This window comes from Colius striatus, unplaced genomic scaffold (genome assembly GCF_028858725.1).
Source record: "Colius striatus isolate bColStr4 unplaced genomic scaffold, bColStr4.1.hap1 scaffold_34, whole genome shotgun sequence".
Classification (NCBI taxonomy): Eukaryota; Metazoa; Chordata; class Aves; order Coliiformes; family Coliidae; genus Colius; species Colius striatus.
The window spans coordinates 703274-990483 of NW_026908518.1; the positions used below are offsets into that span (position 1 = coordinate 703274).

Genomic DNA, 287210 nt, shown 5'->3' on the forward strand with positions numbered 1-287210 from the left:
CTGCTCTCAATGAAGAAGAAGATTTCTGCTATCACTCACATTGAGTAGGACTGATTTCTTCCCACCCAGCTGAGAATCGGACCCTGGGTTGATCGCCGCATGAAGTAGGCTTCGTGCCTGTGTAATGAGTGATGGTAAAAATTGTTATTGTTGAGCAAATCGAGTGGGATTCAGTTGTGTTGTGCATGTTGTTATAAGCAATGACTCTGTTTGTGTAAGTTTTATTATGTCTTGTAATAGTAGTTAAGTGGTTAAGCCAACACCTGGGCAGCGCTGGGAAGGTGCAACAAAATAGCGAAACTTCAAAGGCAGGAACACCCAGCAACATTTTTCACCAATCTGGAGCTGGTAGATGAGCCAGGACTACGCGTGGACACTGTCGACTGACCAACCAGAGACCGATTCGACGCAGTGTCCCAGCCCATGAAGGGGGGGAAAACATATATAAGGACATGCAAAGGATGAATGTGTGTGCCGTGGCGGAACTGTTGCACTTCCCCCGGTCACCCAGCGCTGTTTGCCCTTTTATCGCTTGCTACAATTGGTTTAATAAAGTTCTGTTTGGTTAAGAAAGCTTTAGAGGCTGATTCCTCTATAACAATTTGGTGCCGTGACTCGGATTCTCGAGCTTCGGCGGAGGACCCTCGCACATCGGGACGGCGCGCCTCGTCTTTTTTTTGACGATCCCGGGGTGAGTTGGGGACTCCTCGAGGCCCTTGAATTCCGAACCCTAAATTTCGATAATTGGGCAAAGAATTGAACCCCGTAAACTTTGTGCACGAAGAACCGGACGAAGACCCCAGGGAGGGTAAGGATTCCGTTCAGAACTGGACGAAGACCCCAGGGAGGGTAAGGATTCCGTTCAGAACTGGACGAAGACCCCAGGGAGGGTAAGGATTCCGTTCGGTTGGGGTGGGTTTCCTGGAGTGTGCTTGAGTGAGACGCCCCCCTTGGGGAAGCGAAGCGAGTGTGGACCCTGCCGTGAGGCAGGGCGGGACTCTCTTGTAGTGCGGTTCTCATTGCCCGCGAGGGCGTGAGCCACGAACGAGGGGTGCGTGTGTGTGTGTGTAAGAAGGCACTCCGGAAGATGGGACAGAAGAAGAGCAAGCCTTCTGATCTCATGGGGAAGGGACCCAAGGAGAGGTTACCAGATATTCCCCAAGATTCCCCATTGGGCCTTATGCTCAGGCAATGGGAAGGTGCGCCTTGCACAAGAAACAAAAGTAGGGAAAAGATGGTTTATTATTGCATATGTGTCTGGGGAAACCAGCAAATTAGACCAGATCACTTGTGTTGGCCAATTTTTGGGACATATGACAATTGGATTTGTCAGGCGCTAAACCTTTACGTAAATGATAAGGAGCCCTTTAATTCTGAGGAGAGCGAGTACGCGCGTTGTTGGCCATCTTCTGCTACTCGTGCTGGGATTTTCACTTTAGGTGAAAATAAATCTGGCCGTAAGAAGAGGGTCCCTGAGGAACCTCCACCCCCTCCCCTTCCCTATGATCCCCCGCCGGTAGAAAATCCAAGACCCGCCTCTCCCCCTGTGCCTTCGGCCCCTGAGGAGGATCCTGATTCTTCGGGGACAGTTGGGGGGACCCGAAGACTCACGAGGAGTCGGGCTAGACAGCAAATAACATCAGAAACGGGGCTACAAACATCATCGAAAACAGGGCTATAGCCACTAAGAGAAACAGCAATGGGAGGCCCACAACCCGCGTTGGGATTTGTGTCAGTGCCTTTAAACTCGGGGGATGTAAGAGAGTTTAAGAAGGAAATGGGGAGTTTGTTAGAGGATCCCTTAGGAGTTTCGGAAAGGATAGACCAGTTTCTAGGACCTAACCTATATACCTGGGAAGAACTGCAAGCCATTTTAGGGATACTATTTACCGTGGAAGAGCGGGAGATGATCCGAAGGGCTGGGATGAGAGTCTGGGACCAGCAACACCAACAAGGGCCGGCTGCTGACATTAAGTGGCCCCAGCAGCGCCCTAATTGGGATAATCAAAACCCGGAACACAGAGGCCATATGGGAGATCTCCGCACTATAGTCGTACAGGGGATTAAGGAATCAGTCCCTCAAGGGCAGAACATAAATAAAGCCTTTAATGAACAACAAAAGAAAGATGAGACTCCCACAGAATGGTTAGAAAGATTAAGAAAGAGCTTGCAGCTTTATTCTGGGATAGACCCTATGACACCGGTCGGGCAAGCCCTTCTAAAAACTCAGTTTGTGGCAAAGTCATGGCTGGATATTAGAAAGAAGTTAGAAAAGTCGGAAGATTGGCAATGGATTGAAAATTACAGCAACAAGGTTAAGTTCTTATATCAGAAACTAGTGGGGGAAGGTCTGATGAAATGGAATACAGAGGATGACGAGCAATTAGAGAATTTAAAAACTGATTTAGTAAATGCCCCAGTATTGAGTCTGGTGGATACCCGGAGGCCTTTCTATCTATTTGTTAACACGGAGGGTGGAACGGCCTTCGGGGTCCTAACGCAGGAATGGGCAGGTAAAAAGAAACCCGTGGGGTATTATTCCAAGTTATTAGATCCAGTTAGTCGTGGTTGGCCTACTTGTTTACAGGCCATAGTTGCTACTGCCCTCTTAGTCGAAGAAACTGGAAAAATAACGATGGGAGGAGAATTAAAGGTATACACCCCTCATAATATACGAGGAGTATTACAGCAGAAAGCTGATAAATGGATTACGGATGCCAGGTTACTGAAATATGAGGGGATCTTATTGCACTCTCCCAAGTTAGAGCTTGAAACAACTAATTTGCAAAATCCAGCTCAATTTTTGTATGGAGAACCGAGCGAATCTCTTTCCCATGATTGTATCAGGGTAATAGAATATCAAACCAAGATGAGGGAGGATTTAGAGGAAGAGGAGTTGTTATGCGGAGAGAAATTGTTTGTAGATGGATCATCTCGGATAGTGAACGGGAAAAGGAAGTCAGGATACGCTATAATAGACGGGAGCAGTTGGACAATTAAAGAATCAGGCCCCCTTAATATAAGTTGGTTGGCACAAGCCTGCGAACTATTCGCAGTATTGAGGGCATTACAGTTGTTAAAAGATAAGAGAGGAACAATATTTACGGATTCTAAATATGCATTTGGGGTAGTTCACACGTTCGGAAAAATTTGGGAAGAAAGGGGCCTAATGAATTCTCAAGGTAAGGGATTAATACATGAGACCTTAATAAAGCAAACTTTGGAGGCATTAAGAGGGCCCAAACAAATTGCGGTAGTTTATGTAAAGGGCCATCAAAAGGGAACCTCCACACGAATAAGAGGGAACAATTTAGCAGACGAGGAAGCTAAGAAAGCTGCGTTACTGGTGATAAAAGCAATTGAACAAGATCCTGTACAAACTAAGTATACTATGAAATTCACAAATCAGGAAAAAGGAAAATTGGAGCAAATGGGAGTAGTTGAACGAGAAGGGAGGTGGTGGTTACCTGATGAGAGAGAAATGCTCCCAAAAGGAGTAGCTTGGCGAGTTTTGAGAGAGTTTCATAGGCAAACCCATTGGGGAGTGCAGGCTCTAGTAGATCAATTTGCCAATAAATATATGACCCTGGGGGTGTATGATCTAGCAAAAAGAATTGTTGGAGAATGTTTAACATGTCAAAGGATAAATAAACAGCACCTTAGGGAAAGAGTCCCTGGGGGAAGGCAACTAGCCAAGAAGCCATTCAAAAGGATTCAGGTAGACTTTATGGAGTTACCGAAGGTAGGCAGATACAAGTATCTCCTAGTTTTTGTAGATCATCTAACTCACTTTGTAGAGGCCTTCCTGGTAGCTCGGGCCACTGCAAGGACGGTAGTAAAAATATTATTAGAACATATCATACCTAGATATGGAGTCATGTCAGCTATCGATTCGGACAGAGGGCCTCATTTTACTTCCAAAATAATTCGAGAAACGTTAGAAGCTCTGGGAACCAAATGGGAGTATCATACTCCTTGGCACCCCCAAAGCTCAGGGAAAGTTGAAAGGATGAACGGGGAAATTAAAAAGCACCTAACCAAATTAATGATAGAGACCAAAATGAGTTGGGTGAAGTGTCTCCCCTTAGCCCTCTTGAACATAACGACACAACCGAGGGCTGATACAGGACTTTCCTCCTTTGAAATGTTATATGGAGTGCCCTATGATTTGGAAAAACCAATAGAACATCCTAAAGTGGAAGAAAAGATGTTGCAAGAATACCTTATAGAGCTCATGAAAAGGAGGCAAGAACTGTTAAAGCGAGGTCTGGTGGTTCAGAGACCACCTTTAGATATAGCAATACATAGTATTAAACCAGGAGATCAGGTACTCATAAAGACATGGAAGGAATCATCATTAACCCCTCGCTGGGAGGGACCTTTCCTTGTTTTACTTACCACAGATACCGCAGTCCGCACCGCGGAAAGAGGTTGGACACGCGCTAGTCGGATAAAGGGTCCTGTCCTGCACACAGACTGGGAGGTCGCCGGGAAACCGGACGATTTGAAGCTGACCCTCAAGAGGAAACAGAGACGCGACGCATAGCCCTGGATACTAGGCTTCTTATGGACAATTGTAAAGAGTCGTATAAGTCGCACATCGCATGTCATGTATGTAAGCAATGCAATCTGTGGGTATGTCGCGTGTGTAACGGGTGCGGGATACAGCAGTGAAAAAGCTTGAAACTTTAGATAACGAATATTGTAGAGGAGGTTGGTAAAAAAACGGTTCCACAATTAGAGGAGGAATTTATGGCTAGGGATGTAGAGTGTAGCAAACTATTTGGGTGCCCTCTGGACTGTGAGTTCGGGCATTTGGGAGATAACCAAGAGAAAGTGAAAGAAGTATTTTGGTAAGAAAAGATACAGGGAACATTCCAAACTTTGTGGGGATTCGGGACAGTGGCTAAGCCTTTGTATTCGAAAATAGCCCTATTGGGTTGAGTATTGGAAAGTGGATTGTGGCAGAACAAGGAGAGAATTTAGGAGGCAGTCCCCTGAAGACTACAACTGCTGCCGAGAAGATAACTCACCCGGCTATTCTAAAGCAACGGAATAGGCCCAGGGTAAGGCAGAGGGGTATCCTTGTGGGGATCAGCAAGTGCCTCCGAAAACTTCTAAAATGAAGTAGCTCCGTTAAATAGAACAATCCTCAACAAAATGAGACTTCGCTGGCAGACTTTCAGCCAACCAGGGGCTGGGTCGCTCTCCCTAATCCTCCTTACCTTACACCAACCTTTGGACCCTGTATCCTAAATCGATTTATTGAACTAATTAAAAGTCGTATAGAGCAGGCACACCTTATGCTGCTACAGAAACGTGGTAATAACGAAGAAGCCGGAATGGCCTTATTAGCCCGAGACGCGGTAACTCGATTTGATCAACAAATAAATGAGTAAAAAGGAAAGGGGGGAATTGTAATGGGTGATGGTAAAAATTGTTATTGTTGAGCAAATCGAGTGGGATTCAGTTGTGTTGTGCATGTTGTTATAAGCAATGACTCTGTTTGTGTAAGTTTTATTATGTCTTGTAATAGTAGTTAAGTGGTTGAGCCAACACCTGGGCAGCGCTGGGAAGGTGCAACAAAATAGCGAAACTTCAAAGGCAGGAACACCCAGCAACATTTTTCACCAATCTGGAGCTGGTAGATGAGCAAGGACTACGCGTGGACACTGTCGACTGACCAACCAGAGACCGATTCGACGCAGTGTCCCAGCCCATGAAGGGGGGGAAAACATATATAAGGACATGCAAAGGATGAATGTGTGTGCCGTGGCGGAACTGTTGCACTTCCCCCGGTCACCCAGCGCTGTTTGCCCTTTTATCGCTTGCTACAATTGGTTTAATAAAGTTCTGTTTGGTTAAGAAAGCTTTAGAGGCTGATTCCTCTATAACACCTGGGTTTTTCAGGCCTTTGTGCCTGGGTTTTTCAGGCTTTTGTGCCTGGGTTTCAGGCTTCGTGCCTGGGTTTCCGGCCTTCGTGCCTGGGTTTCAGGCCTTCGTGCCTGGGTTTCAGGCTTCAAGCCTGGGTTTTTCAGGCCAAGAGCCGAAAAATTCGCGACAGGGTCTGCCTTCCTGCTTTCTTGTAGCTCCCATACTCAGTGGCATAACTTAACAGACACATGTATTTTGTCAAAGGGAGCTGAGGATAAAAAGTGTGGTATTGAAGATAGCTCCCACAGGAAAGCAGCTGCAAATGTGACACCGTGCTGGCTGATAGACTGCATGGGGACCTACTTACTACTGTAGCTGAGGTCTGCCTTCCTGCTTTCTTGTAGCTCCCATACTCAGTGGCATAACTTAACAGACACATGTATTTTTTCAATGGGAGTTGAGGATAAAAAGTGTGGTATTGAAGATAGCTCCCACAGGAAAGCAGCTGCAAATGTGACACCGTGCTGGCTGATAGACTGCATGGGGACCTACTTACTACTGTAGCTGGGGTCTTGTCGAGGAGTGGTTAAGGGAGAATGGACATGGATCCCAGGGTATAATGTTAGGCCCGATGGGGCAAGGCAATCTGAGTTCCAGTTATATGAATTTAATGCACAATGAAGACCAGAGTCAGAGCCATGGTTAAAGCAGTTGCTGTCACGCAGACAGCAGGCCGCTTTCTCTTCCTTCAAGGTCGGGCTGTTTTCAGCTAACGAGGTAACAGCCCAAGGTGGAAAACAACTACGGGGGAAAAACAAGATGGGAAAATGTGAGGGAGCTTGCTTATCGCAGAAACCGCAAGTAGGATGAGCATAAGAATGTAATCTATTAGCTGCTGTTGCTGAGCTAGCTTTGAAGCTGCTGTGTATATAAGTTAGAGCCTGCTCTCAATAAAGAAGAAGATTTCTGCTATCACTCACATTGAGTAGGACTGATTTCTTCCCACCCAGCTGAGAATCGGACCCTGGGTTTGCTGCCCGTTCCCGAAGGAAAACACAAAACAACCGAGGTCGTTTTATGCGGTGCTTTATTAAGGGCCCTAGGGACTTGAGGACTAGTGTCCAAAGTCAGAGCCCCCCCTTCCAGGAAATTTTACAGGGTTTATATACTTTTCAGAAGATGATTACTTCATTGTACCTACGTGCTGTTTGCTAGTTTTCATAAGGTTTATTATTACATTGTACTCTTTCATGTAATTTCTTTTAACTACAAATCTTTCCTTTTTGTCTAGACACATGGTCATAAATTAACAAATATTCATCCAGCATAACAGTCCTAGGAACAGCAGATTATGTTCTACATGCTTCAACTGTCTAAAACACAGTAGATAACAACTGATAATCAGTAACAATTTAATAATTGATCAGTAACAATTTCCTAAGACATTCTTTGCTTGATTACACAGAATGTTCAACATGCTTCACTAATCCCTTTGATTCTCTAAACACAAATGTACATGGTCATATTTCCCACTAGGCCTTTATTTAGATCTTATTTTATGCTGCCAACAATTCCCCCCTTTTGAGCATTCTTCAACCTTGCAAGGATGCTCAACATCATCTGTCTCTATTGTCCGTATCTCAAGTAGTGGTTTCTTGATATGTTGGAGGAGGAGACCCATCTCTAATTCCACTTCTGGTCATCGCATTCATTAATCTGCGAGTGTTGAGCTTCTCTCTAGTAATGGTTCCTAAAACACACTTGTGAACCATATAAATTATTATCAACAGTATAACAAACATAATTGCATATTGAATGATTGAGGAAATCCATTCAGAGACCTGGAGCCCCAATGAATCAAATATTGCTCCTATCCAATTATGTTGAGCTTCTTTTTCAATTTCTTTGGTTTCGGTTTCAACCTTTTCAAATTGTGAAATATCTTTTTCTACTTCGATTGTCATGTTTGGAATATGGATACAGCAGTGATCAATTCTTTTGCTCAGGTAACCACAGACCCCGTGTTCCCGCAACAGCAACATGTCCAAGGCCATTCTATTCTGCAGAGCCATTCTGCCAGTTGCTTGTAACTGCAAATTCATATCCTTAAATCCTTTCTTGGTGGCTGCCGCTAATCTTTCAGTCTGGCCTAATAATCTGTATAACATCTCCCTATTACGGTAGGATGCAATTGGTGCAAACAGGGATTCTAAAACCCATCCAAATTTTACTCCATCATTAGGTTCATGCCATTCATCTTTTCCGATTTCGTTTCCTATTTCCCTTTTTTCCTGAATTACTTCTGTTTTATTCAACCGAGGTTGTCTCCAAAAAGGACATAAGGTGGGGACTCCTAAGGTTATCTGGGTTACTGGACCATCAGTTGGTAGATGGGTAGTCCATTGTCCATGACCCATAACCCAAACTAAGTTTCCTGGACTTCTGATTGTGGTGGATCTGCAACTAATGATTCTTTTCCCATTCTCATTTCCTTTCAACTTTTCTGTTATCGTATGGTTATATCCTCGACATTCACAGCCTCATTTTAACAGAATTTTTACTGGCATTAAGCCTATTTGATTTTCCAGAGTGTTGCAAGTAAAAACCTCTGTACAATTCCATACCTCCTTTTGATTCCTTGACGACCTCACAGAAGTATGTGTAGCCATCACACTAGTATGTGTCTGATTCCTTTCCCCTGTCCATTGCACACACCAGTTCACTGGGCCCAGATAACTATGTGTTTCTAACAGACTAGGTCCCCATACTGTGTCCCATTCATCTTCCAAGTTTTGTTGTTGTGTAACATTCTGGCAAATCTCTTCATTTCTAATCTTTTCAACTTTTATTTTTGTGCTACTACACCAATATCCAATTATTGGAAGAGTAGTATCTAATGTACAGCGACCTTTGATATTGCCACCTCTCCCATAAGGACCTGTTCTAACCCAACTGTAATACCCCGGCAATGATCTACACTCGTTTTCCGTTAAATCCCCCATTATTAAACACCCTTTTATCCACTCTTCATGCTTTGTTGATACTTGTCTGCAATTCCAAGTAAAATTAACAGAGGTTTTTGGCATGATTGTTATCGGAATAATTCCCCAGGGTATAGGTTCAGCTGCGGCTTGAGGTAATGGCAAGCATGCTATAATCTTAGATACATTCTGAACTATTCCAAAATCTCTGATCAGTCCAACCACGAGATTTTCCTGTCCCTCGTTCCGCTGAAAGTCCCTTGTCTCATTTCCTAAATCCCGTATTTTCCTTCGACTATGTTTTCCCCTAATTAATGATACCATTGCCCTCCCCCACATATCCACGGAGGCCAATCTAGGTACTACCTCTACTTTATCCGACGTTAGTGACCAAGACACAACTCTTAGATCTATTCGCTTGTAACCAAAACTTTCTCGGATTAACACTACACACACATATATACCCGCTTCTTCTAAAGTTAAATTAGTCAGTTGCAAGATAACACTTCCTTTTTGGGTATCCTTATTCCAAACAGTAACAATACTTGCAGTCAATCTGGTTTGTCCTTGTTTCCAAATCGCAATTATTTCCTCGGCTCCAGCTCCCTGGTCATCGGTAATGTCACAGGTTAAATTGACATCCATTCCTTCCATTACAATAACCTCGGGTTCTGTAACAGTGACATGTACAAATCCGTTAACCGATACCATTTTCAATAATATTAGCAATACAGCAATTAAGAGTGTGGTTTTGCTCGGAATATCATTCGGGTAGGGGATACCACTTGGGTTTCCCATTTGGTTGGAACTTTCTTGACTCGAGTGTAGTGAATCCAGGCGTCGGTTCCTGCTACTTTTACAGCTGTGAAAGTTGTCAGGATCACTTGATAGGGGCCGTCCCATGTCTCTCTCAGTGGGTCTGTGAACCAGTTCTTCACATAGACCTGGTCTCCCGGTTGAATATCATGCACTGGATTTTCCAGTGGGAGTGGCCGATTCCATTGAAGGGCACCCCGTAAGGCGTTGAGAACTCTGTTAAGTGACATAACATAGTTAAAAATCACCTGATCTCCTAATACATGTGGGTCTCCTTTTAGCACAGTGGCATGATAAGGCTTGCCGTACAGTGTCTCGTACGGACTTACTCCTATTCTTTCCCTAGGTTTTATCCTGATCCTGAGTAATGCTAATGGCAAAGCTTGGGGCCACTGAAGTTTGGCCTCCTGACATATCTTTTTGATCTGATTTTTCAATGTTTGGTTCATCCTTTCTACTTGACCACTAGACTGGGGTCTCCATGGAGTGTGTAAATTCCAGGTAATGTCTAGTACCCTAGCCACCTCCTGAACTATCCCTGCCACAAAATGCGGGCCTCTATCTGATGATAATCCTAGTGGTACTCCAAATCTAGGTATTATTTCTTTCAACAAAGTTTTCACCACTTCCCTCGCTTGGTTTGTTCTACAAGGGAAGGCTTCCGGCCACCCTGAGAAGGTACACACGTACACTAGCAAATATCTGAATCCTTGGGCCCTTGGTAATTCTGAAAAGTCTACTTGCCAATAGTCCCCTGGTTCTGGCCCTATTTGCAACTTTCCCAACTGCACTTGTTTTCTGACAATAGGATTATTTTTAAGACATAGTGGACACATTGCATTCACCCTCTTTGCCAGTGTTAACATCTGGTTAGAAATTATTTCTTTCTTCAAAAATTTTACCAAAGCCTCTGCTCCCCAATGGCATTTATTATGTTCAGTTTCCAATATGGATTTCATAACATGTTTGGGTACTATTACTTGTCCATTCACAGTTACATACCATCCGACTGTGTTCTTTTGTGCCTTGAGATATATTGCTAGTTTCTCATCATCAGCGGAATAGCTTGGTCCTTGAGTCATATAGCAAGAAACAGGGCTTACCTTAGTTGGTATTAAAGCCATCTGAGTCCAAACCTGCCGAGCAGCTTCTTTAGCGGTAATGTCTGCTAGTTTGTTCCCTTGGTATATTCTTCCTTCTTCTCTATGATGTCCTCTGACATGCATTACTGCTACCTTTTCTGGTTTAAGTATCGCATCTAACAAGGCAAGGACTTCCGACCTATGTTTTATTATAGTCCCTTGAGAACTTAACAGTCCTCGTTCCTTCCACAAGGCACCGTGAACATGTACTATTCCAAAAGCATATTTCGAGTCAGTCCATACATTTACCTTTTTCCCAGTACTCAGAATCAATGCTCTGGTAAGTCCAATTATCTCTGCTTTTTGAGCAGATGTCCCAGGAGTTAAAGCCTTTGCTTCAATCACTTGTGCAGCTGTGACCACTGCATATCCCGCATACCTGGTTCCATTTTCTACAAAGCTGGATCCATCCGTAAATAAATCCCAATCTGAATCTTCTAAAGGTGTGTCCTTTAGGTCTGCTCGGCTCGCATACACTTGTTCGATTGTTTCTACACAGTCGTGAACCAGGTCCCCCTCTTCTTGTTTACTGTGAAGAAATTCTGCTGGGTTGACATGGTTAGTTATTTTAAGTTCCACATCATCTTGTTCTCTCAATATAGCTTGATATTGCAACATTCTGCTGGATGATAACCAGTGACCCCCCTTTTGTTCCAGGACAGCCAAGACCATATGGGGTACAAAGACCTCCATTTTCCTTCCCAAAGTCAGTTTTCGGGCTTCCTGTATGAGGATCACTGTGGCCGTAACTGCCCGCAAGCATGACGGCCAACCAGCACTAACATTGTCCAGTTGTTTTGAAAAATATCCCACTGGGCGTTTCCATGACCCTATTTTCTGAGTCAACACTCCCAGAGCCAGATTCTGCCTTTCATTTACATAAAGCTGAAAGTCTTTATTTAAGTCCGGCAACCCTAAGGCGGGTGCTTCCTTCAGAGCTTGTTTCAGCTCCTGGAAGGCTCTTTTCCTTTGTGTACTCCATTCCAATTGGGGTTCCTTTAAAGCCTCATACAAGGGTTTAGCTAACAATCCGAAATTTAGAATCCATAGCCTGCACCAGCCAACCATTCCTAAAAATGACCTTAGTTCCTGATGATTCCTTGGAAGGGATATGGCACATATTGCCTCAATTCTGTTTGTGCTCAGTCGTCTCTGACCTTGCATTATTTCACATCCCAAATAAAGAACACTCTCTTTGAGGAGCTGGGCCTTTTCCTTAGATACTCGATATCCCGCTTGTCCCAGCATATTCAGTAAAGCAATTGTAAGCTTCAGGCAAACTTCCTTTTCCTCAGTTGCCAACAGAATATCATCCACATACTGCAAAATCACATAAGAGAATGGAGATTCTCTTGCCTGTTCGGTCTTCCATTCCTCCAACTCTTTGGCTAATTGATTTCCGAAAATAGTGGGGCTGTTTTTGAAACCCTGCGGAAGCCGTGTCCATGTCAGTTGTTTCTTCCTTCCCGAATTTGGATCTTCCCATTCAAATGCGAAATACTTCCTACTTGATAATGCCAGCGGGATGCAGAAAAAGGCATCTTTTAAATCAATTACTGTAAACCATTTAAACCTTTCTGACACAGATGTTAACAGAGTATACGGGTTAGCAACCACTGGGTGAATGTCCTTTACTATTTCATTTATGGCCCTTAAATCTTGTACTAACCTATATTTACCATTAGGCTTTCTTACAGGAAAAATAGGAGTGTTGTATTCAGATTCACATTCCTGTAATATTCCTTGAATCAAAAACTGGGCTATCAGTGGAGCCACTCCTTTCCTAGCCTCCAACTTAATTGGATATTGTCTAACCCTAACCGGTCGGGCTCCTTCTTTTAGTTCTACAACGACAGGCTGGGCAGCTTTCGACTTTCCCGGGGTCCCTATTTCCCATACCCAGGGTACAACTGCCTGAATTATTTCTTCTGGAATGGGAGTAGGTTCTATTTCTTTTATTACAAATATTCTCCCAATTTCTTCATTTGGAATTTCTAATTTTACTCTCCCATTTTCAAATATTATTTTCACATTTAACAAAGACAGTAAATCTCTTCCAAATAGAGGCTTGGGACAATTAGGCATATACAAAAATTGATGATCAAGTTCTTTTCCCCCAAATTTTAAATTTAAAGGCTGCAAAAATGGTCTTTCTTCTAACTGACCCATGGCCCCTACCACTTGTACTGTGGTGTCGCTTATTGGTCCCAATCTCTCGTTAAGAACTGAATAAGTAGCTCCTGTATCCATTGTAAATTCTTGTTCCTTCCCATTGATTTCTAATCTTACTTTTAGGTCCTGTTCTAGTCAGCTCTGATTCTGATAATTTCCCAAAACCATAGCTTGAGCGACTTCTACTGGTGACATGGGATACTCAGCGCTAACCCCCATTCCATTTTTCACCGGACATTCATTCTTCCAATGTCCTATCTGTCGGCAAAAAGCACACTGATTAGAACCTAGCTTTCCTTGGTTAGGGTTTCCCATTCGAAATCCTCCTCTCCCCTGGCCGTAACCACCTCTTCCTTGAGCATAGCCTCCCCTACCACGACCTTGGCCCCTTTGTCCTCCTGATTGCTGAATTACAGCCAGTATACCTGCTTGTTGCCGCTTAGCTGATTCTTTTTCCCTATTATTATAAACCTTCCACGCAACTTCTAACATTTTATCCAAGTTCCTGGTGTCCTCATCTTCATCCTCTTCTTCCTCCTCATTATCATCGTCCTCACTATCCTGTTCCATCTGAGGTGGAACATAGGGTGGAGCAGAGGGACCCTGTCCACTATGAGCAACTAATAACCATAAATCTTCCTCTGGACCAGAGGAGGCAGCTAAACACTTAACACACATAGATCTCTTCTTACATTCACTACACCCTAATTCCTTTGTTTCCAAAACTAAAATACCACATTCCTTCTACCAATCCAGTTTTCGCCCTAAATAATAAAACAAATCCAAATACGGGATCTCATCCCATTTCTCATTGTCCCGTAAATACTGCACCAAAGGCGATATAATACCCGGATCGACAGTACCGTTTAGGGGCCACGCAGGTCCCCCTTCTGACTCATATAAAGGCCACCAATGATTACAATAGTTTATCGTTTTACCCTTATTCAAATCCTGATGAAATCCAGCACTCCTCCATCTTCCCAGCAAACATCCTAACGGGGTGTTTCCTGGGATTTTACTATTAGACTGAACTAACGGCTTAAAAGTTTTAAGCGGCATCATTTCAAGTATATAAAATAACAGCAGACAAAATAACAGCAAACACAAACACTGTAACGATACAAACAAAAACCACAAAACCAATACCCAGTACCAAACCAAGTTGCCACTTCTCGACGCCGCGAGGGGCAAGTGCCGGACCTGCGCAGCTTTCGCCGCGTCTTACAGCCGGCGCCTGGGCATCCACCAAGACGTCTTAGCCCAACTCAGCGAGGATCGCCGCCTCGTCTTATGAGCAGGCACCAGTACCAGAAAATAAAGCACCTACGGGCTTACCTTATAGCAGTCGTCCGCCAGGTGCGGGGGTCGGGCACGAACCGATGACTCCCCGAGAAACTCTCGGTGCCGGCGTGGAGTAAATCAGCACGCGAACCGCCCCAGCCACCTTCGGAGTCCTGCCGCGGTCGCCAGAAAACTGCTGCCCGTTCCCGAAGGAAAACACAAAACAACTGAGGTCGTTTCATGCGGTGCTTTATTGAGGGCCCTAGGGACCTGAGGACTAGTGTCCAAAGTCAGAGCCCCCACTAACAGAAAATTTCACAGAGTTTATATACTTTCCACAAATGATTACTTCATCAGGTCCCCGTGATGTTTACCAGTTTTCTTAGACTTTAGGATTATGTCGTGCTCTTTCATGTAGTTACTTGAGACTATGCTTATCTGAATCCACAACCAGAAATTTCCATAGATAACAAACAGGTAAAGAGATAACAATTTCTTTGAGAAAAACAAGATTCAGCGTTCAGCATTCTTCACTAATCACTTTGCTTTGTTTGAGCAAGAATGCACAAGCTCAGCATGCCCCACTAGTTCCCTAGACTGCTAGGTTACATCAACATCCCACACTGCTCACTAGGCCTCGATACAGACCTTAGCCTAACTACTTCTAACTTTCCATATACAGTAATGCTAACATTTTGAGGCCTTAAGTGGCCATTTGGGGCTCTTAATGGCCACCAGAAGCTCTCAGGAGCCATTTTGAGGCCTTAAGTGCCATTTGGGGCCCTTCAGTGGCCATTTGGGGCCCTTTAGGAGCCATTTTTAGGCCTTAAGTGGCCATTTTGAGGCCTTAAGTGGCCATTTGGGGCCCTCAGGAGCCATTAAAGCCACGACAGTGACGTTTTAGGCCTCTAAAGCCTCTTTTTAGGCCTCTAAAGTGACTCTAGGCCAGTAAAATGACTTTTTAGGCCAAAAAGTGACTTTTTGGGCCTCTAAATTGACTTTTTGGCTACTAAAGTGACTTTTTAGGCCTCTAAAGTCCATTTTTGAGCCTCTAAAGCACCCTTTTGACCTCTAAAGTGACTTTTTAGGCCTCTAAAGCCCCTTTTTGGGCAATAAAATGACTTTTTGAGCCATTAAAGTGACTCTTTAGACCTCTAAACCCTCTTTTTAGCTACTAAAGTGTCTTTTTAGGCCTCTAAAGTGACTTTTGGGACACTACAGTGACTTTTTGGCTACAAAAGTGACTTTTTAGGCCTCTAGAGCCCCTTTTTGGCCACTAAAGTGACTTTTTGGGCCTCTAAAATGACTTTTTGGCTACTAAAGTGACTTTTTAGGCCTCTAAAGTCCATTTTTGGCCACTCAAATGAATTTTTGACCTCTAAAGTGACTTTTTAGGCCTCTAAAGCCCCTTTTTGACCTCTAAAATGACTTTTTAGACCTCTAAAGTGACTTTTTGGGCCTCTAAAGGGACTTTTTGGCCACTAAAGTGACTTTTTGGGCCTCTAAAGCCCCTTTTTAGGCCTCTAAATGTCTTTTTAGGCCATTAAAGTCCCTTTTGGCTACGAAAGTGACTTTTTAGACCTCTAAACCCCCTTTTTGAGCTGCTAAAGCCCCTTTTTGACCTCTAAAGCCCCTTTTTGGGCCCCTAAAGTGACTTTTTAGGCCTCTAAAGCTCCTTTTTGGCCACTGAAGTGACTTTTTGGGCCACTAAAGCCCCTTTTTGAGCTACTAAAGTCCCTTTTTAGGTACAAAAGTGACTTTTTCGGCCTCTAAAGTCCCTTTTTAGGCCTCTAAAGTGACTTTTTGAGCCACTAAAGTGCCTTTTTAGGCCATTAAAGTTGATTTTTGAGGACTAAAGTGACTTTGGGCCTCTAGAGCCCCTTTTTGGGCCCCTAAAGCCCCTTTTTATCCCCATCTGTGTGTCCCCTTGCCAGGTGACCCCGAGCTGGACGCCGAGGGTGCGTGCTGACGGCCGAGTTCCCTGCCCTGTGCATCGTCTGCGTCTACGTGCCCAGCTCCGGGCGAGGCCTGGGCCGCCTGAGCTTCCGGCAGGCCTGGGACAAGCGCTTCCGCTCCTTCGTGTTCCAGCTGGACCGGTCCAAACCGGTCGCCATCTGCGGCGACCTCAACGTCGCCCACCAGCCCTTGGACCTGAGGAACCCGTCGGGGAACAAGAGGAGCCCCGGGTTCACGCGGGAGGAGAGGGAGCTGCTGGGGGCGGGCTTCCTCGACAGCTTCCGGGTGTTTAACCCCTCGCTGCCCAACGCCTTCACCTTCTGGACCTACCTGAGCGGGGCCAGGGCCAGGAACGTGGGCTGGAGGTTGGATTACTGCCTGTGGTCCCAGAGGGGCAGGAAGGATCTGTGCGACAGCAGGATCGAGCAGCGGGCCCAGGGCAGCGACCACTGTCCCGTGGGGATCTACCTGGCGCTGGAGGGGGCAGGCTGAGGGGCAAAAATGGGGCGGGAATGGGGCAAAAATGGGTTAAAATGGAGGGAAATGGGGCAGAAATGGGGGGAAATGGGGTGGAAATGGGGCAGAAATGGGGCAAAATGGGGTGGAAATGGGGCAGAAATGGGAGGAAATGGGGCGGAAATGGGGCAGAAATGGGGCAAAATGGGGGGAAATGGGTAAAAAATGGCTGAAAGTGGGATAAAATTGGAGGATAATGCAATAAATGGGTCAAAAATGGGTCAAAATGGGTCAAAAATGGGGGAAAATGGAATAAATGGGGTAAAAAATGGGTCAAAAATGGGGGGAAATGGGTCAAAATGGGTCAAAAATGGGTCAAAATGCATAAAAAATGGGATAAAACTGGGAGATACTGGGATAAATGGGGGGAAATGGGTCGAAAATGGGTCAAATGGCTCAAAATGGGTCAAAAATGGGGGGAAATGGAATAAATGGGGTCAAAAATGGGTCAAAAATGGGGGGAATGGGTAAAAAATGGGTCAAAAATGGCTGAAAGTGGGATAAAATTGGAGGATAATGCAATAAATGGGTCAAAAATGGGTCAAAATGGGTAAAAAATGGCTGAAAGTGGGATAAAATTGGAGGATAATGGAATAAATGGGTCAAAATGGGTCAAAAATGTCTGAAAGTGGGATAAAACTGGGGGACAATGAGATAAATGGGGTCAAAAGTGGTGAAAGGTGTGTGAGAGGTGAGTGCGGACAGTGTGTCCCGCCGTAAGCGAGGTCAGGGCCAGGAACGTGGGCTGGAGGCTGGGGAAATGGGTCGAAAATGGGGGGAAATGGGGCAAAAATGCGTCAAAATGGGGGGAAATGGGGCAAAAATGCGTCAAAAATGGGGGGAAATGGCGGAAAATGGGGGGAAATGGGTCAAAATTTGGGGGAAAATGGGGGGAAATGGGGCAAAAATGCGTCAAAAATGGGGGGAAATGGGTCGAAAATGGGTCAAAATGGCTGAAAACGGGAAATGGGTCAAAAATGGAGGGAAATGGGTCAAAAATGGGTCAAAATGGGGGGAAATGGGTCAAAAATGGGGTAAATGGGGCAAAAATGGGTCAAAAATGGCTGAAAATGGGGGGAAATGGGTCTAAATGGGTCAAAAATGGCTGAAAATGAGATAAAATTGGAGGATAATGCAATAAATGGGGTTAAAATGGGTCAAAAATGGGGTAAAAATGGGTGAAAAATGGGGGAATGGGTCAAAATGGGTAAAAAAATGGCTGAAAGTGGGATAAAATTGGAGGATAATGCAATAAATGGGTAAAAAATGGGTCAAAATGGGTAAAAAATGGCTGAAAGTCGGATAAAATTGGGGGTTAGTGGAATAAATGGGGTAAAAAATGGGTCAAAATGGGTCAAAACTGTCTGAAAATGGGATAAAATTGGGGGATAATGCAATAAATGGGTAAAAAATGGGTCAAAACTGGCTGAAAGTGGGATAAAAAACCAAAACCCCTTCCCAGTCCCTCCCAGTTCCCTTCAATTTGTCCCAGTCCCCTCCCAATTGATCCCAGTTCATCCCAGTCCCCTCCCAGTTCCCTCCCAGTTCATCCCAGTTGCTCCCAGATCCCTCCAGTTCCCTCCCAGTTCATCCCAGTTGCTCCCAGTTCCCTCCAGTTCCCCTCAGTTCCCTCCCAGTTCATCCCAGTTCCCTCACAGTGCCCTCTCAGCTCATTCCAGTTGCTCCCAATTCCCTCCCAGTTCCCCCCCAGTTCATCCCAGTTCCTTCCCAGTTGCTCCCAGCCCCCTCAGTCCCCCCCAGTTCATCCCAGTTGCTCCCAGTTCCCTCCCAGTTGCTCCCAGTTCCCTCTCAGTGCCCTCCCAGCTCATCCCAGTTGCTCCCAGCTCCCTCCCAGTTGCTCCCAGTTCCCTCTCAGTGCCCTCCCAGCTCATCCCAGTTGCTCCCAGTTCCCTCCCAGTTGCTCCCAGTCCCTCCCAGTTGCTCCCAGTCCCTCCCAGTGCCCTCTCAGCTCATCCCAGTTGCTCCCAGTTCCCTCTCAGTGCCCTCCCAGTTCGTCCCAGTTCCCTCCCAGTCCCTCCCAGCTCATCCCCGTCCCTCCCCAGTTCCCTCCCCAGTTCATCCCAGTTCCCTCCCATTCCCCCCCATCCAGTCGCCGCTCCGCCTCTCAGCCAATCATCTCTCTTTAGTCCCGTTGCCCGGCAGACTCCACTCCCGTAGCAACCAATCAGTGCTCGGCGCCCTCCTCTCTCCGTCCAATCAGCGCCCGTGGCCGCGGTCAGGAGCAGGAGCCGCTCCCAGTTCCCTCCCAGTTGCCTCCCAGTGCCAAAGGTCAGAGTCTGGGTAGGCCGCACATCCATTCTGAGGGGAAAAGTGGGGGTTTGGGGCAATTTGGGGGGATAAAATGTGCTTTTGTGGCAATTCTGAGGGGAAAAGTGGGGTTTTGGAGGAGTTTTGAGGTGAAAAGTGAGGTTTTGTGGCAATTCTGAGGGGAAAAGTGGGGTTTTGGAGGAGTTTTGAGGTGAAAAGTGAGGTTTTGGGGCAATTCTGAGGGGAAAAGTGGGGTTTTGGAGGAGTTTTGAGGGGAAAGGTAGGGGGTTGGGGTGTTTCTGAGGGGAAAAGTCGAGTTTTGAGGGGAAATGTGAGGTTTTGGGGCAATTTGGGGGGATAAAATGAGGTTTTGGGGTATTTCTGAGGGATAAAATGAGGGTTTGTGGCAATTCTGAGAGGAAAAGTGGGATTTTGGTGGAGTTTTGAGGTGAAAAGTGAGGATTTGGGGTATTTCTGAGGGGAAAAGTGTGATTTGAGTGACATTTTGAGGGGAAAAGTGAGGTTTTGGGGCAATTTTGGGGGATAAAATGAGGGTTTGGGGCAATTCTGATGGGAAAAGTGGGGTTTTGGTGGAGTTTTGAGGTGAAAAGTGAGGTTTTGGAGCAATTCTGAGGGGAAAAGTGGAATTTTGGAGGAGTTTTGAGGGGAAAGGTGGGGGTTTGGGGTATTTCTGAGGGGAAAAGTGGAGTTTTGAGGGGAAATGTGAGGTTTTGGGGTAATTTGGGGGAATAAAATGAGGTTTTGGGGTATTTCTGAGGGATAAAATGAGGGTTTGTGGCAATTCTGAGGGGAAAAGTGGGGTTTTGGTGGAGTTTTGAGGGGAAAAGTGGGGTTTTGGGGTATTTCTGAGGGGAAAAGTGTGATTTGGGTAAAGTTTTGAGTGGAAAAGTGAGGTTTTGGGCTATTTCTGAGGGATAAAATGAGGTTTTGGGGCAATCTGAGGGGATGAAATGAGGGTTTGGGGCAATTCTGAGAGGAAATGTGGGGTTTTGAGGGGAAAAGTGAGGTTTTGAGGCAATTTTGGGGGATAAAATGAGGATTTGGGGCAATTCTGAGGGGAAAAGTAGGGTTTGGGTGGAGTTTTGAGGTGAAAAGTGGGGTTTTGAGGCATTTCCGAGAGGAAAAAGTGAGGTTTTGGTGCAACTTGGTGTGTAAGAGTTCCAGTTTGGTGGGGTTTGGATGCAAGAGTCTCCCCAGTCCATCCCAGTTGACACACTGGAGCGGCGGCTTTTATTGAGTGTCGGAAGGATCCGCGGGGAAAGGGGCCAAACCTCGTTGGCGGAGGGATCCCATTGGGGCACATTTAGATCCAGCTCTGGGGGAGAAGGATCCTCCAAAGCCCCTCCCAGTAGCTCCCGGTAACCCCCAAACCCCCTCCCAGTAACTACCAGTAACCCCCAAACCCCCTCCCAGTAACTCCCAGTAGCCCCCAAAGCCCCTCTCAGTAGCTCCTAGTTACCCCAAACCCCCTCCCAGTAACTCCCAGTGACCCCAAACCCCTCCCAGTAAATCCCAGTAACCTCAAACCTCTTCCCAGTAGCTCCCAGTAAGCTCCAGACCCCTTCCCACTAATTCCCAGTACCTCCCAGTAACTCTCAGTTACCCCCAAACCCCCTCCCAGTAGCTCCCAGTAACCCCCAAACACCCTCCAGTGACTCCCAGTAACCCCCAAACCCCTCCAAGTCCCTCCCAGTGACTTCCAGTAACTCCCAGTAACCCCCAAACACCCTCCAGTGACTCCCAGTAACCCCCAACGCCCTCTCAGTCTCTCCCAGTAACCCCCAAATACCCTCCAGTGACTCCCAGTAACCCCCAAACCCCCTCCCAGTCGCTCCCACTCCCTCCCAGTAATCCCAAATCCCCTCCCAGTAACCCCAAACCCCCTCCCAGTAACCCTCAAACACCCTCCGAGTCCCTCCCAGTAACCCCCAAACACCCTCGCAGTCGCTCCCAGTCCCTCCCAGTAACCCCCAAACCCCCTATCAGTGACTTCCAGTAACCCCAAACCCCCTCCCAGTCGCTCCCAGTCCCTCCCACTAACCCCCAACCCCCCTCCCAGTAACTCCCCGTGCCCCTCCCGTCTAGATCCGGCCGTCGGACGCACCCGAGAGGTGACGGAAACACCCGAGGGGGGACGGAAACACCCGAGAGGTGACGGAAGGAGCCGAGGGGGGGACGGAAGGAGCCGAAGCGCCGCCGGGTTCGGTTCGGGCGGTCCCTCCGTTACCGGGGCAGGGGCGGATCAAGGGCTCCCGGGTGTTCCCCCGACGCTGCCGCGGGACAGGGTTCGGCTCCGGCCCCGTTCGCCTTCGGCCGAGCCGGAACTGGCGACCGAAGCGGTTCGGGACCGGGACAAGCGAGTCATGGTGGACGCGGCCACTGCCGGGAGGGGAGAGGCCGCGCTTTAACCCCGCCCACCGCCCCCGCCTCGGCCAATCGGCGCGCGTCTGTCCACGCCTCAGCCAATCAGATGGCGTGCGTCACAGAGGGGCGCGGCTTGGGCGTGGCCACTCCCCCTTCTGTCAGGCCACGCCCACGCCGTAAGCCACCCCCCACACACATTCCCCCCCCCTTTACCTGGGTGAGTTGGGGTTGGCCGTCCCTGTCTGCCATCTGAGGGGGCAAAGGGGGCACTGGGAGTTACTGGGAGGGACTGGGAAGGGGGGGGGTTGGGGGTGACTGGGAGTTACTGGGAGGGGGTTTGGGGGTTACTGGAAAGGACTGGGAGGAGCTGGGAGGGGGTTTGGGGTTACTGGGAAGGACTGGGAGGAGCTGGGAGGGGGTTTGGGATATACTGGGACGGGCTGGGAGGGACTGGGAGAGGGTTCGGGCTCACTGGGAGGGACTGGGAGGAGGTGGGAGAGGTTTTGGGGGCACTGGGAGGAGCTGGGAGGGGAGCTGGGGGTGACTGGGAGCTACTGGGAGTTACTGAGAGTCACTGGGAGACACTGGAGGGGGTTGGGGGTAACTGGGAGTCACTGGGACTCACTGAGAGATACTGGGAGGGGGTTTGGGGGTCACTGGGAGTTACTGGGAGTCACTTGGAATGGATTTTGGGTAACTGGGAGTTACTGGGAGGGGGTTTGGGGGTTACTGGGAGTCACTGGGACAGGTTTGGGGGTCAATGGGAGGCACTGGGAGTGCCTGGGGTCAGAGGTCAAAGGTCACCTTGAGGAAGGAAGTTTGGGTAGGGTCGAGCTTGACAATACACTCCACCTGGGGGGGGAGGGGCAAAGGGGAGAGGGCGGGGCTTAACGGGGTAATGGAGGGGTCACAGCGTGTGGCCACGCCCCCCACCCCCCAACGCCACCCAAAACTCACCACGGAGTCCTCGTCGGAGGAGTTCTCACCGACCACCAAAAGCATGGGGCAGCTAGAGGGGTCAGGGGGTCACCACGGGGTCACGGGGTAAACGGGAGGTCACGGGGTCACGGCGGGGTCACAGGGAAATCACAGGGTCAGGGGGATGTCGTGGGGTCACGTAAGGCCACGGGGCCAGGAGGGGTGAAAGGGGCAAAAGGAGGTCATGAGGGCTCACAGAGGGGTCATGGAGGGGTCACCGGGAGGTCACGGGGTCATCGCAGGGTCACGGGATCAAGGGGAGGTCGTGGGGTCATGTAGGGTCATGGGGCAATGGGGGGTTATGAGGGCGTCACACAATAAGGAGGGGTCACAGAGGGATCATGTGCGGTCATTGAAGGGTCATGGGGTCACGGTGGGGTCACGGAGGGGGTCACAGGGTCAGGGAGAGGTCATGGGGTCCTGTAGGGTCATAGGGCAAAGAGGGGTCACAGGGGCAAGGGGGGGTCATAGGGGATGTGTGGGGTCACAGGAGGCGTGGGGGGGTCATGGGGGTCACAGAAAGGTCATGGGGTCATGGAGGGGTCATGGGGTCACAGAGGGAAAAGGAGGGTCATGGAGGGGTCATCGGGGTCACTAAGGGATCCTGGATGAGTCATGGGGGTCACAGAGAGTAAGAGGGGTCATGAAGGGTCATGGGTCATGGAGGGGTCAAGGGGGGTCCTGGGGTCACCGGGGGTCACAAGGGGGTCACAGGAGGAGTCAGAGGTCAGGGGTGACTCACTGCAGGCTGCTGGCGCCGCTGCGCTGCAGCCTCAGATCCCCGCGGCTGGGAAGGGGTTAAACACACCTGGCCTCTCCAAAGCTCCCATACGCTGTGGTATAAGTTAAGAGGGGGCATGTGTTATTTGAAAGGGAGCTGAGCAGTCCAAGTGAGTGGGTATGAAGATAGCTCCCACAGGAAAGCTGCTGCCAATGTGACACCGTGCTGGCTGATAGACTGCATGGGGACCTACTTACTACTGTAGCTGGGGTCTGCCTTCCTGCTTTCTTGTAGCTCCCATACTCAGTGGCGTAACTTAACATACACATGTATTTTTTCAATGGGAGCTGAGGAGAAAAACTGTGGTATTGAAGATAGCTCCCACAGGAAAGCAGCTGCAAATGTGACACCGTGCTGGCTGATAGACTGCATGCGGACCTACTTACTACTGTGACCCCATGACCTCTCCCTGACCCTGTGACCCCTCTGTGACCCCACCGTGACCCCATGACCCATGACCCTACAGGACCCCACGACCTCCCCTTGATCCCGTGACCCTGCCATGACCCCGTAACCTCCCGTGACCCCTCCATGACCCCTCTGTGAGCCCTCATGACCTCCTTTTGCCCCTTTCACCCCTCCTGGCCCCGTGGCCTTATGTGACCCCACGACCTCCCCCTGACCCTGTGATTTCCCTGTGACCCCGCCGTGACCCCGTGACCTCCCGTTTACCCCATGACCCCGTGGTGACCCCCTGACCCCTCTAGCTGCCCCATGCTTTTGGTGGTCGGTGAGAACTCCCCCCACGAGGACGCCATGGTGAGTTTTGGGTGGGGTTGGGGGGGTGGGGTCGTGGCCACGTGCTGTGACCCCTCCATTACCCCGTTAAGCCCCGCCCTCTCCCCTTTGCCCCTCCCCCCCCAGGTGGAGTGTATTGTCAAGCTCGACCCGACCCAAACTTCCTTCCTCAAGATGACCTTTGACCTCTGACCCCAGGCACTCCCAGTGCCTCCAAAACCCGTCCCAGTGACTCCCAGTAACCCCCAAACCCCCTCCAGTAACTCCCAGTTACCCAAAATCCATTCCCAATGACTCCCAGTAACTCCCAGGGACCCCCAAACCCCCTCCCAGTATCTCTCAGTGAGTCCCAGTGACTCCCAGTTACCCCCAACCCCCTCCAGTGTCTCCCAGTAACTCCCAGTAGCTCCCAGTCACCCCCAGCTCCCCTCCCAGCTCCTCCCAGTGACCCACAAAACCTCTCCCACCTCTTCCCAGTCCCTCCCAGTGAGCCCGAACCCTCTCCCAGTCCCTCCCAGCCCGTCCCAGTATATCCCAAACCCCCTCCCAACTCCTCCCAGTCCTTCCCAGTAACCCCAAACCCCCTCCCAGCTCCTCCCAGTCCTTCCCAGTAACCCCCAAACCCCCTTCCAGCTCCTCCCAGTCACCTCCAACCCCCCCTTCCCAGTCCCTCCCAGTAACTCCCAGTGCCCCCTTTGCCCCCCCCAGATGGCAGACGGGGGCGGCCAACCCCAACTCACCCAGGTAAAGGGGGGGGAATGTGTGGGGGGGGTGGCTTACGGCGTGGGCGTGGCCTGACAGAAGGGGGAGTGGCCACGCCCAAGCCGCGCCCCTCTGTGACGTCACGTGGCCACGCCCCCTCCCCTCTTGCAGCCAGCCAAGCTGACCGAGACCTTTAAGTACTTTGTGCAGGGGATGGGCTACAGTGACTGGCTAATGAGCTAATTAGCGGCCTTAATTAGCGCGATTAACGAAGGGCTCGTTAAGGAGGGGGTTGGGGGCACTTCATTCACCAGAATCACCGCGGAGCTAATTAACGGTGGGGGGGAGTGTTCGGAGCCTAACGACCTTCCCCCGCGCCTTAATTAACTCTTTAATTAGCGATTAATTAAGTCGCACCCCCCCCCCCTTCCTGGGTTGAATGGAACGGTGCAGCGGCTGGGCGGGGCCAAGCTCCGCGGCGCCTCGCCATCTGATTGGCTGAGGCGCGGACAGACGCGCGCCGATTGGCCGAGGCGGGGCGGTGGGCGGGGTTAAAGCGCGGCCTCTCCCCTCCCGGCAGTGGCCGCGTCCACCATGACTCGCTTGTCCCGGTCCCGAACCGCTTCGGTCGCCAGTTCCGGCTCGGCCGAAGGCGAACGGGGCCGGAGCCGAACCCTGTCCCGCGGCAGCGTCGGGGGAACACCCGGGAGCCCTTGATCCGCCCCTGCCCCGGTAACGGAGGGACCGCCCGAACCGCACCCGGCGGCGCTTCGGCTCCTTCCGTCCCCCCCTCGGCTCCTTCCGTCACCCCCTCGGGTGTTTCCGTCACCTCTCGGGCCCTTCCGCCGCCGCTTAGGCGATCGGATCCTTCCGCCCAACGTCCGACGGCCGGATCTAGACGGGAGGGGCACTGGGAGTTACTGGGAGGGGGGTTGGGGGTAACTGAATGTCACTGATAGGGGGTTTGGGAGCGACTGGGAGGGTGTTTGGGGGTTACTGGGAGCGACTGGGAGGGGGTTTGAGGTTACTGGGAGCGACTGGGAGGGGGTTTGGGGTTACTGGAAGCGACTGGGAGGGGGTTTGGAGTTACTGGGAGGGACTGGGAGGGGGTTTGGGGGTTACTGGGAGTCACTGGAGGGTGTTGGGGGGTTACTGGGAGTTACTGGAAGTCACTGGGAGGGACTTGGAGGGGTTTGGGGGTTACTGGGAGTCACTGGAGGGTGTTTGGGGGTTACTGGGAGCTACTGGGAGGGGGTTTGGGGGTGACTGGGAGGTACTGGGAATTAGTGGGAAGTGGTCTGGACCTTACTGGGAGCTACTGGGAAGAGGTTTGAGGTTACTGGGATTTACTGGGAGGGGTTTGGGGTCACTGGGAGTTACTGGGAGGGGGTTTGGGGTAACTGGGGGCTACTGAGAGGGGCTTTGGGGTAACTGGGAGCTACTGGGAGTTACTGGGAGGGGGTTTGGGGGTTACTGGTAGTTACTGGGAGGGGCTTTGGAGGATCCTTCTCCCCCAGAGCTGAATCTAGATGTGCCCCAATGGGATCCCTCCGCCAACGAGGTTTGGCCCCTTTCCCCGCGGATCCTTCCGCCACTCAATAAAAGCCGCCGCTCCAGTGTGTCAACTGGGTTGAACTGGGATGGACTGGGGAGACTCTTGCATCCAAACCCCACCAAACTGGAACTCTTACACACCAAGTTGCACCAAAACCTCACTTTTTCCTCTCGGAAATGCCTCAAAACCCCACTTTTCACCTCAAAACTCCACCCAAACCCTACTTTTCCCCTCAGAATTGCCCCAAATCCTCATTTTATCCCCCAAAATTGCCCCAAAACCTCACTTTTCCCCTCAAAACCCCACATTTCCTCTCAGAATTGCCCCAAAACCTCATTTTATCCCTCAGAAATAGCCCAAAACCTCACTTTTCCACTCAAAACTTTACCCAAATCACACTTTTCCCCTCAGAAATACCCCAAAACCCCACTTTTCCCCTCAAAACTCCACCAAAACCCCACTTTTCCCCTCAGAATTGCCCCAAACCCTCATTTTATGCCTCAGAAATACCCCAAAACCTCACTTTTGCCCTCAAAATGTCACTCAAATCACACTTTTCCCCTCAGAAATACCCCAAAACCCCACTTTTCCCCTCAGAAATACCCCAAATCCTCACTTTTCACCTCAAAACTCCACCAAAACCCCACTTTTCCCCTCAGAATTGCCACAAACCCTCATTGTATCCCTCAGAAATACCCCAAAACCTCATTTTATCCCCCCAAATTGCCCCAAAACCTCACATTTCCCCTCAAAACCCCACTTTTCCCCTCAGAAACACCCCAAACCCCCACTTTTCCCCTCAAAACTCCTCCAAAACCCCACTTTTCCCCTCAGAATTGCCTCAAAACCTCACTTTTCACCTCAAAACTCCTCCAAAACCCCACTTTTCCCCTCAGAATTGCCACAAAAGCTCATTTTATCCCCCCAAATTGCCCCAAACCCCCACTTTTCCCCTCAGAATGGATGTGCGGCCTACCCAGACTCTGACCTTTGGCACTGGGAGGCAACTGGGAGGCAACTGGGAGCGGCTCCTGCTCCAGAGCGCGGCCACGGGCGCTGACTGGACGGAGAGAGGAGGGCGCCGAGCGCTGATTGGTTGCTACGGGGGTGGAGTCTGCCCGGCAACGGGACTAAAGAGAGATGATTGGCTGAGAGGCGGAGCGGCGTCTGGGGGGCGGGGGGGGGGAATGGGAGGGAACTGGGATGAACTGGGGAGGGAACTGGGGAGGGACGGGGATGAGCTGGGAGGGAACTGGGACGAACTGGGAGGGCACTGAGAGGTAACTGGGAGCAACTGGGATGAGCTGAGAGGGCACTGGGAGGGACTGGGAGCAACTGGGAGGGACTGGGAGCAACTGGGAGGGAACTGGGAGCAACTGGGATGAGCTGGGAGGGCACTGAGAGGGAACTGGGATAAACTGGGATGAGCTGGGAGGGCACTGAGAGGGAACTGGGAGCAACTGGGAGGGAACTGGGAGCAACTGGGATGAGCTGGGGGGACTGAGAGGGCTGGGAGCAACTGGGAGGGGACTGGGATGAACTGGGAGGGAACTGAGGGGAACTGGAGGGAACTGGGAGCAACTGGGATGAACTGGGAGGGAACTGAGGGGAACTGGAGGGAACTGGGAGCAACTGGGATGAATTGGGAGGGGACTGGGATGAACTGGGATCAATTGGGAGGGGACTGGGACAAATTGAAGGGAACTGGGAGGGACTGGGAAGGGGTTTTGGTTTTTTATCCCACTTTCAGCCAGTTTTGACCCATTTTTGACCCATTTATTCCATTATCCCCCAATTTTATCCCATTTTCAGCCAGTTTTGACCCATTTTGACCCATTTTTCCCCCATTTATTCCACTAACCCCCAATTTTATCCCACTTTCAGCCTTTTTTTACCCATTTTGACTCATTTCTCCCCATTTTTCACCCATTTTTACCCCATTTTTGACCCATTTTAACCCCATTTATTGCATTATCCTCCAATTTTATCTCATTTTCAGCCATTTTTGACCCATTTCGACCCATTTCCCCCCATTTTCAGCCATTTTTGACCCATTTTTGCTTCATTTCCCCCATTTTTGACCCATTTCCCCCCATTTTGACCCATTTTTTACCCATTTCCCTCCATTTTTTACCCATTTCTCATTTTCAGCCATTTTGACCCATTTTTGCCCCATTTCCCCCCATTTTTCCTTAAATTTTGACCCATTTCCCCCTATTTTCAGCCATTTCCCCCCATTTTTGATGCATTTTTGCCCCATTTTCCCCCATTTTGACCCATTTTTGTCCCATTTTTGCCCCATTTCCCCCCATTTTTGCCCCATTTCCCCAGCCTCCAGCCCACGTTCCTGGCCCTGACCTCGCTTACGGCGGGACATGCTGTCCGCACTCACCTCTCACACACCTTTCACCCCTTTTGACCCCATTTATCTCATTGTCCCCCAGTTTTATCCCACTTTCAGCCATTTTTGACCCATTTTGACCCCATTTATTCCATTATCCCCCAATTTTATCCCACTTTCAGCCATTTTTTACCCATTTTGACCCATTTTTGACCCATTTATTGCATTATCCTCCAATTTTATCCCACTTTCAGCCATTTTTGACCCGTTTTTGACCCATTTCGACCCATTTCCCCCCATTTTTGACCCATTTTTTACCCCATTTATTCCATTTTCCCCCATTTTTTACCCATTTTGACCCATTTTTGACCCATTTATTCCATTATCCTCCAATTTTATCCCACTTTCAGCTATTTTTGACCCATTTCCCCCCATTTTCAGCCATTTTTGAGCCATTTCCCCCCATTTTGCCCCATTTCTGCCCCATTTCCACCCCATTTTGACCCATTTCTGCCCCATTTCCATCCCATGTCCCCCCATTTCTGCCCCATTTCCCCCCATTTCCCTCCATTTTGACCCATTTTTGCCCCATTCCCGCCCCATTTTTGCCCCTCAGCCTGCCCCCTCCAGCGCCAGGTAGATCCCCACGGGACAGTGGTGCTGCCCTGGGCCCGCTGCTCGATCCTGCTGTCGCACAGATCCTTCCTGCCCCTCTGGGACCACAGGCAGTAATCCAGCCTCCAGCCCACGTTCCTGACCCTGGCCCCGCTCAGGTAGGTCCAGAAGGTGAAGGCGTTGGGCAGCGAGGGGTTAAACACCCAGAAGCTGTCGAGGAAGCCGGCCCCCAGCAGCTCCCTCTCCTCCCGCGTGAACCCGGGGCTCCTCTTGTTCCCCGACGGGTTCCTCAGGTCCAAGGGCTGGTGGGCGACGTTGAGGTCGCCGCAGATGGCAACCGGTTTGGACCAGTCCAGCTGGAACACGAAGGAGCGGAAGCGCTCGTCCCAGGCCTGCCGGAAGCTCAGGCGGCCCAGGCCTCGCCCGGAGTTGGGCACGTAGACACAGACGACGCGCAGGGCAGGGAACTCGGCCGTCAGCACGCACCCTCGGCGTCCAGCTCGGGGTCACCTGGCAAGGGGACACACAGATGGGGATAAAAAGGGGCTTTAGGGGCCCAAAAAGGGGCTCTAGAGGCCCAAAGTCACTTTAGTCCTCAAAAATCAACTTTAATGGCCTAAAAAGGCACTTTAGTGCCTCAAAAAGTCACTTTAGAGGCCTAAAAAGGGACTTTAGAGGCCGAAAAAGTCACTTTAGAGGTCAAGAAGTGGATTTATTGGCTCAAAAAGGGGCTTGAGTGGCCCAAAAAGGGGCTTTAGTGGCCCAAAAAGTCACTTTAGTGGCCAAAAAGGGGCTTTAGAGGCCTAAAAAGTCACTTTAGAGGATCAAAAAGTCACTTTAGAGGTCAAAAATGGGGTCCAGTGGCCTAAAAATACACTTTAGTGGCTCAAAAAGTCACTTTAGTAGCCAAAAAGGTCCTTTAGTGGCCAAAAAAGTCACTTTAGGGGCCCAAAAAGGGGCTTTAGAGGTCAAAAAGGGGCTTTAGCAGCTCAAAAAGAGGGTTTAGAGGTCTAAAAAGTCACTTTCGTAGCCAAAAGGGAATTTAATGGCCTAAAAAGACATTTAGAGGCCTAAAAAGGGGCTTGAGAGGCCCAAAAAGTCACTTTAGAGGTCAAAAAGGGGCTTGAGAGGCCCAAAAAGTCACTTTAGTGGCCAAAAAGTCTCTTTAGAGGCCCAAAAAGTCACTTTAGAGGCCTAAAAAGTCACTTTAGAGGTCAAAAATTCACTTGAGTGGCACAAAAATGGACTTTAGAGGCCTAAAAAGTCATTTTAGTAGCCAAAAAGTCACTTTAGTGGCCCAAAAAGTCACTTTAGTGGCCAAAAAGGGGCTCTAGAGGCCTAAAAAGTCCCTTTTGTAGCCAAAAAGTCACTGTATTGTCCCAAAAGTCACTTTAGTAGCCAAAAAGGGGCTCTAGAGGCCTAAAAAGTCCCTTTTGTAGCCAAAAAGTCACTGTAGTGTCCCAAAAGTCACTTTAGAGGCCTAAAAAGACACTTTAGTAGCTAAAAAGAGGGTTTAGAGGTCTAAAGAGTCACTTTAATGGCTCAAAAAGTCATTTTATTGCCCAAAAAGGGGCTTTAGAGGCCTAAAAAGACACTTTAGTAGCTAAAAAGAGGGTTTAGAGGTCTAAAGAGTCACTTTAATGGCTCAAAAAGTCATTTTATTGCCCAAAAAGGGGCTTTAGAGGCCTAAAAAGTCACTTTAGAGGTCAAAAAGGGGCTTTAGAGGCTCAAAAATGGACTTTAGAGGCCTAAAAAGTCACTTTACTGGCCAAAAAGTCAATTTAGAGGCCCAAAAAGTCACTTTTTAGCCCAAAAAGTCATTTTACTGGCCTAAAGAGTCACTTTAGAGGCCTAAAAAGAGGCTTTAGAGGCCTAAAACGTCACTGCCGTGGCTTTAATGGCTCCTGAGGGCCCCAAATGGCCACTTAAGGCCTAAAAATGGCTCCTAAAGGGCCCCAAATGGCTCCTGAGGGCCCCAAATGGCCACTTAAGGCCTCAAAATGGCCACTTAAGGCCTAAAAATGGCTCCTAAAGGGCCCCAAATGGCCACTGAAGGGCCCCAAATGGCACTTAAGGCCTCAGAATGGCTCCTGAGAGCTTCTGGTGGCCATTAAGAGCCCCAAATGGCCACTTAAGGCCTCAAAATGGCTCCTGAGAGCCCCAAATGGCCACTTAAGGCCTCAAAATGGCCACTTAAGGCCCCAAATGGCCACTTAAGGCCTCAAAATGGCTCCTGAGACCCCCAAATGGCCACCGAAGGCCTCAAAATGTCTCCCGCGAGCCTGTGGCAGCCACCCAGGGCCTGGAAATGACCAGCAGCGCCCCAGCTTTGGCTACTCACCCATGCCATAGGTGACAGCCAGGGGTTTGGTCCTGCTGAGCAGCCCCACGCCGCTGTAGCTGGGCCGGTCACTGGGGCTGTGCTGGTGAGGGAAGGCCCCGAGGCTCCGCAACTCCTCTGGCACCGACTCAGCCCCACATTTGGTCTCCTGGAGGCAAAGGACGTCAGGGGCATCGGCCTGGACCCACTGGGGGGGGGGGGGAAAGGGAGGTTTTGGGGCGGTTTGAGGCGGTTTCGGGGCCGTTTTGAGCCCGTTTCAGGCGTCATGTTGAGTCTCTTGGCGGGCGCCATTTCATGGGGGGGTTTTGAGGCATTTTTGGGTCGTTCTGAGGCACTTTTGGGTCATTTTCTGAGTCATTTCTTTGGATCTGTGTTTAAGAGGGGTTTTTGGGTCATTTTGGGTCTTTTTGAGTGATTTTGAGTCACTTTATGTGGTTTTTTAGGGCCTTTTTCATCCATTTCTGGCTTCATTTTGTGTCTCTTTGTGGGGAGTTTCTGAGGCATTTTTGGGTCGTTCAGAGGCACTTTTGGGTCATTTTTTGAGTAATTTCTTTGGACCTGTGTTTAAGAGTTTTTTTGGGTCATTTTGGGTCATTTTGAGTGATTTTGAGTCACTTTATGTGGTTTTTAAAGCCCTTTTTGCATCCATTTCTGGCACCATTTTGTGTTGGGTTTTTGAGGCATTTTTGGGTCATTCTGAGGCACTTTTGGGTCATTTTTTGAGTAATTTCTTTGAATCTGTGTTTAAGAGATGTTTTTGGGTCATTTTGGGTCATTTTGAGTGATTTTGAGTCACTTTTAAGTGGTTTTTAAAGCCGTTTTTGCATCCATTTCTGGCACCATTTTGTGTCTCTTTGTGAGTCATTGTGAGGCATTTTTGGGTCATTCTGAGGCACTTTTGGGTCATTTTTTGAGTAATTTCTTTGAATCTGTGTTTAAGAGGTTTTTCTGGGTCATTTTGGGTCATTTTGAGTGATTTTGAGTCGCCCATTTTAGCCTCATTTTGCCCAATTTTACCTCATTTCAGGCCGATTTTGGGCCCATTTTGAGCCTTTTTCACCCCATTTTTGGGTCAAAATCCCTCATTTTTGGCCCATTTTCATTCCCTTCCTTTGAACCAACTTCTCAACCACTTCAAGACCCATTTTCAGCTCCATTTTGGGCTCATTTTGACCCATTTTGGCCTCATTTTGGCTCCATTTTGCCCAATTTTACCACATTTCCACGTCACCTTGAAGTTGAACCTTCGCCCGTCTTCCGTCGTGTCCCGGGGCGGGGCGGGGCGGGACGTACAGGTCACTGGGAGAAACTGGGAGGCCACTGGAACTTACTGGGAGGGACTGGGAAGGGGGTTGGGGTGGTTTGGGGTGGGGTTGGGGTGGTTTGGGGTGGTTTTGGGGTGGTTTAAGGGGGATTTGGAGTGTTTTTGGGGCACTTGACAGTACTGGTTTGTACTGGGAGGGCACTGGGAGTTACTGGGAGGGACTGGGAAGGGGGATTGGGGTGGGTTTGGGGTGGTTTGGGGGGGGTTTGGGGTGGTTTAAGGGGGATTTGGGGTGGTTTTGGGGCACTTGATGGTATGGTTTGTACTGGGAGGGCACTGGGAGTTACTGGGAGGGACTGGGAAGAGGGTTGGGGTGGTTTGGGGGAGGTTGGGGTCACTGGGAGTTACTGGGAGCTACTGGGAGGGGGATTGGAATCACTGAGAGTCACTGGGAGTCACTGGGAGGGGGTTTGTGGGTCACTGGGAGTTACTGGGAGCAACTGGGAGGGACTGGGAGTGGGTTTGTGGGTCACTGGGAGCTACTGGGAGGGACTGGGAGGGGGTTTGGCGTCGCTGGAAGCCACTGGAAGCTACTGGGAGGGACTGGGAGAGGGTTTGGGGGTCACTGGGAGTCACTGGGAGCAACTGGGAGTCACTGGGAGGAGGTTTGGGGTCACTGGGAGTCACTGGGAGCTACTGGGAGTCACTGAGAGGGGGTTTGGGGTCACTGGGAGTTACTGGGAGCTACTGGGAGAGGGGTTTTGGGTCACTGGGTGTTACTTGGAGCTACTGGGAGTCACTGGGAGTTACTGGGAGGGGGTTTTGGGTTGACTGGGAGCTCCTTGGAGCTACTGGGAAGGGCTTTGGGGTACTGGAAGCTACAGAGAGGGGGTTCTGGGTTACTGGGAGTGACTTGGAGCTACTGGAAGGGACTGGGAGGTGGTTTGGGGGTAACTGGGAGTTACTGGGAGCCCCACCAGGCCCGTACTGGTCTGTACTGGTTTATACTGGCGCCTCTCACCCTCTATAGGTCTATAACTTAACCGACAACATGTATTTTTTCAATGGGAGATGAGGTGAAAAAGAGTGTGGGATTGAAGAGAGCTCCCACAGGAAAGCAGCTGCAAATGTGACACCGTGCTGGCTGATAGACTGCATGGGGACCTACTTACTACTGTAGCTGGGGTCTGCCTTCCTGCTTTCTTGTAGCTCCCATACTCAGTGGCATAACTTAACAGACACATTTATTTTTTCAATGGGAAAAGAGGAGAAAAAGAGTGTGGGATTGAAGAGAGCTCCCACAGGAAAGTAGCTGCAAATGTGACACAGTGCTGGCTGATACACTGCATGGGGACCTCTTTATCACTGTAGTTGAGGTCTGCATTCCTGCTTTTTTTAGCTCCCATACTCAATGGTATAAGTTCAGGGAGTGCCGCGAATTTTTCGGCTCTTGGCCTGAAAAACCCAGGCTCGAAGCCTGAAAAATGAACCAGACTTGAAGTCTGAAACCCAGGCTCGAAACCTGAAACCCAGGCACAAAAGCCTGAAAAACCCAGGCACAAAGGCCTGAAAAACCCAGGCACGAAGGCCTGAAACCCAGGCACAAAAGCCTGAAAAACCCAGGCACGAAGCCTACTTCATGCGGCGATCAACCCAGGGTCCGATTCTCAGCTGGGTGGGAAGAAATCAGTCCTACTCAATATGAGTGATAGCAGAAATCTTCTTCTTCATTGAGAGCAGGCTCTAACTTATATACACAGCAGCTTCAAAGCTAGCTCAGCAACAGCAGCTAATAGATTACATTCTTATGCTCATCCTACTTGCGGTTTCTGCGATAAGCAAGCTCCCTCACATTTTCCCATCTTGTTTTTCTCCGAAGTTGTTTTCCACCTTGAGCTGTTACCTCGTTAGCTGAAAACAGCCCAACCTTGAAGGAAGAGAAAGCGGCCTGCTGTCTACATGACAGAAACTGCTTTAACCATGGCTCTGACTCTGGTCTTGATTGTGCATTAAATTCATATAACTAGAGCTCAGGCTGCCTTGCCCCAACAGACCTAACATTATACCCTGAGATCCATGTCCATTCTCCCTCATTTTTTCTCCACAGGAAAGAGCTGCAAAGGTTGCACAGTCCTGACTGATAGGCTACACGGGGACCTACGTACCACTGTAGGTGGGGTAGGCGTACTTACTTTACTTCCCAGACGCCGTGATATAACTTCTACCACCATACTGTATTTCAAACGGGAGCTGAGCAGGCAGAGAGCGCGGGATTGGAGAGAGCTCCCACAAGAAAGCAGCTGCAAAGGTTGCATGGTGCTGACTAATAGGTTTCATGGGGAACAACGTACCACTGTAGGTGTGGTCTGCGTTGCTACTTTTTTGTTGCTCCACGACGCAGAGGTGTAAATTCTACTGGCAACTTTTATTTATACACTGGGAGCTGAGCAGGTCAAGTGACCACGATTGGAGATAGCTCCCACAGGAAGGCAGCTGAAAAGGTGGCACAGTGTTGGTTGTTAGGGTACATGGGGATCTATGTACTACTGTCGGTGGGGTCTGCATACCTGTTTCTTGTAGCTCCCAGAGGCAGAGGCGTAACATCTACTGGCAGCCTGTATTTTCAAAGGGAGAAAACGAGGCCAGAGCGTGGGATTGGAGATAACTCCCACAGGAAAGCAGCTTCAAAGGTGGCACAGTGCAAGCTGATAGACTACAATGGGACCTACATACCACTGTAGGTGGAGTCTTCCTTCCTGCTTTCTTGTAGCTCCAAGACTCAGTATTCTAACTTCTACCGACAGCATGTATTTTTTCAATGGGAGCTGAGCAGTCCTAGTGTTCAGCATTGGAGATAACTCCCACAGGGAAGCAGCTGCAAATGTGACACCGTGCTGGCTGATAGACTGCATGGGGACCTACTTACTACTGTAGCTGGGGTCTGCCTTCCTGCTTTCTTGTAGTGCATAGACGCAGTGGCGTAATTTCTACTGGCAGCATGTATTTTTTCAAAGGGAGCTGAGCAGTCCAAGTGAGTGGGATTGGAGATAGCTCCCATAGGAAAGCAGTTGCAAAGGTGGCACAGTGCTGACTGATAGAGTACAGGGGTGTTGAGGGATCTGCAGCTTATCTACACAGGAATGCAGATTAGCAGGCACTTCTTTATTATGCAGATATTAGTCCCTTTGTTTTAGTTACAACTAAGGTAACAGCCAAGGTAACCTAACAAATACATTTACCAGGGTCTTGTAGTTAAGGTAACAGCTAAGGTAACTGTTGGGACCTGGGCTATAATGAATGTTATGGAGTCAGTCAGAAATAGAGAACGTTTGTAGTTTGTCTTTGTATTGCCTTCTACAGCAAAAAAGGCCAGAAAGGAATGTCTATGTGATAGCAAGCTTGAGCAAGGGGAAAACCGAAACAGCAGATTGTAACAGAAACAAGGTCAAAGCAAGAAGATAGGACAGGACATTAAACCAAGCGTTGTTAGAGGACTGAATATAGCATTCAATTTAGCATTGTATGATTGACTGTACTTGACTAATAAATTGTAACATATGTAACTAACAATAATATAAAGGTAACTAAACGTAAGGTAAGCATAACCATAGTGTGAGAGAAAACTAACTGAAGGCCGAACAGATGGGGTGATATTTTAGACACAATAAGGCTGATGTTTTATGCACAATAAGGATGGTGTTTAAACACAATGAGGTTGGTGTTTAAGTTGTTACCAAAATGAAACTTTGAGGCCTTATGCATAGTGCGTGATGCTTAGTATTAACTATTTGCCATATATTGTAGCACGTACAAAGCATTTGGAAAAGGTATAGAAGTGATGATGATGTGACAATAAATTGGAGCTGATGCACATCAGATTGGCGTCTGGTCACTCCCGTTTCGCGCAACAAAGAAGAACCCCTGCACAAAGAAAAAGAAACCCTGCAGAACAGGCTGCCCAGAGGGCTTGTGGAGTCTCCTTCCTTGGAGGATTTCAGCACAAGCCTGGACACGTTCTTGTGCGACCTGATCTAGGTGAACTGAATTCTGGGGGAGGGGGTTGCTCTAGATGATCTCTAATGGTCCCTTCCAACCCCTACCACTCTAGGATTCTATGATGCCACACAGTCTAGATGCAGTACCCAGATGTGCTGTGATGTCACAGAGCACTGTTGCAGCATCCAGAGGTGATGTGATGTTATAGAGAACTGTTGCCATGCCCACATCTGCTGTGATGTCACAGAGTCTCATTTCAGTGCCCAGATACTATGTGAAGTCTCAGAGCAGTGTGTGTCCAGTGCCCAGACGTCCTGTGATGTCACAGAGCACTATTGGAGTGCCCAGATGTGCTGTAAGGTCACACAGCCTTGCTGCAAAGCCCAGATGTGCTGTTGTGTTACACAGTCCTGTTGCACTGTGCACATGTTCTGTGATGTCACAGAGTACTACTGCCTTTCCCAGATGTGCTGTGATGTCACAGAGCACCGTGCCAGTGCCTAGTGATGCTGTTATGTATCACAGCAGTGATTGAGTGCTCAGATGTCTTGTAATGTCACAGAGCACTGTAGCAGTGTGCAGTTGAGATAAGATGTTATAGAGCACTGTTGCAGTGCCCAGATGTGCTGTGATGTCAGAGAGTCCTGTTGCAGTGCCCAGATATGATGTGAAGCCTTAGAGCACTGCTACAGTGCCCAGACGTCCTGTGATGTCACACGGGACTGTTGCTGTGCCCAAAGGTGATGTGACGTCACAGAATACTGCCGCAGTGTCCGGATGTGATGTGATGTCACAGAGCCCCATTCCAGTGCCTAGATAAGCAATGATGTCACAGAGCAGTGTAGTGGTGCCCAGATGTGCTGTGATGCAATACACACAGCACAACCTCTGCAATGCCCACATCTCCTGCAGTGTCACACAGCCATGTTGCAGTACCTAGTTGTGCTGTGATGTCACAGAGCACTGTTGCAGTGACAACGTCTGCTGTGATGCCACAGAAACCCGTTTCAGTGTCCAGATATGATGTGAAGTCTTAGAGCACTGCTACAGTGCCCAAAAGTGCTGTCATGTCACACAGTGCCGCTGCAAAGCCCAGATGGGCTGTTGTATTACACACTCCTGTTGCAGTGCGCACCTGTGCTGTGATGTCACAGAGCACTGTTGCAGTGTTCAGTTGTGCTGTGATGTCAAACGTCCGCGGAAGAGGAAGACGGAGCACTGGAACAGGCTGCCCACAGGGCTTGTGGAGTCTCCTTCCTTGGAGGATTTCAGCATAAGCCTGGACACGTTCCTGTGCGACCTGATCTAGGTGAACTTGATTCTGGAGGAGGGGGTTGCTCTAGATGATCTCTGATGGTCCGTTCCAACCCCTACCACTCTAGGATTCTATGATGTCACACAGCCTGGATGCAGTACCCAGATGTGTTGTGATGTCATGGAGCACTGTTGCAGCGTCCAGAGGTGCTGTGATGTCACAGAGCACTGTAGCAGTGCCCAGATGAGCTGTGATATCACACAGCCTCTCTGCAATTCCCACATGTGCTACAATGATAGAGCCCCGTTGCAGTACCAACATGTGGTGCAATATCACACAGCCATGTTGCAGCTCCCAGATGTGATGTCACAGAGAACTCTTGAAGTGCCCAGATGTGCTGTAAGGTCACAGAGCACTGTAACAATGTCCATTTGTGCTGTGATGTCACAGAACACTCTTACAGTGCCGTGGAGTGCTGTGATGTCACAGAGCACTGTTACAGGGCCCACACATCCTGTGATGTCACAGAGCACTGTTGCAGTGTTCAGATGTGTTGTGATGTCAAACGTCCGCGGAAGAGGAAGGTGAAGCACTGGAACAGGCTCTCCAGAGGACTTTAATCTGAATGAACAAATTGGGTAATGTCACTCACAGCAGAAAAACAAAAGGTTGAAAACCATTGCTCCCCATGCACTGCAGCAAAAATGTGTCTTAAACATTTGACCCTTAAGGGGGAAGATCTGTTCCAATATATACACCCCCTCTCACTTACCCGCTCCCCAACATGAACCTGAACAGGGACCCAGCAACCTGACAAGGATATATCCCGGAGGGCTGGTTCTAGGGAGGGCTCCCAGCCCTGTCCAGATAGTAGTAATGTGGAAAAATGAGGACTCTGACACAGAATCTTCCTCATTGGTGTCCATGAGAACTCAATGCTGTACTCATTTAATAACCACCTTAAAGATCCCCTTAAATTCTAAAATCAAACAACATATAATTGCCCCATTAAGGCAAGGGGTTGGGCAGGGTGAACCAGTACACATGAAAGTGCCTTTCTCACCTTCTGATTTAATTCTCTGAGAAAAAATCAACTGGTCAATACTATAAGGAGCATCCAGATAAAGTGAGAAAGATAAAAAAAAAAACAAAAAAGAGGAAAAAAACCCCACCAAAAAAAGGGAAAAAAAAACCCAACAGAGAACAGAACCCAATATAAACATGGGATTAATGCATTCAGTTTTAAATACATGTAGAGGCACAATAGGAACTGAAACTGCAAATATTGCGGCAGCCACAGGGAAAGAGGAAAATGGTCCATTTTTGCAACCCTTAAATTTACAATTTGGCAATAAAGTGATAACATATGAATTTTTGTATGTTCCAGAATGTCCCATACCCCTGATGGGGAGGGACTTGTTGTCTAAATTAAATGCACAAATTGTCTTTGAAAATGGAGACTTGTTACTAAAAATATTTGCATCAAAGACAAGACAAATATTGATGATAAAAGAAAAACTAAAGGTGCTAGAATTACCTCCAGAAGTGGAGAATGCAGCGATCCCAATGGTGTGGGAAACTGAGATTCCAGGAAAATCACAATTGACACAACCAGTAAAAACTGAAATGAAAAAAAAGTAAAATCGGTCAGGGTGAGACAATACCCAATAAAACCTGAGGCAAAACAAGGATTAAAAGTACCAATTGACAAATTTCTGAAATATCAAATTCTAGAAGAATGTCAGTCAGAGGATAACACACCTATTTTACCAGTACGGAAATTGAATGGAGAGTATAGGTTAGTTCAGGACTTAAGGCCCATAAATCAGATTGTGAAAGATACACATCCAGTTGTAGCAAATCTATATACCTTACTCACAGCTCTGAGAGAAAATGATCAGTGGTTTATAGTGCTTGATTTAAAAGATACTTTCTTTTGTATCCCTTTGGAAAAGGAAAGTCATAAACTATTTGCTTTTGAGTGGGAAAGCCCCCAAACAGGATGCAAGGTGCAGTCAACATGGACACGGCTACCCCAAGGATTCAAGAACAGCCCGACTATCTTTGGAAGACAACTGGCAAAAGAACTGGAACTCTGGACTAATGAAATGACAGTGAAACCGAGACCAGAGCATCTGCTTCTCCAATATGTGGATGACACCCTAATTGCCACAAGGGAAAGGTCAGCCTGCATACAAGTAACATTGAACTTTTAAACTTTTGGGGATTAAACAGGTACAAGGTATCAAAAGAAAAAGCTCAAATAGCAGCCAAACAGTGATCTATTTGGGCCTTGAAATTTCAAAAGGAGAACGGAGGCTGGGCACAAATGGAAAGGAAGCGATTTGTGCTATTCTGGAGCCACACACTGTGCAGGAGTTATGGGCATTTTTGGGAATGACAGGATGGTGCAGGCTCTGGATCATGAATTATGGTCTTATAGTCAAACCATTATATGAAGCCCAAAAATCTATCCCTTTTACATGGGGCAAAGAACAGCAGGAAGCTTTCCGGAAGCTTAAAATAGCTCTGATGACAGCGCCAGCCTTAGACTTGCCAGATTGAGCCAAAGACTTTCAGTTATTTGTTCATGAAAACCAGCATTTGTCTCTAGGAGTTCTGACACAGAAACTAGGAAGCTGGAAGAGACTGGTGGGATATTTTTCCAAACAACTGGACTTGGCGAGCAAGGGATGACCTTCTTGCCTGCAAGCAGTAGCTGCCACTGTCACACTGATCCAAGAAGCAAGAAAGATGACCTTGGGAAGGACTGTTACAGTCTATGTCCCACATATGGTAACCACAGTCTCGGAGCAAAAGGGGGGACATTGGTTATCCCCGAGCCAAATGATGAAATACCAGGTAATTCTCACTGAGCAGGATGATGTGGTGTTGAAAACAACTCACCTTCTAAATCCTGCAGTGTTTCTGAGCACTTCACAGGAAGAGCAACAACTGGAACATGACTGCATTGCAACCATTGAACATACATATTCCAGCAGAGAGGACCTGAAGGATGATCCTCTTGAAAACCCGGAATGGGAACTGTTCACAGGTGGCAGCAGCTTCGTCATGAATGGAACTCACCACGCAGGATATGTGGTAACAACCGAAAACATGATAATAGAAGCAAATGCATTGTCAAGCACAACTTCTGCACAGAAGGCAGAACTGATTGCATTGAGAAGTGCTTTGGAATTCAGTAAAGGAAAACGAGTTAGTATTTGGACTGATTCAAAATATGCTTTTGGAGTAGTCAGGTCCATGGCACCCTGTGGAAAGAAAGAGGACGACTGTCTTCCCAGGGAACAAACAATAAGCATCAAAAGGAAATCTTGCAACTGCTAGTGGCAGTGCAGGAACCAGTTCAAGCAACAATCATGCACTGTAAAGTACATCAGACAGGGAACTCAAGGAGAGTAAAATAGCACAACACACAGTCTCACAAATGGCAATCATCCCCACCAGAACAGTAGCGCTTCCTAGGGAGCCACCAAAACATTCCGGGGAGGATGAGAAATTGTCTGAGTTACTAAATGCAGAGAAAAATTCAGAAGGATGGTGGACGACAAGTACAGGTCAGGTAGTGTTGCCTCCCTTAGTCATGAGAGAGGTTTTGCAAACAAAGCACAGGGAGTGTCATTGGGGTGCAGAAGCTATGACTCAGCTTCTGAAAAGTGTGATATCAATACAAATGTTGGAAATGGCCAAATGAGTAATTGTGAAATGTGAAATTTGTTTAAAGAACAATCCAATAGTAAAAAAAAGGGCACAGATGGGCAAAATAAAAACTGGAGTGGAACCAGGAGATTATTGGCAAATTGATTTTACAGAATTACCTAAATGCAATGGATATAAATATGTGTTGGTTGGGGTTGACACCTTTTCAGGATGGCCAGAAGTCTTTCCCTGACGCACCAATCAGGCTACGGAAACAGTTAAATGGCTCCTGCAAGAAATTATTCCAAGGTTTGGAGTTCCATTTGGAATATCTTCAGACAGAGGACCACATTTTGTGGCCAATGTGGTACAAGAGGTAAGCAAAGTCCTAGGAATTTCCTGGGATTTACATGCCCCTTGGAGACAGCAATTGAGTGGAAAAGTGGAAAGAATGAATCAGACCCTAAAAAGAGAGATTAGAAAAATCTGTCAGGACGCTAAATTGAAATGGCTTCAGGCACTTCCACTTGCATTGCTACAAAAATAAGAGCGAAAGCTCGAAGTGGAATGTCAGTAAGTATGTATGGAAAAGCCTATGAGGTTCCTGAACCAAATCCAAACATGCATGTGATGGGAAAACAAGATGTGTATAAGTATTTACTTCCTCTTGGAAAAACCCTGAACAGGCTCCGAAGTGCAGTATATGAACTTGATTGAGGGGGAGGGGGTTGCTCTAGATGATCTCTAATGGTCCCTTCCAACCCCTACCATTCTAGGATTCTATGATGTCACACAGCCTGGATGCAGTACCCAGATGTGCTGTGATGTCACAGAGCACTGTTGCAGCATCCAGAGGTGATGTGATGTTATAGAGAACTGTTGCCATGCCCACGTCTGCTGTGATGTTACAGAGTCTCGTTTCAGTGCCCAGATACTATGTGAAATCTCAGAGCACTGTGTGTCCAGTGTCCAGATGTCCTGTGATGTCACAGAGCACTATTGCAGTGCCCAGATGTGCTGTCATATCAGACAGCCCTGCTGCAAAGCCCAGATGTGCTGTTGCGTTACACAGTCCTATTGCAGTGCCCACGTCTTATGATGTCACAGAGTACTGTTGCCTTTCCCAGATGTGCTGTGATGTCACAGAGCACTGTTGCAGCGTCCAGAGTTGATGTGATGTTATAGAGAACTGTTGCAGTGCTCACGTCTGCTGTGATGTCACAGAGCATTGTAGCAGTACCCAGATGAGTTGTGATGTCACGCAGCCTCTCTGCAATTCCCAAATGTGCTGCAATGTCACTGACTCCTGTTGCAGTACCCACATGTGCTGTGATGTCACAGAGCCCTGTTGCAGTGCCCAGATGTGCTGTATGTAAGAGAGTCCCACTGCAGTTCCCAGATGTGCTGTGATGTCACACAGCCAGGTTTACAGACCTGTTGCACTTCCCAGATGTGATGTCACAGAGAACTGTTGCAGCACTCAGAAGTGCTGTGGTGTCACAGAGTCTCTCTGCAATGCCCAAGTGATCTTGGATGTCACACGTCAGTGCCCAGGTGTCCTGTCATTTCAGAGGAAACTGTTGAAGTGCCCACATGTGCTGTGATGTCACACAGCCCTGTTGCAGTGCCCACATGTGCTGTGATGTCACACAGACCTGTTGCAGTGTCCAGACATCCTGTGATGTCACACAGCACTGTTTCAGTGCCCAAATATGCTGTTATATATCAGAGCAGTGATTGAGTTCCCAGATGTCTTGTTATGTCACAGAGCACTGTTGCAGTGCCCAGTGGTGATGTGACATCACAGAACCCATACGTGATGTCACAGAGAACTGTTGCAGCACTCAGAAGTGCAGTGGTGTCACAGTCTCTCTGCAATGCCCAAATGATCTTGGATGTCACACATGTCAGTGCCCAGATGTCCTATGATTTCACAGGAAACTGGTGCAGTGCCCACATGTGCAGTGATGTCATATAGCCCTGTTGCAGTGCCCAGATGTGCTGTTATATATCAAAGCAGTGATTGAGTACCCACATCTGCTGTGATGTCACAGAGCACTGTGACAGTGTCCAGTGGTGATGTGACATCACAGAACCCCACGGCAGTGTCTAGATGTGATGTGATGTCAAACACTCTTGTTGCAGTGTCCAGATGTTCTGTGATGTCACACAGCCCCGTTCCAGTGCCTAGATATGCTATGATGTCACAGAGCAGTGTAGCACTGCCCAGATGTGCTGCAATGTCACACAGCCCTGTTGCAGTTCCCAGATGTGCTGTGATATCACAGAGCACTGTAGCAATGTCCTCTTGTGATATGTTTCAGAGCACTGTTGCAGTGCCCACGTCTGCTGTGATGCCAGAGTGTCTTTTCAGTGCCCAGATACTATGTGAAGTCTCAGAGCACTATTGAAGTGCCCAGATGTGCTGTCATGTCACACATGTGCTGTGATGTCACAGAGCATTGTTGTAGAGCCCAGTGTTGCTGATATATGTAAGAGCAGTGATTGAGTACTCAGATGTAATGTCACAGTGCACTGTAACAGTGCACATCTGTGCAGTGATGTCACAGAGCACTCTTGTAGTACCCAGATGTGCTGTCAGGTCACAGAGCACTGTAACAATGTCCATTTGTGCTGTGATGTCACAGAACACTCTTGCAGTGCCCTGGAGTGCTGTGATGTCACAGAGCACTGTTACAGGGCCCACACATCCTGTGATGTCACAGAGCACTGTTGCAGTGTTCAAATGTGCTGTGATGTCAAACGTCCGTGGAACAGAAAGAACAGGAGCAGTCTGCCCAAAGGGCTTGTGGAGTCTCCTTTCTTGGAGGATTCAGCATAAGCCTGGACACGTTCCTGTGCGACCTGACCTAAGTGAACTTGATTGTGGGGGAGGGGGTTGGTCTAGATGATCTCTAATGGTCCCTTCCAACCCCTACCGTTCTAGGATTCTATGATGTCACACAGCCTGGATGCAGTTCCCACATGTGCTGTGATGTCACAGAGCACTGTTGCAGTGTCCAGATGTGATGTGATGTTATAGAGAACTGTTGCCGTGCCCATGTCTGCTGTGATGTCACACAGCACTGTAGCAGTGCCCAGATAAGCTGTGATGTCACACAGTCTCTCTGCAATTGCCACAACTGTGGCAATGTCACTGAACCCCGTTGCAGTGTCCACGTGTGCTGTGATGTCCCCATGTCTATCAGCCAGCACTGTGTCACATTTGCAGCTGCTTTTGTGTGGGAGCTATCTTCAATCCCACTCACTTGGACTGCTCAGCTCCCTTTGAAAAAATAGACGTTGTCGGTTAAGTTATACCACTGCGTATGGGAGCTACAAGAAAGCTGGTACGGAGACCGCAACTACAGTGGTAAGTATGTCCCTATGTAGTCTATCAACCAGCACTGTGCCACATTTGCATCTGCTTTCCTGTGGGAGCTATCTCCAATCCCACTCACTTGGACTGCTCAGCTCCCAGGGAAAAAATATATGCTGTCAGTTAAGTTATAGCACTGTGTATGGGAGCAACAAGAAAGCAGAAAGGCAGACCTCAGTTACAGTGGTAAGTAGATCTCGGTGTACCCTATCAGCCAGCACTGTGTCACAGTTACAGTTGCTTTCTTGTGGGAGCTATCTTCAATCCCACTCACTTGGACTGCTCAGCGCCCATTGAAAAAATACATGTTGTCGGTGGAAGTTATACCACTGCGTATGGGAGCTACAAGAAAGCAGGAAGGCAGACCCCAGCTACAGTAGTAAGTAGGTCCCGTTGCAGTCTATCAGCCAGCACGGTGTCACATTTGCAGCTGCTTTCCTGTGGGAGCTATCTTCAATACCACACTTTTTCTCCTCAGCTCCCATTGAAAAAATACATGTTGTCGGTTAAGTTATACCACTGAGTATGGGAGCTACAAGAAAGCAGGAAGGCAGACTCCACCTATAGTGGTAAGTAGGTCCCATTGCAGTCTATCATCTTGCACTGTGTCACATTTGCAGCTGCTTTCCTGTGGGACTTATCTCCAATCCCATGCACTTGGGCTGCTCAGTTCCCATTGAAAACACACAGGCTGCCAGTAGAAGTTACACCACTGCGTGTGGGCACTACAAGCAAGTAGGTACACAGACCCCAACTACAGTGGTAAGTAGTTCCCCATGTAGTCTATCAGCCAGCACTGTGTCACATTTTGAGCTGCTTTCCTGTGGCAGTTTTCTCCAATCCCATGCACTTGGCCTGCTCAGCTCCCATTGGAAAAATACAGGCTGCCGGTACAAGTTACGCGATTGCGTCTGGACACTACAAGAAAGCAGGTACACAGACCCCCAACTACAGTGGTAAGTAGGTGTGGTAGTTTGAGCCTGGCTGGATGCCAGGTGCCCACCACACCACTCTGTCCCCCACCTCCTCAGCAAGCCAGGGAAGGGGAGAAAATAAGATGGGAGTCTCGTGGGTTGAGATAAAAGCAGTTTAATAAAGAAGCAGCAAAGCCGCGCGCGGGAAGCAAAGCAGAAGCAGATAAAGCTGTTCCTCTCCACTTCCCATCAGCAGCGACGTCCGGCCACCTCCCGAGAAGCAGGGCTGCGGTACGCGTAGCGGTTGCTTTGGGAAGGCCAGAAATGAATCTCGCCTCCCCTTCCTGCTCCTCTCCCCCAGTTTATATTACTGAGCTGACATCATATGGTATGGAATATCTCCTTGGTCAGCCTGGGTCAGCTGTCCTGGCCATGGCCCGTGCCAAGATCATGCCCACGCACAGCTATTGGTGAAGGTGGGGGAAGGAGTGCTGGAGGGACAGCCCTGATGCTGTGTGAGCGGTAGTCATAATATTGATATCAACAGTAAGCACAGCACTGCAGGAGCTGCTGTGGAAAATCACTACCATCCCAGACCCACTACAGACAGTCACAGGAATGCAGACATATTACAAACACTTGTTTCTGTGTTCAAACGAAACACACAGTCAGTAATATCAATCATGAAAACATCTCCTTAATTGTAGCATTCTTTTTTCATAAAGTGTATGCTCAAAAAACCTTGTAAACTCTTACAAGGGCTCCAAGTTTGCTGCATGTCCAATATGTTCATGTGGCTGCACAGCTTCTGAAGTTGTGTTCTATGTTCTGCATTGTCAGTTCCCAGACCTGTAGGCAAAACCTCAGATTGAACGTCGTATTCCTTGACTGACACCTTAAAGTCTGGAAGCCTGGTAACCCGGACCTTGGATGACAAAACACACCAAGTTGAAACCATAACTCATCAGTAGTCTCTCTCTAACTCTAAGCTGCTCTAAGTAAAACTTTAAACATGTACCCATTTATTGATACCTGAAAGTAATTGGTTTTCTCCCAATGTCCCAACAGGCACGTTCCCATGTTTAATTCTTCTCCAGATATTGCCATCTTTTTCATCATAATAGTGTCGTAAGGAACTCGTAGTTAACTCCATGGAACACAACCAAGAGAGCAACCAAGTAAACAATCCGAGCCCTGATTACACAAGTTACAGCTGAAATACACACCACACAGAATAACTTCCTAGACCAAAATAGAAGAAGAAAACTGCTGGGGGGACACAGTTAGAAAAACTCTAAACAAGAACAAAAGCATGGCAATCAGAAAAAGGCTGAGATGTGCCATATAGAAAAGGAAGCTGCTAAAGAGAATTACTTCCAGGAATTCCCCGTTTCCACTTTATTTTTCATCTGAAATGGACTGAATGCTCAGATGGAAAACAGCATCACACATTCCAAAACACTAACTAACTGTACTCTTGGACAGGACCAAGCAGCCACAAGAGGCACGTCATGATCCTGAGATGGAGGGGTGGCCTTTCTGATGAACTTGTCCAGACAATTAAAAAATAACCAACTCTTTAAGCGAAACTCATCTCTAAGTCAATCTCCTACCAATAAAGTTTGGGGAGAATAGGAGAATGTTCAGAGGAAACACTCACTGCATGGAGGGCTGTTACCTTCTAGTCAGTCTTACCCAGAAGAATATTTGCCAGTGCCTTTATTACAGGCCAGGGAACTGACAGAACAATACAAACATGGCACTGACTGTAATATTTTCATTTCAGGAAAACCTGAAGAGTTGACTCTGAGAAAACCAATAATTAAAACAATTTCATCCCATGGCTGAGATTATTGCCATGAGAAGTTATCTCAGTTTACCACAGAATGGCTGTGGCTGGAATGGCCCTCTGGAGATAATTTCATCCAAACTCCCTGCTCAAGCAGGGACACCTAGAATCATGTGCCCAGGACCACATGCTGGTTGCTTCTGCTTATTTCCAAGGACAGAGACTCTACAGTCTCTGAGAAACCTGTTCCAGGGGTCAGACGCCACCACAGTAAATTATCCAACAGTATTACCTGAATACCGTGTGGAATCAAATTGAACTTGGAACGGACAGAAGCAAAGAAAAGAACAGGTGCTCTTGGTAAAGGAGTTTAGATACAAATATTTTGTAATGCTGCAATTCTATACCTCCCATTGGGTCAATCCCAGTTGTGTTTCCCAAGGTCAGTACTACTTTCGCTTTGTGTAGTTCTCCTTTAACTGTTTGATGAATAGAATTAGTTACCTAAGGAAAAAAAGTCACTGCACTTGAGGTGAATTCCAACATAACTTTACAATAACTGTAATGAAACAAATCTTCCAAGCTTAAACATGACACGAGTATTAAACAAATAAAACCAGATTTTGTTACTCATTAAGGAAGGAGCTTCCTGAATGGGACAGTACTCAAACACAGTTTCATTTACAGAGGCTACCCTTCCCCCGTTGAATCCCCACAGATGCAAAAGCAGCAATAACGTTTTCTGGAAGAAGATACTGAATTCAGAAGAATTGAAGAAAAAAAATCGCATAAATCTCACTTGATTTTGCAGGAAAACAAACCAAGAAAGCTGACTTCTCAGAATCTGGCCAATAGTAGATATTTCTTGTCAATACTAATGAGGAGTTAAATTTGAAAACTAAGTTTGCAGTTCATTACTGCTTTCTTACAGAAAATAACACACAAAGAGAAATAAAAGAACATACCATTGAAAATCTGATAAATATTACCTTTGGGTTCCACTCCAGTTCATTACCAATGGGTGTCACTCTACAAAGTCCCCAGCCTGAGGTGGCAGACACTGAAACTTGGCAGGTGAGGGAAGCAGCTGGTAACTTTGGACTTGACATGTTCTGCCTTCATCTATATAGTTAATTTTGACACTACAGAACATATTTTCCTTCTCTTTTGGGGAAATATCTAGCACCTGAGCCCTTCAGAGTTGGAGAGGAAACAAAGAATTATTATAGTTGTAAAGTTTCTTCACCTCCTTGTGTCTAAAAAAGATTAAACTTTCACAGCACAATGTTCAGTGGTGTGTATGTGGAGCCATTCTGGCTTCCCTTCAGCACAGGCAGCATGGGAGAGCTTTTTAAAGAACAATTTGTACAGCAGAGATTTTTTTGCTAGTTTTCATGGTGGGTTAACTTTAACTTAGCAGTAAAAGTTCTAAATTACTTTGTATTAAAAAGTGCACATGAATAATTTAAACCAAAAAAAATCCACATTTTTACCTGTGAACAACTGTTTTCTGACACAAACCATGAAATGCCAGCTTCTCCACATTTTTAACAGCAATCTTATTACCAGGTTCCTTAAAATACCCATTAATTCCTTCAGCAAGAATTGTATATTGGTCCTTCTGCTGATCTACTATTTGACCAAAGTAGTTTGTTGCATTTACAACGTGGAGAGGCAGAATCTGAAAGCATAAAATACGTTATAAAGACAACTGATGGTTTCTTAAGTTAATGAGACGTTTTCATATTGAAGATGACCTACCTCTTTCCAGCCTAAAGAGATGACAAATACTGCTGTACACATGCATTTCAGAAGATGATGACCTCTTATTACTCCAAAGATTATGAATAATCCTGAATGAATGAATCCTTATGAATGGTAACTGTCCATAGCCCAGTCCAGACTGGACACAAGTTTATAGAGCAAGATCTACTAGGTCTTGGTGGTATTCCACTTAAACGAACACTAGTGAACTACAGTATTACCTGTCAAGCTACTAACCACTAAGGCATTTCACATCATCCAAGCTTAATTTTAAGTGGTCTCCAACCTTACAATGAGATTTAGAAGAACTGACTGGGGAAGCGTGACGCCTTCCCTCTTTTTGCACGGAAAATGCTTGACATAAGCTATCAAGAACACCAATTCACAAAATGCTGGGTGCATTTCATCCAAAGGCTCATGCTAGGCACAAGTACTGAGGTACAGCTGAGTGTATGAGGCCAGACAGAAAAGAAGACCAGAAAGGTAATTTCCACTTACTAAAACCCTAAAACTCTCACAGTGCAACTAGAGATTCTTAAAGGAAAGCAACATGATACCGAGTTCTAAACAAAAGAGACAGTGAACACTTATCCAATTGACAACTGATTTGTAAGACATATATCCAGGCTCTGCAGTCAGCAGAAGCAGAACTAGATGAGGAAAGAGGCCACAACTGCTGTCTTGAGTGCACAAAAGGGAAGTACAAGTTTATAACAGGAGTATTATGAAATCTGTCCAGGTTTCAAGCACTCAAACTGTATCTATAGGTTATCAACGAGTTTCAACTACCAGCTGCCAACAAAAGCTTCTTTATTAGGCAGAAATGGAGTGACACCAAGGAATCCACCCAGTTTTTATTGTCTATTCTCACAACCTATGATTTTTGGGAATGGGGAACACCCATTGATTGCATGACTTGAGCACACCTGAATTCTAGCAAAAGACAGGACAGGAAGAAAGTGTAAGCAGCTCATCCAAAAAGGAAAGCACCCAGCAGTTCTCAGATCCAAGCACTAACCTTGAAAGGAAGCACCAGTGTCTACACATCTACCCTCAGCAATCATTATCCAAGGTGGAGATGAGACAGACTCTACAGTACTGCTGTACAGGAAGACTCTCTAGTAAAGTCGGGACTGAAAAGCCAAGTGAAGGGAGTTTTGACATACAAATTGTTACTGAGATGTGAAGAGCCACTATAGCAAAGTCAAACCAGTAACCAGGAAGGTTTCATGACTATTTAACTACTAAAAATGGCAGTGTGAATGTAACAGGATTCTATCAAAACTGTTTTCAAAACCACAATGACACCTTAGTAGGAAGCAACTGCTCCATCTAGAAGAGAGAATTTATATCCCATGTCTATGGACAGTGCAAATAGAGAAAATATTTGGTTCAATTGACAAGGCCAGAATATACTCATTTTTCAGGAAGTCTGCATCAACGTGACAGAGAAGGAGAAATCCTCCCTTTAACACTTGTTAAACAGGCATGATCTTCCACTGCAATGTTTCTTCACTCCAGAGGATTGTGTTTGCTCTACTACAAAAATAATGACATTTACAGGACCTTTAATCTTTGCCTATTTTGGTTTATGTTCTAAATAGATAGAGGAAAGGAATAAACAGAACAAATGTCCTCTTCCCATAGAACATGAGCCTCCAATGCAGGAGAAAACCTAAGGTAAACTCAGAACCACCTACAAAACAATTTTAGGTCAAGCTAAAGATTAAGGGAAAATCTGACACACACCTAAGCAACAGAGAAACTAAAAAAGCTAAAAATCTCCCAAATACCCAAGAGATGTGGGATATGTACTACATTAACATGAAGGTAATATGCTAAGGAGGTATTTAAGATGTGTTCCTGGTACACCAAACCAAGGGAAAAAGCAATAACTGTAACTTACCATCAGATATCCAGGTGTCTGTGTCACTGTATCTGGGATATGCTGGGGCACGTCTCTTTGTAAATTAACTTGACGACGATCCAGACACACTGTTCTGTTTCTACATATTTAAAAACTGGTTTTAGAACAAAGCCCTTTTACTTGTAAACTATTTTTGATGTGGCTTACAACATCTTTTAACACTAACATTTCATCAGCCCTCAGTATTCAATTTCTGTTTCAAGTAGCACCAATGACTGGAGATTAGACAGAAGTGGCCAAAAAGCTCTTGTTGGACAAGTTTATACAACAAAACCAAAAATCACCAGGAAACTAGTTCCAGAATAAAACAAAGACTAACACTGAATTTTGTGTTACTTGCAACAAGGGTCATCCACACTAGAAGGAATATCTGAGGGCTTCATCCAAGGCCCTGTTAGAATCCAGTTAGACACAGCTCAGAGAAGTCATCTACTTACCTAATCTGGAGGGACAGAAGACAACAGAGGAGAGAGCAAAGCATAAGCCTTGGGCAATTATGGGCTAGAATACTAATAAAAAGAGCCTGAAGTTCCCTCAAGAACACTTGGGCAGGAATGATAATGAATTATGATATCCTGTCAGGCTACATGAGATTGGTCTCCAGAAAATGTTGGTATTTTGATTTTCGTAGCAGTATCTAAGAAGAGTGAAACTGATGCAAAAGTAACCACAAGAAAAAGAGTCATGAGCAAAAAATGGTTTCATAAAAGTATCCAACAGCAAAATTGAGCAAGAAAACAGAAGCAGCATCATTGAGGCATATACCACCTTCCTACACCAGTATGGGTGGTAAGAAAGCTTGGCAATTCCTTACCTGCAAGCCCCAAATGTTTTAAGATGGGTACACAGTGGCCTTGACAATTTCTGGTATTCTTCATCTTTTAGCACCTTGGCAGTCAAACCAGGCAGTTCTGGGGGAACTTCAGCTTCTGCCTGCTGCAAATAGCGGAGGATCCCAAGTGCATCACACTCGTTTTCTGTTAACAGAACGACTGACTTTGCCTTTGTGATCTCTTGGTCTACAGAAGAATCCTAAAACAAATACACACGTATTTTTAACAGCTTCTGTGTATCCACTACTTTGTGATCAAATGCAGTATTAACCTGGTAACGGTTTGTCAAACCTTTATCGCATTACAGAAGTTGTCAGGCATGCTGTGTACACGATGAGCAAAGATTCTTGGAGAGGAAAACTGAAATGTGTCACACAAGTGGCATCTGTAGCTTCCAAAGACTGCATGCATTCATCTGTTAAAGCTAAGCACACGGTTTATACACACTTGTAAGTGTACTACTCGAAGCATGTGAAGTGTGACATCACTTTAACAGTGGCTGTTTCCATCTCTCCATCCACTGATTTAAGCATTAAGAAAAAAGGTCCTTCCCAAACCACTTTGTCATGGTTTGCCATGACAGCCTTTTCTGGTGAGGGGGAAGGGGCTGTAAAGATGGCTCCTGGAAGAAGCTGCTCGCAGCTCTCCCCAGCTCTGAGCCAGACCCACTGCTGGGGCTGAGCCAATGAGATACCTCCACCATCACTTTGTAACAAGAAGCCTGAAGAGAAGGTTTCTTCCTCCATTCTTCTTTCTTCTGCCCTTTCTTCTTCTGGCTGGCGGTGGTGCAAGGAGTAGGAACAGTGAGAGAAACAACCACGTGGACTCCAAGGTCGGTGATGAAAGAGAGGAGGAGGTGTGTTGGAACAGAGACTCCCCTGCATTCTATGGAGAGAACTGGGGAAGCTGAGGTTTGTTTGCATTTCTTTAAAGACCCTGCAGCAGCGGTAGAGACTCATTTTGCTAAAGCTGGCCCCAGTCCAGGGGCAGCGATTCACTTCATTAATGGCCCCGAGCCAGGGGCAGTGATTTCCTTCTTTATCACTATGGCCAGAGCAGGCCGTGTCCCGAAGGAGGGACCCAATATCCACAGCTGTAACTGTGGGGAGGAACCATATTGGGATTTATCAAAATGAGACAGAACATAGTTAAAAATGTCATCATGAATGCATTCTGTGTCAGACATTCCTGTCAGCCTTTCTTCTAGCTGGCAGAAGGGCAGGGTTTGGGCTATTTTTAGCAGAAGTAGTTAAATTACAAATTCACAAACCTCCTTTATTCTTAGAAGTCAAGATATTTTAGTTTGTTATATCTTAATAATTAAAAAACCCCACCTACCTGTGTAAAATGATGCTCACCCGATGAACCATTTCTGCCTCATCTCCTGAATTAGTGAATGTCAGCACCTTCTGAAGATTACTGTGGGTAAAAGCCAGTATTTTGAGTAACACAGCGGTTCGTTCACTGTCCATACAAGGCTGTACAACCTAAAGGTGGATACAAACCAGAGGGCTGGTAATTCATGTAATCTAGACATGCTTTACTGTGTATTTCTTCTTTTAAGAAGCATGAAGCATTGTTATATGCCAAAGAACATCGGTAAATCGTAAATCTTCTGTTAAACTTATAATGTACAATATACAACTCTCACACAGGGTGTGAATTTCTGACAGCTTCCAGAAGCAAAATTAAAACCCATCACAATCAAAATCTCACATCGGTATTTTCTTATACGTGTGATTTTTGATGATTTGTCAGTGTTGAAGTTTCTCATTGAAGTACCACTGAAGAAGTTTCACACTCCATAAGCACAGTGCACTACCTCAGATAGTCTTAAACAAAAGCCCCAAAACATGGACATTTGCAGTGCTGCCAAATCACTAGACTTTTCACAAAAAGTGATGTTTTTCCAGTTTCATGTCATGCTCAGAATGTCTCGTCTTAGAGACTTCCCAACATTTTCAATCCCCAAATGATTATGTTTTGAGTCATTGAAGAATTCAGATCATACTTGTAACATTTGATACAATTGTTCAGCTCTATACCACACTGACTGGAAGTTCCATGAGAAGACACCTCAGGATATACAGTAGCTTTCTCAAAATATTAGGTCAAATTAATTTCTGCACTGTGTGGCACAGAGCAGTCAAACAAGCATTTTACTAGCTCTGTCTTTGGAAAACTCACTTGTAGTTCTGCCACTCAATCAACAACCACAAAAACATTCTGAACATTCTGGTCACAAACAACTAAGACAGCCTACATTGCATTCAAGTGTCATTAAGACGACAGAAGTATTCTTACTTCCTCAGATTTTCACACTTTTAGCTGCTTCTTTGTTCTGCCCAAGTATTAACAACATTGGATGAAGCTGTCTGGAGCATCTCTGGTATGTTTTCAGTAGCTCAAAAACAAGTTGTGCCTCCTTCCACCCAGGACACAAGATAAGTGCTAGTGGCTAGGTGTGGATGTACAAAACAGTTACAGTAGAGCATGAGACAACTGTTTAGAATCTTAGTCATTGTACTATTTCAGAATTTAGGGCAAAACTAAAATGCGCAAAACAGGCCTTTCAATGCTTCAAACAGAAGCTTTTAACACCATATCACCTCTTCAATGCAGATGGTACAGGCCCGAGGAACCGTGCACCAAGCTGGAGACAAATGGATGTGCAGCAACACACGGTGAAAGGTCCAAAAGTTTCATAGAAGCAGAAACATCTTGTCTTACTTGGAGCTATGTGAGCCATTTTCAGTGGTCCCTTACAGCCTCAGTGAGTCTATGTTTCGGTGATCTAATGCATTAGAAAAATGAATGACAATGTTTTAAAAATCAAACCAGACATTTCCATTTCACTATGTAACAGCCCCTTAAAAATCAAGCTTCATCGAGTATCAAAGTGATATGACATTAACCACTTGTTAGATATTACTTGATAAATAAGTTACAGACTCCCACACTCATGCAGTCCATCTCTGTCAATGTCTAAGCAGATGGCCTAAATAACCTGGGCAGCATCATGAAGATACTCTAAGATGACATCAGATGCACCCATTCTCAACATGCACTACCTTTTGGATCATTCATTGACATTTGCACCTTAGAACACAAAACCTGCAGTACTCTAATATATACATCCTCCACTCCTGTTTCTCAAGGTTTGTAGCAACAGCTCAACTGCAAAAGTGTAAGAATTGGTGGAATATACAAGAAAGGATTATTTCCCTGACATGAGACGGCAACTACATCACATCCTTGAGCTATTGGTGGCCAACAGTAAGATTCAGTGGAGTCAGGGCCTAAAACTTTTTTCCAAGTAAGTTCCTACAGAAAGAGAAATAAAGAGTTCTACCTGAAAATCGTGTGCTTGAAACACCAACAAGGCAACACAAAGCACTGAGCAATTTAAAAGCCTTTGACCCACTGCATAATACATTTCCTTAACACACAATATGATAAGAGTTCTTCTGGGATGAGGACTTAAATTCTTACATCTAATTCAAATGCCATCATTTGTAGCAGTGGTTGATAGATCAGATGAAACTGTACAATTCTACAGTCTCTCTGAAGCATAATTTACTCAACCGTATGAACAACCTCCTACACATTCCTCAATCAAAATTAGCTACTGTCATATTTAGTATCTGAAAGTTAAGGTATGATACTAGTCTTAAAAATACTAAATGTAATGTATTACATTAGCATTACCCTTTCCAGATCTTCAAGAAGTGGTGCTGTTTCCAGAATTGATGGTGGCTTCATTTTCTTGCCAAGAAAGACAAAGTTTCTTTCTTCAAGATTTTGAAAACTCTGAAACCATATGAAATAGATGACAAAGGCAATACTTAGTAGATGGGTTTGAGCTTACATCCAACTTAAAAACTATTTTTTTGAGAAGAATTAGCCAAAGAAATGTAAACACAAATGAAGTACAACTCACACACACGTCACACAGAACAATGCTGAGACTCCTACTGTCCCCTGACTTGGCCATTGCCTCTGTTTCTTGCTTTTTTTCTTTTTGTCTCTTCCCCTGCATTTTTTTTGCCCTTCATATTTTCACAGAGGCACCATCAACTTTGCTGGCTTGCTGACCTTTGGTCTGGTCTTGTTGCTGATGTGGCTGGATTCAGTCCCTGATGTCCCTCCACAGAGTCCCTCCACAAAGACCACTCTTGTAGCCTCAACACTACCCACACCTTCCACATATATGACACACGTTTGCAGAGGTTAAATGGAAGTTATATCCTGGAATTACCTGTTGCTCATTTTCAGTTCTATGTGTCTTCAAAGGATCAGAATTTAAGCACTGCTGAAGCCTGAGAAATATACAAATATTAAATTCAATGGAAATGCAAAAGGAAAGTGTAATCGATAAATATCACCAATATTTCTAAAATGGCATGAAACAGTTCACCTACAAAATATCTCTGATGTATTACCTGTGCCAACAAAAACCCTCAAATATGAAAGAAGAAATCAAAAAGTACCATTTTGGATGTAAAAGTTACTATTAGGTTTTAGGTATCTGAAAATAACCCAAAGGTTTTTTTAACCAAGACAACTGGTGGGTTCCTCAACTTCAGAAGAAAATCAGATGGGACTGCAGGAAAAAGGTTTCTTAAAGTTGCAAAACCATGAAACAATGTATCTTTGCAACAGTTAAAACTTGAATTAAAAACACTCCTCAGGTTGTTTACATATGCAGCAAGTGATTTGCAGCATAATAAAAGCCTTGCACAAGTCAACTCAGTCAGATTTCATTCAGCTTGAAAACTTTATCAATCACACTAAGAATAAAATAAGGCAATTGAATACACTGAGTGTGCAGAAACCATCTTGTCTTACCCTCTGCCCTTTTAGCTGTCTAAGAAGAGTAACTGGAAACATACTACAGCTCCTAATTATCTGGCTACACAATTGTTTCAAATATGTAACATACTGTACCATACCTGTCTGTGTGAACTGCTGGATTTTCCTTGAAAGGCAATCCTGGGATTGTTTTGACAATCTATCAAGAAAAGACAAACCCTTTTCTGGCAGTAAAATACTGTTTAAGAGCAACATTTTAGAAAAAAAAGATTACTGAGCTCAAGGTGGTTTTGTTACCTAACCGAATTTTCTTCATTAAGAATCAAGCATGCAACAAGAACATCAACCACACAGGAGAATCAGTTCATGTTCACAGCTCAAGCTATAGCTTCTGGCAGCTCTTTCTTTGAAGAATCTGCCCCTGTATTCCCCCAACAACTACCAAAAGCTGGCCACACAAAACCACTACACATCTTCACAGCACTAGAGCAAGTGAGTACAAAAGGAGACACAACCTGTTCAAAGTCCATCGTTGCAATCTAAAAAACCAAAACCACCAGAACCACAAACTTGAAGGACAACGTTCTCTTTTAACTAGATCAAGAGTTAGTCCCAGATTTGTTACAGAAAAGGACATGATAGCTGACTACAGTATTCCTAATCTGCCTTACAGATGCTTAACTTAATTCATTCTGACATTTGAATAGAAAATCTAACACTTACAGATGTGGCAGTTTCACTGTCATCTGTGTTGGAGCTTTGTCATGTCTTTTCATGAACAGAACCAGATACAGCAAGATCTAGAAAGACAATTTTAAAAGATGCAGAAACACGTTTGTGATTATCTGAATCTATGAAAGGCCAGTGTTTTTACAGTTGGTTGCAACTGACTTCTTTCTCTGCTTGTCTCATTTTCTAATGGCAAAGAGAACAACCAAAAGACAGTTGTATTTACATAAAGATATGCAAATGAACCGAGTGAACAAGGACAGAGGATATTTATAGTGATTCCAGTCTGTTTTAAACAAGACAACTCACAGAAAACATTCAAGTTACCTCTGTGTAGAGAAATCCCTCTAAACTCAAATCAAACAGTAAGGTATCACTGATCAATGCTACAAGTTATTTCAACAGCATCTAATGCTTTTCAGCATATCAACAAATGACCCTGCAACTCACCCTTTGTCTTATCAAGTACAAAATGGTTCAGAATATTCCTGCATCTGCTGATTTGATTGCTCTTTGTACAGTCTGATACATAGGCAGTGTTTGTTAGGATACCATTTGTTCCACTTGTTGGATTCCAACTGATACAGTAGTTCAATATATCCAGGTAAAGACAAACGATGCACTGCATGAATGATTGCTGCCAACACACACGGTTCCCACTTGTTTCAGGATCTGTTGATACCTTCTGCTGGAGCAGCACTGTCCTCAAATCAAGTGCAGGATTAACAACTTTCATTGGAAGAGAGTCAAGATTTCATGATGTTTGGGTCTCCTGATAATCTGCTGAACTCACTGCATTCTCTTCAGCTTGCTCAAAATGAGCAAAGCTGCTTAAGACGAGATCATCATTAATGCATACCTAAAAAAGCCAAGTCTTTGACTGACCAGAATCAACAAGCAAGTCACCATCACATACTGCTTTAGAATTTACTTGAAGCTGGAGACAACAGGAAGACATATGCAGTATGTACAAATGCTTTCTGAAGAGTACTCATTCCAGGGCAGGAAAGTTGGTCATATCTTCCTCTATGTTCTCCAAACAGGTGTTACTTACCAGTTTCATGCTTTTGCCTAAAATTCTGTGCTCAGTTTTCTATGAGCTTTAAACATTTTTAGAAAAACTATCTTAGTTTTATGTCCCTTTGATTCAGAGTGCATCCAAACCTGGCAGGAAAAAACAATATTCAACTTAAAAGTTCTCACTGGCTCAGAGAGAAGTGACACTTGCCAACTGTGATTCTGAACAGAGAAGGTATTCAAATTAAGATGTAATCCAAGTTATTGTCTACAGTGAAGACCACAGCTCTAATGTTAAAAGTCTTGGTAAAATACTCCAAACGGTAGAAGTTTTCAAACTAATTTATTTTTACTAGGCAGCTGCTTAAGTCTGACAGTAGCTGCAGCAGAGATTTAGCAGGAGTTACGCACTTTGGTAAGTGCAACGAGCTTTCTTCCTTTCTCCCAACTGTTTGGGAACTCAGCCTTATGCACATATGAACTTGTATTTATTTTTATAACACCATGCAACTGCCTTCTTGAAATATCTTTAAGTGTATCACAAAGAAGGACAAGAGTACAGTAAATTCACATAGTTGTTCATCTGAAGTACCTGGGGGACTTCATTTGCTTGTCAATACCTTCCAAAGCGGTTCACAAGTTTCCACCTCACAGAATTCATTCCAAAGTTCACAAACAACAGATTTAGAAAATAAATCTTCTAATAAGTTAATGATTGCCCTTCTACTGTATATGGCAAATTACAAAATTCACTTGCAAATAACACTTTTCGGTCTTAAATTTGTCACAAAGTTATAACTTCTATAGCAGAGGGCACAAAGAGGTTTGTAGAGATAAAAATATCTTACCTTTTCAGCTTTTATTGTCACATAAAGGAAAACATCAGATGTGGTATCTTCTACAGCACATACTTTGGCTGTCGTCTGGGTAGTTGCTAAACAGAGTTATAAATACAGGAACAAGGAAAAAGATTAAACCCATACAAAATTATCAGTATTTGTCACTTCCACCTTTTGACACAGACAGAAACAGAAATCACAATTAGATGGGTACACCATCTCTTTAGAGAAGCTACTACAACTGTCGTAACTTTTAAATGAAATATGAAAGTAACAGGGCAATAAGAAGGGTTACAAAAATATTCTCCTTAGTCTTTGAAGGAAAATTGAGAGCCAAAACAGATTAATGACTTCCACACACAAACTAGTCCTAGTTCTACACTAAAAATCTTTGTCAGAGTCTAAAAGATGAGCTAATCTGTAGTACAAATGCACACTTCCCAAGCTTGACATTTACTTTTCTTGAAAGAAGTTTTATTTGTACGTGTGTATAGCTTAGTTAGGCTCTTCATCCAAGCAAACACAGCTGATGAAGTCCACGAGTCAACTGTGAAGCACTGCTTCTGCAGACACTAAGGATGTGCCAGCAATGAAAAAAAATTATCACTGCTTACGGTACAGTCTGGGAAAGGAAATTCAGTGTTATTACTGCTTCTATAGGAACCTTTCCCTTCACTCTGCATGGTGACACACAGCTGGGTGTGGGGAAAAAATAAGTAAATCACGAGAAGCATTGCTTACTGGTTACCTTGGGGAGTTGATCAGCCTAAAGACCCTTTCTCATTTTCATAAACTCATCCTCTCCTCCCCAAATACGAGTATAGAAAACTCCACATAAAAGGTAAGTAAATGGGCAGGTAGTTTTTCAGGTAGAAGAATATAACTCAAGATTAGGATACCTCAGTGAAGAGTTGCTTTTCTAGTAAGACCAAAAGCTATCACAGAAAGACTGGATGACCCACTGAAACTTCAAGTATGGGAAAAGACAAGAAGAGATTAAAGAGAAAGCAGTTCTGGACAATAAAGTGACTGCTTAGAGCTCAATCTATTTTTTAACTTGTGTAACAAAGATACTCCTCTTCTGAGCTGCTGCTTACATCCTCGTCAAACAACAACTGACAGGGTAAATCCGTAAGCCAGATTGTGACATCTCCATACAAAACTACAACAATACATTTGTGATGCTGAATCAAAGATTCAGGACAAATAGACAGAAAGGCTTCATTGTCCAAAACAACTGTCACATGAGTCCTACGTTATTTAGCCTATCCAAGAGCCAGATACCCTCTAGTCAACTGTCAAAACTGATGCAGCATGGAAGCCCACAGTACTCAACATGCAGCTCCACAAGTGTTTTTGCCTTAGTCCACACAGAAACCACTCATGTAGCTTCTTTCTGTATTTTTAACATACAACATTCTTAAATAAATACAAAATACAAGTACTACAATTCTCCAACGGTTTCTTTTCCCCAAAACAGAAATACCAATGGTCATTTTGGCAGCACGTTTTATTTACCTTTGAGAAGGTTTAGAAAATACTGAGTAGCAGCATTATCCCATCTTTTAGCTGCTCTAGGAAAATAAACACAACCAACCATCCTACCTCAACAAAAACTAACAACTTTGGAAAAAGCTTTGGATACATGTCAAGAGATTACTTCAAGTCATGACAAATCTTAAGAAGTGCACCAATGAGACATAAGAAAGGATTAAAACAGGTCAATAATAAAACTGGAATCACTAGGGAAGAAACATTCATTAATCACTAATCGGTTCTGTTTAAGAACTGCTCTTCTGAAACAGGTTTTGTAACCTCATTTCCTACCTTCTTCTTGAAACACAATCTCTTCTAAAAATAACTGATGTAACAAGACTTCATGCTTAGGAAACTTACTAATACAGTTATTAAACTCTACTTACACTGTTCCTGCAGTACTTCCACAGAAGCTGACATGCAGTGTCACTGGCTGTGTGCGATACAGTCTACATTTCTTTGCTCTATATGGGATCCACATGAATGCTTCCAGTGCCACCTGAATGCTTAAAAACAAAGCAGAAATAATCTCCTGTTACAAAGTAGATTTTATTCTTCAAAAGTCATTGGTCTCATATACATTCTTCCATTGTCTGGTGTCTGACAATACAGTTCTTCCAGAAGTTTAGCTCCCACTGTGATACATCCTGGAATCATCATTTTTCTCTCCAAGAGAGGTGCTACCAGGAGCAATTAATCTATAGATTCGCTCCAGGTATGAACATACTTCCTATTTAGAATTGTAGAATCATAGAGTGGCAGGGTTGGAAGGGACCTTTAGACATCATCTAGTCCAACCCCCCTGCAGAAGCAGTTTCACCTAGATCAGACTAGACTTGACTTAGACTTCTTATGGCATCCTAGTCTTCTTAGACTAGACTTTACCTAGACTTCACCTAGACTTTACTTAAAGTCTTTCTGATCTTTTGCCATAAAATCTCAAGTATTTTCATGGCATTTAGCCCTCATACTACTACTACATATAGCACCTGGCACCATTTATTCCCCTCTACAATAATTACTGCTGTGAGAAACCAGGTATCATTAATACCAGCAAGAAGGAATCCTGATAAATACACTAATGTGCATTTGTACTCACTTTCCTAGAAATAACTTATTCTTTGTAAAGCTATCACCAGAGTGTTAATTTACCTTTTACACTTGATTTCACCTGAGACATTTAACAACCAGCAAAACACCTTGTACAGCAAGATTTTAAGATCCATATAACTATCATTTTTGTTTAAATTTTTCTTTTGCAATTAAAAAACCCCACTGGTTTACTTCTGGATGATCATATTTTAAACTTGAGGCATTGTCAACCTGGTTTCCAATACATCCAATTTAAAAACATTGTTTAACTTGAGATTTATTTTAAAATAAGCTTCATTTGCAGAATATTGAAAAAAATGGTAAAGCTTCTTGTACTCACAGCTGCATACTTTATTAGAGAAACTAACTTTAAATGTAGCTAAAAACTCAGAACAGTTATTCTGCAAACAGTATTTCTCAAGATTTCAGGAACTGCCGGTCTCACAGTGGTTTTATTTACAACTAGGAACCTGTAAAAACTCTTTTTCTTTGCAGTATGTCAAGACAGACTGACAGCTCTTAGCAAACAAGCCAGTAAACTGCAGTGGGGAAAAGATCCACAGAACAAGACTGGTTTGCATGCACACTTGCAATGGCCTGTTACATGGCTAGAAGTTTCTCGTGGACTCGAGCCACACCTCAATTAAACCAAAGCCTTGCTACTACCAATCTTAAGAAGCCTTCAGCAGTATTTGTATGCATCAACTAATGAAAAACTGTCAAAATAATCCAAACACACACTTATCTGACTTAACAAAAATATATTTGGCATAATCCACAAGGAAACATTGTGTTTGATAATGATCTGTACAGCGTATGATTGACTTAATAACTGCTCTACACCAGCACTTGAGCTCTCCACTGAAAACCACACAAACCTGAAAGAGAAAGAACAAGACCGTACGTTCTTCTAAATGGAGTGAATTACACTCAGGTTTGTTTAGAAGCGAGACTACAGTACTGATTATACGGCCTCAACCTGCTTTTAAAACACAGGCATTACAACTTATGCAGTTCTGAAGGTTACAGATAGGAAGACACAACTCACACTGATACCATGAGCTGGTTTTATACATGACAATTTTGTTTTGTAAAAGCATCCTGGATCCTTCAGCCCCAAACCAATGCAAAGACTCTTGCTATCTACACAACAGAACGGTGCTTTTACCTGTCCTCCTTCTACCGTGACTGGTTTTACCTCATCCACATCTTTGTAAGGTGTGTGGTAGAGCTGATTCATTTCACCAGTCAGGTTTTTATATTCTATTTCATCGACTGTGTAAGGCTCACATCCTTTCATAGAAGCAACCCGGACTTTCAACCTAGGGCAAGGAGTAGATAACAAAACCAGGTAATATTAGACTTAAAAACATCCCTTTATTTGAGCAGAAGCTATCTGAGCAGCAAATCTAAAACCGAAACTTAATCTTTTAGTGAGGCCCGTTAAAAAGTACTGGGGCTGGACACTGAGCATACAGAATGTCAACAAGCAAAACAGCTTTCAACTTCAACTCATTAGGTCATTAAATGACTTCTCAGCTTTCGAGTTTCTTCAGCACTGTAATTAATGGCACATACAATCTAAAAGGTATTGCTATTATCTAAACAGTTTGTTAAACCAAACACTGTGTCAAGTTCAGAGACATAAGGCTTCCCTATTGTTTTCAAGAACTATGTATGAAAACACAGAACACACAACAAACCCCATCAATGGGCTTTTCTTCATGCTCAAGAGTCTACAGGACAGTTGCTTTCTTTATAATAGAGTCATAGCTTTCTGCTTAGCCTTTGTAACCAGTTCTATCCCAGTCTCTCCTCTGATCTGGGTCTCCTGCTCTTAGGGGTTAATCCCAGTTCAACACCACACAGCTGCTTCCTAACTCTCCTGCAGTGGGATGATTAACAGACCTGGAAGGATTAAAGTGAGAAAACTCCTAGGTTGATGGGTGAAATAGGTAAACAAGGGGCAAAACAAAAGCTAGGTGTAGAAGCAAAGCAAAATGAGGAATACATCGTTTCCCATTGGTGGCCAGATGTTTATGCATCTCCTGGAAGGCTTCAGGGTGTATTAACACTGACTTGGGAACGTCTCTACTTATTGAATTTGGCTTCCCCTTTTCTCCTCCTTCCCCACAGGTTTTATTGCTGAGAACAACATCCTATGGTATGGAACGTCCCTTGGGCAGTTGGGGTTAGCTATCCTAGCTATATTCTGGGAAAGGGACTTTTCCCTGATGCCTTGTGGAACTGAGTAGAATCTAGCACTATACTGCACTGTATTTAAGATTACGTTGCACAGCTTCCAGTTTCGATTTTAGCTGCATCCCTACTGACCACTGTTGAGATTAAACAAGTATAAACACCTCTAACACATAAAAAGAAATGACAGAACATCCATGTGAGAAACAAAACAAGCTTCCTCGTGAAAGACTCGGGTCAGACTCTGCAGGGAAGCACTTGTATGAAGCGTTCTTGCAAGAGCGGTGTCCGAGCCAGCAGCACACCTGACAGGTACAACATTCGGCTCCTTATTCCCTATCCAGGGGTCCTCCCTTGTTTCCCCACTGATCAGGTACTCCAAGGTTTACAACTTCTCCAGGCACCTACAATCCCCTCAGGGGATGGCTGGTTTTTGTACATTATGACCCATTCCCCACAGGCCTGAGATTTAAAACTCTAGTTAACGCTACAAACAAGCAGGTAACTGTCCTATGGCCAGTGCACTGATTTACACCACACAGACACAGACAGCAATCGAAACTCCTTGTCTTAAGTTCTAATTCTGCAAAAGCAACATCAATATCTTACACCTGGGGCATCATGGCAAGGGGACGTCTCCTCCCCCCCCAAAAAACACCACCCCCCAAGCCACGAGGCAAAAAGCAAAGGGCACAAACCTCCCCAAATGACCCAAGACGCCCCCAAATGAACCCCAACCCCTCCAAATGAGCCTAAAATCCCCCCAAATGAGCCCAAAACCCGCCTAAATGAACCTGAAACCTCCTCAAATGACCCAAAACCCCCCGAAATGGCCCCAAAAGCCCCCACGAGCCCAAAACCTCCCCAAATGATCCCAAAACTCCCCTAAATGGCCCCATACCCCCCCCAAATAACCCAAAACTCCCCCAAATGAGCCCAAGACCCCCCTAAATGAGTCTGAAACCTCCTCAAATAACCCAAAACCCCCCAAAATGGCCCCAAAAGCCCCCCACATGAGCCCAAAACCTCCCCAAATGACCCCAACTCCCTCCAAATGAGCCCCAAAACCCCCCAAATGATCCCAAAACCCCTCAAAATGGCCCCAGCTCCCTCCAAATGACTCAAAACTCCCCCAAATGAGCCCAAGACCCCCCCAAATGAGCCCAAAATCCCCCCAAATGAGGCCCAAACCCCCCTAAATGAACCTGAAACCTTATCAAATGACCCAAAACCCCCCAAAATGGTCCCAAAAGCCCCCCACATGAGCCCAAAACCTCCCCACATGACCCCAACTCCCACCAAATGAGACCCAAAACTCCCCAAATGATCCCAAAACCCCTCAAAATGGCCCCAACCCCCTCCAAATGACCCAAAACACCCCCAAATGAGCCCAAGACCCCCCCCAAATGAGGCCCAAACCTCCCTAAATGAGCTTGAAACCTCCTCAAATGGCCCAAAACCCCCCAAAATGGTCCCAAAAGCCACCCACATGAGCCCAAAACCTCCCCAAATGACCCCAACTACCACCAAATGAGACCCAAAACTCCCCAAATGATCCCAAAACCCCTCAAAATGGCCCCAACTCCCTCCAAAAGACTCAAATTCCCCCAAATGAGCCTAAGACCCCTCCAAATGAGCCCAAGACCCCCCCAAATGAGATCAAGACCCCCCCAAATGAGATCAAGACCCCCCCAAATGAGATCAAGACCCCCCCAAATCCCCCCAAATGAGGCCCAAACCCCCCTAAATGAACCTTAAACGTCCTATGATGACCCAAAACACCCCAAAATTGTCCCAAAACCCGCCCACATGAGAACAAAACCTCCCCAAATGACCCCAGCTCCCTCCAAATGAGCCCCAAAAGCCCCCAAATGATCCCAAAACCCCTCAAAATGGCCCCAACTCCCTCCAAATGACCCAAAACTCCCCCAAATGAGCCCAAGACCCCCCCAAATGAGCCCCATAACCCCCAAATGAGCCCAAATGAGGCCCAAACCCCCCTAAATGAACCTGAAACCTCCTCAAATGACCCAAAACACCCCAAAACGGTCCCAAAAGCCCCCCACGAGTCCAAAACCTCCCCAAATGACCCCAACTCCCTCCAAATGAGCCCCAAAACCCCCCAAATGATCCCAAAACCCCTCAAAATGGCCCCAACCCCCTCCAAATGACGCAAAACTACTGCAAATGAGCCCAAAATGCCCCAAATGACCCCAGAGCCCCCACATGGACCCAAACTCCCCCAAATCAACCTAAATGAGCCCAAAACCCCCCATAATAACCCCAAACCGCCTCAAACGACTCCAAATCCCCACAAACGACCCACACTCCCCCCTAACCTCCCCCAAATAATCCCCAACCCCCCAAACGACCCCAAATCCCCCCAGGCCCCCCAAGTGACCCCATATCCCCCCAAACCACCCCAAGCCCTCCAAAATGACCCCAAAACCCCTCCAAATTATCCCAAAGCCCCCTAAATAACCTCAATCCCCCCCAAAGGACTCCAACCCCCCCAAGTGACCCCATATCCCCCCAAACCACCCCAAGCCCTCCCAAATGACCCCAAAACCCCTCCAAATGATCCCAAAGCCCCCTAAATAACCTCAATCCCCCCCAAAGGACTCCAACCCCCCAAGTGACCCCATATCCCCTCAATCGACCCTAAAACCCCCCAAACCCCCACAGACCCCCTCAAACGCCCCCAGACCACCCCAAACAACCCCAGATCACCCCCCAAACGCCCCCAAGACCGCCCCAACTCACCTCCCCCCTCTCTCCATGAGTTTCTGCTTCCCTGTGGCACCTCAGACCCCGCCCCGGATGATGGGGGGCTGTCCCTGATACCCCCCCAAAGACGTAGGGAGGGTGGAGGAGGGGAAAAGAGCGTGGGGGATGGTCAAGCCGAAGCCCACCCACTTTTTGGGGGGGTAGGTGGGGTTTAGGGGGGCTCCATCCCCCTGATGGTGCAATAACTCCCCCTCCCGCCCCCAAAATGTCCCTCGGGGTAAGCTGGGAGGGGAATTGGGGCGGGGAGGGTCTCCCCATGATCTCAGACCTCCCTCAAATGACCTCAAAATCCCCCAAAATGAGCCCAAAACCCACCCAAATGGACGCCGCCATGTTGTACGGACGCCGTTACGGTGAAGGGGGCGGGTGCTGTGAGGGCGCCGCCATGTTGTACGGATGCCGTTACGGTGAAGGGGGCGGGTGCTGTGAGGGCGCCGCCATGTTGGGTGAGGACAGAGGCGGCCGCCATTTTGTGCCGAGCGCGCGTTTTCCCGCTTCCGCCCGGCTGAGGGGAGGGAGGAGGCGGAGAAAAAGCGGCTTTTGACGCCAAAAGCGGGGGCGAGGAACAGCGGGGAGGGGCACGGGGAGGAGGAGGGACGCGAGAGGGAGACGGAGAAACGTGTTGGGAGCCGCGGCGCTGGCAGGATCGCGGAGAGAATGCTTTAAATTGCTCCATTTTACCCCAAAAAGCGGCGGGTTGTTGACCTTAGAGGGACCGTTTTGCCCTCAGAGATTAAATTTCCCCTCACACCTTCGTTTTATACCTCAAATGATTCCCATTTTCGCCCTCAAAGCGGCGGTTTTGCCCTAAACCCGTGGTTTTTGCCTCAGAAAGGCGCTTTTCCCGCCTCAAAGGGATTTTTCCGCTCTCAGATTAACTTAATTTGCCTCAAAGCAGCTATTTTCCAAAAAAAAAGCTGTTTTTCCCCATAGAACAGCGATTTTCCTGCCTTAAAGGGATTTTTTTCCCCCCTCAGATGAACTCAGTTTTCCTCAAAGCAGCGATTTTCACCCAAAAAAGCGGTTTTTCCCCTCAAAGAGGCACTTTTCCCACCTCAAAAGGATTCCTCCCCCCTCAGATGAACTTAATTTGTCTCAAGACTGTGATTTTTACCCTAAAAGATAGGTTTTTTTCCCCTCAAAATGTGACTTTTCCCCCACATAAAGTGGCTTTTTCCTTCACACAAAGCCTGGGATCAACTTCATTTGCCTCAAAACAGGGATTTTCACCACAAAAAGCAGTTTTTCCCCTCAGGCAATTTTCCCTCCTTAAAGGGACTTTTCTCCCCTCATATTAACTCAGTTTGCCTCAAAGCAGTGATTTCCCCGGTAAAAAACTGATTTTAACCTTAAAAGGCACTTTTCCCCCTCAGATGAGCTAATTTTGCCTCAAAGCAGTAATTCCCCCCCACCAAAAAGCAGTTTTTACCCTCAAAAAGGCAATTTTCCCGCCTCAAAAGGATTTCTCTCCCCTCGGATGAACTTAATTTGCCTCAAAGCAGTGATTTTTACCCTAAACCAGAGTTTTTTTCCCCTCAAAATGTGACTTTCCCCCACACAAACTGGATTTTTTTTTTCTCACACAAAGCCTGGGATCAACTTCATTTGCCTCAAATCAGCTATTTTCACCCCAAAAAGCAGATTTTTTTGTCAGAAAGGTGCTTTTCCGGCTTCAAAGGGATTTTTCCCTCCTCAGGTGAGTCTAATCTGCCTCAAAGCAGCAATTTTCACCCCAAAAATCATTTTTCCCCCCTCAGAAAGGAACTTTTCCTCCTCAGATGAGCCTAATTTGCCTCAAAGCAGCGATTTTCACCCCAGAAAAGCAGTTTATCCCTTCAGAATTGTGCTTTTCCCGTCTCAAAGGGACTTTTCACCCTTGAGATGAACTTAATTTACCTCAAAGCAATGTTTTTTACCCTTAAACAGAGCTTTTTCCCCTCAAAATGTGACTTTCCCTTACATAAAGTGTCTTTTTCCTTCCTATAAAGCCTGGGATCAACTTCATTTGCCACAAAGCAGCAATTTTCACCCCAAAAAAGCAATTTTTCCCCTCAAAAAGGTGCTTTTCCTGCCTCAAAGGGATTTCTCCCCCCGTCAGATGAACTTAATTTACCTCAAAGCAGTGATTTTTCCCCCAAAAAGCACTTCTCCCCCTCAAAACATGACTGCCCCCCTCACAAAGTGGCTTTTTCCCCTCACACAAAGCCTCGGATCAACTCAGTTTTCCTCAAAGCAGCGATTTTCACCCAAAAAGCGGTTTTCCCTCTCAGAAAGGCGCTTTTCCTGCCTCAGAGGGATTTTTCCCCTCTCAGATCAACTTAGTTTACCTCAAAGAAGTGATTCTTACCCCAAAACAGTTTTTTCCCCTCAAAAAATGTGAGGCAGCCGGAGCCTGGCAACCAGCTGGGCCTGTGGGGTTTGGCCTCACAGGGGGCTGCGGCCTGAGGGAGCCTCTGGGTCAGGCACAAGCAGCTCTGTCCATGTCCTGTCTGTTCTCTGCCTGGGAGCTGTGTGTTGTCTCGGTGCCCCACAGAGAGCACAGACACACTGAGGCACAGACAGTGCTGCTGGGTGGGGGAAATGAGCCGTCAGTGCCCTTGGCTGGCCGTGGGGGGCTGAGAGCTTGAGCAAGGGCGAGACACGGAGTGGTGTGAGGGGGATCCCTCTGCTCTCAGCAGGGGCTGGGGCTGTGCAGGCTCACAGGGGACGGGCAGAAAGGGGCAGGAACAGGGCACTGGGCACCAGGCAGGGGCACAGCCCGGCTGCCCTGGCTCTGCTCTCACCCACAGCCCATCCTCTGGCCTCGCAGCCCTCGCTCTGTGCTCCCTCAGGGCAGCAGAAATGCTGAGGGCTTCTGACATCCAAGAACACTCCCTGTTGTGGTGACGGGAAGGAGCTGGACAAAGCCCAGAACCCCAGAAGTGCCCCATGCCCAGAGGCAGCAGATGTCCAACAGCATCTCCATCACCCGCTTCCTCCTCCTGCCCTTTGCAGACAGGCGGCAGCTGCAGCTCTGCACTTTGGGCTCTTGCTGAGCATCTCCCTGGGCATCTCCTTGTGCATCACCCTGGCTGCCCTTCTGGCCAACGGCCTCATCATCAGCACTGTGGCCCGTGACCACCACCTCCACAGCTCCATCTACTTTACCAACAGCAAGGCCAGTTAGGCTGGTGCATTCAGTAGCCTTAATTCCCGCTGAACAGCATTCTCAACAGTGTGTTTTAAAGAGGCCATCGATACATCATAGTGGGGGGCAGACTTCTCCTCTGCCATATCTGCAACTGACGCAACGGCAACCACAACTTCACACGGGACACTTTGGGGTGGAAAAGCTTCTCTAACGTTCCCTTGGCTTCCAGGGGTGTTTTTGGACAATGTCTGACCTACAGGGAGGTGAGAAAAAAGCACATCAGAACACCAGCAGGAAACGTCAGCAAGTTCCTCATGAACAGGAGAAAGCCCCTAATCCTGGACGCTGACAGAGCTGCGGCAGTGGGCATGTCACACAAGTACCTCATCTCCCGTCAAGCTCCACAGCTGAATCAGGGGCAGCCCCGTGGTGATGTGAAACACAGGGAAACATCAGCATGAGGCCGTTCTGGTCTGAGTCATGGAGAATGTAAGGCTGAACATTCCCTACAGTTCAGCTACTCCATCTTGGGGCGGGCTGGAGCGAATGTCGCTACTGCCAGCAGGCAGCTGGGACACCGCGCAGGCCACTTTGCTCTAGTCGCCGCAGCCCGTGCCCTGGCTGGGATTAGTGATGCCCTTGAGCGCTGCATCAAACCAAAGGAAGCTGACAGACTGTCCCAGGTGAGCCCTGGGTCTGCTGGACAAGCGGACACCGTGGGCTCTCTCAGCCCAGGCAGGGGCCCTTCCTCCCTGCCCACATCAGGAACAGGAGGGAGCGCTCATCCCTTCCCAGCCACAGTCCTGAGCGGTGCTGGGGCTCCAGCAGGAAGATCTCAGGACCCAGATGTCTCCACGGGATCCAGGCAATCAGCCCTGCCTCTGGGCTCGGGGCTGCCCCGGGGCTCAGGGCCTGAGGGCTCCTGTGGCCACAGCAGGCGGGTGGGACCCTCAGCATGGGGCTGCTGGGCCTCAGGCGCAGGCTGTGTGCAGGGGCAGGAGGGGCTGGGTGCTGCCCGTGGCGCTTTGGGCCCTGAGCGCAGGGGCAGCTCCCGGCTGCGCACGCAGCTGCCGCCGCTGCGCCGTCCCTCTCCCGCCCCAGCACCCGCCCGCACCGATGGAGCCCGAGGCCATGCACGGGCTGCAGCATGAGGGACACTGTGTGTGGCTGTGGGCACAGTCCCTGCTGTGACCAGCACTCCCAAGTGTGCTGAGCTTGGAGAGAAGCTCCACACTCAGCCCAGAGCTGGGGGAGGCCATTGGAAGTGTGCAGGGGGTGTAGGTTGGTGCTTTAACTGGGGCACCAAGCCCATTTCTAACGCCAGCAGAGCCAGCTGCAGCTGCCCCAGGGTGTGAAATCCTGGTCCAACATCCATCCCGAGTTCTGCTTTGATGGTGATGGGGTGTAGCAAGAAACATTTTTGCCCCAGTGCAAAGACTGGTGGTGATCTGCAAAGTAGCCACTGTGATGGGGGCCCAGTCAGCTGGTGTCTGGGAATTCAGGTTCTGGTTAGTCCCACCGGTGAGTGGTGGATGGTGGCACGTAGTGAGAAATCACGCTGAAGTGCAGTTTCTCACCAAAGAAAAAAGGGGTAACTCTTCTCTTGCTCCTTTTCCAATCTACTGAGTTATGTTGTGCTGCTGGCAGCAGTGAAGCTGACACTAATAAAACACACCAGAAAGACACTGGAATCCTTGCTTATTATGTCTCCAGTTGTTGAAAACCAGAAGGAAATGTCACGGTGTAAACTGAACAGCTCCCCTCAGTGACTCACTAGATGGCTCAGGAGATGAAAATCAGTCCTTGCTAAAAGCCGTTGTCCATTCTTACCCACAGTGGAAGGATTCCAGCAGGCTCTGGGGATAAACTGTCTCCATGCAGAAGGTGATTCCTATTCCTAGTTCTGTGCATAAGGAAGTGGGATCAAGTCTTTTGAAGCTTCATGCTCTGTAGACCCCTCACTCAGCACCCGGGAGCCGACCCGACCAATCACTCCGGACCGGCAGCCGAAAAGTGGGACCCCATCAGAGAGCTCCTTCGGCTGCTCCCCAGCTGGGTACTGGGCATGACGTCAGGATGGGATCGAATTCCTGCTGGCCAGCCTGGGTCAGCTGCCCAGGCTGTCGCCCTTCCTGGCTCCCCACGGGAATTCACTCTCTCCCAGCCCAAACCAGGGCACTTTCACACGTGGAAAAACAGGCTGTTATAAATAAAGTCGTGTTTTTGAGTCAATCAATCAATTTTATTAAAGTCAACAAATTAAAGCAAGCTGTAATTAGGCAAAACAGCGCTGGGTGACCGGGGGAAGCTCAGCTCCGCCAGCGGCACACCGCTCAACTTTCCGTATGTGCTTATATATGTTATCCACTCGTTCATGCGCTGGGACACCCTGACGAGTTGGCTCCTGGTTGGCCAGTCGACAGTGTCCACGCGCTGTCCACACGCATCTGCCAGCTCCAGGTTGGTGGAAGATGTTACTGGGTGTCGCTGGGCGTTCCTGCCTCTGGAGTTCTGTTATCTGTTGCACCATCCGGGCGCTGGCTTAACTACTATTACAAGGTTTTACCAAACATAATCAAACTTGCACAAACGCAGTTACTGCTTACAACAATATGCATAATAGAATTGAATCCTACTCCATTTGTTCAACAAGAACAATTTTGACCATCACTTATTACAGGGCTTTTTGCTTTTTCTTTTGCATTTAATTTTGATGAACACTGTCAGTAACTCTCCATTTCAAAGGTTCTGCACTTCTGCAGCACGGGTGCAGAGGCCAATGAACTGTCAAACACAACAGGAAACACATAAAATCTTACAAAGTCCAACAACACTGTGTCCAAAGACACTGCTACAGCTACAGCATCTACTGACTACTGCCTAAGCACTACTGCTGAGAACCTCCAGTGAAGGAGAGGGGCAGGACCCAGCCGTGCTCAGAGTCCTGCTGCTTAAGCCACTTTTCCCTGCAGAGACTGCAGGAGCTGCTGGATCCAATTAACGAAATCCAGCAGCTTCTGGAGTGGGAATGAGCAGGACTCAGTCACTGCTGCTGTTGCCAGGGCTGAGCCTTGTGATGGCCTCTTTGGCCGGGCGAGTGTCGCAGCACTTCCTCCTGAGCGAATCCGTGACTGCACCCAGTTGAAGAAGTGCTGGGTGGAGGTGTAGACGCCAGGCTGCTTTGGTCTGGCACAGCCTTTCCCCCAGCTGGTCAGGCCCACGAGCCAGAAGAAGTTGTCGTGTGGAGCTCTGCAGACAAGCGGGCCCCCGCTGTCACCCTGCAGCACAGGACAGAGGATGTGGGGGGTGCTGGGAAGCCCCAGAAGGGTAAGGGGGGTGTTGGGGAGCCCCAGCAGGGTCAGGGGGGTGTTGGGGAGCCCCAGCAGTGTGAGAGGGGTGTTGGGAAGCCCCAGCAGCATCAGGGGGGTGTTGGGGAGCCCCAGCAGTGTGAGGGGGGTGTTGGGGAGCCCCAGCAGCATCAGGGGGGTGTTGGGAAGCCCCAGCATAGTGAGGGTGGTGTTGGGGAGCCCCAGCAGTGTGAGGGGGGTGTTGGGAAGCCCCAGCATAGTGAGGGTGGTGTTGGGGAGTCCCAGCATAGTGAGGAGGGTCTTGGGAAACCCCAGCAGTCTGAGGGGGTGTTGGGGAGTCCCGGCATGGTGAGGGGGGTGTTGGGGAGCCCCAGCAGGGTCAGGGGGGTGTTGGGGAGCCCCAGCAGTGTGAGGGGGGTGTTGGGGAGCCCCAGAAGTGTGAGGGGGTGTTGGGGAGCCTCAGCAAGGTCAGGAGGGTGTTGGGGAGCCCCAGCAGGGTCAGGGGGGTGTTGGGGAGCCCCAGCAGTGTGAGGGGGGTGTTGGGGAGCCCCAGAAGTGTGAGGGGGGTGTTGGGGAGCCCCAGTAGGGTCAGGGGGGTGTTGGGGAGCCCCAGCAGCCCCACGTGGGCCAGGGCTGCGGGTGCTGCCGGGGCTGGCCCGTGGCTGCTCCTACCTGGCAGGTGTCAATGCCGCCCCGCGGGTAGCCAGCACACAGGTTGTAGCTGTGCACGGCCCCTCCGTACCACTCGCTGCTGTTGCAGAGCTTGACATTGATGAGGTGGACCTTGGCCTCCTGCAGCACGTCGGATATTTCTGCAGCTGTGAGCATGGCAAAGAATTAGCCCCCAGCAGCTTTGGGCCACTTCCCCTCCCCTGTCTGGGCAGAGCCCTTCCCTGAGCCTTGGCTTTGCACCTTGCCAAAGAGGCACTTGACCCTTGTCTGATTTTAGGCCATGGCTCAGAATCATAGAATCCCAGATGGTGGGGTTGGAAGGGACCTCTAAACATCATCTAGTCTGACCCCTCTGCTCAAGCAGATTCCTCTAGATCAGGTCACACAGGAACGTGTCCAGGAGGGTTTGGAAGACCTCCAAGGACGGAGCCTCCACGCCCTCCCTGGGCAGCCTGGGCCAGGGCTCAAAAAACCATCCCAGGTCCTGCAGCCTTTCCTCATGGAAAGTCCCCTCAGCATCGTGGCAGCCTGAGGTAGCTCAGGCCCCTGCCTGCAGCCTGAGCCCGGCCCTCGGGCAGCCCGAGCCGTCTCCCCAGGCTCGCCCCAGGCACACAGGCGCTTTCCCGGGGGCACTCACAGCCTTCCGTGGTGTAGCCCCAGCCAGCGACGCGGCAGTCTGTGAGCTGCGACACCACCACGTCGGAGAAGTGAGTCACACAGGCCAGCTGCACGTAGTCGCTGCACTGCACGGGCTCGTCCAGCTCCAGCAGGGCGATGTCGTTCTCAGAGGTGTCGCTGCGGTAGCTCTCGTGGATCAGCAGCCGCTTGCTCTTGCGCACTTGGGCCTCGGGGCCCAGCGCAGACAGCCGGGTGGCCCCGATCACCATGCGCCACGTCGGGACGTTCCTGGGGGGCAGATGGGGAGCAGAGGGCTCAGAGGGAGCCCAGCAGTTCCCTGCCTCCAGCTCGCCGAGGGAGAGGCCAGGTGCCCCGCGAGCCCCGGGCTGCAGGAACGGCACCAGCCCAGCCTGTGCCGAGCACGGGACGGGAACTCTGCCAGTGCTGGGGGCGCGGCCCTGCCCTGCTCCTGCTCACCTGTACTTGTCAAAGCAGTGTCCTGCGGTGAGGACCCACCGGGGATGGATGAGGGAGCCTCCGCAGATGTGCCCGCTGCCCACTGCCCAGGGATGCTGGATGCTGACGATCCAGGGCCAGGCTCCCGGGGAGGCATCGCTGCCGCCCACGACGCGCAACGGCCCGTGGTGCTCAGCCAAGGGCCGGGTCCCGCAGCTTCTCCTGTCACCAGAAAGTCACGAGTGTCCTGCTGGAGGGCTGGCTGCTGCTGGGGCTGCAGGGCAGCCGTCTGCCCTCCCCACCGGGCAGCGCACGGACAGCGGGGCCGGGGAACCCTGCGCCCCGGCTTCTGCCTTCGCCCCGCAGATGAGTGGTGCCAGCAGCCCGGCTCCCAGCTCCTGGGCTTTGGGAAGCTGTGGCTTTGCCATGGGGAACCAATGAAGCCCATCATATCGAATCATACAGTCACAGAATGGTGGGGGGTTGGAAGGGACCTGTAGACATCATCCAGTCCAACCCCCCTGCAGAGGCAGCTCCCACCTAGATCAGGTCACACAGGAGGGTCTTGAAGCCCTCCAAGGAAGGAGCCTCCACACCCTCCCTGGGCAGCGTGGGCCAGGGCTCCCTCACCTCACAGAAAAAACTGCTGCCCCAACCTCCTGACACCCACCCTTTCGATGTTTGTAACTATTTATAAGATGCCTCCTCAGTCTCCTCTTTTCTGCCCAAGCTCCCTCCCAGAGCCACTTACCCACAGCTTTGCACTGAGGCACTCACAGGCCAGCAGCACAGGCCCAGCAGGATGAGGACAATCAGAACTTTCATCACTCTGGCAGCACGTGGCAGCTCCAAGAGCCAAGGGCACGTCGCAGCTCCAAGAGCCAAGGGCACGTCACCCCCAGCGCTGTGTCTGATGCCCGTAGTGCTGATAGTGCCTGGAAAGCCTCGGCCTCGGCGCTGATGTCACAGAGCTGCTGGTTCCAGGGGGATTCTGTGTGGGGCACCACGAGGGATCCAAGCTGGGGGGATGCAGATGCAGGGATGGACACCTGAGGTCACACCACACTCCACAGGACTCCAGCTGACTGCCTTTCCCAAGGCCCTTTGCAAAGACTGCACGGCAGGTCACCCTCTCTGAAGAGGACCTGCTGCTTGCCCGTGGCTGGCACGAGCCCCGCGGCTCTCCAGCCCTCCCTTGCCCACCCTGCGTGCAGCAGTGGCCGACTGTCGGCCACTACCTGAAGAGCTTTGTCCCTCTGTCCCTCTCCCTACAGCAGCAGTCAGGGGGAGCTTCCCATCACTGCAGGCTGAGCCCAATGCCTCACACTACCCTGACCCCCTCTGCTCACCTACCCGAGGGACTGGCAAAGAAATGAGAATCAGCTGAGAGCAACTCTCCCCATAGCCCTGGCCAGCCTGGAGAGCTGCAAGAGCTCAGCCAGAGATCGGGAGCAGCCTCTGCCTTCATCCCCTCTGGACCTGCTCTTCTCTGTCCCGAAAGTTCCATCATCATTACCTTTGAAAGAGGACAGGAATGGAAGAGAAGCCAGCACCAAACAAGGAGAAAATCAGGAGCGTGAGGAGCGAGTGAAGGAGCCGCCTTCCCTCGAGGGCAGCTCAGCCCAACTGACCTTCTCTGTCCCGCTGTGAGGCTTTATAGCCCCTGGCCAGCTGAGGTCACAAACGCTGGGTGGGTTCTGGAACACTCCCCTTGTGACATCAGCACGGCCCAAAGTGCTCCCCCTCCACAGGTGACCACACACAGCGCTCCCCCTCCTTTGCCACGGCCTCGGGAATCAGCAGTGGCAGGAATTGAGAGGTGAACCCCGGGCTCATGGGAGAGCATCGTTCACACCTGAAGGAAACGTGTCACACTGGAGAGGGTTCCAGGGAGGAGTGCAGCTGGTGTGTGAGGGATCCACGGTTCGCTGGGCAACCTGCATGGAGCCTGGCATGGAGCAGAGACTGTGGGCAGCTTCTATGGCTTAGTGCAGAAGAAGGGAACTGCACATGGAACTGATAAGCTGTAGGCTTGTCACCCTGGGCCCAGTCTGACCAAATGCTGTCCTTTGGGTGAGCTTTGCTCATTCCAATACCAAAACACAGCTCCATCCCAAAGGCCACCGAGAAGCGACCACCCCTCACTGAGCGTGTGCTCTGCATTTGCCTTAACCTGTGCCTTCAAAAGCGGAGCAGGAGACTTTGACAGCAAGGACAGTCAAGGTCTGTGTGACCAGAGCCACTCAAGCTCCACCTTGAAGGGAAAAATACTACAAAAAGGCTTAGGAAAGGGGGCTGTGAAGTGAAGACACCCTTGCGAGTAAGTCAGGGAAGACTCCATCACTGACTGCCTCTGACTGCTGAGATCTGCCCGTAGTTGAAGCTCTCTCCCCGCTGGGGAAGCCTTTGGCTCAGCTCTGGTTGTACTGAACGCTCACTGGCAAAGCTCAGACATATCTAGAGTGGCTTTTCCGACCTCACCCCGCGTTATTCCTGCTCTCAACATCTGCGGGTGCTTTGGCAGACAGGGCTCCCCGGCAGCCCACCAGCAGCTGCAGATGCTGCTGCTTCCATCAGCTGCACCGTTGGTTAAGCTGGGTGTACAAGTGTCTCAGTGGGCAGCAGCAGGCTGCGAGTGTGGCCGTGTGAGCCCCTGCAGCCGGCTGAGCCGCGTGTGCCGGGCACTGCTGGTACAGCCGTAACCGTGACAGCTCAGAGCACCTGGACGTGACCAGAGCAACAGCGTCACGTTGGGCATCGCCCAGAACCTAAACCCAGCCACCCCCAGCCCCTCTGACATCTGAGGACAAGCTGGAACACGAGGCTTCTGCCACATTCCTTTACCCTTTAGCGCAGCACATGCTCAAGGGACCCGGAGTTATCAAGGATGCTCCTGGCTGTTTTGCTCTGTGTGCTCAGCAGATGGCACATCCCTGCGTGGGCAGCACAGGCCTGTGATGGACTCGGAGGCAGCCGCCAGACACGCTCACCATTCCTGCCCTGCCCTGGGAGAGATCACAGTGGGAAATGGCAGCAATCCCTGATGTACAGGTGACAGCAGCAGGTCGCAGGTCTTTGCCTTCTCTCTCTCCTACTGTTAGGACCAAGCTCCACGGTGCTGAGTCCCCCCTCTCCTGCCTCTGCCCAGAGACTGAGTTGGAGATGCCCCAGATGGTGCAAGAGTGAGTTTGCTCCATGGTTCCGTCTCTGTTCCCATGTACTGCCTGTGTCAGCTCACACAGCGATCGGGAAACGAGTGAGCCCTTGCTCCTCAGAGAAGCAAGGAGGGATGTCAGGAGCTTCATGAATGCCAGTCCTGTTTGACTGCTCTGATCTCCTTCTGTGAGCTCCAGCACGCTGCCCTGCCCAGGCCCTGCAGCACAGCCCCAACGAGCCCTCAGGGAGGCGACTGCTGCTGGGAAAAGGCAGCTGGTCGTAACTCTGGCTGTACAGCCCTGCTGACACTGTCCCTGCAGCTGTCCCCACTCTCACACTGCCTCACAACCACTGTCCTCTCCGTTGACTTTCCTCCCCAAGCACAGAGAGGCTGCAGACACCCAGCTCAGGCAGTGCCGTGTGCGTCACAGGCATTTACAGTGGGGTGGGAGCAGACATCATCCTCACCCCAATCAGTCCAAGCAAGGCTGCCTTCCTAATCAATGCAATGATTGAAAAGCTGTATCCTGAGGAACGGAGACCCCGACAGACAAAACCTAAACTTGACTTGGAGATGAGGTGAGCTGAAGCTGTCAAACGTCAGCTAAAAGCTACAGTGCGTTGGAGGCCCCATTTCTGGCAACGCTGAGCCAGGCAGCTGGTGTGCTGGGTCAAGCTCAGCCCCAGCATCTGCCCCAGCACCCCTTCTGCTGAGCTCCAGCTGCAGCCTCTCGCCCTGCAGCAGACTGAAACTCTCTGGGACATGGGCTGTCCATCCCTTCTCTGTTTCTGCACCGCCGACCCCAGGAGCCCTGTCACCCTTGTCAAGCTGTGACAGAGGTGCAGACACACAGTGCAGAGGAACAACAGACAGCACAGGGTAACTCCACCTGGGTGTCCCTTCCAGCCCTACCATTCTATGATTCTGTGATCTGCAGCATCACTGCCCTCTTGGCAGGATCAAATTGGCCAGTCCACACTGCTTACAGAACAAACCCATTCTTGCTACTCTCAATTAGCTCTGAGAGCAGCACTCCCAAAGGCAGTAGCAAACATTCCCTTTTGCTGAAGGCTGCAAGAACAAGGTTGCTGCTGACTTTGAGCTGCATGTCATGAAGGTGTTGAGCTAGATCTTTGCCAGGCCAGGAGTGTTTCTGCACTGGGGCTCTCCCAGGAGAAACACCCTCTTTGTAGAGAAATGGAGAGAAGAGGCAATCACAAAAGGACAGGTGGAGATTGCCAACACACCAACTGTAACCCAAAAGTACTTCAGACAGCTGCTCAGTCACAGTTTTGCCTGGCAAATGATTTGGAATAGTTCTCCACACAGTGCTCTGTATTACACCTTGGTAGTTTAGACTTGGCTCTGCAGATGAATTACCAGCCTGGCTAAGAGCTCCAGCTGCACTGTGCCTCACCACTACGACCTTGTCAGGCCTGGATGTTGGCTCACACACATAGGAACTGGACTGACCCCAAAACCACAACCTGGGCCCTGCAGCACCGATGAGCCAAGTTAGTTCAGGTGGAAGCACATTTCTGAGCCGTGCTCCTTTCTCCAAGACTACATGTCCCAGTCAGAGATAAACTCAAACAGGCTGTGCAAGCATCCCAAGAAGTCCATCCTATGAATACATCAGGCACTTCTGACTTGGCTGAATCTTACCTCCTTGTTTTAATTGTGGTAACTCCCCTCTCCTTTCCTGAGCCATAAAGAAGAGCCAGAATGGCTGCTACAGTGAGTAAAAGTTATTAATTAGCTGTAGAAGTTGGCTTCTTCATTGTGTCACCAAACAGACTGGTGGGTACAAGTAAAGCAAAGTCCAGGTTGCTCTCAAAATCGTGGAAAGAAAGCTGAGTGACGCTGACTCAATGGCACCTTGTAGCAAATGCTTTCCATTCATGGCTGTTCATGGGAGCAGAAAAAAACCCACCTGAGATTTCCTGCAGAAGCTCAATGGAACACAAACAAAACACTCCCAACAGAGCTGACTGAAATTCCCCAAGGTTAGGAGGAGAAGCAGCACTGCAAATGTCATGTCGAAAAGACACGAACAGTGATCATGAGGAAAAGATGCAACAAGGAACAACAGGAAAGTTGTAAAGATCACTTATGAAAATAAACTCCTGATGCCTCTTATGGTCGTGTTTACCATGTGTCCCCCATCTCCCTTCCCCAAATGCACAGCTGGATTCCACACACCACACAGGAGAGTCACTGGGCTGCTGGGATCAGTCACAGACGTGACTGAGGGAAACGAAGGCATCCGAAGGAAGGGATTTGAGCAAGGGAACCCAACACAGACAAAACCATCCCCTGTGTTGCTTTCACCAGCAAATAGAAATCATCTTCTCTTTCTTTAGCGTGGTGGGAACAGCAGCTCAGCAGCTGCACCTCAGGGCACCACAGCCAGGGTCCCTACCTGGGTGTGTGAACTTGCCCGTCTGCAGCTCAGCAGCGGGTTTGTAGGCACAAATGTGACATGGACCAGCCAGCTTGAATAAAGATGGTAGGGACAAGTTAATGCAGCTGGCAAGCTACTTCCAATTATCAGAAACAGCTGCTGCAAGGTAATCAATGGGGCCCTGGGTGATCACAGGGGTGCAAGAAGCATCTGAGGAAGTAGCTGGCAAAGGAAGAGTTTGAGTCAACACTGTTGGTGGCATTACATTGCCTGTGTGTCTCTGCATGTGCATTACCTGGCTTCTCTACATCTTTGGATGAATATTGCTTGCACCGTTACAACAGGCCTGGAGCATCTTTCTGAGCAAGTAGAGGCTCAACTCAACCACCTCCCCACCTGCATCTGCCAGCAGCTCTCTGCATGATCCACGTCCTTCTGGGCTGTGTGCAACAGCTGAAGCCTCAAAAGCTGCACTGCCCAAACCGCTCCAGCAGTTCAACCCCACGCTGCAGCCTCGGGACCCAGAAGCCAAAGACCTGCCCCGAAGGGCTTGGGGAGGCCACTGGGGAGGCAGGAGGGCTGACAGCAGCTGCCAGAGCTCCCAAAGCACAGCCAAGCCCCAGCTGTGTGTCCCCCAGCTCCCCTCACCCAGCCCCAGGCCCCCAGCACGGCTCCAGCGGCTGCCCCCTGCTCACCATCGCAGGTTCGTGGCAGAGAGCGCTGAGGGCTCTGAGCACCAGGCACCGCATCACACTGCTCTCGCTCCCCAGGGACCAGGCAGGGGAGTGACAGCCCTGCAGCCAATCAGAGGCGGAACAGAGACACACAAGGGCAGCATCTGCCCAGCTCCTGCTTGTGCCCTCCAAGGGGAGGCCTTGGAACCTGAAAACAAGGGCGTTTACCCAACAAGGTGTTTTAGAAAGCTAAAACAAGGCTTTGGATGCTAAAAACTGAGGTTGAGACCCGAGAATGAGGGATTGAAAGCTGAAAATGAACAGGGTAAAGCTAAAAAGAAGAACTTGGGCCACAAAGTGAGACTTTGGAATCAAAAACTGGAGGACTGTGCTCCAAGCAATAAGGTTACAAATGGCAAAAAGGAGGCTTTGGAAGCTAAAAATGAGCATCTGGGCCACAAAACGAGCCTTTTGAGGTTAAAATTGAGTGTTTGGAAGCAAAGACATGAGGGTTTGAGCACAAAAATGAGACTGAAAAGAAAGGTGATGGTTTGGACCTAGAAGAGGATGATTTGAAATCTAAACCCAAGGTCTGGAATGTGACAATCAGGCTTTGGGAATTACAGTTTGGGTCACCAAGTGAGGTTTGAAAGATTTACATGGGGGCTTAGTTCTGAAAATAAGGCATTGGAAGCTAAAAAGGAGGGTTTGGGCCCCCAGAGGAAGGTTTGGAAGCAAAAACTCTCACTTCAGATGGTGAAAATGAGGATTTGTTCCCAAAAGTACCACTTTGGAAGCTAAAAATGAGGGTTTGGATGCAAACCAGGAGATCTTGGGCCCCAGACCGAGGACTGAGGCAGCCAAGTTCTACCTTCCCAGCCCTTTAGGTGTGGGAGCTGCCCTCAGTCGTGTGCAGTTCGTTTGCTCAGCCCAGATGAACAAATGCAGGGTGCAGGCCAGAGAGATGGGGTGGGCACTGAGGCACACAAGGAAGAACCCAGCCACAGCTTTCCTACCTCTGTCAGACAACCATGGAATTGTTGTGGTTGGAAAAGGCCTCTCAGATGATGGAGTCCAAGCCCTCACCTCACACTGCCAGGCCCATCGCTGAACCACATCCCTCAGCGCTTCATCTGCACGACTTGTGAATATCTCCAGGGATGGGGACTGCACCAGCTCCCTGGGCAGCCTGTCCCAGTGCTTCAGAACCCTCTGAGTGACAAAATTCTTTCTCATGTCCAACCTGAACCTGCCCTGGTGCAGCTCAAACCCGTTTCCTCGTGATCTGTTATTGGGTACTGGAGAGAAGCACTCGACCCCCACCTCACTACAACCCCCTTCAGGCAGCTGTAGAGAGTGATCCTGTCTCCTCTCAGCCTCCTCTGGGTTCAACATCCCCAGCTCCCTGAGCCTCTCCTCATCAGACCTGTTCTCATGACCCTTCCCCAGCTTCGCTGTAACTCTGACACCCAGCTGAAGCCACGGTGCAGTTGCTGGCAGCAACAGGTTCCCCAGGTGCTGGTGGGCTGCTGGGGATGGACACAGCGTCTGCCAAAGCTGGTGCAGATGTTGAGGCTGCGAATAGTGCAGCAGGAGATCAGAGAAGCGACTGTGCAGGGGGATTTCTGAGCTTCCCCAGCCAGCCCTTGGCACAACCAGCTCTGAGCCAGAGGCATCCCTGTGCAGAGAGGTGCAGAGAGTCAGAGGCAGCCTGAGCTGGAACCTTCCCTGACTGATTCACGATGGTGTCTTCCCCAACAGCCGCTTTCTTAAGCCATTTTATAGTCTCTTTCCCTTTGAGGTGGGGCTGGAGTGACTCTGGTCACACAGACCTTCATCTGGATTGCTGTGTAATGCTCTCACTTTGCTTTTAAAGGTGTGGGGTGAGGAGAATGCAGAGCACACGCTCAGTGAGGGCTGGTGACACCTTGGAGCTGTGTGGGCTTTGGGATGGAGCTGTGTTTCGGTGCTATAACCAGAGTCTAATGAGCAAAGTTCACCCAAAACCCAGCGTTTTTTCAGACAATGACAGACTGTTGGCCCAGGTGTCAAATGGATTGCAGATGTTACAGAAACCTCAGAGCACAGAAGCGTCATTCAGCCAGAAATCTGCAAGAACACATTTGTAAGTGTTTGGTGTCTGAAATATTGGCGTTAGGAACTTGTTCCCTTGTGGCAGCACAAGCTTCAGGACATTGCTGATCTTATAGAGCCACAAGAAGCCGTCACTGCAGCACATCTCACTCCTGTTGTCATCTGGCAAGAGCAGAACTTATCTTGGACCAATCACAGTGAGAGAAGTGAATCAGCAACTGCTCAAGCCTGTCCTGATGTCTGGACAAACACCAGGAAGCCAAAGGTGAAGAATACACTGTGAGGAAGACTCAGACCTTCATCCTCAATGGCCCCTGAGGCCCAGCGAACCCTTCAAACTGAGCAGGGAGAGGAGATCTCCTCCTCTGGAGGTCTTCAAAAGCCACCTGGACATGTTCATAGAATCATAGAATCACAGAATGGTGGGGGCTGGAAGGGACCTTTAGAGATCAACCAGTGCAACCCCACTGCTTTGACAGCCAGTGTGTGTCTGTGGGAAATGTTCCACAACCAGTGTGTGAGTGTGTGTGCAAAGGTTTGATCCGTTTTAGCCCTGCTCAGTGTCAGACTTTTCCTGTCAGTGTGAACAATGCTGTGCCTCCAGCAGAAGTTCTAAATTATGGCCAGTAGTGATTCCAGAGGCCATCCCAGGGGAGGGACAGTGTTGTGGCTGTCACCAAGGGAGAGGGAGACCTTTGGGCAGTGCTGATGTCACACAGGGGCTGTTCCAGACCCCACCCGGCGTTGTGACCTCACCTGGCCAGGGGCTGTGGAGCCTCCCAGCGGGACAGCCAGAGCCAGTTGGGCTGAGCTGCCCTCGGGAGGACTCAGCTCCATCTGTAGCTACTTGCATTTGTGCTTTCTTCAACGACTGCTTGTTTGCTGCCCACTTCTCCTCAACTTCCATTCACTTCCAAAGGTAAGGATGAACCAAATCTGCTCCTCCAGTTCGATCTCTAGGCTGAGCTCTTGCCCCTGCCTAGGCTGGCCGTAGCTATGGGAAGTGTTGCTCTGTTCTAGTTTAGATTGTGGCCCAAAAAGGAGGCTACAGAGGAAGGTTTGTGCCCAAACAGGAGGGTTTGGAAGCTCGAGATGGTAGAGCAGAGCTTTGAGTTTCAGGAGCAGCTGGAAAACTGCTCCCGGAAATACCTCAGGGCATTTGTGCCACTTTTGCCTTCCTGTTTCTTTTCCTGTGTCTATTTGAACATGCTGTCTGTGTCTCCTGCTAGATCCTGCTGAGGCTGTGTGCAATGTCTCTGCGCTTCTGCAGCGTGATCCCATACGTCGTGCCCGGAGCGCTGGCACTGCTGGGCTGCTGGTGGCTCTATTCCTCCCGAAAAGCGCAGGCCAGAGACCGTGAGGAACCGGCCACAGCTGCTGAGGAAGCGCTGGAGGAAGGCGGCACAGAGAAGGAATCGTGGCCCCAGATAGAAGCCTGTGTCCCTCAGGGACTCTCTTCCTCATTGGAAGAGGAATGCCCAGAGACTGAGCTTCCAGAAGTGTCAACACCACCAGTTGTGCCGAGCACCCAGGAGGATGACAAAGACAGAGAAGAGCCAGCAGGATGTGCAGGGGAAAGCAGCGTCCCTGCTGCTGTTTCTGTCCCCGTGCAGAGCACAGAGTGTCCCGGCAGCGCTGCAGCCAGCCCCGCACAGGGCTCAGGCTCAGGCGCTGACGCAGAGCAGCGGCCGGCAGCAGCGCCGGCAGCGCCAGGAGCCGGGCAGAAGCCGAGCTATGCCCAGATAGCTGCTGCGCTGCCGCCATCCCCGCAGGCAGAGCCCCGGGCTGAGGCAGCGCTGCCGGGTGCCGCGCGGGATGTGCCCGCTGGGCTCTGCCCGGCTGCAGCCGCCCCAGCTGATGCCCCTCCGCAGGCGGCCGGCGCTGCTGCCCCTGAGCGGGGGCTGGCGGAGGCGGCGGCAGCGGCTGAGCGCACGGCTGCCAGCAGGGATGCTGCGGGGCTGCTGGCGGCGGGCAGCCATGCGCGTGGCGCGGCAGGTAAGGGCTGTGCCGGGCTGCTGGGCACCTGGCTGGGCTGGGGCACCGACACAAACGGCTGCTGCTCCACTTGGGGCAGCGTTTGCTCAGCACTTCTTGGACTGTCTTGCCTCTGTTACTGGGGAAAGGGTCACTGGGTTTGAGGGGCTGCTGCTGAACTCGGGCCTCCTCCTGTTGCATTCCCAGAGGTGGACTGGTTTCTCCCCAGGCATCAAGGGTGTGTGATGGGACTTGACCCTTCGTGACATCCTGGGGAACCTGATGGAGGAGCATCCCCATGGAATGCGTAGCAAGTGCTCAGTGTCACCTCTCTAGGAAAAGATCTCATTGCCTGGCCTGCTGTGTGGCGGCTGCACTGTGTGGGCTGTCTGAATGCTGACCTGTGTGCCTGTCTTGCAGGTGTAAATGGCTCTGACAAGCACTCGGAGGACACAGACGGTCCCGAGTGGCAGACAGTGACCCGAAAGAAGCATGGCCAAAGAGGAAAATCCAAGGTGGTTGTCTGGGCAATAGAGGTGCCAAAGGTAAGCAGCCACTGTCCTGCTCGTGCCTCCTGCCCTGCCCTACAGAGACACTTTCAGCTGCCATGGGGACCCAACAGGAATGAAGAAGAGGTGCAGAGATGGAAAGAAGAGGCATGTTAGGGCTACACCCAGGGCTGGTGGTTGGAGTCCTTCTCCAGCACCTTCCACCCTGATCTGTCAGGGTGATGCTCTGAAAGCCCTCAGAAGGCTTTGAGAGTTCACAGCTCCTAAGAGCAGTGGATGAATTGTGGTGCTTTCCACTGTGCAGGAGGGTCAGGCTCCCGCTGCCTGTCCAAACCCACCCTGCAAATGAGCTGCAGGAACCAGGAAGATGGGCAAAAGAAGCCCCAGGGCTCAGTGGTGTTTGATCTACATTTCTCTCCTTGACTCTTGCTTTCTTGTCTTTCATCAAGGATACAGTCTCACGCTTGATTGGCAAGCAAGGACAGTTTATTAACAGCTTGAGGAGAGAGTCTGGGGCCACAATTTCTCTGTCAGCGCTCCCTGATGTTGATGACTACGAAGTCTGTCACATCAAAGGTAAGAGGAATGCGTCTTTGTTCAGAGTCTAGAGCGTAGCTTGGGGGCTTTAATTAGACTAGAAATGGATTCAGTGGCTTGGCAAGACCACGGCGTTTACCCATGTGTTCTGCTCAGGGCTGTTCCAGCAGAGGGATGTGGCAAGTGGCCCGGGCCTGGGCACGTGCAGCCTCTGTTGTAGGGCTGGGAATGCATTTGAGCAGCTTTGGCTGCTGGAGCTGAAGCAGCCCCTTTTGCAGGATCCCTTTGTGCTTGAAGCGGCAGATAGGGGATGCTTCTCAGCATCTTGTCTGGGAAAGATGTTGGAGCAATTGGGGCTGAAAAGTGCCTGTCAGTGAGTTGGGTCTATGCTGGAGGCCAAAGCCATTCCAAGTGGGGCCTGGGGCTCTGAGCTGCTCACGTTGGTTGGATATCAGGGTCTGTGTCCAATCTGTTCCAACTGAACTTGTCAGTGCAGCTCAGGAGGCTTCTGGCAGCTGGGTTGCTTCCCATGGCAGGGCTGGAGGTGTCCTCAGCCTACCTGTGCTGCTGACCTTGGGTGGGATTCTTGTCTTCCAGGCCTCTCCCATGAAGTTGAAGGAGCGCTGAGCCTGATTGGCAGGAGGTTCAAACACCTGTGTCTTGACAACATCTACCATCTGCATCCCCCTGCACCGGTGACACGTCCTTCTGTCCCTAGGACTGCAAAGTCCCAGACGCCTCAAGTGCATGCAGCAGAGAAAAAGAAGAGGAAATAGTAGGAAATTGTAGTAAATAGTAGTAATTGTAGTAAAAACACTACAAAATAAAGTCTAATGTTGCCAAAGAAAAACACGGGAAACAAAGGAAACTTGACAGAAAGTGAAGTACAGAAACTTGAGGGAAAGCCAGAGCCCCAGGCAGCTGCTGCCACCTGGACACAGGCTCTGCTGCCCAGGGGGGCCCCTAGTGCAGGGCTTTGCAGATGGCCAGAGAGTGGCCGTGGCACATGATGGGGAGAAGATAACGCTGTCCTGAAATGAAAAGGAGAGTCCTCAATGTGTGGGCAGCACATCCCAAGTAGGAGATGTCCCAATTGTCCCAGTAGGAATTGGCCATAGCTTTGGGGACAGTGGTGAAAGTGTCCCCAGAAGGGCAGCCAGTCCAAATGCCAGCCCATCTGAGTGGGAACCACAAGTCGTCAGGTTCTCTGTTGGGGGCAACTGGTGAGAGCAGTGGGGGGAGTGTTTGTGTTTTGGGCAAAACAGACTCCAAGTGCTTGACTAAGAGAGGAAAGTAGGAAAGTTTATTCTACAAGAAATAGGAAGGTGGGAGCTCTCGTCATTCGTGTGCAGTCAGTCTGCTCAGCCCAGACTCAAATAAAGGCTGCCCTGGGACCCCTCTACAGCAGTAGGATGGACACCTTGTGACTGGGTTTGTGGTGCCAGCTTTGACGTGAACAAACCATTCTTCAAAGCTGGCCATGGTCAGGGAATCACGGAATCACAGAATGGTGGGGTTGGAAGGGAGCTTTAGAGATCATCTAGTCCAACCCCCCTGCTAAAGCAGGTCCATCTCCATCAGGTCACACAGGAACGTGTCCATGTAGGTTCTGAGAGCTCCAAGGAAGGAGCCTCCACACCCTCCCTGGGGAGCCTGTGCCAGGGCTCCCTCACCCTTCCTCTAAAGCAGCTTTTCCTTCACTGAAACTACTTCTGTTCCAGCCATTGTCCATGACCCCTGGTGCTCTCACTGGGCACTACCATCCCACCCCATCCCCTTGCCATGCAACTGTCAAAGTGCCAAAGTGCCGAGCTGCTGGCTTCAATCTTCTTCCTACGGCGTGTCCCCCCTGGCCAAGCCCCAGTGCCAGGGACACCCAGCCCAGGGCTGCGTCATGGGCTCGTCTTTATTGCAGGAGCCGTGGTGGCGCCGCTGCGGCGGCATCCTACAGGGACCAAAGGGAAACCCCCTGAAACAGGAACAGAAAGGATTGTGCAGGGCACCCGTGTTTTCTTTCTAATCTGCTCAGGAGAGACTGAAAAAGCCCAGATGCAGCCAAGAGAGATTCAGGGGACAGGGTGGACACTGAGGGACACCCGAAAGCCCCCAGCCCCAGGTTTCTCACACTTTTCAGCGGTTCCATGGCAGCCTGTCTGCCAACAAACGTCTGCCTTCATCCTACTCTTGCTGTAGGAGCTCTCCTCATTCGTGTGCATTCAGTCTGCTCAGCCCAGACTGAAAAACGGCTGCCCTGGGACCCCTCTACAGGAGTGGGATACCTGAGGCTGAGGCCTTTCTGCTGTCCCTCGGGATCTATCCTATCTCTTTCTCAGCTGCAGCCTGGCTTTTTCAGGCTGGGTTAAGCAGACTCCCTGCATACAATTGAGGAGAGCTCCCACAGCAGTAGGGCTGGGAAGGTCGAAGTTTGCTGGCTGACAGGCAACCCTGGGGCCTCTCTTAAGGAGATGAAAACCTGAGGCTGGGACCTTTCTTGTGTCTCTCCCTACCAAGCACATCTTTCTCAGCTGCAACTTTCTTGGCTTTTGGGCTCATGTGATGGTTTTGCCCTGACTGGCTGCCTGGTGCCTACCAAGTTGTTCTACCACTCCCTGTGCAATGATGACTGGAAAGAATTGAGGAAGAATGTAGCAATGACACTTCTCTGGCAGAGATGGCATTGTATCAGAGGGACACGCAGCAGTGCCAGGCTCGTTTCTTTGAGGCTGAGCGGCCGGTTGAGGGTATCTGGGGGTTCCTGGAGCACGGGGAGCAGAGCAGTAGGGAGGAGTCCTGCCAGGAGCCAGCAGGTCTCACAAGAGGATGCTCCTGGTGAGTGTTGGAGCCGCTGCAACCACAGGGGTTTAAACATTCCCCAGGGAGCTCAGTGACCAGGATGGACAAACAGAGCCTGGGCATCAGCCAGGGCCTGGCACAGCAGCTTGTGCGGCAGGTGGCACAGGCAGGGCGAGCAGGGAGGACGGGCAGGCAACGATTTCAGTCCAGCATCTGACACCATCTCCCACAGCATCCTGGCCGCAAAACTGAGACAGTGTGGGCTGGATGATCAGGTGGTGAGGTGGGTTGTGAACTGGTTGAAGGGAAGAAGGCAGAGAGTGGTGATCAACAGGTCAGGATCTAGTTGGAGGCCTGTGACTCCCGCAGGGGTCGGTGCTGGCACCAGTACTGTTCAGTCTCTTCATTAATGACCTTGCTGAGGGAACAGAGGCACTGTCAGCAAGTTTGCTGATGATACTAAACTAAGGGCAGTAGCTGCCAGCCCAGAGGCTGTGCTGCCATTCAACCAGACCTGGACAGGCTGGAGGGTCAGGCAGAGAGAAATCTAATGAAGTTCAACAAGGGCAAGTGCAGAGTCTCGCATCTGGGCAAGAACAACCCCATGTACCAGTACAGGTTGGGGAATGAACTCGGAGAGAAGTGTAGGGGAAAGGGTGCTGAGGGTGCCAGTGGGCATCAGGATGAGCATGAACCAGCAATGGGCCCTCGTGGCCAAGAATTCCAATGGCGTGTTGGGGTGGATTAGAAGGGCTGTGGGCAGTAGTTGGAGAGAGGTTCTGCTCCCCCTCTCCTCTGCCCTTGTGAGACCACATCTGGAATATTGTATCTGGTCTGGGCCCCTCAGTTCCAGAAGGACAGGGAGCTGCTGGAGAGAGTTCAGCACAGGGCCACAAAGATGATGAAGGGAGTAGAGCATCTCCCTTGTGACGAAAGGCTGAGGGAGCTGGGTGTCTTCAGCTTGGAGAAGAGGAGACTGAGAGGTGACCACAGGAATGTTTACAAATCCATCAAGGGTGGGTGTCAGGAGGATGGAGCCAGGCTGTGCTCAGTGATGACCAACGATAGGACAAGGGGCAATGGCTACAAACCGGAAGAGAAGAGGTTCCAAAGAAACACAAGGAAAAACTTCTTCCCTGTTGAGGTGAGGGAGCACTGGAAGGGGCTGCCCAGATGGGCTGTGGAGGCTCCTTCTCTGGAGACATTCCAAACCCACCTGAACAAGTTCCTGTGTAACCTACTCTAGTTAGCCCTGCTCTGGCAGGGCAGTTGGACTGGATGAGCTTTCGAGGTCCCTTCCAACCCTTAAGATTCTGTGTAACTACAAATAAGTGTGAGGCAGTGGTGGCAAGGGACTTGGATGAGCAAGCTCCAGAAAGGGAAACCCCAGCAAACAATTCACCACCAGCTGCTCCACCAGCAACAGGTAATGGGCACCGTAGCAAGAAGCGACGGGTGCTCATGATGGGTGACTCATTACTAAGAGGCATTGGGTGGTGGTTTAGCCCAGTGCCCACCAAGTCCAAAGTGGACAGGAGAGAGAGAGAGAGATAACAAATGGCTTGTGAGTTCAGATAAGGATGGAGAGATCACTCAGCAATGAGCATCACAGGCAGAACAGAAACAACTTGGGGAGAAAAAGGTGTGATTTATTAAAGGAACAATAAGAGCAGGGAGGTGAGAAATGAAACCATCTTAAAAAAACCTCCTCCCACCCCTCCTCTTCCCAGGACTCTCCTTCCTTCCCCACCCAGCAGCGCAGGGGATGGGGAGTGGGAGTTGGGGTCACTTCATTACAGATGCACTTTGATGCTGCTGCTTCTCAGGGGGAGGCCTCCTGACACTTCCCACTGCTGCACTGTGGGCTCCCTCCCACGGGAGACAGCTCCTCCCCAACTGCTCCAGCGTGGCTCCTTCCTGTGGGCTGCAGCTCCTCATCAACTGCTCCAGCCTGGGGCCTGCCACAGGGGCAGCTCCTCACACCCTGCCCCAGCGAGGGTCACGCAGCAGGAGAGCAGTCCTTCAGGGACAGACTGCTCCAGCCTGGATCCATCACAGGGTCACAAGTCCTGACAGCAAACAGACTGTGTCGTGGTGTCTTTTCCCTGCGGTCCCTGTAGGATGCCCTGTGGTCAGCACCATCGTTGCGCTGGAGCCCACGCGCAGCCCGGCAGGTGCAGCCCTGGTGACGTCAGTGCTGAGAGAAGGTGCCCGAGAGCGTGGATGGGCCAGAGAAGGTGGCGCTGTCACAAAGGGCCCGGCCCCAGCAGCCCTATAAAAGCGGGCCGGGGGCAGGGAGCCGGCAGCGCGGGCAGCGGCTGAGCAGCACGCTCGGGCAGCGGCAGCATGGCCCGGGCCCGGAGCCGCAGAGCGCGCAGCAGGAGCCGCAGCAGGAGCCGCAGCAGGAGCCGCCGCTCCCGGGGCCCACGCCGAGCCAAGAGAGCCCGCAGGGCCGGGCAGCCCAGGCGCCCGCGGCCCGTGAGGAGCCGCCGTCGCCGCGGGACGCGCAGCCGCCGCCGTAGCGGAGCCCGGCCGGCTCTGATCCGCCGCGCGGCCGCTGGGCCTGAGCCTCCCGGCTGCCGCCAGCACCGCTGCTGTGCCGCCGCAGCAGCGCCGCCACGGCTCCTGCAATAAAGACGAGCCCATGACGCAGCCCTGGGCTGGGTGTCCTTGGCGCTGGGGCTGGGCCAGGGGGGGACACGGCCTAGGGAAGAAGACTGAAGCCGGCAGCTCGGCACTTTGGCACCTTGACAGTGTCATGGCAAGGGGATGGGGCGGGATGGGAGTGCCCAGGGAGAGCACCAGGGCTGATGGACAAGAGCTGCAACACAAGTAGTCTCACCGAAGGAAAAGCCTCTTTAGAGGAAGGCTGAGGGAGCCCTGGACAGGCTGCCCCAGGAGCCTGTGGAGGCTCCTGCTCTGCAGGTTCTCAGGTCCGGCCTGGACACCTTCCCGTGTGACCTGATCTAGTTGGGAGCTTTAGCAGAAGGCTTGCCTAGATCATCTCTAGAGGTCCCTTCCAGCTCCTACCACTCTGTGATTCTGTCATAGCTCCCACATCACAGGAGCTGGCAAGGGAGCACTTTGCTGGCTGACAGGCTCCCCTGGGACCTCTCTAGAGGAGTAGGAGAGCTGTGGCTGGGGACTTTCTTCTGATCTGGGGCTGTTTAGTCTGGAGGAGACTGAGGGGGGATCTCATTGACAGTTACAAACGTCTACATGGTGGGTGTCAGGAGGCTGGGGTTTCCCTTTTTTTCCTGTTGTAGGCAGTGACAGGACAAGAGGTCATGGAAAGAAGCTGGAACAACAAAAGTTCCATTGCAATGTAAGGAAAACAATGTTTCCCTGTGAGGTGAGGGAGCCCTGGCCCAGGCTGCCATGGGAGGGTGTGGAGACTCCTTCCTTGGAGCTCTCTCAACCTATATGGACACGTTCCTGTGGGACATGACAGAGATGGACCTGCTTTAGCAGGGGGGTTGGACTAGATGATCTCTAAAGCTCCCTTCCAACCCCACCATTCTGTGATTCCGTGATTCCCTGACCATGGCCAGCTTTGAAGAATGGCTTGTTCACGTCAAAGCTGGCACCACAAACCCAGTCACAAGGTGTCCATCCTACTGCTGTAGAGGGGTCCCAGGGCAGCCTTTATTTGAGTCTGGGCTGAGCAGACTGACTGCACACAAATGACGAGAGCTCCCACCTTCATATTTGGTGATCATTTTACTGCCATTTTGCTGGGGCCTCTGCCATCCTAACGAGGGTGGGGGTAGATTGGGGAACCGAGCGAGAGACTGTCGTTCTGCTGTTGGGCTGGTTGGGCCAATCCACGACAAACACACCCCAGTGTTACACACACCCCCACTGCTCTCACCATTTGCCCCAGCAGAGAACACTAGACCTGACGACTTGTAGTTCCCACTCAGATGGGCTGGCATTTGGACCTTCATCTGTACCTAGAGCAGAGAGCAGGTATTAGGTATTAGGAAAGCAGAACAGGCTGTGGAGATCAGCTGCAAGGCAAGGCCACAGAAGTGGACTGATTAGCCCCATGTTTACATATGACCTGCTCCTTTCAACACCTTTTCTCTCTGTTTTCCCAACTCTGTCCTCCAGAAACCACCTGATCTCACCCTTTGCCTTGGTTTGGTCCTTTCCTACACATCCCATGGCAAGATCCGCGAGGCAGCAGCACCCATCCTGAGTTGCCATGGCCGTGCTGGGAAGCTCTCCCCTTGCCCTCCTCGGTGAATCTTTCACACAGACGTGTTGGAACTGTTTTTCATTCCTCTTTTCAATGATTTCTCAGGAAACACAGCAATTCCCCTCCTACACCTGGCAATTCTGTCTTTTTAAGAAAGCACTGAAAGCCATTCAGAGCTCCAGACCAGCCCCGGGACATTTCCCAGTGCACATATTCAAGCAGGGGCTGTCTGAAAGGGAAGGATCCTGTTCTAACAGTCTTCACCTCTGGGTTGTCTGGCTGGGCAATGGGACATAGAAACTCATCTCATTTGAAGAGCAGACAAATCCCTCATTTGTGCCACTGAGAGGAGGATAAAGCAGGGAGTGTCAGGACTCAGCACACTTTGGCTTGCAGACAGAGTCAGGGTCACTTCCTCAGCCTCATTACGATTGGTCTGATATTCTGATTGTTGTGATCCTGTTCCCTTTGCTTCTCTGGAGCAGGAGTTGTGTCCTGTTTCTCCAGGACAGCTCCATCTCAAGGGTGAGACAGAGAAGAGTCTGCAGAAGTGCCCTTTGCAACAGGACTGTCCTGCTTGACTTACAGCCCAGATGCTTTTTGAGGAGTTACTTGTGTGTGAAGTCATCTTCAAGGCAGCATGAGGGAAAACACAGGGCAGAGAGGAAAAAGACTAATGGGCACTGCAGCTCTCCTGACTGCACTAAGGCACGGAGAGAGGAACCTTTCCAAGTCCTGTGCCAAGATATCACTGAAAATTGGAGGAATAGTGAGGATAGTGAGTTCTATCCGAAAAAAGAGCACCCCTGACACAGAAAAGCTGACTCCTCAGCAGCACAGGAGCAGAGCTCCTGCCCCTCACAGCCAACACACACAACAGCAGAGAAATGCATTTCATTGGGAGAGTGATTACCTGAAGAATGGAGTGGCTTTGCTCAGAGGAGTCTGTCTTCTATTTTCCCTGCACTTTGCTGGTTTTAAAAGTCTCTCCTTCAAAGGAACAGCAAATGCCCAACAGCAGCTCCATCAGCCAGTTCCTGCTCCTGCCCTTTGCATACACGGGGGAGCTGCAGCTGCTGCCCTTTGGGCTGTGCCTGGGCATCTCCCTGGCTGCCCTCCTGGCCAACGGCCTCGTCATCAGCGCCGTAGCCTGTGACCACCCCCTCCCCACTCCCATGGACTTCCTCCTCAGCCTCTCCCTCTCGGACCTGGGTGTCACCTTCACCTCTGTCCCCAAAGCTATGGCCAATTCCCACTGGGACAATTGGGACATCTCCTACTTGGGATGTGCTGCCCACACATTGAGGACTCTCCTTTTCATTTCAGGACAGTGTTATCTTCTCCCCATCATGTGCTACGGCCGCTCCCTGGCCATCTGCCAAGCCCTGCACTAGGGGCCCCCCTGGGCAGCAGAGCCTGTGTCCAGGTGGCAGCAGCTGCCTGGGGCTCTGGCTTTCCCTCAAGTTTCTGTACTTTACTTTATGTCAAGTTTCCTTTGTTTCCCGTGTTTTTCTTTGGCAACATTAGACTTTATTTTGTAGTGTTTTTACTACAATTACTACTATTTACTACAATTTACTACTATTTCCTCTTCTTTTTATCTCCTGCAAGCGCTTGAGGCGTCTGGGACTTTGCAGTTCTAGGGACAGAAGGACGTGTCACCGGTGCAGGGGGATGCAGATGGTAGATGTTGTCGAGATACAGGTGTTTGAACCTCCTGCCAATCAGGCTCAGCGCTCCTTCAACTTCATGGGAGAGGCCTGGAAGACAAGAATCCCACCCAAGGTCAGCAGCACAGGTAGGCTGAGGACACCTCCAGCCCTGCCATGGGAAGCAACCCAGCTGCCAGAAGCCTCCTGAGCTGCACTGACAAGTTCACACAGACCCTGATATCCAACCAACGTGAGCAGCTCAGAGCCCCAGGCCCCACTTGGAATGCCTTTGGCCTCCAGCAGGGACCCAACTCACTGACAGACACGTTTCTGTGTTCTGTGTTCAATTACTCCAACATCTTTCCCAGACAAGATGCTGAGAAGCATCCCCTATCTGCTGCTTCAAGCACAAAGGGATCCTGCAAAAGGGGCTTGTTCAGCTCCAGCAGCCAAAGCTGCTCAAATGCATTCCCAGCCCTACAACAGAGGCTGCACGTGCCCAGGTCCAGGCCACTTGCCACATCCCTCTGCTGGAACAGCCCTGAGCAGAACACTTGGGTAAAAGCCGTGGCCTTGCCAAGCCACTGAATCCATTTCTAGTCTAATTAAAGCCCCCAAGCTACTTTCTAGACTCTGAACAAAGAGGCAATCCTCTTACCTTTGATGTGACAGACTTCGTAGTCATCGACATCAGGGAGCGCTGAGAGAGAAATTGTGGCCCCAGACTCTCTCCTCAAGCTGTTAATAAACTGTCCTTGCTTGCCAATCAAGTATCTGACTGTATCCTTGATGAAAGACAAGAAAGCAAGAGTCAAGGAGAGAAATGTAGATCAAACACCACTGAGCCCTGGGGCTTCTTTTGCCCATCTTCCTGGTTCCTGCAGCTCATTTGCAGGGTGGGTTTGGACAGGCAGCTGGAGTGTGACCCTCCTGCACAGTGGAAAGCACCACAATTCATCCCCTCCTCTTAGGAGCTGTGAACCCTCAAAGCCTTCTGAGGGCTTTCACAGCATCACCCTGACAGATCAGGGTGGAAGGTGCTGGAGAAGGACTCCAACCACCAGCCCTGGGTGCAGCCCTAACATGCCTCTTCTTTCCATCTCTGCACCTCTTCTTCATTCCTGTTGGGTCCCCACGGCAGCTGAAAGTGTCTCTGTAGGGCAGGGCAGGAGGCACGAGCAGGACAGTGGCTGCTTACCTTTGGCACCTCTATTGCCCAGACAACCACCTTGGATTTTCCTCTTTGGCCGCGCTTCTTTCGGGTCACTGTCTGCCACTCGGGACCGTCTGTGTCCTCCGAGTGCTTGTCAGAGCCATTTACACCTGCAAGACAGGCACACAGGTCAGCATTCAGACAGCCCACACAGTGCAGCTGCCACACAGCAGGCCAGGCAATGAGATCCTTTCCTAGAGAGGTGACACTGAGCACTTGCTACGCATTCCATGGGGATGCTCCTCCATCAGGTTCCCCAGGATGTCACGAAGGGTCAAGTCCCATCACACACCCTTGATGCCTGGGGAGAAACCAGCCCACCTCTGGGAATGCAACAGGAGGAGGCCCGAGCTCAGCAGCAGCCCCTCAAACCCAGTGACCCTTTCCCCAGCAGCAGAGGCAAGACAGCCCAAGAAGTGCTGAGCAAACGCTGCCCCAAGTGGAGCAGCAGCCGTTTGTGTCGGTGCCCCAGCCCAGCCAGGTGCCCAGCAGCCCGGCACAGCCCTTACCTGCCGCGCCACGCGCATGGCTGCCCACCGCCAGCAGCCCCGCAGCATCCCTGCTGGCAGCCGTGCGCTCAGCCGCTGCCGCCGCCTCCGCCAGCCCCCGCTCAGGGGCAGCAGCGCCGGCCGCCTGCGAAGGGGCATCAGCTGGGGCGGCTGCAGCCGGGCAGAGCCCAGCGGGCACATCCCGCGCGGCACCCGGCAGCGCTTCCTCAGCCCGGGGCTCTGCCTGCGGGGATGGCGGCAGCGCAGCAGCTATCTGGGCATAGCTCGGCTTCTGCCCGGCTCCTGGCGCTGCCGGCGCTGCTGACGGCCGCTGCTCTGCGTTGGCGCCTGAGCCTGAGCCCTGTGCGGGGCTGGCTGCAGCGCTGCCGGGACACTCTGTGCTCTGCACGGGGACAGAAACAGCAGCAGGGACGCTGCTTTCCCCTGCACATCCTGTTGGCTCGTCTCTGTCTTTGTCATCCTCCTGGGTGCTCGGCACAACTGGTGGTGTTGACACTTCTGGAAGCTCGGTCTCTGGGCATTCCTCTTCCAATGAGGAAGAGAGTCCCTGAGGGACACAGGCTTCTATCTGGGGCCACGATTCCTTCTCTGTGCCTCCTTCCTCCAGCGCTTCCTCAGCAGCTGTGGCCGGGTCCTCACGGTCTCTGGCCTGCACTTTTCGGGAGGAATAGAGCCACCAGCAGCCCAGCAGTGCCAGCGCTCCGGGCACGACGTAAGGGATCACGCTGCAGAAGCGCAGAGACATTGCACACAGCCTCAGCAGGATCTAGCAGGAGACACAGACAGCACGTTCAAATAGACACAGGGAACGAAACAGGAAGGCAAAAGTGGCACAAATGCCTTGACGTATTTCCAGGAGCAGTTTTCCAGCTGCTCCTAAAACTCAAAGCTCTGCTCTACCATCTCGAGCTTCCAAACCCTCCTGTTTGGGCACAAACCTTCCTCTGTAGCCTCCTTTTTGGGCCACAATCTAAACTAGAACAGAGCAACACTTCCCATAGCTACGGCCAGCCTAGGCAGGGGCAAGAGCTCAGCCTAGAGATCGAACTGGAGGTGCAGATTTGGTTCATCCTTACCTTTGGAAGTGAATGGAAGTTGAGGAGAAGTGGGCAGTAAACAAGCAGTCGTTGAAAAATGCACAAAGGCAAGTAGCTACAGATGGAGCTGAGTCCTCCCGAGGGCAGCTCAGCCCAACTGGCTCTGGCTGTCCCGCTGGGAGGCTCCACAGCCCCTGGCCAGGTGAGGTCACAACGCCGGGTGGGGTCTGGAACAGCCCCTGTGTGACATCAGCACTGCCCAAAGGTCTCCCTCTCCCTTGGTGACGGCCACAGCGCTGCCCCTCCCCTGGGATGGCCTCTGGAATCACTACTGGCCGTAATTTAGAACTTCTGCTAGAGGCACAGCATTGTTCACACTGTCAGGAAAAGTCTGACACTGAGCAGGGCTAAAAAGGATAAAACCTTTGCACACACACTCACACACTGGTTGTGGAACATTTCCCACAGACACACACTGGCTGTCAAAGCAGTGGGGTTGCACTGGATGATCTCTAAAGGTCCCTTCCAGCCCCCACCATTCTGTGATTCTATGATTCTATGAACATGTCCAGGTGGCTTTTGAAGACCTCCAGAGGAGGAGATCTCCTCTCCCTGCTCAGTTTGAAGGGTTCATTAATAAATCAAACCTTTTCTCCCCAAGCTGAGTCTGTTTTGCCCCAGACACTAATTGCTGAGGGATCCCCCTGTCCTTACCTTGCCACACAAACCTCTTGTTTTATTTCTCTCTCCCCTGTCCAGCTGAGGAGGGGGAGGGATAGAGCGACTTGGTGGGCACCTGGCACCCAGCCAGGGCTGAACCACCACACCAAAACCACAAGCTGCAGCCAAGCTGTAGTCCCAGGCAAGGGAACAGGAATTGCTTGAGCTATTGCTAGGAGCAGGTTTCCGGCTGCTCCTTCCATTCACAGCTCTGCTCTACCAGCTCTGTGCTCTAAACCAGAGCTGGGCCCAAAGCATTGCTTTTAGCTTCCAAAGCCTCATCTTGTGGTCAACAGAAGAATCACCAGACAGCAACACTACCCATAGCCTTGGCCAGGCTCTGGAGGTGGAAGAGCTCAGCATGGAAATGGACTGGGAGGTGCAGAGCAGCCTCTCCTGTCAGCCCTGTCTACATCCTCTTCCCTGTCCTGAGAGTTTGGGTCATTCTTACCTTTGGAAGAAAACGGGAGTTGAGAACTGGGCAGCAACGGGGAAATGTTTGGAGGAAAGCACGAAGGCAAGGAGCAAGGGAAGGAGCCGAGTTGTCCCGAGGGCAGCTCAGCCCAACTGGCTCTGGCTGTCCCGCTGGGAGGCTTTATAGACTCTGGCCAGGTGAGGTCACAAACGCCGGGTGGGGTCTGGAACAGCCCCTGACATCAGCAGTGCCCAACGTTCTCTGTCTCCCTTGGTGACGGCCACAGCGCTGCCCCTGCCCTGGGATGGCCTCTGGAATCATTCCTGGCAATACTTTAGAACTTCAGCTTCTACTAAAGGCACAGCACTGCTCACACTGTCAGGGAAAGTCTGACACTGAGCAGGGCTGCAGGGAGGAGGCAGCTGGGGAGCAAGAAATCCTCTCTGATGTTTGTGATGCCAGGAAAGTGCCAATCAGGACTCAATAGCCAATGTGACTGTCAAGCAGGGATTCTTTCTGGCAGCGCTGGGCACACAGGGGATGGCTCCACCAAGTGTGTGCCCTGCTTAGAGCAAAACTTTCCACGTGTCCCAGACTAGATCTGCATGTTCATTGCACTTCTTCATGAGTTCCTCCCATTGTCCTGCCTCAGTCTGCCCAGGCCACAGCTCCCTCACGCCTCCTTCACTGGGCCTCAGGGGCCATTGAGGATGAAGGTCTGAGTCTTCCTCACAGTGTATTCTTCACCTTTGGCTTCCTGGTGTTTGTCCAGACATCAGGACAGGCTTGAGCAGTTGCTGATTCACTTCTCTCACTGTGATTGGTCCAAGATAAGTTCTGCTCTTGCCAGATGACAACAGGAGTGAGATGTGCTGCAGTGACGGCTTCTTGTGGCTCTATAAGATCAGCAATGTCCTGAAGCTTGTGCTGCCACAAGGGAACAAGTTCCTAACGCCAATATTTCAGATACCAAACACTTACAAATGTGTTCCTGCAGATTTCTGGCTGAATGACGCTTCTGTGCTCTGAGGCTTCTGTAACATCTGCAATTCATTTGACACCTGGGCCAACAGCCTGCCATTGTCTGAAAAAACGCTGGGTTTTGGGTGATCTTTGCTCATTAGACTCTCATTATAACACCTAAACACAGCTCCTTCCCAAAGCCCACACAGCTCCAAGGTGCCACTCAGCATGTGCTCTGCACTCTCCTTACCCCACACTTTTAAAAGCAAAGTGAGAGCATTACACAGCAATCCAGATGAAGGTCTGTGTGACCAGAGTCACTCCAGCCCCACCTCGAAGGGAAAGAGATTGTAAAAATGGCTTAAGAAAGGGGGCTATTGGGGAAGACACCATCATGAATCAGTCAGGGAAGGTTCCATCTCAGGCTGCCTCTGATTCCTGAGAGCAGCTGATGGCTGCACCTCTCTCCCCTCAGAGGGACGCCTCTGGCTCAGAGCTGGTTGTGCCAAGGGCTGGCTGGGGAAGCTCAGAAATCCCTCTGCACAGTCACTTCTCTGATCTCCTGATGCACTATTCGCAGCCTCAACATCTGCACGAGCTTGGACTCCATCATCTGAGAGGCCTTTTCCAACCATAACAATCCCATGGTTCTATGACAGAGGTAGGAAAGCTGCGGCTGGGTTCTTCCTTGTGTGCCTCAGTGCCCACCCCATCTCTCTGGCCTGCACCCTGCATTTGTTCATCTGGGCTGAGCAGACGAAGTACACACGACTGAGGGCAGCTCCCACACCTAAAGGGCTGGGAAGGTAGAACTTGGCTGGCTCGGTCCTCAGTCTGGGGCCCAAGACCACCTGGTTGGCATCCAAAACCTCATTTTTAGCTTCCAAAGTTGTACTTTTGGGAACAAATCCTCATTTTCACCATCCAAAGCAAAAGGCTTTGCTTCCAAACCCTCCTCTGGGGGACCAAACCCTTCTTTTTTAGCTTCCAATGCCTTATTTTGAGGCCTAGGCCACCACGTAAATCTTTCAAACCTCACTTGGTGACCCAAACCCTAATTTTTGCTCCCAAAGCCCTACTGTCACATTCCAAACCTTGGGTTTAGATTTCAAATCATCCTCTTCTAGGTCCAAACCATCACCTTTCTTTTCAAAGTCTCATTTTTGTGCACAAACCCTCATTTCTTAGCTTCCAAACACTCAATTTTAACCTCAAAAGGCTCGTTTTGTGGCTCAGAAGCTCATTTTGAGCTTCCAAAGCCTCCTTTTTGCCATTTGTAACCTTATTGCTTGGAGCACAGTCCTCCAGTTTTTGATTCCAAAGTCTCACTTTGTGGCCCAAGTTCTTCTGTTTAGCTTTAACCTGTTCCTTTTCAGCTTTCAATCCCTCATTCTCGGGTCTCAACCTCAGTTATCAGCATCCAAAGCCTCGTTTTAGCTTTCTAACACACCTTGTTGGGTAAACCCCCTCCTTTTGAGCTGCCAAGGCCTCCCCTTGGAGGGCACAAGCAGGAGCTGGGCAGATGCTGCCCTTGTGTGTCTCTGTGCCTGTGCGGCAGCTCCGTGCCGCGTCCCCTCACACCCCAGGCTGCACATGGGCAGTGCCTGGGGGTACCCAGGGAGGGCCTTGGGTGGCCGCCCCTGTGTCAGCGTGTGCCCGGCACCCCGTGTCCCGTCCCTGCCCACCACACAGCACACACCGGCCCCAGCCTCTCGCCCCCCGCCCTGCAGGGAGCCCTCAGCGCTGAGAAGGGCCCCTGAGCTCAGCCTTCTCCTCTGCAGGGCCGCAGCCTCTGCTGCCCACAGCCATGTGCCGGCCCCTCAGCACTCGGCCCCTCGGGGCCTGTGTCCAGCAGCTCCCGTCTCTCTGGCCCTGCCTCTGCCTCTGCCTGTGGCTCAGGGGCTTTGCAGCACAGGGCGGGAGGGGCCAGAGCCCGCCCTGAGGCGCCGCTGCCTCTGATTGGCTGCGAGGCTGTCACCGCCCTGCCTGGTCCCGCCCTCCCTGAGGCGCCGCCGCCTCTGATTGGCCGCCGCTCACACGTCAATCAGGGCTGTGCCCGCCTGCTGCGCTGCCATTGGCTGCCCCGGGGCTGGGCGCTGAGGGAGCCTCTGGCTCAGGCCACAGCAGCTCTGGCTGGGATCTCTGTGCTGTGTCAGCGCCCCACAGAGAGCACAGACACACTGAGGCACAGACAGTGCTGCTGGGCGGGGAAAGGAGCCGTCAGTGCCCTTGGCTGGCCCAGGAATGAACAGGGACGGCTGGCAGCCCAGGGCTACAGCTCCCACATGGCCCAGGAGCCAACAGCCAGTGCCCCAGGCCTATAGCTGCCACACGCCCCGGGGCCTCCTTCCTGGTGCCTGACCCTGCAGGGACACCAGCCCCTGGCCAGGCCACCCTGACCCTGCAGCCCCATGGCCGCCTCCCCAGGGCTGCACAGGCCCAGCCCCAGGAGGAGCCAAAGGAGGAGGAGCAGGAAAATACAAGGGAGGAGCAGGGCAGAGGGACAGAGCAGGAAAGGGATGGAGCTTAAGGAGACAGGGAGTGCAGGAGGAAAAAGAGCAACAAGCAGCAGCAGAGAGGGACAGAGAGAGGATTGGAAGGGCAGAAAGGAGGATGGGGGGATACACAGACACAGGCAGGGAGACGGAGTGGGACAGGGGGGCAGAGAGACAGAAAAGGCAGCAGAACAGTGGAGTGACAGAGAAATGGGACAGGGATTAGGACAGAGAGACAAGGGAAAGGAGAGAGAAAGGGAGAGTCAGGGGCAGAAGGCAGGGACAGAGAAGAGAAGGAAGGGAAAGCATCCAGAGAGAGCGAGGAACAGAGGGATGTGGATCAGCAGAAGGAGGCACAGGAGGGTGGAACAGCGATGGCCTGAGAGAGTCAGAGGACGAGCTAAAAGGGGATGGGAAGAAGGATGGAGGCCCGGAGAGAAGAGAGAAGCTCCAGCCAGCTGAGCAAGAGAGATGAGCAGGAAAGTGGGGACAGGCCGTGGGAGAGAGGGAAAATAAGGCCAGGAATAACAACATGGTGATAGAAAAAGGCAAAGGACACGGATCAGGAGAGGAGAAAAAATAGCAACAGGATGTAGGACACACAGGGAGGGGTTAGAAAATACAGACAAGGAGTCCTACAGAGAAAGAGAAAGAGAAAGAAAAAACAGTGGTGGGGTAAAGACAGAGAGGGAGGAGGTGAAAGATGAGGGCAGGGAGCCAGACTGAGTGATGGGGAGAGACCAAAGCTAGCAATTATGGACAACTGCCCTCATTCCCTGAGCACTGGCCAGGAACTGCATTAGCAGGAGCCTCCAGAAGTGTGGTGCCTGCAGCAGGCCTGTCCTGGGCCCAGCCCTGCACCCTGAGAGTGCTGCCGACCAGCACCTTGTCCAGTGGCCAGCCCTGGGGAAGGGAAATCACCCAGCTGTTTCTCTGGGATTTTTTGTGATGGTTTTGCTTTCAAAAAGCAACTGTCTATGTTCTAAATACCAGTTGCAAGGAAAAGGGAAGCAGGCTTCCCAAGTGGGACACCTTTAATGCCTGAACCAGGTACCAGACTTCAGAGATTTCATAGAATCATGGAATAGAATCAGAGAATGGTGGGGTTGGAAGGGACCTTTAGAGATCATCCAGCCCAACCCCACGGCAGAAGCAGCTCCCACCTAGATCAGGTCACACAGGAACGTGTCCAGGTGGGCCTTGAAGCCCTCCAAGGAAGGAGCCTCCACAGCCTCCCTGGGCAGCCTGGGCCAGGGCTCCCTCACCTCATAGTAAAAGACTTTTTTCTTGTGTTTCAATGGAACTTTTTGTGTTCCAGTTTTGTCCCATCACCCCTTGTCTTGTTGCTAGCTACAACAGAGAAAAGGGATGTCCCAACCTCCTGACACCCACCCTTTAGATATTTGTCAATGTTAATAAGGTCTCCCCTCAGTCTCCTCTTCTCCAGACTAAACAGCCCCAGGTCCATCAGCCTTTCCTCATATAAAACATGCTCCAGTCCCCTGATCATCTCTGTGGCCCTGCACTGGCGTCTCTCTGGCAGTTCTCTGTCCCTCCAGCTGGGGAGCCCAGAACTGGACACAGGACTCCAGATGAGGCCTCACCAGGGCAGAGCAGAGGGGGAGAAGAACCTCCCTTGATCTGCTGCCCACACTCTTCCTCATGCCCCAAGAATGCCATTGGCTTCTTGCTCACGAGGGCACGTTGCTGGCTCATGGTCAGTTTATTTTCAGCCAGCACTCCCAGGTACTTCTCCTGGAGCTGCTCTCCAGCAGGTCACCCCCAGCCTGTCCTGGTGCAGGGGGTTGTTCCTTCCCAGATGCAGGACTCTGCCCTTGTCCTTGTTGAACCTCAGCAGGTTCCTCTCTGCCCAACTCTCCAGCCGGTCGAAATCCCGCTGAATGGCAGCACAGCCTCTGGGGAATCAGCCAGTGCTCCCAGTTTGGTGCCAGCAGGGAACTTGCTGAAGGTCTGTCTGTCCCCTCATCCAGGTGATTGATGAAGATGTTGGTCCCAGGGCAGCCTTTTTTCAGTCTAGACTGAGCAGACTGAATGCACACGAATGAGGAGAGCTCCTACACCAAGAGTAGGATGAAGGCAGAAGTTTGCTGGCAGACAGGCTGCCATGGAACCTCTGAAAAGTGTGAGAAACCTGGGGCTGGGGGCTTTCGGGTGTCCCTCAGTGTCCACCATGTCCCCTGAATCTCTCTTGGCTGCATCTGGGCTTTTTCAGTCTCTCCTGAGCAGCTTAGAAAAAAAACACGGGTGCCCTGCACAATCCTTTCTGTTCCTGTTTCAGGGGGTTTCCCTTTGGTCCCTGTAGGATGCCGCCACAGCGGCGCCGCCACAGCTCCTGCAATAAAGACGAGCCCATGACGCAGCCCTGGGCTGGGTGTCCCTGGCACTGGCGCTTGGCCAGGGGGGACACGCCGTAGGAAGAAGATTGAAGCCAGCAGCTCGGCACTTTGGCACTTTGACAGTTGGATGGCAAGGGGATGGGGCGGGATGGTAGTGCCCAGTGAGAGCACCAGGGGTCATGGACAATGGCTGGAACAGAAGTTTCAGTGAAGGAAAAGCTGCTTTAGAGGAAGGGTGAGGGAGCCCTAGCACAGGCTGCCCAGGGAGGGTGTGGAGGCTCCTTCCTTGGAGCTCTCAGAACCTACATGGACATGTTCCTGTGTGACCTGATGGAGATGGACCTGCTTTAGCAGGGGGGTTGGACTAGATGATCGCTAAAGCTCCCTTCCAACCCCACCATTCTGTGATTCTGTGATTCCCTGACCATGGCCAGCTTTGAAGAATGGTTTGTTCACGTCAAAGCTGGCACCACAAACCCAGTCACAAGGTGTCCATCCTACTGCTGTACAAAGGTCCCAGGGCAGCCTTTATTTGAGTCTGGGCTGAGCAGACTGACTGCACACGAATGACGAGAGCTCCCACCTTCCTATTTCTTGTAGAATAAACTTTCCTACTTTCCTCTCTCAGTCAAGCACTTGGAGTCTGTTTTGCCCAAAACACAAACACTCCCCCCACTGCTCTCACCATTTGCCCCCAACAGAGAACCTGACGACTTGTGGTTCCCACTCAGATGGGCTGGCATTTGGGCTGGCTGCCCTTCTGGGGACACTTTCACCACTGTCCCCAAAGCCATGGCCAATTCCTACTGGGACGATTGGGACATGTACTACTTGGGATGTGCTGCCCACACATTGAGGAGTCTCCTTTTTATTTCAGGACAGTGTTATCTTCTCCCCATCATGTGCTACAGCCACTCTCTGGCCATCTGCAAAGCCCTGCACTAGGGGCCCCCCTGGGCAGCAGAGCCTGTGTCCAGGTGGCAGCAGCTGCCTGGGGCTCTGGCTTTCCCTCAAGTCTTTGTACTTCACTTTCTGTCAAGTTTCCTTTGTTTCCCGTGTTTTTCTTTGGCAATATTAGACTTTATTTTGTAGTGTATTTACTACAATTACTACTATTTACTACAATTTACTACTATTTCCTCTTCTTTTTCTCTGCTGCAAGCGCTTGAGGCATCTGGGACTTTGCAGTCCTAGGGACAGAAGGACGTGTCACCGGTGCAGGGGGATGCAGATGGTAGATGTTGTCAAGACACAGGTGTTTGAACCTCCTGCCAATCAGGCTCAGCGCTCCTTCAACTTCATGGGAGAGGCCTGGAAGACAAGAATCCCACCCAAGGTCAGCAGCACAGGTAGGCTGAGGACACCTCCAGCCCTGCCATGGGAAGCAACCCAGCTGCCAGAAGCCTCCTGAGCTGCACTGACAAGTTCACACAGACCCTGATATCCAACCAACGTGAGCAGCTCAGAGCCCCAGGCCCCACTTGGAATGGCTTTGGCCTCCAGCAGGGACCCAACTCACTGACAGACACTTTTCAGCCCCAATTGCTCCAACCTCGTTCCCAGACAAGATACTGAGAAGCATCCCCTATCTGCTGCTTCAAGCCCAAAGGGATCCTGCAAAAGGGGCTGGTTCAGCTCCAGCAGCCAAAGCTGCTCAAATGCATTCCCAGCCCTACAACAGAGGCTGCACGTGCCCAGGCCCAGGCCACTTGCCACATCCCTCTGCTGGAACAGCCCTGAGCAGAACACATGGGTAAACGCCATGGACTTGCCAAGCCACTGAATCCATTTCTAGTCTAATTAAAGCCCCCAAGCTACGCTCTAGACTCTGAACAAAGAGGCATTCCTCTTACCTTTGATGTGACAGACTTCATAGTCTTCGACATCAGGGACAGCTGAGAGAGAAATTGTGGCCCCAGACTCGCTCCTCAAGCTGTTAATAAACTGTCCTTGCTTGCCAATCAAGCGTGAGACTGTATCCTTGATGAAAGACAAGAAAGCAAGAGTCAAGGAGAGAAATGTAGATCAAACACCACTGAGCCCTGGGGCTTCTTTTGCCCATCTTCCTGGTTCCTGCAGCTCATTTGGAGGGTGAGTTTGGACAGGCAGCGGGAGCGTGACCCTCCTGTACAGGGGAAAGCACCACAATTCATCCCCTGCTCTTAGGAGCTGTGAACCCTCAAAGCCTTCTGAGGGCTTTCAGAGCATCACCCTGACAGATCAGGGTGGAAGGTGCTGGAGAAGGACTCCAACCACCAGCCCTGGGTGTAGCCCTAACATGCCTCTTCTTTCCATCTCTGCACCTCTTCTTCATTCCTGTTGGGTCCCCACGGCAGCTGAAAGTGTCTCTGTAGGGCAGGGCAGGAGGCACGAGCAGGACTGTGGCTGCTTACCTTTGGCACCTCTATTGCCCAGACAACCACCTTGGATTTTCCTCTTTGGCCACGCTTTGGGGTCACTCTCTGCCACTCGGGACCGTCTGTGTCCTCCGAGTGCTTGTCAGAGCCATTTACACCTGCAAGACAGGCACACAGGTCAGCATTCAGACAGCCCACACAGTGCAGCTGCCACACAGCAGGCCAGGCAATGAGATCCTTTCCTAGAGAGGTGACACTGAGCACTTGCTACGCATTCCATGGGGATGCTCCTCCATCAGGTTCCCCAGGATGTCACGAAGGGTCAAGTCCCATCACACACCCTTGATGCCTGGGGAGAAACCAGCCCACCTCTGGGAATGCAACAGGAGGAGGCCCGAGTTCAGCAGCAGACCCTCAAACCCAGTGACCCTTTCCCCAGCAGCAGAGGCAAGACAGTCCAAGAAGTGCTGAGCAAACGCTGCCCCAAGTGGAGCAGCAGCCGTTTGTGTCGGTGCCCCAGCCCAGCCAGGTGCCCAGCAGCCCGGCACAGCCCTTACCTGCCGCGCCACGCGCATGGCTGCCCGCCGCCAGCAGCCCCGCAGCATCCCTGCTGGCAGCCGTGCGCTCAGCCGCTGCCGCCGCCTCCGCCAGCCCCCGCTCAGGGGCAGCAGCGCCGGCCGCCTGCGGAGGGGCATCAGCTGGGGCGGCTGCAGCCGGGCAGAGCCCAGCGGGCACATCCCGCGCGGCACCCGGCAGCGCTGCCTCAGCCCGGGGCTCTGCCTGCGGGGATGGCGGCAGCGCAGCAGCTATCTGGGCATAGCTCGGCTTCTGCCCGGCTCCTGGCGCTGCCGGCGCTGCTGCCGGCCGCTGCTCTGCGTCGGCGCCTGAGCCTGAGCCCTGTGCGGGGCTGGCTGCAGCGCTGCCGGGACACTCTGTGCTCTGCACGGGGACAGAAACAGCAGCAGGGACGCTGCTTTCCCCTGCACATCCTGCTGGCTCTTCTCTGTCTTTGTCATCCTCCTGGGTGCTCGGCACAACTGGTGGTGTTGACACTTCTGGAAGCTCAGTCTCTGGGCATTCCTCTTCCAATGAGGAAGAGAGTCCCTGAGGGACACAGGCTTCTATCTGGGGCCACGATTCCTTCTCTGTGCCGCCTTCCTCCAGCGCTTCCTCAGCAGCTGTGGCCGGTTCCTCACGGTCTCTGGCCTGCGCTTTTCGGGAGGAATAGAGCCACCAGCAGCCCAGCAGTGCCAGCGCTCCGGGCACGACGTATGGGATCACACTGCAGAAGCGCAGAGACATTGCACACAGCCTCAGCAGGATCTAGCAGGAGACACAGACAGCACGTTCAAATAGACACAGGGAACGAAACAGGAAGGCAAAAGTGGCACAAATGCCTTGAGGTATTTCCAGGAGCAGTTTTCCAGCTGCTCCTAAAACTCACAGCTCTGCTCTACCATCTCGAGCTTCCAAACCCTCCTGTTTGGGCACAAACCTTCCTCTGTAGCCTCCTTTTTGGGCCACAATCTAAACTAGAACAGAGCAACACTTCCCATAGCTACGGCCAGCCTAGGCAGGGGCAAGAGCTCAGCCTAGAGATCGAACTGGAGGTGCAGATTTGGTTCATCCTTACCTTTGGAAGTGAATGGAAGTTGAGGAGAAGTGGGCAGTAAACAAGCAGTCGTTGAAAAATGCACAAAGGCAAGTAGCTACAGATGGAGCTGAGTCCTCCCGAGGGCAGCTCAGCCCAACTGGCTCTGGCTGTCCCGCTGGGAGGCTCCACAGCCCCTGGCCAGGTGAGGTCACAACGCCGGGTGGGGTCTGGAACAGCCCCTGTGTGACATCAGCACTGCCCAAAGGTCTCCCTCTCCCTTGGTGACGGCCACAGCGCTGCCCCTCCCCTGGGATGGCCTCTGGAATCACTACTGGCCATAATTTAGAACTTCTGCTGGAGGCACAGCATTGTTCACACTGTCAGGAAAAGTCTGACACTGAGCAGGGCTAAAAAGGATAAAACCTTTGCACACACACTCACACACTGGTTGTGGAACATTTCCCACAGACACACACTGGCTGTCAAAGCAGTGGGGTTGCACTGGATGATCTCTAAAGGTCCCTTCCAGCCCCCACCATTCTGTGATTCTATGATTCTATGAACATGTCCAGGTGGCTTTTGAAGACCTCCAGAGGAGGAGATCTCCTCTCCCTGCTCAGTTTGAAGGGTTCATTAATAAATCAAACCTTTTCTCCCCAAGCTGAGTCTGTTTTGCCCCAGACACTAATTGCTGAGGGATCCCCCTGTCCTTACCTTGCCTCACAAACCTCTTGTTTTATTTCTCTCTCCCCTGTCCAGCTGAGGAGGGGGAGGGATAGAGTGACTTGGTGGGCACCTGGCACCCAGCCAGGGCTGAACCACCACACCAAAACCACAAGCTGCAGCCAAGCTGTAGTCCCAGGCAAGGGAAGAGGAATTGCTTGAGCTATTGCTAGGAGCAGGTTTCCGGCTGCTCCTTCCATTCACAGCTCTGCTCTACCAGCTCTGTGCTCTAAACCCTCATGTTTGGGCCCAAAGCATTGCTTTTAGCTAAAGCTTTAGCTTTAGCCTTATCTTGTGGTCAACAGAAGAATCACCAGACAGCAACACTACCCATAGCCTTGGCCAGGCTCTGGAGGTGGAAGAGCTCAGCATGGAAATGGACTGGGAGGTGTGAGCAGCCTCTCCTGTCATCACTGTGTACATCCTCTTCCCTGTCCTGAGAGTTTGGGTCATTCTTACCTTTGGAAGAAAACGGGAGTTGAGAACTGGGCAGCAACGGGGAAATGTTTGGAGGAAAGCACGAAGGCAAGGAGCAAGGGAAGGAGCCGAGTTGTCCCGAGTGTCAGAGACCAGCTCTTTCCAGGACGATGAAGGACAGGCGGACCACTGCTCTTAGGGCAAGTGATAGTTTATTACTTCTTCATAGGCTCTTTTATAGTCATTACATATCGCAAAGATCATCGGTTCACATCAACAAACAATATGAATATGTGCAGTTTCTATATGCTACAAAACAATCAAGTATTATTTTACAAAATTTATGATGTTGTTTACCACATACCTTTAATGCATGTTCCGTGACTACAAGACATCTGGTACTGTTACTATCGCTTACTCTAAACACAGAATGTGCTTGGTAAAACCAGGGCTTTGTTCTCATGAAACCAACCCTTTCAGACAGGTTCCTACGCTTCAAGGAGCCAACCCTTTCAGGCAGGTTCCTACGCTTCAAGGAGCCAACCCTTTCAGGCAGGTTCCCAGAAACGATTAACCCTTACCAAGCAAATCCTTTCGAGGGCCATTCTACCCTTTCAGGCAGAGTGGTCTCATCATTTCACCCTTTTTCTTTTTATTCAGTATGTATTGTAGCAGGAACATGTTGTGTAGTCATTAGTTGTAATTTTTTAATTTTTATACTTGATTGTTTTAACATATCATATATTGTACGGAACATGCAAGGCAACGCTACAATCAATACCACTATACATAAAGCTGCTCCTATAAGGCCATAGATTCCTTTATAAAATGAAGATAGTGATGGAAAAGAAGCCTTTAATATGCTAACAAAATCGTGAGCACGTTGGGCAAGAGGTAATTGGAATTTTTCTACATTTTGTAAGGAGAGAATTTCTCCATGCAATTGTTTTAGGTTAATTGAAGAGTTAGCATTATTCCATATTCCTGACAAATGTTTTTGTATCTTAGGCCAATCATAACAAGATTGGTTCCATTGAACTGGTGTCACACAGATGGCTTTATATGCCGCATGACATGACAGTGATTCTTTGATGGCTAAAGCTTGAATTTCTTGACCCATAAGATTAACTGTGTCATATAACGCATTTAATTTTCTTTCAATCTTATCATCCCATAATGCTTGTTCTTTCAAAGTATCAATCATAGTTTCAGAAATGTTGTTTATATATTGCGCAGTTTGAATGCTAGTAGTTAAAGATATGGCAGCCATGGTAGTAACTGATATGGCAGTTATTATCGCGAGAACTCCTGCTATTATCATACCTACAATTCGTTTTTGACGCATAAGTGCTTGAGTCACAATAGTTAGTACTTCAGAGCCTTCATCAGCATACCAATCATGTGTTAAATTGACGCGTAAAAACACATATGGTGGTTGTTTTAACATAACAAAATTCAAAATAGAAGAGTTAACACAATTAGATAAAACACAATTTGTACAATTTACAGAGTGATCTGTTGTATTTATAATTAGTGTAAATCCACTCAAAAATACATAAGGTTCTGGTACACATGCTTGAAACCAAATCTCAGTATTATTAGTAATTCGATGGATTGTAATACCAGATAAGGATGGTTGCCAAGTTATATTGGCTGCTCGAAAAACAGCTCGATCCATCGCTCCTACTGCTTTCCAAATTTGAGTAAATAGAGTAATGTTATTCATTGTCCATATTCCTTGATACAATCCAGCAAGTCGTTGCGAAGGACGCCAGTCACATAGATTGGTCATATTATTACAAGTAAGATTAAGCGCGTGACATAATTTCCAATCAGGGAGTGATGTGCTTATTCTTTTTCGATTACAAAGAGGAATGTTAGCAGGAAAATGTGCTGGATATATTACACTAAAATTTGGATATAACATTTGAGCAGACCAATGTGTTCCATTATAGTTTTGGAAATCATTCCGGGCTAATTGGGTAACCATAATACATCCATCGGTATCGTTTTTACTGAAACATATTGGTTTAGTAGTGGAATCAAACAAACCAGAATAATTGTATGGTACAGAGAATCTAACAAGATGAGACAAATCTTCTGGTCCTAAAAAACTAGTGTCATTTGTATAAACCGGAATGTCAACCGGTTCGTTCCATGTTACAGGATGAAGTAAAGGAGGAAATGTAACAAATGCCCAATATTGTGTCGCAGAAACTCCCTTGTTTAACATCCATATTATGCTAAGCCAGTAGGCAAAGATTTGCAATGATGACCAGTAATCAAGATTTTGTTGTTGTTGTCGAAGTTGTCGTGGTGTCAGCATTAGGCGTTGAAACCTCTTTCGGAACTTGCCTTTCTTTGTTTTTGGCATGTCGAACACAGCGTTCCGGAATCCACCGAGGTACAGGCTCATCTGTTGGGAAAATACAAACATACCCTCTTCCCCATAATAAAACTGGGTCAGGGCCTCTCATAGATCCATCGATAGGATCTTTCCACAACACTGCAGGTTTCTGCTGAGCTGAGGATTGCCAATGACGATCAGCAGCTGAAAGGCCAGCTGCATCGAGAGTAAAAAAGTTTAAAACAAAAAGAGCATGATTTAACAAAGATAAAGGAGTGTCCTTAATCCCCCATGTCCCCGTTTTTAATTTCTTTAGTTGTGTTTTCAGAGTAAGATTAAAGTGTTCAATCATGCCTTGACCCTGTGGATTATAAGGAATCCCTGTTTTATGTATGATAGAAAAATGAGCACAAAATTTTGCAAATTTAGCACTAGTATATGCTGGGCCATTGTCTGTCTTGATAGTCTTTGGTATACCTAATATTGAAAAGCAGTGTAATAAGTGTGAGATCACTTGTGCGGCTGATTCTCCCGATAAAGGAGTAGCTACTGCAAAATGAGAAAAAGTATCAAGGGTTACATGGATATAAGAGAGGCGGCCAAAAGAAGGATAATGAGTAACATCCATCTGCCAGAGATCATTAGGTAAAAGACCTCGAGGATTAACTCCATAATGAGGAATTGGTAAAAAAGAAACACACGAAGAACATGTTCGAACAATTTCTCTGGCTTGTTCTCGAGAGATATGGCACATACGTTGTAGAGTAGCTGCAGGTAAGTGATGCAGAGAGTGCAAACGCTGGGCTTCTGCAACAGTAGCAACAGTAAAACGAGTTAACAAATCAGCCTGATTGTTGCCGTGACTCAAAGGTCCAGGTAATTTAGAGTGACTACGAATGTGTCCTACAAAAAGAGGTGCATCTCTTATTATTAAGAGAGATTGAATCAAACCAAAATATCGTTGTATAAAAGAAACTTTAGAAGCTATGACAGGAACTGTTTCTAAAAATTGTAATGAAGTGACAATGTAACGACTGTCAGAATAGATATTCAAAGGTTCAGAAAATTTCAACAGTGCTTGATAAATAGCATACAACTCAGTCATTTGTGCAGAAACATTCTCTAATTTCCAAACATAATGATCTGTAGGGGTATACAAAACTGCTTGTCCATTAGATGATCCATCTGTAAAAACAGTCAATGCTCCTGTTATAGGAGCTCCTTTAACAACCCTAGGAAAAGCTAAAGAATGATAGGTAGCAAAACTAAGAATTTTATCAGAAGGAAACTTTTGTGTTATTTCTCCAGGAAAAGCAGCTAAAGCTATAGCAAAATTGTCTACAGTGGCCATCAGCCAAGTAATTTGAGCAGGTGTGTATGGAATTCCAATTACTGCTGGTTCTCTCCCAAGATGAGTAATACATAACTTTCGTCCTTGTTTAATTCGTTCTGCTATCTTTTGAGGGTATGAAACAAGAACTCCTTTTTCAGAGTGAGATCCATGTACCCAACATAGAACACCGTCTTGATACAAGACTCCTGTAGGAGTCATTACTGTAGGCAAGATATATAAAGAGAAAGACTTTGTTATGTCTGCATATTGTAATTGAGCGTTTTCTATGGCTTTTTCAACCAATCGAAGAGCTTGTTTTCCCTCTTCTGTTAACTTGCGAGGAGAAGTAGGATCGGGGTTTCCCTCAAGTATTTTAAAAAGAGGATGCAAATCGGCTGTCGTTAACTTAAGAAAAGATCTGAGCCAATTAATGTCTCCCAAAAGTTTATGAAAATCATTCAGAGTTGTCAAAGAATTTGTTCGTATGGCAATTTTTTGTGGCATAAAAGATTTAGGATATAGTTGAAACCCCAAATATTGAAAAGGATATGATTTTTGTACTTTTTCTTGTGCTATTTTCAAACCATGTTTAGTTAACATCTGTTCAATATGAGCATAAGCATGTTGCAACTTATCGATAGATGAGGCTGCTAAAAGAATATCATCCATATAATGGATACAAAGAACATCAGGAAATTGTTGTCTAGTCGCTTTTATACTTTCATGAACAAATTTTTGACAAAGAGTAGGACTATTAGCCATTCCTTGGGGCAATACTTTCCATTGATAGCGTTCCATAGGTTCACTAAAATTTATGGATGGTACGCTAAAAGCAAATCGACATTTGTCATCTGGATGTAAGGGGATAGTGTAAAAACAATCTTTTAAGTCAATAATTATTTTTTCAAAATTTTGAGGAATGGCAATAGGACTGGGTATACCAGGTTGTAACGCTCCCATGGTACACATTGTTTTATTAACTTCTCTCAAATCCTGGAGAAGTCACCATTTCCCCGACTTCTTTTTATAACAAAAATAGGTGAGTTCCATGGTGATGTAGAAGGTTCTATGTGACCTAATTGCAATTGTTCAGCTACTAATTGACGAGCAGCTTACAACTTTTCTTTAGTTAAAGGCCATTGATCAACCCAAACAGGTTGATCTGATTTCCAACAGATTTTATCTGCATACATAGTTACTGATAAATTTATCAAACTAACTGCTAGGCGTATAGAGGTATGCACCCATTTGTGTCAAAATGTCTCGGCCCCAGAGGTTAAGAGGTAAGCTTTCTAGTACATATGGTTGAATGGTACCAGAGTGTCCCTCATTATCCATCCAATTTAAAATCTTACAGCTTTGAAGAGGCAAATTTGCAACCCCAATTCCTTTTAGATCAGCTGAAGCATGCTGTAAAGGCCATTCTTTTGGCCATTGTTTTAAAGTCATTACTGATACATCTGCTCCGGTGTCCAAGAGTCCCGTAAAAACTCTATCGTTAATAGTTAACTGAAGTTCAGGTCTCTGATGATTGATGGGCTGTAAAAGATAAACGTCAGTAGATCCAAAACCACCTGTTCCCTGAATGCGGGAATCAGCTTTTCCTATAGACGAAACATAAGGAATTAAAAGCAACTGTGCAATCTTTGTTCCTGCAGGTAGATTAAAGACAGAAGTTTCAGATTGTAACATAACTTTTAACTCTCCTTCATAATCACAATCAATTAGGCCTGGTATAACTCACAATCCTTTCATGCTCAGACTGCTTCGTCCCAAGACCAAACCGCATGTTCCTGCAGGTAACGGGCCATATATCCCTGTTGGGATAGCTTGTGCCCCCATTTCAGGTGTTAATACGAAGTGGGAGGAGGAACACAGGTCCAGTCCGGCACTGTGACTGGTGGCTCGGTGGAGTTGTGAAATTGATTGTTTAGCTGGTGCTCTGAGGTTTGCACCTGCACAGGATACATCCCCTGTTTGTTTGGATGGGCCCGGGGCAAGCCCATTGAGAAGTTTCCCGGCTGTATCAAAGAATTTCCGTTCTTATCATATTTAGATCAGCATTCATTAACCCAGTGATTACCCTTTTTGCATTTCAGACATAAACCTGGATTTTTTCCATTATTATTTGGAATCTTTTTATTAGGACATTGACGTACTTGATGTCCCATTTGACCGCAATGAAAACAACTACCAGGGGGGCCTGCAACTCATCTGTTTTTCTTAAATTGCATTGCTGCCAAAACTTGTTCAACAGGTTTGCCTTGTTGTGCTGCAGCAGTCACAATGCCTTGAATATACCCAGAACTAACATCAGAACATAATTTGATATAGTCATTTAAGGTTGCTTTATTTTTCCAGGGTCTTAAAATAGATTGACAAATATTATTAGCATTTTCAAAGGCTAATTCTTTAACTAAAATCATAGCTGAATCAGTATCTTGTATGAGCCTAGATGAAGTTTGTAACAAACGAGATACAAAATCATGATAAGATTCGTCTGGTCCCTGTCGGACTTTAGTTAATTCTTCCCTAGAAGTTCCATGTCTAGGTAATCCCTTCCAGGCTTTTAAGCCAATTTCTCTAATGGCATCGTATGCTGCGGCAGGATAAGCTAGTTGTTGTGCTAAATCAACATGCGGTCCTGTACCAGCCAACATTTCATGAGTAATTCCTTGCTGGCGAAAATGTGGTTTTTGAGAATAATCATAACAAGAATCTACAAAATCCGTGAGCCATAGCAAATATTCTCCTCCTGTTAGGGTAGCTTTAGCTAAACCTTTCCAGTCCCAAGGAGGAAGGACCTCAGCTGCAATTGTTTCTAAAATAGCAGTAGTATACGGTGCGGTTGCACCATATTGAGCAGCAGCTGTTTTTAATTCTTTAAGATTGGAAAAAGGAATAGCAATATGAGTAGCAATTCTAAGGTTAGCTTGATTAGGATGGGGAGTATATGTTATAGGATATGCATGCAACATCTTAGAAAATCCGCCAACGTCTTCTCCTTGTTGTCTAGCCTGCATCAAAGTTACTTGTAAAGGAGAATGGGGTGACAATTGATGATAAATATCAGGCGGAGGAGGGCGCTTACCAGCTTCTATTGCTGGCAAAACTATAGGTTCTCTTTTTTGGTGTTTTTTAGGCACAAAAGGTGCTTGAACAAAAATCTCATCACTATCGTGGTGATATTGAGCAGCCTCTTTTTCTAATTCAGCTTCCTCATCGGAAGATAATTCTTCAGATAATTCTATAGTTTTCAAGGTACTTTTGCTTTGTTTTAATGGTCGGCATTTTTTACCTCCCATATTTGAGTACATAAGAAAGGGATTTTTAAAATTAGATTCCTGAATATCTTTTTGTTCATTATTGATTATTGCTGGATATTCAGGTGGAGCAGAGGGTTGTGAACCGGGATTAGTAAGAGCAGAAGGTTTTAAACCTGAATCCGCTGAACGAGATCGAGGACGTGTTTGTCGTTGCCATTTATCATATTCAGTATCACCTTGTAAACATTCTTTAATTAAAGTCCATAAAGGAAAAGCATCTATAGGGATCTTATCAGGGCCGTTAGCAGCATAATAGCCTTTAATGTTTTCACCGACCTTATTCCATGTTTCTAAATTAATAGTGCCTTTATTCGGAAACCAAGGACACACAGTGTCTATAAATTCTAAAAATCCACCCACTTGCTTGGTGGTTACAGATATATTTCGACTTTTTAACAATGTCTTAACCATAGCTACAAACAGCTGTCTTTCCGTACTATGTACATGTCCCATATTTTAAATTGTAAATGCTGAATATGAGGGAGCCCTACCGTTGAGTCACGAGGTTCAGTCTGGACCCCCTTGCTTTCTAAGACACCTTATAGAAAGGGCTTAGGTGCGGCTGGATCCAGACTTAGTCTCAGACTTGGTCAACGGAAAATCTAAGACACAAAAGGGATTTTTGTTTTTATTTTACTGAGATAAATTTCTACTTTCTTATATTTTACACCTTCCTAGTAGTTCTGCCCCCCTTTATTTCCCCTTCTCCTTACCGCGGTTCTGTTGATTCGGAGGCAGCTCACCCTGGTCAAAGGCAACCGAGTTTCCCGGGTTTCGGCACCATTTGTCAGAGACCAGCTCTTTCCAGGACGATGAAGGACAGGCGGACCACTGCTCTTAGGGCAAGTGATAGTTTATTACTTCTTCATAGGCTCTTTTATAGTCAGTACATATCGCAAAGATCATCGGTTCACATCAACAAACAATATGAATATGTGCAGTTTCTATATGCTACAAAACAATCAAGTATTATTTTACAAAATTTATGATGTTGTTTACCACATACCTTTAATGCATGTTCCGTGACTACAAGACATCTGGTACTGTTACTATCGCTTACTCTAAACACAGAATGTGCTTGGTAAAACCAGGGCTTTGTTCTCATGAAATCAACCCTTTCAGGCAGGTTCCTACCCTTCAAGGAGCCAACCCTTTCAGGCAGGTTCCCAGAAACGATTAACCCTTACCAGGCAAAATCTCCTCGAGGGCCATTCTACCCTTTCAGGCAGAGTGGTCTCATCACATATTCAGTGGTATACCTTAACAGACACATGTATTTTTTCAATAGGAGCTGAACAGAAAAAGTGTGGTATTGAAGATAGCTCCCACAGGAAAGCAGCTGCAAATGTGACACCATGCTGGCTGATAGACTGCATGGGGACCTACTTACTACTGTAGCTGGGGTCTGCCTTCCTGCTTTCTTGTAGCTCCCATACTCAGCGGTATACCTTAACAGACAAAATGTACTTTATTCAATGGAAGCTGAGGAGAAAAAGTGTGGTATTGAAGATAGCTCCCACAGGAAAGCAGCTGCAAACGTGACACCGTGCTGGCTGATAGACTGCATGGGGACCTACTGACTACTGTAGCTGGGGTCTGCCTTCCTGCTTTCTTGTAGCTCCCATACTCAGTGGTATACCTTAACAGACACATGTATTTTTTCAATGAGTGCTCAGGAGAAAAAGTGTGGTATTGAAGATAGCTCCCACAGGAAAGCAGCTGCAAATGTGACACCGTGCTGGCTGATCGACTGCATGCGAACCTACTGACTACTGTAGCTGGGGTCTTGTCGAGGAGTGGTTAAGGGAGAATGGACACAGATCCCAGGGTATAATGTTAGGCCCGATGGGGCAAGGCAATGTGAGTTCCAGTTATATGAATTTAATGCACAATCAAGACCAGAGTCAGAGCCATGGTTAAAGCAGTTGCTGTCACGCAGACAGCAGGCCGCTTTCTCTTCCTTCAAGGTCGGGCTGTTTTCAGCTAACGAGGTAACAGCCCAAGGTGGAAAACAACTACGGGGGAAAAACAAGATGGGAAAATGTGAGGGAGCTTGCTTATCGCAGAAACCGCAAGTAGGATGAGCATAAGAATGTAATCTATTAGCTGCTGTTGCTGAGCTAGCTTTGAAGCTGCTGTGTATATAAGTTAGAGCCTGCTCTCAATGAAGAAGAAGATTTCTGCTATCACTCACATTGAGTAGGACTGATTTCTTCCCACCCAGCTGAGAATCGGACCCTGGGTTGATCGCCGCTGTTATAAATGAGCACAATGGGCTATTTAAGCCAATTAAAACCAATTTATTAATACAGAAAAGAAAAAGCAAAGCACAGCGCTGGGCGACAGGGGGAGTCACCGCTCCACCAACTGCCGCGCCAAGAGTCGTTCCGTTCCTCCTTTTATATTCTCCTGCACGTCACGCCTCCAGCGTCCTTCCGCGCATGTCCACCCAGTTGCTAGGGGTCGTTTTCTGCCTCCGGCTGATCGTTGATGAAGGCCCCAGTAGTCTTCCTTGGTGTCCTCTGCTTAAGTCTGAAACTCGGAACAACTTGTAGTTGATTAGTTCAGTAATGTTTATCTTTTGCGGTTTCTCAGTTTCATAAGCTATCACAAGGTTGCCAACTGTCAGTTACTCATTTACATTATGTTCTTCCCCATTTCTAGTGAAGAAAAAGGTCATGTTCCCATTACAATCCCCCCTTTTTCTATTTCACTCTTTTTGTTCACTGAACCTGGCGAGCTCCTTTCTGCTGAGCTCCAGGTAGTCCTCTGCGTTTTCACTGTTTAGGGGTTCATATTTCGCCTTAACAAGCATCAGGTGTGCAGCCTCCAGTCTTCCCTTTACTATGTTTATCAGTTTGTTAAATATACAGGGCCCAACGGTTAATATTAAGATAAATACTATTAGAGGTCCTGCTATAGTCGACAATAGCGTTGTGAGCCAAGGAGAATGGTTGAATCAGGATTCATACCAGTTTTGTTGCGCTTCCCTGGATTTGATGCTGGGCACATATAGAACCCTACCTTATTCACACAGGGCTGTATCTGAATAATGTCACACAGCCGACACTTAAAAGAGGGGGCCCCCGAAGTTGTAGTTTTTGCAATGACCCGTTGATCTTCCCATCTGATAAGTGACCATTTAAAGGGTTCATGGCTTGGTACATTGTCTCCTAGCGCTTTCCTGATCAATGACCATATCATCAACATCCACATTAAAGTTGAGTAAAATCCGCTGCCAGTGTGGGTATGGTTAATTAGTCTGCCCAATTTTCCCATCCTTCTAACCCGAATCCTCTCGCCCCTGTAGTCATTGCCTGTAAGCTCCATGGGGTTCCGTCCTTTCACCAAGTATCCCTCTGCCTCGCTCGTCAACTAGTTTGCTGCTAGTTACGAGGGTTGTTATCTTCTTGGCAGCAAGGATCCTTTTGGGGATGGAACTTACATTCCTCTCGCTCTTTGAGAGAGCTCACAGGGAGTTGCACCTGCAGCTGTTGGTTCGCTCACGGCTTAACCCTCGCGGGGGCCGAGAGGCTGGTTAGAATAGTATTGCCAAATTCAAATAAGAGGCCCCAATCTCGGCTTTAAGGTCTCGGATTGAGGTTATGCCCAAACTATCCCTCCCAGTACAGTCGGCAGAGGGGGCCTCCCTTTCTGGCAGTGGATTTATCACAACTTCTTACAAGTTTAACTTGTACCAATTTTATGACAAAAGTTCAGCAAGCTAATTAATTAACAAAAATGCAAAAGTTAGCTGTTAAAAATTCAAGCTCTGTGAATAGGGACGCAAAGTCAATGCTAGCTTTCGCTGGATTCTTTCCTGGTTTGCTGGTGACAGTCTTTCCCACTACTTAAGGGGCAGGGATTTATAATCGTACCGTCTTTCCTTCCTCCAAGTCTATGAGCTTTGTCCGGACGTCCCTGGTGTAACCTTAGTTAATACCAGCTTTAGGTCGTCTGTTGGTGTCTTTACTTTCCACTGAGGAACCGGACACTCTGGGAAGTTGGAAGGGTCTACTGGCCCCTTTATTCGGCTTGCATGAGTCCACCCTTTCTCGGCTGTTCTTATGGCGGTGTCTGTGGTGAGCAATGTTAAATAGGGCCCTTCCCACTTTGGTACTAGCGGGTTTTCCTTCCAACTTCTGACTAACACTCAATCTCCGGGCTGCACCTGATGTAATACAAGATCCAAAGGAGGTCTTTGGGTCCACATTCCTTTTTCCCATAAACTTCTCCTATACTTTGCCAAAATAATTAAATAACGATTCAAAATTTTGTCATTAATATTGGGGTTTGTTTGTACCTTCTCTAAATTGTAAGGCATTCCATATAACATCTCAAAGGGAGATAACCCCGTATCTGCTCGTGGTTGTGTTCTAATGTTCAATAGGGCCAGTGGTATACATTTTACCCATGATAATTTAGTTTCTAACATCAGTTTAGTTAATTGTTTTTTTATTTCTCCGTTCATCCTTTCTACCCGCCCTGAGCTCTGAGGATGATATGGGGTATGTCTTTCCCACTTTATTCCCAACGCATTAGCTAAATCTTTAGTTATTTTCGAAGTGAAATGCGGCCCTTGATCCGAATCTATGGTCTCGGGTACCCCATATCTCGGTACTATTTCTTCAAGCAAGATTTTTACTACAGTTTGGGCAGTCTCTCTGGTAGTTGGGAATGCTTCCACATAGTGTGTGAGATGATCCACCATCACCAAAAGATATCTTGTTCGCCCCACTTTAGGTAGCTCTGTAAAGTCAATTTGTAGGCTCGAAAATGGTCTCTTAGCTAAGGGTCGACCTCCAGGAGGTAATTTCCTCAAGTTATTCCGGTTAACTCGTAAACAGGTAGGACAACTTTTGGTGATGTGTTTGGCAATGTCGTGCAACCCAATAGTCATATATTTGGTTGCAAAATGATCTGCTAACCCTTGAGCTCCCCAGTGTGTACTTTGGTGTAATTTATACATAATTCTTTGGGCTACTGCTTTGGGCAATATTTCCCGCCCATCCTGGGTTATCCATTTTCCATTGTCCTCAGACAATTCCAATTTCTTTAACTTATTCTCTTCTTCGGAAGTGAAGACTAATTCCGTATCCTCCGTTAATCTATCCTGCCTTTTCGGGGTTTCCCTTAAAAGCATTTCTCTAGTTGCTGCTCGCTTAGCTTCCCGATCTGCCGCATTATTCCCCCTAGTTTTGAGGTCCGTTCCTGTTTGATGGCCTTTTAGGTGTACTACTGCTATTCTCTTGGGTCCCCTCAGGGCTTGCAATACTTCAATTATCAATTGCTGGTGAACTAACCCCTTCCCTTGTGAGTTAATTAATCCTCGTTCTTCCCATAATTTTCCAAAGGTGTGTACTACCCCAAACCCATATTTAGAATCAGTATATATCGTTCCCTCCTTCCCCTTCAAAAGTTTTAAAGCTCTAAGGATGGCATACAATTCGCAGGCTTGTGCTGACCAGGACTTATCTAAGGCCCCTGATTCCACTACTTGTAAGTTTGTGCCTCCGATGATAGCATAGCCTGATTGACGTTTCCCTTCTACCACCCGGGAGGATCCATCTACAAATAACCTTTCTCCTTCGTCTAACTCTTCTTCTTCTAGGTCAGGCCTAATCTTAGTTTGTTCTTCAATAGTTATCAAACAATCATGTATCAAAGGTGTCTCTTCTACATTCCCAAACAAAAAGGTAGCCGGATTCTGAATAGCAGTTGCTTCTAAGGTGAAATTCGGTGCTTCTAATAAAATTCCCTCATATTTCATAAGTCTAGTGTCTGATATCCATTTATCTGCTTTTTGCTGCATCACGCTCCTGATATTATGGGGAGAGTAAACCTTAAGATTGCTGTTAAAGGTAATTTTCCTAGCCTCTTCGACTAATAAAGCACATCCAGCTAACATTTGTAAACACGTAGGCCATCCTCTGCTTACAGGGTCCAGAAGTTTCGATAAATATGCTACAGGTTTCCTCCTATCTGCCCATTCTTGGGTTAGTACTCCAAAAGCAATCCCTCCCTCTATATTAACAAATAAATAAAAGGGTCTTTTTAAATCAGGGAGGCTTAAAACTGGGGCATGTATCAGACTCTCCGTTAGTTCCCTCAGTTTTTCTGTGTCCTCCTGAGTCCATTTCATCCACCCATCCTGAGTCAGTTTTTGGTATAAAAACCTGGCCTTACTACTGTAATTCTCAATCCAGTGTCTACAATATCCTGTCAAGCCCAAAATTTGTCTGATTTGTCTCTTGTTTTTAGGTATTGGCAATGATAGGATAGCCTGCACTCTTTCTGGGTCTATTCTTTTTTTCACCTTGTTTTAAATAGTGCCCTAAGTACTTTACTTCTTCTTCCACAAACTGTAGTTTGGCTCTTGAAATTTTTAATCCTTTAAGTCCCAAAAAATTTAGAAGTCTTATACTTTCCCTTCGTACTGCTTCTTCATCTTTTCCTGCTATCAATAAATCATCTACGTATTGTATCAAGGTTAGCCCAGGTTTAGCTTGGTAATCCTCCAATATTTGTTCCAAAGCTTGCCCAAATAAATTAGGGGACTCTGTAAAGCCTTGGGGTAACACCGTCCATCTAAGTTGTTGTTTTCTCCCTGTCTCTGGGTCCTCCCATTCAAAGGCAAAATAATCTCTACTTGCTTCATCTAAAGGACAAGCCCAAAAGGCATCCTTTAAGTCGATTACACTATACCAGTGGTTGTCCGGGCTCAGTTTACTCAATAAAGTATAGGGATTAGCTACTACTGGAAACCTAGCTATTGTTCTCTTATTTATTTCTCTTAAATCATGTACTAGACGATAAGACCCGTTTGGTTTCTTTACAGGTACAATTGGAGTATTATAAGGGGACATACAGGGTTCCAGTAATCCCTGTTTAATTAGCCGGTCGATTTCCAGTTTCAATCCTTTTCTCCCTTCCAAAGACATCGGGTATTGTTTTATTCTTACTGGAATCTCCGAATTTCTAATGGTTACCCTGAAGGGAGTAATTTCTAATCTGCCGGCATTATCAGGATTATACCATACTTCAGGGTTGATCTTCTCCTCATCCTCCAATCTCAAGGGGCACAACTTAATCTGGATTTCTTGTTCCACCACCTTGATTTGAATACCTAATTCTACAATCATATCCCTTCCTAATAAGTTGTAATCTGATTCGGGTACTAATAAAAAGTCCCCAATGCCCATTTTGGAGTCTGATTCTACCACTACCTCTTTTATTATTTTAACTTCAAACGGTTCCCCTTTTGCTCCCACTACCGTGACAGTTTCTCTAGATAGTTTACACCCTTTAGGTAATGACTGGAGTGTAGATCTTTCTGCTCCAGTATCAACCAGGAAGGTAATGTCCTGGCCCTGGGGACCCACCTTCAATTTTATCAAGGGCTCCCTTCGATGTTTCTGGGTCCCCAAGAGGTAGAGCCCCTGACCCCCCTAATCCTCCTTAAACTCCTTCTCATCCCTGATCCGCATCCGACATTCCTTCTTAAAGTGTCCTTTTTTTCCGCAATAAAAACACACCTTCAAGTCCTGTTTATCTCGCCCACTCCGTCTTGGTTCCCTTTTGCCTTGCTCGGGTTTCCTATCCATTTCTTGACTTTCATGCATTGCAGCCACCATTATTCGGGCTTGCTTCTTATCTCTCTCTTCCTCCCTTCTCACATATACCCTTTGAGCCTCTCTCAACAATTCATCTAACTCCCTATCTTGCCAATCTTCTAATTTTTGTATTTTCTTTCTAATGTCTTCCCAGGATTTGGAAACAAAGTGTACTTTCAGTACTGCCTGTCCCATTTGTCCATCCGGATCCATTCCTGAATACAACTGAAAGTTCTTTCTTAGTCTCTCCAACCATTCGGTGGGGGTCTCATCCTTTCTTTGTCTTTCGTTAAAAGCTTTATTAATATTCTGTCCTCGTGGAACAGATTCCCTAATCCCTTGCACAATTATTGTTCTGAGATCTTGCATATGCACTCTATGGGCCGGGTTCTGATGGTCCCAATTAGGGTTTTGTAACGGCCATTTTGTATCTGCTGCCGGCCCTTGCGCGTGCTGCGTATCCCAGATGCGCATTCCTTCCCTTCTGATCATATTTTTCTCCTCTGCTGTAAATAAGATGTTCAATATAGATTGTAGTTCTTCCCAAGTGTACATGCTGGGTCCCAAAAATTGATCTACCCGCTCGGCTACTCCAAGTGGATCTTCCAAAAGGGATCCCATTTCTTTCTTAAAATCCCTAACATCCCCCGAACTTAGAGGCACCGATATAAACCCTATGCCGGGCTGGGGTCCCCCCATAGGCATCTCTCTTAAGGGATATAAACCCTTCCTGGTCCGGCTTCGGGTTACCGGTCCTGTATATTCGGGTTCATCCGAATCCGAGTCTGTCTCTGTTGGTGCGCTCGGAGGGGCAGCTGCTGCCTGTGCTTGGGGTGGGGGTACGTAGGGTGGAGGTGGTACTAAAGGGTCTTCTAGTTTACTTCCCTTTTTCTTACTCTTATTCCCCTTTGTTACTTCGGAGAGTTTGAAAAGAAACACCTCCGGTCTCTCCACCCACACCTTAGCATAATCGCTCTCCTCTTGACTACAGGGGGGTTTTTTGCTATTCACCCAAATACTTAAGGCCTGTCTTACCCAATTTTCTGAAGAACCAAATATTGGCCAAAACACACTCTTAGAGATTTCCTTCCCTCCCCACACTTCAACGCAATAGTGAATCATTTTGGCCTTATCCTTGTCCTGCGTGCCTGGAAAATGTCGCCAGTTTTCTAATACAAACCCTAAAGGGCTTTCCCTAGGTACTGGAGGGAGTTTTACCTCGGCAGGGGGCTTACTCTTCCCCTGTCCCATTCTTCCGGAGTGCTTTCTTTCCGCGCTCCGGGATCCCACAGGGGCTTGCCCTTCCCCTGTCTTATTCTTCCGGAGTGCCTTCTTTCACACAATCAACTTTCGCTTCCCCTGGTTCGTGGCCCAAGCCCTCGCGGGTCTGTGGGAACCGCACTACTGAGGGTCCGCACTCACTTGGAGAGTCTGGCTGCCAGCTCTCCTCTCATGCACATCACACAGTCGCACTCCGGGATCCCAACCCCCGCCCGGACGGATCCCGTAATACTCACGTGCCCTGGACCGTCGTCCTGCGTCTTCGTCCGGACTTTGTGCACAAAACTTTTAAGGGCGTTCCCCGGGCCCTTAATTCTTCCGGAGTGCCTTAATCGCACTCCGGGATCCCCTTTGCTTTCTCTTTTCTTTCTTTTAGAGGGTTCGTCGATCGGGGTCGAGGGTGGATTTCCAGCACAGGGGCCACCAAATTGGTGGGGCGCCCCCCCTAATGACTGAAAATCCTTCCCTACGGCCTCCGATCTGAGTCACGGCACCAAGTTGTTATAAATGAACACAATGGGCCATTTAAGCCAATTAAAACCAATTTATTAATACAGAAAAGAAAAAGCAAAGCACAGCGCTGGGCGACAGGGGGAGTCACCGCTCCACCAACTGCCGCGCCAAGAGTCGTTCCGTTCCTCCTTTTATATTCTCCTGCACGTCACCCCTCCAGCGTCCTTCCGCGCATGTCCACCCAGTTGCTAGGGGTTGTTTTCTGCATCCGGCTGATCGTTGATAAAGGCCCCAGTAGTCTTCCTTGGTGTCCTCTGCTTAAGTCTGAAACTCGGAACAACTTGTAGTTGATTAGTTCAGTAATGTTTATCTTTTGCGGTTTCTCAGTTTCATAAGCTATCACAAGGTTGCCAACTGTCAGTTACTCATTTACATTATGTTCTTCCCCATTTCTAGTGAACAAAAAGGTCATGTTCCCATTACAGCCGCATGAAGTAGGCTTCGTGCCTGGGTTTTTCAGGCTTTTGTGCCTGGGTTTTTCAGGTCTTTGTGCCTGGGTTTTTCAGGCTTCGTGCCTGGGTTTCAGGCCTTCGTGCCTGGGTTTCAGGCTTCGTGCAAGGGTTTTTCAGGCCTTTGTGCCTGGGTTTTTCAGGCTTTTGTGCCTGGGTTTCAGGCTTTTGTGCCTGGGTTTCAGGCTTCGTGCCTGGGTTTTCAGGCTTCGTGCCTGGGTTTCAGGCTTCGTGCCTGGGTTTCAGGCTTCGTGCCTGGGTTTTTCAGGCTTTTGTGCCTGGGTTTCAGGCCTTCGTGCCTGGGTTTTTCAGGCCTTTGTGCCTGGGTTTTTCAGGCTTTTGTGCCTGGGTTTCAGGCCTTCGTGCCTGGGTTTTTCAGGCCTTTGTGCCTGGGTTTTTAAGGCTTTTGTGCCTGGGTTTCAGGCCTTCGTGCCTGGGTTTCAGGCTTCGTGCCTGGGTTTTCAGGCTTCGTGCCTCGGTTTCAGGCCTTCGTGCCTGGGTTTCAGGGCTTCGTGACTGGGTTTCAGGCCTTCGTGCCTGGGTTTCAGGTTTCGTGCCTGGGTTTCAGGCTTCGTGCCTGGGTTTCAGGCTTTGTGCCTGGGTTTCAGCCTTCGTGCCTGGGATTCAGGCTTCAAGCCTGGGGTTTTCAGGCCAAGAGCCGAAAACTTCGCGGCAGGGTCTGCCTTCCTGCTTTCTTGTAGCTCCCATACTCAGTGGCATAGCTTAACAGACACATGTATTTTTTCAATGGGAGCTGAGGAGAAAAAGTGTGGTATTGAAGATAGCTCGCACACGAAAGCAGCTGCAAATGTGACACCGTGCTGGCTGATAGACTGCATGTGGACCTACTTACTAGTGTAGCTGGGGTCTGCCTTCCTGCTTTCTTGTAGCTCCCATATTCAGTGGTATACCTTAACAGACACATGTATTTTTTCAATGGGAGCTGAGGAGAAAAAGTGTGGTATTGAAGATAGCTCGCACACGAAAGCAGCTGCAAATGTGACACCGTGCTGGCTGATAGACTGCATGTGGACCTACTTACTAGTGTAGCTGGGGTCTGCCTTCCTGCTTTCTTGTAGCTCCCATATTCAGTGGTATACCTTAACAGACACATGTATTTTTTCAATGGGAGCTGAGGAGAAAAAGTGTGGTATTGAAGATAGCTCGCACACGAAAGCAGCTGCAAATGTGACACCGTGCTGGCTGATAGACTGCATGTGGACCTACTTACTAGTGTAGCTGGGGTCTGCCTTCCTGCTTTCTTGTAGCTCCCATATTCAGTGGTATACCTTAACAGACACATGTATTTTTTCAATGGGAGCTGAGGAGAAAAAGTGTGGTATTGAAGATAGCTCCCACAGGAAAGCAGCTGCAAATGTGACACCGTGCTGGCTGATAGACTGCATGGGGACCTACTTACTACTGTAGCTGGGGTCTGCCTTCCAGCTTTCTTGTAGCTCCCATACTCAGCGGTATAACTTAACAGACAAAATGTATTTTTTTCAATGGGAGCTGAACAGAAAAAGTGTGGTATTGAAGATAGCTCCCACAGGAAAGCAGCTGCAAATGTGGCACCATGCTGGCTGATAGACTGCATGGGGACCTACTGACTACTGTAGCTGGGGTCTTGTCGAGGAGTGGTTAAGGGAGAATGGACATGGATCCCAGCGTATAATGTTAGGCCCGATGGGGCAAGGCAATCTGAGTTCCAGTTATATGAATTTAATGCACAATCAAGACCAGAGTCAGAGCCATGGTTAAAGCAGTTTCTGTCATGTAGACAGCAGGCCGCTTTCTCTTCCTTCAAGGTCGGGCTGTTTTCAGCTAACGAGGTAACAGCCCAAGGTGGAAAACAACTACGGGGGAAAAACAAGATGGGAAAATGTGAGGGAGCTTGCTTATCGCAGAAACCGCAAGTAGGATGAGCATAAGAATGTAGTCTATTAGCTGCTGTTGCTGAGCTAGCTTTGAGGCTGCTGTGTATATAAGTTAGAGCCTGCTCTCAATGAAGAAGAAGATTTCTGCTATCACTCACATTGAGTAGGACTGATTTCTTCCCACCCAGCTGAGAATCGGACCCTGGGTTGATCGCCGCATGAAGTAGGCTTCGTGCCTGGGTTTTTCAGGCTTTTGTGCCTGAGTTTCAGGCCTTCGTGCCTGGGTTTTTCAGGTTTTCGTGCCTGGGTTTTTCAGGCTTTTGTGCCTGGGTTTCAGGCCTTTGTGCCTGGGTTTCAGGCTTCGTACCTGGGTTTTTCAGGCCTTTGTGCCTGGGTTTTTCAGGCCTTTGTGCCTGGGTTTCAGGCCTTCATGCCTGGGATTCAGGCTTCGTGCCTGGGTTTTCAGGCTTCGTGCCTGGGTTTTTCAGGCCTTTGTACCTGGGTTTTTCAGGCTTTTCTGCCTGGGTTTCAGGCCTCCTTGCCTGGGTTTCAGGCTTCAAGCCTGGGTTTTTCAGGCCAAGAGCCGAAAATTTCGCGGCAGGGTCTGCCTTCCTGCTTTCTTGTAGCTCCCATACTCAGTGGCATAGCTTAACATACACATGTATTTTTTCCATGGGAGCTGAGGATAACAACTGTGGTATTGAAGATGGCTCCCACAGGAAAGCAGATGCAAATGTGACACCGTGCTGGCTGATAGACTGCATGGGGACCTACTGACTACTGTAGCTGGGGTCTGCCTTCCTGCTTTCTTGTAGCTCCCATACTCAGCAGTATAATTTAACAGACAAAATGTATTTTATTCAATGGAAGCTGAGGAGAAAAAGTGTGGTATTGAAGATAGCTCCCACAGGAAAGCAGCTGCAAATGTGACACCGTGCTGGATGATAGACTGCATGGAGACCTACTTACTACTGTAGCTGGGGTCTGCCTTCCTGCTTTCTTGTAGCTCCCATACTCAGTGGCTTAACATACACATGTATTTTTTCAAAGGGAGCTGAGGATAAAAACTGTGCTATTGAAAATAGCTCCCACAGGAAAGCAGCTGCAAATGTGACACCGTGCTGGCTGCTAGACTGCATGGGGACCTACTTACTACTGTAGCTGGGGTCTGCCTTCCAGCTTTCTTGTAGCTCCCATACTCAGTAGTATACCTTAACAGACAAAATGTATTTTATTCAATGGGAGCTGAACAGAAAATTTGTGGTATTGAAGATAGCTCCCACAGGAAAGGAGCTGCAAATGTGACACCGTGCTGACTGATAGACTGCATGGGGACCTACTTACTACTGTAGCTGGGGTCTGCCTTCCTGCTTTCTTGTAACTCCCATACTCAGTTGCATAACTTAACATACACATGTATTTTTTCAATGGGAGCTGAGGAAAAAAAGTGTGGTATTGAAGATAGCTCCCACAGGAAAGCAGCTGCAAATGTGACACCGTGCTGGCTGATAGACTGCATGGAGACCTACTTACTACTGTAGCTGGGGTCTGCCTTCCTGCTTTCTTGTAGCTCCCATACTCAGCGGTATAACTTAACAGACAAAATGTATTTTTTTCAGTGGGAGCTGAACAGAAAAAGTGTGGTATTGAAGATAGCTCCCACAGGAAAGCAGCTGCAAATGTGACACCGTGCTGGCTGATAGACTGCATGGGGACCTACTTACTACTGTAGCTGGGGTCTTGTCGAGGAGTGGTTAAGGGAGAATGGACATGGATCCCAGCGTATAATGTTAGGCCCGATGGGGCAAGGCAATCTGAGTTCCAGTCATATGAATGTAATGCACAATCAAGACCAGAGTCAGAGCCATGGTTAAAGCAGTTGCTGTCACGCAGACAGCAGGCCGCTTTCTCTTCCTTCAAGGTTGGGCTGTTTTCAGCTAACGAGGTAACAGCCCAAGGTGGAAAACAACTACGGGGGAAAAACAAGATGGGAAAATGTGAGGGAGCTTGCTTATCGCAGAAACTGCAAGTAGGATGAGCATAAGAATGTAATCTATTAGCTGCTGTTGCTGAGCTAGCTTTGAAGCTGCTGTGTAAATAAGTTAGAGCCTGCTCTCAATGAAGAAGATTTCTGCTATCACTCACATTGAGTAGGACTGATTTCTTCCCACCCAGCTGAGAATCGGACCCTGGGTTGATCGCCGCATGAAGTAGGCTTCGTGCCTGGGTTTTTCAGGCTTTTGTGCCTGGGTTTCAGGCCTTCGTGCCTGGGTTTCAGGCCTTTGTGCCTGGGTTTTTCAGGCTTTTGTGCCTGGGTTTCAGGCCTTCGTGCCTGGGTTTCAGGCTTCGTGCCTGGTTTTTCAGGCTTCGTGCCTGGGTTTCAGGCCTTCGTGCCTGGGTTTCAGACTTCGTGCCTGGGTTTCAGGCTTCGTGCCTGGGTTTCAGGCCTTTTTGCCTGGGTCTCAGGCTTCGTGCCTGGGTTTCAGGGCTTCGTGCCCTGGTTTCAGGCTTCGTGCCTGGGTTTCAGGCCTTCATGCCTGGGTTTCAGGCTTCATGCCTGGGTTTCAGGCTTTGTGCCTGGGTTTTAGCCATCCGTGCCTGGGTTTCAGGCTTCAAGCCTGGGTTTTTCAGGCCAAGAGCCGAAAACTTCACGGCAGGGTCTGCCTTCCTGCTTTCTTGTAGCTCCCATACTCAGTGGCATAACTTAACATACACATGTATTTTTTCCATGGGAGCTGAGGATAAAAAGTGTGGTATTGAAGATAGCTCCCACAGGAAAGCAGCTGCAAATGTGACACCGTGCTGGCTGATAGACTGCATGGGGACCTACTTATTACTGTAGCTGGGGTCTGCCTTCCTGCTTTCTTGTATCTCCCATATTCAGTGGCATAACTTAACAGACACATGTATTTTTTCAATGGGAGCTGAACAGAAAAAGTGTGGTATTGAAGATAGCTCCCACAGGAAAGCAGCTGCAAATGTGACACCGTGCTGGCTGATAGACTGCATGGGGACCTACTTAGTACTGTAGCTGGGGTCTGCCTTCCTGCATTCTTGTAGCTCCCATATTCGGTGGTATACCTTAACAGACACATGTATTTTTTCAATGGGAGCAGAACAGAAAAAGTGTGGTATTGAAGATAGCTCCCACAGGAAAGCAGCTGCAAATGTGACACCGTGCTGGCTGATAGACTGCATGGGGACATACTTACTACTGTAGCTGGGGTGTGCCTTCCTGCTTTCTTGTAGGTCCCATACTCAGTGGCATAACTTAACAGACACATGTATTTTTTCAAAGGGACCTGAGGATAAAAACTGTGTTATTGAAGATAGCTCGCACACGAAAGCAGCTGCAAATGTGACACCGTGCTGGGTGATAGACTGCATGGGGACCTACTTACTACTGTAGCTGGGGTCTGCCTTCCTGCTTTCTTGTAGCTCCCATACTCAGTGGTATACCTTAACAGACACATGTATTTTTTCAATGGGAGCTGAGGATAGAAACTATGGTATTAAAGATAGCTCCCACAGGAAAGCAGCTGCAAATGTGACACCATGCTGGCTGATAGAATACATGGGGACCTACTTACTACTGTAGCTGGGGTCTGCCTTCCTGCTTTCTTGTAGCTCTCATACTCAGTGGCATAACTTAACAGACACATGTATTTTTTCAATGGGAGCAGAACAGAAAAAGTGTGGTATTGAAGATAGCTCCCACAGGAAAGCAGCTGTAAATGTGACACCGTGCTGGCTGATATACTGTATGGGGACCTACTTACTACTGTAGCTGGGGTCTGCCTTCCTGCTTTCTTGTAGCTCCCATACTCAATGGCATAACTTAACAGACAAAATGTATTTTTTTCAATGGGAGCTGAGGAGAAAAAGTGTGGTATTGAAGATAGCTCCCACAGGAAAGCAGCTGCAAATGGTGACACTGTGCTGACTGATAGACTGCATGGGGACCTACTTACTACTGTAGCTGGGGTCTGCCTTCCAGCTTTCTTGTAGCTCCCATACTCAGCGGTATAACTTAACAGACAAAATGTATTTTTTTCAATGGGAGCTGAACAGAAAAAGTGTGGTATTGAAGATAGCTCCCACAGGAAAGCAGCTGCAAATGTGGCACCATGCTGGCTGATAGACTGCATGGGGACCTACTGACTACTGTAGCTGGGGTCTTGTCGAGGAGTGGTTAAGGGAGAATGGACATGGATCCCAGCGTATAATGTTAGGCCCGATGGGGCAAGGCAATCTGAGTTCCAGTCATATGAATGTAATGCACAATCAAGACCAGAGTCAGAGCCATGGTTAAAGCAGTTGCTGTCATGTAGACAGCAGGCCGCTTTCTCTTCCTTCAAGGTCGGGCTGTTTTCAGCTAACGAGGTAACAGCCCAAGGTGGAAAACAACTACGGGGGAAAAACAAGATGGGAAAATGTGAGGGAGCTTGCTTATCACAGAAACCGCAAGTAGGATGAGCATAAGAATGTAATCTATTAGCTGCTTTTTCTGAGCTAGCTTTGAAGCTGCTGTGTATATAAGTTAGAGCCTGCTCTCAATGAAGAAGATTTCTGCTATCACTCACATTGAGTAGGACTGATTTCTTCCCACCCAGCTGAGAATCGGACCCTGGGTGGATCGCGGCATGAAGTAGGCTTCGTGCCTGGGTTTTTCAAGCTTTTGTGCCTGGGTTTCAGGCCTTCGTGCCTGGGTTTTTCAGGTCTTTGTGCCTGGGTTTTTCAGGCTTTTGTGCCTGGGTTTTAGGCCTTCGTGCCTGGGTTTCAGGCTTCGTGCCTGGGTTTTTCAGGCCTTTGTACCTGGGTTTTTCAGGCTTTTGTGCCTGGGTTTCAGGCCTCCTTGCCTGGGTTTCAGGCTTCAAGCCTGGGTTTTTCAGGCCAAGAGCCGAAAACTTCGCGGCAGGGTCTGCCTTCCTGCTTTCTTGTAGCTCCCATACTCAGTGGCATAGCTTAACATACACATGTATTTTTTCCATGGGAGCTGAGGATAACAACTGTGGTATTGAAGATGGCTCCCACAGGAAAGCAGATGCAAATGTGACACCGTGCTGGCTGATAGACTGCATGTGGACCTACTTACTACTGTAGCTGGGGTCTGCCTTCCTGCTTTCTTGTAGCTCCCATACTCAGTGGTATACCTTAACAGACACATGTATTTTTTCAATGGGAGCTGAACAGAAAAACTGTGGTATTGAAGACAGATCCCACAGGAAAGCAGCTGCAAATGTGACACCGTGCTGGCTGATAGACTGCATGGGGACCTAATGACTACTGTAGCTGGGGTCTGCCTTCCTGCTTTCTTGGAGCTCCCATACTCAGCGGTATAGCTTAACAGACACATGTATTTTTTCAAAGGGAGCTGAGGAGAAAAAGTGTGGTATTGAAGATACCTCCCATAGGAAAGCAGCTGCAAATGCGACACCGTGCTGGCTGATAGACTGCATGGGGACCTACTTACTACTGTAGCTGGGGTCTGCCTTCCTGCTTTCTTGTAGCTCCCATACTCAGTATCATAACTTAACAGACAAAATGTATTGTATTCAATGGGAGCTGAACAGAAAAAGTGTGGTATTGAAGATACCTCCCACAGGAAAGGAGCTGCAAATGTTACACCGTGCTGGCTGATAGACTGCATGGGGACCTACTGACTACTGTAGCTGGGGTCTGCCTTCCTGCTTTCTTGTAGCTCCCATACTCAGTGGCATAACTTAACAGACACATGTATTTTTTCAATGGGAGCAGAACAGAAAAAGTGTGGTATTGAAGATAGCATCCACAGGAAAGCAGCTGCAAATGTGACACCGTGCTGGCTGATAGACTGCATGGAGACCTACTGACTACTGTAGCTGGGGTCTGCCTTCCTGCTTTCTTGTAGCTCCTATAGTCAGTGGCATAACTTAAGAGACAAAATGTATTTTATTCAATGGGAGCTGAGGAGAAAAAGTGTGGTATTGAAAATAGCTCCCACAGGAAAGCAGCTGCAAATGTGACACAGTGCTGGCTGATAGACTGCATGGGGACCTACTGACTACTGTAGCTGGGGTCTGCCTTCCTGCTTTCTTGTAGCTCCCATACTCAGTGGCATAACTTAACAAACACATGTATTTTTCCAATGGGAGCTGAGGAGAAAAAGTGTGGTATTGAAAATAGCTCCCACAGGAAAGCAGCTGCAAATGTGACACCGTGCTGGCTGATAGACTGCATGGGGACCTACTTATTACTGTAGCTGGGGTCTGCCTTCCTGCTTTCTTGTAGCTCCCATACTCAGTGGCATAACTTAAGAGACAAAATGTATTTTTTGCAATGGGAGCTGAACAGAAAAAGTGTGGTATTGAAAATAGCTTTTACAGGAAAGCAGCTGCAAATGTGACACTGTGCTGCCTGATAGACTGCATGGGGACCTACTTATTACTGTAGCTGGGGTCTGCCTTCCTGCTTTCTTGTAGCTCCCATACTCAGTGGCATAACTTAACAGACATATGTATTTTTTCCATGGGAGCTGAGGATAAAAACTGTGGTATTGAAGATAGCTCCCACAGGAAAGCAGCTGCAAATGTGACACCGTGCTGGCTGATAGACTGCATGGGGACCTACTGACTACTGTAGCTGGGATCTGCCTTCCTGCTTTCTTGTAGCTCCCATACTCAGCGGTATACCTTAACAGACAAAATGTATTTTATTCAATGGGAGCTGAGGAGAAAAAGTGTGGTATTGAAGATAGCTCCCACAGGAAAGCAGCTGCAAATGTGACACCGTGCTGGCTGATAGACTGCATGGGGACCTACTTACTACTGTAGCTGGGTTCTGCCTTCCTGCTTTCTTGTAGCTCCCATAGTCAGTGGCATAACTTAAGAGACAAAATGTATTTTTTCAATGGGAGCTGAGGAGAAAAAGTGTGGTATTGAAAATAGCTCCCACAGGAAAGCAGCTGCAAATGTGACACCGTGCTGGCTGATAGACTGCATGGGGACCTACTTACTACTGTAGCTGGGGTCTGCCTTCCTGCTTTCTTGTAGCTCCCATACTCAGTGGCATAACTTAACAGACACATGTATTTTTTCCATGGGAGCTGAGGAGAAAAAGTGTGGTATTGAAGATAGCTCCCACAGGAAAGCAGCTGCAAATGTCACACCGTGCTGGCTGATAGAATGCATGGGGACCTACTTACTACTGTAGCTGGGGTCTGCCTTACTGCTTTCTTGTAGCTCCCGTACTCAGCAGTATAATTTAACAGACAAAATGTATTTTATTCAATGGGAGCTGAACAGAAAAAGTGTGGTATTGAAGATAGCTCCCACAGGAAAGCAGCTGCAAATGTGACACCGTGCTGGCTTATAGACTGCCTGGGGACCTATTGACTACTGTAGCTGGGGTCTGCCTTCCTGCTTTCTTGTAGCTCCCATACTCAGTGGCATAACTTAAGAGACAAAATGTATTTTTTGCAATGGGAGCTGAACAGAAAAAGTGTGGTATTGAAGACAGATCCCACAGGAAAGCAGCTGCAAATGTGACACTCTGCTGCCTGATAGACTGCATGGGGACCTACTTATTACTGTAGCTGGGGTCTGCCTTCCTGCTTTCTTGTAGCTCCCATACTCAGTGGCATAACTTAACAGACACATGTATTTTTTCAATGGGAGCTGAACAGAAAAACTGTGGTATTGAAGACAGATCCCACAGGAAAGCAGCTGCAAATGTGACACCGTGCTGGCTGATAGACTGCATGGGGACCTACTGACTACTGTAGCTGGGGCCTGCCTTCCTGCTTTCTTGTAGCTCCCATACTCAGTGGCATAACTTAAGAGACAAAATGTATTTTTTCAATGGGAGCTGAGGAGAAAAAGTGTGGTATTGAAAATAGCTCCCACAGGAAAGCAGCTGCAAATGTGACACCGTGCTGGCTGATAGACTGCATGGGGACCTACTGACTACTGTAGCTGGGGTCTGCCTTCCTGTTTTCTTGTAGCTCCCATACTCAGTGGCATAACTTAACAGACACATGTATTTTTTCCATGGGAGCTGAGGATAAAAACTGTGGTATTGAAGATAGCTCCCACAGGAAAGCAGCTGCAAATGTGACACCGTGCTGGCTGATAGACTGCATGGGGACCTACTGACTACTGTAGCTGGGGTCTGCCTTCCTGCTTTCTTGTAGCTCCCATACTCAGTGGCGTAATTTAACAGACACATGTATTTTTTCACTGCGAGCTGAGGAGAAAAAGTGTGGTATTGAAAATAGCTCCCACAGGAAAGCAGCTGCAAATGTGACACCGTGCTGGCTGATAGACTGCATGGGGACCTACTGACTACTGTAGCTGGGGTCTGCCTTCCTGCTTTCTTGTAGCTCCCATACTCAGTGGCATAACTTATGAGACACATGTATTTTTTCAATGGGAGCTGAACAGAAAAAGTGTGGTATTGAAGATAGCTCCCACAGGAAAGCAGCTGCAAATGTGACACCGTGCTGGCTGATAGACTGCATGGGGACCTACTTACTACTGTAGCTGGGGTCTGCCTTCCTGCTTTCTTGTAGCTCCCATACTCAGTGGCATAACTTAACAGACACATCTATTTTTTCAATGGGAGCTGAACAGAAAAACTGTGGTATTTAAGATAGCTCCCACAGGAAAGCAGCTGCAAATGTGACACCGTGCTGGCTGATAGACTGCATGGGGACGTACTTACTACTGTAGCTGGGGTCTGTCTTCCTGCTTTCTTGTATCACCCATATTCAGTGGTATAGCTTAACAGACACATTTATTTTTTCAATGGGAGCTGAGGAGAAAAAGTGTGGTATTGAAGATAGCTCCCACAGGAAAGCAGCTGCAAATGTTACAGGGTGCTGGCTGATAGACTGCATGGGGACCTACTTACTACTGTAGCTGGGTTCTGCCTTCCTGCTTTCTTGTAGCTCCCATAGTCAGTGGCATAACTTAAGAGACAAAATGTATTTTTTCAATGGGAGCTGAGGAGAAAAAGTGTGGTATTGAAAATAGCTCCCACAGGAAAGCAGCTGCAAATGTGACACCGTGCTGGCTGATAGACTGCATGGGGACCTACTGATTACTGTAGCTGGGGTCTGCCTTCCTGTTTTCTTGTAGCTCCCATACTCAGTGGCATAACTTAACAGACACATGTATTTTTTCAATGGGAGCTGAGGAGAAAAAGTGTGGTATTGAAGATAGCTCCCACAGGAAAGCAGCTGCAAATGTGACACCGTGCTGGCTGATAGACTGCATGGAGACCTACTTACTACTGTAGCTGGGGTCTGCCTTCCTGCTTTCTTGTAGCTCCCATACTCAGTGGCATAACTTAACAGACACATGTATTTTTTCAATGGGAGCTGAGGAGAAAAAGTGTGGTATTGAAGATAGCTCCCACAGGAAAGCAGCTGCAAATGTGACACCGTGCTGGCTGATAGACTGCATGGGGACCTACTTACTACTATAGCTGGGGTCTGCCTTCCTCCTTTCTTGTAGCTCCCATACTCAGTGGCATAACTTAACAGACACATGTATTTTTTCCATGGGAGCTGAGGAGAAAAAGTGTGGTATTGAAGATAGCTCCCACAGGAAAGCAGCTGCAAATGTGACACCGTGCTGGCTGATAGAATGCATGGGGACCTACTTACTACTGTAGCTGGGGTCTGCCTTCCTGCTTTCTTGTAGCTCCCATACTCAGCAGTATAATTTAACAGACAAAATGTATTTTATTCAATGGGAGCTGAACAGAAAAAGTGTGGTATTGAAGATAGCTCCCACAGGAAAGCAGCTGCAAATGTGACACCGTGCTGGCTTATAGACTGCCTGGGGACCTATTGACTACTGTAGCTGGGGTCTGCCTTCCTGCTTTCTTGTAGCTCCCATACTCAGTGGCATAACTTAACAGACACATGTATTTTTTCCATGGGAGCTGAGGAGAAAAAGTGTGGTATTGAAAATAGCTCCCACAGGAAAGCAGCTGCAAATGTGACAGGGTGCTGGCTGATAGACTGCATGGGGACCTACTGACTACTGTAGCTGGGGTCTGCCTTCCTGCTTTCTTGTAGCTCCCATACTCAGTGGCATAACTTAAGAGACAAAATGTATTTTTTGCAATGGGAGCTGAACAGAAAAAGTGTGGTATTGAAAATAGCTCCTACAGGAAAGCAGCTGCAAATGTGACACTGTGCTGCCTGATAGACTGCATGGGGACCTACTTATTACTGTAGCTGGGGTCTGCCTTCCTGCTTTCTTGTAGCTCCCATACTCAGTGGCATAACTTAACAGACACATGTATTTTTTCAATGGGAGCTGAACAGAAAAACTGTGGTATTGAAGACAGATCCCACAGGAAAGCAGCTGCAAATGTGACACCGTGCTGGCTGATAGACTGCATGGGGACCTACTGACTACTGTAGCTGGGGTCTGCCTTCCTGCTTTCTTGTAGCTCCCATACTCAGTGGCATAACTTAAGAGACAAAATGTATTTTTTCAATGGGAGCTGAGGAGAAAAAGTGTGGTATTGAAAATAGCTCCCACAGGAAAGCAGCTGCAAATGTGACACCGTGCTGGCTGATAGACTGCATGGGGACCTACTTACTACTGTAGCTGGGGTCTGTCTTCCTGCTTTCTTGTATCTCCCATATTCAGTGGTATAGCTTAACAGACACATTTATTTTTTCAATGGGAGCTGAGGAGAAAAAGTGTGGTATTGAAGATAGCTCCCACAGGAAAGCAGCTGCAAATGTGACACCGCGCTGGCTGATAGACTGCATGGGGACCTACTTACTACTGTAGCTGGGGTCTGCCTTCCTGCTTTCTTGTAGCTCCCATACTCAGTGGTATACCTTAATAGACACATGTATTTTTTCAATGGGAGCTGAACAGAAAAAGTGTGGTATTGAAGATAGCTCCCACAGGAAAGCAGCTGCAAATGTTACAGGGTGCTGGCTGATAGACTGCATGGGGACCTACTTACTACTGTAGCTGGGTTCTGCCTTCCTGCTTTCTTGTAGCTCCCATAGTCAGTGGCATAACTTAAGAGACAAAATGTATTTTTTCAATGGGAGCTGAGGAGAAAAAGTGTGGTATTGAAAATAGCTCCCACAGGAAAGCAGCTGCAAATGTGACACCGTGCTGGCTGATAGACTGCATGGGGACCTACTGATTACTGTAGCTGGGGTCTGCCTTCCTGTTTTCTTGTAGCTCCCATACTCAGTGGCATAACTTAACAGACACATCTATTTTTTTTCAATGTGAGCTGAACAGAAAAAGTGTGGTATTGAAGATACCTCCCACAGGAAAGCAGCTGCAAATGTGACACCGTGCTGGCTGATAGACTGCATGGGGACCTACTTACTACTGTAGCTGGGATCTGCCTTCCTGCTTTCTTGTAGCTCCCATACTCAGTGGCATAACTTAACAGACACATGTATTTTTTCAATGGGAGCTGAACAGAAAAAGTGTGGTATTGAAGATAGCTCCCACAGGAAAGCAGCTGCAAATGTGATACCGTGCTGGCTGATAGACTGCATGGGGACCTACTTACTACTGTAGCTGGGGTCTGCCTTCCTGCTTTCTTGTAGCTCCCATACTCAGTGGCATAACTTAACAGACACATGTATTTTTTCCATGGGAGCTGAGGAGAAAAAGTGTGGTATTGAAGATAGCTCCCACAGGAAAGCAGCTGCAAATGTGACACCGTGCTGGCTGATAGAATGCATGGGGACCTACTTACTACTGTAGCTGGGGTCTGCCTTCCTGCTTTCTTGTAGCTCCCATACTCAGTGGCATAACTTAACAGACACATGTATTTTTTCCATGGGAGCTGAGGAGAAAAAGTGTGGTATTGAAAATAGCTCCCACAGGAAAGCAGCTGCAAATGTGACAGGGTGCTGGCTGATAGACTGCATGGGGACCTACTGACTACTGTAGCTGGGGTCTGCCTTCCTGCTTTCTTGTAGCTCCCATACTCAGTGGCATAACTTAAGAGACAAAATGTATTTTTTGCAATGGGAGCTGAACAGAAAAAGTGTGGTATTGAAAATAGCTCCTACAGGAAAGCAGCTGCAAATGTGACACTGTGCTGCCTGATAGACTGCATGGGGACCTACTTATTACTGTAGCTGGGGTCTGCCTTCCTGCTTTCTTGTAGCTCCCATACTCAGTGGCATAACTTAACAGACACATGTATTTTTTCAATGGGAGCTGAACAGAAAAACTGTGGTATTGAAGACAGATCCCACAGGAAAGCAGCTGCAAATGTGACACCGTGCTGGCTGATAGACTGCATGGGGACCTACTGACTACTGTAGCTGGGGTCTGCCTTCCTGCTTTCTTGTAGCTCCCATACTCAGTGGCATAACTTAAGAGACAAAATGTATTTTTTCAATGGGAGCTGAGGAGAAAAAGTGTGGTATTGAAAATAGCTCCCACAGGAAAGCAGCTGCAAATGTGACACCGTGCTGGCTGATAGACTGCATGGGGACCTACTGATTACTGTAGCTGGGGTCTGCCTTCCTGTTTTCTTGTAGCTCCCATACTCAGTGGTATAGCTTAACAGACACATTTATTTTTTCCATGGGAGCTGAGGAGAAAAAGTGTGGTATTGAAGATAGCTCCCACAGGAAAGCAGCTGCAAATGTGACACCGTGCTGGCTGATAGACTGCATGGGGATCTACTTACTACTGTAGCTGGGGTCTGCCTTCCTGCTTTCTTGTAGCTCCCATACTCAGTGGTATACCTTAATAGACACATGTATTTTTTCAATGGGAGCTGAACAGAAAAAGTGTGGTATTGAAGATAGCTCCCACAGGAAAGCAGCTGCAAATGTGACACCGTGCTGGCTGATAGACTGCATGGGGACCTACTTACTACTGTAGCTGGGGTCTGCCTTCCTGCTTTCTTGTAGCTCCCATTCTCAGCGGTATAATTAAACAGACAAAATGTATTTTATTCAATGGGAGCTGAACAGAAAAAGTGTGGTATTGAAGATAGCTCCCACAGGAAAGCAGCTGCAAATGTGACACCGTGCTGGCTTATAGACTGCCTGGGGACCTACTGACTACTGTAGCTGGGGTCTGCCTTCCTGCTTTCTTGTAGCTCCCATACTCAGTGGCATAACTTAACAGACAAAATGTATTTTTTCCATGGGAGCTGAGGAGAAAAAGTGTGGTATTGAAAATAGCTCCCACAGGAAAGCAGCTGCAAATGTGACACCGTGCTGGCTGATAGACTGCATGGGGACCTACTTACTACTGTAGCTGGGGTCTGCCTTCCTGCTTTCTTGTAGCTCCCATACTCAGTGGCATAACTTAACAGACACATGTATTTTTTCCATGGGAGCTGAGGAGAAAAAGTGTGGTATTGAAAATAGCTCCCACAGGAAAGCAGCTGCAAATGTGACACCGTGCTGGCTGATAGACTGCATGGGGACCTACTTACTACTGTAGCTGGGGTCTGCCTTCCTGCTTTCTTGTAGCTCCCATACTCAGTGGCATAACTTAACAGACACATGTATTTTTTCATTGGGAGCTGAGGAGAAAAAGTGTGGTATTGAAGATAGCTCCCACAGGAAAGCAGCTGCAAATGTGACAGGGTGCTGGCTGATAGACTGCATGGGGACCTACTGACTACTGTAGCTGGGGTCTGCCTTCCTGCTTTCTTGTAGCTCCCATAGTCATTGGCATAACTTAAGAGACAAAATGTATTTTTTCAATGGGAGCTGAGGAGAAAAAGTGTGGTATTGAAAATAGCTCCCACAGGAAAGCAGCTGCAAATGTGACACCGTGCTGGCTGATAGACTGCATGGGGACCTACTGATTACTGTAGCTGGGGTCTGCCTTCCTGCTTTCTTGTAGCTTCCATACTCAGTGGCATAACTTAACAGACACATCTATTTTTTCAATGTGAGCTGAACAGAAAAAGTGTGGTATTGAAGATAGCTCCCACAGGAAAGCAGCTGCAAATGTGACACCGTGCTGGCTGATAGACTGCATGAGGACCTACTTACTACTGTAGCTGGGGTCTGCCTTCCTGCTTTCTTGTAGCTCCCATACTCAGTGGCATAACTTAAGAGACAAAATGTATTTTTTCAATGGGAGCTGAACAGAAAAAGTGTGGTATTGAAGATAGCTCCCACAGGAAAGCAGCTGCAAATGTGACACCGTGCTGGCTGATAGACTGCATGGGGACCTACTTACTACTGTAGCTGGGGTCTGCCTTCCTGCTTTCTTGTAGCTCCCATACTCAGTGGTATACCTTAATAGACACATGTATTTTTTCAATGGGAGCTGAGGAGAAAAAGTGTGGTACTGAAGATAGCTCCCACAGGAAAGCAGCTGCAAATGTGACACCGTGCTGGCTGATAGACTGCATGGGGACCTACTTACTACTGTAGCTGGGGTCTGCCTTCCTTCTTTCTTGTAGCTCCCATATTCAGTGGTATAGCTTAACAGACACATTTATTTTTTCAATGGGAGCTGAGGAGAAAAAGTGTGGTACTGAAGATAGCTCCCACAGGAAAGCAGCTGCAAATGTGACACAGTGCTGGCTGATAGACTGCATGGGGACCTACTTACTACTGTAGCTGGGGTCTGCCTTCCTTCTTTCTTGTAGCTCCCATATTCAGTGGTATAGCTTAACAGACACATTTATTTTTTCAATGGGAGCTGAGGAGAAAAAGTGTGGTATTGAAGATAGCTCCCACAGGAAAGCAGCTGCAAATGTGACACCGTGCTGGATGATAGACTGCATGGGGACCTACTTACTACTGTAGCTGGGGTCTGCCTTCCTGCTTTCTTGTAGCTCCCATACTCACTGGTATACCTTAACAGACACATGTATTTTTTCAATGGGAGCTGAACAGAAAAAGTGTGGTATTGAAGATAGCTCCCACAGGAAAGCAGCTGCAAATGTGACACCGTGCTGGCTGATAGACTGCATGGGGACCTACTTACTACTGTAGCTGGGGTCTGCCTTCCTGCTTTCTTGTAGCTCCCATACTCAGTGGCATAACTTAACAGACACATGTATTTTTTCAATGGGAGCTGAGGATAAAAACTGTGGTACTGAAGATAGCTCCCACAGGAAAGCAGCTGCAAATGTGACACCGTGCTGGCTGATAGACTGCATGGGGACCTACTTACTACTGTAGCTGGGGTCTGCCTTCCTGCTTTCTTGTAGCTCCCATACTCAGTGGCATAACTTAACAGACACATGTATTTTTTCAATGGGAGCTGAGGATAAAAACTGTGGTACTGAAGATAGCTCCCACAGGAAAGCAGCTGCAAATGTGACACTGTGCTGGCTGATAGACTGCATGGGGACCTACTTACTACTGTAGCTGGGGTCTGCCTTCCTGCTTTCTTGTATGTTGTTGTTTAGCAAGCAATAATCACTCAAAGACGCAGAGGGTCTAAGTAATGCAGGTGCAGAGACGTACAGGGGCAACGTAGTACAACCACCAGAGCTGACTCGAAGCCACCCTTCCTTTGCTAGCTACCTCCTTATATGCTGCTTCTGCCCATGAGATCACCCAGGGCCCAATTGATTAACTTGCAGCACCTGTTTCTCAAGTAGCATGCCAGCTGCATTAACTTATCCCTACCATCTTTATTCAAGCTGGCTGGTCCAAGCTACGTCTGTGCCTACACTTCCCCCCTTTTTCTTTTTTGAACCAGCCAGCCTTTAGCAACACATTTCAAAATTAAAGGTACATGAAGAAAACATAAATATTTTTACGCATGGCCATGAGTTTACAACAAAAGGTCAATAACAGCTACATCGCTGAACAATACAATACAGAAATCCATAAAGTCAAAATAAACAATCTGATATGTGTTGGTAGGAGGGACACACACTGGCAGGTAGGGATGAGGTCTTGGTAGCTCCACTGATATTTCTTTTTCCTGATGTAGTTCTGGACTTTTCTTCAGATCCTTTAGCATGCTGATCTGTGAGCATTATCAATAAGATGGAAATATCTCTTCATCTGTTGGTCATCTTAAGTTCTTTAATTCTTTTATAGCTGAAGGAATTTACAGCAGCCTAAGTGGTGCCACAGTTGCGAGGGTTTACATTTTAATAGAGTGATGGATTGAGGGTGGATCACTTGGGTCTTTCCTCAAGATTGTTTTTTCCATTGGTCTTACAGTTAAGTCCTTTCTGTTGATGTGGCTTGATCCATTTTGCCGGAATCCATCAGGGACCTTGATCTGTAATGACACAAGCATAGCCTCTTCCCCACGTTAACAGATCTGCAGGTCCTTGCCACTCTCCAGTAGTGGGATTCTTATACCAAACTTTAGGTTTGTCAGTAAAATCCAAATCCCGACTCATTTGGGCAAAGTGCGTTAATGCCGGTGGTTCATTCCGGTTTGCCACAGTTCTGAGATGATTCATTGTATAAAGGGCTTTCATTAGTCTGTCTTGAGGACTCACCCCCTCTTCCCCCGTTTTTTGTTTTTCTAGAAGGCCTTTTAAGGTTTGATGTGTCCATTCAATAATGGCTTGACCGGTGGAATTTCCTGGGATTCCAGTAGTATGTTTAACACCCCATAAGTTTAGAAACTTACGTGTTTTACTGGCTATGTATCCCGAGCCATTATCGGTTTTTATCTCTCTTGGAACACCAAGGACAGCAAAGCAACTCCTCCAATGTCTTATGACGTCTCGAGAACTGTCACTGGTTAAGGCTGTGGCCCAAACCATGGCTGAATAAGTATCAATAGTAACATGTATACGTTTAAATCGTCCAAAAGGAGCATAGACAGTGATATCTGATTGCCATATACCTAATGGTGCCAGACCCCTGGGATTGACTCCTACTCCTAGGCCGATTTGATTCTGGCATGCAGGGCACGTGGAAACAATACCCTGAGCGTCTGATATGCTCAGGTCAAACTGCTTCGCCAGCATTTTCGCACTTTGATGAAAAAAATCGTGCGATCTTCGGGCTTGAGAAAATTTGTCAATTATTGGCCCCGTAGGTATCAATAAAGGAGCTGCCACTATCCTGTCAACAATTTCATTGCCAACTGATAGGCCATCTTTTAAGCCCGAATGGCTTCGAATATGTCCAATATAATAAGCAGTTTGCCGTTCATTTATCTGATGCCAGAGTCACAGAAATAAGTTATACAGATTCTGATTAGAGATTTCTTTCAACAGCGCTCTCTCTAATCGAGTGACAGCATCGACCACATAGAGGGAATCGGAGATGATGTTTAATGGGACGTCTGACCATTTCTCAAAAGTTTTAACTACAGCCATCAGTTCCAGCAGTTGAACTGAACTGCCTGGGGAGTGGACAGTTAGATTTCGCCATTTTCCATTTTCCCACCAAACCACTCCTGCTTTGGCTTGGATCTTACTGGCGTCAGTAAAAACAGTCAGGCCTTTAACGGGTACTGCTGATCTCAACAGCCGGTCTTCCATTTGAAATTTAACAGAAAACAATTTATGGGCCAGATAATGATTATTTATAGTTCCTGGATATGACAATAAGGCCCACTGTAATTCATCAGATTGTTGCAGTGCCCAGTTCAAGAACTCATCTGTGAGAGGAACGAAAATGATGTCTGCCTCAATCCCTGCTATTTCCAGCAGGCGTTTCCTGGCCTTAACTATTATTTTTGCAATTGCCTCAAGCCTCATGGTAATTGTTTTTTGTAAATTATATGGCAAAAATATCCACTCCAAGATCCTCAATGGGTCTTTCGCTACTGAATCCCATTGCATCAAGATTGCCATTACATGCTGGTTTTGACTTATCACAGCAATGTTAATTGACAAGTCAGGATCATATCGGTGACTGTAGTTATTGACTATCTTGCTTCCTATTTTTTCTATTGCTTGGATTTGCTGCCGAGACAGTCTTCGCGCACTATCAGCCTCTACTGAGCCCTTTAACAAAGGCATTAGTGGCGCAAGATCCTCATTTGTGATACCACATATGGTCCGTACCCATTGGATATCACCTATTAGCTTTTGAACGTCTGTTAAGCTAGCAATATCTGGTTTAATTGCCACCTTCTGAGGATAAATGCGCGCATCAGTGATAATATTACCTAAATATTTCCAAGAGGCGTGCATTTGTACCTTCTCTGGCGCGATCACCAACCCGGAGTTGCTTAACTGCCGGTTCACTTCTTGTAGAATGCGATGCTGGTCCAGGTCTTTTCCTGCAATCAAGATATCATCCATATAATGGTAAAATAAGACACGAGGGTGTTTTTTGCGCAGAGGTGCCAGCGCCCAGGCAACATAAGTTTGACAAATAGTTGGTGAGTTCTTCATTCCCTGAGGTAAAACAGTCCATTGATATTGTTTTGCTGGCTCTTGTTTGTTAATCGATGGTACTGTAAAGGCAAACTTCTCACTGTCATCCTCATGTAGGGGAATTGTGAAAAAACAGTCCTTTAAGTCAATCACCAACAGGGGCCACTCTTTTGGAAGCATTGCAGGAGAGGGTAATCCTGGCTGTAAAGCACCCATGTCCTGCATCACTGCATTAACAGCTCTTAAATCATGTAACAGCCTCCACTTCCCTGATTTTTTAGGGATAGTAAAAATTGGTGTATTCCATGGACTGGTGGATGGCTTAATATGACCCTTCTCTAGTTGTTCATTTACTAATTCATGAATGTGGGCGAGCTTTTCTTTGCTTAGCGGCCATTGATCAATCCAAACTGGTTTATCTGTTAGCCAAGTTAACTTCAGGATTGGTCGCCCATCAATGGCCGCCATTAAAAATTTTCATTTGACAAACGAAAGCCCATTTGGCTTAAGGCGTCTCTACCCAAAAGCCAAACTGAAGTATTCATTACATAGGGCCTAATTTGCACACATCTATTCTCTTCGCCCTGTATACATACCGAAATCAGGTCTGTGCTAATTTTTGTCATCTGTATTCCTCCTACTCCAACAACAGGGGTGTCTAAATTCTCTAAAGGCCAGCTTTTTGGCCAATAGGATAATGGAACAATAGTAACATCTGCTCCCATATCCAGTAATGTGTTGTACCCAACCATGTGTTCACCATTTGGATGTTGGAATACAACCGTCTGAGTGGGCTTTCCCTGTGAAAGCGGCACCGCCAGTCTTACCTCAGGTACTCCAGTGGATCCAAAACCACCGTCTCGACGCTTACGACTTCCTGCGAAAGGAACTTTAGCCCTGAAAGGAACTAATTGCGCTATTTTAGTTCCTTTAGGTATATGAACTGGTGGCTGCCAAACTTTAACCATTATTCCAATATTTCCTTCATAGTCTGCATCAATTACACCGGGGAGCACAAAAATACCCTGTCGAGAGGCCGATGACTGTCCTAAAAGCAAAGTGCTTAATCCATAGCCAAGGGGTCCATTAACGTTAGAGGAGATAATTGTTACCTCTGTGTTGTGGATGGTTACATCTACTGCTGTTTCCACATCCACTCCTGCACTTCCTGCAGTGGCTGATCTGAGGCCATCCAGGCAGCTCTTGGTGTTGAAGGGCGTTTTTGTGTCATCGCGCTCACCCTTTTTGCGCTCGTCAACCCGTTTCCCTTATGCATTGTCTGTCTGGCCACTCGAGAGCGGCACTCAGTGGCTCTATGGCCAAACTTGCCACATCTGTAACAATTACCATGAAATCTGCCGTTGGACCCAGATGGCCTGGCGGAGCTGTTTGTCCATACCAATGGTCTGGACCGACATTGATTTTTCACGTGTCCTATTTTTCCACAGTTAAAGCACTTTGGCCTCCGATCTCCTTTGTGGGCTTGAACTAAAGGTTTCAATGCTGTTGCCATTGCCTCAGCTAAATGTGCTGACGGTCCTACCCTAGAGCAGGCTTCTATCATGTCGACCAAAGTTGCTGTCCGCGGGAGAGCCTGCAGGATCTTTTTGCAATCATGATTAGCGTTAGCAACTGCTAAGTGTAGCCCTATTTCCGCCTTTACTTCAGCCGACATGTTTGGTATACGATCCAGAGCTGCTCTTAGACGGTCTAAGAAGGTCATGAAAGGCTCATTAGGTTTTTGAATAATAGTTGTATATGAGGGAACTGGCACCCCCATATCAGGAACAATCTTAAATGCTTGGCGAGCCAGTGTCTGTGTTTGCTGCAAGATAGCTTCATGCAGTCGGGCTTGTACCTGAGGATCAGCAAATGGTCCTTTACCCAGCATCATGTCTGCTGTGACGACTCGCCGCGGATCTCCCTGTTGTAAGTCCATGTTTTCCACCACTGTCAGATCAACTCTTTTTTCCCATTCGGACTCCCATAGTAATACCTGAGTGGGCTTCAGGAAAGTTTCTGCAAGCTTCCGGCAGTCAAATGGAGTCATTAACCCACTGGCGAAAATATGATCCAGTAACGTTTGAACGTATGGGTTGGACAAGCCATATTGCATTACCGCTTTCTGGCCTTCTCTTACCAATTTCCAATCTAAAGGTGCCCATTGTCGTTTTCTTTGTGCTGTTATTACTGGAAAGGCTTGTGGAATAAATTCGCCTTCGATTACCGCATCACGTATGGGGCCTCTCCATTTCTTAGCCGGATCATAGTCATCTGGCCGAGGATCTCTGAGTACCTGTGGGGATGAAACTTTAATCTTTGTTTTGGTTAATTCATTAATTCGTTCCAACAGTTGATTAGCTGTTGCTTTTGGTTTTTCTATCAGTTCCTCCAACTGGGCCAAAGTGTGTTTCATATCTTCTCCGTGTTGTATTAACTCTTCCTTTAATAATTGTCTTTGTTGATCTTCACTAGATGTTGGGGGTGATGATGGCAGAGGAATACACTCAAGGATTGATGAGCTCAGGGGCAACGGCATATCCACAGTATCATTTGTAAAACGTACCTTTCGTTCTCTGTTAGGTACTCCTTCAGGTATAGCAGAAGGATGGGATGGGGCAGGATGGTGAAGGGTGGGTGGGAGGGGAGGAGAAGCAATGGGCGTATTCGGCTCCTGGAACGGTGCTCTAGGGGGTTCTGGGGGAGGTGGGCTCACATCCATGCTCTCCTCTTCCAGAGGTGGAGCCGAGGGTATTACAACATTATCCCCTCTGAAGAGTCTCTTAGTATTTTCTTCTAGAGGTGGAGCCGATGGTACTATAAAGTCACCACCTCCAAAGAATCTTTTAGCATCTACAGGGAACGCAGATGGTGCAGCAGCTTCTGCTTTCATGGCAGCAGCGGCAGCTTCCAGCTCAGCTTCCAGCTGGTGTATAATGGATGATACCAATTTACACAAGCCAATAGCATTATTCAACATGTCTCCTAGGTTTTCCCAGTGTCCTTTTTCATATACTTCTTGGGGGGAAGCAAAGAGACCTACTTCCTGTCCCCATCTTACAAGTCTTAGCAAAGGCTGTCTTTCATAATTGAATCCTTTTTACGCAAGAATATGCTGGAGGGTGTCAATAGGATTTTCCTCTTTGCTTAGCATTTTTCCCATTATATCAGTTTGCTCAGACCACTTGCCTTTTCAAGCAGAAATCCAAGTGCTTTTCTGCCGAGGGTTCTTGATCCAACCAATTCAGCAAATCACGTCGGGGTCACCAAATGTTGTTGTTGTGAAGGCAATAATCACTCAAAGACGCAGAGGGTCTAAGTAATGCAGGTGCAGAGACGTACAGGGGCAACGTAGTACAACCACCAGAGCTGACTCAAAGCCACCCTTCCTTTGCTAGCTACCTCCTTATATGCTGCTTCTGCCCATGAGATCACCCAGGGCCCAATTGATTAACTTGCAGCACCTGTTTCTGAAGTAGCATGCCAGCTGCATTAACTTATCCCTACCATCTTTATTCAAGCTGGCTGGTCCAAGCTACGTCTGTGCCTACACTTGTAGCTCCCATACTCAGTGGCATAACTTAACAGACACATGTATTTTTTCAATGGGAGCTGAGGAGAAAAAGTGTGGTATTGAAGATAGCTCCCACAGGAAAGCAGCTGCAAATGTGACACCGTGCTGGCTGATAGACTGCATGGGGACCTACTTACTACTGTAGCTGGGGTCTGCCTTCCTGCTTTCTTGTAGCTCCCATATTCAGTGGTATACCTTAACAGACACATTTATTTTTTCAATGGGAGCTGAACAGAAAAAGTGTGGTATTGAAGATAGCTCCCACAGGAAAGCAGCTGCAAATGTGACACCGTGCTGGCTGATAGACTGCATGGGGACCTACTTACTACTGGAGCTGGGGTCTGCCTTCCTGCTTTCTTGTAGCTCCCATACTCAGTGGCATAACTTAACAGACACATGTATTTTTTCAATGGGAGCTGAGGAGAAAAAGTGTGGTATTGAAGATAGCTCCCACAGGAAAGCAGCTGCAAATGTGACACTGTGCTGGCTGATAGACTGCATGGGGACCTACTTACTACTGTAGCTGGGGTCTTGTCGAGGAGTGGTTAAGGGAGAATGGACATGGATCCCAGGGTATAATGTTAGGCCCGATGGGGCAAGGCAATCTGAGTTCCAGTTATATGAATTTAATGCACAATGAAGACCAGAGTCAGAGCCATGGTTAAAGCAGTTGCTGTCACGCAGACAGCAGGCCGCTTTCTCTTCCTTCAAGGTCGGGCTGTTTTCAGCTAACGAGGTAACAGCCCAAGGTGGAAAACAACTACGGGGGAAAAACAAGATGGGAAAATGTGAGGGAGCTTGCTTATCGCAGAAACCGCAAGTAGGATGAGCATAAGAATGTAATCTATTAGCTGCTGTTGCTGAGCTAGCTTTGAAGCTGCTGTGTATATAAGTTAGAGCCTGCTCTCAATAAAGAAGAAGATTTCTGCTATCACTCACATTGAGTAGGACTGATTTCTTCCCACCCAGCTGAGAATCGGACCCTGGGTTTGCTGCCCGTTCCCGAAGGAAAACACAAAACAACCGAGGTCGTTTTATGCGGTGCTTTATTAAGGGCCCTAGGGACTTGAGGACTAGTGTCCAAAGTCAGAGCCCCCCCTTCCAGGAAATTTTACAGGGTTTATATACTTTTCAGAAGATGATTACTTCATTGTACCTACGTGCTGTTTGCTAGTTTTCATAAGGTTTATTATTACATTGTACTCTTTCATGTAATTTCTTTTAACTACAAATCTTTCCTTTTTGTCTAGACACATGGTCACAAATTAACAAATATTCATCCAGCATAACAGTCCTAGGAACAGCAGATTATGTTCTACATGCTTCAACTGTCTAAAACACAGTAGATAACAACTGATAATCAGTAACAATTTCCTAAGACATTCTTTGCTTGATTACACAGAATGTTCAACATGCTTCACTAATCCCTTTGATTCTCTAAACACAAATGTACATGGTCATATTTCCAACTAGGCCTTTATTTAGACCTTAACTTGTTACAATTCCCCCCTTTTGAGCATTCTTCAACCTTGCAAGGATGCTCAACATCATCTGTCTCTATTGTCCGTATCTCAAGTAGTGGTTTCTTGATATGTTGGAGGAGGAGACCCATCTCTAATTCCACTTCTGGTCATCGCATTCATTAATCTGCGAGTGTTGAGCTTCTCTCTAGTAATGGTTCCTAAAACACACTTGTGAACCATATAAATTATCATCAACAGTATAACAAACATAATTGCATATTGAATGATTGAGGAAATCCATTCAGAGACCTGGAGCCCCAATGAATCAAATATTGCTCCTATCCAATTATGTTGAGCTTCTTTTTCAATTTCTTTGGTTTCGGTTTCAACCTTTTCAAATTGTGAAATATCTTTTTCTACTTCGATTGTCATGTTTGGAATATGGATACAGCAGTGATCAATTCTTTTGCTCAGGTAACCACAGACCCCGTGTTCCCGCAACAGCAACATGTCCAAGGCCATTCTATTCTGCAGAGCCATTCTGCCAGTTGCTTGTAACTGCAAATTCATATCCTTAAATCCTTTCTTGGTGGCTGCCGCTAATCTTTCAGTCTGGCCTAATAATCTGTATAACATCTCCCTATTACGGTAGGATGCAATTGGTGCAAACAGGGATTCTAAAACCCATCCAAATTTTACTCCATCATTAGGTTCATGCCATTCATCTTTTCTGATTTCGTTTCCTATTTCCCTTTTTTCCCGAATTACTTCTGTTTTATTCAACCGAGGTTGTCTCCAAAAAGGACATAAGGTGGGGACTCCTAAGGTTATCTGGGTTACTGGACCATCAATTGGTAGATGGGTAGTCCATTGTCCATGACCCATAACCCAAACTAAGTTTCCTGGACTTCTGATTGTGGTGGATCTGCAACTAATGATTCTTTTCCCATTCTCATTTCCTTTCAACTTTTCTGTTATCGTATGGTTATATCCTCGACATTCACAGCCTCATTTTAACAGAATTTTTACTGGCATTAAGCCTATTTGATTTTCCGGAGTGTCGCAAGTAAAAACCTCTGTACAATTCCATACCTCCTTTTGATTCCTTGACGACCTCACAGAAGTATGTGTAGCCATCACACTAGTATGTGTCTGATTCCTTTCCCCTGTCCATTGCACACACCAGTTCACTGGGCCCAGATAACTATGTGTTTCTAACAGACTAGGTCCCCATACTGTGTCCCATTCATCTTCCAAGTTTTGTTGTTGTGTAACATTCTGGCAAATCTCTTCATTTCTAATCTTTTCAACTTTTATTTTTGTGCTACTACACCAATATCCAATTATTGGAAGAGTAGTATCTAATGTACAGCGACCTTTGATATTGCCACCTCTCCCATAAGGACCTGTTCTAACCCAACTGTAATACCCCGGCAATGATCTACACTCTTTTTCCGTTAAATCCCCCATTATTAAACACCCTTTTATCCACTCTTCATGCTTTGTTGATACTTGTCTGCAATTCCAAGTAAAATTAACAGAGGTTTTTGGCATGATTGTTATCGGAATAATTCCCCAGGGTATAGGTTCAGCTGCGGCTTGAGGTAATGGCAAGCATGCTATAATCTTAGATACATTCTGAACTATTCCAAAATCTCTGATCAGTCCAACCACGAGATTTTCCTGTCCCTCGTTCCGCTGAAAGTCCCTTGTCTCATTTCCTAAATCCCGTATTTTCCTTCGACTATGTTTTCCCCTAATTAATGATACCATTGCCCTCCCCCACATATCCACGGAGGCCAATCTAGGTACTACCTCTACTTTATCCGACGTTAGTGACCAAGACACAACTCTTAGATCTATTCGCTTGTAACCAAAACTTTCTCGGATTTACACTACACACACATATATACCCGCTTCTTCTAAAGTTAAATTAGTCAGTTGCAAGATAACACTTCCTTTTTGGGTATCCTTATTCCAAACAGTAACAATACTTGCAGTCAATCTGGTTTGTCCTTGTTTCCAAATCGCAATTATTTCCTCGGCTCCAGCTCCCTGGTCATCGGTAATGTCACAGGTTAAATTGACATCCGTTCCTTCCATTACAATAACCTCGGGTTCTGTAACAGTGACATGTACAAATCCGTTAACCGATACCATTTTCAATAATATTAGCAATACAGCAATTAAGAGTGCGGTTTTGCTCGGAATATCATTCGGGTAGGGGATACCACTTGGGTTTCCCATTTGGTTGGGACTTTCTTGACTCGAGTGTAGTGAATCCAGGCGTCGGTTCCTGCTACTTTTACAGCTGTGAAAGTTGTCAGGATCACTTGATAGGGGCCGTCCCATGTCTCTCTCAGTGGGTCTGTGAACCAGTTCTTCACATAGACCTGGTCTCCCGGTTGAATATCATGCACTGGATTTTCCAGTGGGAGTGGCCGATTCCATTGAAGGGCACCCCGTAAGGCGTTGAGAACTCTGTTAAGTGACATAACATAGTTAAAAATCACCTGATCTCCTAATACATGTGGGTCTCCTTTTAGCACAGTGGCATGATAAGGCTTGCCGTACAGTGTCTCGTACGGACTTACTCCTATTCTTTCCCTAGGTTTTATCCTGATCCTGAGTAATGCTAATGGCAAAGCTTGGGGCCACTGAAGTTTGGCCTCCTGACATATCTTTTTGATCTGATTTTTCAATGTTTGGTTCATCCTTTCTACTTGACCACTAGACTGGGGTCTCCATGGAGTGTGTAAATTCCAGGTAATGTCTAGTACCCTAGCCACCTCCTGAACTATCCCTGCCACAAAATGCGGGCCTCTATCTGATGATAATCCTAGTGGTACTCCAAATCTAGGTATTATTTCTTTCAACAAAGTTTTCACCACTTCCCTCGCTTGGTTTGTTCTACAAGGGAAGGCTTCCGGCCACCCTGAGAAGGTACACACGTACACTAGCAAATATCTGAATCCTTGGGCCCTTGGTAATTCTGAAAAGTCTACTTGCCAATAGTCCCCTGGTTCTGGCCCTATTTGCAACTTTCCCAACTGCACTTGTTTTCTGACAATAGGATTATTTTTAAGACATAGTGGACACATTGCATTCACCCTCTTTGCCAGTGTTAACATCTGGTTAGAAATTATTTCTTTCTTCAAAAATTTTACCAAAGCCTCTGCTCCCCAATGGCATTTATTATGTTCAGTTTCCAATATGGATTTCATAACATGTTTGGGTACTATTACTTGTCCATTCACAGTTACATACCATCCGACTGTGTTCTTTTGTGCCTTGAGATATATTGCTAGTTTCTCATCATCAGCGGAATAGCTTGGTCCTTGAGTCATATAGCAAGAAACAGGGCTTACCTTAGTTGGTATTAAAGCCATCTGAGTCCAAACCTGCCGAGCAGCTTCTTTAGCGGTAATGTCTGCTAGTTTGTTCCCTTGGTATATTCTTCCTTCTTCTCTATGATGTCCTCTGACATGCATTACTGCTACCTTTTCTGGTTTAAGTATCGCATCTAACAAGGCAAGGACTTCCGACCTATGTTTTATTATAGTCCCTTGAGAACTTAACAGTCCTCGTTCCTTCCACAAGGCACCGTGAACATGTACTATTCCAAAAGCATATTTCGAGTCAGTCCATACATTTACCTTTTTCCCAGTACTCAGAATCAATGCTCTGGTAAGTCCAATTATCTCTGCTTTTTGAGCAGATGTCCCAGGAGTTAAAGCCTTTGCTTCAATCACTTGTGCAGCTGTGACCACTGCATATCCCGCATACCTGGTTCCATTTTCTACAAAGCTGGATCCATCCGTAAATAAATCCCAATCTGAATCTTCTAAAGGTGTGTCCTTTAGGTCTGCTCGGCTCGCATACACTTGTTCGATTGTTTCTACACAGTCGTGAACCAGGTCCCCCTCTTCTTGTTTACTGTGAAGAAATTCTGCTGGGTTGACATGGTTAGTTATTTTAAGTTCCACATCATCTTGTTCTCTCAATATAGCTTGATATTGCAACATTCTGCTGGATGATAACCAGTGACCCCCCTTTTGTTCCAGGACAGCCAAGACCATATGGGGTACAAAGACCTCCATTTTCCTTCCCAAAGTCAGTTTTCGGGCTTCCTGTATGAGGATCACTGTGGCCGTAACTGCCCGCAAGCATGACGGCCAACCAGCACTAACATTGTCCAGTTGTTTTGAAAAATATCCCACTGGGCGTTTCCATGACCCTATTTTCTGAGTCAACACTCCCAGAGCCAGATTCTGCCTTTCATTTACATAAAGCTGAAAGTCTTTATTTAAGTCCGGCAACCCTAAGGCGGGTGCTTCCTTCAGAGCTTGTTTCAGCTCCTGGAAGGCTCTTTTCCTTTGTGTACTCCATTCCAATTGGGGTTCCTTTAAAGCCTCATACAAGGGTTTAGCTAACAATCCGAAATTTAGAATCCATAGCCTGCACCAGCCAACCATTCCTAAAAATGACCTTAGTTCCTGATGATTCCTTGGAAGGGATATGGCACATATTGCCTCAATTCTGTTTGTGCTCAGTCGTCTCTGACCTTGCATTATTTCACATCCCAAATAAAGAACACTCTCTTTGAGGAGCTGGGCCTTTTCCTTAGATACTCGATATCCCGCTTGTCCCAGCATATTCAGTAAAGCAATTGTAAGCTTCAGGCAAACTTCCTTTTCCTCAGTTGCCAACAGAATATCATCCACATACTGCAAAATCACATAAGAGAATGGAGATTCTCTTGCCTGTTCGGTCTTCCATTCCTCCAACTCTTTGGCTAATTGATTTCCGAAAATAGTGGGGCTGTTTTTGAAACCCTGCGGAAGCCGTGTCCATGTCAGTTGTTTCTTCCTTCCCGAATTTGGATCTTCCCATTCAAATGCGAAATACTTCCTACTTGATAATGCCAGCGGGATGCAGAAAAAGGCATCTTTTAAATCAATTACTGTAAACCATTTAAACCTTTCTGACACAGATGTTAACAGAGTATACGGGTTAGCAACCACTGGGTGAATGTCCTTTACTATTTCATTTATGGCCCTTAAATCTTGTACTAACCTATATTTACCATTAGGCTTTCTTACAGGAAAAATAGGAGTGTTGTATTCAGATTCACATTCCTGTAATATTCCTTGAATCAAAAACTGGGCTATCAGTGGAGCCACTCCTTTCCTAGCCTCCAACTTAATTGGATATTGTCTAACCCTAACCGGTCGGGCTCCTTCTTTTAGTTCTACAACGACAGGCTGGGCAGCTTTCGACTTTCCCGGGGTCCCTATTTCCCATACCCAGGGTACAACTGCCTGAATTATTTCTTCTGGAATGGGAGTAGGTTCTATTTCTTTTATTACAAATATTCTCCCAATTTCTTCATTTGGAATTTCTAATTTTACTCTCCCATTTTCAAATATTATTTTCACATTTAACAAAGACAGTAAATCTCTTCCAAATAGAGGTTTGGGACAATTAGGCATATACAAAAATTGATGATCAAGTTCTTTTCCCCCAAATTTTAAATTTAAAGGCTGCAAAAATGGTCTTTCTTCTAACTGACCCATGGCCCCTACCACTTGTACTGTGGTGTCGCTTATTGGTCCCAATCTCTTGTTAAGAACTGAATAAGTAGCTCCTGTATCCATTGTAAATTCTTGTTCCTTCCCATTGATTTCTAATCTTACTTTTAGGTCCTGTTCTAGTCAGCTCTGATTCTGATAATTTCCCAAAACCATAGCTTGAGCGACTTCTACTGGTGACATGGGATACTCAGCGCTAACCCCCATTCCATTTTTCACCGGACATTCATTCTTCCAATGTCCTATCTGTCGGCAAAAAGCACACTGATTAGAACCTAGCTTTCCTTGGTTAGGGTTTCCCATTCGAAATCCTCCTCTCCCCTGGCCGTAACCACCTCTTCCTTGAGCATAGCCTCCCCTACCACGACCTTGGCCCCTTTGTCCTCCTGATTGCTGAATTACAGCCAGTATACCTGCTTGTTGCCGCTTAGCTGATTCTTTTTCCCTATTATTATAAACCTTCCACGCAACTTCTAACATTTTATCCAAGTTCCTGGTGTCCTCATCTTCATCCTCTTCTTCCTCCTCATTATCATCGTCCTCACTATCCTGTTCCATCTGAGGTGGAACATAGGGTGGAGCAGAGGGACCCTGTCCACTATGAGCAACTAATAACCATAAATCTTCCTCTGGACCAGAGGAGGCAGCTAAACACTTAACACACATAGATCTCTTCTTACATTCACTACACCCTAATTCCTTTGTTTCCAAAACTAAAATACCACATTCCTTCTACCAATCCAGTTTTCGCCCTAAATAATAAAACAAATCCAAATACGGGATCTCATCCCATTTCTCATTGTCCCGTAAATACTGCACCAAAGGCGATATAATACCCGGATCGACAGTACCGTTTAGGGGCCACGCAGGTCCCCCTTCTGACTCATATAAAGGCCACCAATGATTACAATAGTTTATCGTTTTACCCTTATTCAAATCCTGATGAAATCCAGCACTCCTCCATCTTCCCAGCAAACATCCTAACGGGGTGTTTCCTGGGATTTTACTATTAGACTGAACTAACGGCTTAAAAGTTTTAAGCGGCATCATTTCAAGTATATAAAATAACAGCAGACAAAATAACAGCAAACACAAACACTGTAACGATACAAACAAAAACCACAAAACCAATACCCAGTACCAAACCAAGTTGCCACTTCTCGACGCCGCGAGGGGCAAGTGCCGGACCTGCGCAGCTTTCGCCGCGTCTTACAGCCGGCGCCTGGGCATCCACCAAGACGTCTTAGCCCAACTCAGCGAGGATCGCCGCCTCGTCTTATGAGCAGGCACCAGTACCAGAAAATAAAGCACCTACGGGCTTACCTTATAGCAGTCGTCCGCCAGGTGCGGGGGTCGGGCACGAACCGATGACTCCCCGAGAAACTCTCGGTGCCGGCGTGGAGTAAATCAGCACGCGAACCGCCCCAGCCACCTTCGGAGTCCTGCCGCGGTCGCCAGAAAACTGTTGCCCGTTCCCGAAGGAAAACACAAAACAACTGAGGTCGTTTCATGCGGTGCTTTATTGAGGGCCCTAGGGACCTGAGGACTAGTGTCCAAAGTCAGAGCCCCCACTAACAGAAAATTTCACAGAGTTTATATACTTTCCACAAATGATTACTTCATCAGGTCCCCGTGATGTTTACCAGTTTTCTTAGACTTTAGGATTATGTCGTGCTCTTTCATGTAGTTACTTGAGACTATGCTTATCTGAATCTACAACCAGAAATTTCCATAGATAACAAACAGGTAAAGAGATAACAATTTCTTTGAGAAAAACAAGATTCAGCGTTCAGCATTCTTCACTAATCACTTTGCTTTGTTTGAGCAAGAATGCACAAGCTCAGCATGCCCCACTAGTTCCCTAGACTGCTAGGTTACATCAACATCCCACACTGCTCACTAGGCCTCGATACAGACCTTAGCCTAACTACTTCTAACTTTCCATATACAGTAATGCTAACATTTTGAGGCCTTAAGTGGCCATTTGGGGCTCTTAATGGCCACCAGAAGCTCTCAGGAGCCATTTTGAGGCCTTAAGTGCCATTTGGGGCCCTTCAGTGGCCATTTGGGGCCCTTTAGGAGCCATTTTTAGGCCTTAAGTGGCCATTTTGAGGCCTTAAGTGGCCATTTGGGGCCCTCAGGAGCCATTAAAGCCACGACAGTGACGTTTTAGGCCTCTAAAGCCTCTTTTTAGGCCTCTAAAGTGACTCTAGGCCAGTAAAATGACTTTTTAGGCCAAAAAGTGACTTTTTGGGCCTCTAAATTGACTTTTTGGCTACTAAAGTGACTTTTTAGGCCTCTAAAGTCCATTTTGGAGCCTCTAAAGCACCCTTTTGACCTCTAAAGTGACTTTTTAGGCCTCTAAAGCCCCTTTTTGGGCAATAAAATGACTTTTTGAGCCATTAAAGTGACTCTTTAGACCTCTAAACCCTCTTTTTAGCTACTAAAGTGTCTTTTTAGGCCTCTAAAGTGACTTTTGGGACACTACAGTGACTTTTTGGCTACAAAAGTGACTTTTTAGGCCTCTAGAGCCCCTTTTTGGCCACTAAAGTGACTTTTTGGGCCTCTAAAATGACTTTTTGGCTACTAAAGTGACTTTTTAGGCCTCTAAAGTCCATTTTTGTGCCACTCAAATGAATTTTTGACCTCTAAAGTGACTTTTTAGGCCTCTAAAGCCCCTTTTTGACCTCTAAAATGACTTTTTAGACCTCTAAAGTGACTTTTTGGGCCTCTAAAGCCCCTTTTTAGGCCTCTAAATGTCTTTTTAGGCCATTAAAGTCCCTTTTGGCTACGAAAGTGACTTTTTAGACCTCTAAACCCCCTTTTTGAGCTGCTAAAGCCCCTTTTTGACCTCTAAAGCCCCTTTTTGGGCCCCTAAAGTGACTTTTTAGGCCTCTAAAATGACTTTTTGGCTACTAAAGTGACTTTTTAGGCCTCTAAAGTCCATTTTTGTGCCACTCAAATGAATTTTTGACCTCTAAAGTGACTTTTTAGGCCTCTAAAGCCCCTTTTTGACCTCTAAAATGACTTTTTAGACCTCTAAAGTGACTTTTTGGGCCTCTAAAGCCCCTTTTTAGGCCTCTAAATGTCTTTTTAGGCCATTAAAGTCCCTTTTGGCTACGAAAGTGACTTTTTAGACCTCTAAACCCCCTTTTTGAGCTGCTAAAGCCCCTTTTTGACCTCTAAAGCCCCTTTTTGGGCCCCTAAAGTGACTTTTTAGGCCTCTAAAGCTCCTTTTTGGCCACTGAAGTGACTTTTTGGGACACTAAAGCCCCTTTTTGAGCTACTAAAGTCCCTTTTTAGGTACAAAAGTGACTTTTTCGGCCTCTAAAGTCCCTTTTTAGGCCTCTAAAGTGACTTTTTGAGCCACTAAAGTGCCTTTTTAGGCCATTAAAGTTGATTTTTGAGGACTAAAGTGACTTTGGGCCTCTAGAGCCCCTTTTTGGGCCCCTAAAGCCCCTTTTTATCCCCATCTGTGTGTCCCCTTGCCAGGTGACCCCGAGCTGGACGCCGAGGGTGCGTGCTGACGGCCGAGTTCCCTGCCCTGTGCATCGTCTGCGTCTACGTGCCCAACTCCGGGCGAGGCCTGGGCCGCCTGAGCTTCCGGCAGGCCTGGGACAAGCGCTTCCGCTCCTTCGTGTTCCAGCTGGACCGGTCCAAACCGGTCGCCCACCAGCCCTTGGACCTGAGGAACCCGTCGGGGAACAAGAGGAGCCCCGGGTTCACGCGGGAGGAGAGGGAGCTGCTGGGGGCCGGCTTCCTCGACAGCTTCCGGGTGTTTAACCCCTTGCTGCCCAACGCCTTCACCTTCTGGACCTACCTGAGCGGGGCCAGGGCCAGGAACGTGGGCTGGAGGCTGGATTACTGCCTGTGGTCCCAGAGGGGTAGGAAGGATCTGTGCGACAGCAGGATCGAGCAGCGGGCCCAGGGCAGCGACCACTGTCCCGTGGGGATCTACCTGGCGCTGGAGGGGGCAGGCTGAGGGGCAAAAATGGGGCGGGAATGGGGCAAAAATGGATTAAAATGGAGGGAAATGGGGCAGAAATGGGGGGAAATGGGGTGGAAATGGGGCAGAAATGGGGCAAAATGGGGTGGAAATGGGGCAGAAATGGGAGGAAATGGGGCGGAAATGGGGCAGAAATGGGGCAAAATGGGGGGAAATGGGTAAAAAATGGCTGAAAGTGGGATAAAATTGGAGGATAATGGAATAAATGGGTCAAAAATGGGTCAAAATGGGTAAAAAATGGGGGAAAATGGAATAAATGGGGTAAAAAATGGGTCAAAAATGGGGGGAAATGGGTCAAAATGGGTCAAAAATGGGTCAAAATGCATCAAAAATGGGATAAAACTGGGAGATACTGGGATAAATGGGGGGAAATGGGTCGAAAATGGGTCAAATGGCTCAAAATGGGTAAAAAATGGGGGGAAATGGAATAAATGGGGTCAAAAATGGGTCAAAAATGGGGGGAATGGGTAAAAAACGGGTCAAAAATGGCTGAAAGTGGGATAAAATTGGAGGATAATGCAATAAATGTGTCAAAAATGGGTCAAAATGGGTCAAAATGGGTAAAAAATGGCTGAAAGTGGGATAAAATTGGAGGATAATGGAATAAATGGGTCAAAATGGGTCAAAAATGTCTGAAAGTGGGATAAAACTGGGGGACAATGAGATAAATGGGGTCAAAAGGGGTGAAAGGTGTGTGAGAGGTGAGTGCGGACAGCGTGTCCCGCCGTAAGCGAGGTCAGGGCCAGGAACGTGGGCAGGAGGCTGGGGAAATGGGGCAAAAATGGGGGGAAATGGGGCAAAAATGGGACAAAAATGGGTCAAAATGGGGGGAAATGGGGCAAAAATGCGTCAAAAATGGGGGGAAATGGCGGAAAATGGGGGGAAATGGGTCAAAATTTGGGGGAAAATGGAGGGAAATGGGGCAAAATGGCTGAAAACGGGAAATGGGTCAAAAATGGAGGGAAATGGGTCAAAAATGGGTCAAAATGGGGGGAAATGGGTCAAAAATGGGGGAAATGGGGCAAAAATGGGTCAAAAATGGTTGAAAATGGGGGGAAATGGGTCGAAATGGGTCAAAAATGGCTGAAAATGAGATAAAATTGGAGGATAATGCAATAAATGGGGTTAAAATGGGTCAAAAATGGGGTAAAAATGGGTGAAAAATGGGGGAAATGGGTCAAAATGGGTAAAAAATGGCTGAAAGTGGGATAAAATTGGAGGATAATGCAATAAATGGGTAAAAAATGGGTCAAAATGGGTCAAAATGGGTAAAAAATGGCTGAAAGTCGGATAAAATTGGGGGTTAGTGGAATAAATGGGGTAAAAAATGGGTCAAAATGGGTCAAAACTGTCTGAAAATGGGATAAAATTGGGGGATAATGGAATAAATGGGTCAAAAATGGGACAAAACTGGCTGAAAGTGGGATAAAAAACCAAAACCCCTTCCCAGTCCCTCCCAGTTCGCTTCAATTTGTCCCAGTCCCCTCCCAATTGATCCCAGTTCATCCCAGTCCCCTCCCAGTTCCCTCCCAGTTCATCCCAGTTGCTCCCAGTTCCCTCCAGTTCCCCTCAGTTCCCTCCCAGTTCCCTCCAGTTCCCCTCAGTTCCCTCCCAGTTCATCCCAGTTCCCTCCCAGTGCCCTCTCAGCTCATTCCAGTTGCTCCCAGTTCCCTCCCAGTTCCTCCCCAGTTCATCCCAGTTCCTTCCCAGTTGCTCCCAGCCCCCTCAGTCCCCCCCAGCTCATCCCAGTTGCTCCCAGTTCCCTCCCAGTTGCTCCCAGTTCCCTCTCAGTGCCCTCCCAGCTCATCCCAGTTGCTCCCAGCTCCCTCCCAGTTGCTCCCAGTTCCCTCTCAGTGCCCTCCCAGCTCATCCCAGTTGCTCCCAGTTCCCTCCCAGTTGCTCCCAGTCCCTCCCAGTTGCTCCCAGTCCCTCCCAGTGCCCTCTCAGCTCATCCCAGTTGCTCCCAGTTCCCTCTCAGTGCCCTCCCAGTTCGTCCCAGTTCCCTCCCAGTCCCTCCCAGCTCATCCCCGTCCCTCCCCAGTTCCCTCCCCAGTTCATCCCAGTTCCCTCCCATTCCCCCCCCTCCAGCCGCCGCTCCGCCTCTCAGCCAATCATCTCTCTTTAGTCCCGTTGCCGGGCAGACTCCACTCCCGTAGCAACCAATCAGTGCTCGGCGCCCTCCTCTCTCCGTCCAATCAGCGCCCGTGGCCGCGGTCAGGAGCAGGAGCCGCTCCCAGTTGCCTCCCAGTTCCCTCCCAGTTGCCTCCCAGTGCCAAAGGTCAGAGTCTGGGTAGGCTGCACATCCATTCTGAGGGGAAAAGTGGGGGTTTGGGGCAATTTGGGGGGATAAAATGTGCTTTTGTGGCAATTCTGAGGGGAAAAGTGGGGGTTTGGAGGAGTTTTGAGGTGAAAAGTGAGGTTTTGGGGCAATTCTGAGGGGAAAAGTGGGGTTTTGGAGGAGTTTTGAGGTGAAAAGTGAGGTTTTGGGGCAATTCTGAGGGGAAAAGTGGGGTTTTGGAGGAGTTTTGAGGGGAAAGGTGGGGGGCTGGGGTGTTTCTGAGGGGAAAAGTGGAGTTTTGAGGGGAAATGTGAGGTTTTGGGGCAATTTGGGGGGATAAAATGAGGTTTTGGGGTATTTCTGAGGGATAAAATGAGGGTTTGTGGCAATTCTGAGAGGAAAAGTGGGGTTTTGGTGGAGTTTTGAGGTGAAAAGTGAGGATTTGGGGTATTTCTGAGGGGAAAAGTGGGGTTTTGGGGTATTTCTGAGGGGAAAAGTGTGATTTGAGTGACATTTTGAGGGGAAAAGTGAGGTTTTGGGGCAATTTTGGGGGATAAAATGAGGGTTTGGGGCAATTCTGATGGGAAAAGTGGGGTTTTGGTGGAGTTTTGAGGTGAAAAGTGAGGTTTTGGAGCAATTCTGAGGGGAAAAGTGGAATTTTGGAGGAGTTTTGAGGGGAAAGGTGGGGGTTTGGGGTATTTCTGAGGGGAAAAGTGGAGTTTTGAGGGGAAATGTGAGGTTTTGGGGTAATTTGGGGGGATAAAATGAGGTTTTGGGGTATTTCTGAGGGATAAAATGAGGGTTTGTGGCAATTCTGAGGGGAAAAGTGGGGTTTTGGTGGAGTTTTGAGGGGAAAAGTGGGGTTTTGGGGTATTTCTGAGGGGAAAAGTGTGATTTGGGTAAAGTTTTGAGTGGAAAAGTGAGGTTTTGGGCTATTTCTGAGGGATAAAATGAGGTTTTGGGGCAATCTGAGGAAATGAAATGAGGGTTTGGGGCAATTCTGAGAGGAAATGTGGGGTTTTGAGGGGAAAAGTGAGGTTTTGAGGCAATTTTGGGGGATAAAATGAGGATTTGGGGCAATTCTGAGGGGAAAAGTAGGGTTTGGGTGGAGTTTTGAGGTGAAAAGTGGGGTTTTGAGGCATTTCCGAGAGGAAAAAGTGAGGTTTTGGTGCAACTTGGTGTGTAAGAGTTCCAGTTTGGTGGGGTTTGGATGCAAGAGTCTCCCCAGTCCATCCCAGTTGACACACTGGAGCGGCGGCTTTTATTGAGTGTCGGAAGGATCCGCGGGGAAAGGGGCCAAACCTCGTTGGCGGAGGGATCCCACTGGGGCACATTTAGATCCAGCTCTGGGGGAGAAGGATCCTCCAAAGCCCCTCCCAGTAACTACCAGTAACCCCCAAACTCCCTCCCAGTAACGCCCAGTAGCTCCCAGTTACCCCAAACCCCCTCCCAGTAACTCCCAGTAGCCCCCAAAGCCCCTCTCAGTAGCTCCCAGTTACCCCAAACCCCCTCCCAGTATCCCAGTGACCCCAAACCCCTCCCAGTAAATCCCAGTAACCTCAAACCTCTTCCCAGTAGCTCCCAGTAAGCTCCAGACCCCTTCCCACTAATTCCCAGTAGCTCCCAGTAACTCTCAGTTACCCCCAAACCCCCTCCCAGTAGCTCCCAGTAACCCCCAAACACCCTCCAGTGACTCCCAGTAACCCCCAAACCCCTCCAAGTCCCTCCCAGTGACTCCCAGTAACTCCCAGTAACCCCCAACGCCCTCTCAGTCTCTCCCAGTAACCCCCAAATACCCTCCAGTGACTCCCAGTAACCCCCAAACCCCCTCCCAGTCGCTCCCACTCCCTCCCAGTAACCCCAAATCCCCTCCCAGTAACCCCAAACCCCCTCCCAGTAACCCTCAAACACCCTCCGAGTCGCTCCCAGTAACCCCCAAACACCCTCGCAGTCCCTCCCAGTCCCTCCCAGTAACTCCCAAACCCCCTATCAGTGACTCCCAGTAACCCCAAACCCCCTCCCAGTCGCTCCCAGTCCCTCCCACTAACCCCCAACCCCCCTCCCAGTAACTCCCAGTGCCCCTCCCGTCTAGATCCGGCCGTCGGACGTTGCGCGGAAGGATCCGATCGCCTAAGCGACGGCGGAAGGACCCGAGAGGTGACGGCGGAAACACCCGAGAGGTGACGGCGGAAACACCCGAGAGGTGACGGAAACACCCGAGAGGTGACGGAAACACCCGAGAGGTGACGGAAGGAGCCGAAGCGCCGCCGGGTTCGGTTCGGGCGGTCCCTCCGTTACCGGGGCAGGGGCGGATCAAGGGCTCCCGGGTCCTCCCCCGACGCTGCCGCGGGACAGGGTTCGGCTCCGGCCCCGTTCGCCTTCGGCCGAGCCGGAACTGGCGACCGAAGTGGTTCGGGACCGGGACAAGCGAGTCATGGTGGACGCGGCCACTGCCGGGAGGGGAGACACCGCGCTTTAACCCCGCCCACCGCCCCCGCCTCGGCCAATCGGCGCGCGTCTGTCCGCGCCTCAGCCAATCAGATGGCGTGCGTCACAGAGGGGCGCGGCTTGGGCGTGGCCACTCCCCCTTCTCTGTCTGGCCACGCCCACGCCGTAAGCGACCCCCCCACATTCCCCCCCCTTTACCTGGGTGAGTTGGGGTTGGCCGCCCCTGTCTGCCATCTGAGGGGGCAAAGGGGGCACTGGGAGTTACTGGGAGGGACTGGGAAGGGGGGGGTTGGGGGTGACTGGGAGTTACTGCGAGGGGGTTTGGGGGTTACTGGAAAGGACTGGGAGGAGCTGGGAGGGGGTTTGGGGTTACTGGGAAGGACTGGGAGGAGCTGGGAGGGGGTTTGGGATATACTGGGACGGGCTGGGAGGGACTGGGAGAGGGTTCGGGCTCACTGGGAGGGACTGGGAGGAGGTGGGAGAGGTTTTGGGGGCACTAGGAGGAGCTGGGAGGGGAGCTGGGGGTGACTGGGAGCTACTGGGAGTTACTGGGAGTCACTGGGAGACACTGGAGGGGGTTAGGGGTAACTGGGAGTCACTGGGACTCACTGAGAGATACTGGGAGGGGGTTTGGGGGTCACTGGGAGTTACTGGGAGTCACTTGGAATGGATTTTGGGTAACTGGGAGTTACTGGGAGGGGGTTTGGGGGTTACTGGGAGTCACTGGGACAGGTTTGGGGGTCAATGGGAGGCACTGGGAGTGCCTGGGGTCAGAGGTCAAAGGTCACCTTGAGGAAGGAAGTTTGGGTCAGGTCGAGCTTGACAATACACTCCACCTGGGATGGGGAGGGGCAAAGGGGAGAGGGCGGGGCTTAACGGGGTAATGGAGGGGTCACAGCGTGTGGCCACGCCCCCCACCCCCCAACGCCACCCAAAACTCACCACGGCGTCCTCGTCGGGGGAGTTCTCACCGACCACCAAAAGCACGGGGCAGCTAGAGGGGTCAGGGGGTCACCACGGGGTCACGGGGTAAACGGGAGGTCACGGGGTCACGGCGGGGTCACAGGGAAATCACAGGGTCAGGGGGATGTCGTGGGGTCACGTAAGGCCACGGGGCCAGGAGGGGTGAAAGGGGCAAAAGGAGGTCATGAGGGCTCACAGAGGGGTCATGGAGGGGTCACCGGGAGGTCACGGGGTCATCGCAGGGTCACAGGATCAAGGGGAGGTCGTGGGGTCATGTAGGGTCATGGGGCAATGGGGGGTTATGAGGGCGTCACACAATAAGGAGGGGTCACAGAGGGATCATGTGCGGTGATTGAAGGGTCATGGGGTCACGGTGGGGTCACGGAGGGGGTCACAGGGTCAGGGAGAGGTCATGGGGTCACATAGGGTCATAGGGCAAAGAGGGGTCACAGGGGCAAGGGGGGGTCATAGGGGATGTGTGGGGTCACAGGAGGCGTGGGGGGGTCATGAGGGGTCACAGAAAGGTCATGGGGTCATGGAGGGGTCATGGGGTCACAGAGGGAATAGGAGGGTCATGGAGGGGTCATCGGGGTCACTAAGGGATCCTGGATGAGTCATGGGGGTCACAGAGAGTAAGAGGGGTCATGAAGGGTCATGGGTCATGGAGGGGTCAAGGGGGGTCCTGGGGTCACCGGGGGTCACAAGGGGGTCACAGGAGGAGTCAGAGGTCAGGGGTGACTCACTGCAGGCTGCTGGCGCCACTGCGCTGCAGCCTCAGATCCCCACGGCTGGGAAGGGGTTAAACACACCTGGCCTCTCCACAGCTCCCATACGCTGTGGTATAAGTTAAGAGGGGGCATGTGTTATTTGAAAGGGAGCTGAGCAGTCCAAGTGAGTGGGTATGAAGATAGCTCCCACAGGAAAGCAGCTGCAAATGTGACACCGTGCTGGCTGATAGACTGCATGGTGACCTACTTACTACTGTAGCTGGGGTCTGCCTTCCTGCTTTCTTGTAGCTCCCATACTCAGTGGTATAACTGAAAAAATACATGTTGTGGGTTAAGTTATATCACCGCACATGATCCCTCTGTGACCCCTCCTTATTGTGTGACGCCCTCATAACCCCCCATTGCCCCATGACCCTACAGGACCCCACGACCTCCCCTTGATCCTGTGACCCTGCGATGACCCCGTGACCTCCCGGTGACCCCTCCATGACCCCTCTGTGAGCCCTCATGACCTCCTTTTGCCCCTTTCACCCCTCCTTGCCCCATGGCCTTACGTGACCCCACGACATCCCCCTGACCCTGTGACCTCCCTGTGACCCCACCGTGACCCCATGACCTCCCGTTTACCCCGTGACCCCTGTGGTGACCCCCTGACCCCTCTAGCTGCCCCGTGCTTTTGGTGGTTGGTCAGAACTCCCCCGACGAGGACGCCGTGGTGAGTTTTGGGTGGGGTTGGTGGGTGGGGTCGTGGCCACACGCTGTGACCCCTCCATTACCCCGTTAAGCCCCGCCCTCTCCCCTTTGCCCCTCCCCCCCCCAGGTGGAGTGTATTGTCAAGCTCGACCTGACCCAAACTTCCTTCCTCAAGGTGACCTTTGACCTCTGACCCCAGGCACTCCCAGTGCCTCCCAGTGACCCCCAAACCCGTCCCAGTGACTCCCAGTAACCCCCAAACCCCCTCCCAGTAACTCCCAGTTACCCAAAATCCATTCCAAGTGACTCCCAGTAACTCCCAGTGACCCCCAAACCCCCTCCCAGTATCTCTCAGTGAGTCCCACTAACTCCCAGTTACCCCCAACCCCCTCCAGTGTCTCCCAGTGACTCCCAGTAACTCCCAGTAGCTCCCAGTCACCCCCAGCTCCCCTCCCAGCTCCTCCCAGTGACCCCCAAAACCTCTCCCACCTCCTCCCAGTCCCTCCCAGTGAGCCCGAACCCTCTCCCAGTCCCTCCCAGCCCGTCCCAGTATATCCCAAACCCCCTCCCAGCTCCTCCCAGTCCTTCCCAGTAACCCCAAACCCCCTCCCAGCTCCTCCCAGTCCTTTCCAGTAACCCCCAAACCCCCTCCCAGCTCCTCCCAGTCACCCCCAACCCCCCCTTCCCAGTCTCTCCCAGTAACTCCCAGTGCCCCCTTTGCCCCCCCCCAGATGGCAGACGGGGGCGGCCAACCCCAACTCACCCAGCTAAAGGGGAAGGGAATGTGGGGGAGTGGCTTACGGCGTGGGCGTGGCCTGACAGAGAAGGGGGAGTGGCCACGCCCAAGCCGCGCCCCTGTGACGTCACATGGCCACGCCCCCCCCCCCGCAGCCAGCCAAGCTGACCGAGACCTTCAAGTACTTTGTGCAGGGGATGGGCTACAGTGACTGGCTAATGAGCTAATTAGCAGCCTTAATTAGTGCAATTAATGAAGGGGGGGTGGGCAATTAGGGAGGAGCTTAATTAGTTGGTTTGGGGTTAATTGCAGGGTTAATGTATGATGAGATGGCCTTAGAACCACTTTGGGGGGGGTAATTAACCTCATTAATGCACTGTAGGGTGCTAATTAACATCGTTAATGATAGGGGTGGGGGTCTAATTAATAAAGAGGCAGGCTCAGCTAATCAATAAGGGTCTAATTAATTAGTTAGGAGCTTAATTAATTGCTCCTAAGTGGTTCATTAGGTGTTAAATGGATTTAGGGCTGCTTTGGGTTGCTAATTAACATCGTTAATGATGGGGGTGGGGGTCTAATTAATTAAGAGACAGGCTCAGCTAATTAATAAGGGTCTAATTAATTGGGTAGGAGCTTAACTAATTGTTCCTGGTGCTAACTAAATGGTTCATTAGGTGTTAAGTGGACTTAGGGCTGCTTTGGGTTGCTAATTAACATCATTAGTGACATTGGTTGGGGAGTAATTAATTAATAGAAACACTTGGCTAATTAATAAGGGTCTGGTTAGTTAGGGAAGGAGCTGAATTAGTAGCTTCAGGGGTTAATTAAAGCCTTAGTTAATGAGTAAGGCCGCTGTGGTGTGCTAATTAACGTCACTAATGATGTGGGGGGGTCTAATTAACTAAGTGAAGGGCTTGGCTAATTAATAAGGGTCTAATCAATTAGGAGAGGAGCTTAGTTGTTTCAGGGGCTAATTAATACGTTAATTAGTGATTAAAGGGGAATTAACACGCCAGCGGTGTGTTAATGGGGAGGACTTGTGGTTAATTGTGTTGGGGGTGGTTCTAATTAATTAGGAGGGCGCTTAATTAACCACCTCGCGGCTTAATTCACCAGAATCACCGCGGAGCTAATTAACGGTGGGGGAAAGTGTTCGGAGCCTAACGACCTTCCCCCGCGCCTTAATTAACCCTTTAATTAGCGATTAATTAAGTCGCACCCCCCCCTTCCTGGGTTGAATGGAACGGTGCAGCAGCTGGGCGGGGCCAAGCTCCGCGGCGCCTCGCCATCTGATTGGCTGAGGCGCGGACAGACGCGCGCCGATTGGCCGAGGCGGGGGCGGTGGGCGGGGTTAAAGCGCGGCGTCTCCCCTCCCGGCAGTGGCCGCGTCCACCATGACTCGCTTGTCCCGGTCCCGAACCGCTTCGGTCGCCAGTTCCGGCTCGGCCGAAGGCGAACGGGGCCGGAGCCGAACCCTGTCCCGCGGCAGCGTCGGGGGAGCACCCGGGAGCCCTTGATCCGCCCCTGCCCCGGTAACGGAGGGACCGCCCGAACCGAACCCGGCGGCGCTTCGGCTCCTTCCGTCACCTCTCGGGTGTTTCCGTCACCTCTCGGGTGTTTCCGTCACCTCTCGGGTCCTTCCGCCGCCGCTTAGGCGATCGGATCCTTCCGCGCAACGTCCGACGGCCGGATCTAGACGGGAGGGGCACTGGGAGTTACTGGGAGGGGGGTTGGGGGTTAGTGGGAGGGACTGGGAGCGACTGGGAGGGGGTTTGGGGTTACTGGGAGCGACTGGGAGGGAGTTGGGGGTTACTGGGAGTCACTGATAGGGGGTTTGGGGGTTACTGGGAGGGACTGGGAGCGACTGGGAGGGGATTTGGGGGTTACTGGGAGTCACTGGAGGGTATTTGGGGGTTACTGGGAGAGACTGAGAGGGGGTTGGGGGTTACTGGGAGTTACTGGGAGTCACTAGAGGGGTTTGGGGGTTACTGGGAGTCACTGGAGGGTGTTTGGGGGTTACTGGGAGTTACTGGGAGTCACTGGAGGGTGTTTGGGGGTTACTGGGAGAGACTGAGAGGGGGTTGGGGGTTACTGGGAGTTACTGGGAGTCACTGGAGGGGTTTGGGGGTTACTGGGAGTCACTGGAGGGTGTTTGGGGGTTACTGGGAGCTACTGGGAGGGGGTTTGGGGGTAACTGAGAGTTACTGGGAGCTACTGGGAATTAGTGGGAAGGGGTCTGGAGCTTACTGGTAGCTACTGGGAAGAGGTTTGAGGTTACTGGGATTTACTGGGAGGGGTTTGGGGTAACTGGGAGTTACTGGGAGGGGGTTTGGGGTAACTGGGAGCTACTGGGAGGGGCTTTAGGGGCTACTGGGAGTTACTGGGAGGGGGTTTGGGGTAACTGGGGGCTACTGGGAGGGAGTTTGGGGTAACTGGGAGCTACTGGTAGTTACTGGGAGGGGGTTTGGGGGTTACCGGGAGCTACTGGGAGGGGGTTTGGAGGATCCTTCTCCCCCAGAGCTGGATCTAGATGTGCCCCAATGGGATCCCTCCACCAACGAGGTTTGGCTCCTTTCCCCGCGGATCCTTCCGCCACTCAATAAAAGCCGCCACTCCTGTGTGTCAACTGGGTTGAACTGGGATGGACTGGGGAGACTCTTGCATCCAAACCCCACCAAACTGGAACTCTTACACACCAAGTTGCACCAAAACCTCACTTTTTCCTCTCGGAAATGCCTCAAAACCCCACTTTTCACCTCAAAACTCCACCCAAACCCTACTTTTCCCCTCAGAATTGCCCCAAGTCCTCATTTTATCCCCCAAAATTGCCCCAAAACCTCACTTTTCCCCTCAAAACCCCACATTTCCTCTCAGAATTGCCCCAAAACCTCGTTTTATCCCTCAGAAATAGCCCAAAACCTCACTTTTCCACTCAAAACTTTACCTAAATCACACTTTTCCCCTCAGAATTGTCCCAAACCCTCATTTTATCCCCTCAAATTGCCCCAAAACCTCATTTTATCCCTCAGAAATAGCCCAAAACCTCACTTTTCCACTCAAAACTTTACCCAAATCACACTTTTCCCCTCATAAATACCCCAAAACCCCACTTTTCCCCTCAAAACTCCACCAAACCCCCACTTTTCCCCTCAGAATTACCCCAAACCCTCATTTTATTCCTCAGAAATACCCCAAAACCTCACTTTTGCCCTCAAAATGTCACTCAAATCACACTTTTCCCCTCAGAAATACCCCAAAACCCCACTTTTCCCCTCAGAATTGCCACAAACCCTCATTTTATCCCTCAGAAATACCCCAAAACCTCATTTTATCCCCCTAAATTGCCCCAAAAACCTCACATTTCCCCTCAAAACCCCACTTTTCCCCTCAGAAACACCCCAAACCCCCACCTTTCCCCTCAAAACTCCTCCAAAACCCCACTTTTCCCCTCAGAATTGCTCCAAAACCTCACTTTTCACCTCAAAACTCCTCCAAAACCCCACTTTTCCCCTCAGAATTGCCACAAAAGCTCATTTTATCCCCCCAAATTGCCCCAAACCCCCACTTTTCCCCTCAGAATGGATGTGCGGCCTACCCAGACTCTGACCTTTGGCACTGGGAGGCAACTGGGAGGCAACTGGGAGTGGCTCCTGCTCCTGAGCGCGGCCACAGGCGCTGATTGGACGGAGAGAGGAGGGCGCCGAGCACTGATTGGTTGCTACGGGCGTGGAGTCTGCCCGGCAACGGGACTAAAGAGAGATGATTGGCTGAGAGGTGGAGCGGCGTCTGGGGGGCGGGAGGGGGAGAATGGGAGGGAACTGGGATGAACTGGGGAGGGAACTGGGGAGGGACGGGGATGAGCTGGGAGGGAACTGGGACGAACTGGGAGGGCACTGAGAGGGAACTGGGAGCAACTGGGATGAGCTGAGAGGGCACTGGGAGGGACTGGGAGCAACTGGGAGGGACTGGGAGCAACTAGGAGGGAACTGGGAGCAACTGGGATGAGCTGGGAGGGAACTGGGAGCAACTGGGAGGGGACTGGGATGAACTGGGAGGGAACTGAGGGGAACTGGAGGGAACTGGGAGGGGACTGGGATGAACTGGGAGGGAACTGAGGGGAACTGGAGGGAACTGGGAGCAACTGGGAGGGAACTGAGGGGAACTGGAGGGAACTGGGAGCAACTGGGATGAACTGGGAGGGAACTGGGAGGGGACTGGGATCAATTGGGAGGGGACTGGGACAAATTGAAGGGAACTGTGAGGGACTGGGAAGGGGTTTTGGTTTTTTATCCCACTTTCAGCCAGTTTTGACCCATTTTTGACCCATTTATTCCATTATCCCCCAATTTTATCCCATTTTCAGCCAGTTTTGACCCATTTTGACCCATTTTTTACCCCATTTATTCCATTAACCCCCAATTTTATCCCACTTTCAGCCATTTTTTACCCATTTTGACTCATTTTTTACCCATTTCTTGCATTATCCTCCAATTTTATCCCACTTTCAGCCATTTTTTACCCATTTAGACCCATTTCCCCCCGTTCTTCACCCATTTTACCCCATTTTTGACCCATTTTAACCCCATTTATTGCATTATCCTCCAATTTTATCTCATTTTCAGCCATTTTTGACCCATTTCGACCCATTTCACCCCATTTTCAGCCATTTTTACCCATTTTCGACCCATTTCCCCCCATTTTGACCCATTTTTGCCCCATTTCCCCCCATTTTTGCCTCAAATTTTGACCCATTTCCCCCCATTTTCAGCCATTTTCCCCCATTTTGACGCATTTTTGCCCCATTTCACCCCATTTTCGACCCATTTCCCCAGCCTCCAGCCCACGTTCCTGGCCCTGACCTCGCTTACGGCGGGGCACGCTGTCCGCACTCACCTCTCACACACCTTTCACCCCTTTTGACCCCATTTATCTCATTGTCCCCCAATTTTATCCCACTTTCAGCCATTTTTGACCCATTTTTACCCATTTTGACCCCATTTATTCCATTATCCCCCAATTTTATCCCACTTTCAGCCATTTTTGACCCATTTTGACCCATTTTTGACCCATTTGGACCCATTTTTGACCCATTTATTCCATTATCCTCCAATTTTATCCCACTTTCAGCCATTTTTGACCCATTTTTGACCCATTTTTGACCCATTTCGACCCATTCTCCCCATTTTTGACCCATTTTTGACCCCATTTATTCCATTTTCCCCCATTTTTTACCCATTTTGACCCATTTTTGACCCATTTATTCCATTAGCCTCCAATTTTATCCCACTGTCAGCCATTTTTGACCCATTTCCCCCCTTTTTTGACCCATTTTGAGCCATTTGACCCATTTTCGACCCATTTCCCCCCATTTTTGACCCATTTCCCTCCATTTTCAGCCATTTCTGACTCATTTTCGACCCATTTCCCCCCATTTATCCCAGTATCTCCCAGTTTTATCCCATTTTTGATGCATTTTGACCCATTTTTGACCCATTTCGACCCATTTCCCCCCATTTTGGACCCATTTTTGACCCCATTTATTCCATTTTCCCCCATTTTTTACCCATTTTGACCCATTTTTGACCCATTTATTCCATTATCCTCCAATTTTATCCCACTTTCAGCCATTTTTTACCCATTTCCCCCCATTTTCAGCCATTTTTGAGCCATTTCCCCCCATTTTGCCCCATTTCTGCCCCATTTCCACCCCATTTCCCCCTATTTCTGCCCCATTTCCCCCCATTTCCCTCCATTTTGACCCATTTTTGCCCCATTCCCGCCCCATTTTTGCCCCTCAGCCTGCCCCCTCCAGCGCCAGGTAGATCCCCACGGGACAGTGATGCTGCCCTGGGCCCACTGCTCGATCCTGCTGTCGCACAGATCCTTCCTGCCCCTCTGGGACCACAGGCAGTAATCCAGCCTCCAGCCCACGTTCCTGACCCTGGCCCCGCTCAGGTAGGTCCAGAAGGTGAAGGCGTTGGGCAGCGAGGGGTTAAACACCCGGAAGCTGTCAAGGAAGCCCGCCCCCAGCAGCTCCCTGAATGCCTCCCTCTCCTCCCGCGTGAACCAGGGGCTCCTCTTGTTCCCCGACGGGTTCCTCAGGTCCAAGGGCTGGTGGGCGACGTTGAGGTCGCCGCAGATGGCGACCGGTTTGGACCGGTCCAGCTGGGACACGAAGGAGCAGAAGCGCTCGTCCCAGGCCTGCCGGAAGCTCAGGCGGCCCAGGCCTCACCCGGAGTTGGGCACGTAGACGCAGACGACGCGCAGGACAGGGAACTCGGCCGTCAGCACGCACCCTCGGCGTCCAGCTCGGGGTCACCTGGCAAAGGGACACACAGACGGGGATAAAAAGGGGCTTTAGGGGCCCAAAAAGGGGCTCTAGAGGCCCAAAAAGTCACTTTAGTCCTCAAGAATCAACTTTAATGGCCTAAAAAGGCACTTTAGTGGCTCAAAAAGTCACTTTAGAGGCCTAAAAAGGGACTTTAGAGGCCGAAAAAGTCACTTTAGAGGTCAAGAAGGGGATTTATTGGCTCAAAAAGGGGCTTGAGTGGCCCAAAAAGGGGCTTTAGTGGCCCAAAAAGTCACTTTAGTGGCCAAAAAGGGGCTTTAGAGGCCTAAAAAGTCACTTTAGCAGCTCAAAAAGTCACTTTAGAGGTCAAAAATGGGGTCCAGTGGCCTAAAACTACACTTTAGTGGCTCAAAAAGTCACTTTAGTAGCCAAAAAGGTCCTTTAGTGGCCAAAAAAGTCACTTTAGTGGCCCAAAAAGGGGCTTTAGAGGTTAAAAATGGGCTTTAGTAGCTCAAAAAGGGAGTTTAGAGGTCTAAAAAGTCACTTTCGTAGCCAAAAGAGACTTTAATGGCCTAAAAAGACATTTAGAGGCCTAAAAAGGGGCTTTAGAGGCCCAAAAAGTCACTTTAGAGGTCAAAAACGGGCTTGAGAGGCCCGAAAAGTCACTTTAGTGGCCAAAAAGTCCCTTTAGAGGCCCAAAAAGTCACTTTAGAGGCCTAAAAAGTCACTTAGGAGGTCAAAAAGGGGCTTTAGGGGCCTAAAAAGTCACTTTAGAGGTCAAAAATTCACTTGAGTGGCACAAAAATGGACTTTAGAGGCACAGAAAGTCACTTTAGTGGCCAAAAAGGGGCTCTAGAGGCCTAAAAAGTCTCTTTTGTAGCCAAAAAGTCACTGTAGTGTCCCAAAAGTCACTTTAGAGGCCTAAAAAGACACTTTAGTAGCTAAAAAGAGAGTTTAGAGGTCTAAAGAGTCACTTTAATGGCTCAAAAAGTCTTTTTGTTGCCCAAAAAGGGGCTTTAGAGGCCTAAAAAGTCACTTTAGAGGTCAAAAGGGTGCTTTAGAGGCCGAAAAATGGACTTTAGAGGCCTAAAAAGTCACTTTACTGGCCAAAAAGTCAATTTAGAGGCCCAAAAAGTCACTTTTTGGCCTAAAAAGTCATTTTACTGGCCTAAAGAGTCACTTTAGAGACCTAAAAAGAGACTTTAGAGGCCTAAAACGTCATTTTCGTGGCTTTAATGGCCACTGAAGGGCCCCAAATGGCCACTTAAGGCCTCAAAATGGCTCCTGAGAGCTTCTGGTGGCCATTAAGAGCCCCAAATGGCCACTTAAGGCCTCAAAATGGCTCCTGAGAGCCCCAAATGGCCACTTAAGGCCTGAAAATGGCCACTGAAGGCCCCAAATGGCCACTTAAGGCCTCAAAATGGCCACTTAAGGCCTCAAAATGGCTACTTAAGGCCCCAAATGGCCACTTAAGGCCTCAAAATGCCTCCTGAGACCCCCAAATGGCCACTTAAGGCCCCAAATGGCCACTTAAGGCCTCAAAATGGCTCCTGAAGGCCCCAAATGGCCACCGAAGGCCTCAAAATGTCTCCCGCGAGCCTGTGGCAGCCAGCCAGGGCCTGGAAACGGCCAGCAGCGCCCCAGCTTTGGCTACTCACCCATGCCATAGGTGACAGCCAGGGGTTTGGTCCTGCTGAGCAGCCCCACGCCGCTGTAGCTGGGCCGGTCGCTGGGGCTGTGCTGGTGAGGGAAGGCCCCGAGGCTCTGCAGCTCCTCTGGCACCGACTCGGCCCCACATTTGGTCTCCTGGAGGCAAAGGACGTCAGGGGCATCAGCCTGGACCCACTGGGGGGGGGGGAAAGGGAAGTTTTGGGGCAGTTTGAGGCGGTTTCGGGGCCGTTTTGAGCCCGTTTCAGGCGTCATGTTGAGTCTCTTGGCGGGCGCCATTTCATGGGGGGGTTTTGAGGCATTTTTGGGTCGTTCTGAGGCACTTTTGGGTCATTTTCTGAGTCATTTCTTTGGATCTGTGTTTAAGAGGTTTTTTTGGGTCATTTTGGGTCTTTTTGAGTGATTTTGAGTCACTTTATGTGGTTTTTTAGGGCCTTTTTCATCCATTTCTGGCGCCATTTTGTGTCTCTTTGTGAGGAGTTTCTGAGGCAATTTTGGGTCGTTCTGAGGCACTTTTGGGTCATTTTTTGAGTAATTTCCTTGAATCTGTGTTTAAGAGATGTTTTTGGGTCATTTTGGGTCATTTTGAATGATTTTGAGTCACTTTTAAGTGTTTTTTTAAGCCCTTTTTGCATCCATTTCAGGCGCCATTTTGTGTCTCTTTGTGGGGGGTCATTCTGAGGCATTTTTGGGTCATTCTGAGGAACTTTTGGGTCATTTTTTGACACATTTCTTTGGACCTGTGTTTAAGAGGTTTTTTGGTGTCATTTTGGGTCATTTTGAGTCACTTTTAAGTGGTTTTTTAAGGCCTTTTTGCATCCATTTCTGGCGCCATTTTGTGTTGGGTTTTTGAGGCATTTTTGGGTCGTTCTGAGGCACTTTTGGGTCATTTTTTGAGTAATTTCTTCGAATCTGTGTTTAAGAGGTTTTTCTGGGTCATTTTGGGTCATTTTGAGTGATTTTGAGTCACTTTTAAGTGTTTTTAAGGCTTTTTTCATCCATTTCAGGCACCATTTTTAGGCCTTTGTTGGAGCCATTTTGAGGCATTTTGGGGTTATTTTGGGCCATTTTTGGCTCATTTTAAGTTCCATTCTTTAACCAATTTTTTAATCATTTTCAGTTTCATTTTCAGCTCCGTTTTGGGCTCATTTTGACCCATTTTAGCCTCATTTTGCCCAATTTTACCTCATTTCAGGCTGATTTTGGGCCCATTTTGAGCCTTTTTCACCCCATTTTTGGGTCAAAATCCCTCATTTTTGGCCCATTTTCATTCCCTTCCTTTGAACCAACTTCTCAACCACTTCAAGACCCATTTTCAGCTCCATTTTGGGCTCCTTTTGACCCATTTTGACCCATTTTGGCCTCATTTTGCCCAATTTTACCTCATTTCAGGCCCATTTCAGCCGCCATTTTGAGCCTTTTTCACCCCATTTTTGGGTCAAAATCCCTCATTTTTGGCCCATTTTCATTCCCTTCCTTTGAACCAACTTCTCAACCACTTCAAGACCCATTTTCAGCTCCATTTTGAGCTCATTTTGACCCATTTTGGCCTCATTTTGGCTCCATTTTCCCAATTTTACCTCATTTCAGCCGCCATTTTGAGCCTTTTTCACCCCATTTTTGGGTCAAAATCCCTCATTTTTGGCCCATTTTCATTCCCTTCCTTTGAACCAACTTCTCAACCACTTCAAGACCCATTTTTAGCTTCATTTTGGGCTCATTTTTACCCATTTTGGCCTCATTTTGGCTCTATTTTGCCCCGTTTTCCCTCATTTCAACCGCCATTTTGAACCTTTTTCACCCCATTTTTGGGTCAAAATCCCCCCTTTTTGGGTCCTTTCCAGCCCCATTTCTCTGGGGCGCCCCAGTCTGGCCCAGTTTCAGCCCAGTTTAACCCACCTCCAGGCCTCCTTTCTTCACCCAGGCCCTGAGACCGTCCACGTTCCACGACGTCACCTTGAAGTTGAACCTTCGCCCGTCTTCCGTCGTGTCCCGGGGCGGGGGGGGGGGACGTACAGGTCACTGGGAGAAACTGGGAGGCCACTGGAACTTACTGGGAGGGACTGGGAAGGGGGTTGGGGTGGTTTGGGGGGGTTGGGGTGGTTTGGGGTGGTTTTGGGGTGGTTTAAGGGGGATTTGGAGTGGTTTTGGGGCATTTGACGGTACTGGTTTGTACTGGGAGGGCACTGGGAGTTACTGGGAGGGACTGGGAAGGGGGGTTGGGGTGGGTTTGGGGTGGTTTGGGGAGGTTTGGGGTGGTTTTGGGGTGGTTTAAGGGGGATTTGGGGTGGTTTTGGGGCACTTGATGGTATGGTTTATACTGGGAGGGCACTGGGAGTTACTGGGAGGGACTGGGAAGAGGATTGGGGTGGTTTGGGGGGGTTGGGGTCACTGGGAGTTACTGGGAGCTACTGGGAGTTACTGGGAGGGGGATTGGGGTCACTGAGAGTCACTGGGAGGGGGTTTGTGGGTCACTGGGAGTTACTGGGAGCAACTGGGAGGGACTGGGAGTGGGTTTGTGGGTCACTGGGAGCTACTGGGAGGGACTGGGAGGGGGTTTGTGGGTCACTGGGAGCTACTGGGAGGGACTGGGAGGGGGTTTGGTGTCACTGGGAGAAACTGGAAGCTACTGGGAGGGACTGAGAGGGGGTTTGGGGGTCACTGGGAGTCACTGGGAGCAACTGGGAGTCACTGGGAGGAGGTTTGGGGTCACTGGGGGTCACTGGGAGCTACTGGGAGTCACTGAGAGGGGGTTTGAGGTCACTGGGAGTTACTGGGAGCTACTGGGAGGGGGTTGTGGGTCACTGGGTGTTACTGGGAGTCACTGGGAGCTACTGGGAAAAACTGGGAGTTACTGGGAGAGGGGTTGTGGGTCACTGGGTGTTACTGGGAGCTACTGGGAGTCACTGCGAGTTACTGGGAGGGGGTTTTGGGTTGACTGGGAGCTCCTTGGAGCTACTGGGAGGGGCTTTGGAGTTACTGGAAGCTACTGAGAGGGGGTTCTGGGTTACTGGGAGCTGCTTGGAGCTACTGGAAGGGACTGAGAGGTGGTTTGGGGGTATCTGGGAGTTACTGGGAGCCCCACCAGGCCCGTACTGGTCCGTACTGGTTTATACTGGCACCTCTCATCCTCTATAAGTCTATAACTTAACCGACAACATGTATTTTTTCAATGGGAGATGAGGAGAAAAAGAGTGTGGGATTGAAGATAGCTCCCAAACGAAAGCAGCTGCAAATATGACACCGTGCTGGCTGATAGACTGCATGGGGACCTACTTACTACTGTAGCTGGGATCTGCCTTCCTGCTTTCTTGTAGCTCCCATACGCAGTGGTATAACTTAACCGACAACATGTATTTTTTCAATGGGAGCTGAGCAGTCCAAAGGAGTGGGACTGAAGATAGCTCCCACAGGAAAGCAGCTGCAAATGGGACACAGTGCTGGCTGATAGTCTACAGTGGGACCTACGTACAACTGTAGCTGGGGTCTTCCTTCCTGCTTTCTAGTAGCTCTCATACGCAGTGGTATAACTTCTACCGACAGTTTGTATTTTTTCAATGGGAGTTGAGGTTAATTATGGACGGATAAAGTTGTGATGGACCGGCTTGCACCTCCTCGTCCACATCCATAGCAAGCTTGAGCAAGGGGAAAACCGAAACAGCAGATTGTAACAGAAACAAGGTCAAAGCAAGAAGATAGGACAGGACATTAAACCAAGCGTTGTTAGAGGACTGAATATAGCATTCAATTTAGCATTGTATGATTGACTGTACTTGACTAATAAATGGTAACATATGTAACTAACAATAATATAAAGGTAACTAAACGTAAGGTAAGCATAACCATAGTGTGAGAGAAAACTAACTGAAGGCCGAACAGATGGGGTGATATTTTAGACACAATAAGGCTGATGTTTTATGCACAATAAGGATGGTGTTTAAACACAGTGAGGTTGGTGTTTAAGTTGTTACCAAAATGAAACTTTGAGGCCTTATGCATAGTGCGTGATGCTTAGTATTAACTATTTGCCATATATTGTAGCACATACACAGCATTTGGAAAAGGTATATAAGTGATGATGATGTGACAATAAATTGGAGCTGATGCACATCAGATTGGTGTCTGGTCACTCCCGTTTCACGCAACAAAGAAGAACCCCTGCACAAAGAAAAAGAAACCCTGCAGAACAGGCTGCCCAGAGGGCTTGTGGAGTCTCCTTCCTTGGAGGATTTCAGCACAAGCCTGGACACGTTCTTGTGCGACCTGATCTAGGTGAACTGAATTCTGGGGGAAAGAGTTGGTCTAGATGATCTCTAATGGTCCCTTCCAACCCCTACCACTCTAGGATTCTATGATGTCACACAGTCTAGATGCAGTACCCAGATGTGCTGTGATGTCACAGAGCACTGTTGCAGCATCCAGAGGTGATGTGATGTTATAGAGAACTGTTGCCATGCCCACATCTGCTGTGATGTCACAGAGTCTCATTTCAGTGCCCAGATACTATGTGAAATCTCAGAGCACTGTGTGTCCAGTGTTCAGACATCCTGTGATGTCACAGAGCACTATTGCAGTGCCCAGATGTGCTGTCGTATCACACAGCCCTGCTGCAAAGCCCAGATGTGCTGTTGCGTTACACAGTCCTATTGCAGTGCACACGTCTTATGATGTCACAGAGTACTGTTGCCTTTCCCAGATGTGCTGTGATGTCACAGAGCACTGTTGCACTGCCTAGTACTAGGACGTCGCAGAACCCCACGGCAGTGTCTGGATGTGATGTGATGTCAAACACTGTTGTCGCAGTGCCCAGATTTTCTGTGATGTCCTACAGCCCCGTTCCAGTGCCTAGATATGCTATGATGTCACGGAGCAGTGTAGCACTGCCCAGATGTGCTGTGATGCGACGCACACCGCACATCCTCTGCAATGCCCACGTGTACTGCTGTGCCACACGGTCCTGTTGTAGTGCCTAGATGTTCTCTGATTTCACACACCCCCTTGTAATGCCCAGATGTGCTGTGATGTCACACAGCCCTGTTGCAGGGCCCAGATGTGCTATGATGTCACAGAGCACTGTTGCAGTGCCCAGATGTGCTGTGATGTCACAGAGTACCACTGCAGTTCCCACTTGTGCTGTGATCTCACAGGCACTGTAGCAATGTCCTCTTGTGATAGGATGTTTCAGAGCACTGTTGCAGTGCCCACGTCTGCTGTGATGACAGAGTCTCATTTCAGTGCCCAGATACTATGTGAAGTCTCAGAGCAGTGTGTGTCCAGTGCCCAGACGTCCTGTGATGTCACAGAGCACTATTGCAGTGCCCAGATGTGCTGTAAGGTCACACAGCCCTGCTGCAAAGCCCAGATGTGCTGTTGTGTAACACAGTCCTGTTGCACTGTGCACATGTTCTGTGATGTCACAGAGCACTGCTGCCTTTCCCAGATGTGCTGTGATGTCACAGAGCACCGTTCCAGTGCCTAGTGATGCTGTTATATATCACAGCAGTGATTGAGTGCTCAGATGTCTTGTAATGTCACAGAGCACTGTAGCAGTGTGCAGTTGAGATATGATGTTATAGAGCACTGTTGCAGTGCCCAGATGTGCTGTAATGTCAGAGAGTCCTGTTTCAGTGCCCAGATATTATGTGAAGCCTTAGAGCACTGCTACAGTGCCCAGACGTCCTGTGATGTCACACAGCACTGTTGCTGTGCCCAAAGGTGATGTGACGTCACAGAATACTGCTGCAGTGTTCAGATGTGATGTGATGTCACAGAGCCCCATTCCAGTGCCTAGATAAGCAATGATGTCACAGAGCAGTGTAGTGGTGCCCAGATGTGCTGTGATGCAATACACACAGCACAACCTCTGCAATGCCCACATCTCCTGCAATGTCACACAGCCATGCTGCAGTACCTAGTTGTGCTGTGATGTCACAGAGACTGTTGCAGTGCCAACGTCTGCTGTGATGCCACAGAAACCCGTTTCAGTGCCCAGATATGACGTGATGTCGTAGAGCACTGCTACAGTGCCCAAAAGTGCTGTCATGTCACACAGTGCCGCTGCAAAGGCCAGATGGGCTGTTGTATTACACACTCCTGTTGCAGTGCGCACCTGTGCTGTGATGTCACAGAGCACTCTTGCAGTGTTCAGTTGTGCTGTGATGTCAAACGTCCGCGGAAGAGGAAGACGGAGCACTGGAACAGGCTGCCCACAGGGCTTGTGGAGTCTCCTTCCTTGGAGGATTTCAGCATAAGCCTGGACACGTTCCTGTGCGACCTGATCTAGGTGAACTTGATTCTGGAGGAGGGGGTTGGTCTAGATGATCTCTGATGGTCCGTTCCAACCCCTACCACTCTAGGATTCTATGATGTCACACAGCCTGGATGCAGTACCCAGATGTGTTGTGATGTCATGGAGCACTGTTGCAGCGTCCAGAGGTGCTGTGATGTCACAGAGCACTGTAGCAGTGCCCAGATGAGCTGTGATATCACACAGCCTCTCTGCAATTCCCACATGTGCTACAATGATAGAGCCCCGTTGCAGTACCAACATGTGGTGCAATATCACACAGCCATGTTGCAGCTCCCAGATGTGATGTCACAGAGAACTCTTGAAGTGCCCAGATGTGCTGTAAGGTCACAGAGCACTGTAACAATGTCCATTTGTGCTGTGATGTCACAGAACACTCTTACAGTGCCATGGAGTGCTGTGATGTCACAGAGCACTGTTACAGGGCCCACACGTCCTGTGATGTCACAGAGCACTGTTGCAGTGTTCAGATGTGTTGTGATGTCAAACGTCCGCGGAAGAGGAAGGTGAAGCACTGGAACAGGCTCTCCAGAGGACTTTAATCTGAATGAACAAATTGGGTAATGTCACTCACAGCAGAAAAGCAAAAGGTTGAAAACCATTGCTCCCCATGCACTGCAGCAAAAATGTGTCTTAAACATTTGACCCTTAAGGGGGAAGATCTGTTCCAATATATACACCCCCTCTCACTTACCCGCTCCCCAACATGAACCTGAACAGGGACCCAGCAACCTGACAAGGATATATCCCGGAGGGCTGGTTCTAGGGAGGGCTCCCAGCCCTGTCCAGATAGTAGTAATGTGGAAAAATGAGGACTCTGACACAGAATCTTCCTCATTGGTGTCCATGAGCACTCAATGCTGTACTCATTTAATAACCACCTTAAAGATCCCCTTAAATTCTAAAATCAAACAGCATATAATTGCCCCATTAAGGCAAGGGGTTGGGCAGGGTGAACCAGTACACATGAAAGTGCCTTTCTCACCTTCTGATTTAATTCTCTGAGAAAAAATCAACTGGTCAATACTATAAGGAGCATCCAGATAAAGTGAGAAAGATAAAAAAAAAACAAAAAAGAGGAAAAAAACCCCACCAAAAAAAGGAAAAAAAAAACCCAACAGAGAACAGAACCCAATATAAACATGGGAGTAATGCATTCAGTTTTAAATACATGTAGAGGCACAATAGGAACTGAAACTGCAAATATTGCGGCAGCCACAGGGAAAGAGGAAAATGGTCCATTTTTGCAACCCTTAAATTTACAATTTGGCAATAAAGTGATAACATATGAATTTTTGTATGTTCCAGAATGTCCCATACCCCTGATGGGGAGGGACTTGTTGTCTAAATTAAATGCACAAATTGTCTTTGAAAATGGAGACTTGTTACTAAAAATATTTGCATCAAAGACAGGACAAATATTGATGATAAAAGAAAAACTAAAGGTGCTAGAATTACCTCCAGAAGTGGAGAATGCAGCGATCCCAATGGTGTGGGAAACTGAGATTCCAGGAAAATCACAATTGACACAACCAGTAAAAACTGAAATGAAAAAAAAGTAAAATCGGTCAGGGTGAGACAATACCCAATAAAACCTGAGGCAAAACAAGGATTAAAAGTACCAATTGACAAATTTCTGAAATATCAAATTCTAGAAGAATGTCAGTCAGAGGATAACACACCTATTTTACCAGTACGGAAATTGAATGGAGAGTATAGGTTAGTTCAGGACTTAAGGCCCATAAATCAGATTGTGAAAGATACACATCCAGTTGTAGCAAATCTATATACCTTACTCACAGCTCTGAGAGAAAATGATCAGTGGTTTATAGTGCTTGATTTAAAAGATACTTTCTTTTGTATCCCTTTGGAAAAGGAAAGTCATAAACTATTTGCTTTTGAGTGGGAAAGCCCCCAAACAGGATGCAAGGTGCAGTTAACATGGACACGGCTACCCCAAGGATTCAAGAACAGCCCGACTATCTTTGGAAGACAACTGGCAAAAGAACTGGAACTCTGGACTAATGAAATGACAGTGAAACCGAGACCAGAGCATCTGCTTCTCCAATATGTGGATGACACCCTAATTGCCACAAGGGAAAGGTCAGCCTGCATACAAGTAACATTGAACTTTTAAACTTTTGGGGATTAAACAGGTACAAGGTATCAAAAGAAAAAGCTCAAATAGCAGCCAAAGAGTGATCTATTTGGGCCTTGAAATTTCAAAAGGAGAACGGAGGCTGGGCACAAATGGAAAGGAAGCGATTTGTGCTATTCTGGAGCCACACACTGTGCAGGAGTTATGGGCATTTTTGGGAATGACAGGATGGTGCAGGCTCTGGATCATGAATTATGGTCTTATAGTCAAACCATTATATGAAGCCCAAAAATCTACCCCTTTTACATGGGGCGAAGAACAGCAGGAAGCTTTCCGGAAGCTTAAAATAGCTCTGATGACAGCGCCAGCCTTAGACTTGCCAGATTGAGCCAAAGACTTTCAGTTATTTGTTCATGAAAACCAGCATTTGTCTCTAGGAGTTCTGACACAGAAACTAGGAAGCTGGAAGAGACTGGTGGGATATTTTTCCAAACAACTGGACTTGGCGAGCAAGGGATGACCTTCTTGCCTGCAAGCAGTAGCTGCCACTGTCACACTGATCCAAGAAGCAAGAAAGATGACCTTGGGAAGGACTGTTACAGTCTATGTCCCACATATGGTAACCACAGTCTCGGAGCAAAAGGGGGGACATTGGTTATCCCCGAGCCAAATGATGAAATACCAGGTAATTCTCACTGAGCAGGATGATGTGGTGTTGAAAACAACTCACCTTCTAAATCCTGCAGTGTTTCTGAGCACTTCACAGGAAGAGCAACAACTGGAACATGACTGCATTGCAACCATTGAACATACATATTCCAGCAGAGAGGACCTGAAGGATGATCCTCTTGAAAACCCGGAATGGGAACTGTTCACAGGTGGCAGCAGCTTTGTCATGAATGGAACTCGCCACGCAGGATATGTGGTAACAACCGAAAACATGATAATAGAAGCAAATGCATTGTCAAGCACAACTTCTGCACAGAAGGCAGAACTGATTGCATTGAGAAGTGCTTTGGAATTCAGTAAAGGAAAACGAGTTAGTATTTGGACTGATTCAAAATATGCTTTTGGAGTAGTCAGGTCCATGGCACCCTGTGGAAAGAAAGAGGACGACTGTCTTCCCAGGGAACAAACAATAAGCATCAAAAGGAAATCTTGCAACTGCTAGTGGCAGTGCAGGAACCAGTTCAAGCAACAATCATGCACTGTAAAGTACATCAGACAGGGAACTCAAGGAGAGTAAAATAGCACAACACACAGTCTCACAAATGGCAATCATCCCCACCAGAACAGTAGCGCTTCCTAGGGAGCCACCAAAACATTCCGGGGAGGATGAGAAATTGTCTGAGTTACTAAATGCAGAGAAAAATTCAGAAGGATGGTGGACGACAAGTACAGGTCAGGTAGTGTTGCCTCCCTTAGTCATGAGAGAGGTTTTGCAAACAAAGCACAGGGAGTGTCATTGGGGTGCAGAAGCTATGACTCAGCTTCTGAAAAGTGTGATATCAATACAAATGTTGGAAATGGCCAAATGAGTAATTGTGAAATGTGAAATTTGTTTAAAGAACAATCCAATAGTAAAAAAAAAGGGCACAGATGGGCAAAATAAAAACTGGAGTGGAACCAGGAGATTATTGGCAAATTGATTTTACAGAATTACCTAAATGCAATGGATATAAATATGTGTTGGTTGGGGTTGACACCTTTTCAGGATGGCCAGAAGTCTTTCCCTGACGCACCAATCAGGCTACGGAAACAGTTAAATGGCTCCTGCAAGAAATTATTCCAAGGTTTGGAGTTCCATTTGGAATATCTTCAGACAGAGGACCACATTTTGTGGCCAATGTGGTACAAGAGGTAAGCAAAGTCCTAGGAATTTCCTGGGATTTACATGCCCCTTGGAGACAGCAATTGAGTGGAAAAGTGGAAAGAATGAATCAGACCCTAAAAAGAGAGATTAGAAAAATCTGTCAGGATGCTAAATTGAAATGGCTTCAGGCACTTCCACTTGCATTGCTACAAAAATAAGAGTGAAAGCTCGAAGTGGAATGTCAGTAAGTATGTATGGAAAAGCCTATGAGGTTCCTGAACCAAATCCAAACATGCATGTGATGGGAAAACAAGATGTGTATAAGTATTTACTTCCTCTTGGAAAAACCCTGAACAGGCTCCGAAGTGCAGTATATGAACTTGATTGAGGGGGAGGGGGTTGGTCTAGATGATCTCTAATGGTCCGTTCCAACCCCTACCATTCTAGGATTCTATGATGTCACACAGCCTGGATGCAGTACCCACATGTGCTGTGATGTCACAGAGCACTGTTGCAGCGTCCAGAGTTGATGTGATGTTATAGAGAACTGTTGCAGTGCTCACGTCTGCTGTGATGTCACAGAGCATTGTAGCAGTACCCAGATGAGTTGTGATGTCACGCAGCCTCTCTGCAATTCCCAAATGTGCTGCAATGTCACTGACTCCTGTTGCAGTACCCACATGTGCTGTGATGTCACAGAGCCCTGTTGCAGTGCCCAGATGTGCTGTATGTAAGAGAGTCCCACTGCAGTTCCCAGATGTGCTGTGATGTCACACAGCCAGGTTTACAGACCTGTTGCACTTCCCAGATGTGATGTCACAGAGAACTGTTGCAGCACTCAGAAGTGCTGTGGTGTCACAGAGTCTCTCTGCAATGCCCAAGTGATCTTGGATGTCACACGTCAGTGCCCAGGTGTCCTGTCATTTCAGAGGAAACTGTTGAAGTGCCCACATGTGCTGTGATGTCACACAGCCCTGTTGCAGTGCCCACATGTGCTGTGATGTCACACAGACCTGTTGCAGTGTCCAGACATCCTGTGATGTCACACAGCACTGTTTCAGTGCCCAAATATGCTGTTATATATCAGAGCAGTGATTGAGTTCCCAGATGTCTTGTTATGTCACAGAGCACTGTTGCAGTGCCCAGTGGTGATGTGACATCACAGAACCCATACGTGATGTCACAGAGAACTGTTGCAGCACTCAGAAGTGCAGTGGTGTCACAGTCTCTCTGCAATGCCCAAATGATCTTGGATGTCACACATGTCAGTGCCCAGATGTCCTATGATTTCACAGGAAACTGGTGCAGTGCCCACATGTGCAGTGATGTCATATAGCCCTGTTGCAGTGCCCAGATGTGCTGTTATATATCAAAGCAGTGATTGAGTACCCACATCTGCTGTGATGTCACAGAGCACTGTGACAGTGTCCAGTGGTGATGTGACATCACAGAACCCCACGGCAGTGTCTAGATGTGATGTGATGTCAAACACTCTTGTTGCAGTGTCCAGATGTTCTGTGATGTCACACAGCCCCGTTCCAGTGCCTAGATATGCTATGATGTCACAGAGCAGTGTAGCACTGCCCAGATGTGCTGCAATGTCACACAGCCCTGTTGCAGTTCCCAGATGTGCTGTGATATCACAGAGCACTGTAGCAATGTCCTCTTGTGATATGTTTCAGAGCACTGTTGCAGTGCCCACGTCTGCTGTGATGCCAGAGTGTCTTTTCAGTGCCCAGATACTATGTGAAGTCTCAGAGCACTATTGAAGTGCCCAGATGTGCTGTCATGTCACACATGTGCTGTGATGTCACAGAGCATTGTTGTAGAGTCCAGTGTTGCTGATATATGTAAGAGCAGTGATTGAGTACTCAGATGTAATGTCACAGTGCACTGTAACAGTGCACATCTGTGCAGTGATGTCACAGAGCACTCTTGTAGTACCCAGATGTGCTGTCAGGTCACAGAGCACTGTAACAATGTCCATTTGTGCTGTGATGTCACAGAACACTCTTGCAGTGCCCTGGAGTGCTGTGATGTCACAGAGCACTGTTACAGGGCCCACACATCCTGTGATGTCACAGAGCACTGTTGCAGTGTTCAAATGTGCTGTGATGTCAAACGTCCGTGGAACAGAAAGAACAGGAGCAGTCTGCCCAAAGGGCTTGTGGAGTCTCCTTTCTTGGAGGATTCAGCATAAGCCTGGACACGTTCCTGTGTGACCTGACCTAAGTGAACTTGATTGTGGGGGAGGGGGTTGGTCTAGATGATCTCTAATGGTCCCTTCCAACCCCTACCGTTCTAGGATTCTATGATGTCACACAGCCTGGATGCAGTTCCCACATGTGCTGTGATGTCACAGAGCACTGTTGCAGTGTCCAGATGTGATGTGATGTTATAGAGAACTGTTGCCGTGCCCATGTCTGCTGTGATGTCACACAGCACTGTAGCAGTGCCCAGATAAGCTGTGATGTCACAGTCTCTCTGCAATTGCCACAAGTGTGGCAATGTCACTGAACCCCGTTGCAGTGTCCACGTGTGCTGTGATGTCCCCATGTCTATCAGCCAGCACTGTGTCACATTTGCAGCTGCTTTTGTGTGGGAGTTATCTTCAATCCCACTCACTTGGACTGCTCAGCTCCCATTGAAAAAATAGATGTTGTCGGTTAAGTTATACCACTGCGTATGGGACCTACAAGAAAGCTGGTACGGAGACCGCAACTACAGTGGTAAGTATGTCCCTATGTAGTCTATCAACCAGCACTGTGCCACATTTGCATCTGCTTTCCTGTGGGAGCTATCTCCAATCCCACTCACTTGGACTGCTCAGCTCCCAGGGAAAAAATATATGCTGTCAGTTAAGTTATAGCACTGTGTATGGGAGCAACAAGAAAGCAGAAAGGCAGACCTCAGTTACAGTGGTAAGTAGATCTCGGTGTACCCTATCAGCCAGCACTGTGTCACAGTTACAGTTGCTTTCTTGTGGGAGCTATCTTCAATCCCACTCACTTGGACTGCTCAGCGCCCATTGAAAAAATACATGTTGTCGGTGGAAGTTATACCACTGCGTATGGGAGCTACAAGAAAGCAGGAAGGCAGACCCCAGCTACAGTAGTAAGTAGGTCCCCATGCAGTCTATCAGCCAGCACAGTGTCACATTTGCAGCTGCTTTCCTGTGGGAGCTATCTTCAATACCACAGTTTTTATCCTCAGCTCCCATTGAAAAAATACATGTTGTCGGTTAAGTTATACCACTGAGTATGGGAGCTACAAGAAAGCAGGAAGGCAGACTCCACCTATAGTGGTAAGTAGGTCCCATTGCAGTCTATCATCTTGCACTGTGTCACATTTGCAGCTGCTTTCCTGTGGGACTTATCTCCAATCCCATGCACTTGGGCTGCTCAGTTCCCATTGAAAACACACAGGCTGCCAGTAGAAGTTACGCCACTGCGTGTGGGCACTACAAGCAAGTAGGTACACAGACCCCAACTACAGTGGTAAGTAGTTCCCCATGTAGTCTATCAGCCAGCACTGTGTCACATTTCGAGCTGCTTTCCTGTGGCAGTTCTCTCCAATCCCATGCACTTGGCCTGCTCAGCTCCCATTGAAAAATACAGGCTGCCGGTACAAGTTACGCGATTGCGTCTGGGCACTACAAGAAAGCAGGTACACAGACCAAAACTACAGTGGTAAGTAGGTGTGGTAGTTTGAGCCTGGCTGGATGCCAGGTGCCCACCACACCACTCTGTCCCCCACCTCCTCAGCAAGCCAGGGAAGGGGAGAAAATAAGATGGGAGTCTCGTGGGTTGAGATAAAAGCAGTTTAATAAAGAAGCAGCAAAGCCGCGCGCGGGAAGCAAAGCAGAAGCAGATAAAGCTGTTCCTCTCCACTTCCCATCAGCAGCGATGTCCGGCCACCTCCCGAGAAGCAGGGCTGCGGTACGCGTAGCGGTTGCTTTGGGAAGGCCAGAAATGAATCTCGCCTCCCCTTCCTGCTCCTCTCCCCCAGTTTATATTACTGAGCTGACATCATATGGTATGGAATATCTCCTTGGTCAGCCTGGGTCAGCTGTCCTGGCCATGGCCCGTGCCAAGATCATGCCCACCCACAGCTATTGGTGAAGGTGGGGGAAGGAGTGCTGGAGGGACAGCCCTGATGCTGTGCGAGCGGTAGTCATAATATTGATATCAACAGTAAGCACAGCACTGCAGGAGCTGCTGTGGAAAATCACTACCGTCCCAGACCCACTACAGACAGTCACAGGAATGCAGACATATTACAAACACTATTGTTTCTGTGTTCAAACGAAACACACAGTCAGTAATATCAATCATGAAAACATCTCCTTAATTGTAGCATTCTTTTTTCATAAAGTGTATGCTCAAAAAACCTTGTAAACTCTTACAAGGGCTCCAAGTTTGCTGCATGTCCAATATGTTCATGTGGCTGCACAGCTTCTGAAGTTGTGTTCTATGTTCTGCATTGTCAGTTCCCAGACCTGTAGGCAAAACCTCAGATTGAACGTCGTATTCCTTGACTGACACCTTAAAGTCTGGAAGCCTGGTAACCCGGACCTTGGATGACAAAACACACCAAGTTGAAACCATAACTCATCAGTAGTCTCTCTCTAACTCTAAGCTGCTCTAAGTAAAACTTTAAACATGTACCCATTTATTGATACCTGTAAGTAATTGGTTTTCTCCCAATGTCCCAGCAGGCACGTTCCCATGTTTAATTCTTCTCCAGATATTGCCATCTTTTTCATCATAATAGTGTCGTACGGAACTCGTAGTTAACTCCATGGAACACAACCAAGAGAGCAACCAAGTAAACAATCCGAGCCCTGATTACACAAGTTACAGCTGAAATACACACCACACAGAATAACTTCCTAGACCAAAATAGAAGAAGAAAACTGCTGGGGGGACACAGTTAGAAAAACTCTAAACAAGAACAAAAGCATGGCAATCAGAAAAAGGCTGAGATGTGCCATATAGAAAAGGAAGCTGCTAAAGAGAATTACTTCCAGTAATTCCCCGTTTCCACTTTATTTTTCATCTGAAATGGACTGAATGCTCAGATGGAAAACAGCATCACACATTCCAAAACACTAACTAACTGTACTCTTGGACAGGACCAAGCAGCCACAAGAGGCACGTCATGATCCTGAGATGGAGGGGTGGCCTTTCTGATGAACTTGTCCAGACAATTAAAAAATAACCAACTCTTTAAGCGAAACTCATCTCTAAGTCAATCTCCTACCAATAAAGTTTGGGGAGAATAGGAGAATGTTCAGAGGAAACACTCACTGCATGGAGGGCTGTTACCTTCTAGTCAGTCTTACCCAGAAGAATATTTGCCAGTGCCTTTATTACAGGCCAGGGAACTGACAGAACAATACAAACATGGCACTGACTGTAATATTTTCATTTCAGCAAAACCTGAAGAGTTGACTCTGAGAAAACCAATAATTAAAACAATTTCATCCCATGGCTGAGATTATTGCCATGAGAAGTTATCTCAGTTTACCACAGAATGGCTGTGGCTGGAATGGCCCTCTGGAGATAATTTCATCCAAACTCCCTGCTCAAGCAGGGACACCTAGAATCATGTGCCCAGGACCACATGCTGGTTGCTTCTGCTTATTTCCAAGGACAGAGACTCTACAGTCTCTGAGAAACCTGTTCCAGGGGTCAGACGCCACCACAGTAAATTATCCAACAGTATTACCTGAATACCGTGTGGAATCAAATTGAACTTGGAACGGACAGAAGCAAAGAAAAGAACAGGTGCTCTTGGTAAAGGAGTTTAGATACAAATATTTTGTAATGCTGCAATTCTATACCTCCCATTGGGTCAATCCCAGTTGTGTTTCCCAAGGTCAGTACTACTTTTGCTTTGTGTAGTTCTCCTTTAACTGTTTGATGAATAGAATTAGTTACCTAAGGAAAAAAAGTCACTGCACTTGAGGTGAATTCCAACTTAACTTTACAATAACTGCAATGAAACAAATCTTCCAAGCTTAAACATGACACGAGTATTAAACAAATAAAACCAGATTTTGTTACTCATTAAGGAAGGAGCTTCCTGAATGGGACAGTATTCAAACACAGTTTCATTTACAGAGGCTACCCTTCCCCCGTTGAATCCCCACAGATGCAAAAGCAGCAGTAACGTTTTCTGGAAGAAGATACTGAATTCAGAAGAATTGAAGAAAAAAAATCGCATAAATCTCACTTGATTTTGCAGGAAAACAAACCAAGAAAGCTGACTTCTCAGAATCTGGCCAATAGTAGATATTTCTTGTCAATACTAATGAGGAGTTAAATTTGAAAACTAAGTTTGCAGTTCATTACTGCTTTCTTACAGAAAATAACACACAAAGAGAAATAAAAGAACATGCCATTGAAAATCTGATAAATATTACCTTTGGGTTCCACTCCAGTTCATTACCAATGGGTTTCACTCTACAAATTCCCCAGCCTGAGGTGGCAGACACTGAAACTTGGCAGGTGAGGGAAGCAGCTGGTAACTTTGGACTTGACATGTTCTGCCTTCATCTATATAGTTAATTTTGACACTACAGAACATATTTTCCTTCTCTTTTGGGGAAATATCTAGCACCTGAGCCCTTCAGAGTTGGAGAGGAAACAAAGAATTATTATAGTTGTAAAGTTTCTTCACCCCCTTGTGTCTAAAAAAGATTAAACTTTCACAGCACAATGTTCAGTGGTGTGTATGTGGAGCCATTCTGGCTTCCCTTCAGCACAGGCAGCATGTGAGAGCTTTTTAAAGAACAATTTGTACAGCAGAGATTTTTTTGCTAGTTTTCATGGTGGGTTAACTTTAACTTAGCAGTAAAAGTTCTAAATTACTTTGTATTAAAAAGTGCACATGAATAATTTAAACCAAAAAAAATCCACATTTTTACCTGTGAACAACTGTTTTCTGACACAAACCATGAAATGCCAGCTTCTCCACATTTTTAACAGCAATCTTATTACCAGGTTCCTTAAAATACCCATTAATTCCTTCAGCAAGAATTGTATATTGGTCCTTCTGCTGATCTACTCTTCGACCAAAGCAGTTTGTTGCATTTACAACGTGGAGAGGCAGAATCTGAAAGCATAAAATACGTTATAAAGACAACTGATGGTTTCTTAAGTTAATGAGACGTTTTCATGTTGAAGGTGACCTACCTCTTTCCAGCCTAAAGAGATGACAAATACTGCTGTACACATGCATTTCAGAAGATGATGACCTCTTATTACTCCAAAGATTAGGAATAATCCTGAATGAATGAATCCTTATGAATGGTAACTGTCCATAGCCCAGTCCAGACTGGACACAAGTTTATAGAGCAAGATCTATAGGTCTTGGTGGTATTCCACTTAAATGAACACTAGTGAACTACAGTATTACCTGTCAAGCTACTAACCACTAAGGCATTTCACATCATCCAAGCTTAATTTTAAGTGGTCTCCAACCTTACAATGAGATTTAGAAGAACTGACTGGGGAAGCGTGACGCCTTCCCTCTTTTTGCACGGAAAATGCTTGACATAAGCTATCAAGAACACCAATTCACAAAATGCTGGGTGCATTTCATCCAAAGGCTCATGCTAGGCACAAGTACTGAGATACAGCTGAGTGTATGAGGCCAGACAGAAAAGAAGACCAGAAAGGTAATTTCCACTTACTAAAACCCTAAAACTCTCACAGTGCAACTAGAGATTCTTAAAGGAAAGCAACATGATACCGAGTTCTAAACAAAAGAGACAGTGAACACTTATCCAATTGACAACTGATTTGTAAGACATATATCCAGGCTCTGCAGTCAGCAGAAGCAGAACTAGATGAGGAAAGAGGCCACAACTGCTGTCTTGAGTGCACAAAAGGGAAGTACAAGTTTGTAACAGGAGTATTATGAAATCTGTCCAGGTTTCAAGCACTCAAACTGTATCTATAGGTTATCAACGAGTTTCAACTACCAGCTGCCAACAAAAGCTTCTTTATTAGGCAGAAATGGAGTGACACCAAGGAATCCACCCAGTTTTTATTGTCTATTCTCACAACCTATGATTTTTGGGAATGGGGAACACCCATTGATTGCATGACTTGAGCGCACCTGAATTCTAGCAAAAGACAGGACAGGAAGAAAGTGTAAGCAGCTCATCCAAAAAGGAAAGCACCCAGCAGTTCTCAGATCCAAGCACTAACCTTGAAAGGAAGCACCAGTGTCTACACATCTGCCCTCAGCAATCATTATCCAAGGTGGAGATGAGACAGACTCTACAGTACTGCTGTACAGGAAGACTATCTAGTAAAGTCGGGACTGAAAAGCCAAGTGAAGGGAGTTTTGACATACAAATTGTTACTGAGATGTGAAGAGCCACTATAGCAAAGTCAAACCAGTAACCAGGAAGGTTTCATGACTATTTAACTACTAAAAATGGCAGTGTGAATGTAACAGGATTCTATCAAAACTGTTTTCAAAACCACAATGACACCTTAGTAGGAAGCAACTGCTCCATCTAGAAGAGAGAATTTATATCCCATGTCTATGGACAGTGCAAATAGAGAAAATATTTGGTTCAATTGACAAGGCCAGAATATACTCATTTTTCAGGAAGTCTGCATCAACATGACAGAGAAGGAAAAATCCTCCCTTCAACTCTTGTTAAACAGGCATGATCTTCCACTGCAATGTTTCTTCACTCCAGAGGATTGTGTTTGCTCTACTACAAAAATAATGACATTTACAGGACCTTTAATCTTTGCCTATTTTGGTTTATGTTCTAAATAGATAGAGGAAAGGAATAAACAGAACAAATGTCCTCTTCCCATAGAACATGAGCCTCCAATGCAGGAGAAAACCTAAGGTAAACTCAGAACCACCTACAAAACAATTTTAGGTCAAGCTAAAGATTAAGGGAAAATCTGACACACACTTAAGCAACAGAGAAACTAAAAAAGCTAAAAATCTCCCAAATACCCAAGAGATGTGGGATATGTACTACATTAACATGAAGGTAATATGCTAAGGAGGTATTTAAGATGTGTTCCTGGTACACCAAACCAAGGGAAAAAGCAATAACTGTAACTTACCATCAGATATCCAGGTGTTTGTGTCACTGTATCTGGGATATGCTGGGGCACGTCTCTTTGTAAATTAACTTGACGACGATCCAGACACACTGTTCTGTTTCTACATATTTAAAAACTGGTTTTAGAACAAAGCCCTTTTACTTGTAAACTATTTTTGATGTGGCTTACAACATCTTTTCACACTAACATTTCATCAGCCCTCAGTATTCAATTTCTGTTTCAAGTAGCACCAATGACTGGAGATTAGACAGAAGTGGCCAAAAAGCTCCTGTTGGACAAGTTTATACAACAAAACCAAAAATCACCAGGAAACTAGTTCCAGAATAAAACAAATACTAACACTGAATTTTGTGTTACTTGCAACAAGGGTCATCCACACTAGAAGGAACATATGAGGGCTTCATCCAAGGCCCTGTTAGAATCCAGTTAGACACAGCTCAGAGAAGTCATCTACTTACCTAATCTGGAGGGACAGAAGACAACAGAGGAGAGAGCAAAGCATAAGCCTTGGGCAATTATGGGCTAGAATACTAATAAAAAGAGCCTGAAGTTCCCTCAAGAACACTTGGGCAGGAATGATAATTATGATATCCCGTCAGGCTACATGAGATTTGTCTCCAGAAAATGTTGGTATTTTGATTTTCGTAGCAGTACCTAAGAAGAGTGAAACTGATGCAAACGTAACCACAAGAAAAAGAGTCATGAGCAAAAAATGGTTTCATGAAAGTATCCAACAGGAAAATTGAGCAAGAAAAAAGAAGCAGCATCATTGAGGCATATACCACCTTCCTACACCAGTACGGGTGGTAAGAAAGCTTGGCAATTCCTTACCTGCAAGCCCCAAATGTTTTAAGATGGGTACACAGTGGCCTTGACAATTTCTGGTATTCTTCATCTTTTAGCACCTTGGCAGTCAAACCAGGCAGTTCTGGGGGAACTTCAGCTTCTGCCTGCTGCAAATAGCGGAGGATCCCAAGTGCATCACACTCGTTTTCTGTTAACAGAACGACTGACTTTGCCTTTGTGATCTCTTGGTCTACAGAAGAATCCTAAAACAAATACACACGTATTTTTAACAGCTTCTGTGTATCCACTACTTTGTGATCAAATGCAGTATTAACCTGGTAATGGTTTGTCAAACCTTTATCGCATTACAGAAGTTGTCAGGCATGCTGTGTACACGATGAGCAAAGATTCTTGGAGAGGAAAACTGAAATGTGTCACACAAGTGGCATCTGTAACTTCCAAAGACTGCATGCATTCATCTGTTAAAGCTAAGCACACGGTTTATACACACTTGTAAGTGTACTACTCGAAGCATGTGAAGTGTGACATCACTTTAACAGTGGCTGTTTCCATCTCTCCATCCACTGATTTAAGCATTAAGAAAAAAGGTCCTTCCCAAACCACTTTGTCATGGTTTGCCATGACAGCCTTTTCTGGTGAGAGGGAAGGGGCTGTAAAGATGGCTCCTGGAAGAAGCTGCTCGCAGCTCTCCCCAGCTCTGAGCCAGACCCACTGCTGGGGCTGAGCCAATGAGACACCTCCACCATCACTTTGTAACAAGAAGCCTGAAGAGGAGGTTCGTTCACTGTCCATACAAGGCTGTACAACCTAAAGGTGGATACAAACCAGAGGGCTGGTAATTCATGTAATCTAGACATGCTTTACTGTGTGTTTCTTCTTTTAAGAAGCACGAAGCGTTGTTATATGCCAAAGAACATTGGTACATCGTAAATCTTCTGTTAAACTTATAATGTACAATATACAATTCTCACACAGGGTGTGAATTTCTGACAGCTTCCAGAAGCAAAATTAAAACCCATCACAATCAAAATCTCACATCGCTATTTTCTTATACGTGTGATTTTTGATGATTTGTCAGTGTTGAAGTTTCTCACTGAAGTACCACTGAAGAAGTTTCACACTCCATAAGCACAGTGCACTACCTCAGATAGTCTTAAACAAAAGCCCCAAAACATGGACATTTGCAGTGCTGCCAAATCACTAGACTTTTCACAAAAAGTGATGTTTTTCCAGTTTCATGTCATGCTCAGAATGTCTGGTCTTAGAGACTTCCCAACATTTTCAATCCCCAAATGATTATGTTTTGAGTCATTGAAGAATTCAGATCATACTTGTAACATTTTATACAATTCTTCAGCTCTATACCACACTGACTGGAAGTTCCATGAGAAGACACCTCAGGATATACAGTAGCTTTCTCAAAATATTAGGTCAAATTAATTTCTGCACTGTGTGGCACAGAGCAGTCAAACAAGCATTTTACTAGCTCTGTCTTTGGAAAACTCACTTGTAGTTCTGCCACTCAATCAACAACCACAAAAACATTCGGAACATTCTGGTCACAAACAACTAAGACAGCCTACATTGCATTCAAGTGTCATTAAGACGACAGAAGTATTCTTACTTCCTCAGATTTTCACACTTTTAGCTGCTTCTTTGTTCTGCCCAAGTATTAACAACATTGGATGAAGCTGTCTGGAGCATCTCTGGTATATTTTCAGTAGCTCAAAAACAAGTTGTGCCTCCTTCCACCCAGGACACAAGATAAGTGCTAGTGGCTAGGTGTGTATGTACAAAAGAGTTACAGTAGAGCATGAGACAACTGTTTAGAATCTTAGTCATTGTACTATTTCAGAATTTAGGGCAAAACTAAAATGCGCAAAACAGGCCTTTCAATGCTTCAAACAGAAGCTTTTAACACCACATCACCTCTTAAATGCAGATGGTACAGGCCCGAGGAACCGTGCACCAAGCTGGAGACAAATGGATGTGCAGCAACACACGGTGAAAGGTCCAAAAGTTTCATAGAAGCAGAAACATCTTGTCTTACTTGGAGCTGTGTGAGCCATTTTCAGTGCTCCCTTACAGCCTCAGTGAGTCTATGTTTCTGTGATCTAATGCATTAGAAAATGAATGACAATGTTTTAAAAATCAAACCAGACATTTCCATTTCACTATGTAACAGCCCCTGAAAAATCAAGCTTCATCGAGTATCAAAGTGATGTGACATTAACCACTTGTTAGATATTACTTGATAAATAAGTTACAGACTCCCACACTCATGCAGTCCATCTCTGTCAATGTCTAAGCACATGGCCTAAATAACCTGGGAAGCATACTCTAAGATGACATCAGATGCACCCATTCTCAACATGCACTACCTTTTGGATCATTCATTGACATTTGCACCTTAGAACACAAAACCTGCAGTACTCTAATATATACATCCTCCACTCCTGTTTCTCAAGGTTTGTAGCAACTGCTCGACTGCAAAAGTGTAAGAACTGGTGGAATATACAAGAAAGGATTATTTCCCTGACATGAGATGGCAACTACATCACATCCTTGAGCTATTGGTGGCCAACAGTAAGATTCAGTGGAGTTAGGGCCTACAACTTTTTTCCAAGTAAGTTCCTACAGAAAGAGAAATAAAGAGTTCTACCTGAAAATCGTGTGCTTGAAACACCAACAAGGCAACACAAAGCACTGAGCAATTTAAAAGCCTTAGACCCACTGCATAATACATTTCCTTAACACACAATATGATAAGAGTTCTTCTGGGATGAGGAGTTCAATTCTTACATCTAATTCAAATGCCATCATTTGTAGCAGTGGTTGATAGATCAGATGAAACTGTACAATTCTACAGTCTCTCTGAAGCATAATTTACTCAACCATATGAACAACCTCCTACACATTCCTCAATCAAAATTAGCTACTATAATATTTAGTATCTGAAAGTTAAGGTATGATACTAGTCTTAAAAATACTAAATGTAATGTATTACGTTAGCATTACCCTTTCCAGATCTTCAAGAAGTGGTGCTGTTTCCAGAATTGATGGTGGCTTCATTTTCTTGCCAAGAAAGACAAAGTTTCTTTCTTCAAGATTTTGAAAACTCTGAAGCCATATGAAATAGATGACAAAGGCAATACTTAGTAGATGGGTTTGAGCTTACATCCAACTTAAAAACTATTTTTTTTGAGAAGAATTAGCCAAAGAAATGTAAACACAAATGAAGTACAACTCACACACACGTCACACAGAACAGTGCTGAGACTCCTACTGTCCCCTGACTTGGCCATTGCCTCTGTTTCTTGCTTTTTTTCTTTTTGTCTCTTCCCCTGCATTTTTTTTTGCCCTTCATATTTTCACAGAGGCACCACCAACTTTGCTGGCTTGCTGACCTTTGGTCTGGTCTTGTTGCTGATGGGGCTGGATTCAGTCCCTGATGTCCCTCCACAGAGTCCCTCCACAAAGACCACTCTTGTAGCCTCAACACTACCCACACCTTCCACATATATGACACACGTTTGCAGAGGTTAAATGGAAGTTATATCCTGGAATTACCTGTTGCTCATTTTCAGTTCTATGTGTCTTCAAAGGATCAGAATTTAAGCACTGCTGAAGCCTGAGAAATATACAAATATTAAATTCAATGGAAATGCAAAAGGAAAGTGTAATCGATAAATATCACCAATATTTCTAAAATGGCACGAAACAGTTCACCTACAAAATATCTCTGATGTATTACCTGTGCCAACAAAAACCCTCAAATATGACAGAAGAAATCAAAAAGGACCATTTTGGATGTAAAATTTACTATTAGGTTTTAGGTATCTGAAAATAACCCGAAGGTTTTTTTAACCAAGACAATTGGTGGGTTCCTCAACTTCAGAAGAAAATCAGATGGGACTGCAGGAAAAAGGTGTCTTAAAGTTGCAAAAACATGAAACAATGTATCTTTGCAACAGTTAAAACTTGAATTAAAAACACCCCTCAGGTTGTTTACATATGCAGCAAGTGATTTGCAGCATAATAAAAGCCTTGCACAAGTCAACTCAGTCAGATTTCATTCAGCTGGAAAACTTTATCAATCACACTAAGAATAAAATAAGGCAACTGAATATGCTGAGTGTGCAGAAACGTACTGCCTCATCACAGCCTTGTTTAGAAAGAATTGCTATTTTTACTGTGGTCTGGATAAGTAGCAGCAGCTTCTAATGACCTCCTTCCCCAATACCATGTGCACACATCTTGTCTTACCCTCTGCCCTTTTAGCTGTCTAAGAAGAGTAACTGGAAACATACTACAGCTCCTAATTATCTGACTACACAATTGGTTCAAATATGTAACATACTGTACCATACCTGTCTGTGTGAAGTGCTGGATTTTCCTTGAAAGGCAATCCTGGGATTGTTTTGACAATCTCTCAAGAAAAGACAAACCCTTTTCTGGCAGTAAAATACTGTTTAAGAGCAACATTTTAGAAAAAAAACATTACTGAGCTCAAGGTGGTTTTCTTACCTAACCGAATTTTCTTCATTAAGAATCAAGCATGCAACAAGAACATCAACCACACAGGAGAATCAGTTCATGTTCACAGCTCAAGCTATAGCTTCTGGCAGCTCTTTCTTTGAAGAATCTGCCCCTGTATTCCCCCAACAACTACCAAAAGCTGGCCACACAAAACCACTACACATCTTCACAGCACTAGAGCAAGTGAGCACAAAAGGAGACACAACCTGTTCAAAGTCCATCGTTGCAATCTAAAAAACCAAAACCACCAGAACCACAAACTTGAAGGACAACGTTCTCTTTTAACTAGATCAAGAGTTAGTCCCAGATTTGTTACAGAAAAGGACGTGATAGTTGACTACAGTATTCCTAATCTGCCTTACAGATGCTTAACTTAATTCATTTTGACATTTGAATAGAAAATCTAACACTTACAGATGTGGTAGTTTCACTGTCATCTGTGTTGGAGCTTTGTCATGTCTTTTCATGAACAGAACCAGATACAGCAAGATCTAGAAAGACAATTTTAAAAGATGCAGAAACACGTTTGTGATTATCTGAATCTATGAAAGGCCAGTGTTTTTACAGTTGGTTGCAACTGACTTCTTTCTCTGCTTGTCTCATTTTCTAATGGCAAAGAGAACAACCAAAAGACAGTTGTATTTACATAAAGATATGCAAATGAACCGAGTGAACAAGGACAGAGGATATTTATAGTGATTCCAGTCTGTTTTAAACAAGACAACTCACAGAAAACATTCAAGTTACCTCTGTGTAGAGAAATCCCTCTAAACTCAAATCAAACAGTAAGGTATCACTGATCAATGCTACAAGTTATTTCAACAGTATCTAATGCTTTTCAGCATATCAACAAATGACCCTGCAACTCACCCTTTGTCTTATCAAGCACAAAATGCTTTAGAATATTCCTGCATCTGCTGATTTGATTGCTCTTTGTAAAGTCTGATACATAGGCAGTGTTTGTTAGGATACCATTTGTTCCACTTGTTGGATTCCAACTGATACAGTAGTTCAATATATCCAGGTAAAGACAAACGATGCACTGCATGAATGATTGCTGCCAACACACACGGTTCCCACTTGTTTCAGGATCTGTTGATACCTTCTGCTGGAGCAGCACTGTCCTCAAATCAAGTGCAGGATTAACAACTTTCATTGGAAGAGAGTCAAGATTTAATGATGTTTGGGTCTCCCGATAATCTGCTGAACTCACTGCATTCTCTTCAGCTTGCTCAAAATGACCAAAGCTGCTTAAGACGAGATCATCATTAATGCATACCTAAAAAAGCCAAGTATTTGACTGACCAGAATCAACAAGCAAGTCACCATCACATACTGCTTTAGAATTTATTTGAAGCTGTAAACAACAGGAAGACATATGCAGTATGTACAAATGCTTTCTGAAGAGTACTCATTCCAGGGCAGGAAAGTTGGTCATATCTTCCTCTATGTTCTCCAAACAGGTGTTACTTACCAGTTTCATGCTTTTGCCTAAAATTCTGTGCTCAGTTTTCTATGAGCTTTAAACATTTTTAGAAAAACTATCTTAGTTTTATGTCCCTTTGATTCAGAGTGCATCCAAACCTGGCAGGAAAAAACAATATTCAACTTAAAAGTTCTTACTGGCTCAGAGAGAAGTGACACTTGCCAACTGTGATTCTGAACAGAGAAGGTATTCAAATTAAGACGTAATCCAAGTTATTGTCTACAGTGAAGACCACAGCTCTAATGTTAAAATTCTTGGTAAAATACTCCAAATGGCAGCAGTTTTCAAACACATTTATTTTTGTCTACTAGGCAGCTGCTTAAGTCTGACAGTAGCTGCAGCAGAGATTTAGCAGGAGTTACGCACTTTGGTAAGTGCAACGAGCTTTCTTCCTTTCTCCCAACTGTTTGGGAATTCAGCCTTATGCACATATGAACTTGTATTTATTTTCATAACACCATGCAACCGCCTTCTTGAAATATCTTTAAGTGTATCACAAAGAAGGACAAGAGTACAGTAAATTCACATAGTTGTTCATCTGAAGTACTTGGGGGACTTCATTTGCTTGTCAATACCTTCCAAAGCGGTTCACAAGTTTCCACCTCACAGAATTCATTCCAAAGTTCACAAACAACAGATTTAGAAAATAAATCTTCTAATAAGTTAATGATTGCACTTCTACTGTATATGGCAAATTACAAAATTCGCTTGCAAATAACACTTTTCGGTCTTAAATTTGTCACAAAGTTATAACTTCTACAGCAGAGTGAACAAAGAGGTTTGTAGAGATAAAAATATCTTACCTTTTCCCCTTTTATTGTCACATAAAGGAAAACATCAGATGTGGTATCTCCTACAGCACATACTTTGGCTGTCATCTGGGTAGCTGCTAAACAGAGTTATAAATACAGGAACAAGGAAAAAGATTAAACTCATACAAAATTATCAGTATTTGTCACTTCCACCTTTTGACACAGACAAAAACAGAAATCACAATTAGATGTGTACACTATCTCTTTAGAGAAGCTACTACAACTGTTGTAACTTTTAAATGAAATAAGAAAGTAACAGGGCAATAAGAAGGGTTACAAAAATGAAGTTCTCCTTAGTCTTTGAAGGAAAATTGAGAGACAAAACAGATTAATGACTTCCACACACAAACTAGTCCTAGTTCTACACTAAAAATCTTTGTCAGAGTCTAAAAGATGAGCTATTCTGTAGTACAAATGCATACTTCCCAAGCTTGACCTTTACTTTTCTTGAAAGAAGTTTTATTTGTACGTGTGTATAGCTTAGTTAGGCTCTTCATCCAAGCAAACACAGCTGATGAAGTCCACGAGTCAACTGTGAAGCACTGCTTCTGCAGACACTAAGGATGTGCCAGCAATGAAAAAAAATTATCACTGCTTACAGTACAGTCTGGGAAATGAAATTCAGTGTTATTACTGCTTCTATAGGAACCTTTCCCTTCACTCTGCATGGTGACACACAGCTGGGTGTGGGGAAAAAATAAGTAAATCACGAGAAGCATTGCTTACTGGTTACCTTGGGGAGTTGATCAGCCTAAAGACCCTTTCTCATTTTCATAAACTCATCGTCTCCTCCCCAAATACAAGTATAGAAAACTCCACATAAAAGGTAAGTAAATGGGCAGGTAGTTTTTCAGGTAGAAGAATATAACTCAAGATTAGGATACCTCAGTGAAGAGTTGCTTTTCTAGTAAGATCAAAAGCTACCACAGAAAGACTGGATGAGCCACTGAAACTTCAAGTATGGGAAAAGACAAGAAGAGATTAAAGAGAAAGCAGTTCTGGACAATAAAGTGACTGCTTAGAGCTCAATCTATTTTTTAACATGTGTAACAAAGATACTCCTCTTTTGACTGCTGCTTACATCCTCGTCAAACAACAACTGACAGGGTAAATCCGTAAGCCAGATTGTGACGTCTCCATACAAAACTACAACAATACATTTGTGATGCTGAATCAAAGATTCAGGTCAAATAGACAGAAAGGCTTCATTGTCCAAAACAACTGTTACATGAGTCCTACATTATTTAGCCTATCCAAGAGCCAGATACCCTCTAGTCAACTGTCAAAATTGATGCAGCATGGAAGCCCACAGTACTCAACATGCAGCTCCACAAGTGTTTTTGCCTTAGTCCACACAGAAACCACTAATGTAGCTTCTTTCTGTATTTTTAACATACAACATTCTTAAATAAATACAAAATACAAGCACTACAATTCTCCAACGGTTTCTTTTTCCCAAAACAGAAATACCAATGGCCATTTTGGCAGCACGTTTTATTTACCTTTGAGAAGGTTTTGAAAATACTGAGTAGCAGCACTATCCCATCTTTTAGCTGCTCTAGGAAAATAAACACAACCAACCATCCTACCTCAACAAAAACTAACAACTTTGGAAAAAGCTTTGGATACATGTCAAGAGATTACTTCAAGTCATGATAAATCTTAAGAAAGGCACCAATGAGACATAACAAAGGATTAAAACAGGTCAATAATAAAACTGGAATCACTAAGGAAGAAACATTCATTAATCACTAATCGGTTCTGTTTAAGAACTGCTCTTCTGAAACAGGTTTTGTAACCCCATTTCCTACCTTCTTCTTGAAACACAATCTCTTCTAAAAATAACTGATGTAACAAGACTTCATGCTTAGGAAACTTACTAATACAGTTATTAAACTCTACTTACACTGTTCCTGCAGTACTTCCACAGAAGTGGACATGCAGTGTCACTGGCTGTGTGCGATACAGTCTACATTTCTTTGCTCTATATGGGATCCACATGAATGCTTCCAGTGCCACCTGAATGCTTAAAAACAAAGCAGAAATAATCTCCTGTTACAAAGTAGATTTTATTCTTCAAAAGTCATTGGTCTCATATACATTCTTCCATTGTCTGCTGTCTGACAATACAGTTCTTCCAGAAGTTTAGCTCCCACTGTCATACATCCTGGAATCATCATTTTTCTCTCCAAGAGAGGTGCTACCAGGAGCAATTAATCTATAGATTTGCTCCAGGTATGAACATACTTCCTATTTAGAATCGTAGAATCATAGAGTGGCAGGGTCGGAAGGGACCTTTAGACATCATCTAGTCCAACCCCCCTGCAGAAGCAGCTTCCCCTAGATCAGACTAGACTTTACCTAGGCTTTACTTAGACTTCTTATGGCATCCTAGTCTTCTTAGACTAGACTTCACCTAGACTTTACTTAAAGTCTTTCTGATCTTTTGCCATAAAATCTGAAGTATTTTCATGGCATTTAGCCCTCATACTACTACTACATATAGCACCTGGCACCATTTATTCCCCTCTACAATAATTACTGCTGTGAGAAACCAGGTATCATTAATACCAGCAAGAAGAAATCCTGATAAATACACTAATGTGCATTTGTACTCACTTTCCTAGAAATAACTTATTCTTTGTAAAGCTATCACCAGAGTGTTAATTTACCTTTTACACTTGATTTCACCTGAGACATTTCACAACCAGCAAAACACCTTGTGCAGCAAGATTTTAAGATCCATATAACTATCATTTTTGTTTAAATTTTTCTTTTGCAATTAAAAAACACCACTGGTTTACTTCTGGATGATCATATTTTAAACCTGAGGCATTGTCAACCTGGTTTCCAATACATCCAATTTAAAAACATTGTTTAACTTGAGATTTATTTTAAAATAAGCTTCATTTGCAGAATATTGAAAAAAATGGTAAAGCTTCTTGTACTCACAGCTGCATACTTTATTAGAGAAACTAACCTTAAATGTAGCTAAAAAGTCAGAACAGTTATTCTGCAAACAGTATTTCTCAAGATTTCAGGAACTGCCGGTCTCACAGTGGTTTTATTTACAACTAGGACCCTGTAAAAACTCTTTTTCTTTGCAGTATGTCAAGACAGACTGACAGCTCTTAGCAAACAAGCCAGTAAACTGCAGTGGGGAAAAGATCCACAGAACAAGACTGGTTTGCATGCACACTTGCAATGGTCTGTTACATGGCTAGAAGTTTCTCGTGGACTCGAGCCACACCTCAATTAAACCAAAGCCTTGCTACTACCAATCTTAAGAAGCCTTCAGCAGTATTTGTATGCATCAACTAATGAAAAACTGTCAAAATAATCCAAACACACACTTATCTGACTTAACAAAAATATATTTGGCATAATCCACAAGGAAACATTGTGTTTGATAATGATCTGTACAGCGTATGATTGACTTAATAACTGCTCTACACCAGCACTTGTGCTCTCCACTGAAAACCACACAAACCTGAAAGAGAAAGAACAAGACCGTACGTTCTTCTAAATGGAGTGAATTACACTCAGGTTTGTTTAGAAGCGAGACTACAGTACTGATTATACGGCCTCAACCTGCTTTTAAAACACAGGCATTACAACTTATGCAGTTCTGAAGGTTACAGATAGGAAGACACAACTCACACTGATACCATGAGCTGTTTTTATACATGACAATTTTGTTTTGTAAAAGCATCCTGGATCCTTCAGCCCCAAACCAATGCAAAGACTCTTGCTATCTACACAACAGAACGGTGCTTTTACCTGTCCTCCTTCTACCGTGACTGGTTTTACCTCATCCACATCTTTGTAAGGTGTGTGGTAGAGCTGATTCATTGCAGCAGTCAGGTTTTTATATTCTATTTCATCGACTGTGTAAGGCTCACATCCTTTCATAGAAGCAACCCGGACTTTCAACCTAGGGCAAGGAGTAGATAACAAAACCAGGTAATATTAGACTTAAAAACATCCCTTTATTTGAGCAGAAGCTATCTGAGTAGCAAATCTAAAAACAAAACTTAATCTTTAGTGAGGCCCGTTAAAAAGTACTGGGGCTGGATACTGAGCATACAGAATGTCAACAAGCAAAACAGCTTTCAACTTCAAGTCATTAGGTCATTAAATGACTTCTCAGCTTTCGAGTTTCTTCAGCACTGTAATTAATGGCACATACAATCTAAAAGGTATTGCTATTATCTAAACAATTTGTTAAACCAAACACTGTGTAAAGTTCAGAGACATAAGGCTTCCCTATTGTTTTCAAGAACTATGTATGAAAACACAGAACACACAACAAACCCCATCAACGGGCTTTTCTTCATGCTCAAGAGTCTACAGGACAGTTGCTTTCTTTATAATAGAGTCATAGCTTTCTGCTTAGCCTTTGTAACCAGTTCTATCCCAGTCTCTCCTCTGATCTGGGTCTCCTGCTCTTAGGGGTTAATCCCAGTTCAACACCACACAGCTGCTTCCTAACTCTCCTGCAGTGGGATGATTAACAGAACTGGAAGGATTAAAGTGAGAAAACTCCTAGGTTGATGGGTGAAATAGGTAAACAAGGGGCAAAACAAAAGCTAGGTGTAGAAGCAAAGCAAAATGAGGAATACATCGTTTCCCATTGGTTGCCAGATGTTTATGCATCTCCTGGAAGGCTTCAGGGTGTATTAACACTGACTTGGGAACGTCTCTACTTATTGAATTTGGCTTCCCCTTTTCTCCTCCTTCCCCACAGGTTTTATTGCTGAGAACAACATCCTATGGTATGGAACGTCCCTTGGGCAGTTGGGGTTAGCTATCCTAGCTATATTCTGGGAAAGGGACTTTTCCCTGATGCCTTGTGGAACTGAGTAGAATCTAGCACTATACTGCACTGTATTTAAGATTACGTTGCACAGCTTCCAGTTTCGATTTTAGCTGCATCCCTACTGACCACTGTTGAGATTAAACAAGTATAAACACCTCTAACACATAAAAAGAGATACCAGCACATCTATGTGAGAAACAAAACAAGCTTCCTCGTGAAAGACTCGGGTCAGACTCTGCAGGGAAGCACTTGTATGAAGCGTTCTTGCAAGAGCGGTGTCCTAGCCAGCAGCACACCTGACAGGTACAACATTCGGCTCCTTATTCCCTATCCAGGGGCCCTCCCTTGTTTCCCCACTGATCAGGTACTCCAAGGTTTACAACTTCTCCAGGCACCTACAATCCCCTCAGGGGATGGCTGGTTTTTGTACATTATGACCCATTCCCCACAGGCCTGAGATTTAAAACTCTAGTTAACGCTACAAACAAGCAGGTAACTGTCCTATGGCCAGTGCACTGATTTACACCACACAGACACAGACAGCAGTCGAAACTCCTTGTCTTAAGTTCTAATTCTGCAAAAGCAACATCAATATCTTACACCTGGGGCATCATGGCAAGGGGACGTCCCCTCCCCCCCCAAAAAACACCACCCCCCAAGCCACGAGGCAAAAAGCAAAGGGCACAAACCTCCCCAAATGACCCAAGACGCCCCCAAATGAACCCCAACCCCTCCAAATGAGCCTAAAATCCCCCCAAATGAGCCCAAAACCCGCCTAAATGAACCTGAAACCTCCTCAAATGACCCAAAACCCCCCGAAATGGCCCCAAAAGCCCCCACGAGCCCAAAACCTCCCCAAATGATCCCAAAACTCCCCTAAATGGCCCCATACCCCCCCCAAATAACCCAAAACTCCCCCAAATGAGCCCAAGACCCCCCTAAATGAGTCTGAAACCTCCTCAAATAACCCAAAACCCCCCAAAATGGCCCCAAAAGCCCCCCACATGAGCCCAAAACCTCCCCAAATGACCCCAACTCCCTCCAAATGAGCCCCAAAACCCCCCCAAATGATCCCAAAACCCCTCAAAATGGCCCCAGCTCCCTCCAAATGACTCAAAACTCCCCCAAGTGAGCCCAAGACCCCCCAAATGAGCCCAAAATCCCCCCAAATGAGGCCCAAACCCCCCTAAATGAACCTGAAACCTTATCAAATGACCCAAAACCCCCCAAAATGGTCCCAAAAGCCCCCCACATGAGCCCAAAACCTCCCCACATGACCCCAACTCCCATCAAATGAGACCCAAAACTCCCCAAATGATCCCCAAACCCCTCAAAATGGCCCCAACCCCCTCCAAATGACCCAAAACATCCCCAAATGAGCCCAAGACCCCCCCCAAATGAGGCCCAAACCTCCCTAAATGAGCTTGAAACCTCCTCAAATGGCCCAAAACCCCCCAAAATGGTCCCAAAAGCCACCCACATGAGCCCAAAACCTCCCCAAATGACCCCAACTACCACCAAATGAGACCCAAAACTCCCCAAATGATCCCAAAACCCCTCAAAATGGCCCCAACTCCCTCCAAAAGACTCAAAATTCCCCCAAATGAGCCTAAGACCCCTCCAAATGAGCCCAAGACCCCCCCAAATGAGGCCCAAACCCCCCTAAATGAACCTTAAACGTCCTATGATGACCCAAAACACCCCAAAATTGTCCCAAAACCCGCCCACATGAGCACAAAACCTCCCCAAATGACCCCAGCTCCCTCCAAATGAGCCCCAAAAGCCCCCAAATGATCCCAAAACCCCTCAAAATGGCCCCAACTCCCTCCAAATGACCCAAAACTCCCCCAAATGAGCCCAAGACCCCCCCAAATGAGCCCCATACCCCCCAAATGAGCCCAAATGAGGCCCAAACCCCCCTAAATGAACCTGAAACCTCCTCAAATGACCCAAAACACCCCAAAACGGTCCCAAAAGCCCCCCACGAGTCCAAAACCTCCCCAAATGACCCCAACTCCCTCCAAATGAGCCCCAAAATCCCCCAAATGATCCCAAAACCCCTCAAAATGGCCCCAACCCCCTCCAAATGACGGAAAACTACTGCAAATGAGCCCAAAATGCCCCAAATGACCCCAGAGCCCCCACATGGACCCAAACTCCCCCAAATCAACCTAAATGAGCCCAAAACCCCCCATAATAACCCCAAACCGCCTCAAACGACTCCAAATCCCCACAAACGACCCACACGCCCCCCTAACCTCCCCCAAATAATCCCCAACCCCCCAAACGACCCCAAATCCCCCCAGGCCCCCCAAGTGACCCCATATCCCCCCAAACCACCCCAAGCCCTCCCAAATGACCCCAAAACCCCTCCAAATGATCCCAAAGCCCCCTAAATAACCTCAATCCCCCCCAAAGGACTCCAACCCCCCAAGTGACCCCATATCCCCTCAATCGACCCTAAAACCCCCCAAACCCCCACAGACCCCCTCAAACGCCCCCAGACCACCCCAAACAACCCCAGATCACCCCCCAAACGCCCCCAAGACCGTCCCAACTCACCTCCCCCCTCTCTCCATGAGTTTCTGCTTCCCTGTGGCACCTCAGACCCCGCCCCGGATGATGGGGGGCTGTCCCTGATACCCCCCAAAGACGTAGGGAGGGTGGAGGAGGGGAAAAGAGCGTGGGGGATGGTCAAGCCGAAGCCCACCCACTTTTTGGGGGGGTAGGTGGGGTTTAGGGGGGCTCCATCCCCCTGATGGTGCAATAACTCCCCCTCCCGCCCCCAAAATGTCCCTCGGGGTAAGCTGGGAGGGGAATTGGGGCAGGGAGGGTCTCCCCATGATCTCAGACCCCCCTCAAATGACCTCAAAATCCCCCAAAATGAGCCCAAAACCCACCCAAATGGACGCCGCCATGTTGTACGGACGCCGTTACGGTGAAGGGGCGGGTGCTGTGAGGGCGCCGCCATGTTGGGTGAGGACAGAGGCGGCCGCCATTTTGTGCCGAGCGCGCGTTTTCCCGCTTCCGCCCGGCTGAGGGGAGGGAGGAGGCGGAGAAAAAGCGGCTTTTGACGCCAAAAGCGAGGGCGAGGTACAGCGGGGAGGGGCACGGGGAGGAGGAGGGACGCGAGAGGGAGACGGAGAAACGTGTTGGGAGCTGCGGCGCTGGCAGGATCGCGGAGAGAATGCTTTAAATTGCTCCATTTTACCCCAAAAAGCGGCGGGTTGTTGACCTTAGAGGGACCGTTTTGCCCTCAGAGATTAAATTTCCCCTCACACCTTCGTTTTATACCTCAAATGATTCCCATTTTCGCCCTCAAAGCGGCGGTTTTGCCCTAAACCCGTGGTTTTTGCCTCAGAAAGGCGCTTTTCCCGCCTCAAAGGGATTTTTCCGCTCTCAGATTAACTTAATTTGCCTCAAAGCAGCTATTTTCCAAAAAAAAAGCTGTTTTTCCCCATAGAACAGCGATTTTCCTGCCTTAAAGGGATTTTTTTCCCCCCTCAGATGAACTCAGTTTTCCTCAAAGCAGCGATTTTCACCCAAAAAAGCAGTTTTTCCCCTCAAAGAGGCACTTTTCCCACCTCAAAAGGATTCCTCCCCCCTCAGATGAACTTAATTTGTCTCAAGACTGTGATTTTTACCCTAAAAGATAGGTTTTTTTCCCCTCAAAATGTGACTTTTCCCCCACATAAAGTGGCTTTTTCCCTCACACAAAGCTTGGGATCAACTTCATTTGCCTCAAAACAGGGATTTTCACCACAAAAAGCAGTTTTTCCCCTCAGGCAATTTTCCCTCCTTAAAGGGACTTTTCTCCCCTCATATTAACTCAGTTTGCCTCAAAGCAGTGATTTCCCCGGTAAAAAACTGATTTTAACCTTAAAAGGCACTTTTCCCCCTCAGATGAGCTAATTTTGCCTCAAAGCGGTAATTCCCCCCCACCAAAAAGCAGTTTTTACCCTCAAAAAGGCAATTTTCCCGTCTCAAAAGGATTTCTCTCCCCTCAGATGAACTTAATTTGCCTCAAAGCAGTGATTTTTACCCTAAACCAGAGTTTTTTTCCCCTCAAAAATGTGACTTTCCCCCACACAAACTGGATTTTTTTTTCTCACACAAAGCCTGGGATCAACTTCATTTGCCTCAAATCAGCTATTTTCACCCCAAAAAGCAGATTTTTTCGTCAGAAAGGTGCTTTTCCCGCTTCAAAGGGATTTTTCCCTCCTCAGGTGAGTCTAATCTGCCTCAAAGCAGCAATTGTCACCCCAAAAATCATTTTTCCCCCCTCAGAAAGGAACTTTTCCTCCTCAGATGAGCCTAATTTGCCTCAAAGCAGCGATTTTCACCCCAGAAAAGCAGTTTATCCCTTCAGAATTGTGCTTTTCCCGTCTCAAAGGGACTTTTCACCCTTGAGATGAACTTAATTTGCCTCAAAGCAATGTTTTTTACCCTTAAACAGAGCTTTTTCCCCTCAAAATGTGACTTTCCCTTACATAAAGTGTCTTTTTCCTTCCTATAAAGCCTGGGATCAACTTCATTTGCCACAAAGCAGCAATTTTCACCCCAAAAAAGCAATTTTTCCCCTCAAAAAGGTGCTTTTCCTGCCTCAAAGGGATTTCTCCCCCCGTCAGATGAACTTAATTTACCTCAAAGCAGTGATTTTTCCCCCAAAAAGCACTTCTCCCCCTCAAAACATGACTGCCCCCCTCACAAAGTGGCTTTTTCCCCTCACACAAAGCCTCGGATCAACTCAGTTTTCCTCAAAGCAGCGATTTTCACCCAAAAAGCGGTTTTCCCTCTCAGAAAGGCGCTTTTCCTGCCTCAGAGGGATTTTTCCCCTCTCAGATCAACTTAGTTTACCTCAAAGAAGTGATTCTTACCCCAAAACAGTTTTTTCCCCTCAAAAAATGTGAGGCAGCCGGAGCCTGGCAACCAGCTGGGCCTGTGGGGTTTGGCCTCACAGGGGGCTGCGGCCTGAGGGAGCCTCTGGGTCAGGCACAAGCAGCTCTGTCCATGTCCTGTCTGTCCTCTGCCTGGGAGCTGTGTGTCGTCTCAGTGCCCCACAGAGAGCACAGACACACTGAGGCACAGACAGTGCTGCTGGGTGGGGGAAATGAGCCGTCAGTGCCCTTGGCTGGCCGTGGGGGGCTGAGAGCTTGAGCAAGGGCGAGACACGGAGTGGTGTGAGGGGGATCCCTCTGCTCTCAGCAGGGGCTGGGGCTGTGCAGGCTCACAGGGGACGGGCAGAAAGGGGCAGGAACAGGGCGCTGGGCAGCAGGCAGGGGCACAGCCCGGCTGCCCTGGCTCTGCTCTCACCCACAGCCCATCCTCTGGCCTCGCAGCCCTCGCTCTGTGCTCCCTCAGGGCAGCAGAAATGCTGAGGGCTTCTGACATCCAAGAACACTCCCTGTTGTGATGGGAAGGAGCTGGACAAAGCCCAGAACCCCAGAAGTGCCCCATGCCCAGAGGCAGCAGATGTCCAACAGCAGCTCCATCACCCGCTTCCTCCTCCTGCCCTTTGCAGACAGGCGGCAGCTGCAGCTCTGCACTTTGGGCTCTTGCTGAGCATCTCCCTGGGCATCTCCTTGGGCATCACCCTGGCTGCCCTCCTGGCCAAGGGCCTCATCATCAGCACTGTGGCCCGTGACCACCACCTCCACAGCTCCATCTGCTTTACCAACAGCAAGGCCAGTTAGGCTGGTGCATTCAGTAGCCTTAATTCCCGCTGAACAGCATTCTCAACAGTGTGTTTTAAAGAGGCCATCGATACATCATAGTGGGGGGCAGACTTCTCCTCTGCTGTATCTGCAACTGACGCAACGGCAGCCACAACTTCACACGGGACACTTTGGGGTGGAAAAGCTTCTCTAACGTTCCCTTGGCTTCCAGGGGTGTTTTTGGACAATATCTGCCTTTATTCTGGAGGATATTTACAGGGTTGCTAGATACAGAAGAACATCATCTGCAGTTGGGCTTAGCAGGACTTTTTGCTCGTGTCTGCCTCTGTAGAGACTTGCCGAGCCATCCGGGACACGGCTGGTAGTCCAGCCACTGAGCAAATCCTCTTTCCACCAGCGCTCTGTTTACTGAGACCACCTACAGGGAGGTGAGAAAAAAGCACATCAGAACACCACCAGGAAACGTCAGCAAGTTCCTCATGAACAAGAGAAAGCCCCTAATCCTGGACGCTGACAGAGCTGCGGCAGTGGGTATGTCACACACGTACCTCATCTCCCGTCAAGCTCCACAGCTGAATCAGGGGCAGCCCCGTGGTAGGGTCATAACTGGTGATGTGAAACACAGGGAAACATCAGCATGAGGCCGTTCTGGTCTGAGTCATGGAGAATGTAAGGCTGAACATTCCCTACAGTTCAGCTACTCCATCTTGGGGCGGGCTGGAGCGAATGTCGCTACTGCCAGCAGGCAGCTGGGACACCGCGCAGGCCACTTTGCTCTAGTCGCCGCAGCCCGTGCCCTGGCTGGGATTAGTGATGCCCTTGAGCGTTGCATCAAACCAAAGGAAGCTGACAGACTGTCCCAGGTGAGCCCTGGGTCTGCTGGACAAGCGGACACCGTGGGCTCTCTCAGCCCAGGCAGGGGCCCTTCCTCCCTGCCCACATCAGGAACAGGAGGGAGCGCTCATCCCTTCCCAGCCACAGTCCTGAGCAGTGCTGGGGCTCCAGCAGGAAGATCTCAGCACCCAGATGTCTCCATGGGATCCAGGCAATCAGCCCTGGCTCTGGGCTCGGGGCTGTCCCAGGGCTCAGGGCCTGAGGGCTCCTGTGGCCACATCAGGCGGGTGGGACCCTCAGCATGGGGCTGCTGGGCCTCAGGCGCAGGCTGTGTGCAGGGGCAGGAGGGGCTGGGTGCTGCCCGTGGCGCTTTGGGCCCTGAGCGCAGGGGCAGCTCCCGGCTGCGCTCGCAGCTGCCGCCGCTGCCCCGTCCCTCTCCCGCCCCAGCGCCCGCCCGCACCGATGGAGCCCGAGGCCACGCACGGGCTGCAGCATGAGGGACACTCTGTGTGACTGTGGGCACAGTCCCTGCTGTGACCAGCACTCCTGAGTGTGCTGAGCTTGGAGAGAAGCTCCACACTCAGCCCAGAGCTGGGGGAGGCCATTGGAAGTGTGCAGGGGGTGTAGGTTGGTGCTTTAACTGGGGCACCAAGCCCATTTCTAACGCCAGCAGAGCCAGCTGCAGCTGCCCCAGGGTGTGAAATCCTGGTCCAACATCCATCCCGAGTTCTGCTTTGCTGGTGATGGGGTGTGGCAAGAAACAACATTTTTGCCCCAGTGCAAAGACTGGTGGTGATCTGCCAAGCAGCCACTGTGATGGGGGCCCAGTCAGCTGGTGTCTGGGAATTCAGGTTCTGGTTAGTCCCACTGGCGAGTCGTGGATGGTGGCACGTAGTGAGAAATCACGCTGAAGTGCAGTTTCTCACCAAAGAAAAAAGGGGTAACTCTTCTCTTGCTCCTTTTCCAATCTACTGAGTTATGTTGTGCTGCTGGCAGCAGTGAAGCTGACACTAATAAAACACACCAGAAAGACACTGGAATCCTTGCTAATCCTTGTCTCCAGTTGTTGAAAACCAGAAGAAAATGTCATGGTGTAAACTGAACAGCTCACACACACAGGAACTGGACTGACCCCAAAACCACAACCTGGGCCCTGCAGCACCGATGAGCCAAGTGAGTTCAGGTGGAAGCACATTTCTGAGCCGTGCTCCTTTCTCCAAGACTACATGTCCCAGTCAGAGACAAACTCAAACAGGCTGTGCAAGCATCCCAAGAACTCCATCCTATGAATACATCAGGCACTTCTGACTTGGCTGAATCTTACCTCCTTGTTTTAATTGTGGTAACTCCCCTCTCCTTTCCTGAGCCATAAAGAAGAGCCAGAATGGCTGCTACAGTGAGTAAAAGTTATTAATTAGCTGTAGAAGTTGGCTTCTTCATTGTGTCACCAAACAGACTGGTGGGTACAAGTAAAGCAAAGTCCAGGTTGCTCTCAAAATCGTGGAAAGAAAGCTGAGTGACGCTGACTCAATGGCACCTTGTAGCAAATGCTTTCCATTCATGGCTGTTCATGAGAGCAGAAAAAAACCCATCTGAGATTTCCTGCAGAAGCTCAATGGAACACAAACAAAACACTCCCAACAGAGCTGACTGAAATTCCCCAAGGTTAGGAGGAGAAGCAGCACTGCAAATGTCATGTCGAAAAGACACGAACAGTGATCATGAGGAAAAGATGCAACAAGGAACAACAGGAAAGTTGTAAAGATCACTGATGAAAATAAACTCCTGATGCCTCTTATGGTCGTGTTTACCATGTGTGTCCCATCTCCCTTCCCCAAATGCACAGCTGGATTCCACACACCACACAGGAGAGTCACTGGGCTGCTGGGATCAGTCACAGATGTGACTGAGGGAAATGAAGGCTTCCGAAGGAAGGGATTTGAGCAAGGGAACCCAACACAGACAAAACCATCCCCTGTGTTGCTTTCACTAGCAAATAGAAATCATCTTCTCTTTCTTTAGCGTGGTGGGAACAGCAGCTCAGCAGCTGCACCTCAGGGCACCACAGCCAGGGTCCCTACCTGGGTGTGTGAACTTGCCCGTCTGCAGCTCAGCAGCGGGTTTGTAGGCACAAATGTGACATGGACCAGCCAGCTTGAATAAAGATGGTAGGGACAAGTTAATGCAGCTGGCAAGCTACTTCCAATTATCAGAAACAGCTGCTGCAAGGTAATCAATGGGGCCCTGGGTGATCACAGGGGTGCAAGAAGCATCTGAGGAAGTAGCTGGCAAAGGAAGAGTTTGAGTCAACACTGTTGGTGGCATTACATTGCCTGTGTGTCTCTGCATGTGCATTACCTGGCTTCTCTACATCTTTGGATGAATATTGCTTGCACCGTTAAAACAGTCCTGGAGCATCTTTCTGAGCAAGTAGAGGCTCAACTCAACCACCTCCCCATCTACATCCCCGAGTAGCTCTCTGCAGGATCCACGTCCTTTTGGCCTGTGTGCAACAGCTGAAGCCTCAAAAGCTGCACTGCCCAAACCGCTCCAGCAGTTCAACCCCACGCTGCAGCCTCGGGACCCAGAAGCCAAAGACCTGCCCCGAAGGGCTTGGGGAGGCCACTGGGGAGGCAGGAGGGCTGGCAGCAGCTGCCAGAGCTCCCAAAGCACAGCCAAGCCCCAGCTGTGTGTCCCCCAGCTCCCCTCACCCAGCCCCAGGCCCCCAGCACGGCTCCAGCGGCTGCCCCCTGCTCACCATCGCAGGTTTGTGGCAGAGAGCGCTGAGGGCTCTGAGCACCAGGCACCGCATCACGCTGCTCTCGCTCCCCAGGGACCAGGCAGGGGAGTGACAGCCCTGCAGCCAATCAGAGGCGGAACAGAGACACATAAGGGCAGCATCTGCCCAGCTCCTGCTTGTGCCCTCCAAGGGGAGGCCTTGGAACCTGAAAACAAGGGCGTTTACCCAACAAGGTGTTTTAGAAAGCTAAAACAAGGCTTTGGATGCTAAAAACTGAGGTTGAGACCCGAGAATGAGGGATTGAAAGCTGAAAATGAACAGGGTAAAGCTAAAAAGAAGAACTTGGGCCACAAAGTGAGACTTTGGAATCAAAAACTGGAGGACTGTGCTCCAAGCAATAAGGTTACAAATGGCAAAAAGGAGGCTTTGGAAGCTAAAAATGAGCATCTGGGCCACAAAACGAGCCTTTTGAGGTTAAAATTGAGTGTTTGGAAGCAAAGACATGAGGGTTTGAGCACAAAAATGAGACTGAAAAGAAAGGTGATGGTTTGGACCTAGAAGAGGATGATTTGAAATCTAAACCCAAGGTCTGGAATGTGACAATCAGGCTTTGGGAATTACAGTTTGGGTCACCAAGTGAGGTTTGAAAGATTTACATGGGGGCTTAGTTCTGAAAATAAGGCATTGGAAGCTAAAAAGGAGGGTTTGGGCCCCCAGAGGAAGGTTTGGAAGCAAAAACTCTCACTTCAGATGGTGAAAATGAGGATTTGTTCCCAAAAGTACCACTTTGGAAGCTAAAAATGAGGGTTTGGATGCAAACCAGGAGATCTTGGGCCCCAGAGCGAGGACTGAGGCAGCCAAGTTCTAACTTCCCAGCCCTTTAGGTGTGGGAGCTGCCCTCAGTCGTGTGCAGTTCGTTTGCTCAGCCCAGATGAACAAATGCAGGGTGCAGGCCAGAGAGATGGGGTGGGCACTGAGGCACACAAGGAAGAACCCAGCCACAGCTTTCCTACCTCTGTCAGACAACCATGGAATTGTTATGGTTGGAAAAGGCCTCTCAGATGATGGAGTCCAAGCCCTCACCTCACACTGCCAGGCCCATCACTGAACCACATCCCTCAGCGCTTCATCTGCACGACTTGTGAATATCTCCAGGGATGGGGACTGCACCAGCTCCCTGGGCAGCCTGTCCCAGTGCTTCACAACCCTCTCAGTGACAAAATTCTTCCTCATGTCCAACCTGAACCTGCCCTGGTGCAGCTCAAACCCGTTTCCTCGTGATCTGTTATTGGGTACTGGAGAGAAGCACTCGACCCCCACCTCACTACAACCCCCTTCAGGCAGCTGTAGAGAGTGATCCTGTCTCCTCTCAGCCTCCTCTGGGCTCAACATCCCCAGCTCCCTGAGCCTCTCCTCATCAGACCTGTTCTCATGACCCTTCCCCAGCTTCGCTGTAACTCTGACACCCAGCTGAAGCCACGGTGCAGTTGCTGGCAGCAACAGGTTCCCCAGGTGCTGGTGGGCTGCTGGGGATGGACACAGCGTCTGCCAAAGCTCGTGCAGATGTTGAGGCTGCGAATAGTGCAGCAGGAGATCAGAGAAGCGACTGTGCAGGGGGATTTCTGAGCTTCCCCAGCCAGCCCTTGGCACAAGCAGCTCTGAGCCAGAGGCATCCCTGTGCAGAGAGGTGCAGAGAGTCAGAGGCAGCCTGAGCTGGAACCTTCCCTGACTGATTCACGATGGTGTCTTCCCCAACAGCCGCTTTCTTAAGCCATTTTATAGTCTCTTTCCCTTCGAGGTGGGGCTGGAGTGACTCTGGTCACACAGACCTTCATCTGGATTGCTGTGTAATGCTCTCACTTTGCTTTTAAAGGTGTGGGGTGAGGAGAATGCAGAGCACACGCTCAGTGAGGGCTGGTGACACCTTGGAGCTGTGTGGGCTTTGGGATGGAGCTGTGTTTCGGTGCTATAACCAGAGTCTAATGAGCAAAGTTCACCCAAAACCCAGCGTTTTTTCAGACAATGACAGGCTGTTGGCCCAGGTGTCAAATGGATTGCAGATGTTACAGAAACCTCAGAGCACAGAAGCGTCATTCAGCCAGAAATCTGCAAGAACACATTTGTAAGTGTTTGGTGTCTGAAATATTGGCGTTAGGAACTTGTTCCCTTGTGGCAGCACAAGCTTCAGGACATGGATGATCTCGTAGAGTCACAAGAAGCCGTCACTGCAGCACATCTCACTCCTGTTGTCATCTGGCAAGGGCAGAACTTATCTTGGACCAATCACAGTGAGAGAAGTGAAGAAGCAACTGCTCAAGCCTGTCCTGATGTCTGGACAAACACCAGGAAGCCAAAGGTGAAGAATACACTGTGAGGAAGACTCAGACCTTCATCCTCAATGGCCCCTGAGGCCCAGCGAAGGAGGCGTGAGGGAGCTGTGGCCTGGACAGACTGAGGCAGGACAATGGGGGGAACTCATGAAGAAGTGCAATGAATATGCAGATCTAGTCTGGGACATGTGGAAAGTTTTGCTCTAAGCAGGGCACACACTTGGTGGAGCCATCCCCTGTGTGCCCAGCGCTGCCAAAAAGAATCCCTGCTTGACAGTCACATTGGCTATTGAGTCCTGATTGGCACTTTCCTGGCATCACAAACATCAGAGAGGATTTCTTGCTCCCCAGCTGCCTCCTCCCTGCAGCCCTGCTCAGTGTCAGACTTTCCCTGACAGTGTGAGCAGTGCTGTGCCTTTAGTAGAAGTTGAAGTTCTAAAGTATTGCCAGGAATGATTCCAGAGGCCATCCCAGGGCAGGGGCAGCGCTGTGGCCGTCACCAAGGGAGACGGAGAATGTTGGGCACTGCTGATGTCAGGGGCTGTTCCAGACCCCACCCGGCGTTTGTGACCTCACCTGCCCAGAGTCTATAAAGCCTCCCAGCGGGACAGCCAGAGCCAGTTGGGCTGAGCTGCCCTCAGGACAACTCGACTCCTTCCCTCGCTACTCGCCTTCCTGATTTCTTCCAGACATTTCTCCGTTACTGCTCACTTCTCCTCAACTTCCATCCTCTTCCAAAGGTAAGGATGACCCAAACTCTCAGGACAGGGAAGAGGATGTAGACAGGGATGACAGGAGAGGCTGCTATGCACCTCCCAGTCCATTTCCATGCTGAGCCCTTCCACCTCCAGAGCCTGGCCAAGGCTATGGGTAGTGTTGCTGTCTGGTGATTCTTCTGTTGACCACAAGATGAGGCTTTGGAAGCTAAAAGCAATGCTTTGGGCCCAGCTCTGGTTTAGAGCACAGAGCTGGTAGAGCAGAGCTGTGAATGGAAGGAGCAGCCGGAAACCTGCTCCTAGCAATAGCTCAAGCAATTCCTGTTCCCTTGCCTGGGACTACAGCTTGGCTGCAGCTTGAGGTTTTGGTGTGGTGGTTCAGCCCTGGCTGGGTGCCAGGTGCCCACCAAGTCGCTCTATCCCTCCCCCTCCTCAGCTGGACAGGGGAGAGAGAAAACAAGAGGTTTGTGAGGCAAGGTAAGGACAGGGAGATCCCTCAGCAATTAATGTCTGGGGCAAACCAGACTCGGTGTGGGGAGAAAAGGTTTGATTTATTAATGAACCATTCAAACTGAGCAGGGAGAGGAGATCTCCTCCTCTGGAGGTCTTCAAAAGCCACCTGGACATGTTCATAGAATCATAGAATCACAGAATGGTGGGGGCTGGAAGGGACCTTTAGAGATCAACCAGTGCAACCCCACTGCTTTGACAGCCAGTGTGTGTGTGTGGGAAATGTTCCACAACCAGTGTGTGAGTGTGTGTGCAAAGGTTTTATCCGTTTTAGCCCTGCTCAGTGTCAGACTTTTCCTGACAGTGTGAACAATGCTGTGCCTCTAGCAGAAGTTCTAAATTATGGCCAGTAGTGATTCCAGAGGCCATCCCAGGGGAGGGGCAGTGTTGTGGCTGTCACCAAGGGAGAGGGAGACCTTTGGGCAGTGCTGATGTCACACAGGGGCTGTTCCAGACCCCACCCGGCGTTGTGACCTCACCTTACCAGGGGCTGTAGAGCCTCCCAGCGGGACAGCCAGAGCCAGTTGGGCTGAGCTGCCCTCGGGACAACTCGGCTCCATCTGTAGCTACTTGCATTTGTGCTTTCTTCAACGACTGCTTGTTTGCTGCCAACTTCTCCTCAACTTCCATCCACTTCCAAAGGTAAGGATGAACCAAATCTGCACCTCCAGTTCGATCTCTAGGCTGAGCTCTTGCCCGTGCCTAGGCTGGCCATGGCTATGGGAAGTGTTGCTCTGTTCTAGTTTAGATTGTGATCTAAAAAGGAGGCTACAGAGGAGGGTTTGTGCCCAAACAGGAGGGTTTGGAAGCTCGAGATGGTAGAGCAGAGCTGTGAGTTTCAGGACCAGCTGGAAAACTGCTCCCGGAAATACCTCAGGGCATTTGTGCCACTTTTGCCTTCCTGTTTCTTTCCCTGTGTCTATTTGAACGTGCTGTCTGTGTCTCCTGCTAGATCCTGCTGAGGCTGTGTGCAATGTCTCTGCGCTTCTGCAGCGTGATCCCTTACGTCGTGCCCGGAGCACTGGCACTGCTGGGCTGCTGGTGGCTCTATTCCTCCCGAAAAGCGCAGGCCAGAGACCGTGAGGAACCGGCCACAGCTGCTGAGGAAGCGCTGGAGGAAGGCGGCACAGAGAAGGAATCGTGGCCCCAGATAGAAGCCTGTGTCCCTCAGGGACTCTCTTCCTCATTGGAAGAGGAATGCCCAGAGACTGAGCTTTCAGAAGTGTCAACACCACCAGTTGTGCCGAGCACCCAGGAGGATGACAAAGACAGAGAAGAGCCAGCAGGATGTGCAGGGGAAAGCAGCGTCCCTGCTGCTGTTTCTGTCCCCGTGCAGAGCACAGAGTGTCCCGGCAGCGCTGCAGCCAGCCCCGCACAGGGCTCAGGCTCAGGCGCCGACGCAGAGCAGCGGCCGTCAGCAGCGCCGGCAGCGCCAGGAGCCGGGCAGAAGCCGAGCTATGCCCAGATAGCTGCTGCGCTGCCGCCATCCCCGCAGGCAGAGCCCCGGGCTGAGGCAGCGCTGCCGGGTGCCGCGCGGGATGTGCCCGCTGGGCTCTGCCCGGCTGCAGCCGCCCCAGCTGATGCCCCTCCGCAGGCGGCCGGCGCTGCTGCCCCTGAGCGGGGGCTGGCGGAGGCGGCGGCAGCGGCTGAGCGCACGGCTGCCAGCAGGGATGCTGCGGGGCTGCTGGCGGCGGGCAGCCATGCGCGTGGCGCGGCAGGTAAGGGCTGTGCCGGGCTGCTCGGCACCTGGCTGGGCTGGGGCACCGACACAAACGGCTGCTGCTCCACTTGGGGCAGCGTTTGCTCAGCACTTCTTGGACTGTCTTGCCTCTGCTGCTGGGGAAAGGGTCACTGGGTTTGAGGGGCTGCTGCTGAACTCGGGCCTCCTCCTGTTGCATTCCCAGAGGTGGGCTGGTTTCTCCCCAGGCATCAAGGGTGTGTGATGGGACTTGACCCTTCGTGACATCCTGGGGAACCTGATGGAGGAGCATCCCCATGGAATGCGTAGCAAGTGCTCAGTGTCACCTCTCTAGGAAAAGATCTCATTGCCTGGCCTGCTGTGTGGCAGCTGCACTGTGTGGGCTGTCTGAATGCTGACCTGTGTGCCTGTCTTGCAGGTGTAAATGGCTCTGACAAGCACTCGGAGGACACAGACGGTCCCGAGTGGCAGACAGTGACCCGAAAGAAGCGCGGCCAAAGAGGAAAATCCAAGGTGGTTGTCTGGGCAATAGAGGTGCCAAAGGTAAGCAGCCACTGTCCTGCTCGTGCCTCCTGCCCTGCCCTACAGAGACACTTTCAACTGCCGTGGGGACCCAACAGGAATGAAGAAGAGGTGCAGAGATGGAAAGAAGAGGCATGTTAGAGCTACACCCAGGGCTGGTGGTTGGAGTCCTTCTCCAGCACCTTCCACCCTGATCTGTCAGGGTGATGCTCTGAAAGCCCTCAGAAGTCTTTGAGGGTTCACAGCTCCTAAGAGCAGTGGATGAATTGTGGTGCTTTCCACTGTGCAGGAGGGTCACACTCCCGCTGCCTGTCCAAACCCACCCTCCAAATGAGCTGCAGGAACCAGGAAGATGGGCAAAAGAAGCCCCAGGGCTCAGTGGTGTTTGATCTACATTTCTCTCCTTGACTCTTGCTTTCTTGTCTTTCATCAAGGATACAGTCTCACGCTTGATTGGCAAGCAAGGACAGTTTATTAACAGCTTGAGGAGCGAGTCTGGCGCCACAATTTCTCTGTCAGCGCTCCCTGATGTCGAAGACTATGAAGTCTGTCACATCAAAGGTAAGAGGAATGCCTCTTTGTTCAGAGTCTAGAGCGTAGCTTGGGGGCTTTAATTAGACTAGAAATGGATTCAGTGGCTTGGCAAGACCACGGCGTTTACCCAAGTGTTCTGCTCAGGGCTGTTCCAGCAGAGGGATGTGGCAAGTGGCCTGGGCCTGGGCACGTGCAGCCTCTGTTGTAGGGCTGGGAATGCATTTGAGCAGCTTTGTCTGCTGGAGCTGAAGCAGCCCCTTTTGCAGGATCCCTTTGGGCTTGAAGCAGCAGATAGGGGATGCTTCTCAGCATCTTGTCTGGGAAAGATGTTGGAGCAATTGGGGCTGAAAAGTGCCTGTCAGTGAGTTGGGTCTATGCTGGAGGCCAAAGGCATTCCAAGTGGGGCCTGGGGCTCTGAGTTGCTCACGTTGGTTTGATATCAGGGTCTGTGTCCAATCTGTTTGAACTGAACTTGTCAGTGCAGCTCAGGAGGCTTCTGGCAGCTGGGTTGCTTCCCATGGCAGGGCTGGAGGTGTCCTCAGCCTACCTGTGCTGCTGACCTTGGATGGGATTCTTGTCTTCCAGGCCTCTCCCATGAAGTTGAAGGAGCACTGAGCCTGATTGGCAGGAGGTTCAAAAACCTGTGTCTTGACAACATCTACCATCTGCATCCCCCTGCACCGGTGACACATCCTTCTGTCCCTAGGACTGCAAAGTCCCAGACGCCTCAAGTGCATGCAGCAGAGAAAAAGAAGAGGAAATAGTAGGAAATTGTAGTAAATAGTAGTAATTGTAGTAAATAGTAGTAACTGTAGTAAATACACTACAAAATAAAGTCTAATATTGCCAAAGAAAAACACGGGAAACAAAGGAAACTTGACAGAAAGTGAAGTACAGAAACTTGAGGGAAAGCCAGAGCCCCAGGCAGCTGCTGCCACCTGGACACAGGCTCTGCTGCCCAGGGGGGCCCCTAGTGCAGGGCTTTGCAGATGGCCAGGGAGCGGCCGTGGTACATGATGGGGAGAAGATAACGCTGTCCTGAAATGAAAAGGAGAGTCCGCAATGTGTGGGCAGCACATCCCAAGTAGGAGATGTCCCAATTGTCCCAGTAGGAATTGGCCATAGCTTTGGGGACAGTGGTGAAAGTGTCCCCAGAAGGGCAGCCAGTCCAAATGCCAGCCCATCTGAGTGGGAACCACAAGTCGTCAGGTTCTCTGTTGGGGGCAACTGGTGAGAGCAGTGGGGGGAGTGTTTGTGTTTTGGGCAAAACAGACTCCAAGTGCTTGACTGAGAGAGGAAAGTAGGAAAGTTTATTCTACAAGAAATAGGAAGGTGGGAGCTCTCGTCATTTGTGTGCAGTCAGTCTGCTCGGCCCAGGCTCAAATAAAGGCAGCCCTGGGACCCCTGTACAGCAGTAGGATGGACACCTTGTGACTGGGTTTGTGGTGCCAGCTTTGACGTGAACAAACCATTCTTCAAAGCTGGCCATGGTCAGGGAATCACAGAATCACAGAATGGTGGGGTTGGAAGGGAGCTTTAGAGATCATCTAGTCCAACCCCCCTGCTAAAGCAGGTCCATCTCCATCAGGTCACACAGGAACGTGTCCATGTAGGTTCTGAGAGCTCCAAGGAAGGAGCCTCCACACCCTCCCTGGGGAGCCTGTGCCAGGGCTCCCTCACCCTTCCTCTAAAGCAGCTTTTCCTTCACTGAAACTTCTGTTCCAGCCATTGTCCATGACCCCTGGTGCTCTCACTGGGCACTACCATCCCACCCCACCCCCTTGCCATGCAACTGTCAAAGTGCGAAAGTGCCGAGCTGCTGGCTTCAATCTTCTTCCTACGGCGTGTCCCCCCTGGCCAAGCCCCAGTGCCAGGGACACCCAGCCCAGGGCTGCGTCATGGGCTCGTCTTTATTGCAGGAGCCGTGGCGGCGCCGCTGCGGCGGCATCCTACAGGGACCAAAGGGAAACCCCCTGAAACAGGAACAGAAAGGATTGTGCAGGGCACCCGTGTTTTCTTTCTAATCTGCTCAGGAGAGACTGAAAAAGCCCAGATGCAGCCAAGAGAGATTCAGGGGACAGGGTGGACACTGAGGGACACCCGAAAGCCCCCAGCCCCAGGTTTCTCACACTTTTCAGCAGTTCCATGGCAGCCTGTCTGCCAACAAACGTCTGCCTTCATCCTACTCTTGCTGTAGGAACTCTCCTCATTCGTGTGCATTCAGTCTGCTCAGCCCAGACTGAAAAACGGCTGCCCTGGGACCCCTCTACAGGAGTGGGATACCTGAGGCTGAGGCCTTTCTGCTGTCCCTCGGGATCTATCCTATCTCTTTCTCAGCTGCAGCCTGGCTTTTTCAGGCTGGGTTAAGCAGACTCCCTGCATACCATTGAGGAGAGCTCCCACAGCAGTAGGGCTGGGAAGGTCGAAGTTTGCTGGCTGACAGGCAACCCTGGGGCCTCTCTTAAGGAGATGAAAACCTGAGGCTGGGACCTTTCTTGTGTCTCTCCCTACCAAGCACATCTTTCTCAGCTGCAACTTTCTTGGCTTTTGGGCTCATGTGATGGTTTTGCCCTGACTGGCTGCCTGGTGCCTACCAAGTTGTTCTACCACTCCCTGTGCAATGATGACTGGAAAGAATTGAGGAAGAATGTAGCAATGACACTTCTCTGGCAGAGATGGCATTGTATCAGAGGGACACACGGCAGTGCCGGCTCGTTTCTTTGAGGCTGAGAGGCCGGTTGAGGGTATCTGGGGGTTCCTGGAGCACGGGGAGCAGAGCAGTAGGGAGGAGTCCTGCCAGGAGCCAGCAGGTCTCACAAGAGGATGCTCCTGGTGAGTGTTGGAGCCGCTGCAACCACAGGGGTTTAAACATTCCCCAGGGAGCTCAGTGACCAGGATGGGCAAACAGAGCCTGGGCATCAGCCAGGGCCTGGCACAGCAGCTTGTGCGGCAGGTGGCACAGGCAGGGCGAGCAGGGAGGACGGGCAGGCAACGATTTCAGTCCAGCATCTGACACCATCTCCCACAGCATCCTGGCCGCAAAACTGAGACAGTGTGGGCTGGATGATCAGGTGGTGAGGTGGGTTGTGAACTGGTTGAAGGGAAGAAGGCAGAGAGTGGTGATCAACAGGTCAGGATCTAGTTGGAGGCCTGTGACTCCCGCAGGGGTCGGTGCTGGCACCAGTACTGTTCAGTATCTTCATTAATGACCTTGCTGAGGGAACAGAGGCACTGTCAGCAAGTTTGCTGATGATACTAAACTAAGGGCAGTAGCTGCCAGCCCAGAGGCTGTGCTGCCATTCAACCAGACCTGGACAGACTGGAGGGTCGGACAGAGAGAAATCTAATGAAGTTCAACAAGGGCAAGTGTGGAGTCTCGCATCTGGGCAAGAACAACCCCATGTACCAGTACAGGTTGGGGAATGAACTCGGAGAGAAGTGTAGGGGAAAGGGTGCTGAGGGTGCCAGTGGGCATCAGGATGAGCATGAGCCAGCAATGGGCCCTCGTGGCCAAGAATTCCAATGGCGTGTTGGGGTGGATTAGAAGGGCTGTGGGCAGTAGTTGGAGAGAGGTTCTGCTCCCCCTCTCCTCTGCCCTTGTGAGACCACATCTGGAATATTGTATCTGGTCTGGGCCCCTCAGTTCCAGAAGGACAGGGAGCTGCTGGAGAGAGTTCAGCACAGGGCCACAAAGATGATGAAGGGAGTAGAGCATCTCCCTTGTGACGAAAGGCTGAGGGAGCTGGGTGTCTTCAGCTTGGAGAAGAGGAGACTGAGAGGTGACCACAGGAATGTTTACAAATCCATCAAGGGTGGGTGTCAGGAGGATGGAGCCAAGCTGTGCTCAGTGATGACCAACGATAGGACAAGGGGCAATGGCTACAAACCGGAAGAGAAGAGGTTCCAAAGAAACACAAGGAAAAACTTCTTCCCTGTTGAGGTGAGGGAGCACTGGAAGGGGCTGCCCAGATGGGCTGTGGAGGCTCCTTCTCTGGAGACATTCCAAACCCACCTGAACAAGTTCCTGTGTAACCTACTCTAGTTAGCCCTGCTCTGGCAGGGCAGTTGGACTGGATGAGCTTTCGAGGTCCCTTCCAACCCTTAAGATTCCGTGTAACTACAAATAAGTGTGAGGCAGTGGTGGCAAGGGACTTGGATGAGCAAGCTCAAGAAAGGGAAACCCCAGCAAACAATTCACCACCAGCTGCTCCACCAGCAACAGGTAATGGGCACCGTAGCAAGAAGCGACGGGTGCTCATGATGGGTGACTCATTACTAAGAGGCATTGGGTGGTGGTTTAGCCCAGTGCCCACCAAGTCCAAAGTGGACAGGAGAGAGAGAGAGAGATAACAAATGGCTTGTGAGTTCAGATAAGGATGGAGAGATCACTCAGCAATGAGCATCACAGGCAGAACAGAAACAACTTGGGGAGAAAAAGGTGTGATTTATTAAAGGAACAATAAGAGCAGGGAGGTGAGAAATGAAACCATCTTAAAAAAACCTCCTCCCACCCCTCCTCTTCCCAGGACTCTCCTTCCTTCCCCACCCAGCAGCACAGGGGATGGGGAGTGGGAGTTGGGGTCACTTCATTACAGATGCACTTTGATGCTGCTGCTTCTCAGGGGGAGGCCTCCTGACACTTCCCACTGCTGCACTGTGGGCTCCCTCCCACGGGAGACAGCTCCTCCCCAACTGCTCCAGCGTGGCTCCTTCCTGTGGGCTGCAGCTCCTCATCAACTGCTCCAGCCTGGGGCCTGCCACAGGGGCAGCTCCTCACACCCTGCCCCAGCGAGGGTCACGCAGCAGGAGAGCAGCCCTTCAGGGACAGACTGCTCCAGCCTGGATCCATCACAGGGTCACAAGTCCTGACAGCAAACAGGCTCTGTCGTGGTGTCTTTTCCCTGCGGTCCCTGTAGGATGCCCTGTGGTCAGCACCATCGTTGCGCTGGAGCCCACGCGCAGCCCGGCGGGTGCAGCCCTGGTGACGTCAGTGCTGAGAGAAGGTGCCCGAGAGCGTGGATGGGCCAGAGAAGGTGGCGCTGTCACAAAGGGCCCGGCCCCAGCAGCCCTATAAAAGCGGGCCGGGGGCAGGGAGCCGGCAGCGCGGGCAGCGGCTGAGCAGCACGCTCGGGCAGCGGCAGCATGGCCCGGGCCCGGAGCCACAGAGCGCGCAGCAGGAGCCGCAGCAGGAGCCGCAGCAGGAGCCGCTGCTCGTGGGGCCCACGCCGAGCCAAGAGAGCCCGCAGGGCCGGGCAGCCCAGGCGCCCGCGGCCCGTGAGGAGCCGCCGCCGCCGCGGGACGCGCAGCCGCCGCCGTGGCGGAGCCCGGCCGGCTCTGATCCGCCGCGCGGCTGCTGGGCCTGAGCCTCCCGGCCACCGCCAGCACCGCTGCTGTGCCGCCGCAGCAGCGCCGCCACGGCTCCTGCAATAAAGACGAGCCCATGACGCAGCCCTGGGCTGGGTGTCCTTGGCGCTGGGGCTGGGCCAGGGGGGGACACGGCCTAGGGAAGAAGACTGAAGTCAGCAGCTCGGCACTTTGGCACCTTGACAGTGTCATGGCAAGGGGATGGGGCGGGATGGGAGTGCCCAGGGAGAGCACCAGGGCTGATGGACAAGAGCTGCAACACAAGTAGTCTCACCGAAGGAAAAGCCTCTTTAGAGGAAGGCTGAGGGAGCCCTGGACAGGCTGCCCCAGGAGGCTCTGGTGGCTCCTGCTCTGCAGGTTCTCAGGCCCGGCCTGGACACCTTCCCGTGTGACCTGATCTAGTTGGGAGCTTTAGCAGAAGGCTTGCCTAGATAATCTCTAGAGGTCCCTTCCAGCTCCTACCACTCTGTGATTCTGTCATAGCTCCCACATCACAGGAGCTGGCAAGGGAGCACTTTGCTGGCTGACAGGCTCCCCTGGGACCTCTCTAGAGGAGTAGGAGAGCTGTGGCTGGGGACTTTCTTCTGATCTGGGGCTGTTTAGTCTGGAGGAGACTGAGGGGGGATCTCATTGACAGTTACAAACGTCTACATGGTGGGTGTCAGGAGGCTGGGGTTTCCCTTTTTTTCCTGTTGTAGGCAGTGACAGGACAAGAGGTCATGGAAAGAAGCTGGAACAACAAAAGTTCCATTGCAATGTAAGGAAAACAATGTTTCCCTGTGAGGTGAGGGAGCCCTGGCCCAGGCTGCCATGGGAGGGTGTGGAGACTCCTTCCTTGGAGCTCTCTCAACCTATATGGACACGTTCCTGTGGGACATGACAGAGATGGACCTGCTTTAGCAGGGGGGGTTGGACTAGATGATCTCTAAAGCTCCCTTCCAACCCTACAACTCTGTGATTCCGTGATTCCCTGACCATGGCCAGCTTTGAAGAATGGTTTGTTCACGTCAAAGCTGGCACCACAAACCCAGTCACAAGGTGTCCATCCTACTGCTGTAGAGGGGTCCCAGGGCAGCCTTTATTTGAGTCTGGGCTGAGCAGACTGACTGCACACGAATGACGAGAGCTCCCACCTTCATATTTGGTGATCATTTTACTGCCATTTTGCTGGGGCCTCTGCCATCCTAACGAGGGTGGGGGTAGATTGGGGAACCGAGCGAGAGACTGTCGTTCTGCTGTTGGGCTGGTTGGGCCAATCCACGACAAACACACCCCAGTGTTACACACACCCCCACTGCTCTCACCATTTGCCCCAGCAGAGAACACTAGACCTGACGACTTGTAGTTCCCACTCAGATGGGCTGGCATTTGGACCTTCATCTGTACCTAGAGCAGAGAGCAGGTATTAGGTATTAGGAAAGCAGAACAGGCTGTGGAGATCAGCTGCAAGGCAAGGCCACAGAAGTGGACTGATTAGCCCCATGTTTACATATGACCTGCTCCTTTCAACACCTTTTCTCTCTGTTTTCCCAACTCTGTCCTCCAGAAACCACCTGATCTCACCCTTTGCCTTGGTTTGGTCCTTTCCTACACATCCCATGGCAAGATCCGCGAGGCAGCAGCACCCATCCTGAGTTGCCATGGCCGTGCTGGGAAGCTCTCCCCTTGCCCTCCTCGGTGAATCTTTCACACAGACGTGTTGGAACTGTTTTTCATTCCTCTTTTCAATGATTTCTCAGGAAACACAGCAATTCCCCTCCTACACCTGGCAATTCTGTCTTTTTAAGAAAGCACTGAAAGCCATTCAGAGCTCCAGACCAGCCCCGGGACATTTCCCAGTGCACATATTCAAGCAGGGGCTGTCTGAAAGGGAAGGATCCTGTTCTAACAGTCTTCACCTCTGGGTTGTCTGGCTGGGCAATGGGACATAGAAACTCGTCTCATTTGAAGAGCAGACAAATCCCTCATTTGTGCCACTGAGAGGAGGATAAAGCAGGGAGTGTCAGGACTCAGCACACTTTGGCTTGCAGACAGAGTCAGGGTCACTTCCTCAGCCTCATTACGATTGGTCTGATATTCTGATTGTTGTGATCCTGTTCCCTTTGCTTCTCTGGAGCAGGAGTTGTGTCCTGTTTCTCCAGGACAGCTCCATCTCAAGGGTGAGACAGAGAAGAGTCTGCAGAAGTGCCCTTTGCAACAGGACTGTCCTGCTTGACTTACAGCCCAGATGCTTTTTGAGGAGTTACTTGTGTGTGAAGTCATCTTCAAGGCAGCATGAGGGAAAACACAGGGCAGAGAGGAAAAAGACTAATGGGCACTGCAGCTCTCCTGACTGCACTAAGGCACGGAGAGAGGAACCTTTCCACGTCCTGTGCCAAGATTCCTCCAATTTTCAGTGATAAAAGTGAGTTCTATCCCAAAAAAGAGCACCCCTGACACAGAAAAGCTGACTCCTCAGCAGCACGGGAGCAGAGCTCCTGCCCCTCACAGCCAACACACACAACAGCAGAGAAATGCATTCCATTGGGAGAGTGATTACCTGAAGAATGGACTGGCTTTGCTCAGAGGAGTCTGTCTTCTATTTTCCCTGCACTTTGCTGGTTTTAAAAGTCTCTCCTTCAAAGGAACAGCAAATGTCCAACAGCAGCTCCATCAGCCAGTTCCTGCTCCTGCCCTTTGCATACACGGGGGAGCTGCAGCTGCTGCACTTTGGGCTGTGCCTGGGCATCTCCCTGGCTGCCCTCCTGGCCAACGGCCTCGGCATCAGCGCCGTAGCCTGTGACCACCCCCTCCCCACTCCCATGGACTTCCTCCTCAGCCTCTCCCTCTCGGACCTGGGTGTCACCTTCACCACTGTCCCCAAAGCTATGGCCAATTCCCACTGGGACAATTGGGACATCTCCTACTCGGGATGTGCTGCCCACACATTGAGGAGTCTCCTTTTCATTTCAGGACAGCGTTATCTTCTCCCCATCATGTGCTACGGCCGCTCCCTGGCCATCTGCAAAGCCCTGCACTAGGGGCCCCCCTGGGCAGCAGAGCCTGTGTCCAGGTGGCAGCAGCTGCCTGGGGCTCTGGCTTTCCCTCAAGTTTCTGTACTTCACTTTCTGTCAAGTTTCCTTTGTTTCCAGTATTTTTCTTTGGCAATATTAGACTTTATTTTGTAGTGTATTTACTACAGTTACTACTATTTACTACAATTTACTACTATTTCCTCTTCTTTTTATCTCCTGCAAGCGCTTGAGGCGTCTGGGACTTTGCAGTTCTAGGGACAGAAGGACGTGTCACCGGTGAAGGGGGATGCAGATGGTAGATGTTGTCGAGATACAGGTGTTTGAACCTCCTGCCAATCAGACTCAGTGCTCCTTCAACTTCATGGGAGAGGCCTGGAAGACAAGAATCCCACCCAAGGTCAGCAGCACAGGTAGGCTGAGGACACCTCCAGCCCTGCCATGGGAAGCAACCCAGCTGCCAGAAGCCTCCTGAGCTGCACTGACAAGTTCACACAGACCCTGATATCCAACCAACGTGAGCAGCTCAGAGCCCCAGGCCCCACGTGGAATGGCTTTGGCCTCCAGCAGGGACCCAACTCACTGACAGACACTTTTCAGCCCCAATTACTCCAACATCGTTCCCAGACCAGATGCTGAGAAGCATCCCCTATCTGCTGCTTCAAGCACAAAGGGATCCTGCAAAAGGGGCTTGTTCAGCTCCAGCAGTCAAAGCTGCTCAAATGCATTCCCAGCCCTACAACAGAGGCTGCATGTGCCCAGGTCCAGGTCACTTGCCACATCCCTCTGCTGGAACAGCCCTGAGCAGAACACTTGGGTAAAAGCTGTGGCCTTGCCAAGCCACTGAATCCATTTCTAGTCTAATTAAAGCCCCCAAGCTACTTTCTAGACTCTGAACAAAGAGGCAATCCTCTTACCTTTGATGTGACAGACTTTGTAGTCATCGACATCAGGGAGCGCTGAGAGAGAAATTGTGGCCCCAGACTCTCTCCTCAAGCTGTTAATAAACTGTCCTTGCTTCCCAATCAAGTATCTGACTGTATCCTTGATGAAAGACAAGAAAGCAAGAGTCAAGGAGAGAAATGTACATCAAACCCCACTGAGCCCTGGGGCTTCTTTTGCCCATCTTCCTGGTTCCTGCAGCTCATTTGGAGGGTGGGTTTGGACAGGCAGCGGGAGTGTGACCCTCGTGCACAGTGGAAAGCACCACAATTCATCCCCTGCTCTTAGGAGCTGTGAACCCTCAAAGCCTTCTGAGGGCTTTCACAGCATCACCCTGACAGATCAGGGTGGAAGGTGCTGGAGAAGGACTCCAACCACCAGCCCTGGGTGTAGCCCTAACATGCCTCTTCTTTCCATCTCTGCACCTCTTCTTCATTCCTGTTGGGTCCCCATGGCAGCTGAAAGTGTCTCTGTAGGGCAGGGCAGGAGGCACGAGCAGGACAGTGGCTGCTTACCTTTGGCACCTCTATTGCCCAGACAACCACCTTGGATTTTCCTCTTTGGCCACGCTTCTTTCGGGTCACTGTATGCCACTCGGGACCGTCTGTGTCCTCCGAGTGCTTGTCAGAGCCATTTACACCTGCAAGACAGGCACACAGGTCAGCATTCAGACAGCCCACACAGTGCAGCTGCCACACAGCAGGCCAGGCAATGAGATCTTTTCCTAGAGAGGTGACACTGAGCACTTGCTACGCATTCCATGGGGATGCTCCTCCATCAGGTTCCCCAGGATGTCACGAAGGGTCAAGTCCCATCACACACCCTTGATGCCTGGGGAGAAACCAGCCCACCTCTGGGAATGCAACAGGAGGAGGCCCGAGTTCAGCAGCAGCCCCTCAGACCCAGTGACCCTTTCCCCAGCAGCAGAGGCAAGACAGTCCAAGAAGTGCTGAGCAAACGCTGCCCCAAGTGGAGCAGCAGCCGTTTGTGTCGGTGCCCCAGCCCAGCCAGGTGCCCAGCAGCCCGGCACAGCCCTTACCTGCCGCGCCACGCGCATGGCTGCCCGCCGCCAGCAGCCCCGCAGCATCCCTGCTGGCAGCCGTGCGCTCAGCCGCTGCCGCCGCCTCCGCCAGCCCCCGCTCAGGGGCAGCAGCGCCGGCCGCCTGCGGAGGGGCATCAGCTGGGGCGGCTGCAGCCGGGCAGAGCCCAGCGGGCACATCCCGCGCGGCACCCGGCAGCGCTTCCTCAGCCCGGGGCTCTGCCTGCGGGGATGGCGGCAGCGCAGCAGCTATCTGGGCATAGCTCGGCTTCTGCCCGGCTCCTGGCGCTGCCGGCGCTGCTGACGGCCGCTGCTCTGCGTCGGCGCCTGAGCCTGAGCCCTGTGCGGGGCTGGCTGCAGCGCTGCCGGGACACTCTGTGCTCTGCACGGGGACAGAAACAGCAGCAGGGACGCTGCTTTCCCCTGCACATCCTGCTGGCTCGTCTCTGTCTTTGTCATCCTCCTGGGTGCTCGGCACAACTGGTGGTGTTGACACTTCTGGAAGCTCAGTCTCTGGGCATTCCTCTTCCAATGAGGAAGAGAGTCCCTGAGGGACACAGGCTTCTATCTGGGGCCACGATTCCTTCTCTGTGCCGCCTTCCTCCAGCGCTTCCTCAGCAGCTGTGGCCGGTTCCTCACGGTCTCTGGCCTGTGCTTTTCGGGAGGAATAGAGCCACCAGCAGCCCAGCAGTGCCAGCGCTCCGGGCACGACGTAAGGGATCACGCTGCAGAAGCGCAGAGACATTGCACACAGCCTCAGCAGGATCTAGCAGGAGACACAGACAGCACGTTCAAATAGACACAGGGAAAGAAACAGGAAGGCAAAAGTGGCACAAATGCCTTGACGTATTTCCAGGAGCAGTTTTCCAGCTGCTCCTAAAACTCACAGCTCTGCTCTACCATCTCGAGCTTCCAAACCCTCCTGTTTGGGCACAAACCTTCCTCTGTAGCCTCCTTTTTGGGCCACAATCTAAACTAGAACAGAGCAACACTTCCCATAGCTACGGCCAGCCTAGGCAGGGGCAAGAGCTCAGCCTAGAGATCGAACTGGAGGTGCAGATTTGGTTCATCCTTACCTTTGGAAGTGAATGGAAGTTGAGGACAAGTGGGCAGTAAACAAGCAGTCGTTGAAAAAATCACAAAGGCAAGTAGCTACAGATGGAGCTGAGTCCTCCCGAGGGCAGCTCAGCCCAACTGGCTCTGGCTGTCCCGCTGGGAGGCTCCACAGCCCCTGGCCAGGTGAGGTCACAACGCCGGGTGGGGTCTGGAACAGCCCCTGTGTGACATCAGCACTGCCCAAAGGTCTCCCTCTCCCTTGGTGACGGCCACAGCGCTGCCCCTGCCCTGGGATGGCCTCTGGAATCACTACTGGCCATAATTTAGAACTTCTGCTGGAGGCACAGCATTGTTCACACTGTCAGGAAAAGTCTGACACTGAGCAGGGCTAAAACGGATCAAACCTTTGCACACACACTCACACACTGGTTGTGGAACATTTCCCACAGACACACACTGGCTGTCAAAGCAGTGGGGTTGCACTGGATGATCTCTAAAGGTCCCTTCCAGCCCCCACCATTCTGTGATTCTATGATTCTATGAACATGTCCAGGTGGCTTTTGAAGACCTCCAGAGGAGGAGATCTCCTCTCCCTGCTCAGTTTGAAGGGTTCATTAATAAATCAAACCTTTTCTCCCCAAGCTGAGTCTGTTTTGCCCCAGACACTAATTGCTGAGGGATCCCCCTGTCCTTACCTTGCCTCACAAACCTCTTGTTTTATTTCTCTCTCTGCTGTCCAGCTGAGGAGGGGGAGGGATAGAGCGACTTGGTGGGCACCTGGCACCCAGCCAGGGCTGAACCACCACACCAAAACCACAAGCTGCAGCCAAGCTGTAGTCCCAGGCAAGGGAACAGGAATTGCTTGAGCTATTGCTAGGAGCAGGTTTCCGGCTGCTCCTTCCATTCACAGCTCTGCTCTACCAGCTCTGTGCTCTAAACCCTCATGTTTGGGCCCAAAGCATTGCTTTTAGCTTCCAAAGCCTCATCTTGTGGTCAACAGAAGAATCACCAGACAGCAACACTACCCATAGCCTTGGCCAGGCTCTGGAGGTGGAAGAGCTCAGCATGGAAATGGACTGGGAGGTGCAGAGCAGCCTCTCCTGTCAGCCCTGTCTACATCCTCTTCCCTGTCCTGAGAGTTTGGGTCATTCTTACCTTTGGAAGAAAACGGGAGTTGAGAACTGGGCAGCAACGGGGAAATGTTTGGAGGAAAGCACGAAGGCAAGGAGCAAGGGAAGGAGCCGAGTTGTCCCGAGGGCAGCTCAGCCCAACTGGCTCTGGCTGTCCCGCTGGGAGGCTTTATAGACTCTGGCCAGGTGAGGTCACAAACGCCGGGTGGGGTCTGGAACAGCCCCTGACATCAGCAGTGCCCAACGTTCTCTGTCTCCCTTGGTGACGGCCACAGCGCTGCCCCTGCCCTGGGATGGCCTCTGGAATCATTCCTGGCAATACTTTAGAACTTCAACTTCTACTAAAGGCACAGCACTGCTCACACTGTCAGGGAAAGTCTGACACTGAGCAGGGCTGCAGGGAGGAGGCAGCTGGGGAGCAAGAAATCCTCTCTGATGTTTGTGATGCCAGGAAAGTGCCAATCAGGACTCAATAGCCAATGTGACTGTCAAGCAGGGATTCTTTCTGGCAGCGCTGGGCACACAGGGGATGGCTCCAACAAGTGTGTGCCCTGCTTCGAGCAAAACTTTCCACGTGTCCCAGACTAGATCTGCATGTTCATTGCACTTCTTCATGAGTTCCTCCCATTGTCCTGCCTCAGTCTGTCCAGGCTACAGCTCCCTCACGCCTCCTTCACTGGGCCTCAGGGGCCATTGAGGATGAAGGTCTGAGTCTTCCTCACAGTGTATTCTTCACCTTTGGCTTCCTGGTGTTTGTCCAGACATCAGGACAGGCTTGAGCAGTTGCTGATTCACTTCTCTCACTGTGATTGGTCCAAGATAAGTTCTGCTCTTGCCAGATGACAACAGGAGTGAGATGTGCTGCAGTGACAGCTTCTTGTGACTCTAAGAGATCAGCCATGTCCTGAAGCTTGTACTGCCACAAGGGAACAAGTTCCTAACGCCAATATTTCAGATACCAAACACTTACAAATGTGTGCTTGCAGATTTCTGGCTGAATGACGCTTCTGTGCTCTGAGGCTTCTGTAACATCTGCAATTCATTTGACACCTGGGCCAACAGCCTGCCATTGTCTGAAAAAACGCTGGGTTTTGGGTGATCTTTGCTCATTAGACTCTCATTATAACACCTAAACACAGCTCCTTCCCAAAGCCCACACAGCTCCAAGGTGCCACTCAGCATGTGCTCTGCACTCTCCTTACCCCACACTTTTAAAAGCAAAGTGAGAGGATTACACAGCAATCCAGATGAAGGTCTGTGTGACCAGGGTCACTCCAGCCCCACCTCGAAGGGAAAGAGATTGTAAAAATGGCTTAAGAAAGGGGGCTATTGGGGAAGACACCATCATGAATCAGTCAGGGAAGGTTCCATCTCAGGCTGCCTCTGATTCCTGAGAGCAGCTGATGGCTGCACCTCTCTCCCCTCAGAGGGACGCCTCTGGCTCAGAGCTGGTTGTGCCAAGGGCTGGCTGGGGAAGCTCAGAAATCCCTCTGCACAGTCTCTTCTCTGATCTCCTGCTGCACTATTCGCAGCCTCAACATCTGCACGAGCTTGGACTCCATCATCTGAGAGGCCTTTTCCAACCATAACAATTCCATGGTTCTATGACAGAGGTAGGAAAGCTGCGGCTGGGTTCTTCCTTGTGTGCCTCAGTGCCCACCCCATCTCTCTGGCCTGCACCCTGCATTTGTTCATCTGGACTGAGCAGACGAACTGCACACGACTGAGGGCAGCTCCCACACCTAAAGGGCTGGGAAGGTAGAACTTGGCTGGCTCGGTCCTCAGTCTGGGGCCCAAGACCACCTGGTTGGCATCCAAAACCTCATTTTTAGCTTCCAAAGTTGTACTTTTGGGAACAAATCCTCATTTTCACCATCCAAAGCAAAAGGCTTTGCTTCCAAACCCTCCTCTGGGGGACCAAACCCTTCTTTTTTAGCTTCCAATGCCTTATTTTGAGGCCTAGGCCACCACGTAAATCTTTCAAACCTCACTTGGTGACCCAAACCCTAATTTTTGCTCCCAAAGCCCTACTGTCACATTCCAAACCTTGGGTTTAGATTTCAAATCATCCTCTTCTAGGTCCAAACCATCACCTTTCTTTTCAAAGTCTCATTTTTGTGCTCAAACCCTCATTTCTTAGCTTCCAAACACTCAATTTTAACCTCAAAAGGCTTGTTTTGTGGCTCAGAAGCTCATTTTGAGCTTCCAAAGCCTCCTTTTTGCCATTTGTAACCTTATTGCTTGGAGCACAGTCCTCCAGTTTTTGATTCCAAAGTCTCACTTTGTGGCCCAAGTTCTTCTGTTTAGCTTTAACCTGTTCCTTTTCAGCTTTCAGTCCCTCATTCTCGGGTCTCAACCTCAGTTATCAGCATCCAAAGCCTCGTTTTAGCTTTCTAACACACCTTGTTGGGTAAACCCCCTCCTTTTGAGCTGCCAAGGCCTCCCCTTGGAGGGCACAAGCAGGAGCTGGGCAGATGCTGCCCTTGTGTGTCTCTGTGCCCGTGCGGCCGCTGCATGCCGCGTCCCCTCACACCCCAGGCTGCGCATGGGCAGTGCCTGGGGGTACCCAGGGAGGGCCTTGGGTGGCCGCCCCTGTGTCAGCGTGTGCCCAGCACCCCGTGTCCTGTCCCTGCCCACCACACAGCACACAGCGGCCCCAGCCTCTCGCCCCCCGCCCTGCAGGGAGCCCTCAGCGCTGAGAAGGGCCCCTGAGCTCAGCCTTCTCCTCTGCAGGGCCGCAGCCTCTGCTGCCCACAGCCATGTGCCGGCCCCTCAGCACTCGGCCCCTCGGGGCCTGTGTCCAGCAGCTCCCGTCTCTCTGGCCCTGCCTCTGCCTCTGCCTGTGGCTCAGGGGCTTTGCAGCACAGGGCGGGAGGGGCCAGAGCCCTCCCTGAGGCGCCGCCGCCTCTGATTGGCTGCGGGGCTGTCACTGCCCTGCCTGGTCCCGCCCTCCCTGAGGCGCCGCCGCCTCTGATTGGCCGCCGCTCACACGTCAACCAGGGCTGTGCCCGCCTGCTGCGCTGCCATTGGCTGCCCCGGGGCTGGGCGCTGAGGGAGCCTCTGGCTCAGGCCACAGCAGCTCTGGCTGGGATCTCTGTGCTGTGTCAGTGCCCCACAGAGAGCACAGACACACTGAGGCACAGACAGTGCTGCTGGGCGGGGAAATGAGCCCTCAGTGCCCTTGGCTGGCCCAGCAATGAACAGGGACGGCTGGCAGCCCAGGGCTACAGCTCCCACATGGCCCAGGAGCCAACAGCCAGTGCCCCAGGCCTACAGCTCCCACACGCCCCGGGGCCTCCTTCCTGCTGCCTGACCCTGCAGGGACACCAGCCCCTGGCCAGGCCCCCCTGACCCTGCAGCCCCATGGCCGCCTCCCCAGGGCTGCACAGGCCCAGCCCCAGGAGGAGCCAAAGGAGGAGAAGGAGGAAAATATGGGGGAGGAGCAGGGCAGAGGGACAGAGCAGGAAAGGGATGGAGCTTAAGGAGACAGGGAGTGCAGGAGGAAAAAGACCAACAAGCAGCAGCAGAGAGGGACAGAGAGAGGATTGGAAGGGCAGAAAGGAGGATGGGGGGATACACAGACACAGGCAGGGACAGGGAGTGGGACAGGGGGGCAGAGAGACAGAAAAGGCAGCAGGACAGTGGAGTGACAGAGAAATGGGACAGGGGTTAGGACAGAGGGACAAGGGAAAGGAGAGAGAAAGGGAGAGACAGGGGCAGAAGGCAGGGACAGAGAAAAGAAGGAAAGGAAAGGATCCGGAGAGAGCGAGGAACAGAGGGATGTGGATCAGCAGAAGGAGGCACAGGAGGGCGTAACAGCGATGGGCTGAGAGAGTCAGAGGAAGAGCTAAAAGGGGATGGGGAGCAGGATGGAGGCCTGGAGAGAAGAGAGAAGCTCCAGCCAGCTGAGCAAGAGAGATGAGCAGGAAAGTGGGGACAGACTGTGGGGGAGAGAGGGGGAAAATAAGGCCAGGAATAACAACATGGTGATAGAAAAAGGCAAAGGACAGGGAGCAGGAGAGGAGGAAAAATAGCAACAGGATGTAGGACACACAGGGAGGGGTTAGAAAATACAGACAAGGAGTCCTACAGAGAAAGAGAAAGAGAAAGAGAAAGAAAAAACAGTGGTGGGGTAAACACAGAGAGGGAGGAAGTAACAGATGAGGGTAGGGAGCCAGAACCGATGGGGAGGGACCAAAGCTAGCAATTATGGACAACTGCCCTCATTCCTTGAGCAGTGCCCAGGAGCTGCATTAGCAGGAGCCTCCATAAGTGTGGTGCCTGCAAAAGGCCTGTCCTGGGCCCAGCCCTGCACCCTGAGAGTGCTGCCGACCAGCACCTTGTCCAGTGGCCAGCCCTGGGGAAGGGAAATCACCCAGTTGTTTCTCTGGTTTTTTTTTTTTTTGATGGTTTTGCTTTCAAAAAGCAACTGTCTATGTTCTAAATACCAGTTGCAAGGAAAAGGGAAGCAGGCTTCCCAGGTGGGACACCTTTAATGCCTGAACCAGGTACCAGACTTCGGAGATTTCATAGAATCATGGAATAGAATCAGAGAATGGTGGGGTTGGAAGGGACCTTTAGAGATCATCCAGCCCAACCCCACGGCAGAAGCAGCTCCCACCTAGATCAGGTCACACAGGAACGTGTCCAGGTGGGCCTTGAAGCCCTCCAAGGAAGGAGCCTCCACAGCCTCCCTGGGCAGCCTGGGCCAGGGCTCCCTCACCTCATAGTAAAAGACTTTTTTCTTGTGTTTCAATGGAACTTTTTGTGTTCCAGTTTCGTCCCATCACCCCTTGTCCTGTTGCTAGCTACAACAGAGAAAAGGGATGTCCCAACCTCCTGACACCCACCCTTTAGATATTTGTCAATGTTAATAAGGTCTCCCCTCAGTCTCCTCCAGACTAAACAGCCCCAGGTCCATCAGCCTTTCCTCATCTGAAACATGCTCCAGTCTCTGTGGCCCTGCACTGGCGTCTCTCTGGCAGTTCTCTGTCCCTCCAGCTGGGGAGCCCAGAACTGGACACAGGACTCCAGATGAGGCCTCACCAGGGCAGAGCAGAGGGGGAGAAGAACCTCCCTCACCCTGCTGCCCACACTCTTCCTCATGCCCCAAGAATGCCATTGGCTTCTTGCCCACGAGGGCATGTTGCTGGCTCATGGTCAGTTTATTTTCAGCCAGCACTCCCAGGTACTTCTCCTGGAGCTGCTCTCCAGCAGGTCACCCCCAGCCTGTCCTGGTGCAGGGAGTTGTTCCTTCCCAGATGCAGGACTCTGCCCTTGTCCTTGTTGAACCCCAGCAGGTTCCTCTCTGCCCAACTCTCCAGCCGGTCGAAATCCCGCTGAATGGCAGCACAGCCTCTGGGGAATCAGCCAGTGCTCCCAGTTTGGTGCCAGCAGGGAACTTGCTGAAGGTCCCTCTGTCCCCTCATCCAGGTGGTTGATGAAGATGTTGGTCCCAGGGCAACCTTTTTTCAGTCTAGACTGAGCAGACTGAATGCACACGAATGAGGAGAGCTCCTACACCAAGAGTAGGATGAAGGCAGAAGTTTGCTGGCAGACAGGCTGCCATGGAACCTCTGAAAAGTGTGAGAAACCTGGGGCTGGGGGCTTTTGGGTGTCCCTCAGTGTCCACCATGTCCCCTGAATCTCTCTTGGCTGCATCTGGGCTTTTTCAGTCTCTCCTGAGCAGCTTAGAAAAAAACCACGGGTGCCCTGCACAATCCTTTCTGTTCCTGTTTCAGGGGGTTTCCCTTTGGTCCCTGTAGGATGCCGCCACAGCGGCGCCACCACGGCTCCTGCAATAAAGACGAGCCCAGGACGCAGCCCTGGGCTGGGTGTCCCTGGCACTGGGGCTTGGCCAGGGGGGACACGCCGTAGGAAGAAGACTGAAGCCAGCAGCTCAGCACTTTGGCACTTTGACAGTTGGATGGCAAGGGGATGGGGTGGGATGGTAGTGCCCAGTGAGAGCACCGGGGGTCATGGACAATGGCTGGAACAGAAGTTTCAGTGAAGGAAAAGCTGCTTTAGTGGAAGGGTGAGGGAGCCCTGGCACAGGCTGCCCAGGGAGGGTGTGGAGGCTCCTTCCTTGGAGCTCTCAGAACCTATATGGACACGTTCCTGTGTGACATGACGGGCTGGACTAGATGATTCCTACTGGGACAACTGCGACATCTCCTACTTGGGATGTGCTGCCCACACATTGAGGACTCTCCTTTTCATTTCAGGACAGCGTTATCTTCTCCCCATCATGTGCTACAGCCACTCTCTGGCCATCTGCAAAGCCCTGCACTAGGGGCCGCCCTGGGCAGCAGAGCCTGTGTCCAGGTGGCAGCAGCTGCCTGGGGCTCTGGCTTTCCCTCAAGTTTCTGTACTTCACTTTCTGTCAAGTTTCCTTTGTTTCCCGTGTTTTTCTTTGGCAACATTAGACTTTATTTTGTAGTGCATTTACTACAATTACTACTATTTACTACAATTACTACTATTTCCTCTTTTTTTTTCTCTGCTGCAAGCGCTTGAGGCGTCTGGGACTTTGCAGTCCTAGGGACAGAAGGACGTGTCACCGGTGCAGGGGGATGCAGATGGTAGATGTTTTCGAGACACAGGTGTTTGAACCTCCTGCCAATCAGGCTCAGCGCTCCTTCAACTTCATGGGAGAGGCCTGGAAGACAAGAATCCCACCCAAGGTCAGCAGCACAGGTAGGCTAAGGACACCTCCAGCCCTGCCATAGGAAGCAACCCAGCTGCCAGAAGCCTCCTGAGCTGCACTGACAAGTTCAGTTGGAACAGATTGGACACAGACCCTGATATCCAACCAACGTGAGCAGCTCAGAGCCCCAGGCCCCACTTGGAATGGCTTTGGCCTCCAGCATAGACCCAACTCACTGACAGACACTTCTCAGCCCCAATTGCTCCAACCTCGTTCCCAGACAAGATGCTGAGAAGCATCCCCTATCTGCCGCTTCAAGCACAAAGGGATCCTGCAAAAGGGGCTGGTTCAGCTCCAGCAGCCAAAGCTGCTCAAATGCATTCCCAAGCCTTCAACAGAGACTGCACGTGCCCAGGCCCAGGCCACTTGCCACATCCCTCTGCTGGAACAGCCCTGAGCAGAACACTTGGGTAAAAGCCGTGGCCTTTCCAAGCCACTGAATCCATTTCTAGTCTAACTAAAGCCTCCAAGCTACATTCTAGACTCTGAACAAAGAGGCATTCCTCTTACCTTTGATGTGACAGACTTTGTAGTCATCGACATCAGGGACAGCTGAGAGAGAAATTCTGGCCCCAGACTCTCTCTGCAAGCTGTTAATAAACTGTCCTTGCTTGCCAATCAAGTGTGAGACTGTATCCTTGATGAAACACAAGAAAGCAAGAGTCAAGGAGAGAAATGTAGATCAAACACCACTGTGCACTGGGGCTTCTTTTGCCCATCTTCCTGGTTCCTGCAGCTCATTTGCAGGGTGGGTTTGGACAGGCAGCGGGAGCGTGACCCTCTTGCACAGGGGAAAGCATCACAATTCATCCCCTGCTCTCAGGGACTGTGAACCCTCAAAGCCTTCTGAAGGCTTTCAGAGCATCACCCTGACAGATCAGGGTGGAAGGTGCTGGAGAAGGACTCCAACCACCAGCCCTGGGTGTAGCCCTAACATGCCTCTTCTTTCCATCTCTGCACCTCTTCTTCATTCCTGTTGGGTCCCCATGGCAGCTGAAAGTGTCTCTGTAGGGCAGGGCAGGAGGCATGAGCAGGACAGTGACTGCTTACCTTTGGCACCTCTATTGCCCAGACAACCACCTTGGATTTTCCTCTTTGGCCGCGCTTCTTTCGGGTCACTGTCTGCCACTCATCCTGCGGGGATGGCGGCAGCGCAGCAGCTATCTGGGCATAGCTCGGCTTCTGCCCGGCTCCTGGCGCTGCCGGCGCTGCTGACGGCCGCTGCTCTGCGTCGGCGCCTGAGCCTGAGCCCTGTGCGGGGCTGGCTGCAGCGCTGCCGGGACACTCTGTGCTCTGCACGGGGACAGAAACAGCAGCAGGGACGCTGCTTTCCCCTGCACATCCTGCTGGCTCTTCTCTGTCTTTGTCATCCTCCTGGGTGCTCGGCACAACTGGTGGTGTTGACACTTCTGGAAGATCAGTCTCTGGGCATTCCTCTTCCAATAAGGAAGAGAGTCCCTGAGGGACACAGGCTTCTATCTGGGGCCACGATTCCTTCTCTGTGCCGCCTTCCTCCAGCGCTTCCTCAGCAGCTGTGGCCGGTTCCTCACGGTCTCTGGCCTGCGCTTTTCGGGAGGAATAGAGCCACCAGCAGCCCAGCAGTGCCAGCGCTCCGGGCACGACGTATGGGATCACGCTGCAGAAGCGCAGAGACATTGCACACAGCCTCAGCAGGATCTAGCAGGAGACACAGACAGCACGTTCAAATAGACACAGGGAAAGAAACAGGAAGGCAAAAGTGGCACAAATGCCTTGAGGTATTTCCAGGAGCAGTTTTCCAGCTGCTCCTGAAACTCACAGCTCTGCTCTACCATCTCGAGCTTCCAAACCCTCCTGTTTGGGCACAAACCTTCCTCTGTAGCCTCCTTTTTAGACCACAATCTAAACTAGAACAGAGCAACACTTCCCACAGCCATGGCCAGCCTAGGCAGGGGCAAGAGCTCAGCCTAGAGATCGAACTGGAGGTGCAGATTTGGTTCATCCTTACGTTTGGAAGTGGATGGAAGTTGAGGAGAAGTGGGCAGCAAACAAGCAGTCGTTGAAGAAAGCACAAAGGCAAGTAGCTACAGATGGAGCTGAGTCCTCCTGAGGGCAGCTCAGCCCAACTGGCTCTGGCTGTCCCGCTGGGAGGCTCTACAGCCCCCGGCCAGGTGAGGTCACAACGCTGGGTGGGGTCTGGAACAGCCCCTGTGTGACATCAGCACTGCCCAAAGGTCTCCCTCTCCCTTGGTGACGGCCACAGCGCTGCCCCTCCCCTGGGATGGGCTCTGGAATCACTACTGGCCATAATTTAGAACTTCTGCTGGAGGCACAGCATTGTTCACACTGTCAGGAAAAGTCTGACACTGAGCAGGGCTAAAAAGGATCAAACCTTTGCACACACACTCACACACTGGTTGTGGAACATTTCCCACAGACACACACCGGCTGTCAAAGCAGTGGGGTTGCACTGGATGATCTCTAAAGGTCCCTTCCAGCCCCCACCAGTCTGTGATTCTATGATTCTATGAACATGTCCAGGTGGCTTTTGAAGACCTCCAGAGGAGAAGGTCTCCTCTCCCTGCTCAGTTTGAATGGTTCATTAATAAATCAAACCTTTTCTCCCCACACTGAGTCTGTTTTGCCCCGGACATTAATTGCTCAGGGATCTCCCTGTCCTTACCTTGCCTCACAAACCTCTTGTTTTATTTCTCTCTCTGCTGTCCAGCTCAGGAGGGGGAGGGATAGAGCGACTTGGTGGGCACCTGGCACCCAGCCAGGGCTGAACCACCACACCAAAACCATAAGCTGCAGCCAAGCTGTAGTCCCAGGCAAGGGAACAGGAATTGCTTGAGCTATTGCTAGGAGCAGGTTTCCGGCTGCTCCTTCCATTCACAGCTCCGCTCTACCAGCTCTGTGCTCTAAACCCTCATGTTTGGGCCCAAAGCATTGCTTTTAGCTTCCAAAGCCTTATCTTGTGGTCAACAGAAGAATCACCAGACAGCAACACTACCCATAGCCTTGGCCAGGCTCTGGAGGTGGAAGAGCTCAGCATGGAAATGGACTGGGTAGGTGCAGAGCAGCCTCTCCTGTCATCCCTGTCTACATCCTCTTCCCTGTCCTGAGAGGTTAGGTCAGCCTTACCTTTGGAAGAAAACGGGAGTTGAGAAGTGGGCAGCAAATGAGAAATGGCTGGAAGCAATCAGGAAGGCGAGTAGCGAGGGAAGGAGTCAAGTTGTCCCGAGGGCAGCTCAGCCCAACTGGCTCTGGCTGTCCCGCTGGGAGGCTTTATAGCCTCTGGCCAGGTGAGGTCACAAACGCCGGGTGGGGTCTGGAACAGCCCCTGACATCAGCAGTGCCCAACATTCTCCGTCTCCCTTGGTGACGGCCACAGCGCTGCCCCTGCCCTGGGATGGCCTCTGGAATCATTCCTGGCAATACTTTAGAACTTCAACTTCTACTAAAGGCACAGCACTGCTCACACTGTCAGGGAAAGTCTGACACTGAGCAGGGCTGCAGGGAGGAGGCAGTTGGGGAGCAAGAAATCCTCTCTGATGTTTGTGATGCCAGGAAAGTGCCAATCAGGACTCAATAGCCAATGTGACTGTCAAGCAGGGATTCTTTCTGGCAGCGCTGGGCACACAGGGGATGGCTCCACCAAATGTGTGCCCTGCTTAGAGCGAAACTTTCCACATGTCCCAGACTAGATCTGCATGTTCATTGCACTTCTTCATGAGTTCCCCCCATTGTCCTGCCTCAGTCTGCCCAGGCCACAGGTCCCTCACGCCTCCTTCGCTGAGCCACAGGGGCCTCTGAGGATGGAGGTCTGAGTCTTCCTCACAGTGTATTTCTCACCTTTGGCTTCCTGATGTTTGTCCAAACCACAGAACAGGCTTGAGCGGGTGCTTCTTCACTTCTCTCACTCTGATTGTTCCAAGATAAGTTCTGCTCTTGCCAGATCACAACAGGAGTGAGATGTGCTGCAGTGACAGCTTCTTGTGACTCTAAGAGATCAGCCATGTCCTGAAGCTTGTGCTGCCACAAGGGTAACAAGTTCCTAAATGGCAATATTTCAAACGGTTACAGATGTGTGCTTGCAGTTTTCTGGCCAAATGCTGCTTCTGTAACATCTGCAATTCATTGGACACCCTGGGCCAAGAGTCTGTCACTTTTCTAGCAAGCGCTGGGTTTTGGGTGCACCTTGCTCATCAGACTCTCATTATCATGGGGCTGTTTAGTCTGCAAAAGAGGAGACTGAGGGGGGATCTGATGAATAGTGACAAATATCTCAATGCTGGGTGTCAGGAGGCTGGGGCAGCACTTTATTGTGTCTAGCAACAGGACAAGGGGTGATGGGATGAAGCTGGAACACAAAAAGTTCCACTTAAATAGAAGCAAAGACTCTTTCAGTGTGAGGGGAGGGAGCCCTGGCCCAGGCTGCCCAGGGAGTCTGTGGAGGCTCCTTCCTTGCAGGTCTTCAAGACCCTCCTGGGCATGTTCCTGTGTGACTTGCTCTGGAAGGGGCGTCCCACTGGATGACCTCTAAAGGTCCCTTCCAACCCCCACCATCCTGTGATTCTATGATTCTAATACCAAAACACAGCTCCATCCCAAAGCCCACCCAGCTCCAAGGTGCCACCAGCCCTCACTCAGCATGTGCTCTGCATTCTCCTTACCCCACACCTTTAAAAGCAAAGTGAGAGCATTACACAGCAATCCAGATGAAGGTGTGTGTGACGAGAGGCACTCCAGCCCCACCTCGAAGGGAAAGAGACTGTAAAAATGGCTTAAGAAAGGGGGCTGTTGGGGAAGACACCATCATGAATCAGTCAGGGAAGGTTCCAGCTCAGGCTGCCTCTGACTCCTGGGAGCAGCTGATGGCTGCACCTCTCTCCCCACACAGGGACGCCTCTGGCTCAGAGCTGGTTGTGCCGAGGGCTGGCTGGGGAAGCTCAGAAATCCCTCTGCACAGTCGCTTCTCTGATCTCCTGCTGCACTATTCGCAGCCTCAACATCTGCACAAGCTTGGACTCCATCATCTGAGAGGCCTTTTCCAACCACAACAATTCCGTGGTTGTATGACAGAGGTAGGAAAGCTGCGGCTGGGTTCTTCCTTGTGTGCCTCAGTGCCCACCCCATCTCTCTGGCCTGCACCCTGCATTTGTTCATCTGGGCTGAGCAGACGAACTGCACACGACTGAGGGCAGCTCCCACACCTAAAGGGCTGGGAAGGTAGAACTTGGCTGGCTCAGCCCTCGGTCTGGGGCCCAAGACCTCCTGGTTTGCATCCAAACCCTCATTTTTAGCTTCCAAAGTTGTACTTTTTGGAACAAATCCTCATTTTCACCATCTGAAGCGAGAGTTTTTGCTTCCAAACCCTCCTCTGGGGGCCCAAACCCTCCTTTTTAGCTTCCAATGCCTTATTTTCAGGACTAAGCCCCCATGTAAATCTTTCAAACCTCACTTGGTGACCCAAACCCTTATTCCCAAAGCCTGATTGTCAGATTCCAGACCTTGGGATTAGATTTCAAATCATCCTCTTCTAGGTCCAAACCATCACCTTTCTTTTCAAAGTCTCATTTTTGTGCTCAAACCCTCATTTCTTTGCTTCCAAACACTCAATTTTAACCTCAAAACACTTGTTTTCTGGCCCAGATGCTCATTTTGAGCTTCCAAAGCCTCCTATTTGCTTTTTTTAACCTTATTGCTTGGAGCACAGTCCTCCAGTTTTTGATTCCAAAGTCTCACTTTGTGGCCCAGGTTCTTCTTTTTAGCTTTAACCTGTTCCTTTTCAGCTTTCAATCCCTCATTCTCGGGTCTCAACCTCAGTTATCAGCATCCAAAGCCTCGTTTTAGCTTTCTAACACATCTTGTTGAGTAAACCCCCTTGTTTTCAGGTTCCAAGGCCTCCCCTGGGAGGGCACAAGCAGGAGCTGGGCAGATGCTGCCCTTGTGTGTCTCTGTGCCGCCTCTGATTGGCTGCAGGGCTGTCACTCCCCTGCCTGGTCCCTGGGGAGCGAGAGCAGCGTGATGCTGCAGCTTAGGCTCGGAAGAAGAAGGAAAAGCCTCCCTTCTTGCCACAGGAGCCATCCTCCTCCTCCTCCTCCTCTTCAGATGTTCCTGTTCCTGAGGAGCTGTTATGTCCCCTGTGTAAAGAGTTAATCACGGACGCAGCTGTTATTCCCTGCTGTCAAAACGGTGACTGTGACGACTGTAAGTGTTACTGCCATGTTTGTTAACTCCAAACATCACATCTGATCTTGTGAAAGCTGAAATAGATGACACAGCGACTCTGTTACCTGTTCTACTGAAAACTGAAGTACCCTCAGAACAGCAAAGGGCTCTTCTCGTGCTAAAGACAGAAACAAAAGGCAGCCAGCTCTTTTTTCCCTTGGAACGTCTCTGCTTAAATGATCTCTACAGGCAGAAGGTCGAGTATGAGAAGAGAGCATAATGGTGCAGGTGAATTCCAGATTGGATATGGAAGGCATTTGGGCTGCCCACAGCCCTTTTGTCTCCCACAAAACTGTACAGCCAGCTCTGGTGACTTACTGGGGTCTGCCACAGACAGACAGGCAGGCATTTAACCCACATGCTTTTGTAATTGATTATCATTGACTTGAACCCTAAACGTTTCCTTAGTTTGGCTCAGAGCTATTCTGATGGTTCTAATTCATCACAGGTATTAGAACAGCACTGCTGGAATCTGAGGAACATCAGTGCCCAACGTGTCATCAGACAGACATTTCTCCTGACTCTTAGGAGGCCAACAAGTCCTGCGCAAGGTAGCCCCATGGCTTGGGTGGAGAGGGTTTGTGAGGAAAGTCTGTTTGCAAACAGTTGGAAGGGAAGGAAATGTTCACTGAGGTCTCCTTAGGCAAGGCTCAATGGGCTGAGGCCCAACTGGCTTCTCCAGGCCATGCTCTGTTGTTAGAGAAGCTGACAGCTCCTTACAGACAATGTGGCCAGTTCAGGTCACGCTTGTTCCACACAACTGCCTCCCTTTCCGATGGGCTGTTAACACTCAAGTGCTTTGAATGCAGCTGCTCTGAGTGACCAGTCATTCTTACCAGCCTTTAGTGGGATGTGCTCATGTATCTGTCTCTGGGTTGATTTTAGGATTGACAGCCCTTACAGGGATAGCCATCATTTCCCTCTGTGGAGGCTTTTGTTCCCGACTCTCCTGAAGTTTCATGGTGCCTTTTTCTAACAGTGTTTCTGCCCCAGATTGTGAACAACTTCAGGAATGACACTGGCTGCAGTCAGCAGATTCAGCAGCAGCCTCAGCAGCAGCTGCCGCCGCCTCCACCTCCAGCCACACTCCTCAGACAAGCGAGAACACACAACCTGCAGCCTCTTCTCCAGCCAACCATTTCCAGCCAGCAGGATCCACCCATCATCCCACCAGCTTCTCCAGCTTCTTGGCCTGCTGCTGCTTTGCCATTGTTGGGCCCTGGTGCAGCATCTGTGGCAGCCGGGCTGCCAGGGAACCTGTCGCCTGCTTTGGCAGGGATTTGGCAAAGGAACTGATAGATACAGAAGGGCTGAAAAGAAGCTGTCCAACTGCCTGACACGTCTGTGGTGGAGAAGCAGGTTGTGTGGGGAACTCGGGAGGAGTTCCACTCCACACCTGGATCATGAGGGATGATCCAAGGTGATTGGCAGTGATAGGGGAATCTTGTGTAGGTGAGTAGCTCCAGTGTGGCAGAGGTGACAGCTGGCTGACAGTTGTAATGGGGCAGCAGTTGCTCAGGAGCAGGTGTCTCTTGACTAAATCTGCTCTGTGAAGACACTGTTCACCACCTGGCAGGCGTGAGGAGGAGAGAAAGTGAAAAGGTGTAGGTGCTGGGTTTTCTGCATCTCCCTGTTCTGATAGTAACCATTACCCCAAAGCACTTTGGAGCATATCAGTGAGAGAAATGGTCTTCATCTCCTCTTTGGTCTGTCTCGTGTAAAAGCACAGAGAGACTTTCACCCAGACTGCAGACTGGTGGCTTTTGTGAGTATTGGTCAGTTTTTGTCTCCGGAATTACAAGATCAAGGTCATTTTTAAGGAAATCTGGAACTGATGAAAGACCTTCAGAGGGGGAATGATGCTGAAGAACGTGTGTGGAATCATGTGAAAGTTCCTTAAAAGCTAAGAAAACCCTTCGCCGCCACCCCCATGAAGAGGCAAAGGCAGCAGCCGTGACAGTCGGCCGAGATCGAGGCCACACGGCCATCGTCGTGCAAGGTCTCGGTCTCCTGGCTGTCACCGGTCGAGGTGAAGGTCACCCCTGTAGTGGTTCTGCCTGGGCCAGGTTTTAGGTAGCTGAGGCGGGGAAGGGGGGGGAAGGTGTTTTAAGATTGTTTCTCATTTCCTTGTTCTTATGGTTTCTTAATAAATCCAACCTTTTTTTCCACAGGTTGAGTCTGTTTTGCCCATGACGGTGATTGCCGAGCCATCTCCCTGTCCCTGTCTCAATACACAAACCCACTCGTTATATTTCTCTCTCCCCTGTCCAGGTTAGGAGGGGGAGTGATGTTAGAACTTGGTGGGCACCTGGCACTCAGTCAGGGCTAAACCACCACCCTCAGGGAGTATGATGATCCCACCAAGCTGGGCAGGTGTGTAGATGTGCTTGAGGGCAGGAAGGCTCTTCAGAGGGCCCTGGCCAGGCTGGAGCCATGGGCCCAGGGCAATTGCGGTATGTCTGGTAATTCCCTGAGTGGAGATGCCCCTGGAGGTTACCCTCTGGAGCTGAGTGAAGGAGAACCACCTGCTGTCATTGGTGTGGGTGAGTGACATCAGTCTCTATGAAATAAGTCGTCAGTGACCTGGGCAGACTGAGGCAGGACAATGGGGGAAACTCATGAAGAAGTGCAATGAACATGCAGATCTAGTCTGGGACATGTGGAAAGTTTTGCTCTAAGCAGGGCACACACTTGGTGGAGCCATCCCCTGCGTGCCCAGCGCTGCCAAAAAGAATCCCTGCTTGAAAGTCACACTGGTTATTGAGTCCTGATTGGCACTTGGAACTCACAAGCTGCTTGTTTGTGTTGTCAGGAGAGTTCTGTAGTACCATGCAGCTCCCTTCTTCTGCAAGAGCTGACAGGACCTGCCCACAGAGTCTCTGCTCTGTCCCAGCCTCCATGCTGGTGTCCCAGGGAGCCACTGTGGAGCGGATTTCATGCACCCCAGCTGCCTCCTCCCTGCAGCCCTGCTCAGTGTTCGACTTTTCCTGTCAGTGTGAACAATGCTGTGCCTCTAGCAGTAGTTCTAAACTATGGCCAGTAGTGATTCCAGAGGCCATCCCAGGGGAGGGGCAGCGCTGTGGCCGTCACCAAGGGAGAGGGAGACCTTTGGGCAGTGCTGATGTCACACAGGGGCTGTTCCAGACCCCACCCAGCGTTGTGACCTCACCTGGCCAGGGGCTGTAGAGCCTCAGAGCGGGACAGCCAGAGCCAGTTGGGCTGAGCTGCCCTCGGGAGGACTCAGCTCCATTTGTAGCTACTTGCCTTTGTGCTTTCTTCAACGACTGCTTGTTTGCTGCCCACTTGTCCTCAACTTCCATTCACTTCCAAAGGTAAGGATGAACCGAATCTGCACCTCCAGTTCGATCTCTAGGCTGAGCTCTTGCCCCTGCCTAGGCTGGCCATGACTGTGGGAAGTGTTGCTCTGTTCTAGTTTAGATTGTGGTCCAAAAAGGAGGCACTGGGAGCTACAGAGGAGGGTTTGTGTCCAAACAGGAGGGTTTGGAAGCTCGAGATGGTAGAGCAGAGCTGTGAGTTTCAGGAGCAGCTGGAAAACTGCTCCTGGAAATACCTCACAGCGTTTGTGACACTTTTGCCTTCCTGTTTCTTTCCCTGTGTCTATTTGAACGTGCTGTCTGTGTCTCCTGCTAGATCCTGCTGAGGCTGTGTGCAATGTCTCTGCGCTTCTGCAGCGTGATCCCATATGTCGTGCCCGGAGCACTGGTACTGCTGGGCTGCTGGTGGCTCTATTCCTCCCGAAAAGCGCAGGCCAGAGACCGTGAGGAACCGGCCACAGCTGCTGAGGAAGCGCTGGAGGAAGGCGGCACAGAGAAGGAATCGTGGCCCCAGATAGAAGCCTGTGTCCCTCAGGGACTCTCTTCCTCATTGGAAGAGGAATGCCCAGAGACTGAGCTTCCAGAAGTGTCAACAACACCAGTTGTGCCGAGCACCCAGGAGGATGACAAAGACAGAGAAGAGCCAGCAGGATGTGCAGGGGAAAGCGGCGTCCCTGCTGCTGTTTCTGTCCCCGTGCAGAGCACAGAGTGTCCCGGCAGCGCTGCAGCCAGCCCCACACAAGGCTCAGGCTCAGGCGCCGACGCAGAGCAGCGGCCGTCAGCAGCGCCGGCAGCGCCAGGAGCTGGGCAGAAGCCGAGCTATGCCCAGATAGCTGCTGCGCTGCCGCCATCCCCGCAGGATGAGTGGCAGACAGTGACCCGAAAGAAGTGCGGCCAAAGAGGAAAATCCAAGGTGGTTGTCTGGGCAATAGAGGTGCCAAAGGTAAGCAGTCACTGTCCTGCTCGTGCCTCCTGCCCTGCCCTACAGAGACACTTTCAGCTGCCATGGGGACCCAACAGGAATGAAGAAGAGGTGCAGAGATGGAAAGAAGAGGCATGTTAGAGCTACACCCAGGGCTGGTGGTTGGAGTCCTTCTCCAGCACCTTCCACCCTGATCTGTCAGGGTGATGCTCTGAAAGCCCTCAGAAGGCTTTGGGGGTTCACAGCTCCTAAGAGCAGGGGATGAATTGTGGTGCTTTCCCCTGTGCAGGAGGGTCACGCTCCCGCTGCCTGTCCAAACTCACCCTGCAAATGAGCTGCAGGAACCAGGAAGATGGGCAAAAGAAGCCCCAGGGCTCAGTGGGGTTTGATCTACATTTCTCTCCTTGACTCTTGCTTTCTTGTCTTTCATCAAGGATACAGTCTCACGCTTGATTGGCAAGCAAGGACAATTTATTAACAGCTTGCAGAGAGAGTCTGGGGCCAGAATTTCTCTCTCAGCTGTCCCTGATGTCGATGACTACAAAGTCTGTCACATCAAAGGTAAGAGGAATGCCTCTTTGTTCAGAGTCTAGAAAGTAGCTTGGGGGCTTTAATTAGACTAGAAATGGATTCAGTGGCTTGGCAAGGCCACGGCTTTTACCCAAGTGTTCTGCTCAGGGCTGTTCCAGCAGAGGGATGTGGCAAGTGGCCTGGCCTGGGCACGTGCAGCCCCTTTGTAGGGCTGGGAATGCATTTGAGCAGCTTTGTCTGCTGGAGCTGAAGCAGCCCCTTTTGCAGGATCCCTTTGGGCTTGAAGCAGCAGATAGGGGATGCTTTTCAGCATCTTGTCTGGGAACGATGTTGGAGCAATTGGGGCTGAAAAATGTCTGTCAGTGAGTCTCTATGTTTGAGGCCAAAGCCATTCCAAGTGGGGCCTGGAGCTGCTCACGTTGGTTGGATATCAGGGTCTGTGTCCAATCTGTTCCAACTGAACTTGGCAGTGCAGCTCAGGAGGCTTCTGGCAGCTGGGTTGCTTCCCATGGCAGGGCTGGAGCTGTCCTCAGCCTACCTGTGCTGCTGACCTTGGGTGGGATTCTTGTCTTCCAGGCCTCTCCCATGAAGTTGAAGGAGCGCTGAGCCTGATTGGCAGGAGGTTCAAACACCTGTGTCTTGACAACATCTACCATCTGCATCCCCCAGCACCGGTGACACGTCCTTCTGTCCCTAGGACTGCAAAGTCCCAGACGCCTCAAGTGCATGCAGCAGAGAAAAAGAAGAGGAAATAGTAGTAAATTGTAGTAAATAGTAGTAATTGTAGTAAAAACACTACAAAATAAAGTCTAATGTTGCCAAAGAAAAACATGGGAAAAAAAGGAAACTTGACAGAAAGTGAAGTACAGAAACTTGAGGGAAAGCCAGAGCCCCAGGCAGCTGCTGCCACCTGGACACAGGCTCTGCTGCCCAGGGCGGCCCCTAGTGCAGGGCTTTGCAGATGGCCAGGGAGCGGCTGTAGCACATGATGGGGAGAAGATAACGCTGTCCTGAAATGAAAAGGAGAGTCCTCAATGTGTGGGCAGCACATCCCAAGTAGGAGATGTCCCAATTGTCCCAGTGGGAATTGGCCATAGCTTTGGGGACAGTGGTGAAAGTATCCCCAGAAGGGCAGCCAGCCCAAATGCCTGCCCATCTGAGTGGGAACCACAAGTCGTCAGGTTCTCTGTTGGGGGCAACTGGTGAGAGCAGTGGGTGTGTGTGTAACACTGGTGTGTGTGTGTGTGTCGTGGTTTGGCCCAACCAGCCCAGCAGCACCACGACAGTGTCTCGCTCGATGCCCCCATCCACCCCCACCCTCGTTAGGATGCAGAGGCCCTGGCGAAATGGCAGTGCGTGGCCTCGGGCTCCATCGGTGTGGGCGGGTGCTGGGGCGGGAGAGGGACGGCGCAGCGGCGGCAGCTGCGTGCGCAGCCGGGAGCTGCCCCTGCGCTCAGGGCCCAAAGCGCCACGGGCAGCACCCAGCCCCTCCTGCCCCTGCACACAGCCTGCGCCTGAGGCCCAGCAGCCCCATGCTGAGGGTCCCACCCGCCTGCTGTGGCCACAGGAACCCTCAGGCCCTGAGCCCCGGGGCAGCCCCGAGCCCAGAGGCAGGGCTGATTGCCTGGATCCCGTGGAGACATCTGGGTGCTGAGATCTTCCTGCTGGAGCCCCAGCACCGCTCAGGACTGTGGCTGGGAAGGGATGAGCGCTCCCTCCTGTTCCTGATGTGGGCAGGGAGGAAGGGCCCCTGCCTGGGCTGAGAGCCCACGGTGTCCGCTTGTCCAGCAGACCCAGGGCTCACCTGGGACAGTCTGTCAGCTTCCTTTGGTTTGATGCAGCGCTCAAGGGCATCACTAATCCCAGCCAGGGCACGGGCTGCGGCGACTAGAGCAAAGTGGCCTGCGCAGTGTCCCAGCTGCCTGCTGGCAGTAGCGACATTCGCTCCAGCCCGCCCCAAGATGGAGTAGCTGAACTGTAGGGAATGTTCAGCCTTACATTCTCCATGACTCAGACCAGAACGGCCTCATGCTGATGTTTCCCTGTGTTTCACATCACCAGTTACGACCCTACCACGGGGCTGCCCCTGATTCAGCTGTGGAGCTTGACGGGAGATGAGGTACGTGTGTGACATACCCACTGCCGCAGCTCCGTCAGCGTCCAGGATTAGGGGCTTTCTCTTGTTCATGAGGAACTTGCTGACGTTTCCTGGTGGTGTTCTGATGTGCTTTTTTCTCACCTCCCTGTAGGTGGTCTCAGTAAACAAAGTGCTGGTGGAAAGAGGATTTGCTCAGTGGCTGGACTACCAGCCGTGTCCCGGATGGCTCGGCAAGTCTCTACAGAGGCAGACACGAGCAAAAAGTCCTGCTAAGCCCAACTGCAGATGATGTTCTTCTGTATCTAGCAACCCTGTAAATATCCTCCAGAATAAAGGCAGATATTGTCTAAAAACACCCCTGGAAGCCAAGGGAACGTTAGAGAAGCTTTTCCACCCCAAAGTGTCCCGTGTGAAGTTGTGGCTGCCGTTGCGTCAGTTGCAGATACAGCAGAGGAGAAGTCTGCCCCCCACTATGATGTATCGATGGCCTCTTTAAAACACACTGTTGAGAATGCTGTTCAGCGGGAATTAAGGCTACTGAATGCACCAGCCTAACTGGCCTTGCTGTTGGTAAAGCAGATGGAGCTGTGGAGGTGGTGGTCACGGGCCACAGTGCTGATGATGAGGCCCTTGGCCAGGAGGGCAGCCAGGGTGATGCCCAAGGAGATGCCCAGGGAGATGCTCAGCAAGAGCCCAAAGTGCAGAGCTGCAGCTGCCGCCTGTCTGCAAAGGGCAGGAGGAGGAAGCGGGTGATGGAGCTGCTGTTGGACATCTGCTGCCTCTGGGCATGGGGCACTTCTGGGGTTCTAGGCTTTGTCCAGCTCCTTCCCGTCACCACAACAAGGAGTGTTCTTGGATGTCAGAAGCCCTCAGCATTTCTGCTGCCTTCAGGGAGCACAGAGCGAGGGCTGCGAGGTCAGAGGATGGGCTGTGGGTGAGAGCAGAGCCAGGGCAGCCGGGCTGTGCCCCTGCCTGCTGCCCAGCGCCCTGTTCCTGCCCCTTTCTGCCCGTCCCCTGTGAGCCTGCACAGCCCCAGCCCCTGCTGAGAGCAGAGGGATCCCCCTCACACCACTCCGTGTCTCTGCCTTGCTCAAGCTCTCAGCCCCCACGGCCAGCCAAGGGCACTGACAGCTCATTTCCCCCACCCAGCAGCACTGTCTGTGCCTCAGTGTGTCTGTGCTCTCTGTGGGGCACCGAGACAACACACAGCTCCCAGGCAGAGAACAGACAGGACATGGACAGAGCTGCTTGTGCCTGACCCAGAGGCTCCCTCAGGCCGCAGCCCCCTGTGAGGCCAAACCCCACAGGCCCAGCTGGTTGCCAGGCTCCGGCTGCCTCACATTATTTGAGGGGAAAAAACTGTTTTGGGGTAAGAATCACTTCTTTGAGGCAAACTAAGTTGATCTGAGAGGGATAAAATCCCTCTGAGGCGGGAAAAGCGCCTTTCTGAGAGGGAAAACCGCTTTTTGGGTGAAAATCGCTGCTTTGAGAAAAACTGAGTTGATCCGAGGCTTTGTGTGAGGGAAAAAGTCACTTTGTGTGGGGGACAGTCACGTTTTCAGAGGGAAAAGTGCTTTTTTGGGGGAAAAATCACTGCTTTGAGGTAAATTAAGTTCATTTGACGGGGGAAGAAATCCCTTTGAGGCAGGAAAAGCACCTTTCCGAGGGGAAAAATGTCTTTTTGGGGTGAAAATCACTGCTTTGAGGCAAATTAAGTTGATCTGAGGGGTGAAAAGTCCCTTTGAGACGGGAAAAGTGCAATTCTGAAGGGATAAACTGCTTTTCTGGGGTGAAAATCGCTGCTTTGAGGCAAATTAGGCTCATCTGAGGAGGAAAAGTTCCTTTCTGAGGGGGAAAAATGATTTTTGCGGTGAAAATTGCTGCTTTGAGGCAGATTAGACTCACCTGAGGAGGGAAAAATCCCTTTGAAGTGGGAAAAGCGCCTTTCTGAGGAAAAAATCAGCTTTTTGGGGTGAAAATAGATGCTTTGAGGCAAATGAAGTTGATGCGAGGCTTTGTGTGAGAAAAAAATCCAGTTTGTGTGGGGGAAAGTCACATTTTGAGGGGAAAAAAACCCTATGTTTTAGGGTAAAAATCACTGCTTTGAGGCAAATTAAGTTCATCTGAGGGGGGAGAAATCCTTTTGAGGCGGGAAAATTGCCTTTTTGAGGGTAAAAACTGCTTTTTTGGGGGGAATCGCTGCTTTGAGGCAAAATTAGCTCATCTGAGGGGAAAAAGTGCCTTTTAAGGTTAAAATCAGCTTTTTTAGGGGGGAAATCACTGCTTTGAGGCAAATTGAGTTAATATGAGGGGAGAAAAGTCCCTTTAAAAAGGGAAAATTGCCTTTCTGAGGGGAAAAACTGCTTTTTGGGGTGAAAATCGTTGTTTTGAGGAAAATGAAGTTGATCCCAGGCTTTGTGTGAGGGGAAAAAGCCACTTTATGTGGGGGAAAGTCACATTTTGAGGGGAAAAAAACCTATGTTTTAGGGTAAAAATCACTGCTTTGAGGCAAATTAAGTTCATCTGAGGGGAGGGAAATCCTTTTGAGGCGGGAAAAGCGCCTCTTTGAGGGGGAAAACTGCTTTTTTGGGTGAAAATCGCTGCTTTGAGGAAAACTGAGTTATCTGAGGGGAAAAAAAATCCCTTTGAGGCAGGAAAATCGCTGTTTTGTGGGCAAAACCAGTTTTTTGGGGGAAAATAGCTGGGAATCATTTGAGGTATAAAACGAAGGTGTGAGGGGAAATCTAATCTCTGAGGGCAAAACGGTCCCTCTAAGGTCAACAACCCGCCGCTTTTTGGGGTAAAATGGAGCAATTTAAACCATTCTCTCCCCGCTCCTGCCAGCCCCGCGGCTCCGTCTCCCTCTCGTGTCCCTCCTTCTCCCCGTGCCCCTCCCCGCTGTTCCTCGCCCTCGCTTTTGGCGTCAAAAGCCGCTTTTTCTCCGCCTCCTCCCTCCCCTCAGCCGGGCGGAAGCGGGAAAACGCGCGCTCGGCATAAAATGGCGGCCGCCTCTGTCCTCACCCAACATGGCGGCGTCCGCACAGCACCCACCCCCTTCACCATAACGGCGTCCGTACAACATGGCGGCGTCCGCACAGCCGCCATGTTGGGTGATTTGTACCTCCCACGAGCTCCTTTTCCCACCTCACAGCAGCGGTTTTGCCCCTAAAACGGCCGTTGTCGCCTCAAATCAAACCTGTGACCAACCCGCCCTCATTTTGTGACTGGAAACCCCCATTTTGGTTGGGTTTTCAGGCCATTTGGGCGTTGTGGGCTCATTTAGGGGGGGCTTGGGGCTCATTTTTTGGGGGTTTGGGTTCATTTTGTGGGGTTGGGGGCCATTTAGGGGCGTTTTGGGCCCATTTTGGGGGATTCTGAGGTCATTTGAGGGGGGTCTGAGCTCATGGGGAGACCCCCCGCCCCAATTCCCCTCCCAGCTTACCCCGAGGGACATTTTGGGGCGGGAGGGGGAGTTATTGCAGCATCAGGGGGGTGGAGCCCCCCTAAACCCCACCTACCCCCCCGAAAAAGTGGGTGGGCTTCGGCTTGACCACCCCCCACGCTCTTTTCCCCTCCTCCAGCCTCCCTACGTCTTTGGGGGGTATAAGGGACAGTCCCCCATCATCCGGGGCGGGGTCTGAGGTGCCACAGGGAAGCGGAAACTCATGGAGAGAGGGGGGAGGTGAGTTGGGGCGGTCTTGGGGGCGTTTGGGGGGTGGTCTGGGGTTGTTTGGGGGGGTGTGGAAGCGTTTGAGGGGTCACTTGGGGGGGTTGGGGGGTTTTAGGGTCGATTGAGGGGATATGGGGTCACTTGGGGGGGGTTGGAGTCCTTTGGGGGGGATTGAGGTTATTTGGGGGGGGTTGGGTTCATTTGAGGGGTTTTGGAGTCATTTGTGAGTGCTTTGGGTCGTTTGGGGGTATATGGGGTCACTTGGGGGGCATGGGGGGATTTGGGGTCGTTTGGGGGGGTTGGGGATTATGTGGGGGAGGTTAGGGGGGAATGTGGGTCGTTTGTGGGGATTTGGAGTCTTTTGAGGGTGTTTGGGGTCATTTTGGGGGGGTTTTGGGCTCATTTGGGTTGATTTGGGGGAGTTTGGGTCCATGTGGGGGCTCTGGGGTCATTTGGGGCATCTTGGGCTCATTTGCGGGAGTTTTGGGTCATTTGGAGGGGGTTGGGGCCATTTTGAGGGGTTTTGGGATCATTTGGGGGGTTTTGGGGCTCATTTGGAGGGAGTTTGGGTCATTTGGGGAGGTTTTGGGCTCATGTGGGGGGCTTTTGGGACCATTTGGAGGGAGTTTTGGCTCATTTGGAGGGAGTTGGGGTCATTTGGGGAGGTTTTGGGCTCAAGTGGGGGGCTTTTGGGACCATTTTGGGGTGTTTTGGGTCATTTGAGGAGGTTTTAGGTTCATTTAGGGGGGGTTGGGGCTCATTTGGGTCCCTTTGGGGGGGTCTTGGGTCATTTGGGGGTATAGGGCCATTTAGGGGAGTTTTGGGCTCATTTGGGGGGGGTCTTGGGCTCATTTGGGGGGGTCTTGGGCTCATTTAGGGGGGTTTTGGGCTCATTTGGGGGGATTTTAGGCTCGTTTGGAGGGGTTGGGGTTCATTTGGGGGCATCTTGGGTCATTTGGGGAGGTTTGTGCCCTTTGCCCTTTGCCTCTTGGCTTGGGGGGGGGTGTTTTTTTGGGGGGAGGAGACGTCCCCTTGCCATGATGCCCCAGGTGTAAGAAATATTGATGTTGCTTTTGCAGAATTAGAACTTAAGGAGTTTCGACTGCTGTCTGTGTCTGTGTGGTGTAAATCAGTGCACTGGCCATAGGACAGTTACCTGCTTGTTTGTAGCGTTAACTAGAGTTTTAAATCTCAGGCCTGTGGGGAATGGGTCATAATGTACAAAAACCAGCCATCCCCTGAGGGGATTGTAGGTGCCTGGAGAAGTTGTAAACCTTGGAGTACCTGATCAGTGGGGAAACAAGGGAGGGACCCTGGATAGGGAATAACAAGCCCAATGTTGTACCTGTCAGGTGTGCTGCTGGCTAGGACACCGCTCTTGCAAGAACGCTTCATACAAGTGCTTCCCTGCAGAGTCTGACCCGAGTCTTTCACGAGGAAGCTTGTTTTGTTTCTCACATGGATGTGCTGGTATCTCTTTTTATGTGTTAGAGGTGTTTATACTTGTTTAATCTCAACAGTGGTCAGTAGGGATGCAGCTAAAATCGAAACTGGAAGCTGTGCAACGTAATCTTAAATACAGTGCAGTATAGTGCTAGATTCTACTCAATTCCACAAGGCATCAGGGAAAAGTCCTTTTCCCAGAATATAGCTAGGATAGCTAACCCCAACTGCCCAAGGGACGTTCCGTACCATAGGATGTTATTCTCAGCAATAAAACCTGTGGGGAAGGAGGAGAAAAGGGGAAGCCAAATTCAATAAGTAGAGACGTTCCCAAGTCAGTGTTAATACACGCTGAAGCCTTCCAGGAGATGCATAAACATCTGGCCACCAATGGGAAACGATGTATTCCTCATTTTGCTTTGCTTCTACACCTAGCTTTTGTTTTACCCCTTGAGGTGTTTACCTATTTCACCCATCAACCTAGGAGTTTTCTCACTTTAATCCTTCCAGTTCTGTTAATCATCCCACTACAGGAGAGTTAGGAAGCAGCTGTGTGGTGTTGAACTTGGATTAACCCCTAAGAGCAGGAGACCCAGATCAGAGGAGAGACTGGGATAGAACTGGTTACAAAGGCTAAGCAGAAAGCTATGACTCTATTATAAAGAAAGCAACTGTCCTGTAGACTCTTGAGCATGAAGAAAAGCCCGTTGATGGGGTTTGTTGTGTGTTCTGTTCATACATAGTTCTTGAAAACAATAGGGAAGCCTTATGTCTCTGAACTTTACACAGTGTTTGGTTTAACAAACTGTTTAGATAATAGCAATACCTTTTAGATTGTATGTGCCATTAATTACAGTGCTAAAGAAACTCGAAAGCTGAGAAGTCATTTAATGACCTAATGACTTGAAGTTGAAAGCTGTTTTGCTTGTTGACATTCTGTATGCTCAGTGTCCAGCCCGAGTACTTTTTAACAGGCCTCACTAAAGATTAAGTTTCGGTTTTAGATTTGCTGCTCAGATAGCTTCTGCTCAAATAAAGGGATGTTTTTAAGTCTAATATTACCTGGTTTTGTTATCTCCTCCTTGCCCTAGATTGAAAGTCCGGGTTGCTTCTGGTTTCCTATGAAAGGATGTGAGCCTTACACAGTCGATGAAATAGAATATAAAAACCTGACTGGTGAAATGAATCAGCTCTACCACACACCTTACAAAGATGTGGCTGAGGTAAAACCAGTAATGGTAGAAGAAGGACAGGTAAAAGCACCGTTCTGTTGTGTAGATAGCAAGAGTCTTTGCATTGGTTTGGGGCTGAAGTATCCAGGATGCTTTTTCAAAACAAAATTGTCATGTATAAAACCAGCTCATGGTATCAGTGTGAGTTGTGTCTTCCTATCTGTAACCTTCAGAACTGCATAAGTTGTAATGCCTGTGTTTTAAAAGCAAGTTGAGGCCGTATAATCAGTACTGTAGTCTCGCTTCTAAACAAACCTGAGTGTAATTCACTCCATTTAGAAGAACGTACGGTCTTGTTCGTTCTCTTTCAGGTTTGTGTGGTTTTCAGTGGAGAGCTCAAGTGCTGGTGTAGAGCAGTTATTAAGTCAATCACACGCTGTACAGATCATTATCAAACGCAATGTTTCCTTGTGGATTATGCCAAATATATTTTTGTTAAGTCAGATAAGTGTGTGTTTGGATTATTTTGACAGTTTTTCATTAGTTGATGCGTACAAATACTACTGAAGGCTTCTTAAGATTGGTAGTAGCAAGGCTTTGGTTTAATTGAGGTGTGGCTCAAGTCCACGAGAAACTTCTAGCCATGTAATAGGCCATTGCAAGTGTGCATGCAAACCAGTCTTGTTCTGTGGATCTTTTCCCCACTGCAGTTTACTGGCTTGTTTGCTAAGAGCTGTCAGTCTGTCTTGACATACTGCAAAGAAAAAGAGTTTTTACAGGTTCCTAGTTGTAAATAAAACCACTGTGAGACCTGCAGCTTCTGAAATCTTGAGAAATACGGTTTACAGAATAACTGTTCTAAGTTTTTAGCTACATTTAAAGTTAGTTTCTCTAATAAAGTATGCAGCTTTGAGTACAAGAAGCTTTACCATTTTTTTGGATATTCTGCAAAATGAAGCTTATTTTAAAATAAATCTCAAGTTAAACAATGTTTTTAAATTTAATGTATTGGAAACCAGGTTGACAATGCCCCAAGTTTAAAATATGTTCAACCAGAAGTAAATCTGAGGGGTTTTTTAATTGCAAAAGAAAGACTTAAACAGAATTGATAGATATATGGATCTTAAAATCTTGCTGCACAAGGTGTTTTGCTGGTTGTGAAATGTCTCAGGTGAAATCAAGTGTAAAAGGTAAATTAACACTCTGGTGATAGCTGTACAAAGAATAAGTTATTTCTGGGAAAGTGAGTACAAATGCACATTAGTGTATTTATCAGGATTGCTTCTTGCTGGTATTAATGATACCTGGTTTCTCACAGCAGTAATTATTGTAGAGGGGAATAAATGGTGCCAGGTGCTATATGTAGTAGTAGTATGAGGGCTAAATGCCATGAAAATACTTGAGATTTTATGGCAAAAGATCAGAAAGACTTTAAGTAAAGTCTAGGTGAAGTCTAGGTAAAGTCTAGTCTAAGAAGACTAGGATGCCATAAGAAGTCTAAGTCAAGTCTAGTCTGATCTAGGTGAAACTGCTTCTGCAGGGGGGTTGGACTAGATGATGTCTAAAGGTCCCTTCTGACCCTGCCACTCTATGATTCTACGATTCTAAATAGGAAGTATGTTCATACCTGGAGCGAATCTATAGATTAATTGCTCCTGGTAGCACCTCTCTTGGAGAGAAAAATGATGATTCCAGGATGTATCACAGTGGGAGCTAAACTTCTGGAAGAACTGTATTGTCAGACAGCAGACAATGGAAGAATGTATATGAGACCAATGACTTTTGAAGAATAAAATCTACTTTGTAACAGGAGATTATTTCTGCTTTGTTTTTAAGCATTCAGGTGGCACTGGAAGCATTCATGTGGATCCCATATAGAGCAAAGAAATGTAGACTGTATCGCACACAGCCAGTGACACTGCATGTCAGCTTCTGTGGAAGTACTGCAGGAACAGTGTAAGTAGAGTTTAATAACTGTATTAGTAAGTTTCCTAAGCATGAAGTCTAGTTACATCAGTTATTTTTAGAAGAGATTGTGTTTCAAGAAGAAGGTAGGAAATGAGGTTACAAAACCTGTTTCAGAAGAGCAGTTCTTAAACAGAACCGATTAGTGATTAATGAATGTTTCTTCCCTAGTGATTCCAGTTTTATTATTGACCTGTTTTAATCCTTTCTTATGTCTCATTGGTGCACTTCTTAAGATTTGTCATGACTTGAAGTAATCTCTTGACATGTATCCAAAGCTTTTTCCAAGTTGTTAGTTTTTGTTGAGGTAGGATGGTTGGTTGTGTTTATTTTCCTAGAGCGGCTAAAAGATGGGATAGTGCTGCTACTCAGTATTTTCAAAACCTTCTCAAAGGTAAATAAAACGTCCTGCCAAAATGGTCATTGGTATTTCTGTTTTGGGAAAAAGAAACCGTTGGAGAATTGTAGTACTTGTATTTTGTATTTATTTAAGAATGTTGTATGTTAAAAATACAGAAAGAAGCTACATGAGTGGTTTCTGTGTGGACTAAGGCAAAAACATTTGTGGAGCTGCATGTTGAGTACTGCGGGCTTCCATGCTGCATCAATTTTGACAGTTGACTAGAGGGTATCTGGCTCTTGGATAGGCTAAATAACGTAGGACTCATGTGACAGTTGTTTTGAACAATGAAGCCTTTCTGTCTATTTGACCTGAATCTTTGATTCAGCATCACAAATGTATTGTTGTAGTTTTGTATGGAGATGTCACAATCTGGCTTACGGATTTACCCTGTCAGTTGTTGTTTGACGAGGATGTAAGCAGCAGCTCAGAAGAGGAGTATCTTTGTTACACATGTTAAAAAATAGATTGAGCTCTAAGCAGTCACTTTATTGTCCAGAACTGCTTTCTCTTTAATCTCTTCTTGCCTTTTCCCATACTTGAAGTTTCAGTGGGTCATCCAGTCTTTCTGTGATAGCTTTTGGTCTTACTAGAAAAGCAGCTCTTCACTGAGGCATCCTAATCTTGAGTTATATTCTTCTACCTGAAAAACTACCTGCCCATTTACTTACCTTTTATGTGGAGTTTTCTATACTCGTATTTGGGGAGGAGAGGATGAGTTTATGAAAATGAGAAAGGGTCTTTAGGCTGATCAACTCCCCAAGGTAACCAGTAAGCAATGCTTCTCATGATTTACTTATTTTTTCCCCACACCCAGCTGTGTGTCACCATGCAGAGTGAAGGGAAAGGTTCCTATAGAAGCAGTGATAACACTGAATTTCATTTCCCAGACTGTACTGTAAGCAGTGATAATTTTTTTTCATTGCTGGCACATCCTTAGTGTCTGCAGAAGCAGTGCTTCACAGTTGACTCGTGGACTTCATCAGCTGTGTTTGCTTGGATGAAGAGCCTAACTAAGCTATACAAATGTACAAATAAAGCTTCTTTCAAGAAAAGTAAAGGTCAAGCTTGGGAAGTATGCATTTGTGCTACAGATTAGCTCATCTTTTAGACTCTGACAAAGATTTTTAGTGTAGAACTAGGACTAGTTTGTGTGTGGAAGTCATTAATCTGTTTTGTCTCTCAATTTTCCTTCAAAGACTAAGGAGAACTTCATTTTTGTAACCCTTCTTATTGCCCTGTTACTTTCTTATTTCATTTAAAAGTTACAACAGTTGTAGTAGCTTCTCAAAAGAGATGGTGTACCCATCTAATTGTGATTTCTGTTTTTGTCTGTGTCAAAAGGTGGAAGTGACAAATACTGATAATTTTGTATGGGTTTAATCTTTTTCCTTGTTCCTGTATTTATAACTCTGTTTAGCAGCTACCCAGATGACAGCCAAAGTATGTGCTGTAGGAGATACCACATCTGATGTTTTCCTTTATGTGACAATAAAAGGGGAAAAGGTAAGATATTTTTCTCTCTATAAACCTCTTTGTGCACTCTGCTATAGAAGTTTTAACTTTGTGACAAATTTAAGACCGAAAAGTGTTATTTGCAAGTGAATTTTGTAATTTGCCATATACAGTAGAAGGGCAATCATTAACTTATTAGAAGATTTATTTTCTAAATCTGTTGTTTGTGAACTTTGGAATGAATTCTGTGAGGTGGAAACTTGTGAACCGCTTTGGAAGGTATTGACAAGCAAATGAAGTCCCCCAGGTACTTCAGATGAACAACTATGTGAATTTACTGTACTCTTGTCCTTCTTTGTGATACACTTAAAGATATTTCAAGAAGGCAGTTGCATGGTGTTATGAAAATAAATACAAGTTCATATGTACATAAGGCTGAGTTCCCAAACAGTTGGGAGAAAGAAAGAAAGCTCGTTGCACTTACCAAAGTGCGTAACTCCTGCTAAATCTCTGCTGCAGCTACTGTCAGACTTAAGCAGCTGCGTAGTAGACAAAAATAAATGTGTTTGAAAACTGCTGCCATTTGGAGTATTTTACCAAGACTTTTAACATTAGAGCTGTGGTCTTCACTGTAGACAATAACTTGGATTACATCTTAATTTGAATACCTTCTCTGTTCAGAATCACAGTTGGCAAGTGTCACTTCTCTCTGAGCCAGTGAGAACTTTTAAGTTGAATATAGTTTTTTCCTGCCAGGTTTGGATGCACTCTGAATCAAAGGGACATAAAACTAAGATAGTTTTTCTAAAAATGTTTAAAGCTGATAGAAAACTGAGCACAGAATTGTAGGCAAAAGCATGAAACTGGTAAGTAACACCTGTTTGGAGAACATAGAGGAAGATATGACCAACTTTCCTGCCCTGGAATGAGTACTCTTCAGAAAGCATTTGTACATACTGCATATGTCTTCCTGTTGTCTCCAGCTTCAAGTAAATTCTAAAGCAGTATGTGATGGTGACTTGCTTGTTGATTCTGGTCAGTCAAATACTTGGGTTTTTTAGGTATGCGTTAATGATGATCTCGTCTTAAGCAGCTTTGCTCATTTTGAGCAAGCTGAAGGGAATGCAGTGAGTTCAGCAGATTATCAGGAGACCCAAACATCATGAAATCTTGACTCTCTTCCAATGAAAGTTGTTAATCCTGCACTTGATTTGAGGACAGTGCTGCTCCAGCAGAAGGTATCAACAGATCCTGAAACAAGTGGGAACCGTGTGTGTTGGCAGCAATCATTCATGCAGTGCATCATTTGTCTTTACCTGGATATATTGAACTACTGTATCAGTTGGAATCCAACAAGTGGAACAAAAGGTATCCTAACAAACACTGCCTATGTATCAGACTTTACAAAGAGCAATCAAATCAGCAGATGCAGGAATATTCTAAAGCATTTTGTGCTTGATAAGACAAAGGGTGAGTTGCAGGGTCATTTGTTGATATGCTGAAAAGCATTAGATACTGTTGAAATAACTTGTAGCATTGATCAGTGATACCTTACTGTTTGATTTGAGTTTAGAGGGATTTCTCTACACAGAGGTAACTTGAATGTTTTCTGTGAGTTGTCTTGTTTAAAACAGACTGGAATCACTATAAATATCCTCTGTCCTTGTTCACTCGGTTCATTTGCATATCTTTATGTAAATACAACTGTCTTTTGGTTGTTCTTTTTGCCATTAGAAAATGAGACAAGCAGAGAAAGAAGTCAGTTGCAACCAACTGTAAAAACACTGGCCTTTCATAGATTCAGATAATCACAAACGTGTTTCTGCATCTTTTAAAATTGTCTTTCTAGATCTTGCTGTATCTGGTTCTGTTCATGAAAAGACATGACAAAGCTCCAACACAGATGACAGTGAAACTACCACATCTGTAAGTGTTAGATTTTCTATTCAAATGTCAAAATGAATTAAGTTAAGCATCTGTAAGGCAGATTAGGAATACTGTAGTCAGCTATCACGTCCTTTTATGTAACAAATCTGGGACTAACTCTTGATCTAGTTAAAAGAGAACGTTGTCCTTCAAGTTTGTGGTTCTGGTGGTTTTGGTTTTTTAGATTGCAACGATGGACTTTGAACAGGTTGTGTCTCCTTTTGTGCTCACTTGCTCTAGTGCTGTGAAGATGTGTAGTGGTTTTGTGTGGCCAGCTTTTGGTAGTTGTTGGGGGACTACAGGGGCAGATTCTTCAAAGAAAGAGCTGCCAGAAGCTATAGCTTGAGCTGTGAACATGAACTGATTCTCCTGTGTGGTTGATGTTCTTGTTGCATGCTTGATTCTTAATGAAGAAAATTTGGTTAGGTAAGAAAACCACCTTGAGCTCAGTAATCTTTTTTTTCTAAAATGTTGCTCTTAAACAGTATTTTACTGCCAGAAAAGGGTTTGTCTTTTCTTGATAGATTGTCAAAACAATCCCAGGATTGCCTTTCAAGGAAAATCCAGCAGTTCACACAGACAGGTATGGTACAGTATGTTACATATTTGAAACAATTGTTTAGCCAGATAATTAGGAGCTGTAGTATGTTTCCAGTTACTCTTCTTAGACAGCTAAAAGGGCAGAGGGTAAGACAAGATGTGTGCACATGGTATTGGGGAAGGAGGCCATTAGAAGCTGCTGATACTTATCCAGACCACAGTAAAAATAGCAATTCTTTCTAAACAGTAGCTTGAAAACAAGGCTGTGATGAGGCAGTACGTTTCTGCACAATCAGCATATTCAGTTGCCTTATTTTATTCTTAGTGTGATTGATAAAGTTTTCAAGCTGAATGAAATCTGACTGAGTTGACTTGTGCAAGGCTTTTATTATGCTGCAAATCACTTGCTGCATATGTAAACAACCTGAGGGGTGTTTTTAATTCAAGTTTTAACTGTTGCAAAGATACATTGTTTCATGTTTTTGCAACTTTAAGACACCTTTTTGTTGGCACAGGTAATACATCAGAGATATTTTGTAGGTGAACTGTTTCGTGCCATTTTAGAAATATTGGTGATATTTATCGATTACACTTTCCTTTTGCATTTCCATTGAATTTAATATTTGTATATTTCTCAGGCTTCAGCAGTGCTTAAATTCTGATCCTTTGAAGACACATAGAACTGAAAATGAGCAACAGGTAATTCCAGGATATAACTTCCATTTAACCTCTGCAAACGTGTGTCATATATGTGGAGGTGTGAGTAGTGTTGAGGCTACAAGAGTGGTCTTTGTGGAGGGACTCTGTGGAGGGACATCAGGGACTGAATCCAGCCACATCAGCAACAAGACCAGACCAAAGCTCAGCAAGCCAGCAAAGTTGATGGTGCCTCTGTGAAAATATGAAGGGCGAAAAAAAATGCAGGGGAAGAGACAAAAAGAAAAAAAGCAAGAAACAGAGGCAATGGCCAAGTCAGGGGACAGTAGGAGTCTCAGCTCTGTTCTGTGTGACGTGTGTGTGAGTTGTACTTCATTTGTGTTTACATTTCTTTGGCTAATTCTTCTCAAAAAAAATAGTTTTTAAGTTGGATGTAAGCTCAAACCCATCTACTAAGTATTGCCTTTGTCATCTATTTCATATGGTTTCAGAGTTTTCAAAATCTTGAAGAAGGAAACTTTGTCTTTCTTGGCAAGAAAATGAAGCCACCATCAATTCTGGAAACAGCACCACTTCTTGAAGATCTGGGAAGGGTAATGCTAATGTAATACATTACATTTAGTATTTTTAAGACTAGTATCATACCTTAACTTTCAGATACTAAATATGACAGTAGCTAATTTTGATTGAGGAATGTGTAGGAGGTTGTTCATACGGTTGAGTAAATTATGCTTCAGAGAGACTGTAGAATTGTACAGTTTCATCTGATCTATCAACCACTGCTACAAATGATGGCATTTGAATTAGATGTAAGAATTTAACTCCTCATCCCAGAAGAACTCTTATCATATTGTGTGTTAAGGAAATGTATTATGCAGTGGGTCAAAGGCTTTTAAATTGCTCAGTGCTTTGTGTTGCCTTGTTGGTGTTTCAAGCACACGATTTTCAGGTAGAACTCTTTATTTCTCTTTCTGTAGGAACTTACTTGGAAAAAAGTTTTAGGCCCTGACTCCACTGAATCTTACTGTTGGCCACCAATAGCTCAAGGATGTGATGTAGTTGCCATCTCATGTCAGGGAAATAATCCTTTCTTGTATATTCCACCAATTCTTACACTTTTGCAGTTGAGCAGTTGCTACAAACCTTGAGAAACAGGAGTGGAGGATGTATATATTAGAGTACTGCAGGTTTTGTGTTCTAAGGTGCAAATGTCAATGAATGATCCAAAAGGTAGTGCATGTTGAGAATGGGTGCATCTGATGTCATCTTAGAGTATCTTCATGATGCTTCCCAGGTTATTTAGGCCATCTGCTTAGACATTGACAGAGATGGACTGCATGAGTGTGGGAGTCTGTAACTTATTTATCAAGTAATATCTAACAAGTGGTTAATGTCATATCACTTTGATACTCGATGAAGCTTGATTTTTCAGGGGCTGTTACATAGTGAAATGGAAATGTCTGGTTTGAGTTTTAAAACATTGTCATTCATTTTCTAATGCATTAGATCACAGAAACACAGACTCACTGAGGCTGTAAGGGACCACTGAAAATGGCTCACACAGCTCCAAGTAAGACAAGATGTTTCTGCTTCTATGAAACTTTTGGACCTTTCACCGTGTGTTGCTGCACATCCATTTGTCTCCAGCTTGGTGCACGGTTCCTCGGGCCTGTACCATCTGCATTTAAGAGGTGATGTGGTGTTAAAAGCTTCTGTTTGAAGCATTGAAAGGCCTGTTTTGCGCATTTTAGTTTTGCCCTAAATTCTGAAATAGTACAATGACTAAGATTCTAAACAGTTGTCTCATGCTCTACTGTAACTGTTTTGTACATACACACCTAGCCACTAGCACTTATCTTGTGTCCTGGGTGGAAGGAGGCACAACTTGTTTTTGAGCTACTGAAAACATACCAGAGATGCTCCAGACAGCTTCATCCAATGTTGTTAATACTTGGACAGAACAAAGAAGCAGCTAAAAGTGTGAAAATCTGAGGAAGTAAGAATACTTCTGTCGTCTGAATGACACTTGAATGCAATGTAGACTGTCTTAGTTGTTTGTGATCAGAATGTTCAGAATGTTTTTGTGGTTGTTGATTGAGTGGCAGAACTACAAGTGAGTTTTCCAAAGACAGAGCTAGTAAAATGCTTGTTTGACTGCTCTGTGCCACACAGTGCAGAAATTAATTTGACCTAATATTTTGAGAAAGCTACTGTATATCCTGAGGTGTCTTCTCATGGAACTTCCAGTCAGTGTGGTATAGAGCTGAACAATTGTATAACATGTTACAAGTATGATCTGAATTCTTCAGTGACTCAAAACATAATCATTTGGGGATTGAGAATGTTGGGAAGTCTCTAAGACCAGACATTCTGAGCATGACATGAAACTGGAAAAACATCACTTTTTGTGAAAAGTCTAGTGATTTGGCAGCACTGCAAATGTCCATGTTTTGGGGCTTTTTTTAAGACTATCTGAGGTAGTGCACTGTGCTTATGGAGTGTGAAACTTCTTCAGTGGTACTTCAGTGAGAAACTTCAACACTGACAAATCATCAAAAATCACACGTATAAGAAAATAGCGATGTGAGATTTTGATTGTGATGGGTTTTAATTTTGCTTCTGGAAGCTGTCAGAAATTCACACCCTCTGTGAGAGTTGTATATTGTACATTATAAGTTTAACAGAAGATTTAGGATTTACCGATGTTCTTTGGCATATAACAGTGCTTCGTGCTTCTTAAAAGAAGAAATACACAGTAAAGCATGTCTAGATTACATGAATTACCAGCCCTCTGGTTTGTATCCACCTTTAGGTTGTACAGCCTTGTATGGACAGTGAAAGAACCACTGTGTTACTCAAAATACTGTCTTTTACCCACAGTAATCTTCAGAAGGTGCTGACATTCACTAATTCAGGAGATGAGGCAGAAATGGTTCATCGGGTGAGCATCATTTTACACAGGTAAGTGGGGTTTTTAATTATTAAGATATAACAAACTAAAATATCTTGACTTCTAAGAATAAAGGAGGTTTGTGAATTTGGAATTTAACTACTTCTGCTAAAAATAGCCCAAACCCTGCCCTTCTGCCAGCTAGAAGAAAGGCTGACAGGAATGTCTGACACAGAATGCATTCATGATGACATTTTTAACTATGTTCTGTCTCATTTTGATAAATCCCAATATGGTTCCTCCCCACAGTTACAGCTGTGGATATTGGGTCCCTCCTTTGGGACACGGCCTGCTCTGGCCATAGTGATAAAGAAGGAAATCACTGCCCCTGGCTCGGGGCCATTAATGAAGTGAATTGCTGCCCCTGGACTGGGGCCAGCTTTAGCAAAATGAGTCTCTACCGCTGCTGCGGGGTCTTTAAAGAAATGCAAACAAACCTCAGCTTCCCCAGTTCTCTCCATAGAATGCAGGGAGGTCTCTGCTCCAGCACACCTCCTCCTCTCTTTCATCGCTGACCTTGGAGTCTGCATGGTTGTTTCTCTCACTGTTCCTACTCCTTGCACCACCACCAGCCAGAAGAAGAAAGGGCAGAAGAAAGAAGAATGGAGGAAGAAACCTCCTCTTCAGGCTTCTCTTAAAAAGTGATGATGGAGGCTCATTGGCTCAGCCCCAGCAGTGGGTCTGGCTCAGAGCTGGGGAGAGCTGCGAGCAGCTTCTTCCAGGAGTCATCTTTACAGCCCCTTCCCCCTCACCAGAAAAGGCTGTCATGGCAAACCATGACAAAGTGGTTTGGGACGGACCTTTTTTCTTAATGCTTAAATCAGTGGATGGAGAGATGGAAACAGCCACTGTTAAAGTGATGTCACACTTCACATGCTTCGAGTAGTACACTTGCAAGTGTGTATAAACCGTGTGCTTAGCTTTAACAGATGAATGCATGCAGTCTTTGGAAGCTACAGATGCCACTTGTGTGACACATTTCAGTTTTCCTCTCCAAGAATCTTTGCTCATCGTGTACACAGCATGCCTGACAACTTCTGTAATGCGATAAAGGTTTGACAAACCGTTACCAGGTTAATAGTGCATTTGATCACAAAGTAGTGGATACACAGAAGCTGTTAAAAATACGTGTGTATTTGTTTTAGGGTTCTTCTGTAGACCAAGAGAACACAAAGGCAAAGTCAGTCGTTCTGTTAAGAGAAAACAACGAGTGTGATGCACTTGGGATCCTCCGCTATTTGCAGCAGGCAGAAGCTGAAGTTCCCCCAGAACTGCCTGGTTTGACTGCCAAGGTGCTAAAAGATGAAGAATACCAGAAATTGTCAAGGCCACTGTGTACCCATCTTAAAACATTTGGGGCTTGCAGGTAAGGAATTGCCAAGCTTTCTTACCACCCGTACTGGTGTAGGAAGGTGGTATATGCCTCAATGACGCTGCTTCTGTTTTCTTGCTGAATTTTCCTGTTGGATACTTTCATGAAACCATTTTTTGCTCATGACTCTTTTTCTTGTGGTTACTTTTGCATCAGTTTCACTCTTCTTAGATACTGCTACGAAAATCAAAATACCAACATTTTCTGGAGACCAATCTCATGTAGCCTGACAGGATATCATAATTCATTATCATTCCTGCCCAAGTGTTCTTGAGGGAACTTCAGGCTCTTTTTTGATTAGTATTCTAGCCCATAATTGCCCAAGGCTTATGCTTTGCTCTCTCCTCTGTTGTCTTCTGTCCCTCCAGATTAGGTAAGTAGATGACTTCTCTGAGCTGTGTCTAACTGGATTCTAACAGGGCCTTGGATGAAGCCCTCAGATATTCCTTCTCGTGTGGATGACCCTTGTTGCAAGTAACACAAAATTCAGTGTTAGTCTTTGTTTTATTCTGAAACTAGTTTCCTGGTGGTTTTTGGTTTTGTTGTATAAACTTGTCCAACAAGAGCTTTTTGGCCACTTCTGTCTAATCTCCAGTCATTGGTGCTACTTGAAACAGAAATTGAATACTGAGGGCTGATGAAATGTTAGTGTTAAAAGATGTTGTAAGCCACATCAAAAATAGTTTACAAGTAAAAGGGCTTTGTTCTAAAACCAGTTTTTAAATATGTAGAAACAGAACAGTGTGTCTGGATCGTCGTCAAGTTAATTTACAAAGAGACGTGCCCCAGCATATCCCAGATACAATGACACAAACACCTGGATATCTGATGGTAAGTTACAGTTATTGCTTTTTCCCTTGGTTTGGTGTACCAGGAACACATCTTAAATACCTCCTTAGCATATTACTTTCATGTTAATGTAGTACATATCCCACATCTCTTGGGTATTTGGGAGATTTTTAGCTTTTTTAGTTTCTCCGTTGCTTAGGTGTGTGTCAGATTTTCCCTTAATCTTTAGCTTGACCTAAAATTGTTTTGTAGGTGGTTCTGAGTTTACCTTAGATTTTCTCCTGCATTGGAGCCTCATGTTCTATGGGAAGAGGACATTTGTTCTGTTTATTCCTTTCCTCTATCTATTTAGAACATAAACCAAAATAGGCAAAGATTAAAGGTCCTGTAAATGTCATTATTTTTGTAGTAGAGCAAACACAATCCTCTGGAGTGAAGAAACGTTGCAGTGGAAGATCATGCCTGTTTAACAAGAGTTAAAGGGCGGATTTTTCCTTCTCTGTCATGTTGATGCAGACTTCCTGAAAAATGAGTATATTCTGGCCTTGTCAATTGAACCAAATATTTTCTCTATTTGCACTGTCCATAGACATGGGATATAAATTCTCTCTTCTAGATGGAGCAGTTGCTTCCTACTAAGGTGTCATTGTGGTTTTGAAAACAGTTTTGATAGAATCCTGTTACATTCAGACTGCCATTTTTAGTAGTTAAATAGTCATGAAACCTTCCTGGTTACTGGTTTGACTTTGCTATAGTGGTTCTTCACATCTCAGTAACAATTTGTATGTCAAAACTCCCTTCACTTGGCTTTTCAGTCCCGACTTTACTAGATAGTCTTCCTGTACAGCAGTACTGTAGAGTCTGTCTCGTCTCCACCTTGGATAATGATTGCTGAGGGCAGATGTGTAGACACTGGTGCTTCCTTTCAAGGTTAGTACTTGGATCTGAGAACTGCTGGGTGCTTTCCTTTTTGGATGAGCTGCTTACACTTTCTTCCTGTCCTGTCTTTTGCTAGAATTCAGGTGCGCTCAAGTCATGCAATCAATGGGTGTTCCCCATTCCCAAAAATCATAGGTTGTGAGAATAGACAATAAAAACTGAGTGGATTCCTTGGTGTCACTCCATTTCTGCCTAATAAAGAAGCTTTTGTTGGCAGCTGGTAGTTGAAACTCGTTGATAACCTATAGATACAGTTTGAGTGCTTGAAACCTGGACAGATTTCATAATACTCCTGTTATAAACTTGTACTTCCCTTTTGTGCACTCAAGACAGCAGTTGTGGCCTCTTTCCTCATCTAGTTCTGCTTCTGCTGACTGCAGAGCCTGGATATATGTCTTACAAATCAGTTGTCAATTGGATAAGTGTTCACTGTCTCTTTTGTTTAGAACTCGGTATCATGTTGCTTTCCTTTAAGAATCTCTAGTGGCATTGTGAGAGTTTTAGGGTTTTAGTAAGTGGAAATTACCTTTCTGGTCTTCTTTTCTGTCTGGCCTCATACACTCAGCTGTATCTCAGTACTTGTGCCTAGCATGAGCCTTTGGATGAAATGCACCCAGCATTTTGTGAATTGGTGTTCTTGATAGCTTATGTCAAGCATTTTCCGTGCAAAAAGAGGGAAGGCGTCACGCTTCCCCAGTCAGTTCTTCTAAATCTCATTGTAAGGTTGGAGAACACTTAAAATTAAGCTTGGATGATGTGAAATGCCTTAGTGGTTAGTAGCTTGACAGATAATACTGTAGTTCACTAGTGTTCATTTAAGTGGAATACGACCAAGACCTGATAGATCTTGCTCTATAAACTTGTGTCCAGTCTGGAATGGGCTATGGACAGTTACCATTCATAAGGATTCATTCATTCAGGATTATTCCTAATCTTTGGAGTAATAAGAGGTCATCATCTTCTGAAATGCATGTGTACAGCAGTATTTGTCATCTCTTTAGGCTGGAAAGAGGTAGGTCATCTTCAATATGAAAACGTCTCATTAACTTAAGAAACCATCAGTTGTCTTTTTTTATAACGTATTTTATGCTTTCAGATTCTGCCTCTCCACGTTGTAAATGCAACAAACTACTTTGGTCAAATAGTAGATCAGCAGAAGGACCAATATACAATTCTTGCTGAAGGAATTAATGGGTATTTTAAGGAACCTGGTAATAAGATTGCTGTTAAAAATGTGGAGAAGCTGGCATTTCATGGTTTATGTCAGAAAACAGTTGTTCACAGGTAAAAATGTGGATTTTTTTAGGTTAAATTATTCATGTGCTCTTTTTAATACAAAGTAATTTAGAACTTTTACTGCTAAGTTAGTTAACCCACCATCAAAACTAGCAAAAAAATCTCTGCTGTACAAATTGTTCTTTAAAAGCTCTCCCATGCTGCCTGTGCTGAAGGGAAGCCAGAATGGCTCCACATACACACCACTGAACATTGTGCTGTGAAAGTTTAATCTTTTTTAGACACAAGGAGGTGAAGAAACTTTACAACTATAATAATTCTTTGTTTCCTCTCCAACTCTGAAGGGCTCAGGTGCTAGATATTTCCCCAAAAGAGAAGGAAAATATGTTCTGTAGTGTCAAAATTAACTATATAGATGAAGGCAGAACATGTCAAGTCCAAAGTTACCAGCTGCTTCAATCATCTGCCAAGTTTCAGTGTCTGCCACCTCAGGCTGGGGACTTTGTAGAGTGACACCCATTGGTAATGAACTTGAGTGGAACCCAAAGGTAATATTTATCAGATTTTCAATGGCATGTTCTTTTATTTCTCTTTGTGTGTTATTTTCTGTAAGAAAGCAGTAATGAACTGCAAACTTAGTTTTCAAATTTAACTCCTCATTAGTATTGACAAGAAATATCTACTATTGGCCAGATTCTGAGAAGTCAGCTTTCTTGGTTTGTTTTCCTGCAAAATCAAGTGAGATTTATGCGATTTTTTTTCTTCAATTCTTCTGAATTCAGTATCTTCTTCCAGAAAACGTTATTGCTGCTTTTGCATCTGTGGGGATTCAACGGGGGAAGGGTAGCCTCTGTAAATGAAACTGTGTTTGAGTACTGTCCCATTCAGGAAGCTCCTTCCTTAATGAGTAACAAAATCTGGTTTTATTTGTTTAATACTCGTGTCATGTTTAAGCTTGGAAGATTTGTTTCATTGCAGTTATTGTAAAGTTATGTTGGAATTCACCTCAAGTGCAGTGACTTTTTTTCCTTAGGTAACTAATTCTATTCATCAAACAGTTAAAGGAGAACTACACAAAGAGAAAGTAGTACTGACCTTGGGAAACACAACTGGGATTGACCCAATGGGAGGTATAGAATTGCAGCATTACAAAATATTTGTATCTAAACTCCTTTACCAAGAGCACCTGTTCTTTTCTTTGCTTCTGTCCGTTCCAAGTTCAATTTGATTCCACACGGTATTCAGGTAATACTGTTGGATAATTTACTGTGGTGGCGTCTGACCCCTGGAACAGGTTTCTCAGAGACTGTAGAGTCTCTGTCCTTGGAAATAAGCAGAAGCAACCAGCATGTGGTCCTGGGCACATGATTCTAGGTGTCCCTGCTTGAGCAGGGAGTTTGGATGAAATTATCTCCAGAGGGCCATTCCAGCCACAGCCATTCTGTGGTAAACTGAGATAACTTCTCATGGCAATAATCTCAGGCATGGGATGAAATTGTTTTAATTATTGGTTTTCTCAGAGTCAACTCTTCAGGTTTTCCTGAAATGAAAATATTAGTCAGTGCCATGTTTGTATTGTTCTGTCAGTTCCCTGGCCTGTAATAAAGGCACTGGCAAATATTCTTCTGGGTAAGACTGACTAGAAGGTAACAGCCCTCCATGCAATGAGTGTTTCCTCTCAGCATTCTCCTATTCTCCCCAAACTTTATTGGTAGGAGATTGACTTAGAGATGAGTTTTGCTTAAAGAGTTGGTTATTTTTTAATTGTCTGGACAAGTTCATCAGAAAGGCCACCCCTCCATCTCAGGATCATGACGTGCCTCTTGTGGCTGCTTGGTCCTGTCCAAGAGTACAGTTAGTTAGTGTTTTGGAATGTGTGATGCTGTTTTCCATCTGAGCATTCAGTCAATTTCAGATGAAAAATAAAGTGGAAATCGGGAATTCCTGGAAGTAATTCTCTTTAGCAGCTTCCTCTTCTATATGGCACATCTCAGCCTTTTTCTGATTGCCATGCTTTTGTTCTTGTTTAGAGTTTTTCTAACTGTGTCCCCCCAGCAGTTTTCTTCTTCTATTTTGGTCTAGGAAGTTATTCTGTGTGGTGTGTATTTCAGCTGTAACTTGTGTAATCAGGGCTTGAATTGTTTACTTGGTTGCTCTCTTGGTTGTGTTCCATGGAGTTAACTACGAGTTCCTTACGACACTATTATGATGAAAAAGATGGCAATATCTGGAGAAGAATTAAACATGGGAACGTGCCTGTTGGGACATTGGGAGAAAACCAATTACTTAGAGGTATCAATAAATGGGTACATGTTTAAAGCTTCACTTAGAGTAGCTTAGAGTTAGACTACTGATGAGTTATGGTTTCAACTTGGTGTGTTTTGTCATCCAAGGTCCGGGTTACCAGGCTTCCAGACTTGAAGATGTCAGTTAACGAATACGACGTTCAATCTGAGGTTTTGCCTACAGGTCTGGGAACTGACAATGCAGAACATAGAACACAACTTCAGAAGCTGTGCAGCCACATGAACATATTGGACATGCAGCAAACTTGGAGCCCTTGTAAGAGTTTACAAGGTCTTTTGAACATACACTTTATGAAAAAAGAATGCTACAATTAAGGAGATGTTTTCATGATTGATATTACTGACTGTGTGTTTCGTTTGAACACAGAAACAATAGTGTTTGTAATATGTCTGCATTCCTGTGACTGTCTGTAGTGGGTCTGGGATGGTAGTGACTTTCCACAGCAGCTCCTGCAGTGCTGTGCTTACTGTTGATATCAATATTATGACCACCGCTCGCACAGCATCAGGGCTGTCCCTCCAGCATTCCTTCCCCCACCTTCACCAATAGCTGTGGGTGGGCATGATCTTGGCACGGGCCATGGCCAGGACAGCTGACCCAGGCTGACCAAGGAGATATTCCATACCATATGACATCAGCTCAGGAATATAAACTGCGGGAGAGGAGCAGGAAGGGGAGGCGAGATTCATTTCTGGCCTTCCCAAAGCAACCGCTACGCGTACCGCAGCCCTGCTTCTCGGGAGGTGGCCGGACATCGCTGCTGATGGGAAGTGGAGAGGAACAGCTTTATCTGCTTCTGCTTTGCTTCCCGCGCGCGGCTTTGCTGCTTCTTTATTAAACTGCTTTTATCTCAACCCACGAGACTCCCATCTTATTTTTCTCTCCTTTCCTGGCTTGCTGAGGAGGTGGGGGACAGAGTGGTGTGGTGGGCACCTGGCATCCAGCCAGGCTCAAACTACCACACCTACTTACCACTGTAGTTGGGGTCTGTGTACCTGCTTTCTTGTAGTGTCCACACGCAGTGGCATAACTTCTACTGGCAGCCTGTGTGTTTTCAATGGGAACTGAGCAGCCCAAGTGCAGGGGATTGGAGATAAGTCCCACAGGAAAGCAGCTGCAAATGTGACACAGTGCAAGATGATAGACTACAATGGGACCTACTTACCACTATAGGTGGAGTCTGCCTTCCTGCTTTCTTGTAGCTCCCATACGCAGTGGTAGAGCTTAACCGACAACATGTGTTATTTCAATGGGAGCTGAGGAGTCCCAGTGAGTGGGAATGGAGATAGTTCCCTCAGGAAAGCAGCTGCAAATGTGACACAGTGCTGGCTGATAGACTGCATGGGGACATCACAGCACACGTGGGCACTGCAATGGGGTTCAGTGACACTGCCGCACATGTGGCAATTGCAGAGAGACTGTGTGACATCACAGCAGATGTGGGCATGGCAAAAGTGCTCTATAACATCACATCACCTCTGGACACTCTAACAGTGCTCTGTGACATCACAGCACATGTGGGTACTGCATCCAGGCTGTGTGACATCATCGAATCCTAGAATGGTAGGGGTTGGAACGGACCATCAGAGATCATCTAGACCAACTCTCTCCCCCACAATCAAGTTCACCTAGATCAGGTAGCACAGGAACGTGTCCAGGCTTATGCTGAAGTCCTCCAAGGAAGGAGACTCCACAAGCCCTGTGGGCAACCTGTTCCAGTGCTCCGTCTTCCTCTTCCGCAGACGTTTGACATCACAGCACAACTGTACACTGCAACAGTGCTCTGTGACATCACAGCACAGGTGCGCACTGCAACAGGAGTGTGTAATACAACAGCCCATCTGGGCTTTGCAGCGGCGCTGTGTGACATGACAGCACTTTTGGGCACTGTAGCAGTGCTCTAAGACTTCACATCATATCTGGGCACTGAAACGGGTTTCTGTGGCATCACAGCAGACGTTGGCACTGCAACAGTGCTCTGTGACATCACGGCACAACTAGGTACTGCAGCATGGCTGTGTGACATTGCAGGAGATGTGGGCATTGCAGAGGTTGTGCTGTGTGTATTGCATCACAGCACATCTGGGCACCACTACACTGCTCTGTGACATCATTGCTTATCTAGGCACTGGAATGGGGCTCTGTGACATCACATCACATCCGGACACTGCGGCAGTATTCTGTGACGTCACATCGCCTTTGGGCACAGCAACAGTGCTGTGTGACATCACAGGACGTCTGGGCACTGTAGCAGTGCTCTAAGGCTTCACATAATATCTGGGCACTGAAACAGGACTCTCTGACGTCACAGCACATCTGGGCACTGCAACAGTGCTCTATAACATCTTATCTCAACTGCACACTGCTACAGTGCTCTGTGACATTACAAGACATCTGAGCACTCAATCACTGCTGTGATATATAACAGCATCACTAGGCACTGGCACGGTGCTCTGTGACATCACAGCACATCTGGGAAAGGCAGCAGTGCTCTGTGACATCACAGAACATGTGCACAGTGCAACAGGACTGTGTAACACAACAGCACATCTGGGCTTTGCAGCAGGGCTGTGTGACCTTACAGCACATCTGGGCACTCCAATAGTGCTCTGTGACATCACAGGACGTCTGGGCACTGGACACACACTGCTCTGAGACTTCACATAGTATCTGGGCACTGAAACGAGACTCTGTCATCACAGCAGACGTGGGCACTGCAACAGTGCTCTGAAACATCCTATCACAAGAGGACATTGCTACAGTGCCTGTGAGATCACAGCACAAGTGGGAACTGCAGTGGTACTCTGTGACATCACAGCACATCTGGGCACTGCAACAGTGCTCTGTGACATCATAGCACATCTGGGCCCTGCAGCAGGGCTGTGTGACATCACAGCACATCTGGGCATGACAAGGGGATGTGTGAAATCAGAGAACATCTAGGCATTACAACAGGACTGTGTGGCACAGCAGTACATGTGGGCATTGCAGAGGATGTGCAGTGTGCGTCGCATCACAGCACATCTGGGCAGTGCTACACTGCTCCGTGACATCATAGCATATCTAGGCACTGGAACGGGGCTGTAGGACATCACAGAAAATCTGGGCACTGCAACAAGAGTGTTTGACATCACATCACATCCAGACACTGTCGTGGGGTTCTGCGACGTCCTAGTACTAGGCAGTGCAACAGTGCTCTGTGACATCACAGCACGTCTGGGAAAGGCAACAGTGCTCTGTGACATCATAAGACGTGTGCACTGCAATAGGACTATGTAACGCGACAGCACATCTGGGCTTTGCAGCAGGGCTGTGTGATATGACAGCACATCTGGGCACTGCAATAGTGCTCTGTGACATCACAGGACGTCTGGACACTGGACACACAGTGCTCTGAGATTTCACATAGTATCTGGGCACTGAAACGAGACTCTGTGACATCACAGCAGACGTGGGCATGGCAACAGTTCTCTATAACACCACATCACCTCTGGATGCCTCAACAGTGCTCTGTGACATCACAGCACATCTGGGTACTGCATCTAGACTGTGTGACATCATAGAATCCTAGAGTGGTAGGGGTTGGAAGGGACCATTAGAGATCATCTAGAGCAACCCCCTCCCCCAGAATTCAGTTCACCTAGATCAGGTCGCACAAGAACGTGTCCAGGCTTGTGCTGAAATCCTCCAAGGAAGGAGACTCCACAAGCCCTCTGGGCAGCCTGTTCTGCAGGGTTTCTTTTTCTTTGTGCAGGGGTTCTTCTTTGTTGCGTGAAACGGGAGTGACCAGACACCAATCTGATGTGCATCAGCTCCAATTTATTGTCACATCATCATCACTTCTATACCTTTTCCAAATGCTTTGTACGTGCCATAATTCATGGCAAATAGTTAATACTAAGCATCACGCACTATGCATAAGGCCTCAAAGTTTCATTTTGGTAACAACTTAAACACCAACCTCACTGTGTTTAAACACCATCCTTATTGTGCTTAAAACATCAGCCTTATTGTGTCTAAAATATCACCCCATCTGTTCGGCCTTCAGTTAGTTTTCTCTCACACTATGGTTATGCTTACCTTACGTTTAGTTACCTTTATATTATTGTTAGTTACATATGTTACAATTTATTAGTCAAGTACAGTCAATCATACAATGCTAAATTGAATGCTATATTCAGTCCTCTAACAACGCTTGGTTTAATGTCCTGTCCGATCTTCTTGCTTTGACCTTGTTTCTGTTCCAATCTGCTGTTTCGGTTTTCCCCTTGCTCAAGCTTGCTATGGATGTGGACGAGGAGGTGCAAGCCGGTCCATCACAACTTTATCCGTCCATAATTAACCTCAACTCCCATTGAAAAAATACAAACTGTCGGTAGAAGTTATACCACTGCGTATGAGAGCTACTAGAAAGCAGGAAGACCCCAGCTACAGTTGTACGTAGGTCCCATTGTAGACTATCAGCCAGCACTGTGTATCATTTGCAGCTGCTTTCCTGTGGGAGCTATCTTCAGTCCCACTCCTTTGGACTGCTCAGCTCCCATTGAAAAAATACATGTTGTCGGTTAAGTTATACCACTGAGTATGGGAGCTACAAGAAAGCAGGAAGGCAGATCCCAGCTACAGTAGTAAGAAGGTCCCCATGCAGTCTATCAGCCAGCACGGTGTCACATTTGCAGCTGCTTTGCTGTGGGAGCTATCTTCAATCCCACACTCTTTTTCTCCTCATCTCCCATTGAAAAAATACATGTGTCTGTTAAGTTACAGCACTGAGTATGGGAGCTACAAGAAAGCAGGAAGGCAGATCCCAGCTACAGTAGTAAGAAGGTCCCCATGCAGTCTATCAGCCAGCACGGTGTCACATTTGCAGCTGCTTTGCTGTGGGAGCTATCTTCAATACCACACTCTTTGTCTCCTCATCTCCCATTGAAAAAATACATGTGTCTGTTAAGTTACAGCACTGCGTATGGTAGCTACAAGAAAACAGGAAGGCAGATCCCACCTATGTGGGGAGTTTTGTGGAGACTTGGCTAGAGAAAAGAGGACATGATAGAATACAGCTGGTTAGGCAGTAAGCATTAAGCGATAAGATAGTGGACTCCTGCTCAAGGCCGTGAGAGCAAGAGAGCTGTATGAGAACAGGATGAGAAAGCAGGAGCTTAGTTTGGGTTAAGCAGCCACACGTATCTGGAGTATGTTGAAACAAGGGCGAGGTTTGCACCTAACTGGGAACCAATGATGAGCTTAGCTTTTGCAATATGTATGAGCCTGATTATTGTATCTATAAAAGAGTTATATCTTTGCAAATAAAGTTGAGACTTGTTGCACTGCAGGGTGGGCTTGTCTCCCGTCATCTTCAGCAAATGGTGACCCCGACGTGATACGCGAAGGACGTGATATACCGACTGGGCGCCACGGCGGAGCGACGAAGGGGTTCGGGTCCTATGCAGCAAGGACGGCAATAAGCGTGAAAATTGGGAACACACCGTGCCCTGGGTGACCGTATAGCCGAGCCCGGCCGATACGTGCCGCCGGACCTTGAAGGGCTGCAACAGCGCGCTGACAAATAGGTGTGGAAAGGCAAGCGGCATATGATTTATTTACTGCATTCTTGCAGAAGCGGCAGATAAAGGGTATAGATCTGCAAAAAGACCTACCAGGGTTGTTAGCTTATGGGTATGCTAAGGGAGTGTTTCAGAATCCACAGACAGTGCATGAATTGAGCGAATGGCGTAGATTTGGGGATTTGCTGTGGGAAGCTACCCTGGAGGATGATGAGATAGCTGAAAAGTTAGGGAAGTTTTGGCGGATAGTGCACAATGAGTTGTTGCAACATCAGGCAGAAAAGAAGGCTGCTGAGCACGCATCAGCAGCACAGAGTAAGAACAAAAACGATGAGCGTGACTGGTTCCAATCCACCCCGCTGGGCCCTACCGTCTCAAAAGTAATGCTCCCCACCCCGCGTGTAGAAAATGACCCTGGAGGCACGGACGGGGTACGAGAACCATATGAGCCATCAGCCCCTCCCGAGGAACAAGAGTGCCGGCCTAAAGAGCCCCCGCCTCCCCCCCCCCCCCCCCTTAGTGAGCCTGTCCCTGGGGCAGAGAGTGAACAAGCAGAGGCACCGACAGTAGCGCCGGGAGAGGTGCCGAGAGCAGCGCCGGGAGAAGCGCCGGGAGAGGCGCCGGGAGAAGCGCCGGGAGAGGCGCCGGGAGAGGTGCCGAGAGCAGCACCGGGAGAGGTGCCGGGAGAGGCGCCGGGAGAGGTGCCGGGAGAAGCGCCGGGAGCAGCACCGAGAGCAGTGCCGGGAGCGGCGCTGAGGCGGGTGATACCGAGAAAAAAGAAAAAGGTTCTTCTCTACACAAGAGTTTTACAAAGTCAGAGAGGCGAAGGGACTTCAGAGCAGAGCCCCGGCGGGAGAGCTGCTTCTTATTCGAGCCCAGCCCGCCGAGTTACCCCTGGGAGGACTCGCAGGGGAATGCCGAGCGGGCGGAGTCGGGCCGGGGTGCGGCGCAGGATGATCAGAGGAGAGGGGAGCGCGACCCCGTGTTAGACTGGGCACCATTGGGCATGTGAGGGGAGACAAAGAAAACACGGGAGAGAGTAACAGCGGCTGCGCCGCCGGCGCCGGGGCCGGCACGGAGTGAGCCAGACCCCCCCCGCCCCTTCCATCCGCAGCCGCCGCCGCGCAGCCGCTTCCCGCGCCCGGTCGGTGTCTCCGGAGCCCCCCACACACACCGCACCGACACCGCCGGCCCCGGCCCTCACGGACCGCTGGGCTCGTCCTTTCCATCCTCAATCCCTTGCCTCAACGAGTGTAAAAACTGTTGGTCGTGATGTTGAAAGCTGCAGGCTTTCGCTCTAAGCCCGGACGGCGAACACCCCAAGGAAGACGAGAGACCGGCTTGTTGCAAAAGCAAGAGGTGAGCTTTATTGCGGAGCTCCGGGCCGTCTCGTATCTCACGCAGGAGATAGAGGAGGCGGCCCCGAGGCTTTGCAGGTAGGGGTTTATATATGCTGGGGATGAGG

General features: G+C 48.4%; 3 protein-coding genes, 2 long non-coding RNA genes and 1 pseudogene across 5 annotated transcripts; 2 read left to right on the top strand and 4 right to left on the bottom strand.

The window, feature by feature from the left end:
• Nucleotides 1–5342: 5342 nt before the first annotated feature.
• LOC133629190 (DNA-(apurinic or apyrimidinic site) endonuclease-like) lies at nt 5343–16714 on the top strand. The gene is made up of 3 exons (XM_062019852.1): nt 5343–5366; nt 15806–15833; nt 16224–16714. The coding sequence occupies exons 1-3, from the start codon at nt 5343–5345 to the stop codon at nt 16712–16714; spliced, it is 543 nt and encodes a 180-aa protein (XP_061875836.1).
• A 12384-nt stretch (nt 16715–29098) lies between these two features.
• LOC133629191 (DNA-(apurinic or apyrimidinic site) endonuclease-like) lies at nt 29099–179684 on the bottom strand (annotated as a pseudogene).
• Nucleotides 53581–55970, bottom strand: LOC133629187 (uncharacterized). Its single transcript, XR_009820981.1, has 3 exons — nt 55932–55970; nt 54954–55017; nt 53581–53710 (listed from the first exon to the last, which is right to left on the bottom strand). It is a non-coding gene; the product is annotated as an uncharacterized LOC133629187 (long non-coding RNA).
• On the bottom strand, nt 63086–75846 carry LOC133629192 (acrosin-like). The gene is made up of 9 exons (XM_062019853.1): nt 75737–75846; nt 75440–75640; nt 74982–75250; nt 74345–74490; nt 73474–73642; nt 72195–72267; nt 67641–67739; nt 63417–63570; nt 63086–63109 (listed from the first exon to the last, which is right to left on the bottom strand). Exons 1-9 carry the CDS (start codon nt 75844–75846, stop codon nt 63086–63088), a joined length of 1245 nt encoding a protein of 414 aa, XP_061875837.1.
• Nucleotides 167914–171288, top strand: LOC133629193 (protein NDRG2-like). The gene is made up of 6 exons (XM_062019854.1): nt 167914–167924; nt 168943–168994; nt 169100–169147; nt 169704–169734; nt 169859–169915; nt 171089–171288. The coding sequence occupies exons 1-6, from the start codon at nt 167914–167916 to the stop codon at nt 171223–171225; spliced, it is 336 nt and encodes a 111-aa protein (XP_061875838.1). The 3' UTR covers nt 171226–171288.
• A 15210-nt stretch (nt 179685–194894) lies between the features above and the next one.
• Nucleotides 194895–198014, bottom strand: LOC133629231 (uncharacterized). The gene is made up of 3 exons (XR_009820984.1): nt 197822–198014; nt 196991–197090; nt 194895–195002 (listed from the first exon to the last, which is right to left on the bottom strand). It is a non-coding gene; the product is annotated as an uncharacterized LOC133629231 (long non-coding RNA).
• Nucleotides 198015–287210: the final 89196 nt, after the last annotated feature.

Excerpts from the sequence above, each read along its gene's own strand:
- LOC133629190 (XM_062019852.1), top strand. The coding sequence starts at position 5,343 with ATGGCCTTATTAGCCCGAGACGCG. Across the intron at positions 5,367-15,805 it reads CCTTATTAGCCCGAGACGCG|GCCATTAAAGTCCCTTTTGG; the intron begins GTAACTCGATTT and ends ATGTCTTTTTAG. Across the intron at positions 15,834-16,223 it reads AGTCCCTTTTGGCTACGAAA|GGTGCGTGCTGACGGCCGAG; the intron begins GTGACTTTTTAG and ends CTGGACGCCGAG.
- LOC133629193 (XM_062019854.1), top strand. Across the intron at positions 168,995-169,099 it reads CCCCCGACGAGGACGCCGTG|GTGGAGTGTATTGTCAAGCT; the intron begins GTGAGTTTTGGG and ends TCCCCCCCCCAG. Across the intron at positions 169,916-171,088 it reads TGTGCAGGGGATGGGCTACA|TGGCCGCGTCCACCATGACT; the intron begins GTGACTGGCTAA and ends CCCTCCCGGCAG.
- LOC133629192 (XM_062019853.1), bottom strand. The coding sequence starts at position 75,846 with ATGGCAAAGCCACAGCTTCCCAAAGCCCAGGAGCTGGGAGCCGGGCTG. Across the intron at positions 73,643-74,344 it reads GCGGCATTGACACCTGCCAG|GGTGACAGCGGGGGCCCGCT; the intron begins GTAGGAGCAGCC and ends CCTGTGCTGCAG. Across the intron at positions 63,571-67,640 it reads CAGCACCCGCCCCCTTCACC|GTTGAAAGTCCGGGTTGCTT; the intron begins GTAACGGCATCC and ends TCCTTGCCCTAG.